The 288,358-nt window shown below is 40.0% G+C and overlaps 6 protein-coding genes and 1 long non-coding RNA gene across 10 annotated transcripts; 1 reads left to right on the plus strand and 6 right to left on the minus strand.

Annotated features, from left to right (window-relative positions):
• Nucleotides 1-545: 545 nt before the first annotated feature.
• Nucleotides 546-19,591, minus strand: LOC113546730 (atlastin-2). 2 transcript variants are annotated; one of them, XM_034299611.2, is made up of 14 exons: nucleotides 19,451-19,591; nucleotides 11,267-11,535; nucleotides 8,853-8,987; nucleotides 6,611-6,715; nucleotides 6,137-6,187; nucleotides 5,945-6,001; nucleotides 5,748-5,840; nucleotides 5,111-5,249; nucleotides 4,741-4,868; nucleotides 4,604-4,660; nucleotides 4,403-4,474; nucleotides 2,914-3,345; nucleotides 1,689-1,703; nucleotides 546-1,588 (listed from the first exon to the last, which is right to left on the minus strand). In XM_034299611.2, exons 1-14 carry the CDS (start codon nucleotides 19,497-19,499, stop codon nucleotides 1,478-1,480), a joined length of 1,713 nt encoding a protein of 570 aa, XP_034155502.2. In that variant the 5' UTR covers nucleotides 19,500-19,591; the 3' UTR covers nucleotides 546-1,477. The 2 variants fall into 2 exon arrangements, with proteins under 2 accessions (XP_034155502.2, XP_034155503.2); XM_034299612.2 differs by lacking the exon at nucleotides 1,689-1,703.
• Nucleotides 19,592-27,594: 8,003 nt separating this feature from the next.
• On the minus strand, nucleotides 27,595-45,253 carry slc22a31 (solute carrier family 22 member 31). The gene is made up of 9 exons (XM_026946669.3): nucleotides 44,771-45,253; nucleotides 39,966-40,069; nucleotides 39,240-39,394; nucleotides 35,754-35,922; nucleotides 34,890-35,035; nucleotides 31,490-31,598; nucleotides 30,470-30,684; nucleotides 29,424-29,535; nucleotides 27,595-29,337 (listed from the first exon to the last, which is right to left on the minus strand). Exons 1-9 carry the CDS (start codon nucleotides 45,167-45,169, stop codon nucleotides 28,905-28,907), a joined length of 1,842 nt encoding a protein of 613 aa, XP_026802470.3. The 5' UTR covers nucleotides 45,170-45,253; the 3' UTR covers nucleotides 27,595-28,904.
• A 4,983-nt stretch (nucleotides 45,254-50,236) lies between these two features.
• LOC128317459 (uncharacterized) lies at nucleotides 50,237-162,187 on the minus strand. The gene is made up of 2 exons (XR_008300978.1): nucleotides 157,861-162,187; nucleotides 50,237-51,317 (listed from the first exon to the last, which is right to left on the minus strand). It is a non-coding gene; the product is annotated as an uncharacterized LOC128317459 (long non-coding RNA).
• On the minus strand, nucleotides 50,237-162,322 carry ankrd11 (ankyrin repeat domain 11). Its single transcript, XM_026946723.3, has 13 exons — nucleotides 162,182-162,322; nucleotides 127,861-127,959; nucleotides 76,509-76,654; nucleotides 70,641-70,779; nucleotides 64,290-64,463; nucleotides 63,210-63,410; nucleotides 62,834-62,976; nucleotides 62,516-62,660; nucleotides 55,374-62,425; nucleotides 55,143-55,241; nucleotides 54,638-54,781; nucleotides 54,437-54,529; nucleotides 50,237-54,187 (listed from the first exon to the last, which is right to left on the minus strand). The coding sequence occupies exons 3-13, from the start codon at nucleotides 76,593-76,595 to the stop codon at nucleotides 54,002-54,004; spliced, it is 8,463 nt and encodes a 2,820-aa protein (XP_026802524.3). The 5' UTR covers nucleotides 76,596-76,654; nucleotides 127,861-127,959; nucleotides 162,182-162,322; the 3' UTR covers nucleotides 50,237-54,001.
• Nucleotides 162,323-167,066: 4,744 nt separating this feature from the next.
• spg7 (SPG7 matrix AAA peptidase subunit, paraplegin) lies at nucleotides 167,067-178,951 on the plus strand. The gene is made up of 17 exons (XM_026946760.3): nucleotides 167,067-167,340; nucleotides 168,071-168,173; nucleotides 169,169-169,252; nucleotides 169,368-169,609; nucleotides 170,529-170,668; nucleotides 172,447-172,549; nucleotides 173,250-173,375; nucleotides 173,480-173,642; nucleotides 174,059-174,232; nucleotides 174,759-174,883; nucleotides 174,962-175,064; nucleotides 175,315-175,425; nucleotides 175,518-175,633; nucleotides 175,836-175,992; nucleotides 176,271-176,434; nucleotides 176,582-176,659; nucleotides 178,066-178,951. Exons 1-17 carry the CDS (start codon nucleotides 167,128-167,130, stop codon nucleotides 178,282-178,284), a joined length of 2,421 nt encoding a protein of 806 aa, XP_026802561.3. The 5' UTR covers nucleotides 167,067-167,127; the 3' UTR covers nucleotides 178,285-178,951.
• A 143-nt stretch (nucleotides 178,952-179,094) lies between these two features.
• Nucleotides 179,095-198,583, minus strand: cdh15 (cadherin 15, type 1, M-cadherin (myotubule)). Its single transcript, XM_026946761.3, has 14 exons — nucleotides 198,348-198,583; nucleotides 190,315-190,476; nucleotides 188,821-188,976; nucleotides 188,482-188,626; nucleotides 187,689-187,870; nucleotides 186,982-187,110; nucleotides 186,707-186,892; nucleotides 185,594-185,838; nucleotides 185,123-185,265; nucleotides 184,804-185,037; nucleotides 183,921-184,163; nucleotides 183,537-183,682; nucleotides 181,782-181,976; nucleotides 179,095-180,515 (listed from the first exon to the last, which is right to left on the minus strand). Exons 1-14 carry the CDS (start codon nucleotides 198,399-198,401, stop codon nucleotides 180,315-180,317), a joined length of 2,421 nt encoding a protein of 806 aa, XP_026802562.3. The 5' UTR covers nucleotides 198,402-198,583; the 3' UTR covers nucleotides 179,095-180,314.
• Nucleotides 198,584-227,850: 29,267 nt separating this feature from the next.
• Nucleotides 227,851-287,669, minus strand: acsf3 (acyl-CoA synthetase family member 3). Of its 3 annotated transcripts, XR_004577181.2 has the most exons (11): nucleotides 287,579-287,669; nucleotides 286,327-287,094; nucleotides 280,722-280,877; nucleotides 272,394-272,548; nucleotides 269,596-269,741; nucleotides 262,908-263,005; nucleotides 262,652-262,778; nucleotides 234,986-235,120; nucleotides 234,677-234,788; nucleotides 232,186-232,312; nucleotides 229,026-229,161 (listed from the first exon to the last, which is right to left on the minus strand). XR_004577181.2 is itself a non-coding variant. In XM_034299420.2 (10 exons), the coding sequence occupies exons 2-10, from the start codon at nucleotides 287,026-287,028 to the stop codon at nucleotides 229,044-229,046; spliced, it is 1,749 nt and encodes a 582-aa protein (XP_034155311.2). In that variant the 5' UTR covers nucleotides 287,029-287,094; nucleotides 287,394-287,572; the 3' UTR covers nucleotides 227,851-229,043. The 3 variants fall into 3 exon arrangements, 2 of the variants coding, with proteins under 2 accessions (XP_034155311.2, XP_034155310.2); XM_034299420.2 differs by lacking the exons at nucleotides 232,186-232,312; nucleotides 287,579-287,669 and adding an exon at nucleotides 287,394-287,572 and having other exon boundaries at nucleotides 227,851-229,161; XM_034299419.2 differs by lacking the exon at nucleotides 232,186-232,312 and having other exon boundaries at nucleotides 227,852-229,161.
• Between the last annotated feature and the right edge of the window lie 689 nt (nucleotides 287,670-288,358).

Consider the following 288,358-nt stretch of genomic DNA (forward strand, 5'->3'; position numbering starts at 1 on the left):
AATTAAAGGGGAAAAAAAAAAAAAAAAAAAAAAAAACTAAAAACTGAAAACAAGTGAAAGATTATAAACATTCCAGTGCTTGGTCAGCAAGAGTGGAATTGCGATGCTCAAGGCAAATTATTAATATATAAATAAAAGGAAAAATATAATGCATCCTTCTGACATTTACACATATCACGAAAGCATTCCTTTAAATTAACTGCACATCGGCCTAGCACAAAACCGATGCTGTTCCAGCTACAAAAAAGGTATAGAAAATTTTAATTATACATTTATTTTCCATACACATGCCCTATTTGTGACAAATTTAAAAAAATCAGAACTGTACAGGATAGCATACGTCAGCCATCACCTTGTGGATGGAATTATCAAAGCATCTTTGTTCTATTATACAGCAGGGAGACAGCACATAGGCCTAAAGAAGCAACTGTTTACAGTAATTTCACTTTGCTACCATCATTGGTACAGTTCATTCTTTTCCTCTATGATTTGATCTCACAATCTTTATAATACTGTGGAACATAAGACATGTCATACATCTTGAATAAAATGCAGTGTTGTATTTATTTAAACAACAAGATTGACAATAACAAAGAAATGTGCGATTAAAATCTATAGTGCCTGATTCCTTTAGCTTCCTTTATCACATTATGAATATGAGTGTAACCATTAAGTGCCTTGTGTTATTCAGTGGAAAAAGTAAATCATAGTATAAAATGTGCCATTTCACCACAGGGGAGAGTAGGATGGCACGTTTAACTATCCACCTCATTAGCAAGGTTGATGAGGGCACCCTTTCCTGAACTATAAGGCGAATGCCAATGTCTTCCACTAGCGGCAAAGCCACTAATGCCAATGTCTCAAGTGCTCAAAGATGATCATACACACTACAGAGTGTGCACTAAGAATGGTGTAAACTTTGGCTCTATGATTGGTGCAGCATCAGTTTGTCTGTAACTTGGCAACTTAAGCAAGCTTGGATGGAGTTCAGCTTAAAATAAACTGAATCATTGAAAGTCTGCAACACCTGAGCAGAGAGAAACAAAAGACAAAATACAATGGGAAAGAACACAGAAAGGGGAGGAAAAAAGGATATGGGAATGATCAGATGAATAATAAGGAATGGAAAGGTCAAAAGTGAAATGTAAGTTGAAGGAATGATGGAATATCACACACACACACAAACATGACAGTCAAAACAAACAGCACATAAGAACCATTTGATGATGCATTAACACCTGTTTTTTAAAAAAAAAAAAAAAAAAAAAAAAAAACCTTCAGTCTTCCATTAGACACAATGTCAGCATGATGAAATGAAAGACATCTCGATGATGAAAGTGCCATCCTGCATTCTACAAAGGTACGGAACCGAGTACATATAGCAGTTTGTTCTTAAACCCAGCCCGATGCGGCCGAGGCCACTCGCTCCTCAGGGCTGAGCAAGTCCTACAAAGGAGTTTATGAAAGAATGTAGCAACTAGTTTTTCTTCTTCACATTGTTGTTTGAGGGCAGTCTGTTTCGCTGAGTGGGCAGGAGCGCGCTCAGTGTCATTTTGTTCCGGGCAACCTCAAAAAGCTTGCAAAACACCTGAAAGAAGGAGCGTGCGTTAGTTAGGGGCACAGAGATGAAGGTGAATGGTAAAACAAGGCCAAGCGCAAGAGGCAAGCACTGCCAGCAGACATCTCACCTTTCTTGGAGTCCTCTGTTCAGCGGAGTGGAAAGAAAAGTGAAGAAATTAGCAGGAGGAAAGAAAAAAAGCGGTGCATGAAAGACCAGCAACAAAGCTTCCAAATCTCCATACCTAATCTCAGATAGGCAGGAAATACCTCTGCTATTCAAAGCTAGGTTTGTGTGGGTTTAATTTGATTTTATATTATAAAAAAAAAAAAAAAGGCCATTCTTTTCTGGATATTAAGAGACAAGGGGCAACTTTAGAATGCTTGTGCTGTATGAAGTTTATGAGACCCTGGCGGTAGAAATGGAGGAGACACAGAGCAAATTTTCATAAACACGTCCTCTCTGATCAGCTTTCCAAAGATCATAAAAAGAGGAGGAGATCTTAGTCTAAATCAGAACTCCCACATGCAGAGGCTTTATGAAGACATTAGAAAGAGAGGAAATATGAAGAGCATGGTGAGACAATCTAGAATATTACACTGCATTTATTTAAGAACAACTTGCTGATGCCGCCCCTGGGGTCACTGTAGTTCCCCTGTAGGCACACACCTCCCAGGTCACTGGGGTTCTGATAAGAAATGGCGGCCAAAGTGTTTAGTGTAGAATTCCTAAGTCAGTGCAACTTTAGTTTGGAATACATTTACCTTGAAATGATTATCGCACAAATATTATATTAAACAATGACTGTTCAAAGTCCCCAGTTCAAACTTAGCAAGGTTAGCTAAATATCCAGAGGGGAAATTTTAAACACAAGATAATGCTTGACGGCTTTTATTTAGCAGTAATAAAGCTTGCTAGACTCTTGGCCATTATGATTTATTCACAGTACTAACTATTTTTATAACTTTCAATAATTGCTCAATTTTTTTTCCTTTTTCTGACAGAAAACAGCTTTATAGCAGACAATAAATGAGTCACGCTTGTCAGTACAGTTGTGTTGAAATATCTGATATAAAACCTATTGGGAAAACTATTATATTTACAACATTATATTTTTACAAAAAAAATAAAAACATTTCAGTTTTGCAAAAATGGGTTCCCTTAAGAGAACCTCAGAAAGCTGGACTGTGCACACCAGTGATCATCAACAAGAGACAGACTGTGGAATGATGTTTCCTTCGAGTGTGAATGCAGGATTAGATTTCAGGGCCAGAAGAAGACAAAGGAGAGCAGAATAACACAGAAAGAGAAGATAAACTGAAACAGAGAGAATTTGCAGGTTGAGAATAACCCACCTGCTCCCAGAGGGTTTCTGCCACCTGGTCGATGACGCTGCCAACCTCACGGAACTCCCCTGAGTATTTGACATACGCCCAGGTGCACAGAGACACCAGAGCCACGCCCATGATCAGATTACACAGCGTTGCCACAGAGTTTACGCCCACAAAGCCCGTCACTAGCGATACCACGTACATGGCAAACATGAGGGCAAAGAGTGTGGCCGGTGTGCGCGCTGCATAGAAAATGTTCTTTCCGTCATTGTGCTTGACGAAGTTGGCATAAGCCTCGTCCAGCTCGGCCTCCAGCTGCTCCTGGTAGCGGCGACAGAACTCCTCGCCTCCCATCTTCTTGATGGTGCAGAACTGCCGTATGGAGCTCTGCTTCAGCTCCTCGTGGCTGCGCTCCAAATCAGCTGGGGCGATGTAGGGCTTGTCTCCTCCACACACCTGCAGCACACAGCAGGTCAAAACAGTCAAGCTGAGCAATTCACATGATGGGAGTGTGGAGATCAAAATACATAAAACATTACAGTTCCATAGTGTTATATACGGCATTTGGAGAAATGAATAAAGGCATTATTAACCAAACACTAACATGGGAGATCTGTGCTATATATAGTGCAATGCTATCGAGGTACTGAAAGCACTTTCAAACAGTTAACAATCCAGATCCGATCCAGATAATCAAAATACTACTACTACTACTAGTTGTCGAACACTGCCCCTACCGATCACAAATCAGCGCTCCTGTGTTTTCTTATCATCATACCAGAAGAGTGCTAGGACGTGACAGCAACATGCTATTGCTGGGATTTTAAAACACCTGTGCACTTTGGTCCAGATTCAATTCACGATATTTTCAATTTGATTCACTAATATTTCTTCTGATCAGTTGGTGTGAGATGATACACTAAAGCCACAATACAAGACATATCCAGATACAGGCTTCACATGACGATATTGACACAAAAAAAAAAATTACACTTTAATACATTTATTTTATAATGACAACACAATCAAACCACTATAGTATCAATACACTATTGTAAAAAATGTAGCTGAGGATTTATAAGGTGTAATTTTCCCCTGTTATTAACATGTTATTTTAATCTTCTTCAGAGTCATAAATCTATTTCATGGCACAGTTATAAGATGGAAAGACTGACAATAGATTGTACCTTAAATGATTAAAATAAATTTCCAACTGCTGTCTGACATCCACCTTAAATGCAAGTGTGTCACACTTAGCAATTTAATTACACAGATGAGAAAAACAATTGGGATTTTATGTACATTTCCTGATCTCACCTAAATGAACTACATGCTCTGTATGCTACTACATCTGGAGCTACCACCAGTGTGTAAGAAGAGCTCCTAATGAATGTTAAACGGAAATATCATGATATACCTCAGAGAAGCAAAATTCATCCTGAAAGTATTTTGTACTGAGATATTCGAGACACCAAAATTCTCCCTCACATGCACTGATCAGCAGTTCATTTACCTGTTCCATGCTCTTGATGTAAGTGTCCTTTGCTCCTGCAACTGCTGCAAGGTTGTTAGCTTCAGCTGTTGCCTAAACAAGACAAATATCTCGTACATTTAAGTCACATTCCCCAAAAAAAAAAAAACCTCCTCATTCATGATTATATTAACATAAGTCACAGATCAGACGGCTGGTCTGCTGTGCTGTAATGAACCCTACCTGTAACATGGACTTTGGGTGTGGTAGCTCTTCCCCTTGATATATTTTCATGTAAGCCTGGAGCCAGAGAACAGAGTTAGGACACACAGAGCCAACTCTGATTTATTAAAGTGGGGGAAAAAAAAAAAAAAGCTTACTTTGAAATACTGTACAAGATCTCTACATGTCACTTTGGAACCACTGATTTCTTTCTCCACCAAGTTCTCTGGGGCCAAAAGCAGTGGGATGAGACTCACTAGCTCCTTTTTAAAGTCAGGATCAATGTCTGTGTGTAGGCAGATGGAGGAGGAGGACAAAAATTTGCAAACTTAATTTCATCCTAAAAGTGCATTTATCACAACAAACAAGCTCAAGTAGTGCATGCTCTTAATACTACAGCAGCTATAGGGATTTCACTTAGAAATACAAGAGGAAAAAATAAAATGTAACAACTGTGGAAAATGTCAGATTCTTTATTTTCAACAGGCACTACCACTATCCAGCCTCTAGAGGGCGGATGACTCCTACCTCTCAATCTGCCATCAAAATGGGGGCTTGTGGCCACTTTGAGGCCAGGGTGAGGAAGTAGGAAGCAGTTGATGTTAGAGAAACAGGAGTGGATGTGCTTCCGGACATTCTGAAGTTCCTCATGTTGGTTCTGCTTCACCTAAAAGCACATTAAAGAAAATACATCAGTCCAGGGCAACTTTGCCATTATGCATATTCATTAATATACACTAGGAAAGGTAGAAAATTCTGTTACAAACAAAAATCTGATCATTTGCATTAGTGTTTGACTGAGAAATGTTTATATTGAACTAATTATTCTGTTCAAGATTCAAAAGCTACATATGCCAAGCTACATATGACACCTCTGATAGCACAAATCTACATTAATCTCTGACAATGATCACCCAGAAATAAGAACCACAATCAAATTAAAAGACATTAAAAGTGAAACTTAAAACCAACTCTCACAGTACACATGCAAAAACCATACATAGGGCAGCAGCTGGAGAAGATATTTTGGTCTGCTACCATATATTCCTTCTGTAAAGAACAGGGTGTCCTCTCTCTCCAAAGCTTATGCTTCTAAGATTACAAACACCAGTTTCGAATGCTGTTTAATGTTTGTTAACGAGGAGGGCACAGAAGCTCCACTTACTTGCAGCCTTTTCTCTAGAAACGTGTTTCCTCCTTCCAGGCCATATGCATGTTCATATGGGTAACTCCAGTCTCTTATCAGAAACATTAGTGACTAAAATCCACAGAAATTGTTCATGTTAAGGAAAGCCCCATTATATTAAACAAAGTCAGGAAGTATTAAACAGTTCTGGGTAGACTTTGTGCATTACAACATACCTGGAATGGTTTTAGGTAAATTTCCTCCATAGCAAGTCTTCCATACTCTGTGAAAAGCTACAAGAGGGAAAACAATGATGGATCAATACACTTCTGTACCTCATCACCAACATCTAAGCAGCACACAAGACTTTTTCCATTTCTATATTGTTCTTTGGTCATATCCTTTAAAACATTAAAAGCAGGACTTACCTGCAGATGTTGAAGATCATCCTCTTGCACATTCTGAGATAAATTGTAAACCTATAGATGGAACCACAATAACAAAAACAAGCATTAAACAGGAAGAATTTAAGGTCTATTGTATTCTAACACAAATTATTTTAACGGTATTATAATACAACAAAACTGAAAGATGAATGCTTGTTAGACTGGATGCGACCATGTGGCATGACTGGCTGATTTTAAATGTAGGTACAAACAACTGATGTCATTAATGGAGAAAAGAAAATAATAATAACAAAAAAATGATGTAGTTTTACATTTGGATACTACTCAATGAAGAGAAAGTTTAAACAGTCATATTTATGTGTTAAAAAAGCAGGTTAAGCAAACAAGTATTTTAACACATACTTCACTGTACAATCAGTAAAAAAGGGCATACTATAGTCCAGAAAAGGACAGAATATTCTGTTCAGTTTAAAAGCAGATAAAAAAAAAGCAGACCTGAACAGAGCTGGTCATGGTGCTGAGGGCGAAGAGGGTGGCGCAGTCTTTGATGGTGGACTGGCTGTCGAAGGCTCCCTGCGTGTCTATGAGAAGCACAGCGACCTGCAGAGACACACATGGCCATGACTGAGTAGGCATGAAAAGACTCCAGTATGCTGAAACCCGCTGACAACAGCCTGAAAACAAACATCCTACCAATAGCAGAAGTGTTTAATTCAATTCCAAACCCTAACCTACTTCTCACGGTTAAGCAGTACTTTTATACATGCACATTTTCATTTGTGTTACATGTTATACCAAACCCTAACACTTCTTTACTGTACAAAGCACTAGATAACTGAACTGCAAAATGGTACACCACACTCAAAATTAACAGAAAAAGTCACCATCTCTGTCTAGAACATTAAGCTTTTGAACCTGTTCTAAAATAAAGGGGTTAATCATAATCACTCAGTATGCAATGTTGCTGCTGCAATCTTATTGCCGTCTGCTTTGCCTAATACCAGTACAGTCAGTACAGAGGTCACAAGAATATTACTAGCATTAAAAGGTTACGCACAGACTGCAAATCATCACAAACTCTGTATTAGACATGACATAAGACTGTTCAGGGTCCATATTTCATCAGACCACAGAGTAGGAAATGGGTCATAACTGCTCATAAAGGATCAGTTTTGAATTTCAGATTTGTACATTTTCTGGCATTAGATCCTGCTTACGTAAGAAACGTGTACTTATAACACTCACTGCTGCAGCAACCATAGATCAACCTGCAAGACCAGCAAGTAATCAACCTGTAAGGCCCAAGTGTAGCGTGTGATAGATCACAATGATGGAGGCGTTAAATTTACTATAATCACCTGAAGTGTGTGGACAACTTTACAATCACACCCATATGTGCTTTCTGAAAATCACATTCCAGATTTAGTCCCCTTTTGCTGTTATTATAACCTCCACTCTTCTGGGAAGGCTTTCCACAAGATTTTGAAGCATGACTATGGGAATTTCTGCTCATTCAGTCACAAGAACATTAGTGAGATCAGACACTGATGCTGAGTGAGGAGAGCTGGTGTGCAGTCGGTGTGCCAGTTCATCCCAAAGGTGTTCAGTGGGGCTGAGGTCAGGGTTCTGTGCAGACCACTCAAGTTCTTTCACTCCAAACTTGGTAAACCATGTCTTCATGGAGCTCACTTTTTGCGCAGCGGCACTGTCATGCTGGAACAGGTTTGGGCCTCTTAGTTCCAGTGAAGAGAAATCGTAAGGTTACCTAGAATGTCTCTTATGCTGTAATTATGTGCTTCAAATACTGTGTCAAGAGTTTATGAAAGGCCCACATATGGGTCTGATGGTTAGGTGTCCACATACTTATGGCCATATAGCATATCTCCAAGATTGACAGTGCAATGTGTCAATCCTGTCAATGTGAGAGAGGATGGCGAGGGAAAAAAAAAAAGATCTTAGAAAATATCACCACAGTAAAGCAGTGTCTTATTCAAGCTACACTGGCAGTCTATTACGTTCCACATTGATTACAAAGTCTTGCTCATGACCTTTAAAGCCGTGAATGGTTTACATCTAGCAGATCTTGCTGTTCCAGACTACATTAACACAATAACCTCTTTTAAATCCACACTAAAAACATACTTGTTTAAGTATACTTTTTATAATTTTCATTTGCAAGCTATCAGTATTCCTAAAAATGTGAGCACAAACATGCCACACCATAAACAGTAGCAACACCATAAAAAAAAGAGAAAGAAGGGGGGGGGGGGGAAAAATAAAATAAAAAAAAATAATAAAGTGTTGTTTATGTAAATCATGGTTCTGTTAAAGTGAGAAAACCAAAGTTATAGCTCCTGAACAAATCAAAGCCAAACAGTTGTAACCAGAGAGCCCTAATATTTAGAAAACCCAACTGTAAGCCAACAGTGCTAAGCATTGCCACAGAAAAGCATTTAGCTTCAGCTATCAGCAGGACTGCGATCAAGCGAAACCATATTAATACTATTATCATGAAGGCCACTGTTAGGCTCAACAATAGAAGAGGAGCTACTGAAATTTCAAACCTGTCTCCGTCACATTTAGCAAGAAACAATTTTCCATTCATGTACCTAGTTGCATGTGCGCTTCTGGTTTGCCAACTTCTATTCTGAGAGACGTGATGAATACAGGTGCAAGTTTAGCTCATGAGTGCTTTGTTTGGGATGTACAGGGTTTGGAGTAATGTGTCAAGTGCTACCTTGGTCCCATCCGGTTTCTCAACCACAAACACTTCGCTCCAGGCCAGGATTCCTGTGGTCTCCCTCTCACAGCCCCCCCGCCAGGTGAAGCCTGTCAATGGTTCATCATTTCCCCCAAGCCATGTGGCTGATTTCTGCAACAGAATGACACAGGGATTAGAGCAAAAGTGCAGTAACTGAAAAGGAATGCTTCCCCCATATTTAATAAGCTCACACATAGTACCCACAGACAATTTTTATATATATAACTACAGGTTTGCATCAGGTATGGGATTCCGAGGGACCCCAAAAACTTGGGTGGGGTAGGAGAAGGCAGTCATATATGAAGCTCATGTGACAAAAGAAATGAAATTACCTGGGAGTGTAAAGGGTTCTGCATGATGCATTTGCTGCATTCATTCATCTTCCATAACTGTTTTTATCTTGGTCAGGGTCACAGTGGTTCAAATTAATAATTTGTTTATATTTTGAGAAATAGATTGGGTGGGTAGGTGCAATCAAATTCAATAACTGCACAGTAGATAGGCAAGTAAGTCTCCAACTGTCAGAGCAGGAAATCTTATAATCATATAAGATTTAGGGTGCCAATAATTCTGAAGTTAACAGCTTAAACCTGCTTTTCTGTTGCAAAGAAAAATAAAAAGTATTACAGGAAAAGCAGGTCAGAGGCCAGGCATTGCAAAGGTAAAAATCAGCTAAAAGGATTAAAAGTCAATCCAGAGTTACTTGTAGATGCTTGTAATGGTTTAATAGTCTGGCCTTTTGTTGAAGTTCTCTATTGTTTTGTGTCTTTCATCAGGTTACAAGACAATCAGTCCAGATCAAATATTAATATTTAAAAAGATCACTTCCCTTTGACCCTTTTTCAGTAGACTAAGAAGCACCAGATAACTCACAGACTGTACATTCCTGGACATGCTTCAAATTAAAGCAGTATGATCAAAAAGGTAAACTGTCAGTCTATGAATCGCATCTACACAGCATTTCAGTAAAAGAAGGTTCAGAGCAGAGCCTGAACATGGAAACATGGTTCATTTCACACCAGCAACATGGATGCAGAAAACAGCCTCTCAGAAACACCCAACCTACAATTCAAGACGATGAGGTACATCATGCTAGTGGTAATCGGAAGCACAGAGGAACAAGGCAACACACAATTTACAGTCTCTGAATCTATGGCATATTGCCTAAATATTCGGTTTAAACAATTTAAACCAAACTCTTGCTTTAGTCTTTTTCACAAGGCCTGATCCAAATGTTTTAAATCTGGCAGAATATTCAGTTGTATCCTCTAGTAGTAAATGAAACATTTGCCGTCGTTTTCAAAATGCATGCCACTGTCAGCATGGCATAGCATAATTTTTTTTGCTCATACATAGTAAAGACTGCTGCTCCATTCCATTCAGTGGAATTCTGTGATTTGACCTCGTGCTATAACAAGATTATAGCCCCACACAGTAATCAGCCAAATTTGTTTGAAAAAAGGGGTTCTGAACAACAAGCTTGTCTCACCCACCAACCCAACAACTTCCTAAAGACTCTGAAAAGGACAAAGCCCTTACTGAAGATAACTGATTGAAGAATGGAAGTCAAATCTCAGAGCAGGTGTACTAATCTAGGTAACCCAGGGGTTTCCAAACTAGGCGTCATGACCCCACATGGGGTTGCCTGATTTACAAATGGGATCATGAGAGAAACTCAAGATCCTCCTTTGTTTTATTCATTTATTTTTTAAATTTAAGTTAGAAACATCACTATGAAACAACTATGAAAACTGATTTTATATTTTGAAATGTTTCTGGGAGTTGCTATTTTCGTCTCTTTTACCATCCTGCTACACGCAGCAGTAGCGTAGGAATTTAGAGATAAAATGGACAAATTTACCCACCCACTGACCTCCTCTAAACACACTAGTATTTTGTCTCAAATTGCATACACGTGTACTACGCTAGACCGTTGAGTACAAACACTAACCGGTTTTCCTATTACAGTTTATCATCAGTGTTTGATTTTTAAAAACCTCTAATTTAGCCTTCAAACCCAATGAAAGGTCTGTTTTGCGTACCAGCCTTCTGGATTTTCTAGATTAGTAAATACTTTTGAATTTAAGAGTCAGAGTCTTTGACTTGAAACGCAGCTCATGACACAGAGGAAAGCACAATAACGTTGACGGCAAAAAGTTTCAAAGCAAAATAGAAGTGTTTAACGTCGCTGTGCATGAAATGAAGTGAATAACGTTGTTCTCTTTGCCACTGCTTCTGCACACGCAAACAAAGTTATGCCTCAGGTATAAAGCACAAAAGCATTTCTCATATCACCATACCCAAAAAGTTTGGAAACCCCTGACCTAACCTATAAGCCCCTCTCTTGGGTAATGAACAGTTGTGGTTAAAGCATCTGCACCGTCTCTCACCTGGTGGTACATATATCGGAGCATGAAATCCAGCAGGAAGGACTTGCCCTTGCGGAAGGCTCCGGCGACTGACACCACCACCACGTTGAGATCACGGATGTGCTCCTGCAGCAGGATGCGCTCCAGCGCCTGCTCGTCCAGAGAAAACTGGTGCTCATCTTCATCTGCTACCACGATCTGAACAGGCCCGGCCACCTCCTCTTCCTCCAGCAGCTCCTCCGCCTCGTCTCCACTCATCTTACGACACACGTCTTCTTCCAAACCCACACCTAACCGCCATCACACACACACACACACACACACACACACACACACACACACACACACACACACACACACACAGTTAGAGAACAGCCCTGTGATAACTAGCACACACCATGGAGACACCTGCCAGTGCTAACACCAACATTTCACTTCCATTGGTAATTCAAATATTTTCCTGGCCTGTCTGCATGGAATACAAAACAAAGTTCACCAATTAGCTGAACTTTAATACATGCACCGTGTAACAAAAAGACTATCGCACTGCTTAGTCTATTGCCCCACACAATAATATACAGCAGAGCATAAAGCCCATAAATTCCCTGTTTAGAGTTATGTGTTTATGCATCAGGCATTTTCACTTATGGCAGGTAGAGAAAGGCTGAGTGGCAGCTATTGTATAGACAACATTTCAACTGCAAGTCTCAGCCTCAACCAAGGTTTCCACTGTGCTACAATTTATAGATTTCTGTTTGCTATGACAGGATAACAGGATCCTTTAAACAGAATAGGCTCTCTGATTGGAGGGAAATAACTGGAATTCTCACTCCAATCCAGCTGATGAAAGCTGTCTCTGCTGTCTCTTTTGCCCAAGAATGTCTATACAATTACAAATGTGTTAAAGATTAAGCCCAAGAAGTCATGAAAATGCATTTCAAAAGACCTGAGAAGAACAAATGCATTTAATGACAAAATTTTATATTCCAAGAAGGAAAAAATGACTTCTCCATATCATATCGCAGTGCCAGCCCTTCAACTCTCTCTCCAACAGCTTTACATTAATGTAACAGACGGGAAGCGCACACACACATGCACACACTTGTTGTTGGGTGTTGTCCAAGCAAGCATCTCACCACACAATGCACACTCATCCACCATCTCCCTCTCAGTGTTGATGTCTGCTGCTCTCATCTCCATCCCAAGGAAGGACACTGAGCCCACTAGGATAAATTGCTGCAAATTACATCTACTGACAGCGTGCACATCTACCATCAGCACACTTTGCCAAAAACAGTGCCACATGAAATAAATTCTTGGCTTAAACTGAAAGCGAACTTGCCATTTTCACGTAATCTCCTTATTTTCACAGTCATTATATAATTAGGACCGTACAATTAACCCTGAGTTAATTGTCATCTTGAGTTTAAGCTTCCTTAATTAAACAATCGACTAGAGAGCTTAACTATAATGATCTAATCATAAAACATCAGATACTGGTTTTTAAGTTTGCAGTTGGGGCTAATCATGCTCCTCACGCATGTGTTTTAATTAAGGAATAAAAACACACAGGAGAGTGCTGTTGCGGGAAAATTACCAATGACAGGGTGATGTGACTCCAAAGTTGATTATTTTCCTATAACAGCAGTTCCTGACATGTTTTATTCCTCTGATACCATAGAAATTGTCTAACTAGAATGATTCTGTTAATTTAAAAAAAAAAAATTAAAAAAAAGAAAAGACCTTAGTTTAAAGAAAAACAACAAAAAAAAAGTTTTACTTTCCCATGTTCAAATACTTAAACTTGGCAGCATTACCTCTTGATAAAGTACTGAAACTGGAGACTCCTTCCAAAAATGCTAAATAAACATCTCCCAGTATAAAACTTCAACATACCAATTTTTTTTTTTAAATTCATTCATGCGTCACATCTGCCATACAAGTCTACAAGTCAGACTAAGTTGTAGAAGTTGTTCATAAAGAAACGATAAAGTATTAGAACAAGTAGGTTAAAATAATCCTTGTCTGAGTCATGCTGTTATAGAAAACTAATCAACACCTTCTGACCAAACAGTATTGAACATTTAATATCAATCTAGTACAAGTGCGTAGTCGCATATCAAAACGGCATATTTACCAAAAGTCCAATAGTGTTGGACTTAGGAGCAGTCTTACTCTACATATTATATTAAAAAAAAAAAAAAAAAAAAAAAAAAAAAAAGGGAGGGGGAGGTTATTCATGTGAAGGAATACAAGTGCGATAAAACTATTTTGCTCCTAGATGTCTAGATAACTGTGACGACCGTGGTTTGTAATACTGAGCAAAATCATCATAATCATTTTAGACAATACGACACTGACCTAAATACATCATGATAATACCCGCTGCAACACCGTCACCCCTCCCTGTAATGCTGCTTTCAATTAAAAACAAATTAATTTTATTTTTATTTTTGCTCGTCATCACTGTTGCATTTCAGCATGTTTGTGTTTATGTATAGAAAGGAAAGCCTGGTGAAAAGTTGCTCCTAACTTGCTGGATAATCTTCTTGATTATCTTTGCTATTATGATTAACAGAGAAAAAAAATCATCATAATAATAATTTTAGCTATCATCACATCACCCTACAGTACAAAATGATAAAGCAATTATGAGATGAAAATCTAATTTCACATGTTTTCTTATTATGCAATATAATTACAGCTAAAATAATCAGAGTTGGTATTAAGTAATAAATAAGACTAGAGGATAAGCTGCTGTAGTGCCTGTGATGTGAAGCCTCTTGTATTATTTAGACTGTTTGCTGACATAACCGAGTAGAACCAAACAGCGAGGGAGTGGAAAAAAGGAAAAGATGGGCCAAGCAGTGCGACAGTCTAAGAGATTGAGCAGCTGCATGTGAGATGAGTCAGCGTTGCTAATTTGGCAAATATGGCTCCAAATTTAGTGACTTTTGAAAATGTTTTGCAACAAAGAGCTATTTTAGGTTTTGTAAAATGTATTTGGTGTTTTCAAAAACGCCCACATTTTTTTTCGATGGGTCAAACATTCATGCTCATCCAGACATGTATTTGTTGATTCCCTACATAATCAATGTAAATGTGCGTTCCACTGATCGCTGAGTGTTGAGTTTGTGCTCTCAGGGCATGCTCTGTGTAGGCTATAGGCTGCATGCTGAAAAAATGTGCAGAGACAAAAATATGAGTAATATTTTAGAGATTGCTGGATGAGCTCAAGACTATTTCTATATTGATGAGGAACAGCATTGCATCATACACGACTACACAAATTATGAGACATTAGACTGGCTGTAGCAGTTATTTAAATATCCATTTTAATTTTCCTGCAAGCACTCCCCTTTGATTTACTTTTTTTTTTTTTCCCCCCTTCCCCTTTCTAATGACTTCCCAGTGCAACACGCTGTAGGAGATGTAAACCAACTCCATTTTAAAGAGCCTTTAAAACATCCATCATTCCATTATCACTGCAGTTTTAAAAAGCTGCTGATCAAATGGCATTTTTTTTCCCCTTGGAGTGCTTTTGTGGAAGCCTTTCTCTTTCAACTGGTTGAATAAGTTCAGTCTTTGGTCAGAAATCTGCTTGTAAAGTCTAGACTGAGCTTCACCCTTTAAGCCGGTAAAAAACTCTCTGTATTGAGGTGGTCAGAGAGAAACTCTGCTGATCTGGAAGTAAAAATAACACTATCATCGACTGATGCTGTGTGAACAGGACTGTTGTCATCTCCAGTTAAATGCATAAAAATAATAACAGTGAACTCCAGCCTAAGGTTTTTATGTACCAGCAGAAGTGTTCTGGCTTGTTTTCTTTTGAGAGACCCACTCTGTAACCTTACTCTGTATTCGCTCCAGCAGCAGTGCGGCCGTTTATGCCTGTTAAGTAGACAGCCGAACTCATGCAGAGGAAAACCAGAACAGTGATGCACTGCACACATACATTTTATAGACTTTATTTTTAGTGGAAAGACATCAGATTTCTGGTCAAATTGGTAGTTTTGCACCAACAGTGTAACCATGGCAGTTTGCAGTAAAGTAAAAATAAGAATGTCCACTAGTGAACAGTATAGAGTGATGAGAGTGATGAGAGGTGAAAAATCATTGCAGATGTCAATGTAGGGTTAATGCTCAAACACAGGTGTTAGTCATGAGAGCAGCTAAAGGCATCCACTCTTGCTCACTCTCTCGCATCTTACGTCTTCCCGACTCGCTGAAGATCTCCAAAACCACCCACTAATGTCTCATACTTTGTATAGTCGTTTATGACGCATGAATATAGTGAATGAATGAATGAAACAAGAATGTAGTTTAATGTAAATAAATTCATGATACAACATGATCATATCTCTCTACTGCAAACATTAGAAGAGGGAAAAGAACTTGTTCTCTAAATCTGTAGTCGTCTAAAGACGAGAGTTTTATTACAGTGGATCAGTTTCTACCTCTAAGCATTATATTAAAAATTTAAACAGACAACTTTTAGGGCAGAAAGTGGTCGAGACATGACCCCAGAGTTAAAGCTGACAGCTATAGGTACTGGACCTCACTTCATTTTAACACAGGATACAATATTATGCAACATGCAGCGTTTGATAAACTCATGACCGGATAATCTTGTGATCAAGCGAGAGACTCATAAGAACTGAAATTTATTGGAAAACTCACTGCCATCCATCTGGAACTGAGAGTAGTCACAGAGGAAACAGGCAAATACTTTATTAAAGATGTCATCCCAAAAACATCATGCTGACCATATAGGGATACACTGTATAGACCATAATAGTGCCTTAAACCGGTCCAGCAGATTCAATGTGAAAACAAATGCAATATCAACAGCTGCTAACAGTAAAAAGCCATTCTCGATAGCCACAAGTGAGCAAACGTTATTAGAAACTCTACAGGCTAATGCACTTAGCTAGAATTCTAGAGAGATGTTCATTCTGATGATGACGGCTCCTTTTTTTGAGTGAGAGAGAAAGTGAGAGATTATTTCTCAAGGACACACACACCGTGAACTATATGGCCTGACTGTTTACAGTAAAGTGTGAGCATTAGATCATTTAGCATACCCAAAAATAGTAAATATTGATGTGTCCTGAATTTTGCTGTTAATGCTGCACTTTGTTTTTGGGGTGCATGGTGCTAACTGCCTCCATGTCATGTCCTTTAGGCTCAACAAGCTAGCTAAATTGTGTGACGCATACACGCATTGACAAAGAAACACGGCAGGATTTGTCCGTTTTTAAAAAAAAAAAAAAAAAAAAAAAAAAAAAAAAAAAAAAAAACCCACAAGGACTTTGTAAGGACTTTTTATAATTATGATGTCTATTTGATCCTCTTCTTGCTCCTGCAGTTATGGGCTTATTGTACTGAGCTGCACTTTTCATTTTCACTGAAACTGTAGTGTTTTCAGTGATCTTTATTCATTATTTTCACTTAGTGCAGTCCTGTGTACATTAGCCCTGTATTATCTTGTAGAATGCACTGCAGTGGTGGAAATCCCACTGTACCTCATGCTCCATTCCCACTGTAGACCACACTCACATCAGTCAGTAGCTGAAGCAACACTTGAGTCCTGCTTGCTGTGCAAAGTCCAGGTTACAGCTCAACAAATCTGATCCAAGTAGGTCACATATTAGCATGTCTAAAGGCCACGGCAATCTGACAGAAGGACTGATTTGAAGAATGCAGGCTCAGATCTGAGGAAGTAAGCAGGTCTCTTAAAAAGCCAAAAGTCTGGTTCCAGTTCTCAGTTACTGAAAGGAAAGAAAACTGTGGTCTGAGCAGGGTTTTTTTTTTTCCCCAGCCTTCTGCTCAGCTATAATCTGCAACTTTTTCCAGTCTGCACAAGATCCAGCTCTACTGGGTTAATTTTAACCATGAGTATATATAAACTAAAAAAAGCTGTGTTCAGTTATTAGTTGTAATCCTTCTTGGATTACCCGATCAGTACACCCTGTTTACACTAAAGGCCAATGACCAAACTCCCATAAACGCTTGTTCTGCGCAGTGCCTGGCTGACATTTCATGATACTTACTACAAAACTAAGAAACATATCAGTGATGCATTTTCCATCACTTTGAGTATTCCAATGAACTCACACTCAAAAAGCATCAATACAAATTAATTATAAGAATAAGAAAAGTTCACTTTGTTTGCAGGTTTTATTTGTTCATTCACTGATCTTCAGTAACCGCCTTATCTTGGTCAGGGTCAATTCGGAGTCTATCCTGGGAACACTGGGCATGAGGCGGGAATACAGGTGGCTAAAATGCCCACACATTCACACACACCCAGGGGCAATTTAGTGAAACCAATCCACCTACTGACATGTTTTTCCAAAAATGGAGTCCAAGTGAGAATTTTCATTTAAAGCGTCATCAATACACGTCCTTACTGTGGAAACAATAATGCACTAGAATGAGAACATTAATATAAACCTGAATTACAGCCGGAACTACTCAGAGAAAACTAATCAACACCTTCTGACCAATCAGAATCGAGAACTTCAACAAGCCCAAGCTAACAATCATCTACTCACACAAACCACCTTTTTCCACTCAAAAATAAAAAATTTAAAGCCTGTTGTGTGCGTTCCTGCGTGGCAAACTGCATGTGCTTTCCTTTCAGATCCTCCACAATGACATTTCCGTCCAAAGACCACAGCACAGACAGGACACACACCTCAAACAGGTGACAAGAAACAAATTAATGTTTTTATTCTTGAGTTATTACGTATAAAATGTGATAAAGAGCGCATTAACACAGCGTTATTGTCAGGCAGGCTGAGTGCGGCATGTGGGTTTGAGCTGTCAGGATTAACACATTAAAACTCGACGTGTTAAAATGAGAGAAAAAAAAAAAGAAAAAACTGCATTAACCATTAACTGCTAGAAATCAGCCACAGGAAGTGCACACAAACACACCCTCATGTGCTTGTGAAAACAACAAAAATACAACATAAGGCTCAAAAAAAAAAAAAAACAACCATATAATCCGCTAAATAACCTGGCAGCTAAGCACAATGAGCAGCAGGGTTAGCTTCATTACAAAACTGTGGTTTATTACAGATTATTAATGTAATGCTGAAAAAACAACAGAAATCACAGAAGCTCTAATGGTTTCCACTACAAATACCATTACAAACCATCAGCTTACCATTACAACTATTATCATTACCTTTATCTAGCCTTAATGGTATCTACTAGACATAACATGCCACCAAAAGAAGGCAACAAGTTACCAGTAGAGACCCACAGGGACCATTACAGTTTCCATTAAAACCAATACAATTCCCATTATAACCATTAAACCATTACAGCTGGTTATTAGTGGGAGTTAAACAGGCTGAGAGTTAGCTAGCTGGTTATTAACTGGGAGTTAAACAGGCTGAGAGTTAGCTAGCTGGTTATTAGTGGGAGTTAAACAGGCTGTGAGTTAGCTAGCTGGTTATTAGAGGGAGTTAAACAGGCTGTGAGTTAGCTAGCTGGTTATTAGTGGGAGTTAAACAGGCTGTGAGTTAGTTAGCTGGTTATTAGTGGGAGTTAAACAGGCTGTGAGTTAGCTAGCTGGTTATTAGTGGGAGTTAAACAGGCTGTGAGTTAGCTAGCTGGTTATTAGTGGGAGTTAAACAGGCTGTGAGTTAGCTAGCTGGGGAATGAGGCAGTGATATAAACGTGAGCTGCTCCCTGCAGTAAACTGGACGGCTGTGGGATCTCAGTGTAACTCACGCTGGTCCAGTATAAAGAAAAACAGTAAACTTTACATTGACATTACAGAGTAACGAGTTGAGCAAATCTCTATCACAGAGTGTCAGTTAAACCGGAATCCTGCCCGCTAACCGCTCAGCAAAACCCAGTGGCTATGATAAGCTACAGCAGCTCTCTCCGACTCCACCATATTCTCCATTACGCTAAAATGAGTGTTAGAGCAGTGTACTTTAGGGTTTAATGAAGCAGGACAGCTGAAACACTGGCCTAAACTAGTCCGGAACGCTAGCATGAGCTTGACGCTAGCTTTACCTTAGCATTAGCATTAGCATTAGCAGGTGTCATCAGCTAGTCAGTCTCCAGTGCAAAACGATGACGAACGAATTTTTCATGTTCGCCTACAAAAATTCACACCTGCTCGCTTTATATATAGAACAACTATTTATCTGTCCGCATTTTATCTTCGCTGCAAAAAGTTACCTTTACGATTTAGCCCGGAATGATTCTGAAGCTTCTCCGCCTCCGCCATCTTTAACCCCCCAGATCAAAATAATCGAACCCGTCTGACGTCAGCAGCTCCGACTCCCCGCGCGCCTCTTATCCGAGCGAAGTGCGGCTCGAGCTCGGGGACACGTGCTCGCCGAGCCAACGTGCAGCTTAACATGGGTTCGTCACTAACCATGACAACCGAATAAACATAGCAATATTGCTTCTAAATAACAACGTATAATAGCATATTCAATATTATTTTGAGTTAAAATGTTATGACCAACTGCGGATTATTATATATCGTCTTCGCGCTTTTAAATCTTTTAACGTTACAGGTTATCTCCCCCCTATTCCGGTGCGCAGTGGAATAATCCGTACCCATAGCAAGTGCCAATCAAAATGCGATGGCTATATGAACGTAATTCAAATTTGGCTGTCGAGTGTTAGCATGTAGCTAGCTAGACGACAGACATCTAGTTTTAGTCAAACGAATACATAAACACTGCCTCAGCTGTAGTTCCACAGTTTTCCTTCATTTTTTAATCTTATCTAACTATTGTATTATAGTTTTCACTCTGATATCACAGTTATTATATTTACACTGTTACCACAGCTGTGTGTGCTGGAAAGGCAAAACTCCATTAGTGACTAGTAGACATTACATTACACATATTCCTTAAGTAAATAAACATGATTTTTATAACTATGATGATGATAATAATACACCACCAACAAAGGGGTTTTAATACAGGCCAATGCTGGTGGTATGAGGAAGAAACCTTGAGAGGAACCAGACTCAAAATGGATCCCATCCTCTTCTTAGTGCCACTGAAAAGTGGGATAATTACAAATAATTACTCTTCTACTGTATATCATAATCAAACAGACATACAGTAAGTGTGTGGAAATAATGATTGTGAAGAGTCCTGGGATGAACAAGACATTCTTTATTATTATAGCAGCAGTTCTTAGGTACAAGTCTAGTGTATCCAGCTGAGATCATTCACTGAAGCAAGAAGGAGATTTGGGTATAACCTGTTTTTTTGGAAGTGCAAATCTTTAGGATGTCCCCTTCAGGATAAAAACAGGTATAGCTAAGGTGTGTACTGCCGTGTGTAATAATGTTTCTGCCTGTGACTCTGTAAATGTGCTGCCCCTACTAGCTCAGGCAGTTGATCTCAACGCAGTAATCACAGCTGTTGAATGTGATCACATGAAGAGTGCACAGGGTTGAACAGTCCAGCCTTCAGCAGTATTTAGCCGATAAAATCAAGATCAGGTCTGTTCAGCAGTCATCAGTTTGACTGTATGCAAAGTAGTGGCCTCATGGAAAGTTTATGTAAACCAGTTCTGAATATTTATAAAAGCTGGCTGGCATTCTTTAAAAAAAAAAAAAAAAAAAAAGGTTAATGATTTTAGGGCTGCTGAACCGTGCGACTTTGCCTGACTTGTGTACATTGGAGAAAAAAAAGGCTTGAAGTGCATTTTACTATATGCAACCAAAACACACACACACACACATACTGTAGAGGATATGAGAACATAATCATTCTACATGATTATCTCAGCTATCTCATCTTCATTAATTTTTTCAGGAGTCAATTATTTTCACACAGAAACCAAATCATTTCATTAAGAAACATTATGATTGTAAGCTACATGTCCACATCACTGCTACTCTGGGCTGGCTTCTTGGAGGCTAATGAAATTCAGTCTTGGACCAAACTATTGTCCTCACAGATTAACCTGAATATAAATTTAGCATGTCACATATCCTTTGTCTGTTTTTCTTTGTATTGGTTCCTTGGATTTATATCTAAGCTTATTCTTCGAATAAAGGTAAATGTAACCTGAATTAAGGGGCTGATTGTTTCATTTTTTTTCTCACTTTCTTTTGTCTTTCAGCATTTACTCTTGGCTTCATAGCATACAGACTCAAAAACACTATGTGACATGGTGCTGAGCTGGCTTCCCTGTTTTTCTCCATCTCATTGCTGATGTGTGTGTGTGTGTGTGTGTGTGTATGACAGGGGGCCTTGTGGCCTCATGGGTGAAGTAGAAGATTCAATCAAACAAGTGGCCTGAGGCATTTCTTTACACACACACACACACACACACACACACAGGTGTTTACTTAGAGGAACCCAATAAAGATTGAATTAATACTTACAAACACTCTAGTATGAGAGGTGAGGTTTCTTGATTTTGAGGAACACTGCTCATACCTGATTGACAGCTTCAACAAAATGATTGATCTATGCTACTACTGAATTCATTCAGGATTCATATGAAACAATGCTGAAAGATATAGAAAAATATAATATTACAGTGATTATATTTCTATGCAGTAATGTGTCACAGTTAAAGATTGACCTATATTAATTTAACTAAGATATATTTTTTTATTGTGCAAATTCCATGTTTGAGCTAAACATCAACAGAAAACTCATGTGGAAACTCATTTGAGAAATCAGAGTGATAATCTCTAATTGGGCTTTGTTAGAGGGCTCGTTGGTGTATTGCAGGTTTTTGTGATATCAGCACTGCAAAGACCAATACTGCGATAACAATTCATAAATGATATACAGCAGGGGCGGCTGGTATAAATGGGCTAATAGGGCTAAGCCCTTTTCAAAGATAAAAAGTCATTGATATAAGGTTTCATTTTTGGTAAGAAATGTTTTAAAGTGGATTAGTTTGGAATTTTGTGGACCCAAGCACAACAGCACCACCAGTGGTCATAAGAAAAATACACAAGAATGTTACAAAAAAGGGCTGATTTTTTTCTAGGCCAAACTGTAGCTTCATGTAACCTGTTAGTGACAGACATGTCAGATGATTACACAGAGTGAAACGCCCCCTAGATGCCATGTGCATAGTGGCTGATATATTAATGGCACATCCGTAACATATCATCAGCAGTGATTGAGCAGACGCATGTAAAATACAGTTTTCACTGTAATGATTGTGAACGAGGTGAATTATTTACTTTAGTACGAAGAGTACAAATTACACAGACAGTGTAATTACAAAGACAGATGAAAGAACCAAAGGTTTAACAAAAGGTTTAGTTTGAATGAAAGGGTTACAAATTTTGTTTGCCATGTTTGATATTTGGAGGAAACGCTTATGCACTTAACCTGAAAGCTTTAAACAGGACTTTAGTTCTACAATTTAGCTGCAGCTTGCGCTGATAATTCATTAGCAGTGAAACATGTTGGAGATGTTGGCTGAAGCAATGGGGATCAGCAGGAGCTGCACTGGAGCAACAAATGCCACCCTGTTATATGACTTATGTAGTGCACTGACTAACAAACCTAAGCTGATCAGAGATACACTCTGGGCCAGCCCATTTTCTGGTACTTTTACAAGTACGTATATTGAGGAGACCTCCAGATCCAGGCTTTGGGGGTTTATGCTGTACTTTAAGATGTAAGTAACATACAGTGAAGAAAAATAGAAACTTTGTGAGGTTTTTGTGGAGAAAAATTGATTTCAAAACTATGATAAATATGCAGCCTTTGAAACTGGTATTTCTACCACTGGGTAAACTGTACTCAGTCTGTTAGCATATTTGATCTCAAGGACAGAGACCTCCAGAGGGCACATGAGCTCTGGGAAAGACACCAGCAGGACTGCAGACATAGCGCCGAGAACCAGCCCCGGTATACTGTAGCTTCCATCCACAATCCCCATGACATGTGGCCTATTTAGGCAAAAATCAGGGGACTAGTTTGGAAAGTCACAAGCAGGGGATAAGTAAATGGGTCAGATAGGAGTGTTTGTGCAACCTTCTACTACAAGGTTAAATGATAAAATGTCGAACATCCTGCAGTGTATTAGAGTAATGTCAGACTAAATCTCTCACGTGCAGCTCTCCAATATGCTTACTGGGCACAGATAAGAATTTGGCATTATTTTTAGAATTTGTTTTGATTTAATTTAATTTGAATGTATTTATTTTTGTAAAGCTGCTTTGTGACACTGTCCATTGTTAAAAGCGCTGTACAAATAAAATTGAATTCAATAAGGGAAAAAGAAAGTACATAGAAGTAATATAGAAGTAAAATTCAGAGGAGTGCAAATAACAGATACTGAGTGAAGGAAAGATTATTAAAATATTTTACCCTATATTCTAAAATGTAAGAGATTATATAGCATTTTAATAGACTAGTTAGAAGACAAGCTGACTAGTTTGTGTAGCACTATTAACTGAGTACCAATACTTTGTCCAAGACAGTTAGTTTTGATCATTTAGTCATGGCTGTCTGTTCCTCCTATAACCTGTCTCTGTTTCTGGTCAGTTGGTGGAAACTCAATCTGGCAGCACATGTATCATGTCGATCAGCAGAGATGTGTTTGGAGTACTACATTTGCTCCTATAGTTTTATGCCTCAAGTCTACCACATAAAATCTTCTCTGTAAGAATCTGCCTCAAACCACATTCGGTTCTATGTAAAAAAAAAAAAAAAAACTGGATAATGTTGTCACTTAATTAAATGACAGCATTAATCTATGTATTAAACTAATTAACCACAAAGACAATGTAAAAGTGTTAATACAGATTACACCTGTTACTTTACAATATAATTTCAACATGTGTGTTAATTACACTGATTAAAGCAAGTATGCAAACATTTTAGAAGAAATAGACTTCCATTACCAAGAACTAAATGTATTTATTTTTATTTATTCCTTTATTTATTTAGTTAGTTAGTTAGTTAGTTAGTTAGTTATCTATTTATTTTTAATGTGAAATTCAGAGATGAGAGGGCTAAAATCTAATCTATCTATAGGTTGACAAAGGAAAATAAATGACTAAATTTGTCTTCGATAAAGTTTTGGTACACAGTATGTAGTGCTACACAAACTAGCCAGCTAAGTGCAGCTAAGTGCTAAGATACTAGATATGGTAGTGAAGGATTTTAAGAAATAAAAATGTCTGTAGGGAAAACCAAACATTCAGTGCTGCTCATTGCCACTCAGTAAAAAGCTGTAAACCATATTATAATATTAAAAATATTAAATAATCTCTTACCTTCAAGAATATAGGGTAAAAATAATTTAATACTCTCCCTCTCAGTTAGTCTCTGATATCTGCAATTCTCTACATTTCACTTCTTTATTACTTTTATGCATTTTGTGGAATCAAGAGCCATTGCACTGGATTTTGCTAAAATCCAAAATAATACACTTTAAAACATTTGTTAACAGTGAATAATCTGATATGGATGCCAAAAATGAAACCTGATGTCTTTTTATCTTTGAAAGCCAGAGTGCTTTAGCCCTGCTTTTATACCAGCCACTCCCAGCTAAATTATTCCTTTACCAGTGAAATGCTTGGAGTGGATTATGCCTCATTTGTAAGTCACTTTTGCGTCTGTCAGAGCCTGTGCTACTCCAAGTGGAACTACAGCCTTGGTGTGAAATCCTAAGAGGTGCAATCAGTCATGACAAAACTAGGCCACGCTGTTCCCACATGCACGCAAGCAGAGTGGGCAACAAGGCCAACAACACATATCAGCATCCATCTGCCTGCAATTCTCGCACGAGGAATTCTTCAGGAATCTGCAGCACCTAAAGGACTTAATCTTGCTAAGCCTTAGAACATTACTTAAATTCTTGCAGTGCTAAGTATGCGCAAGATTAACTCCCGACTGGCAGAGTTTGGCCTTTCCTTGTGAGGAAAGCAAGGAATGGCTTATAATAACAGAGGAAGTGCCAACATATTGCTGAGGGTCTCCCCTACAGCAATCAGCACCAGCACCAATGTCAACTAACAAGGACAAAAATAGCTGTTGGAGCAACAATGTTGGAATAAAACTTCTATTAAAGCAGTAGTTTGGTGAAAAATCTAATTTACACAGATTACCTTTCCACTTAGCTGTAATGTAGCTGATGAGCCAAGACATATTGGTGTCCACTGTTTGCTGCTTTAATTTTGTACTGGAGCTATGAGGCTAATGTAGTTTATCTCACCCCAAATCACTCACTCACTTTCAGTAACCGCTTTGTCTCGTATCTGGAGCCTATCCCGGGAACACTGTGCATGAGGCAGGAATACACCCTGGATGAGACACCAGTCTCTCGCAGGTCACCTTGCACACACATACGTTCACACAGTTAAAGCCCCCCAACGTTTGAAGGCTGAATTGAATAAGAAAGCTGGAAGCGATGCAGATGAGTTTGAAAGCATGAGAAGAAGTATTCAGAGAATGTTCAGCTAAAGGGGTAGAAAGTGATAGATGAGCACCAGTATCAGTCCTGACTGCACATTTAGTTCCACTGTAATGTAACACGACAGATGAACGCTGTAAATTAGAAAGGTTCAGGGAGAAGATAGAAATTTACATGTCAGATATCAGAAGCTTTTTTTTAAGATACATAGAAGCAAGGGAGAAAACAAACCAAGGGCCAACATTGTCAGTTGCTAGGATTTAAACTCACAACCTTCATGTCACTAAGCTCCCACTGCCCATGACACGCCTGTGTGTATGTGGCAAGAGATTGTGATGGAGGGACAGGACGAGGACAAGAGGAATGAAATGCTGAAGCCAGCCACCTGCTGTTAGAGAGGCAGATGGGCCTGTAGAGAGCTGCATTTCCTGAGCCACCTGCAGTTAAGCAAAATTAGCTCAACACAAACCCTCTTAGTACTCCCAGATATTACTGCTGTTCCTCTGAAGCAGTATTGATTATATGTATATGATCAATCTTATATGTAGGCTTTTTCCAAATAGTTCTAGAGTCACAACTATTTCTCAATTCACATAAACACTCACTGGCCACTTTATTAGGAACACATGTACACCTGCTCATTCATGCAATCAGCCATTCATGTGGCAGCAGTGCAGTGTATAAAATAATGTACGGTAGATACAGGTCAAGATACAGCTTCAGTTAATGTTCACATCAAGCATCATAATGGGGGAAAATATTATCTCAGTGACCTTGACTGTGGCATAGTCTTTGGTGTATTTATTCCCCAAGGAGTCAGACAGACCACTATTGATAACTTATTTGCACCAACACTACATTTAACCTTAATAACGCTGATTGAATCACTTTATTTCTAGATGATTCTGACTGTAAATCACACTCTGCCCTGCTCTAGTAGAAGTGTTGATGGTTTGAAATGACAGTACAGGTACAACAGACCTTCAGAACCTTCAGAACCTTTTGACTGGTGGTGTACATTCAGTATCCAGTAGCCTTTAATGCTAAAGTGAATCAGAGAAACTAAGTGACCTGTGCAGCATTATACATTCTGCTGTTATCTAGCCAATATGTAATTATACTCAGATCCTGCAAGGGGAGCTATTGAATTAGAAGTGTGAGGAGTGAATAAGTACTTTGGGGCAGTAAAACAGTTTCGAGTCTCAGTTTCATTTAGTCTACTCCCAAATCTGATCATTTTAAACTTTGCTTTATGGTTTGTTCTAAAGAGAGGTAAGCAAGGTTGGCATTACTAAAGCAGCAGCACTAGCTCAAGATATAACCGAACACATTGTAATAAGATTCACATGAATTTCATATTTTGTGTTATATTTTGTATAATTTTTTTTGTTTGTTTATAAAGGCTGTGTAGTACATTTCAAGGGATGTGCTGCACCTGGAAAACATTTGTTAGGATTCATGATCTATACCAGTACTCTCGAATAAGTCGGCTCTGTAAGGTGACCTTCATAGTTAAGGTTTTCTTTTGGTAGATGAAGGCAATGCCGTTACTGTTGCAGTAACTTCTTTTCAGCATCTCAGCTGTTTGTATGAGGCAGTATGACAGGGAGGATCTGCTGCACTGCTGCTTGTAGAACATGTAGTGTACGTAGTCAAATCAGCAGATGTGATCAGTTATTAGGATAAATGCAAATGAATCTTCTTAATGAAGCACAGGCATGTAGGAATGCTATGTCACTGCACATTTGTAGTGGCTTGCTGATTTTTTTAACAATTGTAAAATGCAGTGCAAAGTAATGTTATTCTGTTAATATAAAGGCAGAGTAAGATTTCATAAAACAATTTCAGACAGTTAGGCAAAGAAAATATTGCAACAGTTTAGAAAAAAATAGCAGTTTAGAAAAATGTACAAGTTAAAAAATGGCAATGAGATATCTGGGAGCTGAAACAGTTGCAAATTGACCTGCATACAAATATGGATTTTATTGCAGTTATATATACATACATGACAAATATTTAAAAAACAAAAAAGACTGACTTAATGGTAAACCAGTCTGATACATAAAAATCTTCATACTGTTCACATTTTGGATAAAGAATAAATAAAGTGAGAAAGAATCAAGGCAATGGGTTTGTGCATAATGAAGATAAAATGAAGAATTGCATTTCACTTAGATCTGAGATAGTCATTCTCAGTTATTTAGCTGGAGTCTGTAACCGAAGCACTGCAGATATCCCATGATGCCACTGTTAGCAGCACTGGGACCCTGCAATAATATAAACCATACCCAGTGTACATTTATCAAAGTGACCATTATCTGATTTACACTGATTATAATACTAACACTAACCCACTTCATTTAGTGCACATCAGACCACAGCAACAGGACAGAAACATAGATAAAATGACATTAACACAGAGTTATTTGTAAAACAGTGTGAGCACCTTTCAGTGAGGTCAGTTAGATTAAATAAAGTCCCAGAAGGACGAGGTCACAAGATACGTTTAATGAGAGCCATGAGACCAGCTAAGTGAATGAGGAGCAGCTCTCATGTGATCCTTAGCTTCCGTCACTGGAGCGTAAACACGTTCAGACTAAGTAAAAAATGGAAAAGAGTCTCCTACAGTGAAAAATATAAGGAATAAAGTATGATGGCTCATAGGAATGGCTCTACATGGAGAGTGTGGAGGAATTTATCACTGCCCAAAAAACACAGCAGTCCAGTAAACACAGATATTCAGCTACTGTTCCTGGAAAAGGCTCAGGATCCACCATGACCCTGACCAGGATAAAGCGCTTACTAGACACTTAATACTATGAGAGAAATGAATCAGTATTAATGTGGGAGAACATTCCAGAAACCCAATACGGGTACAACACTACAGCCTTACCTGCAGGTTTGTGGATAGATATTTGGTTAGAGAGCAAACATCTGAAAAAAGTGGATGTGGACAGTTTTAAATGGAGTGAGGAAGTAAGCATTGCTTTTTCCTTTTTTCCATCTCACAACTTATTGTATACCAATATGATCAAGATGGACTTTGACTTCTCTACATTAAAGAGAATAAAAGCATTAATAGTAACAATGCTTTAATAGTATCAGTATGTAACTTCACACACCAATCTCAAATCTCAAGTTTATCCTGGCCATGAGCAGCTCCACCTACTGGACAGATGGAGAGTGGAGCAAAACAGTAGCTGAAGAAAGTACACTATAAAATATAAAATTCACGTAAAAGTCACTAGTGTGAAATTCTAACCCACTGCTATGATGAGGCATCATGGCCACCCTGTGAAGTGCCGTTACTCTGCAGCAGCGGTGGCTGAGATGTCACTGTGATCCTGTATGGTACTGTGTCCTGGGTGAGCATCTTCCTGGTGGCGCTGAGCAGGCGCGAGTAGTTCTCCGGGTTGTATTGAGAAGGTGGATGGTGGCAGCGGAGCAGTGGGAGATCATCTCTCTCTCTCCTGGAGAGGAAGAGCGGAGGCCGGCGCAGGCTCTCTCCGTCTCTCAGAGAGTCAGCCAGGGCTTTGCGCTTGCTCTCAGGCAGGAGCATGATGCAGAGCACGGAGAGCACGGCGAACGAGGCGAACACCACATGGTGCAGGAAGTAGCCGCCGTTGTTCTGCAGCTCCATCAGTGATGAGGCGGCTGTGCCCACGCTGCCAGCAGCCATCACCAGACCCAGAGTGCCACCGCTGAGACAGACAGAGCAGCAGTCATGAGTGAGGCAGACTGTAACTTTCTAACGTGCGCTCAAGTGCAGGTAATGTCTATTGCTTACCGCACGACAGTAGGCATGACTTCACTGGCGAAGAACACACTGAGCATGGCCAGAGCCTGAGAGGAGAAAAGCCCCACGAATGACAGCACCAACACCAGTCCTCCACGCAGGTCTGACAGGACAGAAACAAAGTCAGTCATTATGTAATGTATAGATTTATATTACAAGTTATGTACATAATTAATTTTTAAATACTAAAATATTCAAAATACACAATATTTTTTATGATAGATGCTTCAAAATGTCAATAGAGGTGATGTGATATTGTACATTTCTTTTAAATTTGTTTTTGCTTTCATATTTGCACTAATTTACCTTGAACCTGGGATATACTGGGGCCATTGTTCTGTTGGAAATTTGGTGATTTCCTGTCAATGCACCTTTTGTTTAATTCATTAATTAATTAATTTTAAGGGAAAAATGACATTATTCCAAATTCTACAGCATTTCTTTAAACATGTCGTATACAACTACATCTTTGTGTACATTGGGCACGATACAGGAATATACCATGTATGGGATGTCAGTCCATTGCAGGGCACAATGTGCACAAACGTACTCATTCCTGGGGCAATTTAGAATTTAGCCAATCCACCAACTGGCTTGTTTTTTGGAGGTGGGAGGAAACCGGAGAACCCGGAGGAAATCCACACAGACACGGGGAGAACAAGTGAAACTCTGAACTGGGGACCTTTGAGCTGTGAGGTGGCAACACTGCCCAGGCAAGCACCTCTTAATATTGTCACATATGTAATATAGAGTTCTACAATTTAGGGAAAGGGAAATCTACCAATATGCAAAATGGAAAAACCCACCCCCCTAACCCTGCATACCCATACCTTTCCCTTGGTGTAATCTATATCTATCTATCTATCTACCTATCTATCTATATATATATATATATATATATATATATATATATATTTTTTTTTTTTTTTTTTTTTAACTAACTCTTTTATTTCTAATGTAATTGTGGTCTCATGTGTAAAGGTACTGATGATGATGATGATGATGATGATGATTATTATTGTTATTATTATTATTACATTGTGTGAGAGCCAGCAGCAGCAGTGAGGACACGCCTGTGACGATTGCAGCTAGCAGCAAAATTCCTCTCCGGCCCACACGGTCAACAGACATGCACAGGAAGCCGCACGCCGCGGCCCCCGTCAGAGCACGCAGGAAATAGCCAAAGTAGAAGTGTGGTGAGTAGCTGTGGAGGTTCCGTGTGAAACAGTACTGGATCCCTGTGCCTAAGAAACTGCAAAGCAGGTAGAGAACATCACACACTACATACATAAACACACTTGTCTCATATACTCATGTGGGGAAAGTTTGAGAGTATCGATCATCCTCTATAAACATTTACAACTTTTGTGCTTGTTCAGTTTTTGCAGTCTTCCGTAGATAGAGACGTGTTTCAAGACACAAAATGAAAATATGACATTGAAAACATGACATCGATATAGGATTTGTCAAAGAAATTGTCATGACTTCATACTCACTAACTATGGCCATAAGGTATACAATAGTGGTGTTGTATATGAATAGTCCATATAGGAATATTAGAATGTCATTTGAAATTCAGCCACAGAAAAAAGCAACTCTATAAGTGTCTGTTGGAAATTGCTAACTGCTTACATGTGATAGCAATTTTAGGACACATATTCTTTTTTTGTAGCTAATTAGACAACTGATACCTAGAAGTTTCAGATGCATCAAATGCATAGACTTATGCCAAGTAACTAAAAATAGAATGTGGACTTGATGTGCATTTTCCCCTCTTTGAATATATTAAAAATATGAATTTTCACATAATATTTGAACTGTGAAATATGTCCTGATTGCATTAACTGACAGTGCTGTCCTCTTGTCCTATGGGTTAAATAACAAGGAAGCACATAGTGCAATAACAAAAAGTTGTTTAGGATGTAAGGTTATTATAGTAAATATAAAATATTGAATATTTTTCCAGCTTTAGTCTGAATTAATGTGCTGTACCTGGAAACTGAGCACACTGCAGGTTATGACATGTAAACGCACAGTGGTGTTTAAGTGTCACTCACAGGGTAAAGGCCAGGATGAGACAGTTCCTCCAGATAACTCTGGTGTGACGGAGTTCAAAGATGTGGTGGTACTTTGGCTGGGGGTCTTCTGGGAAAGCCACATCTAGCTCTGTACAATGATATGGGAGAGGAGCTCAATACACATAACCACAGTTTCAGACTGAGCCAGACTGTACCCAGTTAAATGCTCTTTCAGTGGTAAACTGTCCTATCCTGAATTCCTGGCCACCTTCAGACTAATTTAATTTCAAACAGTCATGTGGAACATTTATACTGTGAGAAAACACCTAGCTAACAGTGTACAGCTCATATTAAATATTCTCTCTCTCTCTCTCTCTCTCTCTCTCTCTCTCTCTCTCTCTCTGTGTGTGTGTGTGTGTGTGTGTGTGTGTGTGTGTGTGTGAACAGCCAGGCATCATCATGTGCAGATAATCTCTTACACAATATAACACAAGTTATTACAATTTGGACACTATAAAGTTCTTTCAGGAGCATTTCTAGGCAGCGTTAGTGCACCACTTCCATAACAGGAGTGCAGCTGTCCTTCATAGCTCTTACTTGGACAATTTGAAGTAGCATTGGATCCCTCCTTTTTCAGATACTCCATAACAACTCATAAAAACCCAGAGGAACATAGTGGGAAAAAAAATTGTCCATTCGATTGAGGAATACCTTTACAATGCCTACCAGGTTCATTTTCGGTTAAAGCATTAAAAGTAAAGAAAAACATTTTTCTTTTTTTTACATTAAAGTCATGATAATATCATAGTCTATGATAAAAGATTAGGCAATTTTACTAATATGTACATTTTATAATGGCACATAACTATTAGAAAAAAAATGGTCTGCTACTAAATCCAAAGAGGTCCACTGTGTATGGGAGAGTCACACGTGCCAGTCTGCTCACACACACTTATTTCTTCCACTGGGAAAGTGTTATCAACACTCGACCCAAACTCAGACATGGCAACCATCTGATTAATCAGTTACAGCCCTGCAGAGTCACATCGCAGACGTATTAGCTGCTGTAACATTCCTGAAACTGTCATGAACACTATGAGACAGACAGCAGAAGATCATATTAAGAAAGACATATGCTTTCCTCTATATATAACAGATTAATAACATCAGTGCTATGCATTAATCAGTCATTTTACCAGTGTAGTCACTGACACTTCCCACCTAATATCTGCCAAATCCTTCCTCATGAAATGTTACAGCTGAACACGCCTCAAAGACATCTCTAGCTGCTACGATTGGCGAGTGAGGGAGAGAGGAATGCCACTGAAATGTTTGTGGTCTGATAAGAAAATTACACCCCTGGCCACAGATGTCTACGGAATCGCCAGGATTCAATCGCAGCTCGGGGGAACAAGGGAAAGATCAGACCAGTGTGTTTGCTTGATTGCTTACATCAAACTTTTCTTGATGGATCAGATGGAATAAACAAATAATTAACTAAAATAATTTATGATGCCTTTTAATCTATGCGAACATTTTAAAGGGGCAATTTTAAAACTTTCTGATGTATAGAATGGTTTATGTAAATAAAGATTTCATATGTGTAGCAGTCTGGGAAAACCCTTCACATGGTGAAACTGTGATATTTTCTACTATATAGTTTTGAAAACTACAGGGTTTCCTAAACTGAAATATAGTTCTCTTTTGTACATACGTATCTAAAACACAAGTCACAGCTTTTTAAAATCTGGTGACCACCAAAAGAGAAAAATGTGAAAATTTCATTTAAAGATCTCCAGTGAAAGACACAAACACACTAACTGTCTAAAACCGGCTGTTTTGTCGATGCACAAATAAATACATGAATAAATAAATATATAAATAAATAAGACCATGAAACTACATATGTCTCTCTTTAAATCTGTAGCCCACAGCCATTTTTGTAGCTTTTGGATCAATGACAATTAAGGTGTTGAACATTTCACCACCCAGAAGATATTTTTAGACTTAAATAAAATGACTTTTATATTGATGCACTGAAAATGTATTCATCAAAAGGGGATATTGTCGATTAAAGTCATGTGTCTTGCATTTATTAGATTATTATATAGGAAATGTTATATATTATATTGGACTTGGACACAAAAAATGCACATCATGTCACTGACCCTTTTGTTAAACTGCCTCATTTACCTAATGTGATCTTGACTGAAAGCTTAGGTTTAGAAAGTAAATAAAACATCTCTCCATCATTGTGGGGAAATATATTTATGCTTAAAGGTGTCAAAATATGTTATAGACAAAGGAAATACATGATTTTTCATAATTTTTGGATGTTTACCAGAATTCAGCTGCAGCCACATCTGATGGGTTTTCCTTATAATCCTTCATTAAACGATTCCTGGTAAAATAAACAGATGCCCTTTCTAATGAACTCTAATATTCTTTTAGCCAGTTTACCTAAAGTCACCTGCATTTAATTTTAATTTTTTTTTTCCCCTTTGGAAGTGGATTTGATTTTAGATTGATTAGATTTTTCAGTAATGGCGGCACCTAGTGTTCAAACTAGGAATTTATTATTAATTTTTAATAATAAATTCTAATAAATATTAATTTTTAATTCTTATTAGCCTTTAATTCTTATCGCACCCTGAGCTTGAAATTTAAACTTGTCAACTTGGGTTAGTTTTCTCAACCACCAGTTACTTTCCTGTTGACGGAATGACGTCAAATCAACATGGCCGCTCACATAGAACAGTATAAAGTACCTCTTCTCTAATTTTAAATGAGTTTATAGCAGTATTAGCTTTAGATCAATTTATATACAGACACAGTACTTGGTTAAATCTATAAGAGTGACCATTCTAATCACTGTTTTAAGAAAGTATTCAACAACATTAGAGATATCACTAATGTTAGCCGGCTAGCTTGTTGCTAAGCTACTCGCTAATGTCCACCGTTGATGCTGAGCTGCAATTTCAGTCCATAATATTGCATGAAGTTCACTGTAGTAGAAAAGTACCAATAACCAATCAGGCTTATAACTGTAAAAGTGCAGTTAAAGTAGCTTTTCATGAACTTTATGTGCTCTGACAGAGCAAACAAAAGACAGACATTGAAGGAGGTGACCATGTTTCTTTCCACTTTGTGCCTCTAACATCCCGAGGTGGAAATGACGTTATTACAACTTGCAAATGACCATTTACAAGCCACCCCAAACGCAGCATTTGTTTACATATCCTTCTCTACACATGCATGTATGTCCCTACAGGAAGATCAGGATGAGAAAACATTACTCTCTAAATAGAATTTGTCATTTGACTGTCTGTGTCCACCCTCAGTCTCTTAAATCCCTGACTTATATCATGACGAGGTGGATAAAGTGTGTAAAAGCACAGATGCATCTGATCTTCCAGGAGTGACGCAACAATGCACGCACCGGTCAGAAGAGTCTCCGCTGGGTAGATCTCATCTCTCCTACACACTCCGTTTTGGCTGGTGAACAGCTGTAGGCATCTCTTGGCCTGAGGAATCTGAGATGTGGCCAGAAGCCAGCGGGGAGACTCAGGAAACACAGAGGGCCAGCTGTTCAAACATACAAACATGCTATTCATTCACTACACACTCACAAATGTCATCTACAAGTCAACATACACATAGACACACGTTACCACAGATACACATACAAGTCTCCACACACACAAACAAACACACACACTGAGCCACATGCAAAGAGTTTAACAATATAATAGTGTGCACAGGTTTTATGAGTAAGAGATAGATGGACATTTAAGTCTGAAAACCATCCCATATTGCAATTGCAAGTGTAGTTTCGTAAGTGTAGCTTCAATGTAACAGACTGTTGCTAGAATTGGAATTTTATGTAGCAAACACAGACAAGTGGAGTGATACAAACCCTGAAACATACCAGTGCTGTAATACTAAATATCAGCACTTTTGGAACGTCACTTGTCCAGTCAAATTAGTGGACTAGAACTATCTGTTGTATAATAAATGTTAAAACCTGATAATGTATACAGCTCAATAGTGTCTGTTAGTACTTCTTTTTCCAAGAATCGCCCGATTCTACTTTCAGAGCCTAGGTTATTGGTGTTAATCAATAGAAGAGCTAATAAGACATTACAAAAATGCTGATGTGGATGTGGCCCAGGAAGAATCTGAGTTTGACATCGCTAGGTTAGGGTTACTGAGTAGCTAGTTTGTGTGTGTGTGTGTGTGTGTGTGTGTGTGTGTGTGTGTGTGTGTGTGTGTGTGTGTAGTGACTGTAAAACGGCTGACTCACCACCAGTAGGACAGCAGCAGCAGTAGAGGCACTGTAGCCACGGCCTGCAGCACAGGCCACTCACTGCACAGCACAGCCAGGCCCGGGAGCATGAGCTCAGCAAACACGGAGAAGAAACCACTCACCATGGACATCATGAGTCTGTGAGGGGGATCACACACCTCCAGACCTGCAGTACACACCACGAGAGGGGAGAGAGAGAGAAAAAAACAGTTACAAAGACACTTACAGATTTTCTTCTTTTCCTAGAAAGAAATCTATTGGTCCTTGTGGTTAAAAAATATTAGACTGATTAAATCAAAAGTAAATGTGAAGTGAAAGTATTATAAGGGGTATACAATAAAAGATAGTGTTTGAAATAAGATTTCGTATTAGTATTCAGTCTAACAATATAATCTCATAATTAATGACAAAACAGTGTTTGGAACGATCGACATAGGTTCTCCATCACACAGCAGAGTCACTAGAAATTTTTTTTTCTTTTTTGGGTCTTATCTCAAGAGAGAAGATATGAGAGGCTGGTGAGGGAACAAAAGTTTAATTTACAAATGTTCCACAACATTAAACATATGAGGGAAAATATGAGAGGGAAAAAAATGGAGTGTGAATGCCGCCATGATGCTACCTCACATAAATCAACTGAACTCAAATGAACACATATGACGTATTACGTTATGAATAACATAACTAGCTTCATACTTTATTTCATTACACACTCATTTGTATGTGTACCCTTTGTTATGTTTGTATCTCAAAGTGTTCAAAGCGCTTTATGGCTAATACAAATGGTCCGTTGGATACAAGATGAGCACTCAAACTTTTATTATTTAGGATGCTTTTTAGAATGGCCAACATTTTAGTAAGAACTTTCAGTTTTGGATTTGGGTCATGATTGGGACAAACCACTGAATTATACAGCTTATGATTCATGGGATACACAACCCAATGCACATGCTATCTGTTTACTTTAACATATAAGTTTCCATCATCTGTAATCCGAATGATTAAATGAAAATGAGTTTAAAGATCTTAGAATTTAGGGCAGTTTGTATTAAACTGACTTTTTGCAATAAAATGCATCATGTAATGACATCATTTCTGTCAAAAGCTGTTGCAAGGGTTTTCCAAAAAATAATGTGTTAAATTTCCATCAACAGTTTCATGTACATCAGAAACCACGTACAATTTCTGGTAAGGGTATTGAAAACAGATTTTTTTTTCTGTCATGCATTTAAGGCATCAACAAATTAAACTCAAATAGAAAACTCAAATAGAAAAAGTTCTTTTGATGTTTAAAAAAGGCATGTTGCTGTTTCCATCACTTACACTGGCAAGTATTTCAAAGCTCTAAAACATTTTTCACTTAAAATCTGTCCCTCTGATGGAAAGTGCCTGTTGTTTGCTTGCAGTCCTCTGTGAATGTGTGCAAAACTGTGCGAAATTCCTCAATAACTCTAGTCACAGATTTCTGTCTGTCTCATTCCCTAAAGAGAAGTCAGGAAAGAAACTTCACTTCCTCCCAGTGCCCTCCATCCTACTATTGTTCTGAAACACTTTGGAAAACCACAGGCTTCCATTCGTCACTGTTATTTCTTCTCAGATTTTTCATCTGGACTGAATTTCACTTATGACCTCAGAGGAATTTGGGTTTTCTAAGTGTTTCGAGATTCCTGCTCCTTGTTCCACCTTGTACCTCCTTCTCCTACGCATTTCAGAGCTCCCACACTTCACACACCCTTAGACAGTGTGGTCTCTGGACTGTATGTACAAAAGTGCAGTACACAGTGTTCCCTTAGCTTTTTCCTCGAGTTAATGTTCAAATACACTTCTACTGTATATAACAATCACAGGAAGGCCAAATGAGAAAAACATGTCTTACTATAGTGGGCTTTTTCCAGAGGAAGTTTACAGGCTTGGGGAAAGCCTTCAGCTTGCACGATTATTTACTCCCAACACAAAAGATGAGTGATTCAGAGACAGATTACCAAGGTGGTTTCTGGGAACTTTGACCATGATGATTTCAGGAGGGTCATATAACAGCAAGACAAGCATGAACACTAATGTTAACAGATGCTGTAGATAAAAAATATATCTAAAAAAAACAACATTAACTTAAGACACTTTCCAGTGTTCTGTATACAACTGTATACATTTTGTCTCCTATTATTTCTTATCAGATCTTAAAAAGAAAAGAAAAGGCAGGACAGTTAGCTCCAGTGTCCACAAAGGACTCTTTAGAAAGGACATCAGTGACTTAACTGCTAGTGTGTCGACGATGGGCAGTGTAGCTCATGTTAAGGGTCTCTGCTAGTGACCAGGTTATGAGTTCAATTCCCAGCACTGTCAGAGAGCCACTGCTGTGTCCCTCAACTGCTTATGATTTTAAGTAGAAATTTTAAGTAGAAATGTAAAGAGGATATTAAAAAGATGGATGCATTCAGCACAGGGGTGACACTGACATGCATGTGAGTATCACAATGGAACGAGTGTATCAGGCACAGTGGTGACGCTGGGATTTTTAAAAACCTTAGGTGACTGGTAGTATATAACATATATGTTAATATAAATGTCTTTTCATTGTGTGTAAACAAATTTACATAAGGTTTGTGCGGCCTTTAAAACGGTTGGCAGAAGTCTAGTGTAATTTTTTTTAAGCTCAGCCTTTGCTATAGCTTTTATGTTAATCTTTCTTTGAGGTCAGTAAAATATTTGTGTATAAGTACATGTTTTCCTGGAAGTTAGGGCAACACACTGCAGTGTTTAATGCTGAAGTCTTGCAATTCACTTTATAAGCAGATTTTGTTAGTCAGCACTGCTGCAAAAAAAAGCTATCGTCTGCTAGCACCCCATGAGATTTGCAATGAAAGTGTACATTCCCATATGCTTCCATTAACTACTGGAGTAACACATCTAACATAAAACACTAACAAATGTGCAAACTTGTTTCATGCAGAAAATTATAACATTTACAGTGTTGCACTGTTTAAGTGTCAGTATCTTTCTAGAGGCAAAAATGGATTATAGTTCAGAAAAACTATTCCTGCTGCGAAGAACGAGGATTCTGTAGCTCACAAGTGACTATAATTCCTCATGTCTACCCATAATGCAACAGTGCAACCCTACCACCTTTATGCAAGTCTTCACATTTTCATGCTGATGCCTATTTCTTCCTTCAAGCACAAGCAAACAGTCTATCAGTATAACATGAAGCCAGACAGGATGTGGTAGATAAACAGGACCTTCCTATTCCGCATCGACATCCTGCTACCTGAATACACAAACTAAGTGACATGCCTTCCTCTGATGTTCTTCAGAGGATTTACCAACACAAAAAAAACCCCATCTTTTTATTACACGCAATGATAATCTAAATTAGGCAAACTGCCTTCAGCAGGGTAATAAATATTTGACCTCCTTATGTACACTAGTGTGTGTGTGTGTGTGTGTGTGTGCTGTTGACATAACTAACACTCATGTGGAACTCACGGGAGATATAGGAGGAGAGGAAGACACCAGCGAGCGCGGTGCCTTGGCCCAGACGGAGGAGCTGAAACACCGCAAAGCTCTTGGAGAAACACACAGCGACTCCGAGCAGGCCTGAGAAAGACACAGAGATCAGCAGAGCCCAACGCCGACCTAACCTAAACACACACACACACACACACACACACACACACAAAATCCGTCATGCCAATCCAAACTGTATCAATAGTAGACATGATAACAACATTACCATATATCAGTTTATAATATTATATGGTGGCATGTTTTGTTAAAAAAATAATAATAATAAATTCATAAATAATTCATAATTAATTCCTAAATAATTAAAATATGAATTATTGAATTAATTGAAACTATAATTTATTAATAAATGATAAGAAATAAAAAAAATGAAAGAAATTAAAGGCTACATTAAATAATTAGAATGAATTTAAAACTTCAATAATTAAAATAATACTGCAAAAATAATGACATTATTATACAATTATGAAATAAAAAATATATAACTAAATGAATTAATAAAATGTATTACAAGTAAAGAAAATGTACTATAATTAATAACTATTATTTATAGGTGTATACATAATACTTATACAAATCATAATTTATACAAATGCAGAATTTTTTATTTATTATAGTGTTTAATTAGAAACACAACATCCCTGTTTAATTGTTTAAGCCACCACTAAAGAGCTCTTGAAGGCTCACCAGTCACACAGAGTGCCGAGCAGCACGTAGCCGAGGATCCAGCCGGTCATGAAGCAGACGTGCTGCAGAGGAATCTTCCAGTAGTCCTTGCAAACCAAGTTCCACTGTGGACACCAACCAAGAGGGAAAACTCAGATAAGGTATCTCTTAAGACACACTGAAAAGACTGTTCACAAGCAGCAAGGATTTGTTTACCTGCTAAAGTTCACATACACAAACAGGATGTTATATAAATGACATTGACACACACTACTGGAAATGTGGAGTCAATAACAGGGTTAAAGTGAGGTCAAATGATTGTGCCACTGTGGGACACTGTGACCTGTAATCTCATATGCTGGTGCTGTTGGAAACCAATAAGCTCTGTTTTCATGTCCGTATTGACGTCTCCCACACTGTTTCCCGTTGTGTGAAATCCCATCACCATCTTAATGGCTGTTCTACTTGATCAGCTCAAGTGAAGTTTGTTTAATGAGCCCAAGTGGACCTGAGGCCAAAATAATAATAATAATAATAATAATAATAATAATAATAATAATAATAAAAAAGCCACAATCAGGAGAGTTCAGGGGCAGAGCTTACCCAGAATGCATTGCAAATGGATGCTGGAGCTACCTGCTGCACCTCTGTGGTGGTCATTGACCCGAGGTTACGTCAGCTAATTTATATAACATATGTACTGCACTCATTTAATCTTTTTCGTCTGTTTCCCAGAATTAAGCCACTACAAAATCAGACGAGTTTTCCCTGCCACACATTTGAGACTCATACAAGCTTTTTTCTGAAGCAACAAAATGGCAGAAGAAATGTCCAAAAAAAACAAACATCCAAATACTGCCTATTGGCTGAATTTTACATCACTGCTTGCAGGGAGTTGAATTTTCTGCCAGTTATGTGAAAGCCATTCAATTTTACAGAAAAGTTCAGTTTTATTTTTGTTTTGCTTTTAACAACAGACATTGTCATACAGCAGCTTTACAGAAATCTGGATGTAGTCTCTAGGTGAGATTATGCACTGAACAAAGTGTGAGACTGGGGCATAAACCGTTTATTTAAAAAAAAAAAAAAAAAAAAAAAAAAAAAAAAAAAGTTTGTTTTTATATCTTTAGTATGCATGTTATCCATGTGAGACCATAAAGCTTTATGCAGAAAAAAGTATCAGGATGAAAAAGGACATCTCAGTGTCTGATCAATTTTGGAAAGAATAAATTCAAACTGTGAACAGAGAAATGTAATCCACGTACACTGTTGTCTTCATATCAAAAATCTGTGTCATGATAACATGGTGTTGTGCTGAGTGATGCAGTCTAGTTTCCTTTTAATTCACTTTTCATTTAAGAAACAGCCTTAATTAAGTTACAACCAACGTTGACCTGTACATTCCACTTCTTCCTGCAATGCTCCATTCCTAGCACATTGGAAACACTGACAGACACATGAGACGTCACTCAGAGGGAAACGCTGCCATGGAGTCAAGGATTCAGGAAGAACTGCACATAAACCTGTGGAGCTTCCTGCTGGCCTGAGCGAGCTCTCCTCATCCAGTCGAGTAGCCTGTGCTGCTTTCTTCAGATACACAACACTCTGCGCTACTGATTGAAAGACTGATTGAATCACCCTTTATCGATCCATTAAGGGAAACTGTTTTAATGCAAATTGCAAATCTTGCAGCCAAATACGGCCAATCTGCAATCAAGCCAGTAATCTATGACAAATTCGATTCAATTCAATTTTATTTGTATAGCGCTTTTAACAATGGACATTGTCACAAAGCAGCTTTACAGAAATAAATGGATTAAAAAAATTAATTGTAAATATGTCAATTTATCCCTAATGAGTAAGCCAGAGGCGACGATGGCAAGAAAAACTCCCTGAGACAATATGAGGAAGAAACCTTGAGAAGAACCAGGCTCAAAAGGGAACCCATCCTCATCTGGGTGCACGGATAGTGCAATTATAAATAAATCTGTTCTATTACTGTGTACTATATGGACAAATAGTGCAAATGTGCAACCAATAAATTCATCACAGTTTTCGCAAAAAAATCTATCGACTGTCCGCTGATGGAGTCCTGAGTAGCAAAGCTGCTCGTGCCAACTGCAGCCCCAAAGCCACCACAAGCTGCTCGTGCCAACTGCAGCCCCAAAGCCACCACAGCAATCGCACTCCCAAGCCATTACAGTACAGCTCCCCGTATGTGATCCCCAAGCCATCTCCACAGTCCCCAAGTGGCACCATCCCCAGCAATCCAAACGGACAAAATGTGTAATACATTACACCTATTCTAAGGTATTTCAGTGATAAGTGGACATGATAATAATAACACTGACAACAGTGCTCAGGTCCTAAAAATATCAAACCAATCTGTGGCTATGTTCACATTACAAACAGTCTCAGTACTTTACTCCTTTCTTTCTTTCAGCATGAATCTCAATGCTGAATTGACCAGCATTTGCCTAATCAATAACGTCACATACATGACCCACACTCTCAGAAAAAGGTCAACTAAAGTAAAGATGTCCAAGGCTTAGACTTGCTTCAGTGGATAATCTCACCTGGATACTGTAGAATTTGTACCTAAAAACTGCTGCTGTTATCATAAAAAAATGTCCTGAGCTCATCATACGAATCTACTGTTTGACTTTACTACACCTGTATACTGTAATTATTTATAATCCCTCTTTCCAGTGTCACTCAGATGTTTTCTCAGGGAGTTTTTCTTGGAAGCTTGCTCATTAGGGATCCAAACATAAAACCTAGTGCATGTCTCAGGAAATGATCAGAACAATGATAATTTATTTAGAAGACAGTCATCTTGTGTGAACTGAAGTCAATCGGATCCTTTTCATTACAACTGCATTGCTGTATATCAGGTATATATCAAGTTTTGGACCAGTTTATCAAAGTGGCTCGGATTCGATTTGCAAAGATTAGATTATTGTGTCAACACAACTCTGTAAAAATTTCAGTCACATTCAGGGAAATGTTCCATATCTCACTTGTAATGTGAATATTTGGGCAGTTGAAGTTTTCACTGGATGTATTTGTCCGATTTCTCAGCACATTTTAACACTAATGCTAATGAAAAATACACCTCTGACATTTCGTGTACTTTTGGACCAACAGTAAGAAATGACTCTACGTGCAGAAAGCAGTCACTAAACAGGTACTGCAGCTCCCTGTGGTTATGTCTCGAACCACACAGTGTCATACTCGGCATGATATGATAGAACATCAACACTGGTCACATTCTGATGAGTTGTCATGGATATGCCAAAAACAGTGACGTATTATTTAAATGTAAAAGCACCTATTATTCACATTCAACACACTTCTTTATGTTCTTTGATCATCAGTGAATACTGTTATTCTATCTCTGTGTGTAATCCTATGTTGACATTTGTAAAATAAATACACGAATAGGGCTGGTTAAAACAGACTTATGAGCAGTGTATAGAGTGGACTGTAATACAGAATCCGAAACACGCAGCAATTTTTTACACTGCTGTCTCAATGTCATCTGATATCACTATCAATACACATGCTAGCTATGTGTAAATAATGGAAGCAAAATAGACAATGGGACTTAAACTAAGGACAATTTAGAATTTGTATGCAAAATTCTTGCTATGCTGAATATATTGTTATATTTGTAAAGTTTGTTCGCTAGCTAAGAACATATTTAACAGATAAATAGCAAACTTGAGATGGACTGTTTTTATAGCTTCAAATTCAAATTTTATTTGTCACACAGTATGGCATGTAGTGAAATGCTTTTTACAACTGTCTGTGACATAAAATAGAATTTACTTGGAGTTAGAAAATGAGAAAGTATTAAAAGAAAAAGTATAAAAAATATATATATATATATATAAGGTGAGGATTTAAAGATGAGTGGCAGTAACAGTCTGATAAAGTGCAGATATGTGCAGTTGTATCGTGCAATATAAAGCAACATTAAGCTGAAGTAGTTGCATGAAAATGCCCACATATATAATAAATATTTATAAATACAGTAGAAGTGTAATACAGGATAAAATGGTTACCGAAGATAAATGAATAGAAGATGTATTAAGGAATGTAGGGAGTGTGGGTGTTGTGAAAGCGAGTCCAAGCTCTAGTCCTGTTTTCCTAGATTATCCGAGATTGTGATCATTGTTGGTTAAGAAGAAGAAGAAGGAGAAGAAGAAGAATTAGGTCTCTAATGATTCCCTCCCATGTTCAGGAAGCTCCGCCCCCAGGATCTACAGTGGCCCATAGAGCAGCGTGTACAAAATGACTGACAGGAGGCGCATCCCAACAAAAACAAGCATTCTGGACCGGAATTCAGTTTTCCAAACCAGTTTTCTCAGTGACTTAATGCACTGGTTTTTTTTAAACCATGCTCTAAATATCTACCAGGTTATCTGTACACGTAAGAAATAAACAAAATCAACTATTGCACCTTTAATGGATTAATATGTATACACACACACTTTGTACAGATTAATGTGCAGAAAGTAAGTTTGGATTTCAGGTTGAAATTACATCTGCTGTAAGCCTATCTGAACACACCAGACTATTAAATCCACAACAAAGATATTTTGAAGAAAGTGTCAGTAGTAGGTGTCTTTAGTAGTGCAGTGTGTGGTTTGGGACACAGCCCATCAGTCATTCACCAGTCACATTAGGATAGTCAATAAACAGAAAATTTACTTAATAATAATAATAATAATAATAATGATAATAATAATAATAAAGTAGAAATAAAGCAATCTGAGATAAGAATAAGGTCAGTCTTGACCTGAACAGTGAACATTACTGACCTCAGTGACGGAGTTGCTCTGGAGCCCGGCGGCTTTGCCGTACCACCAGCCCCTCGTACACGGCACCAGCTCCCTGTGCTCCCTCTCTGGCCAGGTCCCGGTCCAGTTCCAGTTCCTCGGGTACTTGTAGAGCTCGCAGTGGCTGAGTCCGGAGCCGTTGAGCCACGGCACGGTGAAGCTGAGGTAGGTCTGGGAGGAGAAGTTGCTGAGGGGGAAGGCGGCGGGCAGTAGCTCCGGGTCCGCGCGGCAGTGGTACGACTCCGGCACGAGCGTCAGGAAAACATCACAGAAAAGGTTTAAAGCCACGGCGAAGTGCGGGAACCAGCTGAAAACCGCAACCAGCCGGGTGTAGCGTCCGTATCCTCCAATCTGGGGGTAAATTTTAGCTTCAAACTCCATCGTTTGAGAAGAGCGAGTGTGCGAGTGGAAAGCGCCGCGTCCCAAACAATGCTCGCCCGCGGCGCCGCTCAGGAGGAATCGACTCTTTTTGAACGACTCTTTTAAAGTGAATCTATTTGACGAATCGATTCGCAAGCGCAAAAGACTCAAAAGGTTCTATTATTTACTATTTAGCTAAAGTCCTTCCTTTTGTTTAGGTTGTGTATCTGCAAATAACTGAATCCTACCCACAGCAAATGTTTCTCAAATTTCTCTATTACAGCTCATCTTTTCTGCTGCCTGTGTGTGATGTTTAGATAATTAATACACACAGTTACTATGATCTCCACAGTATGGTTTTCTCATAGAGCCTGAATCAAACCTGTGACTTTCAAGTTTGAGACTGGGGGCTTAGTGGCTCACATACTTGCCTCGCACCCCTGGGCTTGGGAGCTTGAATCCCACCTCCACTGTTTGTGTGTGTGTGTGTGTGGGGAGCTTGCATGATCTCCCCTTGGGAGGTTCTCCAGGTACTCCGGTTTCCTCCCCCAGTCAAAAGACTGGCACTTCCAAATTGTCCGTAGTGTGGGAATGAGTGTGTGTGTGCGAATGTGCCCCTGCCTTGTGCCCTCAGGCCCCTGGGATAGGCTCCAGGCTCCCCAGCGACCCTGTGTAGGATAAGCGGTACAAAGAATGGATGGATGGAAGTTTGAGACTGAGAATATAAACCCACAAACCACTGCATTGCTAGCAGACATTCTGTTCAGACGTTTTGTCAAAACCAAGACAAAACTCGTGAAAAGTGAAACTTGGTGCATGTAAATAAACTGTCAAGTGTCAACTGTGTTGTTGCAGGTGACTTGCAGAGCACTGACAAGCACAATGTAGTTAAACTATACTGTGTTAAACTGGACAGAAGCACAGTGTGGATGGGAATTCTCAAATTCTGAAATAATGGATTAATTTTCTATAACAGCAGTATTGCCACCTTACAGTGCCGGGGTTCCAGGTTCAATCTTGAGGTCAGGTGGTTGTCTATATGGAGTATCCCATGTTCTCAGGTTTAAAAATATGCTGTTGTTTAAAAAAAAAAATCAACAACATATAATCATTAGGAGACATTTATGTAACATTTATGGAAGAAGTCTCGGGTGTTAACGCTTTGTGACGGTCAGTAAATTGTCCTTCATGGGAGAGTCTACAGCACTGGAGTATGTGCCTTCCCATTTCCTGGCATGACAAACTGCATTTTTTTTGTCTTATTAACTTCAAGAGAGAGAAAAAAGAGAGGCTGGTGAGGGTATAGCTCATTGTAGCTACCATAATGTAAGAGATAACAGGAACTAATTGTCTAAAGGATGTTCCATAACATTTTATGCAACTGTAAAAGGTTAAAAAGCATGTGTAGTTCATTAAATAAATAAAAAAATTTTAATTGTTGTAAATCGCTGTAATATAAATAGAATTACACATTTTGGACCATAAAAACAATCCACTTTGCTCTGTTTTGTGTCAGACTATATCACACCACCCTGGTGTGGATTACTCTCATATAACAGCATGGTCCATCATGTGATATTCCTTACTAAAAGTATTCCCCTGACTTACTATAATCATACATGTTGAAGTTCTTGTTTGTGTAGCATATAAAAATAGATATTTATATAGAAATTCTGTACGTTGTTTACTGAAATTGCAGTTTGTCCAATATTTCTGCTGTGATAAATGAAATGAATCAGCAGTTCAATTCCCTTTCACAGGTTTGTTCAAAAGAAGTATTAAACTTAGAGGACAACTTTTGGTCAAAGTTGCCAGACTGGAGTTCCAAGCCCAACAAAAGTTTAAAACTGTAAAAATTTGTTATGAACCTGTTAAAACTGTTACTTCTCAGTATCATCTTTAAGGTGTTTTTTTTCCCCAGCTCAGTGCAATCTAACAGGGAGGGAAAGTATTCAGTTTGCTGTCCCTGCTAATGTTAGCTACAGTCGTAAACATTCAGCTTGTTGATGATATGGTAACTGCACTATCAGTTAGGAGTGGGATAACTTTAGCATGCAATATCACAGTTTTCAGTACAGTATATTATCTTACAATCACATGACACTGCAGCCACAGTGCAGTTTGGAAAAACTGATAGAAAATAGTTTAAGCAGATTTATTAAGAGGATTTTAGATTTCAGGAGCGCAGCATGGTGGTGCAGCAGGTAACATAGCTGCCTCCAGGATCCCTGTTTCAATCCTGAGCTCAGGTTATTCTCTGTGTTGTGTTTCTGTGAATGTTCCATATACTGTAAAGGACATAGCACAGAGACTCTTGCGCCTCATTTACTGGGACTGACAAACACAGAGACCACACCTCCTTCACTGGGACTGACAAACACAGAGACCACGCCTCCTTCACTGGGACTGACAAACACAGAGACCACGCCTCCTTCACTGGGACTGACAAACACAGAGACCACACCTCCTTCAGTGAAAACACAGAGACCACACCTCCTTCACTGGGACTGACAAACACAGAGACCACGCCTCCTTCAGTGAGACTGACAAACACAGAGACCACGCCTCCTTCAGTGAAAACACAGAGACCACACCTCCTTCAGTGAGACTGACAAACACAGAGACCACGCCTCCTTCACTGGGACTGACAAACACAGAGACCACGCCTCCTTCAGTGAGACTGACAAACACAGAGACCACGCCTCCTTCACTGGGACTGACAAACACAGAGACCACGCCTCCTTCACTGGGACTGACAAACACAGAGATCACACCTCCTTCAGTGAAAACACAGAGACCACACCTCCTTCACTGGGACTGACAAACACAGAGACCACACCTCCTTCACTGGGACTGACAAACACAGAGATCACACCTCCTTCACTGGGACTGACAAACACAGAGACCACGCCTCCTTCACTGGGACTGACAGGCACAGAGACCACTGAGACTAAGTGAATTATATGAATCACTGAGTGAGTGCTGTGATTCAGTGAGTCACTGACATGATTCAGTGAGTCACTGAGCGAGAAACATCACTGTGTTAGCAGGTGTGATAAATATTACAGACGTGTGTTTTCTGTTTAGTGAGCCATAGAGAATATTTTTAGTCAACCTACTCATAGGGAACCAAGAGAGGAGTGCACAAACTTTCAGCAGTGACTCAAGGCTCTTAATGTTTAGTTTAACCAAACACACACAAGCTCACTTTCTCTTTTCTATACACAGACTTATATTTTCACATGAAAGTAAATGTTTTAATATATACAACTTTACAACCTGTGAGCTCAAGTGTGTGTGTGTGTGTGTGTGTGTGCCAGGACCTTTAAAACATGGCACTACTGTGTGGCTGATTTGAACAAACCTCATAAAACCTATAGTTTTGTGCAAAGGTTTACACACCTGTTGGATAAAATGAAGCTGACAAAGAAATGTATAAACCCACAAGACATTTAGTGTGTTGGGTTTTACACATGTTCCTAAAGCGATTAAATATTGTATGTGAAAAAATATTACTAGTGGAAAAGTTTGCATTCCCGCTTCTGTATGAGTTATAACTTGTTGGCCCATCCTTTTCCATTGTAACTGCCTCCAATCTCCTTTGTATCCTCTGAGTTTTGGGTTTTGATTTAAATTGCTGTGTTGTTGCGTTTCCTTTTTTTTTTTTTTAAGATATTGTAAAATAGATGTACATTTTCTTGTTTCCCTACCAACTACAAACAGCTGGGGATGTAAACTTTTGCACTGTATTGTAAATTGTTACTTATTTTGTCTGTAAATATTATGATATTATAATTTAAGCCACATTGCTCATAAACTGATAAACTGGGTTATTGAATACCTGGAAATAATAAGGTTTATGGCAGACCACTGTTTATTGTATAAACCGATGAATATCAAAGTGTTGTGTATTGTGGTCCAGTGGTGCCACCAGCTGGAAGCTAAAAGATTCACATAACATCCAAAACCTAGTACAAAACTTTCAGTCACTCTGATCTTCTCCTCTTGCCATCTTTGTTCAAAATCAAGGTCAACTGGGCCTGCTCAGCATTTCTATACATGCCACAGAGCACAGTAGGATGTTACGGATTGTAGAAGGTGACAAGTATTTGAATTAATTTTGTAAATCTGAATTACAGTCAGGTCCATAAGTATTTGGACAGTGACATAATTTTCGTTGTTGTGCCTCTGTATACCACCACAATGCATTTGAAATGAAGCAATCAAGATGAGATTGAAGTGTAGACTTTCAGCTTTCATTCAAGTGGTTTAATAGAAATACTGCATTAACTGTTTAGGATTTACAGCCTTTTTTTTTTTGTTGTTTTTACAGAGTCCCTCCATTTTCACAGGTTCAAAAGTAACTGGACAAACTAACTTAATCATAAATATTAGGATATCCATCATTGGATCTATCATGTGCACTGTCACATTATCAAAACATAGAAGAGCACTTACACTCTGGACATCATAAAAAGTCATTACCAATGTTAACAGAAATCAGTGGAGTGAAGAAATGATGATGAGGCTTGTGTTTAATGCAGTGAGTGACTTTTACTCAGGTGATGAGACAGAGATGATGAGGTGGATGATGCTGATAATCAAAGTGAGAACTCCTTGCCTGTTCTAAACTTAGGTAATGTTTTTCCATCAGCAGATTAGGTTATAAATGTATACGTAAATGTAGACATGATAATGTAGAGCTAGGCGGGGCTTCTTCAAGTGGAATTGGAATGAAATCTTTTTCACTTTTAGGGGTAAGCAGAATTCTCTTCTGTTAGAACAAAATAGAAAACGCTACAGCTTTCTTTCTGGTTGAGATACATGCAAAATTAAACACTTCAGTAAGAAAGCCTGTATTTATCAGAACTATACATAGTAATCTGACCATGTGAAGGGTTTTCCCTGGCCACCACACACACGTGCGTATATATTCCAGCTCTGATACCCAAAGAAACAAAGCTGCTGCCATCTGCTGGACTTTAAAAGTAGCAAGAAATCACAGACAACAATCATATTTCAAAAATTTATTTACGAACATAATCTCTGAGGAACAACAGCAGTTCTCGCGCTCTCTGTACATGCAACTGTAGAAAATAACAATTTTGAATTTTTTACTCCATTTACTTTTTTTTTTGTTTTTCATTTTTAGTTTCTCGCGTTTGAATTGCAGGATATCGACACAGCTAGAGGTGAAAGTACTGGGTCTCTGACAGCACTGACGATAGCATCGACAAACCCCTCCCTCCCATAGCTGCTCCAACAATATGTACACAATTCAACTACATTGTACAAAAGGAAAATAAAAAGAAAAGGAAAGAAGTGACTTTATTACATCACCTGCAGCGTCTCATTGCTGTTAGAACCCCACATTCTACGCAAGATCAGACTAGTACAAAGAGAAGGGTGCAAAAGGTCCTGGGAGATTATATACAGCTTTATGTACAACGTCTCGGTTCTTTACTCATTACAAGAGGAAAATTTACACAGCGGAGACCTCCAACTCAAACATACCACAGGTGTCGGAAAAAAGATAATAAATAGGTTATTTCTCACCATTTAAGAATAGCTCTACATGCTTTATGAATCATTTTCCAAGAAACATCTACTGTCAGATTTATGCATATTGAAAAAGGATTAAAACAAAAAATTAAATAAAGGCTTGAAATTGTGACCTGTTAGCATGTAAACGTGTGAGGTTAAAGATGATACCCGGGTGAACTCAAATCACAGAGGTAATTATGTGTTACGGAGGTCAGTGGGAGGAAGTGCTTCACTCGGAGAAAGGAAATTCAGTTTCTAGGATAACATTTTGCGAAAGCATTACGGAAAAGGGGAGGATTCATGAGACAAGCTAATGGCCACAATACAGAACTGCTACATAAACCCACATCACAATTTCAAGCCTTCTGTTGAACAGATTCAAAGAACGGCAGAAGGAATAAAAAGAGCAGGGCTTTAACAACTCAGAAGACAAAACTGAAACACACACATGCACACAATGCGTCTGTAAACAATAGTGAGATTTGCAGGGACAGTAATGGGATACATTCTGCTTTTTAAACCATACTGATGAACATGTCACTGTGTTGAGAGGGGAAGAAAACACCACGTCTCTCTCTCTCTCTCTCTCACACACACACACACACACACACACACACACACTCAACTTCAAGCATTTTTGGTTTGATTTTTTTTTTTTTTGCCAAATTAATGTCATGACAAAAGGTAATAAAGTAGCAGTAAAATTCAATCAGTTTTAAATGGAAACCTTTTCATACATGCCCTGTATTTCAAATCAACAATGAATGAATGTACAAAAACTGCTTCATGTGGTATTTTTTAACATACATACACACGATCACACATGGGAAAAAAAAAAACACAAACACAAGCCTGGATGATTGAGCAAACGTCACACAACCTCACGCTGAAGTACAGGCAGCTAATGAAGAATGATAAAATATCAAAAACACGGTTTTTAAAATCAGGATTCAGGATAAAAAACAAAACAACACAAAAAAACAACACAATACCTAGTAATTATGAAAGTTCCATTATAAAACAGGACGATTTAAAACAAGGCTTTTGCACTAGTCCCCTCTGTCTATGCGGCTATTCAAATGCTGTGTGATTGTGCTTTGAAGATGAATTAAACGGTAAAAAAAAAAAAAAAGCTTAACGGGTAAAATCTGCAATGTGCACTACAGTGAGGGGCAAACGTGAGGGGCATTCACGAGGACAGTAACTATGGAAACAGTCCAAGAGCCCACAAAAAAATGGAGTGTAACCAATTTTTTATGCATGACCTTACATGTCCACTTCATCAAAATGCCTAACACTAAGGGCCCTTTCAAAATTTCTGGAGAAAAGAATCCTTCACAACAAAGTTGGAGAAAAGCTATACCAATCACGAATGTATTCTGGTGCCATTTCTTTAGATTGCAGATTAAAAAAAAAAAAATTAACATGATCACTTGTGACCCTTGAACTACACAAAGAGCTACTCATCACCACTTGCACAGGAAGGAAAATAAAACTTTGCAGTTGTGTCAATGATGATACATGCTAGAAAGGAAGGGATGAGGTGGAGAGAGAACACTAATAATTATGGATCCTCTGTGTTACATGGAATATATTCAGCAGTGTATTGGATTGTTTAAAGGATGTTTCTATATTTGTCAAGAACCAGGTTATATTGGCTCGGCACGCTGCTGCTGATGTTCCTAGCTATAACGTGTGCAGCTTTAAATGAAATCAGAAAATGTTAACTGTAAAAAGGCATTTTCTCGGTTTATATTTTTTTTCTTTTTTTTTTTAAAAGATACATACTTGTGTATTAAAGCAATGAATAATATACCTCTACTATTATTTAAATAATCCATAATCACTCTGCTACATCTGAGAACTATGTTTGTGGCCCTGACAGTTTCATTCTGAGGGATTATGAATAGTCTGATGACGGCAGACACACACTGACCGACCATGGACAGAACCTTAAGGACCTGTACACACGAGTCCTTAAAATACTGACGATGTGTACACATTTTGGCCCGTGGGTAAGGGGTGGGGGAAGTGCTGCCCAAAAGTGAACTGTACATACAAAGATAATTTTATTCATTTATTTTTTACACTTAACTGTGTGATGTTACAGTACATAAGTTATTTACAACTGTGCAGTAATGGGTGGCAAAATAAATTATCTAGAAGGCAGCGAGAATACATTGGTTAACGAATATAAAAACTGTACATCATTTACGGAATACAATATTTTTTTCTGTTTTTTTGTTTTTTTTTCTCCATTAAACTAACATTGGCTCTGTAGTGTTTCAAGTCACGTCCTCAGAAAGGGAACAATGAAATGCCCGAGTAAAGAAAGACCAAAAAAAAAAAAATCTCCACTAAAACATCATTTGTAAAAGTCTTTGCCTCTTGGTTTGCAACACTGCATTTCTCGAGTTGTCCTCCGTCTCGTTCTCTTTCTGCAGATGTTTGAAGAGTGCTAGCACGACGGGCCCGGCTTTTGCAGTGGACCATCAGAGGCTGTGTGAACCTGCTCTGCTCCTGGCTCACCCTTCGTCTGAGGACACCCTGAGTCTCATGATGTCTGAGGTGGGATGTCCTGGTGCTGAAGGAATTTCTCCCTCACTGTGGCACTGAGCCTCATCACACTGCCCTGCTCTGGGCGCTGTGGGCATCAGGGAGCCATGCTCTCCTCTGCTATGGTCATGAGAGATCCGAGTCCAGCAGCATGCTGTCCCGCGGTAGCCGTGGATGTTTCAGCATTCATCTTGCACCTTACGACCTTATATGTCTTTTGTTTTTTTCTTTAATATGTGGCTGTACCTCGAAGTGTTGGACCAGGTTGTTTCTGTTCAGCACACTCGAGGACACCGTTGGTGCCTTCTGTCCCTGATCCTAAAGGACGAAGGTGGAGGAGCCTGTCTCAGCCCTCCCCTTTGTTGCAATTTAGTTTAAAGGGGATCAAAAATAAAGAAAAAATAAATTTTCACTTCCCCATTTATTTTCACCCAAATCAACTGGCAGGAGAGGGTGGGCTAGCTTTAAAGCAAAACAGTGTTGCTTCTTAATTTCCAAACAAAAGCATAAAAACTTTTAAGGATGAAAGTGCAAGTTGTTTTTTCCCCCAGGAAAAAGACGCTCCCTCTTCTGATGGAAGGGGAGCATTTAGTTTTTATTTCTTTTACCTTCTTCTATATAATATATACGTATATACTCTGCTCAAAGAAATCTTCTTTTCAAACCGGCTAGCCCTTACCGAACTTGCTGTCTGATGTCTCTTTGAAAAATGAGGATTTTAGACCGCACTCCTTGCGTCTCCGTGTGTTCATGTCATGCAGGCAACAGTACAAAGTCGTCGTTGACGTCGACCATTGGCACGTAAAAGGAGGGAACCTCATTGACGCACAGAGATTTGTGTCCAGCAGGGTCCAGCTCCTGCACCTTGAGTTGCCACTCCATCCTCTGCACTGCGTTGAGTGCGGCGGCCTCATGCTGCTGCCGCATCAGTAAGCACGTCTGTGGGATCAGGACCGTAATGTTAATGAGAAATAATAATGCAAATGCTCTGGGATTAATGACCAGATAAACCAAAATCTAATCTACCTCTAGAAATTGTATGCTAGTATAATCAGTACATGCATCATGCTGTGTTACACTAGGTGCACTCAGATACATTTTTGGTCAGGTTATAATGTTGTTTAAGTTTTGTATCAGTACATATAGGATAAGAATTTCAACAAAGATGAACATCAGTAAGACACTCACCTTCATGCGGTCATATTTATCGTCCACGTCTTGAATCCAAGAGATAAACTGCCGGGCGTTAAATCGATCTCGCACAGATTTGTTTTCATCTCCCTGTTAAAACACATCAATATATCAACATTTACCAAATTATTCTACATACCTGGAACTGTTAGAATTGAGATGTAACTTAGGTTCATGACAAGAGTAAATGTATTTCACCTGGCTCTCTGATGGCATATTGTAAACCTCTGAATCCAGAAGCATGGTGCAAGCGCTAAACGGGACGGCCTGATTAGCAATGGTTCTGGCCGCTCTGCAGTGAACTCGCAGGACCTCTTGTTCACAGGAAACAATCAGCTTTTCCTATAGAAAAGGAAAATAAAATTTAGAGAAGTGCATAAGGCCAGTCTAGACTCTCTGTCTCTGACCCTTGAGACGACTTTTGATTGAGGTGGTACATACAATTTTCCCAAGTCGCAGGAGCAACATCAGATGAGTGCGAGATTTTGGATTGTACTACATAACACTTGGTACAGTTGGCAAAAATGCACATTGCAGATACAGGGCTGTTCTATTACACAGAGGCTTTGATCACTTTAATCAAAAGGTTTTGTGCTGAGTGATCAAAGCATTAATTTTAACAGGACGACTTCTAAAGCAAGTTGAGGGATCCAAGGGAAGGAAACAGGCAGTGTGTGTGGGTGATGGGATTTGGTGCACTTACGCGCTCAATGCTGTGCTGCAGTCGCAGTTTCCCCCTTACTGCCTCCTGCTGTCTGAAGAGCTCCTTCAAGGGCTCAGACAAAGATGGGGGCGGTGCAATCTGCAGGGCAGAAACAACAATCTCTTTTGGCATCAATTTTGAAACGCTGGTTTCTTAATGGGACTATATGTTTGTTACAAAGTTGTGCAAACACAAGAAAGGTAGTGTTATTGCATAAAATAATGTGCCTACCACTGGGATATGCAGTTTGCTCAGTGGTTTGCCATCTAGCAGGTAGGAGCCTGTGTATGTCACATATTCTGCATAGCACTGGGGAGCTTGCGGTGTTATATAGCAAAGAATTTTCCGCTTCTCTTCAATCTTTTTGCGGATCTGCAGGTACTCAAAGTAAGGGTTGGAGCGGTCGCTGTGGTATGGCTCAATTTCATCCAGCTTGATGGCATTGACTATAACTGCTAATGTCTGCTGGATCATCTCCCGTGTTTGCTGCATTGCTGTGTTGACAAGCTGAACCTGTACTTGTTGCTGGCTTGATCTCTGGAACCTCTTTTTGCGAGGATGCTGAGTCTGGCCATCCTCCTCCTCAGCGCGGCCTTTAGTTTTGGTGACAAGAACAGGAGTTGAAGCCTGAGCAGTGATGGTGCTGATGGGCTCCTTCTCTTTCTCCTTCTCTCCAGAGGTAAGAGAGGATGGAGAAATAGTAGTGATGTTTGTGGTAACAGGAGAGGAGGTTGTGGAAGATGAGACACTCGTTGCAGTGCTCTGCTTACTCTGGTTGGCCAGCATCTGTGCTCGATTGCGAGTCATTCTTGGAGCTATCTCCTCAACCTTTTTGGGGGCCTCAGTTGTTGCAGGTGCAACTGGGAGCTTGACTGTGGTCTCCAAAGCTTCTGATATTTGGGTGGTGCTAGATGATGTGACAGTCACGACTGGAGCAGGGGGGCAAGAATTGCATGAGGTACCCAAGACAACCACAGGATTAGATGCAATTTGTTCTGATTTTAAAGGTACCAGTGGTTCCAAACATGGTGTTACTGCTGTCAGCATATCAGGGGCCGTATCTTTCTGTCTATATTCCTGGCCATTCTCTCCATCAACAACTGAATACATGCTGCCATCACCCTCATCCTGGTCATCAAACAGGTGCACATCTTCCTGGATTGTTTCTTTTATTGATGGAACATCTTGAATGTTGTGAGGTTCCGGTTCCAGCTCATGGTGGGGTCTGTAATTCTCCTCGTGGGCAGTTGGCTCCAAATCCTGGGCAGACTCGCATGGAGGAACAGCTGCAGGTGAGCATGGGGGTTTGGTCAAACTAGGAAAGCCAACATCCAACACCCCTAGTTCTTTGTTTGTTTCCAAAGGTCTTATTTGGACAGGAGGATGTTTGCTCTCTGTTGTCTCTGGGGCTGTAATTTCAGGCTCATGCATCTCTTTTTCGGGGAAGGGAAGCTCTGGCAAAGAGAATGGACTCAAATCTTCTAGTTCGTCAACCGTGTTAGGAAAGGGGTCAGCCCAGTGAGACTCACAGCTTACTGGTGGGGCAAGACTGCTCTGAGGGTAACTGAGTGATTCGTCTCTGTTCTCTTGTGCCACACATGATGGCTCAACCTCCATTTGATTCTCCTCAACATGTGGTTTGATATCTGTGAAGAAAGTTTCTAGTCGAGTTGAGGAGGGTGGCATGAAGTTTGATTCTACAGGCTCTGCTTCAGGTCTCGGTGATGAAGAAATATCCTCTACATTGTCTTTCTGTACCTCATAATGACTTTCTGAAATGTGTGGGTACGACCTGGAATATGCAGAATATGGGGGTGTCATAGATGAATGGACAGGTATTGCAGTAGGAATTTGTGGTAGTTCACAATCAGAGTGTGAGTATGGACTGCTGATCTTTGAAACTGCAGCTTCAACTTCTCCATAACTTTCATGTGGTGATTTCATAAGACCGTCCGAGTTCCACCCTATAGACTGGTCACAAGAGTTTTCCATGATGTTATCTTGAGGATGAGTGGGTGTCAGTGGAAGGACTTCAGGCTCTCTACGATCTAGAGATTCAGCCCAAGTCTTCATGACAGTCTCTTCTAATCCAAGAGAATATGTGGGATCTTCTGTAGGCTGCATGGCCTGATCCGAAGCAATCTGAGTTTCAGCTGTTTCCTCTGAATTATCCTCCTCTTCATCCTCCTCCTCTTCCTCCTCCTCCTCCTCTTCATTATCATCATCATCCTCATCTTCATCCTGCTCCTCCACGAGAGGAGGTAAATATTCACTAACACTCACTGGATCAGACGGCAACAAACTGGGCTCACTTTGATGTGGTTCGGACAAGTCATCAATGTCCATCGGAGGCAAAGCCGCAGGGGCTGGTGTTAGAGGAGCAGCTATGTCCAGACATTGAGGGTCAGGTCTATGGACTGGAGTTGAGGGCTTCATGAGATAACTGTACATGCTCTCGGGAGGGAGTTCACTGGCATCATTCCCAGAATTGGCTGCAGAAGCTCTATCAGGTACAGGCTGTGTCGAATCAGGCCTTGGAGAGAGCATGTTAATGTGAGGTGAGGGGTACGAAGACGAAAGACTATCAAGTCTCTCCATTGGTATTTTGTCTTCAGAAAGATGCGAGGCAGAAGACTCAAATTCTTGAGGTGTGTTTTGCTGTCTAAGAAACTTGTCAGCTTCTGCTTTGAACTCTTCTTCTAGAGGCCTTCTGACCTCAGAGGTGATTGATCGACTCTCGAGGGGTAACTGCATATTCTTCGCTGGTGTGATACAGGTTCCTTCTGGGAAACTATGGGATGAGTTCTGGGATGTGTATCTATCAAAGAATGTTGGGGAGCAGGCATTCATTGACATTGTCATTGCGGAAGAGTTCTGACAGTCTAGTCCATCAAATATGATTTCTTGGTAGTCCTCTGTACTGCAGGATGGTGTACGAGGAGTCTGCATGACTTCCTCATAGCTTGGACAAGAAATCACAGATGCAGGAGTGGGGACCCCTGTTGGCCTGTTCTGGTCAGGTCGTGGAGAAGCAGGAAGATTTTCCTTCATCTGGTGGCCTGCTAGCCAGTCTTTTGAGTTCTGGCTGTCCAGTGGCTGTGACTTTCTATCAGGGGACATCATCTGGGATGGAAGGCTCAACTCTTTAGGTTTCTTGTCTTTCAAAGTAGAGTCTAATGTGCCAGATTTCTTAGATGAGAGATCACTACGGTTCTTTTTCAGATCCTCGCTGGACTTGATTTTCTCTTTAAGCTTTGGATCTCCTGATTTATGCCTTAATTTCTCCATTTGTTTCATCTTCTCCTTGTGTCTCTTATGGCGCTCTTCATTCTCCTGATCTTTTAAACTAAGCATTTTGCCAAAGCTTGTTAGTCTGAGATCACCATCAACCAGAAGCTTCTCACGTGGGCGAGTGTCTTTCCGAGTGGTGTCTTTTGACTGGCTGAGCTTGTCGCTGTCATTGAGCTTATCCTTGGTCTTGTTATAATCTGTTCTATCTTTGTCAGCGATGTCCCTATTTCTGTCCTTGTTTTTGCCATCAAATTTTGGACTATCTTCTTTAGACTTGTCTTTCAAATTTGTGACTTGAGGGCTTTCTTTCAGTCCAGATTTTTGCTCGTCTTTGGTGTGTCGGAAAGACCCAAAGCCATCTGAATATTTATGTTTCTCCTCTTTTACCTTTTCCTTATGCTTCTCTTTCTTCTTTTTGTCTTTAATCTTCTCGCTAGTAATGATACTATTTGTCTTATCTTTTTTGGACATTTCCTTTTCAAACTCCAGAGTTTTGTCCAAATCGTCCTCTCCATCACCCTTAGAGCCATACGGAAAAGTGTATGGATCAGCTTCCAGGGGCATGGGCTCTTTCTCAACAGGTAGGCTTTCTCTGCGGCCAAAGGACTCTCTAACCTCCTCTGACTTGTCCCTCTTATCAGCTTTCTCTTTCTTGCCTTTTTCCTTATCCTTGTCATGACTCTTTTTGGATGATGAGGAAGAGGAATGCCTATGTCTCTCTTTCTCTCTGAATTTGTCCTGTGGATTGGAAATGGACAGTGACTCTCTTCGATCCTCTGACATATCTGGCAAGGTGATATTCGAGGAGTCATAGAAGCTGCTTGAAACTGGCTCATGACCCCGGTCTGTGAAACTGTCTGATGAGATCTCGCTGTTCTTATCATTGGAATCATCTTTGTAATCGTTCATAGCCTCTTCCTCTAGCTTCTCAAGCAATGATTTCTCATTCTCACCACTCCCCTTAGAGGGTTTTCTATCTTTCAGATGGTCTGGTTTATCTTTGTATTTGCTTTTGATCTTTTCCTCAGTGAGCTCCCTCTTGTCCATTGGCTTCTGTCGGATTTTCTTTTCCTGATTTGAATCCACAGATGCTCTATCTTTGCGGTCCTTGTGTTTTACATCAGTTGAATCCTTGTCTTTCTTATCCTTGTGTTTTTCCATGGAGCCTTTTCTCTCTTTTCCTGCATCAAATGTCTTCTCTTTCTTTTTATCTTTATGCTCCTTTTCCTTCTTATTTTCTGTAGAGTGTTGTTTCCCCTCTCCAGAGTACTTCCTGTGTTTATCTGTCAGGATATCTATGTCATCTCTATCAGGTGTGGAATCTTTACGGTGAGAGTCCAATAGTCCAAAGGAATCGCTCAATTTTGCCACCCCTCCATTGTAATTGTCATTCTCATCTTCACTCTCATCTGTGAATATATCCTCAATTTTATACCAGGTCTTCTCCCTCACCTTCTCAGGCTTCTTTTCTTCCTTTTTTAATTCAAGAAAATCCTTTTCCCTTTCACCATGTTTGTCTTGGAATATTTTTTCTTTCTTGTCTTTACTCTGCTCAGATGACATCTTCCTCTCCTTATCCTTGCTGTGAGAATCTTTGTGTTTATCTTTAGCCCCATCTTTCTTGTCTTTGGAGCTCCTTTCAATGTCTTTATCTTTCAAAGACCGGTCAACTGAGTTTTTCTCAGGTTTCTCCTGGTCCAAACTTCGATCTTTAGGCTTATCTTTGTGCTTTTCACCTTTTACCTTGTCTTTCTTCTCCATGCCATCCCCTTTCTTCTCCTTTTCTTTTCCAGAATGGTTCCTCTCCCTGGGGTCTGACTTAGGAGTAGTTTCACTCTCTGATTTGAAGAAAGTCTCATTGCCATATTCATCTCTCAAGCATTCTGTTTTGGTTTTGGAGTCTTTACGCTCCTTCGTAAACTCATAAGAATCTTTCCTGTCTCTGCTGCACTCAACAGATTCCTTTTCTTTTTTCTCTTTGATGACCCCATCAGCTGATTCCTTTCGTTTCTTCTCCTTCTCAGAGTGACTGGAGTTCAGCTTTTGTTTGTCAGTCCAGTCTTTTTTCTTTTCATTTCCTTTGTCACTTCCTTTGTCAGAGGATTCCTTCTCCTTTTTCTTGGAAGTAACATCTTTCTCAAAGCGCTTGTCACCATGCTCTGACTTCTTGTCTTTAACTTTGTTGTCCTTCTTCCGGTCCCTGTTTTCGTCTTTCATTGTTTCCACAATGAGTTTTACAGGATTGTTATTTGCTTTGTACTCTTTCATGGGGGCATCCCAACTATCATCGTCATAGAGAGAGCTGTCCGAGGAAAGGTCTGATGGCCATCGATCATGATCTGATGCACTCATCTTGGTATCCTCTGAAAAAGGATTTTTCGTATCATAGTCCTCGTAATCTGGTTCTTCCTTGAGGGTCTTATCCTTCTTCGACTTTTCATCTTTTACAGTTTTGTCTTTTTCTGACTTAAAATGCTTCTCCTCTCTCTGCTCACTCTTTTTTTCTGCTTTGAAAGACTTATCCTTGGACTTTTTCTTTTTATCCTCTTTGTGGGATTTTTGTTTTTCCTCCTTTGGCTTTTCTTTGTCCTTCATGCTTTTCTCCTTTTCAGTTTTTAAAGATTTGTCCTTCTCATCTTTACTCGCTCTATCTTTGTTAGACTCCTTTGTTTTCTTGGACTTCTCTTCTTTAGATACTCTTTGAACTTCTTTCCCTGCCCAGTCTTTATCTTCAGTTTTAACTTTTGACAACCTGTCCTCTTTCTTAAAATGATCTTTTTCATGTTTGGAGAGTTTGACTTTACTTTCAGAAGGTGACTCTTGTCGTGAATCATCAAAGTCAAAGGAAATGCTCTTGACAAATTTTTCATTCATGTCTTGATTCAACACTAAAGTTGTAACTTTCTCCTTTTCTTTATTTTTGTGTTTATGTTTTACTTTGTGTTTTTTCAATACCTTTCCATCTTTGTCTGCTTTAGAAACGGTTCCATCCATATTTGAGTTCTTATAAAAGTCAGAGCTCTTTTTGTCTAGAACACTGGCATGTGTATTGTTTTTCTTCTTATCTTGCACCTTCTTCTTCACCTGTTTTATAGACTCAACACTTGAGTCTGCAGAGGAATAGTCAGACTCGCTGGAGAGCCTTGTTCTGACCGAGTCGGAGAGGGAGCTGGCATCAGACCAAGCTGGGGAGGACACAGTCTTCCAACCATCTGTTCTCCACTGTTTCGGGTGCTGCTCTGCCAGAGATTGTGTAAGCTTCTGAGAGCCCAAACTCCCATGAGAAGAGGAAGAAGAAGACACAGACAGTGAGCTGAATACACTAGATTCTTTAAGGCTCAAAGTTGAAGAATCCTTCACACAGTTCGAAACTGGCATTGAGCCCTTATCATCCTCGCTCTCCATATCACCCGTCTCAGAGTCTGAGGTGCAGAACTTGTCGTTCACTTTGCCAAAGCGCACCTCCTTACTGACATTGTTTTTTGTCTCCTTCTTCCTCTTCTTCTTGACTTTGCTTTTGTCCTTCTGCTGCTTGGAGCACAGAGTGTTAGAGTCTCTACTCTTGATGTTGCTCTGAGCAGCAGATTGCCTTGGCGTGGGTGTCGGTGTGAAACACAACGTCCGGTCATCCTCATCTGAGCTGTTGCTATCTGACAGTATCCGACGCACAGGCTTCTTTGGTGTGAGTGAGTTGCTTTTGGAATAGGTTTTAACCTCCATCTTAGGTATGGAGATGAAGTTGTTGGCCTTGCTGACAGGATCTTTGCGGAAATCTTTTTTGAGCAAATGCTTGTCGTCCACAGGTGGTACGCGCTCCTCCTCGTCATCCTCATCAAACTCGTATTCGTCCTTGACCGGTGTGGTGGTGGATTTGGGTGGGTCGAGGGGCTTCCCTTTCAGCTTTAAGCCCTTCTCGAACTCTGAATCTGTGTTATTGCCATCAACAGAGCTAGATGGGGCAAACGATGGAGCATCCTCCTCCTCTGAAGATTCTGCTGGCACAAATAAAATACTAATTATTGGAGAGAACTTGCTTAAAATTTGTATTTGGCTTTTTAAAACAAATTATATATAGCACATACCTGATGAGCTCTCACTAGAGGTGTAAGTGCCTTTTCTAAGCAACAAATTAAGCATGGTTGGAGAGTTTGCAACCTTCAGCGGTGTTTCCCCCCTTCTGTTGCTTTGACAAGGATCACCTCCATACCGCAAAAGTAACTTCACCACCTGGAAAACACAAATAACCATAAGAATTTTCAAAAAAGAAGCCTGAGTCAGTCAGTGGCTGGGTTAAACACAGAATTGGCTCACTAACTGAAAAATACCTGAAAAAAGTGCCATAAAACCAAAGACCATGAAACAATGGTTTGATGTACTATCAATCTTTAACAAAGGCTTACTTTGAAGTGGCCATTGTTTGAGGCATCATGTAGAGGCGTATCATCGTCCAGGCCCTTGGTATTGACCTCGGCCCCGGCTGCCAGCAGCTGCTTGGCCACTTCGTAATACCCTCTGTTGCACGCTTCATGCAGTGCGGTCCAGCCTGGAAGACACAATGTCATGCATTTACTAATTGTCTTCTTAAACATGATATGTAAAGCAAGCATGATATATTTAAGTATTGCTTATCTGTAGTACATATAACAGCAGAATAAAAATATATAAACAGCAGACGTGATATGCAATTTAACTCTTAACTCAACACAATCTGTAGTTTTGGACTAATATGGCTCTCAGGCTAAATTCTGAGGGTGCAACAATGAATGCACTCCTCACCTGCAAAGTCTTTTACATTCACATCAGCTCCCTCGCTGATGAGCTCCTTGATGCGGCGCACCTCGCCGCGGATGGCTGCCCGGTGCAGCCGTGTTTCACCCCTCTCATTCCGCTTATTCACTTTGTCTTTGGTTTTTGAGGCAGAGTTTGGTGTTCCCTTCTGACCCACATTTGACTGTGACTGATGCTTTGGTGTTGTGTCTGAAAACAAAACTGAATCTGTTAGGCACATGATACACACAGTGCAATAGGTGCAAATGTAACTCACTGCATGCTGAAAAGGACATGATGACCCAAAGCTGCCTCTGGATGGCAGTCTTGTACAGAAAATGCACAGCTGAAACAGTGGCCTTTTGTTTTCGAGGCTCATTTATTCTCTTTTACAAGATTAAAGTAAATGGTTTGTTAGTTTCTTTTGTAAGGTATCCTCCAAAATGTTATTTAAAATTCTATCTGTGTTTAGTACACGCATTTAAGTGGTTGATGTAGGAACTTATTAAGAACCAACACTATTAGCAGACAGCACTTTAACTTTTTTTCTTTAGTCAGCAGAAAAAATACTTTACTGCATTTGTAATACTCACCGCACTGCATTTTTTTTTTCTTAAAATTAAATATGTGCAACCACTTGAAGAGGAAGACGTAATTCTGAGTAAGAGACAAACATTCTTGAAATGATAAAACTGCATGGTTTGGTGCAGAATTCAGATCACACTAATAAACTTTTAAGACTACTCAGTGATATTCAATGTAAAAATTTTCAGTTCCCTATTTCTCCAATATCAGATTGTAAAAACAGGCTGGCCAGTGTAAGGGGAAAAAAAACATTTGAGTTGAAAGCTAAAGAAATGTTTAGAAGAGGTCCACAAACACTTCCACTGTCATAGAAAGCAGTGGATTAAGATTGTGGTCTAGTTCGCTGTAGTAGTAATGGAAACTGATGAGGGTTATCTTGTTAAATGGAAGTGTAATTAAGTACGGTGGTGTGTGCTTTAATGAAGCATGGCATGAGAGAGTGCAGCAGGGACAGCGAGAGCTTGTGGGGGCTTGCAGGACGTGGCGCTCATGACAAGCACGCACCTGGACTGTTTACTGACTCCTCCGCTGTCATCTGCATAAGAAGAGCCACCTGCTGCCGCTCTGACAGAGGGTACCCAGCCCGGATTCCTGGCATGCCCATCCCGAACGGCAAGCTTGGCTTCCTGGTGTTGGTGGGCTCCTTTTTAATGCGCTTCCGCTCCGGACCTTGCTTCTCTGTGTAGGAGGGGGAGAAAATGGCCAAGTTAGACCCAATGAACTGCCTCAGTGACTGATTATGAGAAGGATTAGGAGCATTCTAACCAATCTGGAGTGTTTAGACCAATGTTTTTCAATCTCAGTCTTTAATTCTATGTACTTGTTCATGTTTGTTTGTTTTACCCTTTGGATTTGTTTTCCTACCCTTTTCTTTTATTTTTTTTTTAAAACTTTTTTTTCTTTCTGAAACTGCCCTCCAAGTGAGATCAAGTGAATTATATTTTCTTGCATTTTGAATTTTCGCCAATACACATTTACATGCTTTTCCTAGTTTCCTATTTATTTTTTATTTACACAAGTAATTCATTCACATTGGCTCCATGTATTTTTGCATTTTTTTGTGCTTCTGAAAGTCACGGTGCCTAGGCAAATAAATGAGTTTTGATTTTAAGGTTTATCTTCATCAAAAGTCACTCAGATGAGAGCAAAACCAAAAGTGCAGTTGATTTGACTCCACTATTAATAGACATTTCAAAATGACCTGAATGAGTAAAAACCTTCACAGATACTTCTCAAAGTGAAGTGAAACCCTGCACTCCCAGGTGAATTCCCTGTCTGCCCTGAGAGTCTGAGAGCCTGCAGCAGCAGAGCAGGATTACCCAGAATCCCCATGGGGAGGGAGGAGCACTTAGTGTGTGTCTGTGTGCCAGTGTCTTTCTTTATGGGTGTGACTTGGCAGCCTGACAGCAATTACAAAATGGCTGGTGTTGCTTTCAGCATGGCTAAGGCAAGGTCACAGCGCAGATGAGGAGCCGGACAAAAGCAGCTGCACTTCAAAGACACGCCTGTCAATTATTTTCAGCATCTGGGATGTAAACATATCTGCCCCACAATGCACCAAGACAGTCCATTACACTGCCCTCACCCAAACTCTCAGCTTACAGTGGCAAACAGGAAGACATCCCTGCAACTCTAAGCCTCACACTTATGAACATGACCTCACAACACTAGTGCATATACACACACACACCTGAACTGCAAATAAAAACAAATGAGCTACACCAGATTCTATCATCTAGGTTTCAGCACTCATCTAATCTATGAAAGATCTACAAGTGTGCATGCTGTTGCCTTTAACACACTGATTTGCTCAAGGCCACAAATATAATTTATACACAGAGGAAGCAAGGCAGCAGAAAAACTTCCTGTCACACAACTCTTTCCAGGGATTACTTTCCACAGTCAGATCTGATGAACTCTCACCAACATCTGCAAACGATTACACTTAATGTACCCCCACCCATATGCATTCTCTCACACACATCTGCCGCTTAGACACATTCCTCCGATTCAAACTCAAACTGCAGGAGCCGCAGAAGCAGTCTAAACATGTTTTTCCACAGTGGGAAGAAAAGACGAGCTAAAATCGCAGAGTTAGCTGTTGCAGGCTTCACAGTGAGCAGGATTAGAGAGGCCTATAGGACTACGATCAGAGTGTATTCACCACCATGGCTGCCTGGAATCCACAGCTCGGCTCATTAAATGTTAACAAACTGGCAGTGTTTACCATAACTCAATCTGTCATGCTTTAACATTGACAAGATTAAAGATAAGTGTGTGAAACCTCAATACTGTCCAATTTTATCTGTTAAATTGTAAGAGAAAATGACAAAGAAAAATGTTTAACACACAAACAGTATTTTTTTCTGGAAGCACTATAGAGTAGAGAGCAATGATCCTACCTAATGCCACATCCTAATAACAGAACTGCTCAGTCTAATCAAATAAACAGTAGCTGGCAAAAACCATAAAAGTGCCCACGGGAGCCATTTTAAAAGAGAGTAGTATACTACTCCAGTACAGATGCTTTAAATAACCATTATTAGTCTGGAGAAAAAGCCTGAGACATGGCTCATCTGATGGACGTACACAAGCCTGAAACTAAACTAAAGGTTAAAAAGCCTCAGTGAAGCAGCTGCAGTCAGCTCTCATGGCTCATCCGGGAGGCCTGAACTTGCTACATGGAAGTGATAAAAACTTTTCTCCCCTTTTTGTGTCAAAATGCACACCCTAAGCAAGAGATAAGAAGTGGACAAACTTGAAATATGAGGTGAGAACACAGACAATGGCTTAAGCAACAATGTGTGAATGAGAATGCGTGGGCTGCTTGTCCATAATCTTATCGGTGTTAAAAACTGCCATGGCGAAAGGAGTTAAACTCGTTTCTCTCAATCTAGTCTAGGCAGCAAAGCTGCTGGACTGGTAACGTCTAAAGACTGACAAAATAACAACAACAAATACGATTTGTTAAGGTGTGGGGTGATGTGCTGGACGGTTACATTATGAGCGATTCTGGAAAAAACACTGAAGCCCTATATGGACTGGATTAGTTTTACATGGGAGGTGGGGTAGTTACTACTGGTGGTGTTAAGGGATTTTAGTGAGCAAGGATACTGCGTTCTCCGTCACTTGCTGTAACCTTGCACAAATGCGGCCATATACAAGACCATTAGAAATCCGGGTGTCAAATAAAGGCATTGTGGGTTTAATCCCTAATGCGAAAAACCTTAAGATATACAAGCTTTGGTATATTAGTTACAGCCCCTGTGACTACAGAGTGGGCCTTGCTGTGGCGAGAAGGAGCTCTGTATCCATAAATCTGTTAAATTATTAAACGTGTACTGTTTTTTCCACATATATTTCTAGGTACTGACTGTAATTTTCACCTCACATTTTGAGTAATAGTGTGTCTTCTGTGTTTTTTTTAAGCCTCTGTAGTGAGCCAAATGAAAGCATAAAATGGTGGGTGCTGTTGGTCTGTGTTTCTGAAGGCTGCAGAGAATCTGGGTCACTGGAGAGGGTGGGGACTTGCCACTGAGGGGACTTCCCACTGCCAGGGACATGAAGCACAACCTCTGTTACTGTGCTACAGTGTTCACATTTACAGTTACAACCTGAGCACACACAACACATGTTGGCCAATAGGATCCTGTCTCGTATCTATACAGAGGAGTGTGAGAGTTCAGATTTTTTTTTCCTCAGAGTATAAATCTGAAAGAACTGTCCGACTGTGCTGCATAAGGCTTATATAACTCGGCCTCTCTGGGTTGTTAATTCACCAGGAGAGCGTGTTATGGAAAACACATGATGAAAAAAGGGAAAAAAGGAAGTGAAAGAGACAAATGAGATGATATGGAATAAGCAAGATAGAGACAGAGATACACACACACACACACACACACACACACACACACACAGAGAGAGAGAGAGAGAGAGAGACTCCTCTTGAGCTGCCCAGAGAAAACAGGAAATGAAGGCAGAAGAGACAGGAAGTGCCCACAGGATGTTGTGTCACTGCTTTGTGCTACAGATGAAAGAATGCTGTGACAGAATGGAACAAAAGGAGAAGGAGGAAAAATAATGATATGGTAAAAAAAAAAAAAAAAATGCTCTGTGATTTGTCAGCCATGAAGAGGGGGAAACACATGAGCAGACCACACTGGGGCCTTTATTTTCTGGGAGGAGCATCATGCAAACACAACAGGCCTATATCTGCAAGCGTCACACACACACCAGGGACGTCCATCGAGTACACTGTAAGCTCCTGGACATGCAGGACTGCTCAAACTGGCTCTGTTCTGGTATACAGTTATGCTTGGGGGAGAGTGCAATGCTAGTTTAAAGGAAAGGCGTAAAACAAAAAACTAGAGCTAGCAGACACACTCTGTACCAGCAGCTAGCAGATACATCTGGTAAGCATCCAAGCTTGAAACCAATTGGTTGTGTGTGTGTGTGTGTGTGTGTGTGTGTGTGTGTGTGTGTGTGTGTGTGTGTGTGTGCGCGCCCCAGTGTTTCTGCCTGGCAGTGTTGGTGTGCACGGCAGTGGAGTGGTGAATATTAGTGGCTCTGATAAGCCCACCCACTCATTCCAGCCTGAGTGAGAACATGCACTCCCTACATCTCCCAAACACTGTGTGCCTTTACAATGCAGCCCTGAATCATTTACTGCGCTGCTGCAGGAAGTTCTGTTTTATTCTTTTCAAACGGCACACTAGGAGAAAATGCAGCAAACTGCAGCAAGGCACTGGATTCAACCTCATACATTATAAAACAGCAAAGTGTGTGACATGGGACCGGCACGATCCAAGCACACAGACTTTCAGGAAGGGGAGGAGAAAAACGAAGACAGAGCAGGGGAGAGAGGGGAAAGAAATATTCCACAGGCCCCTTATAGAAGAGCTGCCTGCAGAAAGCACTGAAGCACAAGAGCAGCAGAGAGAGAAAGAGAGAGAGAGAGCGTGAGAGAGAGAGAGAACACTGCTGCAAAAATACCAGCTAGATGAATTATGCATCTCAAATGGAGTCTTCCAGAAAATGAAAGCGAGCAGAGCAGAGCTGAGCCAGCACAAGGCCAGCAGTGCTCTCTACCTTCACTCATAGACTTTTATCCATCAGCCTTTTGGGGACGAGGTGCAGCTTATCTTTTGTGGTTTTGCTGCTTCAGGTAGTTCATTCGCCTGTCCTACACAAGTCTAGTTTCGTAAGAATTACACTGGTTGCATAAGAAGAAATGCCATATTTGTATGCCTGCACTGAGCAAATGACATTGAGCGTGAAGTAAGAACTCATTTCACAGACTGGTGTAGGTGCGTGTATGCACAGACACACACACACACACTCTCATATACGCCTGTATTATGCACTAAGTGAATAAACGAACAATGGTTCTTGGATTGTTCTTTGACGGGTGAAGGGTGCGGTGCTGATCACAACAGCTCATTACATAATAAAAGCACAGAGTCTCTGCTCTCACTGGCCTCAATGGTGCTCTGCAGCTAATGGCTTCCTTGCAGCTTCAAATGGCTTTCCAAGCACATCTATTGTCTGTTTTATCTGGTACTCTCTCTCATAATTAAGCTCAGTGAAAATGTTCCTATGTCTATGATCTATGTGTAATAATTCAGCAGTGTGTGTGTGTATGTGTGCTTGATGTGAATATAGCACAAAGGTAACCGGCCTGAACTGGCGCATATCCCACTGCAAGAGGAAGCAAATAAGGTAAACAAAACCACACACACATACACACACACAAATTTCATGACTCAAAGCATTAAACAGAGTGGAGAAAAGGAATGGAGCCAAGTATTACAAAAAAATATCCACAGGGGACTGACAATGACTTGGCATAAAAATCAGGCCCAAAGCAGAAAGCCTGGTCTGAGCTGTACACCCAAACGAAAACTGTTACACACCAAACAAAGCCTGCAAAGAGAACTCACAGGGTTACCTGGTAGAGCTGTGAAGCCTAGTTTCTAATAACAGCATGGTGACAGAGAAACAACTTAAAAGCAGGATGATGGCTTGTAAATTATTGTGAATCAATGGCTGACACACGCTGACGGGTGAAAATATGGGCGTGCATAATACAGCACAAAAGCATAATCTAAGAGGAGAAAAGGAGGGAGAGACATGCAGCAGGCCGGTGGGAAGATGGAGGCCCCCACCCCTGGAGTTAGCATCACAATAGGCACTATAGGCATTGTCTGAACGGGGCGAGAAAAAGGGAAAGATTTCACGCCTAACGGCTGAAAAGGAGGGGTGTAAATGCCCAGGAACTGTTACAGAGTGTCTGAGCTCAGTCTGAAAGAGCAATATGGCCCAAAATAGATACAACCACACTGTCCCTACACACACATAACCACTTCATATACTGCTACTATTATATATTATTTATGACTAGAACAATAATTCTACTGTTAAATCAGTGTAAGTTTAAAAAACAAAACACTCAACAAGGAACTGCAAGCACAGACTGCCCACAGCAGCCCTTCTGACAAAAATCACACACAGGATCACCTAAGTGATTTAACCTAAACCCATTTCATTAAGAAAGCTGTTTGAACTACTCATTACCAAATAATTACACTATCCTCCAAGCTGAGCTCACTAAAAACAGAGTAGGCTCTTTTTATTAAAGAAAACACAGTTGGACGACTTACCAAAACCCTCCTTAGCCCACTGTGTCCAATAAATCCCTATGTACTGCCGCCATGTTTGGGTTCTCAAGCTTCCTGATAGTTCACAACAGTGCACTTCAGTACAGACAAAACAACTCCATGCAGCCCTTTCCAAAACTCCTCCTTTCTTCCAGTTACCCACAATCCCCAGCTCAAAATCTTGGCCCTGCCTCCTTACCTGAGTCTGAATCTTTCTGGTCTCCATTGGCTCCAACGGTGAAGGGAAGCTTCCTCTTAGGAGCCTTCTCTTTCATGTCTTTGACGCCATCGCTGCGGTCCAATTTAGGAGTCTTGTTTGACGAGCCTTTATCTTTATCCTGGAGACACGAGACGGAAATATAAGAAAAAGGTTTCAGTTAATGTTAAACTTGTTGAGTCAGTCAACTTTATCAGCTGAAAAAATTGTGCCCGACTTTACTTCTTGGTTTTTACTAACCACACAGTTTATTTGATGATAAATCTATCAGTGACTAATAAATTCATATCAAAAAATGGGTCATTGCAATGACCAAGGCACTGAGTATTAAGCTAGCCAGCTACCCATTAGCTAACATGCCACTGGCTAATGCATGCAGATACAGTAATTCAACACCAATAATATTTCAACAATAAAATTCAACTATTGCTCAGTATGTGCTTCCACTGTGGGTGTAAGTCAATGCTTTGCCTTTTGTGACAATAGACAGTTGCTCCTCCAGTTAAAGAACCCTAAACTCAACTAAACTGCTAGTAAAAAACTTTGTGATTACTGTTGACTGAATCAAAGTTTTAATAATAAAACCAACAAGGCCAACATTTGGCCAGAAAGAGCTAATTTTATCACAAACATCACACTAACGGGTCCTACAAGCTTTTAGTCATTGTTATAAAGGTCACCATTTCCGTGAGAAACACTGCTACAATAGCTACAGTGTTAAACTCTGTGTTCTACTCAGATGCAGTCTAATAAGTTTCTTTACTCTAAAATGTACTGCTACATTTTATGCAAGCTTTGAAGCAAACAATATTTTTAATATCTACTATGCAGTGCGATAATGGCAAACCCTTTTATGTGTCAAAGCATATTACGATATGACTAGTAAAGTACCAAAATGTGTACTGAAAAAAAAAAAAAAAGATCATTTTTCTTGCAGTTTTCTTATGCTTTTGAGTACAACTTATTGAGAATGGCAAGGTAATGAAGGAAAAAAAAACAAAACAAAAAAAAAACAGTATTTTCCTTGTCAAGTGTATTAAATATTAATCCTGCACTGCAAAAATATAAACACGGAGCTTAATGATTAGACATTCCTCCAAAATGTTTAATGTATGTGCCTGAAATGTGTGTGAAAAGGACATGTGCAATGTGAACTGGGTAAAAGTCTATTAAATACTTGGCTATACACCAGTTCAAGGTTGACAGATTGAATGCACTGTTTCAGAGTTTTAAACTTGTCTAAAATGTCTAACTCAGGGTCATTTTATTAGTCTGAGGGGATTATAAATAGCCAAAATCTCACTGCGGTATTATACTTTCATATGCTTTGTTTAATCTAAAAATCTTTTAAAAATGCACAGCAAAAGCTGTACTGGATGTCAGATCAATACCTGCAGCAGCACACTCTCGGGTGTCGCTTAACCTTCAAACTTTGTGAAAGTGACACACTCTTTTGCATGTTAGCATTGGCCAGTTTAAAAAGAAAAGTGGCATGGCGCAGTTGTGATGTGTCGTGTGCACAGTGTTGCTTCTGGTGTAAAACAGACTTGTCTGGAAACCCGAGGTAGCTGATCTGAGTGCTTTTAGGTTAAGGCTTTAATGCTGTTGTGCTGAACTTTATTGGAAACAGATTATACCTTCTGTCGCCCAAGTTTCATATCTGCTACCGTCTGCTCCCACCCGCATGACAGTAAAAACCACTAGCGAGTAGGATGTTTCACACACCACAATAGTGCTGCTCTCTCTCTAAATAAAGACAGAGATGATGCTTTTCTTTTTCAGATTTTCTCACAGATGTCCTCTGGATGTAGGGCATCATTAATACCAGAACAGCGAATATATATATAATACCAGAATCATTATGTGGGTGTTCAAATTCCTGTGGTATGAGCGCGCACACACTTTTTAGGAACACCTGTACATTCATGCAGTTATCTACTCAGCCAATCATGTGGCAGCTGTGCAATGCAAAAAATCGTGCAGACACAGGTCAAGAGCTTCAGGTAATGTTCACATTAAACAACAGAATTGGGAGACTTTAACCATGGACTGGACAGTTGAAGACTGGAAAAAGGCCAGTTGATTTTTTTTTTTCTAATTTTCAACTGGCCCAGTTTGGGTGAGTCTGTGCCCATGATAGCCTCAGATTCCTGTTCTTGGCTGACAGGAGTGGAACTCAATGTGGTCTTCTGCTGTTGTAGCCCATCCACCTCATGGTTCGATGTTTTGTGCATATTGAGATGCTTTTCTGCTCACCATGGCTGAAAGAATGATTATGAGTTACTATATCCTTCCAGGTAGCTCGAACCAATCTGGCCATTTTCCTCTGACCTCTCTTATGAACAGCGTTTCCACCCACAGAACTGTCGCTCACTCAATGTTTTTTGTACCATTCTGTGTAAACTTTAGAGACTGCTGTGTGTGAAAATCCCAGGAGATCAGCAGTTTCTGAAACACTAAAACCAGCCCATCTGCTACAGACATCCACGCCATGGTTAAAGTCACGGAGATGACACTTTTTCCCAATTGTGATGTTTGATGTGAACATTACCTGAAGCTCTTGACCTGTATCTGCATGATTTTTTGCTTTGCGCTGCTGCCACATGATTGGCTGACTAGATAACTTCGTGAATGTGCAGGTGTACTGGTGTTCCTAATAAAGTGGCCAAAGAGAGTAAACATCGTATACATATACATACATACATACACACACGCACACACTCATCATCTAGAAGTGCGTTTTAAGTGTGGGCAAGTAGTTTCAGGCTTCTCTCCTTAATCCCATCACCCTCCTTCCACTGTAATTTGCAGTTATATAACTAAATGAACATGTGACGACTAGCTCACTACTTTCCTCCCTAATCAATGCTCTGTAATCATCCTCTGGGACAGAGTCTTTAACAGCAGCTCTTCTGGAAATCATGACACCACTATTACATAATTCAAATATATGAATAAATACACTTATGCAATGTATGGTGTTTTTTTGCCGCCTTTTGTTTTTCTGGAGGCAGCCGGGACAGCTGGAGCTCTGGCAGGCTGCTGGCACTGCTAATGAAGGCTAATTAAGGAGCTCTTTGTGGAAGTTGAACATGGTGAGATAAGGTTGAGCAGGAATGCAGCGTGGCGCTGTTCCCACAGTCTGCCTCTCTCCCCGCCTCCTTCTCCCTCCCTCCTTCCCAAGTCCAATAACACTCCCAACGTCATGAGACCATGATGTCACCGCCTGCACACACTGCCTTACTGTATGTGAATTCAACAGTGTGCAAGAAATGCGAGAAAGCATCGATACACACCTAAGATAATTGCTAAATAAAGAACAGGAACGTAAAAACATGACCAGCCTGAATGTATATGTTTTCATAAAACTATTAAAATATATTAAAATTATAAATATACTACAAATGTTAAATTTTTTATATTGCAAAGTTTATTGCTATTTCATGTAGCATATACACTATATTACCAAAAGTATTCGGTCACCTGCCTTGACTCACATATGAACTTAAGTGCCATCCCATTCCTAACCCATAGGGTTCAATATGATGTCGGTCCACCTTTTGCAGCTATTACAGCTTCAACTCTTCTGGGAAGGCTGTCCACAAGGTTGAGGAGTGTGTTTATAGGAATTTTTGACCATTCTTCCAAAAGTGCATTGGTGAGGTCACACACTGATGTTGGTCGAGAAGGCCTGGCTCTCAGTCTCCGCTCTAATTCATCCCAAAGGTGTTCTATCGGGTTCAGGTCAGGACTCTGTGCAGGCCAGTCAAGTTCATCCACACTAGACTCTGTCATCCATGTCTTTATGGACCTTGCTTTGTGCACTGGTTCACAGTCATGTTGGAAGAGGAAGGGGCCCGCTCCAAACTGTTCCCACAAGGTTGGGAGCATGGAATTGTTCAAAATGTTTTGGTATCCTGAAGCATTCAAAGTTCCTTTCACTGGAACTAAAGGGCCAAGCCCAACTCCTGAAAAACAACCCCACACCATAATTCCTCCTCCACCAAATTTCACACTCGGCACAATGCAGTCCGAAATGTACCGTTCTCCTGGCAACCTCCAAACCCAGACTCGTCCATCAGATTGCCAGATGGAAAAGCGTGATTCATCACTCCGGAGAACGCGTCTCCACTGCTCTAGAGTCCAGTGGCGGCGTGCTTTACACCACTGCATCCGACGCTTTGCATTGCACTTGGTGATATGTGGCTTTGATGCAGCTGCTTGGCCATGGAAACCCATTCCATGAAGCTCTCTGCGTACTGTACTTGGGCTAATCTGAAGGTCACATGAAGTTTGGAGCTCTGTAGCAATTGACTGTGAAGAAAGTCGACAACCTCTTTGCACTATGCGCTTCAGCATCCGCTGAGCCCTCTCCGTCAGTTTACGTGGCCTACCACTTCGTGGCTGAGTTGCTGTTGTTCCCAAACTCTTCCATTTTGTTATGATAAAGCTGACAGTTGACTGTGGAATATTTAGGAGCGAGGAAATTTCACGACTGGATTTGTTGCACAGGTGGCATCCTATGACAGTTCCACGCTGGAATTCACTGAGCTCCTGAGAGCGGCCCATTCTTTCACAAATGTTTGTAAAAACAGTCTGCATGCCTAAGTGCTTGATTTTATACACCTGTGGCCAGGCCAAGTGATTACGACACTGATTCCGATCATTTGGATGGGTGACCGAATACTTTTGGTAATATAGTGTACATACATACAGACAATGTGTGTGTGTATGTATACAAATGCAGTAATTATAATACACAGGAAATGTAGGTGTGTGCATATTGTATGTGTATATATATATATATATATATATATATATATATATATATATATATATATATATATATATATATATATACACACACACACCTACATTTCCTGTATATTATAATATAATTACTGCATTTGAAGAGCACTAACCCATATATTATACTAATACATTAGTTTGTATTGTAATACACAGGATATATGGTTTAGTGCTGTATGTCAGTAGACAGTGAAAGTGTTATAATAACATACTATAATTATATATAATTTGTATTAAATGCATATTGAGTACTGCATTAGTAGTAGTACTAGCATTATACATAATGTATAAAAAATTACACAAACACTACTAATAAATAAACAGAGCAAATATCAATGCAACAGACTATTAATACAATGCTGTATTTACATGCGTTAGAGGGTAATCATGTAATGGTGTAGAAATCCACACAGAGAGCAAGAGAAACTGAAAACCAGGCTGAACGGAATGACAGCTGTGAGCCGCAACTTCGCTTCAAAGCTGCCTGCGTGAGTGGCTGTGTTTAGTGGCTGGTCTCCTAGCAATGCTCTCATGCTCACTCACTCTCGCTCCCTCCCCCTTGCAGTGTCTGATGCAATCCTGCCCAGAACTCTGTACACACACACACACACACACACACACACACACACACGCATGCGCGCTGGAATCGTAGCTCTGAGCTCGAGCTAACCACTGACCTAACCTCATCGTTCTTCATCTCGAGCTGCTGCTACAGCGAGCACAAGGCTGGATATTCACGAGAACGTTCAGAGATACATAACATGCACAGAAAGCGTAAACACAACTAGCCGCACTAGTTTAGTGAGAAATCTAGCTAAAGATAAAATATACAGGAGATAAAAAGCACTAACAGCAATGTGGAGCAGAGAAGGCATAATGTGTGTGTGTGTGTGTGTCTCCTGAGGACTGAATTTAGGTCATAATCAATACAGCAGGAGCTCTTTCACGAGCCCGGTGTCAGACTGTCTCCTAACTGCGCCTAATGGTTTTATCAGGTCATCATGATGAGCTGTGTGTGTTATGAATGTAACTTTATCTCACCTTCTTCCCACCCTGCTTCTCCACCATGTCGGTGCTGAGTGGGAAGTCCTCCACCTGGGGGGTTTTAGAACCCCCACCCTTGGGCATCGTTCAGCTCTCGCCACGCCAAACCACATTCACGCCTCCATCGCGTCGTCATCGACCGTCTGAGAGAGATAGAGAGAGGGACAGAGAAAAGAGAAAAAAGAGGGAGAGACATTAGCACCTGTTTGTCTGGCTTCTCAGAAAAAAAAAACCTTTTCTGCTCAGTCACACAACCTCAAGCCTTCCATTTCCAGCAATTACACACAGCTCGGCTGTCTCGCTCCCTCAGCAGTGCCCTTTAAGGGTAGGTTAGCTTTGATTGCTCTGCCAAACCCATGGCATTTTGTAAAAACGCAGTTAAATGCAAACCTGGAAAAAACAAGCTGGAAAAAAAAAACAACCGAGATGATGAAATTTGTTGTCGGCATGCATGTCCGGAATTTTGCATTTAACACTAATGCTCATGACCATGATTACACAGTAACAGTAGAGAACAATATGTTACATTTGCATGTTTTTATTTGGAAGGTTTATGTAAATCGATTTACAAGTGAGAGGGTGTTCATTCAAAGCCTATAGCTGAGCCGTCGAGGTTTAAGGGTTCAGCGGCTCTCTGGAAGTTGCAGCAACCTTTAAATGATAGAACTTTAACCTTAATAAATTTCACATCTTTGAAAATGTAATTAGCCACTCACATTTATTTACAACCTTATTATAATATACTCTTCAATGAAACAGACAACCAACTGCTATATTCCTGCTAAGTCAAGTCGCTCTGGTATATTAAATTATAATCCCCACATGCTGTTTGCATTTTGTCTGTTCATATGTAGCATTTAATGATCAATACTTAATTAATTTGATTTGTGATTTAATTATTACTATATCTGAAGGAATACAGGCTTATGGCACAGTGGGTAGCATTGTTGCCTCAGAGCTCCAGGGTCCCCTGTGTAATCCTGAGCTCGGGCTACTTTATATGCTTTCCTCATATCTGTGTGGGTTTCTTCAGGGTTCTCTGGTTTCCTCCCGCCTCCATATCAACATTCCAGTAGGCTACATTAAAATGCCCCAATGTGTTAATGAATGTGTGTGTGTGTGTGTGTGTGTGTGTGTGTGTGTGTGTGGTGCTCTGAGATGGACTTGAATCCCATCCAGGGAGTATTCCTGCCTCGTTCCCAGTGTTCCCCGGATTCACTGTCACCCTCACCAGGATAAAGCAGTCACCGCATGTGAGTGAATAAAAGTTCAGAATGTGTGATAGAAAATAACTTCTGTTGATAAAATTATTTTGTGCTGATGTTTTTATCCAAAGCTGAGACTTGACACAACTGAGGGTGCAATTAAAGGGTTAAGGGTCTTGCTCAAAGACCCACCAGTGGCAGCTGGCAGTCAGTAGCCTAATGCCTACATCACTAAGCCACCACTTACACTATTTTGTTCCTGAATTGCATGAAAAGTTCAGAATTTTAATACTGTGCAAAATAATTCATCATTTTAGAGACTACCATGCAGCCCTAGCAGAAATCTGCTTGAAACAGCAAAGCCACCCAAGCTCTAATAAGAAAAAAAAAAAAAAAAAAAAGCAGACAGAAAAAAAAGATTGGGGCTTCATTTATTACGGTGGTGAGATCACAGGATATTAACCTTGAGAGCAAGACAGAGATGCTTGGCACACTGCAGTGGATAATACACACTGCAGAAATGCTGGCAGGGTCTTTAACGCACACACTTGCTCTCGAGCTGCTCTGTATTCCCGCTGTGCTAAAAGCATCCTCTTCCCTGTATGAAGCGCTTGCACGATATGGAACATGAATAAATCATATGCCGAGAGGGCCATAATAATTCTCCCTGCCGTAGTGTAATTTCTCCAGAGTGCCGTGCGTAACAGAAAACAGCTCCTCCCTCCATTCCGCTCTGTTTCTCCATCTCCCTCTTGCCCTCCTTCTCTCCCTCCCTCCCCAGGAACGCTGGCACTCAGTTGTGCTGTGGCGCCACACACACGTCCTTCTGCAGCTCTCTCCAGCTATTTATATCTCCTCCTTGTGCACATGCGCCCATGCGCGCACACACACACACACACACACACACACACACACACACACACACACACACACACACATGTAAAGGCAGGCAGGAATACAGCTCATCTCTCTTCCCGGCATGGGGAACATGAGATGTGTCCTCACAAAAAACACCAACTTCACATTTCAAAGTGGCTAAAAGGTCAGTCAGTGGCGGAGATAAACAGAAGCGCATACACACTTACACACTTCCCTGAAAATAGGTCGACACATGTTCTGGAACAATCCACGCCACTTGAGCCTATTTTAAGGCAGACAACAAGCACAGCATTTCGTGCATCATGCTGCTGAGGCCAAAAGAATATCATCTTAGAAGCTTGGCATTACTCATCTACATTTCCATAAGCTGTAACAGTAAGTGTGTGTGAGCTGTGTGCGCATTGTGTAATTAATTTTTCCATTTCTTGTGAGTTTTGGAGATGTTCTTGTGTGTGCTCTGCTATGGGAACAGAAGCCACAACCATACGTTAGTAGAATTTCATATTTTAACATTTCTGCTGTGTTATGCTTCCTGTGAGCTGGGTATTCTGTGACAGGGTATGGTGTGTTGTGTAAGTGTGTTTTGTGAACTTTTTTCATGGCAGGAAAAGGAACACACACAAAGAGCAGCAGCTGCCTGAGAGGAAACACAGTCACAGTCACTCTTCATTTCCTCTGTCTTCTTCCTCAATCATAAGTAACACAGCATCTGCCATCAGAGTGTGTGCTCTCGTGTCTCTGACAGAGCAGCTTCTGCCTGCAGCTAGCATTAATTCATCACATGAAGCCTGCTTTCTGCACTGTACCCTACTGTCCAACACGCACACATCAAAACAAGCCCTTATCTCTGAATCAAAGACGCCTGGTATATAACGTGATGGTTTTACACAGTGCAATTTCAGTGGTCTTTTAAAAATTATTACTTGTCACACTGTACAAGATGATCCCCAAACGTAAGAGGAAAAAAAAAAAAGAAGGAAAAAAAAAAAACAAAGAAAAAAAACATGAATTATATAACAGACTATGCACTACTGTGTTCCCCATGTCAGAATATACAGTGACGTTTCTCTAACAATAGACCTGTGAGGAGGAGCCTGGAGCGCTCATGACTGGGTAAAAGAGGACAACATTAAATGCTCATTCTTCAGGTAATAGAGATACTTCTTAGGTCCATTAGCATATGTGGTAACTTTGCAGCTCACTGTACGAGGAGCATGTACACTGGCAACGTTATATTAATTAATGTGAGCAAGTTAGTAATTTACAGATCAAACAAAGAACAGAAAGATCTTGCGTTTTGAGTCATCCAGTGCGGTCCGCCTACTGATGGCTTTTAAATGAGCATCATAGCAGCAATCACACTCAGAGTCTTTGGTCAATGGCACTAAACCGGTTGCCGGTGAGCATTTCTCACTGTGTGCTAAAGACTACTAAAGACTACTAAACCCAACTCATAACCAAAGAATCACAGGGCCAAAAATCATAGAGTTAACCATCACAGAGTTATCCTGGATTGACACACCAGGAATGACGAGATTATGAATCAGAATTACAAGGAATTTCTGTAGACTATATGATCAGGTTTTGCAGCAGAGACTAGCTCTTGGTCCTGATCACCAAGTACTCTACATTCAGGTTCAGCATGTTATATTTCATTTCGAGCTGCAAATTCACTCGCTGTTGGGGCCTCACAGGGAAAAATATGATTGAGGTCTGAGCTTAGGGCGCTTCCTCCCGCCTGCTGACAGTGCAGAAAGGCCTGCGCTGGGCCAAACACAAAAAGCTGCATTTAATCCTGCTGTCCGAACCGGCTTGTCCCTCTGGCTCACACACATGCAGACCACACAGATTTGGATGGGAAAACATTTTGCCCTCAGTGCACTCGTTTCCCCTTTGAGAAGACGCAAGTGAACACGTATCAATACAAATCCGACAATGAAACACAGACGACCCCTGAGCTGATAGACAGGAGAAGTGCAATTGTCCTGAGAATCACAATTGTCTCCAGAGATTCATTTATTTCTATAACTGGGACAAATTTCTCCCTCTCACACAGTCACCTTCAAGCCCTTCCCCAGTCTGGCTCACGTCCTGGCACAGAGCTCCAAATACACCGCTCGACACATCCAGCACATCTATTTAAAAAAAAAAAAAAAAAAAAAAGTGCTTTAAAAAGTATTTATAGCTGCTGTGAGTGTATAGTGGATTAATAATTGCAAACGTGTCACGGAGACAAAAGAAACAAAGCTGAGGGAAGTGTTTTCACAGCCCTGCTTTCCCTCTATCTCTTTCTCTCCATCTCTCCCCCACCTTCCGCGGTCAGATAGAGGCCATCGCTTCAGCTCACTGCAGGACGTCTCATTCTGTCGCTCTCTTGCACGAACAGGGACACACACCGTGCGCAGCACTAATATGGGCCGACTCTGGCGACAGTGAGTGCTAGTGAGATGAAAGGGCATGCTGGGCCTACTCCCCTCTTCCTCGACGAATTCCTTTCAGCACGTCTACTCCACTCTTGTATTCCAGAGGGACTCAGTGCACCTGTCCCTCATGCCTCCAATGGAAAATAGCTCCAGCTCAGCAGCTGCACTAAGTCAATGGGCATTAGAGAGAGCATTTGTGCGGGTGCCTGGGTGTTTACATGCACAGATGAATGTACAGGCTGAGGCTCCTCGTCTCTTTTACTTCAGTGTGGAAGCATGTTCGCGGAATGATGTAGAGAGGGGGGTTATGGGTAATCCTAGCATGCAGAGGCACTCTGGCATGAACACCTGTGCATGACATGTCCTGCGCCTCTATGGTGCTATGTGTCAATCAGCCTTCAGGCGAATTCTGATTGGTTGAGGCTAGGAGACAAGTCTGGTTGTGACTCTTCTTATCTGTTCCTTATCAAGAGTTTCAATATGACCACAAATGCATTTTAAGTGCATTATAAATAAAACTGTCCTTTACTGCACGCAGTACTTTCAGCCTTCCATAGGCTGGAAATGTGTTCCAGGCACTTTGTTTGGGAGAAGAAAAAAAAAAGTTGTCCATATCTTAAATCTAAAAGCTCACAACAGAAACTGAAGAAAAACACTTTCTAAAAATTTCAGTTTTAGCCCTATTCACACTGTTAGTTTCTTGGGCTGGTGTCTGCAAATAAACATCTACTCTATGATAAAACTCTCACCTCCATACAGCTGTAAATGTACAGCATAAACACATTTCTTTTCATGTTTACGTCACAAGGCCTGATATGATCACATTACTGTAGCATGGATTTATCTAAAGAGAACTACGATCATGATATTGCAGCAGTTGTGAATGTAAAGTGAGGTTTTAAACCGGCTATAGGTGACATTATAATGGACAATTTAATTGTACACTTTCATTTTTCTTCTAATGGACTCCATGTAAAGACAGGTGACAGACTCCTTTATAAAAGAATTCTATAGCATTCATTATTGACTGATTGCTAGAACTGTGGATTTAATCACTGGTTAAGATGAAGTGCTTAAATACATGAACTGCTTAACACTGGTTCTTGCAAATGTGTGAAAAAGTATCAAAAATGCTTTAAACATTGATCAGCAAGTCAGTTTACAACATGACACTAAGTTTCTTTTTTCATCATTCTTTTCCATAACACAAGTTACAAATGTGCCGTCTTCTGTTAGTCCTACGATGAAACGCTATCATGAAAACTCACTTTTTGCTTTTGGTTTCCTGTAAATTCTGGTTTAATAGATATGACAGTGCCAACGAGTGGACACACTCAAAGTCACACACATTCAAGTGTCTATGTACTCAGTCCTGACATGCTCACAGATCCACAGGCAGAGACGGATCTAACCGAACTGCAGCCTTGTGTATCTACGCTGTACAGTGTTCATGAAGGTGGAGGCTCGATGGAGCCCAGATACTCAAGCTGTGTTTCATTCTTTATCCAGCTGCTTTAGTAACTGCATCCTTCGAATGTCCTCGTCTCACTGGACAGCATTTTAATTGAAAGTTAATGGCAGCCTTCAGTGTCATCATATAAAATATATTTTTTGAGTGCTGGGAACTTATTTATTCACTATTATTTGTTAGCTATTACTAGCTACATGCACATGTAAAACTGTGCAATGTTAGCTAGCTCAGTTTAACCACAGCACGACTTCTGGTAACAAACAAAAACAATGATGTGCTCATATTTGGGAAAAAAAACAAGAACCGTCAGAGGGCAGCTGCCTTCCAGATGGGTTGGTCTTTATATAGTAAGCTGGCTGCTTACCAAAGTAGCAGTCTTCTGATTAGAACAGTGCATTTCCTTTTGTGTCATGTGCGTGTACTGTACCAGGGTATTTGCATTAGCTATGAGTGTAAAAGAGAAGGGTGCGGGTGTCTGGACTTTGGTGTGTAAATAGTGTTGCTGAGGTCAGCTCCCGTCTCCAGGAGATGGTGGGTTGTGATTGGCTGAACGGCTGGCGAGCGGCACTGATTCATTTCATTAGAGGCTTTTGTGCAATGAGGGGAGAAGACAAACAAGGCAGAGACGTGAAACGAGGGGCAGGAGATGCAGCCTCGTGTCTTATTCTTCCATAATCTCTCCATCAGAGAAAGGAGGAGGGAGGAAGTGTGGTGGATCTGGACATATGGCCAAGCTCTTCATATCCTTAGTAAATATGATGAGAGGCCAGAAAGAGTGGAGGGAATGATTTGTAGTGATATTCTGAACACGTGGGCAGCTGTGTGTGTGTGTGTGTGTGTGTGTGTGTGTATGTGTGTGTATGTGTGGGGCACCAATCTAGCCTGCGGCAGAGCTCTGCTGCATTGGAGTCTACCTCTGCATCTCTTCCTCCTGCAGAATGTTATCCAACCAACGCCGAGATAAACAGGAACGAAGAGCATCATGAGGGAGCTGCTCGCTCGCTCGCTCTCTCTCTCTCTCTCTCTCTCTCTCTCTCTCTCTCTCTCTCTCTCTCTCTCTCTCTCTCTCTCACACACACACACACACACACACACACACACACACACACACACACACACACACACACCAAGGCCTGTTGCCTAGCAATGCAGGGACAGGGGCACGTGCTTCTGAGGAGCTGACACAGTGAGAGAAAAACAGGAAGAGAGGCAAGGACGGCAAGCTCAAGAGACTGAGAGATATTGAAGGAGCAAGAATAGAAGTGGACTGGAGTGTTAATGAAATTGTGTGTGTATTTCTAGTCATCATAGCCAATGCACATTAATGGCCTTCCCTTCACCTCATGCATTCACAACACTAAAACAGAAAGACACACAGCCTAACGAATGCTGTGCATGTACGAGCCATGTGACACAAGGAGATTCCAGATTCAATTTCGGCACCGGCAGGAGCAGAGCTGCAGGCCCTCTGCCCATTTTTCGTGCTCCACTTGCCTGCTAACAAGGGAGACTCAACGCAAGGAGTCATGTGATGCGGCTCTCTGGCTCCACAACAACCCAGCGTGGCGCTGACTCTCCGGCGAGGAAACTGAATTTACAATTTGAACTGAAGATCAAATTCACAAAGCTAGATTTATGGCTTAAAGGAAAGCAAATGCAGTTCACACGATTAGAATGAAATGCCTACACGTACATTTGGACATGTCTACCAGTCTAATAAAAGCCTAAGTGCATGTGTTAAAATATGCTCAGGCCAACATCACATCTGAATGTATTTGCATGGAGACATGCAGCAGGCCTTGATTGTAAATAGCGAGTGCGTATGTGCTCGATGTAGAGTGTAGCTAACATTCTATGCTGTTGGTTTGCAATGCAAACGGTGGCTGTGTTGGCTTATGTAAGCAGGGTGTAATTCAGCCTGGGATTCGTACATGCAAGTCTGACTGCAGGTTAAACATCCACTTAGTGCTCTGTTTCTGCAGGCAGCCTGCGTGTCTGTTCCAGCCTGCGTCATGGGAGTAAAATCAGGAGAGGAATCAAACACACATCGCTCGGCACGACGGATTTCAACACAGTACCGCCAGGTAACTTGCTCCAGGAAGCTGCTATACCTATTCAACTTTCTCCTCTTAAATAGCACAGCTTCCATACTGACACACAAAGCAGAAAAGTGTGTACAAGCACACCTATCTGATCAGGAGGCTGTCCAAACGGAGTGTGTGTTATATGACGATTAGATAAGAAGACACCGGAACAGTAGTGTCATTCATTTAACCCTGGCGTTTTTGCCGCTGGCCCGGATTCAGCCTGGTTTACCTCTCTGCTTTCCAAATCTGCTAATCAAAGACTGACATAAATCTTTCCAGGACACAGGCACCGTGTGTAGCTATTAAAAATAATCACAAGCATGATATTGAAAGCGAGCAGGCTAGAGCTTTCTCCAAACCCTCTCATTACGTGTACAGAGAGAACAGCTGGAACGGTGGGAGAGGAGGCAGACGTTTCTCTTCCATAAAAGTCAACAGAGATGTCATTAAAACTAAAGTTCCTTTTCACATACTTGTATTTTCTTTCAGTCCGCAACAAACTCTCACATGCATCTCAGTTCATACACCCCAGCTAGAATACACCCCTCTGATAAAAGCCACTAGAGCTCTGACATGTGCCTTCTTTAATGCCTGAATGTAAAAAGTTCAGCATTAAATGCTGTGCGAACAGCAAGGCAGCAGACAGACGGTAACGTTTTAAGGGACATGGAAGTCGCCATCTTGTTTTTCCATCACAGTCCTGCTTAAGACTTTCAGTAACAGCAATTATGACGTATAGTTGCAACAGTGACTCTATGATGTTTAGGTTTTTACAATAATATCATGCTACAAGCTGCAAGTATTTGACACATTTACATACCTTTTCCAGTGCTAAAATCTATTTTAGTTTTACACAATACTACCTTTGACCTTTTGAAATCAAATAAAAATAACTATGAATGAAAAGAAGACAAATGCCAATCATTTCCTTATGACACTCTCAAAGTGGTGCTAATGTTATTGTGAAGTGTCTACAAAATTAATATTGTTTGTTATAATTTTTCTCTCCATCGTTCTTGCTTGTGCCTAAACTGAACTTAACTGACTCAGTAGAAAACACCTGAAGTGTGCTGTTACTAAAAATGGTCTTGGCAAAACCCCATTTAGTCGTGTAGAAGCCCTAGAGCTAGAAAACAATCTCTCCAGCTCTCACATGAGAAACAAACCTCCACATGGTCCATCAACCCACAACACACACACTGTAAACTATAAACACACAAGAGCCTTAGGTATTCGTCAGTAAAGTAACTGGTTTGTGGGCTGAATCAGAGTCTCAGTCAGTAGGTCAGTCACCTTCATAAAATAAAAACAACAGCAGAATTACTGCATAACCCTCAGTGGTACAGACTGGAACTTTCCACAGTAAGAGCTTATTCTGCTGCTGCACCACTGACTGCTCGCTGGGTGTTCGGTGATCATGTGATCTTTGGATGAACAGTAACTGTAACAGTCACCTGCAAGGCCTCATGGGATTGTAGTGAGACCGGAGGTCCCCTAGCGATGATGGGAAGGGCAAAAGATCCTGATCCTTATCTCTTATTCGAATTAAGTGGCCAAGCCAAATTATGTCACAGCAAATCTCGTCCTCCAAAGCCTTTTAAAACCCAGATATTTTTTCCTCCCCTCTCACTGGTACTAGGTCCAAAATACTCTTACACAATTAAATTTATTTGCTGGGATGTCTAAACGCTCATGTTTCAAGCCAACGGCACTGCATTCCAAACTTTTCTGTATGCTGAAAAGCAACACAACCAAAAACAACACCCAACCGTGTAATCAAAACCGCTCCAATTAGCAAAAACATTCAGCTTTCTGTGCAGGGCCGAGAGCTGGCTGCACTCCACGTAAAGGACTACAGAGAATGATAAGCCTGTTCAGCTGATACAAAGACAAATGAAATACAATATGTGCTGTAAACCAATGACAAGAAACGTGTTTTCATGCCTGAGAGACCAATTCAAAAACTTACAACCGCTCCAGACTAAAGATAGACAAGTTCACATGCAAGCAGTGACCTCACAGAAAAAATATTCTCATATTTCAGTGACCGTGAGAATGTACAAAAATGCTGACAGGATCCAACCAGACAAATAAATTTCTCTTATAACTCAGTGAACATCCCAGTGTGTTTGTCTCGCTCATCCTGAGCTCTGATATCGACCTCTGAAGGTGAAGCTGGAGTCTGTGTGTGTGTGACAGTTCAGAGGAGTGTGTATGAGCTCATGGGGATGCACTGAGCACTCAGGTGTGAGGCAGTAGATCTCTGTGCCCTGAGGCTGGGCTCTAGGCGTCTCTCTGCCCGGCCTGTCCATCTGTATTCCACAGTGGCAGCACGACTTACAAGCACGATAACGAGACGCTAGCTAACACTGATGGTAATGAACTAAAGCAAGCTGGGAATGTTTGTGCTTAAAGCAGGCACAGCTGCATTACGCCACAAATCATGGTACGCTCCTTCTAAAACTGATTCTCTGATTAGCATCTAGCTTTTAGGCTAAGAGTCATTTAGTCTCTGCATTCAGCCACAAGACTGTGATTAACTGAAGTCGCGCTGAAAGATCTTACCAACCCTTACAGACCTGCTGTGTGCTGAAAGATGATTCACTTTGGTTTTCTGTGAGTACACTGCAACTTAAGAGTGGCATTTAGGAAGAGAAATGTAGCACGCATGTGTGTGTGTATGTGTGTGTGTCAGAGATGTGAGTGGGGCTGCATTAATTAAGGATTATGGGCGGAGGTAAAAATAAGCACTGAACGTAGCTGGATAATGAACAAAGCGCAGGGGAAGAACAGAGGGAGCTGGGATGTGACCTTTCACAAACGTGAACATGAGCACCACATCAAATAAACACACTGCTGAATCCTGCCGTTCCTCATCATGCCACGTTCACATGAGCGATAAAACACACAGTTGCGCACAAGCAAGCACGCATGCATGCACGCACACCACATTCTGCAATCACGGGGAGAAGGTGCTCATGAGTGTACGCCATTTGGACGCTCCAGAGAGAAGATTTGGAAAATTCCACACAGTGTTTAGTAGGGCTGAGGTCTAACACATGGTCATGGAGTTTAGTGATTACTGACGACTGTGTAAGTGATCTAGCTAGCCCAGCCCCAAACCTAACTAAGTAGGCTTAAAAAGTGGTACCTTACATATCACAAGCTCATTAGCTAGATAAGTGCATTAATACAGACTCATAAAAACAAATAAATAAATGATTATTCTTCTCTTCGGCTAAGAGATGTGATGTTCTGTCCTCGCATCACAATTACAACGTTACTCAAGCCTGGCCAGTGATGCGAGATGCTAGTGAATCGCGACGTGAGTGCCTGATGTGGCATTTAGGAAGAGAAATGCGTGATTCTGAAAAGTTCGGTGATTAATCCGCCACTACAGCTATCGCATGCTACAGTTACAGTGCTGAGGGGTGTGAAGCTCATTGTGCACAAACCTACACATTAAATAAAATGTTTTGCTCTGTGGTTGTTGCACGTACATGCCTGTTAGACACCTGGGAATAAAAACGAATAGCCCGAACACAAAATCTGCTTGTCCAGAGCACCTAGGCTACTGATCTGTATTCCAATGTTGTTTGATTGCTAATGTTCAACCATTTACAGGTGATATATTTTATACCTTTCCTAACTTCTCAGGATGCTGTAAGACAGCATCTGGCTAATTTTACTCTCATAGCTCCTGTAGGTATAAATGATATTCATAATAAGCCATTATTCTGTTTTGTTTCGTGATCAAGAGCATTCGCTGTGGACGTGCTCGAATATGAACTTTTAACCCACTGTTCACTGACCCCACCCTCCCCCAAAGGTCACCTCCTGATGAGTGCAGTGCGTTTCAGATCCATGCAGTACACAGCACAATAGCACTCAATCTCGATATGTAGAGCTCTGAGACCAGTGGGTTCAAACTTGCTGTTTATTGGGGTTCTCTGGCTGCCGGCTGACAGGCAGCAGTTGTTGCTGCAGGAGGAGACTGGGTGTAAACAACACCGATGGGTGGAAACCTGATCCCTCTGAGTGGAAAAAAAAGCACACAGGCAGACAGAACAGCAGAGCCAACACGGCCCATTATCCCTGCTCATTCCTGATGGAGCCTCACTGGCGGGGGGGGGGCGCGGGCTCAGAGGTATTAACACACACACACGCACGCACACACACACACACACACGCACAGAAAGAGAGAACGGGGTGTGTGCATTAGGGTGCAGCATGGCTGCTGAGTGGGTAGGCTAGTGAGTGTGTTGGGAGAAGGTGGAGGTGGGTGTGTGTTTTGAGTAGGCTGAGCTCAGGCAGTACGTTTCTCAGATCCTGTATGAATTAAATATTAGGGATGAAGATAAAAGAGGCCAGAGGAGCGCAGGCCATGGAGAGGCAGGGCAACACCCAAACTACTGTACTGAAGACGACCGTAATTACGTTTTCATTAAATAGAAAATTAAAATAATTCATTTAAATGGCCCACTAAACTTCTCATACGTAACAGTTAATGTTTACTGGTAATTAGCAATATAGGCATGAAATATTCCTGACAAAGCCAGAAATGTATTGAAAAAAATAAAAGCAACATTAAAAAAAATAGCGTTCTCTTGTTGATTTTGTCGAGCCAGTGATGGATAAATGACTCTGCTGAAACAAAACAATCATGAAAAACAAGTGGAAAAAGAGCAGCGCATGCACACAGGCTCTGACCCGTGTCCCACCGTCGGCAGCTGCACCACAGAACAATCAATGCTCTCATTAGGTAAAGTACAGCCGCATCAATTAGCTGTTTTTAGCCTTAGCTAAAATCACAAAGCAGGAGAAATGAATTCGACCAGTTAGCCGTAGCAGATTATTAAATCACTAATGACTTGGCTGAGGGGGTTTGAGACGAGTTGTGAAAATGAACACAACACATAACGTCTGACTACAGTGGCTCCAGCGCTGCTGTTCTTTCTAATCAACTCCTGACACACACTGCACATTCACTTCTTATTCACTTGTATAAGATTCTTTTTATTCAACTTACAATTGAAGCAGCTCAGAGTTAGTTGGTCTGTGCAAGAAGGAAGCTTTCTGACAGGGATGGAAGTGAACCTACAACCTTCGGGTCTCGTAAACTCTGCAAAGTCTCTTTGAAAACTCTGCAAAATCCACACGACACCAAAGTCCCTCGCTGTCCAAATGCAGACGGGAAGCTGGAGAGGGAGAGGCAAAGCCACAGCGCCTGCTATGGGGAGTAAACACAGGGAGAAGTGATGGCTCCTATAAAAGCCCTTCCCTCTCCAACTTGTCTCAGAGTGTTTCCAAGAGCCTCTGCTGAAAATTTCCTCAGCCCTTTAATTTACAGTGAGAGTTTATACAACACGCAACCTGTCCTCACTTCAACCAAATCAAGCCCACTCCATCTGTCCCCTTTCCCCTGGACGTGGCCACTGGACTCGGAAACTAATTTGGCTTCTGGCGTTTGGATGGGCTGAGTAAATTTCCCATGCTTCTGTGTTTCCTTTACAGCTATTACACCCTGATGCATTCGAACACAGATCATCCAACTGGCACCGTGCACTCGGGATGTAATAATCTGTCAAAAAGGCGCTGAGACAGCTAATTCTGCCCAAACTTCATCATGGGAAACTGGCTGCTGCATAGGCCTGTGTGTGAGAGGACGTGGAATCCAACAGGAGGCGTCCTGAATAACGTCACTGTACAGATCTCACTCTCTAAAATCCTTTCTGGCACACAAACTGGATCACACGACTGCAACAGTGTGAAAGATCTAATCACACACCACACACTGTGTACATTCTACCCAAATGATGAACACACACACGTTTAGGCCAATCTCATGGAACAAAAAGACTGCTACCGCTTAGGGCTAGGCAATACGATGATATTGACAGAATTTAAAATTTATTAAATATAGTTTTTAAAGTAATTACAAAATGACACGAAACAGCTGATGTGATGTTAAAAGTTTGTGATTTACCGCTAAAATTGTTAAATGATATTAAAAAGAGATAAATATCTTCTCTTTTTCAATGGTAAAATTTTTTTTTAAAATAAATAAAACATTTTCTAAACATAAAAATAAATTCAGTGTAAATTTGTTCATTTATAATAAAGAACAGAATAAAATGGTACCGATCCAATACCAGCAAAAAAATAGCAAATTGGATATCAGAGGGAAAAAAATAATCCTGTAACAAATGAAGAATGGAATTGGATTTTAAATAGAATTTTTTTTTAGAACTGGAAATGTTTACATATAAGGAAACTTGATTGTATTTTTTGTAGTGAGTGACTTGTGTGAAAGCTGTGGATGTGTTTTTAGCTATGGGAAACAGCCCTATTAAACATTTTGTAAACTAATACATGCCTATGAAAATGCCTTGTCTCTAGTCCTTATAGAGCCATGTGCGCCTGCGCGCACACACACACACACACACGCACACACACACACACACACAGAATGTTAAGTCCTATCATATTTCAGTCGGGCCTGGAGTGGACAGCTAGACGTCCCTTCTTTACAAAGAACACACTGTCCTTCGATTTGGTCAGGCTGAGGCTCCCTGAAGTGCTGGGGTGGGGGTTAGAGGGTCAGGCCTGTTAGGGAAAGGTCAGGAGATGACCTCTGGAGGAGGGGCGTGTCAGCTATTCAGCACTGAAGCACTAACACGCATATACACAAACACAAAATCCCAACCTGAATGGTGACAATGTTTAACCTCATGAAGAAAGGAAAAACTTCTTACCATGTCTTAAGTATGCATGTGCCCATATGTATTTTTTTTTCCCCCATCATCTCTCTTATTTTTATTTTAAAAAAATGTTCATCTGCAGCTGTTGTCACTGAACACCATTAAAGTTAAATGTTGCCCTGCATATTCTGGACACAGCTTCATCATAATCACTCCCTGTGTGTGTGTGGGGGGGTGTGTGTGTGTGATTTGTTTACTCAGCCACGCTCACAGGCTTCTCAGTTTAAATAGAGAGAATTCAGGGTTTGTGACAAACATTTATCCAAGATAATACTATTATGAGCATTTGAACATCACAAAATATCATCTGTTTATCTGCACATGGCCAGTCACGAGTCAGGGAAACACAGCCTCCAACCGGCTGGGTGCAATTTAGTAGTTATGTCTTTTTCCTGAGCAGCCCCGCCACATCACACCTCTTAGAAAAGCTCCAGTTTGAGCCAGTCTCTTATTACAGCACACACAGCTTACTGACCAGTTTTCACACCCAACCACTTCACGCTCTGTCCACTGGAACACTCCACTGCAGCCGGCCTTAAAGGTTCCCAAAACTGTCTAAAGACCATCATTTTCTTCCTATACTGAGTAATAAAATGGTTTGATGTGGTGCTTTCTCAAAAGCGTCTTTAAGCAACACAATTTTACCTTCCAGATCCAGAATCTAAGACTACGCAAATCGAAAATACCCCAAACTACACATCACAGCTCTTCTTTCCTCAAGTTAACTAGTGTTACATGGTCCTCATTTGCATACTGGAACATTACAGGCTCTTATATTTTATGACACAGTAACATGCCCATCTGTCTGGTATTCAATATCACTCATTTAATTTCTTATTATGATATGGCAAAATCATCGCAGACACAAATATCACACTTTGACCAGTCTGTGTGCTCAAAGTAATTTCTGTAAAAGGAGAAAAGAAGCTGACATGCACACATCCAAAATCTCAGTATTGTGCTGTGTGTATCTGTGGTGCTATGCCTGAAGCTAATGCTTAGTTAAGCAGGGATCCAGTAGCAGTGGGATTACAAGAGTCAGAACAGAACTAAACAAAATACAGCACATAGGCTGAAGGCCTAGGAGAGCAGTTTGAGGAGCGACGGGAAGAGGAGATGCACCGTTCTAAACATTTAGATCCCCTCTTCAAACTAGCAAGGTCATAATTCCTATATTCTATATTTAACGTCTTTCCAGTCTAGGATCCTTTTTTGTTTTCTGTAAATTCTGATTTGGTCACATGTTCACGTTATGCGCAAGCATGTTGGCAAATACCTGAGAATATGTGCGCACAATGTCTGCACATGTTGGGAGATTTGCAGTCGCAGATGTATAATTTAGCCTTTACACAACACAACGCTGAAGCACCGCTCACACCCCTCAAACTTGCACTCTCTCTATCTGGAATTTCCTGTTGATGGCTTACTGCTAATGCCCATAACTCTCATCCAGAAATAACAATAAGCTGCAAAGATTTTCAACCTAAGCAGAGCAAGAAAGAGGACAAAAAAACAGTGAGGAGAAAAAAGCGAGCGTAAAATTGAGGTAGATATTACAGAATAAATTTCCCACTTCTCTATTCCGCAACCTGAAGCCTCAGCTAGTCATTAGGAGTGTCACGCTGATGCTTATTCACTAGAAATGAAGCAGAGAACAAGAAAAGGCACGATAGTATTAGGAGCAGGAGGTACAAGACAGCAATACAGCTGTATTTACAATGACGAGTGGGCTGTAAAGCGAGAGCAAAAGCAACTTCACATAACTGAATAGTGTTTTCAGTACGAAATGCCAGACCTCTGGCCTTGCAACAGGAACCAGAGGGTCATGGGATCAGAGAAAGCCTATCAGCTCACAGCACAAGGGCAGCATTGAGCCTGGGGAACAGGGGAAGCTGATCCTCATGTGCGAGTGTGTGGAGTAGCCCTGTGCGCTCTCCTGCTGTTAACACAAAGCTTCCATTTTGAGCTCTTCTGCGTGCCAGCCCTCATGGTCTGCTCTACAACGTCAGCTTGCTTGCTTGCTTGAGGTTTTGTGTTTCTCACAAACAAGTTCCGGGACACAATTAAAAGACGATGGTAATATAGAGGACAACGGAAGGAGATGTAGGTTGGATTGAGATGCTATCTTCATCCATAATGTTGTACCCATGTGGAGACAAACAAACAGCAACATGCTTGCAAACACTTCTAAAATTAGGTCAGCGCAGCTTGACTCTTCTGGCCGTCTCCCACAGTCCTACGATAGCCGTCTGCCCCCTCGGGCCCCACAGCGGCCTCCCCCCTTACACGAGGGGCCCATTTTAGTGCTCTATTTCTTTCACTCTCTCACACACACTCATACACACAGATTCCCAGTAGAGGAGGATTGCATAACAGAAGAAGGGGTGTGGGGCCTCAGCCTGTTCTGGGGGAAACAAAGACAGAGCCAGAACTCGCTTTTCTCGGAGCAGAAGGCCTCATTCATATGCAGATCTTGAACCATGTGTGCTCAGAAAGTGCAGGGGTCTGCCTGCTCTGGAACCAATCACACACACACTCCACACCCACACAGAAGGATTGGACAGAGTAATTGAACAGTCGAGCAAAAAAAAAAAAAAATAGGGATTACATAACATCTGAAACACACCCGTTGACAACTTAAACATGGCTGTGTTTACATGCCTACAGTAGTGGAAGAGACATGTATTTGATTTATTTATTCCACAAAAAAGTAGAAAGGAGTGGAGAATGATTCTTCCAGCATCATTTTAATTTTTATAAACACCCTAACTGGGCCAAAATTACCAGCCTGGGCTCCTGAAGGTGTGATGGCCTAGTGGAGAGACAGCCAGAATTTGAGGATGTACTTACAGTACCTCTTCTACTTATCTGAGATGATAAACATGATAAACAAGGTAAACTAGAAATGTAAAAGCAAAGCAAAACTTAAGCCTCTCCAACAAACATGAACATATAACGTCAAAAATCTCCACCGAAAATATATGTACCATCAAACTCCAACATTCAGCACATTTCAACATTCACCATCACACACCAACATTCTCCATAAAAAAGAACATACATCCCCAAATTTCAACATTCACCATCATACTAACATTCCCCATCAAATACCCAATATACACCTTCAAATTCCAACACTTTCCCACAAAACTCCAACATTCATCACACACCAACATTCTCGATTAAAAAAAAAACAATATACACCCTCAAAGTTCAATATTCAGCCACAAAACACCAACATTCCCTATCACACACCAGCATTCACCATCACACACACACCAGCATTCACCATCACACACACACCAGCATTCCCCATCTCACACACACCAGCATTCCCCATCTCACACACACCAGCATTCCCCATCTCACACCAGCATTCCCCATCTCACACACACCAGCATTCCCCATCACACACACACCAGCATTCCCCATCTCACACACACCAGCATTTCCCATCTCACACATCAGCATTCACCATCACACACACACCAGCATTCCCCATCTCACACACACCAGCATTCCCCATCTCACACACACCAGCATTCCCCATCTCACACACACCAGCATTCCCCACCTCACACACACCAGCATTTCCCATCACACACACCAGCATTCACCATCACACACACCAGCATTCCCCATCAAAATTCCAATATACACCTTCAAATTCTAACACTCATCCACAAAACACCAACATTCATCATCACACAACAACATCCTCCATAAAAAAAAAACAATATACACCCTCAAAGTTCAACATTCAGCCACAAAACAACAACATTCCCCATCACACACCAACACTGCCCATCTCACACACCAGCATTCCCCATCAAACACCAACCTTCCCTATTAAACACCAACTGTCCTCATCACACACCAGCATTCCCCATCACAAACTAATTTTTTCCATCAAATACCAATATTCCTGGGGAAAAAAAACCAAAACAAAAAACATGCAACCTCAAATTCCAACATTCACCATCACACCATCACCCTAAAGTGAATTAAAATTAAAATTAAAATTTAAACAGTTGGCTTCTGAGTGTGTACTGAAGTACTGACTTTTGGGAGAAAATTCTAGAAACCACACACAGGTCCACTTGTGTTTGCTGGTGTTATTGTAGTATATTGAGTCGGTTTGCTCTGGGCTTTAGACAAATAGACGTCATTCATAATTGGGGAAGTGGAGAACAGACACCAGGTGAGCTGTCTTTTGATGTCACGACTAGAGCGGCGAGTTGTAGAGCAGTGATGGGAAGAGTAAACATACCTACACTTCTAAACCGCATGACCAGCAATAAAGAACAAGAGATCCTACACAGCCATACTCCTCCTTTACAGGCTGCACCTATAGAGGATTAGGAAAACCCCAGTGCAGCCTTGTGTGGTGAGCGAAGGGCTTTTTATTGGAGGACCAAAGCGAGCGAAAGAAGCTAAGCCTCTTTCATGCCATCTTTAATACATGTGAGCGCAGGCCAGCCAGTAAAACAGACTCATTCTGCAGTCTCCTTTATGAAGAGGGAGCCTGGGGGAGTGCAAAGCTTTAGTGCATGAGGAGGGAAAGGGCTCTGTGTGTGTATGTGTGTGTGTGTGTGTGTGTGTTGCTGACGTACTGCATCCTCAAAAGCATGCATCAGGAAAGGGAGAAGGTGCTGGGCCTTCAAGCAGTCCTCATTTTGGCATTTGTGTGCCAAACCAAAAAAAAAAAACTTCTCATGAAATCATAAGAATACATTTGCTTTCTGCGGCTTCTCAACACGCTAACATCTACAGCAGCAATGAAAAACAACTCCAAAAGCCAGTGCCTCCAACCACAATCTCTCTCCTGCTCGTCTCTGAGAAGTCGTGGAGTGCAAAATACGTGGGCATGTGAAACACAGAAAAAAGGAGTCAACGTGACCTACATAAACAGCATGTGGAAGAGGCTCCAGCTTCCACATAGCTAAGTGTTTACTTCATCCTGTATGCATGCAAGTCCCTGAGAAGTGGGAAAGGGGGAGACAGGGTGAGACGAGAGAGAGCGAGAGTGAAAGAGAGAGGGAGCGAGAGACAGACAGAGGAGTAGTAGGAAAGGAAGGGTCATAGAAGCGAGGCAATCATTATTATGTCCTCCTGATTGACAGGGACTCTTTCCCCTTTCAGTACTGCATATCAGCGATTGAGAGGAGAAATACACTCCGCCTCCACGTCCTCATTCACCCTGCAATGCCTGACCGGCTCCAACACAGCACACATACGCTCTAGAGGAATCTCATGTGAACAATTTTGTCTGCAAGGAGTGAAAGAAGAGAAGGTAAGGCGTTCATTAATGCAAGAAAAAGCACCACCACTAGACTAGGTGTGTTACACTCGCTAGCTAGCTTCTCAGCTTGGATCAAAACACAGCAAGGATTTTTAACCAGGATTACTGGAAGAGCGAGTTGTATAGCTGGTGGTGATGAAATTAGCTACCTTTCTACTCATGGGACAACTTGTGTAACTGAAATCAAATTGGCGAAGAAGTGATAGCTACAAGACACAGAATTATGAAACAGGCTCCCTGAAGTAAGGAGAAGAAAATTGGGGAACACTCTTCACGGTCACATGTTAGCATGAACGCAAGGTTATGTGGTCTAGAAAAAGACTGATATAGAGTTTTCTCTAAAACTAGGAGGTATTGAAGGATGATTGGAAATCAATAGACCTAGACATTTTGCCTATTACTGGAACAGCAATGCTAAACAAGAAGAGCTTAAATTCAGGAAAGGTGAAGCATCTGATTTAGACTAGTGCTTCACAGGAACACAAAAAGGATTCAAATCCAAAATTCACAAACATACAAAGCAACATAAATTACAGCCTAACGCTTGGTCCAGAAAAGACCGAGCCCCAGACTTGCCATAACAGGAAAGCCTGAAGAGCTTCTTGTGCAGCGAGACGGCCACTGCATGCCGTCTTTAATCAATATCCTCTGTGGAGGTCTTCAACTTCCTTTGAAGGTGAGACCTGGGTCTGGTTTCCTAATCAAGCTCTCGGCCCTCCCCTCTTTCCTTTCCAATACAATAGAGTCGTTGAGAGTGCGGCAGTGTGGAGGCTGCGGTGGGGGCAAGAAAGAGAAATTGGACAGAAGCCGAGAGGTAGACCAGGAAAACAGAGTGACGCTCACGGAATCTTTGCTACAAGGCTTCGGCCAATCACGTGAGGCTTCAGTGAATTAGCTGAGCGCACAGCAGGAAAACTCTTAGGGTTATAGCGAATGTGTTCCTGAAAAGGCAAGTAGCCAGCAGCGATGTCTGCCACTGCTCAGCTTTCACCCACAGCACAGATAAAGAAGGGAGGGAAAAGGACGGATGGTGAAAGCAAAAAGCAGCACATTGATCAACCATGGGGAGAGCGCTAAACAAACCCAGCGTGAGCAGCAGCACGGCAGCGCCGTATCGACGGCCTGAAAAATAGAGTGTTTAACGGGAACGCTTCAGCCAAATCACGTTATTACTGCCACAGCGCAGAGGAGAGCTATTAGCCAAGCCTGCTTAAGGCCACATTAGCCCACATTCGGCATCGGTCTCTGGAGCGAGTGTGCTACTCTCTCTGTACTCCTCACTTTCTGCTGTGTCACCACTAATGGCGCCAGAACCTGGACTGAGCATGCGCACTTATACACACACACACACACACACACACACACACACACACACACACACACACACACACACACACACACAGAGAGAGACACACACACACGGAGGGAGCAGGCAGAGCTATGCAAAGTGGAGCAGCCAAGATACAGGCATTAGTATTTAGCAACCATGTGCTAATGCGATAATCACAATTTTATGTGATTCTATTCAGGAGGAAGCTACATTGTTAGACAACAGTTTTAAAGAGAGCATCTGAAATGTAACGAATGCTGCCTGCTCGGTTAGGGCTCTGAGACAGGAAAGCATCCAGACACGGCCGAATGAAATGTTAATATATAAAGCTGCCTGCTGAGATCGTGCCGTCTAGCTGATTTCTGAAAGCTCTGGAGAAAAATGGCAGTGAAGAAAAAGAAAAAAAAAAAAAACCCTGGCACAGCGGGGGAGAGACTACAGATAGCGTACAAAGTTATTTGTAACTGATTCAAACTCTTAATAATTTTATTTCTGACTAGAAATAGTTCGTGTTGTCATCGAATATTCACTCTCTCATCTCCAACCGAGGTGTGATTAATTTATCCAGCCTAACGGACCTATTATGACTATCAAACTTCACCATTTGTGCACTAACTAGCATGCTAATGATGTGCTTACAAATGTACAGTTATCTTATAGTGAAAAACATAAAAGAAAGAAATATTATGTCAGATTTAAAAAAAACTGGATAGTTATAAAAACATTATTGTTTAATATTCACCCAATTTTAATCTGTTATTAAAAAATACTTTTCTGTAACTGCACATGATTAACATTTTATAAAACCAGGCAAGGGCAAAAGCAGCGTAATATCATACCACAATACTAACTTTCTAATTCCACAAAACTGTCATTTTAGCCAAAATGCACACAGTCATGGCAACAATCCCACAAACCTTTAACTCCACATGTCGTGCTAGTTTGTTACTCTGTAAATACAATATACTAACTCTTAAGCACAACTTGCAGGCACTGTAACTAACTGGGTGGTGTGTACAGCACAGGGCTTTCACTGTAGTAAAAACTGCGTTCTGCTCACGGACATGATGAGGCCCCACAGCTGGACACCTTTATTTACTGGAGGTGATTATAATCGATGCTGGTGGAAAATGGTGGAAAGAGGAAACAAAAGGATGAGGCTAGAGCAGACGAGAGAGAACGACTCTTCAAACCCACCAGTCGAAAGGATCAGATCGTCTCCCCACCCTTCCATCGCAACACAACAAAGCTCTTATTACACACGATCAATACAGCAGCCACTTAATAAGGACAACCGACTGCACGGTTCTCAGTTCCAGCCATAAGAGTCTGAAGAGCCGTTCCACTGAATTTGTTTAATATAATCCTAATCCTACTGTGTGGATGAGTGAGAGAGCAGGAGAACGGACAAAATAACAGACAACGGAATGACTGGCTTTGCTTTACAAGCCTTCCATGGGGGAGACAGTATGTGTATGTGTGTGCGTCTGTGTGTGTGTGTGTGTGCGCTAACTCTAAAGAGACGCTGTGAATTATTGATGGCAGAGACAGCAGGCCAGACTGCGGATCGCTAATGCACAGGAGCTCATAAAGGAGGATGGATAACATTACACATGACATCATCACCGGGCAGACGCCTTAAACCGAGCTGAGCCTCTCTGCCACTCCCATCCCATCCCATCCCATCCACAGCAGCACACATCCAATGAAACACAGACAAAACACACTGACGTAAGGCATCACGACAAAGGCTGGGCTTTGTTTCCGGCCCAAACTACACATCTACATAGAGCTTTCTACATTTCAACTGTTATGTGGAATATACACAAAAATAGACAGGAACTCTCATATATATATATATACAATCAAAATAGCTTTTTTTTCTATTAAACTTGATCACCTCTTCTAGAATTAATTGCTTTTTTCCAATTTCTAAGCTTTCAGTCAGATTTAGCTATGCACAAATTTCATGCACCATTAACGTAGTCTTTGGCAAACATTCAGTTTGAATAGATTTGTATTTAATATACACATCTTATAGGGATTATATTACCATCTAAATCCCTTCTAATGCACAAATTCAGGGTTTAAACCTTGGACCAGAGTTTGCAGCTTGCTGTATGTGATGTGTACTGAAAAAGAAAGTGATTCTGGCGTTTCTGTAATCACTTAGCCCAGACTACAGTGCTTCATTCAGCACTGGAAACCACAAACAAGTCTGAACAATCTGACTGTGTGATGATTTAAACTTGCAGTTTACACACTGCTAAACTGCCTGCTTCCCTTTCACGTTAGCTACATCAACCTCACAGCTCCAGCGCAAAACTAAAGAAGCAAACTACAGACACCAACACAGGGGAAAAAAAAAAGTGTGTCAATTCCATTCTTCTCTTCATTTAAGGCTTCATTAAGGACCTCGATAGTTTTCCTTTGTACATAATAGAGATGTTTCTCATATGGACACACTGGCAATATTAAAAAGCGAGAAAAAAAAAAAATAAAAAAATCCAGCACTCGGTTTTCAGTCAATAATTTTAGGCACTAATTTCGTGCGGTGGAGTTCATAAGCTAAAGCAATGGCTCCAATATATTCGTGTGCAAGGACAGTAAAGTGTGGTTGTAAATGCGCACTAGTGTTTCCTAGCAATCTTGCTGAGGGCTAAGAGTTTGTTTGAGAGTGTTTACAGACTGGACCTCCCACACTTCTTACACACACAAACGCCAAACAACACTGTCACTTAGCTCCCTCCAACACACACACACACTGCAAAACAGGCTGGAGCCAGAGAGAAGAGAGGAGAGAGGAGAGAGAGAGAGAGAGAGAGAGAGAGAGAGAGAGGAATATATAGCAGGGGAAAAGTGAAAAGAAATGCAGTTTCTCCACTTTCTCATAGAATTCTGAGGGGAAAAAAGGAGGGAAAAAAGAGGTATGGAACAAAGAGCAGGAGGCACGAAGAGAACGAGGTAAAATGAGAGAAAACCTGCGTGTCCTGTGCACGCAGCACCGAAGGCCACTCGCTTCTGTGAGCTATTCAGCTGAAGCATAAAAGAGCCTGTACACAGCACACATACAAAAGCAAGAGCCGCAGAGCACTGAGGAGTGTGACCGAGGGGCCAGCGATGGGGAAATGCATGCTCAAATTTACCAAAGGAAAGCGCACACACACACACACACCACATACACATCACGCGCACTTATCTATGCAAACCAAAAACGCACACCAAAAACACACACCAAAAAAAAAAACGAGTTAGATATAATAGGCAGGATACATGGCCGTTATTTCTGTTTGAAGCTGCAGTGACTCAGAGCAGCCCAAAGCCCTTTACTGTATGAGGAAGGATTTAGCGTCGTTGGTTAGATAAATTCACCACACGGCCCTTAACTGTCAATCAATGTCCTGTTCATCAACAAGATTCAGGGATTACTCCTGTACTATTCCAACCTCCTCACTTCTCTATTTACATACAAGCTAAGCACATTTCTTCATTTTACACACATACCTACAGCAGCAAACAAATATTTAATTATTCAAATATCACAGTACAGTTCCATCACAATCACCACATGTAAGCTCTAAAAACATTTCAGTTCTGTCGTTCTAACTGCTGATAAAAAGCTAGCAGTTTGTGCTTTTATAATTTTATTAATACTTATGTAACTCAATGGCTAGTGCTGTTATTTTCCTACAACTGTATTTCCCAAAGTGTTTTATTCCTGTTACACAAAAGCAATTTTCCAAGATTTAAAAAAAATTAATTAAAGAATAACATCTTTTCTATGTGCACTCTCTATCAACTATCAGTTTATGGTTACATGTTATAAAACTCTGCTTTGTATTTGTGAATATATTGTGAAAATTTGATTAAATACCATGCTATAAAATGATTTCTGCTATTACCACCCACCCCAGTCCTGACGTTTCAGTACGCTGAGCACTTGTTAGCTGTAGAAATGTACAGAAATGTTACAGGAATTTTTCAGGGTGTAAACGCTTCTGTTTGTATACCCATCTTGCCCTCTCTTTAGTTTGAGTGCTGAATATTGGCCATGTGGCAGTGAGTACGTTAAACAGAGCTGTGTACAGCCACGTTATTGCAGCCTGTGTACGGCCAGCCCTCTCTCTCTCTCTCTCTCTCTCTCTCTCTCTCTCTCCCCTCCCCCTCACTGCGGCAGCGCAGATGGTAGCTGTGTGACCTCGCCGTTCCTGCCTCCTTGTTTTGATCCTGCAGTCCTGATTGTTCAGGCTAATCCCATCCTCCCTGAGTCCTTGGCTCAGAGCCAGGACTGTTATTAAGCACACAAAGCCTTTTCATTCCAGCTACTGTCATCGCCGCTGCCTGCCCCCCCCTTCGCTCACTACACCCACCCCTCCCTCCATCTCTCTCGAGCACTCCTCTTTTCCTTTCTTGTGCTGTCTCCTTTGCTTCAGCCTTTATGGCTTCCCGCATACGGGCCTGATCAGACAGGCCTCGCACTTTGTCATTTCCCTCTTCCGCTCTCTGTCTTTTTCTCAGTGTACTTTTCTTTCCCTCATACTCTCAGGATGCATGCGTGTAATTACGTGTGTGTGTGTGTGTGTGTGTGTGTGTGTGTGGTAAAAGGTCATTTCCATGACATTTCGCACAGAAATTAATTACGTGCACTGGAACATACAACAATTTCAAATCTGATCTATTCTTATCTTTTTTCTCTCTCTGGTTTTATTTTTAAGCTATAGCCTAGTTGAAGCTACTCAAACCTGGTCACACGCAGGCATGTTGCTAGGCAACCAATGCAAGCCACACTGCAGGTGTCTCTCTCTCTCTCTCTCTCTCTGTGTGTGTGTGTGTGTGTGTGTGTGTGTGTAGCCTGGCAGGCCCTGAGCTCTGTCCCTCTTCGTCTCAGACACGTTTATGTACCTCCATCCACACACAGTGACTTGTACACACACACTTCATCCTGTATGCACAGCACTCTGTAGCAGATCTAGAGAACAGCAGCAGGCTGAGATTACAGCAGGAGATTGGAGCGCTACCAGCACAACGTCCTGAATTCATGATGCAGATGCCCAGGTACAAAACACTCACATTTTTTACGTATCAGCATGGTATTACAGTGTTACACGGTTACACAGTCATAATCTCATCAGACAGCCCACCAGGCAAGTCGATACTACATGTGACTGCCCAGTCCTATGTTCTGGTTGCCTAGAAACCATTAATATTATACTTAAAGGGCTGAAATGGAAAAAAAAATGCTTTTTAGAGCTTTGTCGGGCAAATTGGTATGTGTGAGAAGCCCTCACTGCTGTATTAGGCTTTTGAAAGTGGGGAGGGGAAACACTGCTGTGTGCCGGTAACAATCTGAGCTGTGATGTTTGGGGTGTTCGGTATCTTAGAGCAGAGGTTTCCAAAGTGGCAATGGGCAAACTGGCAGCGAAAAAATCCTACACAGCTGAAAACGAGCTCTTTTGAAACTCTTGGCTGCTTATTTAGCTGGTTTGCTAAGCCACTGTTGAGTCTGTTCAGATTCTGTGTATTCTGAATGGCTGTTGTGGAATTCAGTCAAACCCTTCAATACAAACACTCCCTGACTTCCTGTTACAAAAAATAATAAGTCAACATACCGAATCAAATCAGGGCTCACAAGCATTTAAAATGTGGCAGCCACAGCAGTATATTTAGCCTATGTACATGGACACTTGGACGGATTACTTCCTGCACTAACAAAGTCAAACGTTATTCTGAAGCCCTTTCTTACGAGTTGGGGTAACAATGAAAAGAAGCTGCGTCAGCTAGCTGGCTTGAAACATAAATCAGGTTAAAGGTAGCTGTAGTAATTTAACTCTGTGATGGGCTGGTTAGCTAGTTAATCGCTTTAATACATTTACTAAATTGTAAATGGAGTGAAGACAATGTACCCATAATTTTAAACACAGCTCACTAAACAGTAGTGCAACAGGAGGCATGATTCAATTAATACAGACTAGGAGGAAAAAAATGAAGATATAAATTTGACACTCACATAGTCTTTGTCATTTTCTAAAAATGTTTCTGGTGTGGCACATCATGACGAAGTGAGCAAGTCGCTGGCAAAGTTTTCAGAACAAGTCGACGCACCATGAAGCACGTTACCTTCAAAACTACGGACCAAATAAAATGAATCGTTTCACACATCAAATGAGAAACTGTTTAGCCGTGAGAGCCAGTAAGGAATTTTGTCCAAGTTATTAAACGAGAGGAGAAAAAAAAAATGCAGGTGATGACCATAACAGCAGTCACATAACTGAGTCACCTTCCACAGAATATACCACACTGACACCACGGTCACTTTTGCTCATCTCAGGCTACTTAATTATAAACAACTGATTAAAAATGTGCCAACTTTACATGTGCCAGTAACACCCTAAAATAGAATTTAACACCCGCAATATCATTATTGTGAACACTTCAAAATATCATCACTATTCCTGTACTGTACTCGAGAGGAGGCCAACTAGAAAAGCTTTAAAATCTGTCCTCAGCTTTGTAAGCAATGTGTTGCAGGAGGCATTGGATTGTAAGAACTGGTTGCAAACTGAGAAAGCCATTTTGTCTTGGAAGGCTAGCAGAGATACAGATGGAGCAGCTGCTGTTTGTGGGTGAGACATGGTGAAGCAGCACGAGATCAGGAAGGTCTGAGATCAGGATAGTGGACAGGGAACTAGGATCACTGGTACAGATCCTTTTCTTATGCTATATTCGACTTACCTCAGAAGTGGGAAGTCGGAACTCGGGATTATGCATGTTGTATGTTGATTGATCTAAAGCAAACACTATTGTACAGAATATCACCCATTTAAAAGGAAAGAAGTGCTACTTTGTTGATGCTGTGGGCGGCCATGTTGATTTGACCTCACTTGCTGAACTTATGGTTGTGGAAACCTTCCTGATTTCCTGTGTAGGAATTCTGAGTTAAGGGGGTGTTTTCTTCGGATTTTCCTACTCAAAGGTTGGAAATTCCGAGTCACGAGTTTAAATCGAATGCAGTGTTAACCCGCGAGCTGACTTTCATGTTTAAAGTGGCCATATTTAACCAACTAAAGGTGTTCAAGGATGTGATAGCACTAGGGTTGTCATAGTAGCAAAAAATAAATAAGTAAATAAAAACAACCCAAACCATAAATACCAGGTGTTAGCATTGCAATTCTCAATATCAAAACAATAGAAACCCAGCCTGAAGTCACTGAACATACAAAATTCAGACTGTTAGTGCTAAATTACAATTTCCTTTTCTTTCTGGATATAAAGCTCTTTGGTTTCATTGAGTATGCTCTGAAATCAAAGCAGGAAAAAGTGCTGATAAACCAGGACACGTTGCAGCTGTCTATCATTTTCTCCCCCGAAAACCATGCACAAAAATAAACCATGCAGTTACAGCGCCATACTGTAAGACCTCAAACTGCACCACTCAAGTGGTGTACAAATGTGCAGGGAGCAGAGGAGGACACGTTTTGTTGTGGTTAAAACACCAATATTTCATCATGCCGCTTCAAAATTAGCCTATGTAAATATCAGACCACTAATTTGTGAAGAAGCAGATACAAGCTTCATGAGTCAAGCTCGTGATGTCGGCCAGATGCTTAGACTATGTCCATATTAATCTGGATACATCGGAAAACGCATCTTTTTCCTCAAAGTTTTGGCCTTCCGTCCACACTGAGACTGTGTTTTCAACCAGCGAAAACGGAGGCTTTCGAAAACTCCCTCCCAAGTTGATAAACTTGAAAACGCCGTTTTCGTGTTGTAGTGTGGACTGAGAAAACTGAGATATTCAGAAACAATGACATATTTTTAGTCATGTGACCCATTCAACTCAAAACAAACAACTTTATAGTCTATAGAGACGGAAAGTAAATAAACGCCTGACAGAAATGACGCAGGCCAAAGCTTCTTACGTTTAAGCATGCACAGTATAGGGATGTAGACGGAGAGCATTTTAAACAAAAAGGCAGTTTTCAGATCTAGCTGGATTAATGTGAACATAGCCTAAGTCAAGTTGCCTGAATTGGCTGTTTTGCGGTTTTACATGCGGGTTTTGTTGTGTCTGTTCACTGCCTGTCTTCATCAACAAGCTAAGATAAATTATATCCAAATCCCTCCCTTTAAAGCCATCTTATCCACAAGGTGAGGGCATAAAACGTTTCTTTATCTGTGCATTATCTGCTATTGGAGACAATTGATTGGCCTGTAAGCAAAAAAAACAAAACAAAACAAAAAAAACGAGTTGGCATATTTAAATGCAGCATTGAAAGTATTAACGTTACAGATTCAAACCTTTTTGCCGTTGAAAAGGTATGGAACTTTAATACCTCATGTAGCTCTAGTTAGCACAGTTCTCAACACCCACAGCTGGTACACACAGAAAAAAGTGACAAATAGACGTGAAGCTGCTCACACCTACACAACAGCACGTAGTCTTAAGAAAAAAATCTAATATTTTGACAGTCAGCGTCTATCACTGAAAGTAAAGCCTGTTTAGTATATGATTTTTCCTTCATCAAACCTCCTACTGAGTTTAAAAAAATAGTGGGGGAAAAAATAATAAGGCCAGTCTAGAGTGCCAAAGCCTCTCATCACAGCCACATGCTTCACTGCACACACTCCAGCTCTATACATCTATTAAACCCCACTTCTCTTTCTATGTGCGCTCGCACACACACACACACACACACACACACACACACACTCCTCTCACTCAAGTATACACACACATACACACTCCTCTCACACAAGCATACACACACAGGCCTAGCTGCCAGGGCCTTGCCACAGCCTTAAATTAGCTTGCGGCAGAAGAGTAGGGTGTCAGCAGCTGAGGCGACGCCTGAGGCAAAAATCGGGACTGGAACTGCAAAGCGCTAAGCCTGTGGAGACATTCTCCACCTCGGGTTTCAATTCAGAGACATTAAAGCCTGAGATAAAACAAACTCCGTAAGCACAGCTGAAGGAGACATAAAAAGGAGCTTAGTGGGGCAGACGGATCTTGTAATGGCTGCTGTTTTTCTGCTGCTCTCTCCTCTTTCTGCCGTTTTTTTCCTTGTGGGGGAATGCTCTCGCGTGAACACTCACAGGGGCATGAAAGCTGAAGCAGGGCAGAACAGAGCCAACACCTGCTCCAGCAACAGCTGCTCTCCATGACTTTGACACTCCCTGTTCTTCCCCACCCGCTCCGCTCCTGTTGGTATTGCCCAACACCCGCCTGCCTGCTGCTTTACACACCCACGAAATACAGACCAATAGCTCTGATCATGCGCCCGCACACACACACACACACACCCACACACCTTTCCCCTGGCAGACACTGGAAAATGATAAACTTGCATTTATTATATTTTATGCAAGCCAACAGTAACAAATGCTTCAGGTTTTGCACTTGAAAAGACCTAACCATAAACATCTTGTAAATTTAAAGTTCAGGATGCCTAACAGCAGATGTACTACTGCTCCTTTATTCCCACTTGATATTATTTAGCTGAAGGCAGCTCACTGGACCAGGGACTAGCTACAGGACTAGAGACTTTAGCCTCTCTGGTCTGACTAGCGAAATGACAACATGGCTTGTTTGAAAAAGTTGAGGATGAAAACAGAATGTTTAAAGACAACTGGAAAGAAATGTATGCATGGATTCTCGCAGCGTTCAAGGATCTTATCAGTTCAAGGTCAGTGTTGCTAGTCAAAAGTGGTCACATGAAACGCTAGCACAAAACAAAAACAATTAGAATTTCTGCGTCTTATTTACAGATGAACTATTTAATAACAGTTAAGCATTCAAAGGTATCTGTTGTCACCATTCAGTCACTTTAGTTCTATAAGCAACTAATTTTCTGTTCCTGGACCCTCACAAATTTTAAGATGATGTGGATCTCTCCAGCCATGCTCCAAAGCCTCTGCAATCATTAAACTAACTGAACACAGCAAACGCTGAAAAGGTTATTATTATTACCGCATCACACTTACGTAATCGAGATTCCTGCCACCACTCTCAGGTATAACATCAACAGCTCCACACACACAACATAGTTACACCCACACACACACACCCGCCCACACACAATGTGGAGCCGACTTTAACTAAAACCCAAACAATAACTCGCGAAAACCCACAACACACCTGCGCTGACCTGCTTCAACTCGCAGCTTTTGTGAGCGCTTGCTGAGACATCACATACAATTTATTCCAGTGGCACGCAAACCTAAAGAATTGTGAACATGAGGTAGCGTACATAAAGAAACGTCTAGCCATGGTTTACAAACACAGGACAATTCCAGACAAATAACCTTACATCAATCGTTTCTAGGTAAACGTAAGTTTTTGAATCACATGTTCAACGAGATGTATTAGCAGGTCTGTGCATTCTTAGCCTTAGCTATTGTTGTTTGGTACAATAACTAACATATCAACACTTCACATCTATAATATGTAAATCTTCTAAGTATTGGTCTTTATTGCCCTTGGAAGGTCACATGACCAGATATTCTAGATAGCTCACTGATGTTAAGTTTTGTGCAAGTCTATATGATTTTAATTGTGTAGAATATCTTGATAGAGTACTAGTGTAACGTTCTGGTCAGTAGTGCAGGATCTTAACCACTGCCCATTTGGCTACATAACCAAAAAGGTTTGTCAATGAATTACAAATGAACTGGCTGAAAGCGCAGTGACACGACTGTCCATCAAAGCTTCAGTTTCGTTGCTGAGCAGATGTGTAAATGTAGTGATTTGGGACGAGCCCAGCGGCCGACTTGCTGCTGTTTATCTGCTGTTTTGTCCTACAGACCACGCAGCGCACCTCTCCTCCTTCGCTGCCCCATGACATCATTTCCCTAAAGCTGATCTATATTTAGCAGATTCGGCCCGAGCCGTGCCTCAGTGCCCTCTGTCAGCGCCCAGTCTCCTCCCACAATCTCTCCCTCTGACGGCTCATCACTCCACACCAAGCAAAGTGGTAAATAAATGCTTCAATATATCAACTGATAAAAATGTTACAAATACTAATGTTAACATTTGTACATTTACTCACATCACCCCTCATTCTTAAACAACTTTTTAAACTTAAACTATAGATTCTCTCTTTTTACTGCTCTAAGCATTTACGTAGATATAAAAGTATCTTCAGACTTCCTTAACCATTACATTCTGTATTTACTTCCTACTGATTTATTTTTATTATTTAATATAATTTATTATTTATACTACTCACTAATAGTAAATGGAGTCTGTCAAATACATCACAGCGTCTGCTGAATCCTATTTGCTCTATAGTGATATCAGACTCCACAGACAGTGTTCAGTCCCTGCTCCAGCGCTAGGTGTTTTGAAGGCAGTAGTGCAGTAATGTCTACACAGGCATGGGCTGAGTATGGCAGAGGACACCAGTGAGACCCTCGCATGGAAAAATAAGCACCAGGTCCTCATTAGAGGTGATTTAGGGTCAGGTTTAAAACAATAAAGCTGATACGAAATCCTTAATATGGACAGGAAGGTAGAGGTACTGTAATCCTTACACCAAGTGGTTGCTATGGAAATGTGGCATTGTTGCAGCGATGGCTATGCCACTTAGGCTATATTTCTGAAGTGACGTGTATACATGGATCGATCACAATATTAAAGAAACATGCTTCAAACATGCTTCATCACATAAGATAAAAAATAGGCAAAATACTGGAAATTACAGCAAATGCGAAATTCTACAAAAACATAATTGCATAAAGACGGAGATGCGGCAAATGAGATAGCTGAGTAATAGTGCTGTAAATCCGGCCTCCCTATGTCCGAGCTCTGACTCTCTCTATCTCGCCACTCTCCCCATGTCTTATCCGTCTGTCCATCTACACAGCCGAGCTTCAGCAGAGCCGGTGCTGCAACACTGTCTGCTGGGCGAGGACGATGCGTGGAAAGAAGCAGAGAGGACAGCAGTGAGAGAGGAACAGAAAAAGTGCACAGTGTGCGTGTGACTGGCATTTCAAGCGGCACAGAATAACATCCTGGCCAGCTAATCTGTGTGAGTGTGACAATTTATTCAGGCTCACGTTACTGCCGAGTGTGAAATGCGCCGCGGAGGAGGAAGTGCAGGAAACAGTGCCTGAGTCTCCAGCAACACGCTCAACAGCCTTTTCACTGCCATCACTCCCTGCAGCCTCACTCTTAGCCTTGTAAAGTCTTCAGCTGCCTTCAAACTTACTGACAGGCAGCACATCTGGTGCATACCGTAAAACTTAACCCTTCCTGCCTTATAAATTCGCACGAAAATGACACCTGCCCTCGAACCGTGAACAACAGAGCTACCGTGATTTATACAGCGAGTCATGAGAAACTGCATTAGCTACATTAGCCTCACAGTGCAGAACTAACGAAAATGCCAAACATGGCAGGAACAGCACACTTGGAATGGAAGTCGTCTGTTCAGTGCATATTAAACAGACAAAACCTGGGTGGAGCCAGAAATAATGCAGGCTATGGACTTTTTAAAACACCACACGTGTCCTTTTCCCAGCTAAACAGTGGCAGTTACATTACAGCTGTATCATGCAGGCTTGTCAGGTTTGCTGTGATGGCTCAGCTTTGAGCTCAAAAACAGAGAGACAGCTGAACATTATAATATAACCTGCATACTGTATGTTGTTGCACAGACATGCACGTTATTTACTGGTCCACTGGTCTGCATGACGCTGTTTATGTCCCTGTTTGACCTGGTGCAGTCCATTCATTCCAATGGTATCTGATCGGCAGCACAAATATCAACTAATGCACACACACCTCTGATTAAGCCAGTGTTCATATTTCCCCAAGAAACCTTCTAAGCTGTGATGTTTTTTTGGCATGTGTTTTTGTCAGACGCTGATTAGCTTGCTGGAATTTGAGGTACTTTCCCTTTCTGCAGTGCTGCATGTCTGTCATGGCTGAAAGGCTGAAGGTCTCAGGACATGCTAATGGCCAGATCTCTGGAAAAACCCAAGTGCTCTGCTGAAGGAGGTGGAAATCCCTGTACTGAGAACACAGGGCCTTTCATTCGTTCTCCGTGCATCAGTCCCGCTCACGGCAGCTTGAGAGCCATGGGATTAGACAAATGACCACTTCAACTGAGCTACTCTCATTCAGCCCACGCATTATTGCACTACAGTGTCAGGGAAAGGACAAGAGGCACCACAAACTAACAGAACTGGAGAAAAGGAACGGCTAATAACACTGGTGTCCTATCACACGGTCTTAAATCTGTCACATCAGGTGACTAAATATGATTATTTAGCTGATTTTGACATCACTAGACAGAATGTTAAATCCTTTTTCGTACAAACAAGACAATGTTTATTTAATGCTGCTGAGCCAGACAAATTCTCATGTCACATTTATTTATTTGGCAGGTATATTTACATAAGGTGACTTAAAATTAGGACACAATCCAAGCAAAGAGCTGAGTAGCTCAGGGTTAAGAGTCATGCCAAAAAGCCCAATAGTGGCAGTCCTGGGAGTTAAATTTGCAAATTTCAAGCTGGTTTTACACTTTGTGATTTAGGCAGCCTTTTAGGATTATTACTTGTACGAGATGATCGCAATAATTCTATAACAGTAACGTGTTGTACATGTCAGATTATACGATAAAGATCCTCTAATGATAGTTCGCTTACGTCATCAGTCGGCAAGATCCGGGCTGGTCCAGATAACAGGCTCGCATAAACAAACATTTTCAAACTGGGCATGAGGTAATAAGGATATTTTCTTCTGTCTATTAGCATGTTTCATTTCCGTTTTACAATTACCACTAATGTATCAGTAGCTGTCCTGTGAGTTTCACATAATTCTCTGGTGTCCTCTTATTGGTGACTTTCAGATGAGTGTCGTGGTAGCTGTGAGATTTAAATCAGAATTTTTGGACATTGCCAGAACTTTGTCATAGGCTCTCTTTCGTCTCTTTTGTCTTGCAAACTAACTGCCTACATGCACTTAAACATTTTAACCATCAGTACAGAAACATCGTATTGTTTAATCCCTGGTCATTAAAAATGTGTCAATGCTGCTGACCTAAAATCAATGCTTCATAGTCCTAAACAATGAACTTTCTATTATTATTACCATTATAGATGATAATAAAAAGGCTGTCAGCGTGACACTGCCATTTTCTCTACATCCACTTCCCAAACAGCACTATGTCAAATGGGAAATTCGAAGACCAGTATGTCATATTTCCCCCCACCACTGTGTCATCTTTTCACAATCAGCCAGGCCACATGTTAGCACTTCCCTCTCTGTGATGTATTAGTCAGTGGGATTGGAAACCAAGGCTGAGAAACAGGTGCAAATGCATTCGACTGGGAGCTCGAGCAGATTATCTGGGCTTGGCTCAGGGGAGACGAGCTGTACCTCTGCATATGTAACAGTGTGTGTGTGTGTGTGTGTGTGTGTGTGTGTGTGTCTCAGCAGGGGCAGGTGAATAGCAGATCCAGCTCATCTCATCCCCCATCACGTAGCACGCCGCTGTTTGCTCCTGTGCCTCGCGCGCTATCCATGTAGTCCACTAGGCCGTTGCCAAGGTAACTGCAAATGGTGAGTGGTGCAGCCTGGGCCGATTACTGTAAACAGCGGCAGAGAGATGGATAGAGATAGAGAGCGAGAGCGAGAAGGGCAGAGAGAGCAATATCTCCACTAACAGATCACATTTATAAATACCTTGCACAATTCTGCCGTAATATAAACAGCAGCGTTCAAAATAGTCTCCGAGGAAGAAGAATGAAAACACGACGGCGGCCATGATGAAATACATTTTTCCCACTAAAACAAATACATAAAGAGAACGCTTTAGAAAAACTAGGGCAAAAGGTACAGGTAAGGAATGGAGGCATCAGGAAGGTAGTGAGAAACACAGAGATCCGTGCTACACGGGGTCAGGACAACAATCCAAAACGCTTTTCAGCCTGGCTGTGGGGACCTGCTGATCTGCTCACCAGTACATGTGATAAAACAACCTCAAACCTCAAACCCAGTGTGCGCACACACACACACTGAGCTCTCACTGAAACGTAGCAGGCATCTAGAGCCTCAAAGCAATCGCAGTTGACATTACAGAGAGTTGTGTAAAACAGCAGTCAGACCACACTTTCACCTCACCACCAGATTATGGGCGGTCCTGGTGTCATGTGATTTTCAAAGGAAATGTAGTAGCAAGGTTAACTAGATCGCGTGCTTCTTCACATCAACGAGCAACAAGAAAACAGTGAGGAGATGGATTTCCGGTGTGGCTGCTACTCTCTCATTAACAGTTCCTTTTCTTTTTTTTTTTTTCTTGGATCACGCTTTTGAGGTTTGCAAATTCAGCGGGTTAAACTGCACCTAGAAAAACTCTGCGCAAAGCAATTATTTTCAGAAAGAAATTACATTTCATTTCATGTTCGAATGAGTTGGCTCTTTGCCAGTGGAATTTGATTCACATGAAGTTTGACTATAGAATGGGTATTATCATCAGTTTTTGCATGACTTTGCAGAAACTAGCTGTAATGAAATGCAGAACAGGACTGAAGACTAGTCTAACAGCAGGAGCAGGATTAGCCAGCACGCAGAAACATCTCCTTGTCCTGATTGTTTGGATGTTGCTGGACAAAATTTTTCCCATTTTCTGAGACCAGAGGTTTTTTCGCTTTATGGCTTTTCTGTAACATGACAAACTGTGTTTTATTGTCTAATTAACATTAAAAGGGAACAAGACAGAGGTTGGTGAGGTTTATAGCCGCTATAAAGTAAGTGACAACAGGAACTAGTCTTGAAAACGTTCCACAGGTTGACTTAAATGTTAATTTTAAAGCTTCACGGTTTGCTACATGGAAGTTTTGCGTCAAATTCTTCCTTTTAATTTCCAGCGATTGCAGACTCTTGCCCCCGAAGGAGTGTCTTACACAGAGAAGCGCATTAAGCTCTCGTATGCTGTCAAGTCTCGATCTCCCTTGAACCCCTCAAACCTGGCGTAATGATGGAGGCTGATGTGCTTTAATCAGCACATCTATTCATTAAGAATGCATCCCGCATGAAGATCAACACGAGCGGCATTATGAACAGGTCGCCGCTCTCTCTCACCCGTGGTGTCGGCTGAGCTCAGCAGTGGATGGAGGGGTGAAGGTGAGGAGGGAATTTGTGCACAATGGGCACATCTCTCTCCCTCATTCTCACTTTCTCTTTCCACCCATCATCCCTCCCTCTCTCAGTGCGGCGTGTGTAGGGTGCCGGAGTGGAAATATTCACAATGCAAGCTCATGCCTTTTAATGGACAGGGCCTTTCAGCTTCATCAGCACTGTGGTCGAGTGCAGCAAGAGCTCTGGCACAGGAAGAAAGCCTACATTACACTGGAGCCATTTCACTGACGCTTCAATGGTGCTCGGAAAAGCTGCGAAGAAAAGGATGAGAGACAAAGAAAGAACGCCATGTAGGAAAGAGCTAGAGACAGAATTAGATGCTACACAACTATATAATGCAAGATGAAAGAAAACAAATGAACAAGGTGGATGCAAAGCATGAAAAGGAGATGCAATAAGAGAGAGTGAGTCATAAGAGCAAAACATACATTCAGAGGGAGTGGAAGAGAGAGAGAGCTGAAGCAAGAAGCAACCATGTGAGAAAGTGCAAAATGTGTCGAGACAGTTTAGGCTTTTGCTTTAGCACCTCCACACTCTCTCTCTCGTCATACCCTGCTCCTCAACAACATCAGCACAACTTTCACATTTAAAAGCGCCTCAGAGCCGAGTGGAATGTGAGTCAGGGGCTGAGGTGCTGAGCTCTGTGACATGCTGATCTGCAGGTCTGACCTCATATTAGCTTAGCATGATCGCTAAACCTATCTTATACCATGGCACTGTTGAATTCATGGATTATGGATAGACTCTCCAGTGCCAGCATTATACCACATCATGGTTGAGTACCATGAGTCAAAAAAAAACACTGTTAGGTTTTTAGGACATGAAAAACACTCAAACTCAATGTGCATGTAGGACTTCTACATGACTGCCATATTCCAGATGCATCATGAGGTTCAAACTAGATTCAAACCAGGTCACTTTGCTTAAAAGATGAATGAGCAGAGCTGAAAGACAAATTAAAATCAAAATGGAATTTTTAAATGTTGTTCATGTGCCCGATATACACAATCACTGAAAAGGCAACGTTCTTTCTGTTCAATAAACTGTGAAAATCTGCCCATCTCTAAACATTTTCTGATTTTTGACTCTCACATGCATGTTGGCTAGGAAAAGAAAATTGATTTCATTCTTAAAAAAATATTAACCAAACAGTATTGTTTCATTTTTCACTTCCACTCCCCTACACCACCATCTGCCAGTGAGGAAAAATGGTGAAGCCGTTTCACTCAGGGGGAGGTCACAGCAATGAAGAAAAATGCGTTATGAGAAAGCCCTCGTTCAGACAGCGAGAGCATGTGAGAAACTGCATTAAGACTGCAGAGCTCATACTGGCCTTTGGATTCAAATATATTGCTCAGATGAACTTCTTATCTAACACCAACAACAGCAACTCATCCTCTCCTCCACAGGCCTCAGAACACTCACTGCAACCTCTTCAAACCTCCATCTCTCTCTTATACGAGTGCACAGGCCTCTCGCCTGGTCTCATTCTGTCTCACCATGCTGCAGGCCAGCTAACAGCAGAGAGATAGAGAGAGAGAGAGAGAGAGAGAGAGAGAGAGAGAGCAATAAATCTGGCTGATGCAATCTAATGGAACATTGTCTTAGGATGGGCTCAGTGCTCAGTAAATAATGGACTTCTTACAGTCAGGAAAGATAATGCTCCCACCCTGGGGAGAGAGAGAGAGAAGGAGAGATTCAGAAACACCATTAGTGCCTTCTCAATGGAAACACACACATTCACAGGCAGGCCACATGCGGATGCCTGGAAGGCTGCTCTGATACAGCTCCTGCATGCTGGTGTTCGGCAGAGGCAATGACGGAGGGCAGCAGAAGTGCTCTCAGCCTCCACATTGATGTTGACTGGAAGCATGCTGACGGTAATGAGAGTGGGAGACAATCTGAATGCCAAGTGTGAAAAATGATAAATGAGGCTTTGGAGAGTTGGAACTCACTCCAGGGTACCACCGTGACAAGCAAGCTCAATGTAGAGTGCGCTCTGATCTGACGGCACTCTGGACAGCATCAGGAACCTGTCATTTTGGCTAAGTGTATTCTCTAAGACCGACAGAAATAGAGAGAGCGGTGCAGTCCATCAAATCTTGGCTACTCTGACGCACAGAGCACCACTTCCACATATAGCCATGGTTTAACTGCCATCTTCACGAAACGTATGGCAAGCTTTGGCCCGCCACAGCAAAAATAAGCCCCCGCCAAAGGGATTTCAAAGCCAGGTGTCCAATTCCACTTAAAAAACCTTGCTAAGTACACACAAACATTCCAGTTGGTCAAGTTCCACTTTCAGCACCCAACTTTGTCCAAGACTGGCAAACTCCGCTGTGTAGGAGCACACAACTTAATCTGCAAAGTAAACCATACAAAGAGAAAGCCTTCAATCTGAGGCCTCCATAAGCCACTGGTCCTGGAGAGACTCAGTCTTTCTGGCTCAGATTCCAAGTCTTTCCATGCTCCAGAAAGGAGCAAGTCATCAGGCACACAAATGATGTAATCAGTAGCAGGATGACCGGTTTTAGCCTCACTGCAGCTGGGTTTAAAATTAACCCAAGCTATTGTGACCTCTGCTGAAGAATAGCAGAGAAGGAGTCTTCTCTGACTAGTATTAAGAGGTCAATATAGCCGGACAGAGGTCAGGAAAATGGCCTAAACTCTGCAGGAGCAAAATGAGAAAGAGAGTCACCCTGACCCCCTGACCGAGTGAAGAACAGAGAAGGAGGGAAAAGGAAGGGAGGGCAATGCGACACTTGGCCAAACCTCTGGACCTCCTTTCAGTACAAATGTCAGGCTGTTGCGACCTGTAGCACACAGAGCTCTCTTTTATAGCTGTAAAAAGCCCAACCCTGCATAATAAACCTAAGCTTAAAAGATCTCTGAGCTGACTTCTTCCCAACACTCATCTGATTCAGTCTTGCTGGAGATGACCAGGGCTCAAACCAGAGGGTGGGGAATCTTGCCAGGCATTGTCTCCAGAAACAGATGACATAACTTTGACCTATTCTTAGGAGACTTGTGGGGAAACAAGACTAAACATGAGGTGAAAACACAAAAGCGGTTTGGAATGGGAAGCTCTGGAATGCAGGCCACATACAGGCATGCTTAAACCTGGGTTCAGCATTATGTAAACCTAGTGTCAGTTAGTGATCTTGACCAGTTATCGGAATGAATGACAACGAGGCTGCAAACATGAATTAGCAGCATCTGTAAGCAGAACCAAACTCAGAGTGAAGATATTCACAGTGGAGCCCTTGAGAATGGAAGTGAACCTGAGATACCTCAAAACTTCAAATCCCTTTGTAGGAAACAAAATCACCAAAGAGTCAGGTGCTCCTTTATAAGCACTCCTCCCTGAGTCAGTATTGATCATCTCGTTGCTTTTATTTTAAGAGCTACAAGTAAATCGAAAAGGGGAACCATCCATAAAGTTTTCTCAGAGAGATTGATCAGTTTTTAATCAAATCTGTGGCTGAATGGTACTCCAAGGAAGTAGGCATATTCATACAAACAAGTCACTGTTCCAGCTTTAAATGAGTAACTAAAATCCCACTGTGTACACACAGCAGGTGTTCACCGGTGAACATTTTATTTGTCCTTGCTGTGTAAAAAGGTGGTGCCTTGTCGTTTACAGACAGACAGGGGTCAGGTGACCGAGATGGCTCACAGACGACTACAGCATGTCACACGAAACTGTTTAAACTAGACATCCCAATACAGGATGTATAAGAGGAGGAGTGACAGAGTATAGGAGTGGATGCGGACTTCCCCATTTGGAGGCGAACATATGTCCCCTGATGGCCAGTAGGCAATCAAAGACCCTGTGAGCTCATGAGTTGTTGTGGTGGATGGGAATACGGCATGAAGGAGCAGGAGTGAGATGGAGGCCTGAGCCTGCTTGAGTGGACAGATGGGGCATGTGTGGCGTGGGAAGGGTTAAAGTCTGAGGAGGCCCCATCTGCCGCCTCGTCTGTTCTCCTGGCTGGCTGATGGCCGCTGTTTGGCTCTGGCACAGAAAACGGACACGCAGTGGTACTGTGACTTCTTCTCTATTCGCAGCTGACCAAAAACCATATCCAAAAGAACTAGACCCTTTCTCAAGGACTTCATATAAAGCTACCCAAACTATTCCAAGCAAACCGTGCTGCTGTTACGAGTTTTGAGGTGCGCATGCGAGCACGACTAACAAAGACAGGTCAGTAATCACAAACCAACACTACAGCACAATCTGTTTGACTGAAATCATGCCAAAAAACCCTTCAGGTATCAAGGTGACAGCAAAAATGAGCTCATTCAGTGCTTAGGTAAAGGAAACAAAATGCCAAACTTTTCAGTGGCAAGAACAAGAGTGAGTAGGAAGGGAAAAAAAATTCCAAATATGAATTCCCTGCACAATGTACAAGCTCAGACCCATTCTGTGCAGATCCGGCTAGCCAGTTGGAGGCTTTCAAAGCCACCAGCAGGGAAAAGCTCAGCAATGGAGAGCCACCTGGATCCGGTAAAACTGAGAGCCCGCATTTCAGCTCAGCTCAAAACAGAGCCACAGCAAAAGATTTTATACCCATAGAAATGCTTTTTCAGAAGTAGAGCTTTAATACGGTAGTGAAACTCAACAGAGGACAATGAAACGTTGTGGGATGGTATAAAGAAAAATCACAACTTTTGGAAGACTCCAATTAAGGTGTATGTGCATGAGAGTTTGGGTTATCAATTTATGAAACTGAATTGAGAGAATAATTTATACACACTCGAAAAGCAATGGGGATTGATTAGCCTAGTAATATGGATATAATATGCATTAATATGGGAACTATCATTGCAAAATTCTAAAGCAGCACTGGCTATGTGTGCAAAGTGATGGCTATGTCCAAAACCTAGGTATAGCTATTCTTAGACTTTTGTTTACACCTAGAACAAAAGAAGATAAATAATTAAGAAAGGTCAGCAACATACAAACAGCATAACATGTGTGACAGGTCCAGTTCCCTAAAATGGTTACTCAGGTTAAAGAACATTTCCAATGTATACATCAGTCACTGTATCTCAACCTTACAAGGTACTAGTGAAAGGATCCAGATTGAGAGAACATAAACAAGACTTATTTCATTACGTAGAGTATGAATAAGAGAGCTGGTTGCATTTTTGCCCAAAAAGGTCAGCGTAAAGGTCGGTGACTGCTGGACAAGACTGGGTCATTAGTGTGATGGCTGGCAGAGGACAGAGAGAAAGACGTGGCCTGCTTCATATCACATTCAACACTTGTTTATGCAACAGGCAAGAGGATACTGGAAATAAGCACTTCTGGTCCAAGTCAATTCCGAGTTTTCCCCACTGAATTATTGCAGAAAGCAAAGGTCAGCACCTCTAATGAGAGGAGCGTGTGGTATGCGGACACGCCATGGGATCGCAAACAAGGACACACCATCCCAGGAGTGCTATTGGCTTGCTACCAGGCAAGGGACACTCGATACCAAGGTCGCAGTGCTCTGCCTGGTGCTGGAGGGTTGAGCCCAAACAGGCCACAGCGGGTTAGACCCCTGTCTTACAGGCCTGCTCAACACGACTCCCGGCCCTTTCATGGCCATTCGGATTACTGGAAAATATGTTAAGTGCACAGTTTCCTGAAACCAGAGCCTGACTGACACAAGCAATCAAAAACAGGATCATTATTGCAGCCATTAATGTCAGAAACTGGAGACACAGCAAGGAGAACTCATCTCTTTCAAATATGCTTTTTTGATCCATAATTGTGTAAGGCAATTAAGTACACCTTAAATATCACCATTATTCCTGAGCATTATTTTCATATGGACACGTTCCCAAGATACTCCATTGTTATCTGTAAGGGAGGTCAGGGATTTTAAGGCTCTTTTTCGGGTTCTTGCTCTCCTATCCCCGTGAACAAACGCCACATTTACTATCTCAGCTGCAACAACACTAAAAACAGCACAGTCATCATGATCCAGACCCAGCCAGGGCAGAGAGAAGGGGGGAGAGAGAGAGAGAGAGAGAGAGAGAGAGAGAGAGAGAACACAGGACAGAGAGCAAGAGAGAAAAGGGCCAGGGGAAAAACCCAAACGTCACACAGGAATGAAGGGGATGAGGAGATGAGATCTGTGTGGAAAGATCAGCAGGAGAGGAGAACAGGACAGAGCTACACAGTCCTCCATGCAAGCATAACAAACCCACAACAAATCTTCATTAGCATATAATGTTGCTTCACATTCCTCGAAGAAAAATACACCAGCTAGCCTAAAGTCCTAAAGTTATTTCAAAGTATAAACAGGTGAAAAGGCATAAATTTGCATGGAATTTATCAGCTTTGGTTTTTAATCGAACTCTTCTGCCACACAGCAAACACTTATGCAGCTGTTCTTTTCCTTCAAATTGCAGCATCTGACATTTCACATAGCAAAGACAGAATAAGTCTTTCCATTGTATTGTCAAAAAGGGGGGATAAAACATTGCATTTACAAAGAATCCAATTACTGTGGGCACACGGAGCTGAAAGAGCTCCTACGAAAAACAATGTGATGCCTCTAAAGCTCTACATGTTCTTTAATCAGTGTGTCGGAGAAGCGTACACAACAGTGAAGCGTACAAAAACCATGTCTACCATGAGTCACAATGGGAGGGCTTCTTTTAAGTTCGTTTAGAACAAAAATTCTCATTTGTTCCGGGGTGGGATGGTTCACGGTTTACCGGACTTCTCTGTAATAAGCAACCACTGGATTATATCAAATGCAACATGGTGGTACATCATTACAGTAGTTAGAGATTGAGATAGCTGCGTGAGTTTCAGACATCATTTTTAAAGATTTGTTTGGCTTTCATAGAATGTTCTTCAAGTTCAAAATTGCTGCTTGACAAAGGATGATATATGATCCTCTATATAAAAATAAATAAGACTAGCAGGATGACAGTACATGTAAGATAAATCAGATCTTGCGTTGGCGTATCAGCCCATAGAACAATGCACTAGTAAACCATAATTACGACAATAAACTATTGGGGTGTTGCTTAAACGCAGTGACTGATCACTAGTTTTATGTGGAGTCATTCAGTTCTTTGGTTATTGGCACAACGCTACATTACAACAAATAACCTATATACACAGAGCACGTATAAACATTCAGTCTGGGTCTATGTTCATCATGTTGAGGGCTGCTGTCATGTTTTATATTTCTTCTTGATGACCTTGTTTAGTTTTGTTTAGACTTGAGTCCAAAAGGCTACACTGGACAATCATAATGTTCCAGCTGTTCACTTGGGTGGAGAACAAAAGCGCAAATTTATATTATATATAAACATTAATGTATACATTATAATAACCCAAACCACGAACACGAAACATACTAAGGCAGAGCTTATCAATATAGCTTATTGAAAAAACTGCCCATATTTCATCAGCTCTAGCTTTGTAAACATGAACCTTCACAGCTTCTGTAGCCACATGCTTTTTTATTTACGTTTTTTGTTTATATTAAAGGCAGCTCGTCTGGCCAGAGAGAGGGCTAGAGAGGTCAGAAAGGGACGTTTTGACGGAAACAGAAGAGAAAGATGAATGGACGGAGACGTGTACACTTATACCTCCCGCTTCAAGTTCAAAACAGATGTGTACAAGTATGAAGAGTGGGACAAGTAATAATGAGAGGCTTTTACTTTAATACAGGCGGTCAGATATGAAGCTTTCCAGGACAAACAGGCCATGATCATCTTTAGGAACTGCTTCATGCTGGTCAGAGTCATGGTGGATTAACATGGTGGTTTAAATGAGGAATTTGTTGAATATAGAAGTATGTAAGCTAGAAACAGGCAGAGTTCATAGTGGTTGACAAAAGTAGCAATGTGAAAAACAAAATAATCGCTTCAAACTGCCTTATTTATAGCCATGATCTAATCATTAACAGTTATGTATTCAGCAGTAACTGTTGTCAGCATTCAGCCGTGCCAGCTGCTTATTCGGACCTTTGCAACAATAAATTTAATGCAATTTGACCTTTACAAATTTTAGCTGAATATTTTATAACGATAATGTTTGGATTGTAAACATGGGTGTTTTAACCAACATAGACACATCAGTATGAACAGGGAGGAAGATTAGCACTTATTTGTGTCATTCTTTCTACAAAATTTTTGTATTCTGAGAAGAATTGCAAAAAATACTATTAACACTGCGAAAAAGCAGTACAAGCCCAAAACCCCCTGACAGCTGTCATCATTAGCAGTGTCAGGTTTTATTCAGCCCTTGTTTGATGGTGGACAGAATTTTGTCATGCTCTAGTTGGGTTTGATGCTGAATGTTCTCAGACTATGGCTCACAATTTCAGTCCTAGTAACCAGCAGGAAGAAGTTCAAGTGTCCAGAACTGATGGAAGCATCTAAAACCCATCAGCAGTGCATCCCTAAGAAAGCAAACACGCCTTCACCACCATGAGTCATCACACATCCACATAAATCACTGCAAGCTGGCTTCCAAATTTATAGTGAGTTATAATAAACACACAACATGCATAAGGGGGAAGCTGGCTCGAGTCTTTTAAAAAGAAAAGCCCGTCGCTGCTCCACATGCACAGCACATCCAGACATTCTGTACAAATCCTGACCTTCTGGAGCTGTGATGAAGCAGCAGCCATCCGTCACAGTGGCCATCGCGGTCTTAAAAAGATTATGTCGGAGTGCTTCTCCCTCCCCTTACATGTGTGGGAGGAAGAGCAGAATAAGGACAAATGCTGGCCAAAGACTTGAACAGAGCATGAGAATGAGCTTCATTTTCCTGACATCACATTCCTTTCAATGTGAGCTGAATTTGTCTTCACTAAATAACACTCATCCTCATTCTGTTATTTGGTGGGAACAGGGAAGAAGAAGAAAAAAAAAAAACGGCAGATTTTGGGTCTTGGTTAGCATTTTCCTCAGTACTAAAACGAGAAGTGCTTTTGGGTCAATGTGGCTGATGAATCAATTCGTACACAAGGAAACAGACCTCCACCTGGAAAGCTCTACAGCTTCATTTAAGCACCTCCTTTTTTTCCTTCATAATCTCTCTGGACACGTACAGCCCACATCAAGCGTGCTGTTATTCGCTGTGCAAAGGTGACCTCAGGATGGTCTGGGGTAATACGTTTGTATCACAGCCAATCAGATGCCATGGTGATGAATGGAATAGTGAGCTCATTCTTTTGGATTAGGATCTTAAGAGCTGGTTCTCCGCTGCCAGAACTTTAACGACGTGCAAAAGCCTGACTATAGAAAAAGGCCCGGTTTCAAAATGGTTCCTGAGTTCAGCCGCCATCCTACTTCCCTGCACTTAATTAGCAGAATTATACAGCAAGGGTGCGCTCCTCCTATTCCTGCTCCTATTCCTGCTTATGCAAACACCTGAACAACCCGAACAACCAGGGATGAGGCTCTCACTGTTGCACTGATAGAACCATCCGGAGCTAACATTTACTGTGCTTTTGCCACTGTGCATTTAGCACGAGTGTGCAGAGTATAGTAGGGGTGTGTGATATGTAAGGGGTGGTGTGATGAAGCTGGACGCGAAGCAGAGTGCCATTACCACCCCGAAGGGAATTCTTTTCGTATAACCGCTCTGTCTGATGTGTGTTATTCCGCTTATACTACAGCAATTTGCCAATGATTACAATGTTTAATTTATTAATGAATGACACGTCACACATTTTAATGGTTTTCATTAGATTCAATGCTGGAGAACACCCTAGAGACAAGTTAACTCATGTTATGACTACACATTTTACTTTGTTAAACAACGCTTTTTAAAATCTGTTTATTATTAGTTGTAGGTTATGTGGAGCGTCTGGCGTACAAGTGTATGAGTTGTTACTATAGAAACAATAAGGTATTAGAACGAGTGCACTAATATTAACCTATCGTTCATGTTACAGCTGGAACTACTGTCCGAACCGTAAAAATAATGCACACCTTCTGCCCAATCAGCTTTGACAATTCAACTGCACTGTGGTATAAAGCAAAAATATAATGATATTTGAAGATTTTTCTAAGATACACATACATCTCAGTATGCATATAGGTTTGCCATCACAGCGCTGTTCAGTTCTATTGATTAATTTTCTGTGAAAGTAGTTCCAGCTGCAATTCAAAATCACAGGTTTAATGCGCTTGTTCTAACACGTTATCATTCACAGGGACTTGTACGACAGATAATCCACATAATCTAAAGCTAATAATAAACAGATTAATCAAAACTTGTCATTATTTACCAAAGGAAAAAGCATAGGCTACTCATTTATAAAATGTTTGATATATAGGAGTGTCCAGTGTCAGTGCTTTGCAGCGGTCAGTAAGTTGTCTGATACAAGAAAGGACAGAGAAGTTTGTGCTTTCCTGTGTCTTAGTAACATGACAGACTGTGCCTTTTCAGCTTACTGACTTCGAGAGAGAAGAAAAACAAGTTGCTGGTGAGGAAATTATAGCTGCTATAATGCAAGTGATAACAGGAACTTGTCTCATGGATATTTCACAACATTAAATGTAACTACAAAAAGTTGAAAAATAAGACACGTCACTCATTAATGAATTAAAAATGGTAATCGTTGGCAAGTCTCTGTGGTATAAGCAGAATAAAACACTTCAGGATGTGCTGTTATAGGCAAATAAACCACTTTGGGATTCAGTACAAACTTGTTAACATCAAATAAGCTTTCAGTTTATAGCCTAAAAAATGTTGCAAAAAGATATTGCTGTAATAGAGATGTCGGAAGTGTAGAGTTTGTAATGCATAGTTTGTCATGATATTGATATTATATCATATGGCTCAGCCATAAATAAGAGAAAGCCAAACAGAAAAATTCAGCTATTAATTTGCCTTCGGTTAGTAGGACAAACTGCGCAGCAAACGTGTGCTGTTCCAACTGTCTCCAACTTTCCATAACACAGGCTAAGAACCTTCAGCAAAATCCTAATAATCAAGACAATAACAGTATGCTGATTTCAGTCTGATTATCTGCTGATGTCCATATGGTCTGATATTTTATTGCATGATGACTCACAGCCAAAAATCTCCTCTGCCCTCCATTTCTGCACGCTGCATGCACAAGAAAATCTGGCAGGCTTTACATTCCTGCTCTTTCTTCAATCTCTGAGTGCACATGTCTGCGCTTAAAGGCGCGAGTGAGATGCCATTTTGCAGGGTAATGATGCGCGTATTTCTGCTCTCTCACCACAGAGCCGGGCCTGTTCGAAGCACACAGTCTCTTTGAATGGAGCATTAGCATGTGGCCCACCAGGAGGGGAAGTAGGGGAGGGGGATCGGCGAACAAAGCCCCTATAGTCGTCTCAAGCTGAGCTATGAGACTTATGTAATATGACTGGCAGGGCCCACTTCCTCAATCGTAGTGCTGCAGACTAATCCTGTTGAAGGAAAGGCCCAGGTGGGAGAGAGAGTGGGGGAAAGAGAAGGAAAAATGCTTGTAATAAGCAGAGGCAAAGTGGTGAAACGAAGCCGATCACAGGAGAGGGCTAGCTTTCATCTGCAACCAATGACAGCAGAGCTAACTGACAAGACTGTGAATAATATCTGTCCTGGCGGAGGATGTGCACAGGCTTCAAGGAGAAATGAGAGACAGAGAGACAGAGAGAGGTGTGCAGGCTTCTCTGTTAGCGACTGGCTCTGCTACCCATCAGCACGAGCAGGATTTAGAGCGGTTAAAAATAAAATCTGATTCTGATTTACTGTACCGGGTGCCTGGAAATCATGTGACTGGCATCACATGAAGAGGCGGAGACTGGGAAGAAGAAATACGCTCACACACTCTCTCTCACACCCGACCCCCCTTACCCCCCAACACACACACACACACACACACACACACACACACACACACACACACACACACACACACACCCACACAGACATGCAGGCCTGCTGGCATAATGAGCTTTGTAACCAGTCTCCTTGGTTTCCACTGACGATAAGCAGATAAGGACGATTTCAGAAGTAAACAGCAGCGGCTCTTATGGCTGCAGACCCCAAGCCGAGAATTCACACACAAGGGGAAAAGGTGGAGAACTACTGACACTTGAGAGAGGAAAAAAAAAAAATCAAGAGACAAATTTTTTTTTTTTCCACTAGACATGCACGTATTAAAATTTCTCATCATGATAATCATCTGAACTTTTAATCATGGTATCCACAGTGCTGTAGTTCTATAATTAACTTTATTGTTTAGGTGAGAAGTGTTGAGGTAATAATGCATGGCGAGCTGGTTAGCGAGATAACTGCATTACTACTGACGAAGGGAAAAGGAGGCCAAGTTATGAGATGTGATGTTCTCTCCTCACAAGTAAAAATATTATATTAAAATATTATTTAAGTCTTTACTTTCTCTCAATGTGTCTAAAACCGTGACGTGACTGCATGTTGTGCTAAATGACAGACTGGCACGGCTTGGTTTTGTCCATATTTTCACATACAGGTATGTGAAAAAGATGAGAGAAAGTTCATCTGATAATCTGTCATCTGTTCATGCTGATGAATGTGCCTAGTCATAACCTGTTCCACTGTCAGGCAGATAGGGCCTCGGCCCGTGTGTGTAGTGCAGCAGGTGGCGGGATTTGGAGCCGTGCTCTATAGTTACAGGATGAGGAACACAGTGGTGCATCGCACCACTGTGAAGTGTGTTATGTTTGAGCTTAGCAAATGAAAGTTTTTATTATTACGCTGGCTGTTGAATCTACTTGTCTACTTTGGGGAAAAAAAAGAATATCCAGCAGAGTTTTGTCCAACTCTCTAACAAATGTGTGCTCTGTGACTCTATGAATAAAGCATTACAAACTTGTGACGCACAGACAGACCCAAGAACCAATATGGTCAAGTCGCAACAGTTTGCGATGTCAGTTATAGAAACTGTCCTTGCTGAATAATTCAGTATATTATATATCTGATTACTGAAACATGCCTATGTTCTACAAGTCTTTCTAATAAAACCCAAAACCAAGATTAAGACAACAGAAGTGGCATAACTCAGCCAGCAGGAAGGCTAGAAACACTAGAAAGGAAGTGCTACACACAGACATATTTTAGTTGGTGATAAAGTGGCCACATGGATGTGGCTGTGAGGCGAGGGAGGATGAGGAACAATAGTTAATTCTGTCTGTGTGTGAATGTGTGTAGGCATGAACCACCAGGGCCTTCTGACGCAGCCGTCACATGAAGCGCATGATAGAGGGGGAAACTTTATTAGTACGACAGAGCTGACCCACTTTTTTTGGGGAAAAAAACAAAACAAAACAAAAAAAACCCCAAAACAAACAAATAAACAAACTACACACACACACACACACACACTAATATCACACTCGAAATCCCATGCAGCTCAAAACCAGAGTAAAAAATTCCTCTACACAGGAGCAGGCAGGCAGGGCCTGGACATGCACTAAGCCCTGCTTTTAACACACATTCCAGCACACTAGACTTGCATGTTTGTACTAGCACAGACACGCACACACACTTTCTAACCAAGCTACAGAGGGCTAACGTGATTCCAGTTCAAAATCCCAACAAGCAATTCATACGTTAACAACCAAGTTCATTTTCGAACACCAGAGAGGCAACGGTCTGCGAGAAACGCCCTAATGACAGACCGATGCTGATACCAACAGCGTGGCCTCGACTGCCACAGAAAAAGAAACAGAAAAAAAAAAGCAAACAAACGTATGAACACTCTAGCAAGTATGAAAGGAAGGGCATATTTACCGATTCCATGGCTGTCTTCAGAGGGGAGTGATTAAAATCCAATGGGAGGAGGGGGAAAAAAAAAAAAAGACAGGCTCTCACGGCGAAGTCCGAGGTATCCTGAAAAACAATAAAATCAAGAGGAAACAGAGAGATTAGTTCACAGAATGCTAGCATTTCACATTCTAGCGTGGATGATCAGCTTTTCCTGCTCAGGTTCTGTTCCAGTTTGCAGGCGTGTTGCCAGATTAATCGTGAGAAGTGACAAGAACTGAAATCAGCCATATCTAGCCACTGAACTAGCACATTTAGAGGAATGATTTGGTGAATTGGGGTGGGGTGATTGATTTATCAGCTACATTAGCTCTGGTGTCTCGATCAACTACATTGACATTATTTGTTTTGTTCTCCTGAATCGAGAGTCTCTGTTTTGCATTCTCAGGTCAAAAGATCATCAGAAAGAGTGCTGCAGAGCTTTTCACAGCTCGAGACAGACCGCAAGTCTCTGCTGTTTCTGGCCTCTTAAACAGGATACACCTCAGCAGAATCACTAAACAGAGCACAGAAGCAGACAGTGATGTCTAATACCTCTTTCCTGTGACTGACTCTACAGTATTCACACATACATAAATAGATCCAAAGCTGCAAAGATGCAGAACACACACAACTTAAACGCTCCTACACTCTGACCTGATTGCGGAGTGTTGCCATGGATATTGTTGTCATGGACAGCACTAACACAAATGATCAAAAATATCAATGAGACAACATGTCGCCCACTCTGATTATATTAATAATATATAAAGAAATACAGAATGTACCAGAATATTTGGGAGTGCTAATAAAGTGCCTGAGCAGTGTCGCATTTAAAAACCTCTGCTGTTTATATTTATTTGAACCTTTATTGCATATCCTACCCTCTGGATACCCGACGCTGTCTTGCATCGTTGTGCTCAATTGGCAAACCCTGTGTTCACACTAGCGAGCGACATGGAGACATTTAATTTCTTTTTCGTGTGTGCATAACACAGAGCTGTGATTTCAGCTACAGTGACGAGTGACACAGCAACAGCACAACATTTGAATTAAGATCCTGTTCAAATTAGGAATGATGCGGTAAAGTGACAACTCCAAACACTGGGCTGGAATGATTCCCTACCAATCATTTTTCCTCACTCTTCTTCACTCACAACTTTAGTTCCTACCTTACTGTTTGACTCGAAGAACAGAAGAGAAATGGTCATGGTTTCATCCTATCCTGGCATATACGACCTCTCAAAATGTGTACAGAGACATTAAGAAGAAAAATAAAGCTAAATAAAGCTAAAGAAAGAAGGAAGTAGCAGAGTTCGCTAGTGCCTCTGGTGAGTTTGCGTAGCTAGTACTGTTAGCTTGTGCTGTTAAACTGCCAATGACGCACATAAACAACCAATTTTCACACTGGTTATGGATCATTTAATTTGTGTTTAACGGGTTAGCTTTAGAAGCTATATATAACTCCAAGAGTTTCTTATCAGAACTAAAAACAACATGACAGTGCACATCCCCAAGTAGCGGTCACAAAACATCCACAAGAGATAAACTACAAGTAAAACGAGAGACGTGTCGCCTGCTAGCGTTAACCCAGGGAACATGGACATCGCAGATTCTGAACTAAACAAAGACAAGGATCATCATGTTGTCAAACTGCTAAACCCAAGTAGTGCAAAACCTTGATGAGTTTGTAGTTACATTATAAACTGTAAGGTTTTACCCTGCAGAAGTATAATTATGAAATAGAACTAACTGGCTAAGCAGGAACTTTAGTCCCACGTTAGCAGTCAAACCTAATCAATGTTTACAGTTAGAATGAGGATAATGACATTCAGTATGACAGAGACCAGTGCTTGACTAACAGAATTGACAGAATTACGGATCGAAATAGCAAACAAAAACACATTTCAAATGATCCTTTAGAAATGCCGTGCTGATAGGAATAAACTCGCTTGTACCTGATTGGCACAGAAAAGCATCCCAGCCTACAAACTGTTAATGGTGAGCTGGCGAAACCAGATTAAGGCCAGGCCTGAGCACTGTGGTGTGTCCGTGGTAGTATACGAGGCCCCTGATGCTTTTCCCAGCAGCAATCTGACAGATTGGACTAATCCAGTACAGAGTGCACCGCCTCCTAAAGAGGCCTGTAATCTTACAGCACAAAAATCTCCTGACCACACACGCAGAACAGACACCAGCAAAGCCGCTAAACACAGATCAGCCAGACACGGCACAGACCACCGGCCCCATCCAAAGACCTGCTGGATATTGTAAATATGAATAACACTGATAACATCAGCTAGTTAAAGAACCGAGTATGAAACATGGGGAAGAAAATCTAATTCTGACTAACATTAACACACCGCCTGACGGAACACACTCAGACAATAAGGGAATTTGTATTGCCATGGTCAGTTGCATCTAACAACACTGACGCTTCAACATATCAACACAAAAGCTTGCCAAGTTGCTAGTTGGGGCAACGGAAAGGAAAACTCCTGTTTGTACGACACCAACACTAGCAACACCTTGGTATGGTTTATTTTTAGCCCAAAGGACACGGAGGACACAAGCATGAGAGGCTGAAAATAAAGAAGGATAGATAAAATATCTGAAAGTTAACCAGGCTAATTAAAAGGTACCGCTGATAAGAACATTACAGAGGCTATCATAAAAGAAGAACAGTATGTACAGACCTATACATAAACAAGAGGATGAACTGAACTGCTGCAGTAATCATAAAGACCCTGGTGCTCATACTGAACATCCTTCTAACACACTCAGCACTGTTTTATCTTTATAGTGCAGGATTACTTTATGACTTTATAGTACCTTATGACTTTATAGTACAGTCTCCACTGCCATGCTCATCTAAATCTACGTCCAGAGGTCTGTAAAGCTGCTTTGTGACTAATGTAAAATGTGCTATACAAATAAAATTGAATTAACTAATATAGTTGATAATGTGGCTACCAAGCTGAGCTTTATCAGCACAGAAGTGTCACAGCTGGACATTAATAACTGTGTCAGCTCTGGAAAGTTACTGGCAAACGATTGCATACGAATAAACACCACGTGAACAGAAGTATGAAGATGATGAAGATTAAAAGCCTTGCAAAGGTTGACACAAACTGCTATCCAGTGAGGCAGGCAGAAGGAGAAACTAACATTGTAAAATACCCAGTAAGTAAAGTATCATTGTGAAAGCACTGTGATATAAAAATAATGTTAGCACAGCCCGCGTGATGGCTAATCACAGCAAAACCCTGCCATGTTCATAAAAATATCAGGGAGTGCACTTTTCTGTGCAAAATAATACCAATAAACGTTTCCAAGCAATACCAAACAAGCCAGTTTGCGACCCAGATAAGAGTCTAAAAGGTCAGTTTGTGGTCCACATTCGAAGCATGCAGTGAGAGAAGAGGCCATTCCTTTTAATCTCTCCCTCCCTGCTCAGAGTGCACGCACTGCTGACCTTAAAAGGGAAACTTTGGGCTCGAGGAAGAGCGCTCATGCACTCCGAATTACCCCTCAAAGGCCTGTTTATTTTTGCAGCCGAAAGAGGATGCTTTCACAATTCTCTTCGAGCAGAAAGGAAAGAAGTGGCACTGTGGGGGGGCAGGGGGACAGGGTTCACTCCAGCTACCCACATCCTGGACATTCAACTCTAAACATCTCCATGGAACTGGCCAGATCAGGCACCACGGAAAACAGCTCCCCCGCACAGATAAGGGAGTGTTTAGAGTGCGCATGAAGGCATGGAGTGTGATGATGCCACAGTCATGACCAGGACACTAACAGGCTTCACACACACACACACACACACACACACACACACACACACACACACAGAGAGAGAGAGAGAGAGAGAGAGAGAGAGAGAGAGAAACTGTTTACATTCAGGCTTCAGTCATATCTCTTCATTTCTCAGGCCACTTATTTATTTCAATATATTTTTAAAGCAAAGAATAAACAAGAATAAACAAGCATACGTTATCCATGATGTCAGATGACAGCATTTACAGTAGTTTTTAAATTTCAAGTGCTACACAAATGCACGTTATTAACAAACAATGTGCTGTCTGATTAACTATCACAGATAATAGGATAATGTGTGTAATGGCAAGTTTTGCCTTTAACAATAAGCTGATATCTTCACAAACTGAGACGGACAAACAAAAGTTGCACTAGCAAAACTGGCAAAAGAATAATGACAAAAACAAGCAGTCTTTGTGTGCAGTGCAGTTTGTTCAACTGTTGTGAGATTATAACAGAAGAGGATTGTTACCCTGGTGCCTGGTTTAAAGCAGGAGAAGTACTACAGTAATAATACAATACAGTAATTTCACAATTATCACTTGGTTTAGCTGTTTCAAACCCCATGCTGATAAAAGTAACCAAACTGAAGAAGCAAACACATTCAAGTGTGGACCAAATCAACCCAAATGAAAATGTGGCCTCAGCATGTTACTAAATGAACTCGTGCAGTTTGGATGAAGTGCAAAAGAAATCCCATACAAGTAAAGAAAGTGCTGATCATTACGGACCAGTCTGGATTCGCTGAGGCACACCTACACGAGGCTGTATGAGCAGGGCTCCCAATATTGCTAACAAGAAAAACCTAGCAGGAACAGAGAAGTAAGAGAATTTTACCACGCCTGTGTGCGACAGGCAAACGCGTTTCCAGGTGTGCACCATGCAAGAGTACGAAAACAATGAGCCTATTGTGGATAATAAGCAGCTCCTCTAGTGTTTTATTGTCCGAAAACACCACAGTCCTACTCACTTGTTTTCTATTGGGTCAGAAGACAGATGCCTGTGAACTCACAGGTCAGACTTCATCTAGATGAAGTCAGTGTGAAGCAAAAGTACTGCTACTCAAAGCACATGCACGTCTTTCAGTTCTGTGTCCTTTTCCTTTCAGTGAATTGGCTCTTCCACCATGTGAATGCTATTCGCATTTGGTCCGAAGGCCGCTTTAGCTAAAAAGCATCCTGAATAGTCACAGCAAAAGGTCAAAAATCTTACAAGCTACGGCTAAGCCGTAGATGTTTCCACCGCTGCACGAGTTGTGGTTTGACCTGAAGCAGCAAGGGCGCCTTCTCAAACTGTGCTACGTTTTGTGGACCTAAGTGTTATCAGTCTGTTATCTCCAGCCTTTCCAAACTTATACACACGAAAAAAACCGCACCAATTTAACAACATGTGCAACTCAAACTTGGCCTTTAAATAAAAGTCCCTCGAGTTCAGCGCCACCGAAAATATTTTGGTCAAAGGTCGCCAAAGTTGAACTTGTCTACATATGCAAATTTCTGCCTACAAGACGTCTGAGAAGTAAAACCCTTGACACAAGAATTTCGTGGAACTGAACGTAGTTTTGATTATGAAATCTCAGTGCTGAAAGCTGGCTTTATTGAGCTTGCCTACATTTTGCTCAAGATGTAGAAACAGCATGGTTTGCTGGAGGGAATAAACTTGGAACATAAAATACAGCTCTTAGAGTTGTTGAAACTTTAAAGTGATAAAATGTGAATTAAAAAAAGCAGATGCTGGAACTCAAATAATGCTCAGACTAAGTGTTCAGCTGAAGCGTACAGGCCCCAGCATGCACCTCGGTTAAGCGAAGGTGTTCAGAAGATTCGCTAGTGTTCATGTCTGTCTGCACCATGCTGACTAATTAGGTTTGACTCAGCATGAGAGATTAAAAAACCAACACACAAGAAAACTGCTGAGGCACAAAATGATTCAGCAAAAAAACACACATTTCCCCAAAATTATCAAGAGTCCCTTCATACAGACTGACAGTCGAGAAAAGAAATAACAGCATGAATCTGGCACACACACAGATTTTACCATCCACATCTCGCACAAATACAGTTATCTGAAATAAGATCTGCAAGCCTGCTCATTGTGCACTACAACCAAACGGCAGTCTTTCCATTTAATAGAAATGGCTTCTGGCAAAAGCCGTCTCGAGCCTTTCCCCTGCCTCTCCGTGAATTTTCTCTTTCTGCATGCCAGTTGTGTCAGTAATGGCTCCAACCCCAGCCTCCATCTTGTTCGAGACCACATAAGGCCGTCCTGTGTCTGCCTCGGAGAAGATGGAAAAGGTGCAGGGCCATTTTTCCAAGCTTCGCCTCGTAAATTAGATCAAGAGCTTTTCAACATCAGAGCTGCAGTGCAGGATTTAGGCTGAGCACAGAATCTAAATCGAAAGGTCTTTTAAACACATGGCTCAGAGCTCGAGCAAACGCCCGGGAGATTTCACTCACATCATGTCTGCATAGCTACTTAAGTGAAGAGTAGCAGGAGAGCACAGAGATGACTAGGTTCATCTATTTCTTTTAATTACACTCACATATTAAATGTATCTTATGCTCATTAAAGGGCCACGCAATACTGACGAGACATGTAGTCAGATACAGTGCTTTCACAGTCCATTTTCAGACGAATATTACATACAAGTTATAAGCTGTCATTGTAAGTATTGATAAAGCTTAGTTTTTCAACAACAAAACCCTTCCTAATGTTCTTGTTTGTACTGAAGAAACGTGTAATGCTAGTGTAATGTTACATTAGCACACACCACGTCATTGGTGAATTCTTGATTCTGATTGGTCAGAAAGTGTTGATTAGTTTCTATGACAGCAGCTGTGACAGTAGCACCGGCTAGAATTCAAATCACAAGTTTATATTAATGTGAATTGGTATGTTTCTATGGTAACAACAGGGACTTATATGAAGAATGCTCCACATAACCTAAGGCGAATAATGAAGAGATTTGCTGTTGTCTAACAAAGAAAACCTTATAGGCCTAATATTAGATGTTAGTTCCTAATGGGGGGGTCGACTGATATGCTTTTCTTCAGGGCTGACACAGATATCGATTATTAGTAAATCAAGGAGACCGATAACTGATATTTGGGGTCACTACTTATTTATCATAAATTTGGTGTTTGTAGAGGGCAAATTTACAAGAACGCAACTCACAAATTGCATTAAATGAACATAATGTTTATTTTATATATTTTTATTTGTATATTATTATTAGAAATGTTATAAAAAAAAAAGTGCTTTGAGCTTTAGATGCTATAAAGGTTGCATAGTAACATTAAACATTTTAAAGCAATCTTTAAATAGAGAAAAATAAATAACTTACATAGCTCTCTTCAAATAACAAAAACAGATTCCCAACTCACAACAGCATGACAATAACTCTATAAACAGCTTGCATAAATTTAGTAAAATGAAAAATTCAGTTGAATGAGGTTTAAAAAAAATCAAGTTTCAATGTCCAGTATGTCCTCAGTAGCCCCAACTGAGTAACAGCAAGCTGTGGTGTAGAAAGCAGAGCCTTTCAGCATGTTCTCCTGATAGACTGCTCCTATTCTTTTCATATATTGCTGTGACTTCACTGAAAACATGCTCATGCAGACGCTGCTTCATTCCTGCGTTTCTCATTGAAAAGCACGTTTGATTGGATTTACTTGACACCTGGTCAACGTTTCTACCAATCCAACAGTGCTGTGGGCGGGACATAGAGACAGACTACAGAAGTGTTGGTTGGTTGTGCTCAATGTATCATCCACATTTCAAGCAATCCAGTAATGCTGTGGGGCGGGACTGTACTTGTGTGTGGTTCAGTACTTCAGTTGGAAGTGAGATTCATCTCAGTCCCAACTTTAGTGTAAAAAGGCTTTTTTTTATTTTTTAAATAAACTGTAATTGCAGGGGTAGCTTTAACAGGAATTACTTTTTACCTGAGCAAACATGTCCAGACAGATACACTTTTATCATATTACACTCGGTGCTGTATTCTACCACATTTTTTCTTTAACTCACTACATAGTACTTCCACAAAGTCAATTTTATTACACTGCAGGTAAAGCACGGGACTATTGTATTTAAAAATACAGGGCGTCCCAAAGGTCTCCATACATAGAGGAAATTAACACTTTTAGCAAAATGTCTTTCAAAATTTGTCATACTTAGTTTATATTATTGTTTTTTTCCAGACAGCCTATAAGAATGCCTCTGACAAAAGAAGAACGTATTGAACTCATTCTCATGGCTGGATCGGGCAGCTGCCGCAAGGTCGTGATGGACATTAATAGGAAACATGGCAAGCACATCACATACGACACAAAAGGACTGGAAGTGTTTCACATCAACCGACGTCTGTGAACATCCACTGACGAAGGCACAACTGACTTGGTGCTGGCATACATAGTCCCCAACGTACGGAGGCTTTTGGTACAAAAAAAATAATAATAATGAATTCAACATTGGTACCCATTATAAATACATAACTAGTTGAACTACTGTTAATAATTAGCATTGTTAACGTGTGACGGGTGACTGGAAAAGAGCGCCTAAAAATTACTGTGAGTTTTGTCTTTAAAAAGAAAGAGAGTCCAGCAATAGGCTAACATCCTGACAAAGTTTCAACATCATTTGAAAGAGACCTGAGAAACTCTGGCAAGGTTTTACCGGAATATAGTTGGACTTGTATGTAAGAGATTAATAATGAGAAAAATTGATGGGACAAAACCAGAGGCCACTTCTAAAGCAAAGATGGTGGTCATGATTCTGAAGTCTGAAGTGGCATTGAGAGAAGAAAACATAACTGACCTCACTAGTCCTGCCTGAGGCATAAAAACAAGCAATGAAGGAAGTAAGCAGTGTGCGTACACACACACACACACACACACACCACGGACAATAATCATCTGAATTGAGGACACTGTTTTCGGTAATTTTCCACTGTACATTAAGACTCACACCTCTACATCTGTCACATGGTCAACGTCGTGTGTGATATAATATTTAAAGACGCTCACCAATACAACAGAGATTTAACAGCAACAAGCAGAACTAAAGAACAAACTAATGGATTGGAAATAATCAAAATGATACACAGACATTCTGAATGATAAAAAAAACCATCAACGTAGCTTTGCAAGAAACATATTAAAGACAGTGAACAAGAAGGATATGATAAACTGGAGTGATTCAGTATCATCATACGCAGTTGCTGTCTTCAAATTAAAAACAGAACTCAATGCACAACTTGATCACGTGAACCATGTCTAGGCAGATTCAATATGTAGATCACAATACTTGGAAAGAAAAATAATCTGAAACACAAACAAAAAGGGCAGGAATCTGCCTCAAATGTGAGCACAATGATGTGCCGCATCAAGCCACGCTCTCCACACACGTCTGATCTGACGGACATTAACCTGGAATATTTATTTCACTGAGCAGTCACACACTACATGGATTTGATTTCCACCCGACAGCAACAAGTATCCCAGCCATCCAAACACTGTCATACTACACTTTATTAGTGCTATAATATATTAATGGCTGACTAATGCACACAGATAATGTTCATGTATAAAGCCTAAGAGATTTGCTTTTAGTTTTGAGAACCACTGATATATAGAGCTGCAAGATGGCTAAAATGATAATCATGATAATTTAACTTATTCAGATTACCGGCATTTATAACAAATATTTGGGCAATCTAGGAACAAAATAGTCATACTGCACTTTATTATTTTCAATATCACATCACAATAAGACAGACATCGTACCTGCACAGAGCCACGGCAAAGACTGTCAATTTCCAAACACAAAAATGTTAATCAAAAGAGCAAAGAAAATGGCTGCTATAATACAGGTAGTTAACTAGTTTACGCAATAAATCCGACTCAGAACAGTCTACTTTCACGGAAGGAGGTTTTATGACTGACATGGCAGACAACCAATCACAGATCTTTTCCCATAGCCTGTTAACAAAAACACAAAATTATCTTGTTTAATCATCAAGTGCTTCAAACTCTGATAACTTTTAAAGACAAAATTAAATGCTGTTTTCAAAAGTTTGCTGAAATCCAGCGTACACTAAAGTGCAGAAAGCCTCGTCAGACTGTGACTTAACATTCTGAAGCTTGAGGCCAGAAAAGCACACAAAAGATATCAGACACTCTGCATCCTCTGGGATGAGAGTAATAGTTCAGTAACCTTTGTTGGCCATTGAAAAGCTAATCAGAGTGCCTCACTGGTCTTAAAATTCGTTAGCACACAACTAACTGCAAAGAAGTGACAGTCTTTTAAATAACAAATGTGACTTTTAAACAACAGTGTACTGCTCTACACCAATATTCAGCATATTGTATGATGCAGTTCAGACTATCAGTGTTGGTGTGTATGGTCTAGCCTTTTTGAACACACAGATCAAAGCTGTCCACAATGCATTGTGGGATTAGGGAGTGACGGGTACTCTATTGCTACCCTCAGGACACAGCTATCCTTTATCCTTTAGCCTCTCCCCCCCAAGGTCCCCCTCCTCTCCACCGCTGGGCATCAGATTACAGGAAGTGCCACCGTTTCAACAACACACCCAGCTCTATTTATCTGAAAGAAATCAGGCTAAACTCCAGACAGCACTTTTCCTCCTCGGATCTCACAACACATCTGACAGAGACCCACAAACCTCACATCCACCATGTCCTGATTCTCCAACAATGTAAAAAGGAAACAGGCGTGGGCACACAGAAGCCCAGAAATGTCAATTTCTTAACAAGCACACATGCAAAAAGGGGTCGAACTGGGGGCTGGCAGTGTGTGCTGTTTTGTCCTGGTCCACCTTCTCCAGTGTCGACCATCTGCATCTGAAAGCGTGTGTAATGAGCCCCTGCTCTGAACAGCAGCAATTCAATATGAGAGAAACCAGAGTGGAGTCTGCTATATTTCAGCAGATCAGGTATCAACTGCAGCAGCTTGCTTATTGTAATATCTCACTGAGGCTAAATAAATAGAGCTATCCTATCTGTCCTCGACAGGGCAAGGGAACCTGACACTGCCTCCTGAGAGAGACAAGGAGGAACACGAGTGTGAGTGTGTGTCAAGAGAGAGAGAGAGGGAGAGAGAAAGAGTCCCTCTTCAAAAACATCTACATTATTGATCAGGATGGCTTCTCCAAGCCAAGCCCCCTGTTTCACTTGTTCCAAAGCACAGTAAAATCAAACACAAGACAGGGTCTCCCTTTTTTCGGTTCTACGTTCAATGCGGCTCCATTCAATCCATACTATACAAAAAAAAAAAACTAGACAAAAAAGGGATGTATCAGTATTAAAGAAATACTCCAGCATTTTTTAACCTAATCCTTAACCACTGCACCTGTAGCCTATACGCAAATCATGAACAGACAGTGATGCAAGTTTACAATAACTGAGAAATAACAACATTACGATGGACGTCAACTACAATGTTACTAAACTACAAACACAGCAAACTGGAATCTTACATGATGTCGTATAGCTAAAGCATTGTGATACTCAGTTTTCAGAATGAATGTGTGTTTACGCTGAGTTATGGTAACACTTCTGTTCAGTTACACTTCTGACAGGATCAATTCTCCGGTTTACACTACAATTAGCTTAAACAAAACAATTGATGGAATCATTCTGCAAATAAATCTGCTTTCTTCATACTGCTGTTTATCTATGTTTATCTGTCTCTCTTGCACCCACCAAGCCAGCCATCCTCCAATCACAATGCAGAAGAGGAAAAACATTTCAACAGACTATAATATTAGGCACATGCCTCGGGCAGTATTATGTCTCAGACAAGGAAAACTATTACATCATTTTTTTTTTTTTTTTTAAACAATCAAACAAACCTAGCAGGCCAAACGTGAAAACATAATTCTGCACTTCAACCTGAATGTGCCGTCATTATGTAAACTTTAATTATCTCTAAAATGAAGCCACTCGTACTCAGAGTTAACAGCTCCATAAAACTACTGTAACCTGGTCAGAAGCTCAGTACATGAGCTTAAAGATAGGACTTTGGACTTGGACAGATTTAAGGAGAATGAGATAGAGGGAAGGGAACGTATCGCTGATCTGCACATGCTCAATAGGCACCAAGAGGTCCATCTGGCTCAGCGGACAGCTAGGCACTGCTACAGCCCACACTTCTGCTACTCTGCCAGGCAATGTGCAGGAACATAAGAACGAAAGAGAAGAAAAAAAAAACCCACTGGCAGCCAGAAAACTTATATAGCAATATAGAGGTAAGCCTCAGTGTACAACGCTATTGGGCAATGTAGGACAGTCGAACATTCCGCAGATGTGAAATCATCAGAACAAACATGCACACAGGAATATGGGCGAAAAAATAGTTTGCAATAGCATTTAATATATAATTTCTGTCTTTGACAGTTTGCTCGTGATGAGAAATAGCATTCCACAGCAACTAAACATTCGCAAATATCTTAGACCCAATTATTCATGTGTACACACACACACACACACACACACACCAATGACACAACCCAAAGAGCTTTATCGAGTGACAGAAATAACACAACGACTGCATGTGTGCAGGGGGAAAAGGCGAAGGCGTTGCAAAAGGGGAAGAAGAAGGGGGGAGAGGAAGAGGAAGTAGCTGAATTGGGAATCTGCACCACGCCTGACACAGTTTGCAGTGCTGTTGATTCAGTACAGCCGTGCTGGGCAAAAAAAAAAAAAAACCTTTTCAAACACCAGACATTCGCTAGTTGTCAAGGTAACCATTTTTCTGGACAGGAAAAAAAAAACATAATCCAAGAAATTCAAAAGCTCTGCTTAATCACAGAATGTGTGTTTCGTCCAAGAAGCTTTCTGAACAGCACGGCTGATTTCATGAAAATCATTTCTGTAACTGAGGAGTGGGCATGAGCCAGGGTCATAATTTATATTGTCACATTACACACCATATTACACATCAGTGCTTTTATTACTGCGCTCCCATTTGACGGAATCACTGTATTACTGCAATCCTGGTGGATGGAATCACTGTATTACTGCATTCCCATTGGACAAAATCACTGTGGTGCTGCGCTCCTACTGGATGAAATCACTGTATTACTGCACTCTCACTGGACAGAATTTTAGCAGTAATAAATGTTAGACGGTTCTGTCCGACATGATTTTTAACCAAAACGGATTCCTGATTTTCAGTGCATTTAAACAGACCTAAAATGGCATCTTAAGCAGCGTCTTCCTAAATAAAACACTGATGTAGCAAAAAGGCCCATATTTTGACCACGATTACATCGCAATATTGCAAAAACATCATACAACCATTTACCAGCACATTCCTCTTGAAGTCTCCTGAAAACTTGACAGTAGTGCTAGAAAGAGAAATTTATCTGTTTCATATAAAAGGACACTATTTTTAAACCTTCCAGCTCTGAGAGATGATTCTGCAGAGGAATGGATTTAGACAAGCATCTGATTGGTTTCTAAACAGAATGGGAAAAAGAATTCTGTTCCCTAAATCAATTTCGAAAGCCAATATCAGGAGTTATAAAATCCAACTCTGCTAGCACTCCCCAATCCTAGCACATGCTCCGCAACCAAGTCCCTGTCACCATAGCAATTTCTAGTGACTCCAGAGTCTGAATGGCAGCTTGTCATAACGACTCTGCCACTTTAGCCTTGACATTTAACACACATTCATTTCACATTTCTGTGCCGCATTCACTGCGAAAGAAAAGATGAGGGAGGAGAGAGATGCAAATGTTTAGTGTGAAGCTGCAGATTAGTTTCAGTATATATTCTGGGTACACAAGGACAAAAAAAGGACAAAAGAGAAAGAATTACAAAAGAAACCCTAAGAAACATACACACATCAGCAGTGTTTCAAATACTGAAAAATGTTAGTACCAGGTCTACCACTTTCTGAAAGTGTAGCTCAACACAAAGCAGTCTAATTTGATTCAACACATTTAATTATAATACAATACAGAGACAGAATACTGATGATAAAGCATAAATCCTCTTTTCCCGCAGGATATAACAGAATCTTTACCAACATGTCCAGTCGAATGGGATTTAGGCCTATATTAGCTGGGGTTATTTTTACTGGTCTTTTTTAGAGAAGGTGAAATATGGCGTAATATTTCCAGACATAGACATATGCAGTCCGTAAAAAATACTGACATGACTGATTCAGACTAAAATCCCAGAGATAATTACACTACGACACCTTCCCATGTCAAACCAGTCCAATCCGAATAGAACCTACGCCTGAATAAAACAGAGCAGCTGTAACACGGCTGCACAGTATGTCATTTTTCATCATTATTAGCATGTTGGTAATAAGGATACTTTTACTACAAGCCTGTAATATGCAAATGACCTGCATATGCAACAACATGCAATTTTTATTGTGTTCTTTAAGTGTCATCGCTAATCAGAGAGGGTACAGACATGCGGGTGTGTGGCACTGCTGTCTAAGAAAAAAAAATATTAACTCTCTATATTAATGAATGGTGATCTATAACACCACAGGTTCATCAGTTTGTTTTAAAATATTGTAACGCATACTATAATCATAGCGTGTCACAATATAATATATATGCTATTTTGTCCATTCTGTGCTTCCCTACTGTCTCAGGACAAATGAACAACACGACATCTGTACAAGTCAATATTACAGGCATATCAGATGTATGTGCTAACAGAATAGAAGACATCATTAAATACAATATAATGCTGCAACAGCATCACAAGGATGCGGTGATTTGATTTTGGAAACTGGTAGAATATTTTAAATGTAGCAACACCAGTGAAATCTGCCTCGGCTAGCCATTTGCGATTGGATCACCGAAGACAGATGTTACTACGAGACGTGAATGAGGCCACAGCCGTGTGCCGTTATGTGATTGGAACCCAGAGCTGCAGTTTAGTTGATGGCAAGTTGTCAGAAATGCATGACTGTACTCATTCTAGCTTATGCTCATTGCCTACACTATATCGATTTTAATATACTGATAACACGCAATACAAATCTTCTCTACAGATGCTGAGGATTCACTCTGGATGGCATAAATTTCCAGCACATGCAGTGCTCTAAAAATCCTTGACTCTTGTAAAAGCCTTGTTTACCATCGGCCGTTTCCATAGCAGTGGAGGAAGGCACCGAAGCGTATCTGAAATTAAAGGGAAAGGAAGCTATTCGGCATCATGCAGCCTACGTACTCATTTAACAAGGTTGTGAATGCTACACATCAACTTGAGAAGCACAGAGGGAGGCTTCCAGAGGGGCTAATCTTCCCCCAATCTTCCTCTTTCAGGCACCTTGCATCAGGACCAGCCAAGGCCTGGGGTAATTGTCTCAGACTGGGGTTTCTAATTCTATCGCAGTGAGGGCCGGACAGGGTCTCAACCGTAATGGAAGCTGATCTCGAGGGCACACAAAGGGCCCTAGGTGTGTGTGTGGGCCGCCAGTCGCCTTTCAGAAAGCCCCCATCTCCTGCTTGGCCCCGGTGTCACTTCCAATCGTCCTCGAGCTGAGCAGCACCACGCTGCCCCCGCTTTCTCATTTTCTCCTCATCGGAAACCTGTCTCTGCAGGAGAAGTGGATATGCATGAATTAAAGCTAGGGAGAATTACGATCGAGTTAACACGAGGGACTGGGAAAATGAGTCTGGCGGCAGGAAAGGGGGAGGGTGTGAGTGTGAGAGTACTGCTGTGAGAATCCAAAATGAACAACTGCTCCGGCATTTAGCATAACGACATTAAGACTTTACTGTGGTGACCTTGTTTGCTGGGGTCAAAGACTAAAAATGAACCGACAACAATCAAGCACTGAATGAATTCATGAAATTCAGCTAATCCGCAAAGAAAGCAGCAAAGATGACAAACCAGCGTCTTTCACTTGACCTTAGATTAAACACAAATCTACTTCAAATTAAAAATCTACTTCACCACCACAAAACACAACAGTTAAGAAGGTAAGAAAAATTGTCATACAGTGATGAAGGAAAGCATGGCCTCCGCGCCCAACACAATCATTTAACCGGAGATGATCAACATCGTCATTTGTTTTTCAAAATAATGCACCCTTGTGTGTACCTTAACTTGCTTTCCAGATTCCTTTTTTTTTTCTTTAAATACACTCGTACATTTTCCACTGTGTATGTTTTATATTTGCTACAGCTGGAATCAACTATATAATAATAATAAATTCAGCCACTGTAAGAATCACAGGAGTAAAATCCTAATTCACAAACCAACAGCACAGAAACCTTTTCAGGCACACCTTATAGACGCACACAGCGCAGCAGCTCATCCTAACATGATGCTCTATTAGGATAATTATTACACATCACTTTTATTTATTCATATCTATCTGATTCCTGGTAAACTGTGTGTGAATAATAGTCGCTTACCATAGAAAGCTGTCAACTTGTCAGAGTATGCAGCATTGTATCACACATCAAACCAGGCGAGGACATGTCTACAGAGATGTTTTAAACCACTAATCACCATTAAGTAACCCATTCAGGTCCAGAACTGTATATTACAGTGTTTAAAAATAGAGCTGTGTACAAAGTACAGATAAAGCTAAATTAATAAATGGCACAGTAGCAATAAATATGTGCCTGCGGCTTGAAATGTTGTTAAATGCTTTTGAATTTGTGGAGGGAGCAACACTTTAAAATGCCTGAACATTGGTTACGGTTGAGAAATTATTTTACTTCTTTTGATAATAACAACAACTGGTAAATTATTATGGGCTATTCACACCTATATATTGGAGCACAGAAAGTAAAATTCAAAAGTTTGTGTGTGTTTGTGTGTGTGTGTGTGTGAGAGAGAGACATATCCTTATCAAGACAAACACAGATACCCTGTCTAATAGATTTTTTGTTTTGTTTTTTTAATTTCACAATGTGAAAGGTTTTTCTCTAGGACACCACATAATTCTTAAAGACTAAATGTTTTTTGAATAATAAAAATGTAATTGCGGAATTTTCTAGCCTGAGAGATTTTCCCTCTGAACGTCTGTAACAACAAAAGATGCAGAGCCCCGGTGCCCTTTCATTTCCTTGTTAGCAAGAGGTGTGCAGTCAACGATCCAGTTCATCCTAAAGGTGTTCAGTGGGGTTGAGGTCAGGGCTCTTTGCAGGCACCTCGAGTTCCTCCACTCCAACCTTGACACACCATGTCTTCATGGAGCTCGCTTTGTGCACAGGGGCATTGTCATGCTAGAACAGGTTTGGGCCTCTTAGTTCCACTGAAGGGAAACTGCAATGCTACAGTATACAAAGACATTCTGTACAATTGTGTGTTTTCAATTTTGCAGCAACAGTTTGGGGAAGAACCACATATGGGTGTGATGGTCAGGCATCCGCAAACTTTTGGCCATATAGTGTACAAGTACTGAACACAGTGATACTACACTTGGTTTCAGTATTGTACATGTGACACAACAAGAGAGCCGAGGAGAAATTCTAGCTATCAGATATAAGTCTGGCTCCAAGTCAAAGCATTGAGCCAACACACAACCGTACTAATGCTTGATCAAGGAGTGCCAATACATCAGTGCCAATCCTATACATCTCCAACACACTGCCCGACCTGAGGGATGAAAGCAGGTCGAAGAACCATAAGGACAGCTAAATCAATCAGCGCAATTAATGGATGCTTGATTTGATCCCTATATGTAACGAAAACGTAAAGTCCTGTCGGTGTGAAAAATAAAAATATCAGGCACAAAAGTTTATGCACAAACCAAGCATTTGAAGATCGATCATTCTATCCAGCTTTCAGATGAATAATACTGGTAGACATGTGAGTATTTACAGTTCCAATCAGTATTCACTACTGCTAAGGGTCATGTTGGAGAAGCAGTAAATAAAAAAGGGGCTAGCAAAATAATGATGAAGTAAAAGTTATAAACTGATTCAAGGGGACATTTAGCACCATGTTCCATAAACACACAATTACAAATTTTATTGCAAATCAAAACCTCTTAGAAGACACTAGACACACTCAATCAATCATTTATACATACAATCTATATGCAGATACTCAACATGCACAGTATCACAGTAGCAGACACACCAAACTATTCAATACACATTAATACCGCTACACTGAGGAGCAAGGCTGCCTAGCAAGGCTACTTATTCGAGAAGCCTCATGATAAAGTCTGTCCCATTTGAGAGGAAACATTAGTACACCTGTCTAAAGTCTATTATTTGGCACAAACGTGACAGCCGTGTCACTGATGCAACCCCATTAAACCTGTTCCCAAAATGATAGTTTCTTCGAAAGCTTAATTTAACTGCCTGCACTTAATGAACATTTTATTCTCAGTTCTGATTACCTGCACACTGTAAACCTGTAGTGTTCTCTGTAATATAATTGGGAGAATACTGTCAACCATAATAAAGCACTCTAATTATATGCAACTGTAATATTCTAGCACATACTGAGCAAGTTGCTTGAGGCACATAAGCAAGTAGCACTTCATTCTTTCTCAGGTTAGATCACTCCACAAAAAAATGGCCTAAACACTCCAATGCTACCTCACGCACCCACCTTAACTCTAGTCTACTGTTATATGTCAACTACTAATAACTCAGGGGGAGAAAATATATCAATGCATCTTGAGTCTCTCTTTAAACAATTCTGCACCCATGCACAGATGCTCATAAGCAGAATTTTTTAATTATATTTTAAATGAAAAACTGTCCAAACACAATAGGAAGAAAGTCATATAAAATTTTTTTCACCAAGTCAAACATGAAACATAAAAGCATAGCCTAGCAAGAATGCTATGTGTACCAGCTAAGCTAGTTAGCAGATTTGAAGAAGGACAAACTCAAATCTGAGCCATCCATTTTGAAAGCGACTGTGCGGGTGCATTTTGGATTTTATAAATTAGAAGGAAAAAAGAACTGGACAAGAGAGATGCCGTGTGAAAACATAAAAATCACAAGGCACATTTCCATCTGGAATTGAAGAGAAAAGGTCTTGTGTGCTTCCTGCTCAACGGAGAACCCTCAAGCAAGTGGCAAAGCTTCCACATTATTCAGAAAGGGCAAAGCGAATTACCAGATTTCATCTCGGAAGACTTGCACACATATTACACGTGCTAGAGCCAAGGTACAGCATTTACTTTATGGTTTAAGAGTAAAAAACAGTAACAATAAATACACTATCCATTGTGTTTAGAAGCTAGACACTTCAAAGTTCATCAAGAACTCTTATGATTGCATCATGGCACTCGAAATTCACATTGAATCATAGGTGGCCTAAAGACTCCCATCCTGACTAAAACCTCACCCTACTGAAACGTTAATCTCACTGTCCATCTTCACACCTAACTCACTACAAGCTCATTTTCTCACAGAATATGCAGCAGAGTCTGGCTTTCCCTATTCTCGCAGTCACACGCAGCCCTGCACACTCATAAACAAACCACAGTAACACCCTGCTTCTAGCTTCCTGTCAAAAGATGAGGTAGAGAGGCGTCTTCGAAAGGGAGGCGTGAGGTCAAAAGGCCATCTTATAATAAAATGAAGAGAACATCATGTGAGCCTGCAACACGTTCAATTATTCATTCCATTTTAATGAAACAAAGAGCACACACACACACACACATACCCACCAATTCTCCCAGAACAGAAGGTCTCAAATAGAAAGATCCCAATCAACTTGAATGAAAAACAAAAATGCTCAAGAGTACAGATAGCAAAATGGCGTGACGATGCAACCCTAAAGTGAAAGAGATAATTTCTTCTGAATCCATGCATATATAATCACCAGCATGGCCCTTGGGCTCTTGTTTTCCACTACACACACAGCCTACACACTACGATTCAAATCAAGATTTTCAAGGAGGCAAGAGGACTGGTATATTCAAATTAGCAGCATTGCTGTACTCTAGAAAATAGACGCAATCGGAGATAAAAATTTCACACAATGTTCTCAGATGCAGGAAACAAGACCACAGTGTCTACCTCCAACCACAGCCCTATCATCAGCATGAACACACTAATCCAATTTGTACAACTGGTTTATCGTTTCAGTCAAGACACAAGAGCGGAGGATTAAACAAAACAGAAAGAAGCAACAAAGATACATGGTTTAGTCAGAGCAACTCTGAAAGAACACACAGCTACAACTAAGTTTCAATACCCTTAATTTCCTGAGGAACTGGAGACACGCAAAGAAGTACCACATCTCAGCACACTGCAGAGGAGTAACTAAGCATGGAGAGAGCACATCTAGGCTGCAGTACAGACTGGTTCACATGTTTGTACGTTTCGAAAAGCTGAAATAGCCGATTGCTAAATCTTTCGGATTCACTGAAATTGTGCAATATTCACTCGTGGTGGTTCTAAGAGAACATCCTGTAAAGGAAACATGTCAAGTCACATGACCACAACAGAAACAAAGGGCAAGTAACTGACAATTTCCCCAATAGCACTTGCAAAGAACAATACAGAGAGTTAGAAATGGTTGGAGAAAAGACTACTGTGCACGTATTACATTAGAATTTCCATTTACATGATTTTCCCAGTCTTTTTCCAGAGCAGAGACATGAGCAGTGGTCCAGTGACGACACCCCCCAGCTGAGCCAGGGGGCCCCTGATTTTTTTACATTTTGTAACAGTGGTAGAAATTACTGTCCACTATTATCAGATATTAAATTTATTACTGAGCTCTTATAGATATTGGCCTGTTTGACTGTAATAAAATAAATCCATGTGTGAGCCTTCCACTAACTGTTGCCACAAAGCTGGAAGCACACAACTGTTGCACACAATAGATAATTACATAGATGTTTTTGTATACTGTAGCATTAAGATTTTCCTTCACTGGAACTAAGAGGCCCAAACCTGTTCCAGCATGACAATGCCCCTGTGCACAAAGCGAGCTACATGACAACATGGTGTGTCAAGGTTCGACTGGAAGAACTCGAGTGTCCTACACAAAGCCCTGACCTCAACCCCACTGAACACCTCTGGGATGAACTGGATCACTGACTGCACACCATACCTCCTCACTCAACATTATTATCCGAACTCACTAATGTTCTTATGGCTGAATGAGCAAATCTGCACAAAAACCACATTCCAGAATCTAAAAACAGCAAATGGAGACCAAATCAAGAAGGGGATCTCCAACAAGCACATGGTTTCTTCAGATGTCCACAAACATTTGGTCATAGAGTGCATTTTACATATAAAGAGGTCACTGGCTGCAAAAAGGTTTGAGAAAACCAATGTCTGGTCAATCTGAAAATAAAGTTCTGACTTCCTTCGGCACAATGCAATGTTTGAATTCGATTTCATAATCCTGCAGTGTCGTCTGTAGGCTAGCGATATGACGGCTCCCGTGTTATCACTACTGCGTATCAGTCTGTGTCTAACGCTATAAAACCACACACCGAAGCATGCTGAACACAATCAACTGACCTTCATGGTGCAAGTGCTTAGACTGAGATGACTGCACAAAACACACGCTTCATGACAGCCTGCATGTGGTTTGCAGGTACTTCTGTCTCTCTGCACACACATACAATACACACTGCTCTGAATGATTCACACGTTGCAGCGCAATCACAGGAACAACAAATGCAATAAAAGGACATAGCTATTGTTTTATCATCCGACAGTTCAGGAGGAATTCTTTGGCATAAACATGACATTTACTCCACACGTTCCTCCCTACTCGTCCTTGTTCAGACAGTTTCTCAATAAATTCAACGTAGCTAAGACTGCACTTGAAGTGTACAACCACTGATGTGACAGTTTCCCCTGAAATGAATGTAATGTTCACAAAGCAGAACGTAACCATTGGCTGTTTACATGCAACGATTTTCACCAAACTGAATTAATTTAATCAGTTGGCAGATTCTTATTGGTGTGCATGTATCATAAACTGGGCAGTCTGCATACGCATGTTACGTGTAATCTGAGCAAAAAATGAAGCGCGTGTGTGGAGCGAAGGTTACCATAACAACGGGAAGCGTTTGAGTCCAGTCAGCACGTTTAGCTATTCAATCGCTCTGCTTGTGTTTAAGAAGTTTTACATTACGTCTGTCTCAGCAAAACATCGTCTGAGTGTGATTATTAAACAGGCAGTAAGGAGAAGAGTTTGTGACCGCAGAAAAGCTGCTCAACATTATACATCTGCATGACAGCTTGAGTCCAGTACCATCTGGTTGTTTGAAAATAATATAAAATGCACACATTGAAAAAACAAAACGCCTTCACTTGTGCTAATGTTAGCCACATTAAAGGTTACTGTAAGAGTAACTGCAGAGGAAACAGGTTTTATCAACATTTTCTCCTGTTTTACCATGTACAAGTTGCATCCTCTAAAATTTTGAGATCAATCCACACCCCAAATCTGCCTCGAAACATGCACAAGAAGCGCGTTGTGACTCGAATGCACATGCGCAGAACACACAAGCGATGACTTTGATAGTGAAGGTAATCAGACACAAAATTCTACACGGCTATTATTAAAAGGATTCCCCACCTCATGGGTTCGATCACATAGGATTTTCATTTGGGTTGCCCTCAGTAGGTTTACGCTTACATTTTTACATGTTTACATTACATTTACGTGTATATATGAATCTTTGAGCTATCGGTCTGTTATTAATGGATTATTAGGCTGCATGTAAGCGTGGCTCTGGTTTAGAAAACTGAACAGTCACAGAAACAGGTCTCTTTCCCATTCCTCTTCTTGTATGGATTGGAACAATAGCCCTTGTTAAACGTGATGGATTATTAACCAGGTAGGACATTCACTGATGAATTGCTGTCGTCTTGAACTTAATCTTTAATCCTGAATTCAAAATGTCCCGTAAAACTGTGACATGTGGGAAACAGCATTACCTCACTTACACAGATTAACGTGACTTTGTAAGCAAAAAAATAAAAAATAAAAAAATAAATACCTGACTATATACCCACCTATACAGATCAGCTATAGATACTTCCTATGTTTTGTTATCGTGATGTCCAACACTGAAAAAAATTCCAACATGCCCGCACGTTTCCTTGAGTCAGAGTGAATATGTTTTAATGCCAGTTCAATGCAACGTGCAAATCAAGTTTCACCATGACATCATGAAATCACCTTTCTGGCCTTCTAAGGTGTCTAAACAAAGCGCAGCCAAGGTATTTTGCCATTTCTAAAGCATGTTTAACTAGAAACTGCAGATACCAAACAGGTTTCTCCACAAGCAAACACTGCTACCACCACTGGCACTCAAAGCACTAAGTCTGTCAAAACATTCCTGGTGGAGTAAGTGTGTGAATGTGTGTGTGTACAATGTAATTTGAGCTATGATGGGTCAACCGTAAGCGGTCACTGAACAATTATTAGAAACTTTTTTTTTTTTGCCTTTGTTTAAGAAACATTTACAAGAAAGTGAAGCAAAATACAGTGTGATGCAAAGCACTGTAACTCCTTTTTCTACATCATGTACAAGTCCTGCGTAAACTACGTAATTATGCTTCAGTTTCAATCCACGACACCTAGAAGCCATGATACAGCTTTTATCTACAGAAAATGTTTCCCAACAAAGACTCAAAGGGCACTCAATGTCCTTTGAGGATAAAAATCCTCTCGCTTTATTCTGAGGATGTGGCTACCTAAATTAGCTTTCTATGGGAATTCGTCTTTTATACATGACTCCAGGAAAAGCTTTTCCCACAGAGCATTTAACAGATCCATCTCCAGTACTGTAACATAAATGTAGCAGTGCCTCAGGGCCTGCAGCGTCACAATTATCGCACATTAATCAGAAGCAGTTTATAGCAACGTTAATAGCAAAGAGCCACTAGTGACTGCCATATTGCTGTGTGCTAATTCAGACCTGCGCATTTGTATTTATTACGTGCATTAAATGAGCGCTGTAAGAAAGCAGACCGTCTCTGTGTGTCCTGTGAGAATACTGTGTTATTCCTGTTGAATGCTGTGAATGCGTGCGCGTTCACGTCGAGTCACAGATGCTCCTGCTTCCTGACGGAGTTCCTGCGGGGCGTTCGCTGATGTGGCGCAATGTCCTAATCACGTCTAATGGCAAATAATTGTCTCGATCACATCACCCAAAATAAACATTAGATGTTCCGTCATAGCATTGCAGCTGTGATCACGCGCCTAATGACATCAGTCACAGCAGTAGATTCAGCAAAACTGATGTCATTTTATGATTTCATGACATGTGTGATATGTGGTTGGCCAATGAAAAAACACCCAACAAAATTTTATGACAAAGTGCATGCTAAAAAGCAATAACTCCTTTACAAACATAAACATGGCTCTATTTAAAGCACTGATCAAGCTTGTTGCTCTGTTATGGGATGTCCATTCTGCAGCCCAGGGAAAAAAACAACATGCATTCGTGCACGCACGCACACACATACGTACGTACGCGCGCGCGCACACACACACAGACACACACACACACCCTGCTGATAAAAATCTGCTGCACACTTGCATATCTAAATGGATTGTGACTATCCCTCAACACAAAGGCTTGTAATCATCAAATAATAGCCTACATGAGAATGTAGTAAGAGAATAAACCTGAGCTGCTTCATTCAAAGGCCCAATCTGCCCAAGCGACGTTTAAAAAAATTAATAAAAAATAAAAACTTCATTTTATATTCCACAATTGGGAATGCAAGTGTACATTTAAAAAATAAATGTAACTGACATTATATATTATACACATACATATATATATACACATACATACACACACACATATATATATTATACACATATACATGTGTGTATGTGTGCGTGTGTGTGTGTATTTGATTCCTGATGAAAAAACAACTGGTTGAATTAACCGACTGCCTTTCTGCACCAGAAGTGCTGCCAAATGTGTTTCCAGCAACGAGCACAGCAAACTGATGCTGTTAAAAACCCCGCCCCTCTGACCACAAACTGGTTTGTGCTCTGCTGCAATACCAGGAAATGGCAAGTTCAAAACAAGCGATGAGTCACAGGCAATCAATGGCACTAGGAGAATGCACGGGGCCTGGCGCAGAGCCGGAGAGGAAGATTACCACACCTGTCCCAACGTACAGCCGTGGAAAAAAACACCCAGCCCTATCAGAGTAATACGGTGCGATACGACAAGGTCAAAGTGCTGCATGATCTCTGTTGACACACTGGCCTGGTTTGAATGAAATACATCCATGTGGCCACAGGTGGTTAAGCAATATACTGTGATTTTCAACATACAAAACGGTCACTATGAACTCCTGCAATTCTCCGACTTTCTATTCAGTACACAGCTAAATCCCACACACATTTGTACAAACAGCTGACTTCTTAGTTACTTATTGTAAAATGAATGTAGAATTACATGCACAGATCCTCAGTGAAGGTCATCCCATAGCTCTAGCAGCAAAAACTGCATGTACTTCATTTTGTATTTATTATTTACATCATATGCGCTACATGTTCACCCTTACCCTCTAGCCATTTCCTCATGTTTTTGCGAATTTTGCTCATATTCTGATCAACATATTTGCTCAACATATTCCCAGTAGTTGCTGACTTTTCAGACACTCTGTAGAAGGACCATATTATATATGACATGATTATTACAGTGGAGTGGTAGCTAAATTCATTAGCTAGCCCACCAGGAAGTAAAAGTCCAGTCTCGTGTTTAGGTTACCTGAAAAGTGACTAGGCCACAAAAAACAAAAAAAAAACAAAAAAAAACAAACAAAAAAAAAAAACAAACAAAAAAAACAAACAAAAAAAAAAAACAAAAAAGGAGGAGGAGAAGGGAGAGGAAGGGGGAAAAAAAAAAACAGCAGCTAATATAATATAAAAATGTATGGCGATCTAGTTAGCTAGATAAGTGAATTAATACAGACTAAGGGAAAAAAATAAGAACACAATTGTTAGCCTCTCCTAACAAAAGTTGTTAACATGTTTGAGCCCTTAACAAATCAAATGCTGAATGTTTTGACTATGAGCTAAAGTGTTTTGTCCCCAAATTGCATTTAAAAGTCATTATTCGAGTCTAGCTAGCGTCGTCATTTTCTGTCGACCGCACAGTGAATGCTGGCAGGGGAGAGAGAGCAGGCTTCACACCAAAATCTGCCTTGGAAATACTGTTATACCATCGACCAGATCACACCTCGGCTGATGTGTGTAGCGCAGCAGGCAGCGGGATTTGGAAGCACACACTGCGGTTAGTGTCGAGGAGCATTAAGTTTAAATATAGCTACATACCAAATGAAAACAATGGTTTTGTGAAAGTCAATAAGTACTAGTTTAGCTGTCCGCAGAGCAACTATGAATAAAGAAACATGAAATCTGCTTGTCCAGTGTATTGATTTGTTCGCCACTGCATTGTGTAAATTAGGCCCACGTCATAATGTGCTTTTCCTAGAGCAAGATACTAAACATCACTGAAGGCAAAGTTCTTTTTTTTTAAGATACTTAAATACTGGGATACATACAAACATGAAAAAGTCTTCAAATATTTTTTTTGTCATATCAGTGACCTCGGTAATACAATACATTTTATTACAATATTATAACAATGCTGTTCCCCATGCAAAAACCCTGACAAAAGGTTAAGCAATTACAGTAATCTGAACGTAATATAATAACACCACTGTCCTGTCCATCAGGGAAATCCATCTAGGATACATAAAATTGGCTATATCAAGAGAATAAGCAAGATATTTTGGTTTTCATATCCAGAGCTCACAGTTAGGTCATCACTGGTATATACAGAATGGAGATCAGACCAAAATCCACCGGTGAAAATTTCCTTAAAATCTGTGCTTGGATTTTTTTTTGCATGCTGTAATAAAATCCCCCAATTCCCTTTTCATCCCCAGTAAAGAGGCAACCTATAAATAACAGGCATTAAAAGAGGCCGAGTGGCACGAATGGAAGGGAGGCACTTTAAGCCTTTGTGCTATACACTCGGCACCGAGCCGCTGAAAGACAATGGAGTGTCAGAGGCCTGCGGTGGCCGTGCTCCCTTTGCTCTTTGGTTAGGTGGGCTTTTCAGTCATGCACAGCGCCTGGGACCCCATCCCCCCTTCCTGTCACCACCGCATTTCAATGTAAATGGGCCGAATGAATGGCTGCAGCTGCCCCTTCAAAAGGAGAGCAGTGCTAAAGGAGCCAGGGATTGAGAGTCAGCCAGGCCATGCTCGCCTTCTCCAAAATGCCCCAAACCCCCACGTCTCATCAGGAAAAAAAGCCAAATCAACAGGAAATTCTGCTTTACATTCTGTGTAATTATAAACCATGATGAAAAGATAGGTCTGTGCTTTTACTTTGGTAGGGAACTAAATTTTTACAAAACCAGTGCCACGATACACAGTGCGTAGTCATACACAGCTGAAAAAGCCTATATACGACTATAACCTGTAGCCAGTATGTTTGTAAAGTAGCCATGGGTTTGACAAACTCATTACAGCAATTAAACTATAATTATTATAGTGTTGGTGAGTTCTGCAGAATTTTGTAAACACCATGCCATGGCCGAAAAAAAAAAATGTTTAGAAGTAAAAGAAAGGCCTTTCTCAGAGAGTCTGGCCTACACTGCAGTGTGCGAGAGAAAGAGAGGGAAAGAGAGAGAGGACATGGCTGAAGCCACCTGTTCCTCTGCTGTAAAAACACACAATCCCTCTGTAACATCTCTCTCTCTCTCCCTCTCTCTCTCTGTTATCAGCTCGCTTCAAACACCCAGTGAGCCACACATGGATAATACATCACTCCTCGCTCAGCACATCCAATCATAACAACTGCTGTCTCCAATCCTCCCTCCTCCTGCCTACTCACTTCAGCCCACACAAGTGAAGCTGCAGTCTCTGGCTGGGGCACGCGCACATGCGCACATGCGCACACACACACACACACACACACACACACACACAGGTAATATTCGTAGGACAAATGGAAATCTAAAATACAAGGGTACCAAAATAATTTGCCAACCATCACGAAATCTATTTTTTATATAGATAAATAGTTTTAAAAAAATTACACACACATTTATTTATTTGTGTCTATACATACATACATATACACACACACATATATATATATATATATATATGTGTATATATACATAAAAAAAGCACATGTACACACACGCACACATATGTAGTTATGAACACATACAGTGTTCTTGTGTGTTCCAGTCCTCTGACTACACATTTCTGAGGCACAGTGTGATTCATTTCTAAAGGGCTCACTGCAAAAGATGAAAAGAGACACTGGGTGAAAGCATCTCAAGCAAAAAACACTGCGGCAAACGCAGAGCAGAGGAGAAAAGAGAAGAGAGGAGTATCTCTTTCTGATGCATAAGATTCAGTGAGAGAGCTCAACGGCACTGCAGTGGAAGCACAACCTGGGCTGGAGAGATCAACATCTCCCTGGAAAACCCTTCAAATGTCCAAATAAAGTATAAATCACCACTGCGGTATCGGTGGTACAAGTGAAAGACAGTCATTCAGCCTAGGCCGGGTTTACACTTGCTTTCACACATATCCTGTGTGCATTCGGCACATTGATTTTGCGCATCTGAAAAAAATGATGCTGTGTGTATGCATGATGCAATAACGACATAAATGTGACATCCGCTACAGACTGAACAGACTATAGAGCTGTATCTCAAATCACATACTCGGGTAGGATTCTAGAGACTTGAGTATCAACACTAGCACATTTTTTGTTACGGTCTCCCAGATCGTCTGGATTAGGAAACACTTTTCTAAGGTCACAGTTCATGACAAATCAGGAAGGCAGCACAAAGAGAAACTAACAGAGCTCAACTGTGTGTTTCACATGTTTTGGCTCGGCTCCATCTAAATATTGTTCTTAATCCTCCGGATGTACATAAAGTAAACAGCATGTGAAGCATCAAATACAACCCCAGCCTTCTGTGTGTGTGTGTGTGTGTGTGTGTGTGTGTGTTGGTTGCCAGGGAAGGAGGGGAACATTTCAAAGGGGGCTTAAATGGCATTTGGCTTCCAAGGAGGGGCCTATAAACCATTTAGACAGTAAGAGAGAAGCGAAACACAGGCAAGAATGTTCCTGTTCACTGATGCACCAAACACATAGCGCTGAGGAAAGAGGATGGAGAGAGGAAACCAACACACAATGACCAATACAAGAGACACACTGCTCTGAATTCAGCATGAAAAGGGAATAGAGCAGACATGCAGCTGACACACACACACACACACACTGTTGTCTATAATCATTCTAAATAAACAATTTCACACATGAGCAGGAACAGTCCATATTTACAAATGTTAAAAAAAAAAAAAAAATCAATAGTGAGATTATTATCACCCTTATTTTACATTTAGGCCCTTCCTCCCAAAGCTTGAGGACAGCTTGAAGTGATGTGGATGATCACACAGTTCAACTCCGAACCTAAAGACTGTAGCCTTCTAGCTCGTCCCGAGTTAGTGTTAGGGCAACAAAAATTGTTAAGAGCAAACCGCTGGTTCAGGAGTGTTCTGACACTAGTAGACGTTGGTGTGCTGCACGAATGCTTTTTACACACAAGCAATTCCCTCCACAACTTTCATCTTTTACAGAAATCATAGGACTTCTGGCTAAATGAGTGGTTTGCAAGCTAGCTTGTAATGGATGTCACTGTTAGAAGACGGATTGTTATTGGATCTCTCGCCAGCCATGCTACCAGTGTAACCGTGGCAACCAGCAGTGAACTAGCGACCAGTGTAAAGAGAGTTGACCAACATGAGGTTGAAAATCTCTTGGCTGATCAACCACATTTGGGCTACAATTTAAAAAAAAAAAAAAAAAAAAACCACACAATGCAAATTTCATGCTGACAGAGCCGTTCCTCAAAACTGAAAGTATAAGCACTTGGGGATTTGAGGGACTTTTGTCCAATGACTAAATTTTTTGTAGTTGTTTTGTCTGAGAATAACATGTAACACAGTACTACAGTCTATTCAAAAGAAAGAACCCTAGAAAACTAGAAAACAGGCCTGAATGGGGCAAACTTTATCTCTGGAGTAGCAACTGTCTAGAAATGTTGCCTGTGTAGTCATCCACTTCCCGGAATGGAAAACTACATTAACAAAATGTCTCTCTCTCTCTCTCTCTCACACACACACACACACACACACACACACACACACACACACACACACACACACCAGTTTCCCCACAGCCAAATCAGACACCCAAGTTTCCACAGTTCTAGCTGCAGGCATCAGTTTGGGAGTTATTTTACATGCAGAGTAAGGGCAAAATCAATTATAAGCTGCAAACCTAAAACCTAAAGCTGTAAACATGCCTCTTCTGCGGTGCACGTCTACTGACAGAGCCGGTCGCTTCTCAATTTTGTTTCTAAGTCACAGTTAAACCACAAGCACTAAAACTACTTAGTAGTTAAATTCACAATTTTGCCCATCTTGCCCACAAAAAAATAAACAACTCAGCAAAACAGGCTGTCTATAGATATGACATAAACAAAGTCAAGTTTCCATGATGGAAGCCTGTAACTGTTACAGAATTTAACCCTCCCATCTTACAAGTCAAGAATTTTAGGCAGAACTATGTCCAAAACCTTAAATCAAACCAGGTGCTTATACACATTTCTTGCTGATTTAGAAAAATGAAAACATTGAACATTTCACAAACTCTCAAAGCCTTTATGGTTCTGTAACTGTTTTTAAAGTGAAGCCAGAGGATTGTTCCCATATTGTGCAAAGACGACCACCTCAAAATGTTTCCAAAAAACCCCATGGCTCCCTTCCAGTGCAGAAACTGAAATCCTCTCTCACCTCCCACAGCAATGCTCAGTTAGGATATCTCGTTTTGTTGGGGGTGCCGAGGTTTGATTTATACATGACGCAGCTTCTGACAGAAGCCGATAAAACGTGCGACTAATGTTAGCTTCACATCATCAGTAAGCAGTGAGAAGGGAAAAACCTCAGACGTTTATCCAGCCGTGAATCACAGGCTTCCAAGGATGATGTGCAGATTATTTTTCTTTGGAATCAGTCCAAGGATTCTGGCAGAATAAACATTTCAACTTAATTAGAGAACCAGATGTCACCTATTAAAATGTGCTACGCTAGTGAAACCGTTCTCTGTTTCATTTAATATCGTTTTCGGTAAAAACATCTATCTGTGTTATCTAGTCTGTCGCAAGCTATTTACAGTTTGCAGGAAAGTTTTTGAGAGGAAAACTGTGGAACTGGCTTGTATTTCCCCCCCAGAGGCTTCTCCCTGAATATTAGCAGCCTAATCATGTGAATTATTATGCTGCTTATTAGGCGTGTGCCAAATTCCAGTTTCACTATTTCCATCGCTAGTCCTTAAAACAGAAACAGAGCTGCTGAAGATATTATTGTTCTTAAACAAACAAACAAACAAAAACCCTACAAAATGCATTTAAACAACTCTATTTACAAAAATGATACAATAGATACAATGAAACGTGTTACGGAACAGTAAGTTTTCACTCTCTGTCAGATGTGACAAAATCGTGGGAAAGCACTTGATGGCTTAACTAGTTCAAATGTTACGCAATTTCTACAGAGCACATGAGTCAGACACTTAAAAAAAAAAGTAAAATAAAAAAATACACACACACAAGCCTTCACTGCCAGGCAAAAAATAAAAAATTAAAAAATGTTCACATTCCAAATTATTATTCGACAGAGACGTACATTCACTTAAAGGTATGTTTCAGTATTAAATGTTCATGATTATTTCCTATCACAATGTATTTCAAATAAGTGACCATATTTTTTGTATGAATTCTCTCTGAAGAGGATCTTAACTATAAATGAACTGCAGCACCGACTCATTTCACCAAATACGCATCACCGGACAAGCAGAACTTCATAAACATTTTGTATTCTGTTATGACTGCTACTAAGCTATAGCAAGTTTTCTCGGTTCTCACATTCAAAAGGCATTATTTAATAAAAGTGAAGCAACAGTGAGGTAAAGTCATCGTTACGAGAAACTCCAGTCTTCAGTAACAGCTCCTGACCTCCCAACCTAGACCAGGACTCCATTTCCTGTCTCTGCTTCACACCGTGGAACCAGACAACAAGACTAGCTCCATCTTGAACGTGGCACACGTGAGGGACTGAGGAACAGACACTTAAGAAACAACTGTCACAACACACACCAAGACAATACACAACTCAACTTCCCTTTAAACTAATAATCAGCTTAGATCTGAAGAACAGGAAGCTCCATCTGCAAATAAGAATAGTGATAATCAGTGAAATTATTGATCCTAAAGTCAGACTGCAGCCGGGAACCCTACTCCAAATCATAGAACATAAACAGGATCGCGATTTAAAATGTATACGTAGAAACGGACGAGAGGGAAACAGATGGTGAACGATTAGAGAGGCGAAGTTTACAAAGATTTTCGCCTATCTGATTTATATGCTTTTACATGTATGCTAAATGTAATCCAATCCAAAGTTATGCGCATGCGAGGAGAGAGGTTTAGCGCCAGCGTTACCATAACAACAAGAATCGCTTGAGTTCCATCGGCGCTTTCGGCTTGTAATCACGTTGCTTGAGTTTTAAATTTCCGTCACAATAAAACCTCATCCAGGTGTGACTATTAACCAGACAGCGAAAAGAAGAGTTTGTGAGCACGGTCAATGGTTTGTATTTGTACCACAATCTGGACTGACGAGGTTGTTGAAAATAACATGAAATCCACACCAGCAGAGTAACCACCAGCATAACGCCTTTACTGGTGTTCTAGTGTAACCAACATCATAAGCCACTGTTTGGGAATAACCAAACAAGAAATAAAGGGTTTTATTACATTTTTTTTGGCACAAGGAGAGCATCATGAGCCAAATGCACATGTACAGATCCCTGAGAGAGACCTACTATACTTCTATTTAACATATTACTAAAACAATTACCCACCAAATGTCATTCAGATCACTCTTAATCAGTTTACTCTAGTCCGATTAAGGTGTAAACATGAATGTTTTAATTCTGATTAAGCTAGGTCTGATTATTAAAAGATTATTATGCTGCACGTAAGTGTACATAGGTACTGCTGATCTTCAGAATACTCTAACTTTTGTAAAGTATTAACAACCAAATTTCATTCAGGTCACTCTTAATCGGTTTACTCTATTCCAATGCAAGTGTAAACATGAAGGTTTTAATCCTGATTATTTACAGATTGTTATGCTTTATGTAAGTGTACATAGGTACTGCTGATGTTCAGAATGCTCTAACGTTTCTAAAATATTAACAACCAAATTTCATTCAGGTCACTCTTAATCGGTTTACTCCATTCTGATGAAGGTGTACACATGAATGTTTTAATCCTGATTATTTACAGATTGTTATGCTGCATGTAAGTGTCCGTAGGTACTGCTGACGTACAGAATGTGCTTGAATATGTGCTGGGAATTACAGCAGGTATCTTCTCTGCAGTGCAGTGTACATTTCATTTCACTGCACCAAGTGAACAGTGTTACCATCCTCCATCCTGCTCCCCGTCACTGAGGGAAATTACTAAACCAGCACAGAACTAATGAACCTCGTGAATTAAAGCATGAAGACTGGACTGCCTCGGGCCATCATCTTATACAGCAAGCCCACTTGTGAGCTCCTTCACCAGGACTTGTGAAACGCAATAAATCTGCATTCAACAGCTGAGAAATGAGAACTCTTTACATTCACATTTCACACAGCATAATGTGGGAAACCTTCATTAAACAACAACAACTCAAAATCCATGCAGCTCTGCTTGGCTCCAAAATGAGCCAGTCTTCTGAGGATCTAAAATAATCCAACACCAAGATCTCTGATGATGTAAAAAGGTTTATTTTTAGAGAAATAACTGAGTTTACCAGCATACAGGATACATTGTGAATCTGTACAAATAGAAAGATTAATCACAAGAACAGAATCTCTGTTTTTAAACAATAACAGATCCCAAATACAGTCTACATATCCAATATTTCTACCCCATATTCAGTGTATGAGCTCAAAAGTGATATTTCCCTGCATTATTATTATTTTTTGTGTTTGTCCTGCTCTCTAAAACACACACTCATCTCTGAGCACCATCAGCTAGCCGAGCTAATACAACAACAACGCAACACAACGCGACTAAACACGGTTTATTCAGTTTACACTGTGCCCCATTTTCCCAGCCCTTACTCCATAGCTATAGCACAGCTACTTTCACACACAAACACTACATACATAGTGTTTATATATAGTGTTTTGTTTATATATGAAACAAAACAAACCAAAAAGACAGAAAAAGGTTCGCTTGCTTATGAAACTGCACTGAAAACAAACTCGTAGCTCACATTAGCACCTCTGCTAACGTGTCTCTGTCCGTAACTTTAGCATTTAGCAAAGTGGTAAAATGCAGCTAGCGCTACAGCAGAAAAGGAAATTCACAAACAAGGATGTGCACTGAGTAGAAAAACAGCTTTACTTCTTACCTTCGTCCAAGATGTGAGCTACATCTACACAATTATACTTGATATTTCCCTCCCGACGCTTGATTTTCCCATTTGAGGCCTTCCCAATCAGCGGGCTAGAGTTCGACGGTATCCGACAAAGGCGACACACATCTCAGTCCCGGGCTCGCGAAAAGCCGCGGTGCACGCGCACACACACACTCACACACACACACAGAGAGCGCGCGAGCGCCCGTTAAAGATAAGCTAAAGTTAATTCCTCGCTTTCGATCCCACGAAAATGTTTCTCCAACTGGCTCCAGCAGGCGACTGAGAAGAAAAATCATGAAATCTCCATGATTTTGTACAAGCGAACTGCTTATTACAGTAACCGCGTAAAGATTTTAAGGCTTGTTTTGGAGATTTAGGGCAAATAATATCCGCTTCGAATCAAAATAATCCCCCCTTAACGTCCGTCTTCTTCGCGAAACCGTTTCAAGCGGCCTTTGACTCGCACTGCTGACGAGGAGAGGACGCAACCAGTTGAAACATGACCTGCGATAGGCTGCTGAAGATGGGCGGTCACTGTGTGCGCCACTCAGGACGTGGGCCGTGTCCCAAAATGGCTTCCCATTAAATATAAAGTGCACTAAGAAGGACGTAGTAACCAACATTTCAAACCCTATATAGCTTGGCTTTATAGGAAGCAGGAAGCTACTGGAGATTCTGGCCGTGCACGCGCGCCATTACGGCTCATACGTGCAAAACATGAACTGAACTCAGTGGAATTAGTTGAGCCATAATGGCAAGGAGAGCACCATTTAAACATGTTGGGGAATTATAAGCAATTAATGATTTTATTAGAAATTATTAGAAATTATAGAAATGACAGACCAGCAGCTGCAATAATTTATGATGCAATTTGAAAGCATTTAGATTTTAATTTTGTTCAGTTCAATATTTATTTATTTGTTTGTTTGTTTGTTTACTTATTTATTTATTTAAGCATAACAGCGGTATCATATTATTATCACTTTAATTGATCCGTGTCATTGACTCGGCTTTTACTGAAATAAATGCTCATAAGCCATTCTTGTGTTAATAAGAGGAAAAGTGGGATGACTGTTGAAGACTATTGCTCCATCTATATGTTTAGGCTATTCATTGTTTTCTATGAATTTTAACACAAACTGGTCATAGTCACAATTTTAACCCTTTCAGGCACAATGTCCACACTTCCTGAGAGTCAACTGAAGGAAGTTTTTAGGAAACTATAAGATATAAATCACCTCTAAAGAGGGCACAGTGGCTTAGTGGTTAGCACTATTACCTGCCACCTCCAGGGCTGAGGGTTCAAATCCCCCCTCTGCCTTTTCTGTGTGTGAAGTTTGCATGTCCTTCCTGTGCTTCAGGGGTTTCCTCTGGTTACACTGGTTTCCTCCCCCAGTCTAAAGGCATGCACTGTAGGCTGACTAGCATTTCCAAATTGTCTGCAGTGTGTGTGATTGTGCCCTGTGATGGGTTGGCACCTTGTACGTGATGTCCCCTGGGATAGGCTCCAGGCTCCACCGTGACCCTGTGTAGGATATAGGATAATGGATGGATGGAAATCACCTCCAAATTATATGAGACTATTACTGTAATTTAACATAGCTTTTACAATAGCATTAACATTATCCTGATTTCCATTGCCCTCTATATATCTCTCTGGTATAGCTTTATATCCCAAATTAAGTAAAAAAAATCCTTAAGAAAGCTTTTTTTTTTTTTTACACCTCTGACATTGGCTACATCATGCAACAGTCCTAAACGGATCATGTGTATTAATTTCAGGTCTAATGTTTAATCCTTTCATGTTATTCCTACAAAATCTAAAGTACTAATTTGTGCATGAAAGGGTTAAACATCTTGGTTACACACATCAGCAAGCAGACAAATGCATTCACAAAAACTTATGCGTCCTTATTAAACTACCTCATTGTCTCTCGTGTTATTCATTGCTGCTGTAATGGCGCCATCTGCTGTACAGAGCAGGAAGTGCAGCCTAAACCTGAAGAACTGCACCAAGCAGGTGCAAGTCTATAGAGAGATGCAGCTTTTCCCTGATGAATTTGTCTCTGAATATCACAGGTGATATAAATGCAACTATAAATGTACTGATGAAGACAGGACGCAACCAGAATCATGACCTGTGATTACTGCTGTATATGTGAGATCATCCTAACAAGTGGAAATTTGCAGTTTAAAAGAGTGTCAGTTGAAAGTGGTATTGTTTAATATATTAATAGCAAAGTGGCGCCATCTGCTGAACAGGATGCAGGAAGTGCAACTGGAGCAATGAGCAACACACTGGAGCCACAACCAAGGAATTCTTTATGGATTTGCAGTTTTTGTCTTTGACGGTTTTATTCTGTGGTAAATCACACACTGTACAGCAGACGGTAAAGGCTTTGAATGCTCATTTTGCAATAACGTAATGATTTACCTGCCTTAGGTAACAATGTCCACAGACTAAAGGTCACCACTTACCCCTGCTGTGTAGTGTGCAACACAGATGAGACTGTAGGAGTGTGCTGATTTCAAAATATTTAATAAACAGGTATCGGTGGTGTTTCTTGTATAGAGTTTGGTTTTTAGTTATTTAAGAAGTATTTTCTTTCATTAATGCATCTTCAAGGAGGAGTCCCTTGAGTACTAGTTGTTAGACCACAGTGCTCTCACTGCTGTGGCCTGGGTTCGATTCCTGCCCAGGGAACCAACTGTAGCCACTCGGGTTGCATGCAAAAGTATGCTCTCATTACCGGTCCCAAGCCCAGATAAAACTGAGGAGGGTTGTGTCAGGAAGGGCATCCGGTGTAAAAACTGTGCCAAATCAAGTACATGGACCAATGATCCACAGTGGTGACCCCTAACGGGAGCAGCCAAAAGAGGAACAACGACAACAATGCATCTTCAGGGAAGGCACAGTGGCTTAGTGGTTATCACTGTTGCCATACACCTCCAGTGTTTGGGTTTGAACTCCACCTCCAACCTTGTTTGCATGTACTCCCCATGCTTCAAGGGTTTCCTCCAGGTACTCTGGTTTCCTCCCCCATTAACATTAACATTTATGGCATTTGGCAGACGCCCTTATCCAGAGTGACTTACAAAAGAGCTTTGAAGTCTCTATCGATAAAGACATTCTGATACTGGCTCGCTAGGTCACAAACTAGGAATACCATCAGTCCAAAACTCTGTTGAGGAGGTAATAGACAAGCACTCAGACAATACATTTTTTTAAAGTGCTAATTTAAGTACTTTAGGAAGAGGTAAGTCTTTAGACCTTGTTTGAAGACTGCCAGTGACTCAGCTGTTCAGACATCTAGCGGAAGTTCATTCCACCACCTTGGTGCCAGAACAGAGAAGAGTCTCAGCAGTCGAGCAGTGCTAGAGGATCGGAGGGAGCGTGGTGCCGTGCGGGATGTGCTTTGAGATAAGTGGGTGCTGGTCCGGTTTTGGCTTTGTAGGCAAGCATCAGTGTTTTAAATCAGTCCAGAGACATGCGCTGTAGGTTGATTGCCATTTCCAAATTGTCTGTAGTGTGTGAGTGTGTGTCCGATTGTGCCCTGCAATGGGTTGGTACCACGTCCAGGGTGTCCCCTGCCTTGTGCCCCGAGTCCCCTGGGATAGACTCCAGGCTCCACCGTGATCTGTGTAGGATATGGGGTACAGAAAATGGATGCAGGGATGGATGGATAATGCATCTTCAGTAAGCGCTCAGGGTGATGGATTTCATGGAACACTGTGTGTGAGGTGGGAACACACCCTTTAGGACCATCACATGCATACACATATCCACACACTCATACACACTTACGGGCAATTTAGAGTAGCCAATCCACCTACTGGGGTGTTTTTTGGAGGTGGGAGGAAACCAGAGAACATGGAGGAAACACACGTACATGCACAAGCATTCCACACAGACAGCAACCCCAACTCAGGATCGAACCAGAGACCCAATGCTACCTGCTGCACCACTGTTCCACGCAAAAATACCTTCAATTCTTAATTCTCCTAAAAAATGTAAAAAGTATTCATTCTGAATACAAACCTATTATGGACTAATGCAGATACTTCAGTTCTGTACTCTGTATATGTGTCGCTGTTACTTGTATTCTTTCAGAGCTCAACCCCAGGGTTCAGTAGACTTATATATGACTCTCATTAGAACTTCTGATTAGTTTTAGTGTTTCACTGTATCCATGTCATGTGCTGGAAATCTTAAAATGCAGATTTCACAGCTAGCAGGCAGGTTGTTTAGCTGTTGGCTATTAGCTACTAACAAAAACAAATGAATCTAAAAAAAAAATCAATTTCATTAAACATAACAAAAGCTAATAGAAGCAGATCAGCGTCATGATAACCATGATAATCTGAACCACCGATTTTTTCCTTATTAACTAGGCTAGCTAAGCTAATTAGCACATTTGACTACATTTCCCATAAGACATCGCTGTCCGCCATGATGGCGGTTACTGGAGGTGAAAGTTTAAACAAAGTTGTATTTTTAAAACGTTAAAGGAACGGTTAAGCATAATTCTCTGATAGAAATATAAAAATATTTATATTAAGCGAATAAATATTTAAACTAATAATGCTAATTAATAGCTTAGGTTACTTAGCTTAGGTTAATTCACGCATGCGCGGCAAAAACAAGTTTGTATTTGTTTATTTATTTCCACAAAAGAAATTATATTTGTCTCTGCTGCAGTCAGTTATAAACCCTGACTAACAAAGCAGTGCAAAGCGAAGACATTTTAGGATGCTTTGGCCAAAGTGTTTAAATGTTTACACAACCGACGTAATCGAAACAAACTGAATCTGAAGAGAGTCTGTAGCTCCTACATAAGTGCACTACATAGGGTATAAATGAACGGCTTTACGGCTTCCTGTAGTGCACTTCGTGTCCAGAAGGGAGAGGTTTGGGATTCGCCCCCGCAGCGGAGAACATGGCGGCGCTGCTGCAACATGGAAGCCGCTACAGTAAACACATTACCAGCGGGCGTCTTTGGTCTCTGGCGTCTCGTAGCATTCATTCACACTGTGGCAGGGATAAAGCACTTTTCAGTAGCGGTTTAGGGAAGATCTCGATATGCAGTAACTGTGCTGGATGGCGGATTACAGCGCAGCCCAGCCGGGGTGTGAAGTCACAACTCATTCAGGTCGGTGATGTAACATAAACCTGACAGTGTTACCAAGTGGGGAAGTGAGTTTTATGAAATTGAGGAGTGCAGGAGTTTTTGCATGACATGGTAATCATGTCTGATTCTCCAGCTTATTATTTCTGTAATTACAGAAATACACTGGAGAGATCTCTTCTTAATAAAAACATGTCATGTCATGTCAGGTCCATGAGTTAATAACCATAATGCAAAGTGACTTCAGTATACTCCAATAATTCACTCACTTTCTGGGTGGGGGCGAGGTGGCCTAGAGGTCAGCGTGTTCGCCTCCCAGCCCAGGGGTTGGGGGTTCGATTCCCGTCGCCTTCCTCAGGGTTCTCCGGTTTCCTCCCCCAAGGACATGCCTTGTAGGTTGATTATTGTCCATGGAGTGTGGGTGATTGTACCCTGTGATGGGTTCGCACCCTGAGTCCCCCTGGGATAGTCTCCAGGCTCCCCATGACCCTATGTGGGATAAGTGGTACAGGAGCTTTTCTGCAAAAATTTTCTCCTCTGTGTAGGTCTTAATGCCTCATGTAATCTTCTTTTTGCTTGCACAACCCAATGATCATGTTTTATTAAACTGTGGCCACGACTTAATTATCTCACTCCCATGTGTTACTATGTTGTGGCCACACATTTTATTTTTATTAAGAGATATTACCAGTAGGGCTCTGTATAAATATATATGTATAAGTATTAAGTGGATAATGATTTTTTTTTCTTACAGCAAATCCTGAACAGACCCCTGAGTCCAACATTTCTAGGGCTGAGCAAAGTGATCTGCAGAAACAGTTTGCTCACTGATCCAGTGGGATTGTGGAGGAGTCTTGGTAAGTAATAAGTGAAACAGTATTGCTGCATGTGTGCACTTCTTGCATTGATTAGTGGTCAGTGTTCAATTCAATTTTATTTGTATAGCGCTTTAACAACAGACATTGTCACAAAGCAGCTTTACAGAAATCCCATGTCAGACAACTTAAACTTAGCAGCTTTACCAGTTCTAACACTTTAAGCATTTCTGTTAGGTTTCATTTGTATGTAGTTTAACACAATATGAATAAAGGCATTATTAATTATTACTGTCTCCTAGTAATCTGTCTAGCTCAGCCCCTAGATAGGGAACCACATGAGACTTGAAGATGGTGATATACACATCCCATTTCTCTATTTTTTTAATTTATTCAGATCCCATTCAGATTCCAAGGCTGACAGTGTTTGGCCTTTCAGCAAGACCCCTCACCCTCAGCTCCATGTTTTTCACTTATAAATTGCTTGGGGTTTAAAAATTTTATTATTATTATTATTATTATTATTATTATTATGATTATATTTTCCTCTTGTCTGCTTTCAGCACAGTGTGGCTTAATGACTAGATGAATAAGATGGGGAAGGTCACAGACAGACATAAGAAAACCGAGTGGTTGAAGTGCTCATGAAATGATTTGACTTACCAGCCAGTAACAATCAAGATACACCACACTGTCCCAAATTGCTTTATGTCTATGGGGGGAACATGATCTTTCCAGAGAGCATTAAATTAGATGTGACATTAACGATGTGACATTAGTTTCTCCTAATAACTGATAAATAAAAATACTGTATAATGGTGATTTGTCGGTGTTTCGTTACGGAGACGAGTGTGGCAGAGCAACTTAGAATGTGCAGGATTGCTGTGCGTCCCCTGCGTCCAGCTGTGCATATGCACATGTTGAATACCAATGTTCTACTTTGTAATACTTGGATTGGATTCTGTGTCCCTTGTGAAGCAGGAATAGAACTAGTACTACCTGGTCCTATCCTCATGATTCTGTCTTCTTCCAATCAGGTGGTGTCAGTTATTTCAGCAAATCCTCTGATAGACAACAGAAGAAAGATGGATCGAACAAGAAATCATCCAAAGAAGAAGAAGGTATCCTGGATGGATTTCTTCCATTCTGTTTGTAGCGAGATTTCGTTAAGAAAATTGAAGAAGATTGCTTCGTAATGTTTCGTAGTGCTTAATTATGTGTTAATATGTTTTTCAGAGGAAAAGAAGAGGCGCGAGCAGGAGAATCAGATGTACAAGGAGCGCCTACGCATTCTCTTCATCATCGCTGCTTGCATGAGCCTGCTAAACCTGTTCACCGCCAATGGAGGGAACATCTCTTGGAACGACTTTGTAAACGAGATGTTGGCCAAAGGCGAGGTGGCACGGGTGCAGGTGGTGCCAGAGAGCGAGATCGTGGAGATCGACCTCCACCCTGGGGCTGTGATTTTTGGCAGGCCTGTGCGTCTTCTCCTCAGTGTTGAACCTGGCCAAGTCAAAGATGGATTGATGGGTCCGTGTGCTAATTTAAAGCTCAGTGTAACACCCCGCTGAGTCCTAAAGCCAAAGCCATTCGTATTTTTTAGCTCAGTGCTGTGAAATTCTCCAATCTGATTGGTCAGAAGGTGTTGATTAAGTTTCTCTGACAGAAGTTCCAGCTGTAATCTAAATGATAGGTTCATATTAACGCATTTGTTTGTTAGCATTTCTGTACTAGTGGCTCATTCACAGGGACTTGTATAACAGATGCCCCACATAATATAATTCTAATTATCAATGGCTTTAAAACTGTGTTATTTAACAAAGAAAAATGTATAATTATTGATTTGGTATCTTCTCTAAGGAGCTGTTTAACATTTGTGGAAGGATTCACCAGTTTTAGTGGTTTGTAATGGCCAGTAAGTGTTCAGGACAGGCGACTTTGCGCTTTTTGTTTTCTCAGTAACATGACGAGCTGCATATTTTTTCTTATTAACTACAAGAAAGAGGAAAAAAAAGAGGCTGGCGAGGGAACGACTGTTTATAGCTGATATAGTGATAACAGCTACAAACTTTTCTCTCCAGGACATTAAAATATAACTATAAATGGTTAAAAAAAAGTCATTAATAAATTGAAAAATTTAATCATTGGCAAATTGTTATGATTTGGTAGGAATAAACACTTAAGGACACTTATAGGAAAATAATCACTTAACGTGTGGTAACAGTAACTCTGCTTCATGTTGGGCCACATCACACCACCCTATAACAGCACACCATGTTGTGTTTTATTCTTTACTTAGCACACTGACCCAGCAAAACCAGCTCCATATCATCCTTCATCATTCTGACATTTTCCTCCACCTGCACTGTAGCACCAAATTACGGTTGTGTTTTCCAGAGACTTGCCCTGACGTACCGCATGCAGGTGGCCAACATTGACAAGTTTGAGGAGAAGCTGCGTGCTGCAGAGGAGCAACTCAATATAGACCCCAAGGACAGAATACCAGTGTCCTACAAGCGCACAGGCTTCTTTGGGAAGTGAGTAGTTCAGCATGTGGCTGCCTGGATAACCGCAATAATACTGGTTCTTGGCAGGTTTTTTGTATGCTAATTTAAGATAAAAGGCCAGAATACTTGATAGCACACATCTAGCACACACATAAGATGCACTATATGGCCAAAAGTTTGTGGATGCCTGACAAAAATATATATATATGTGGTTCTTCCTCAAACTGTTGCCACAAAATTGGAAGCACAGAGTCATATGGAATGTCTTTGTATTCTGTAGCTTTAAGATTTCTCTTCACTGGAACTAAGAGGCCCAAACCTGTTCCAGCATGACAATGCCCCTGTGCAAAAAGCGAGCTTCATCAAGTCATATTTTGCCAAGGTTGGCGTGGAAGAACTTGACTGGCCTGCACACAGCCCTGAACTAAAATGCCGACTGTGCCCCAGGCACCTCGGTAAATTTCCACAGCCACGCTCCAAAATCTAGTGGAAAGCCTTTGCAGAAGAGTGGAGGTTATTATAATAGCAAAGAGGGGACCAACTTTGGAATGAGATGCTCGAAAAGCCCTTATGGATGTGATGGTGTCCACAGATCTTTGGGTATATACAGTGGTGTAGCTAACCTCAAAAGTGGTCTAGGGATTTAGCTAGCTTTACTGCTTTCTAACCGCAAGTAGTCATTTGTTCTGTGCATTACACAAATCTTAGACATATGAACACTGTATTTTCAAGATTTTAATATTTGTAGCCAAGATTCGTTTTCCACTGACATGGTGCTGGTGCTGGTTCTGACATCAGCACTGAATTAGGAATAATTCCATACATTTCCACCACATAAGATCTGGTTCTCAGCTGCCAAATACAGTTTGGTTCCAGCACCAAAATGCTGCTGGCCTGAATATTTGCATGATCACTATTGAAATAAAACATAAATGTGAATAGTTTTTGAAAACTATTGTTAAAAATGAGCAAAATTGGTATTGCAATGATATATCAGTGGTCTGAGGAGGAAATAACTTGCTTGTAGTGAATTGAATCTGAGCTTCATTGTTCATGCTAAGGTTAAAACAATTAGACAAGTAATATAAACATGTATCTCTCATCCTGCACATGATCATTGTCTATGGTGATGTCTTGGTACTATGTGTACATTGTATATAATAACAATTTATCTTTGGGAGAAAATATACCCACAGGCTGAACCATCATTTGCTTCAGCACTGGCACTACGTCAGTAAAAAAGTGATATATATATATATATATATATATATATATATATATATATATACACACACACACTACATTTTGCCATAGCCTAATAGTGATATGTTTGTTTTTACAGTATGCATACTCCAGCTGTTAGTTTGGTGTTAGTTTGGTTTATGGTAGGGGTTCTGACAAATCAACAAAATAATCAAAATAAAGTTCCAAAAGGAGGAAGGGTATACACAACTGGGTGAACTGTAGTAACCTGTAGATGAATCTCCCATTAAAATGTATTTTACCGAGAGATTTTACTTTTTAAGAGACAATCAACTTTCTTAATTGGAGAACACACTTTAAGGCTACGTCCCAATAGTGTAACTTCTGCCTCCTCAATTCCTCAATCCTACTTCCTACATCCACCCTGTAACTCGGATATTGATCAAAGCCTGCCACCTTTAAGGATACACCACTTCTTTAAACAATTGAGGAAATGGGAGGCTTCTAGATCAAGGATTCACAATTAAATCTGACACAGAAATCTTTTTTTTTTATGCTGCTACATCCTAACGTTGACAGTCTGTATTTGCTCTTCACTGCTGCAGTGCCCTGTACGCTCTCGGCATGGCTGCTGTCGGCGTTGGAATCCTGTGGTACATCTTCCGTCTGGCAGGGATGGGTGTAAGAGAGGGTGGATTCAGTGCTTTTGTAAGTTATGACTCTTAATACATTCCTTTTAAGGCATCAATTTGTCCAAATATCAAAAATAATGCAGATGTATGCAACTTCTCCCAAATATACTCAAACAGCCAAGATGTGTGTGGTGTTTAAGTTTGCTTGTTTAGTTTTGTACCGGAGGCTAGAATTCTAATAAATAAAGAACACATGATAATACAGTTTGCACATAAGTTTCATAAAATAGACATCTGTATTACAAAATTAAATACGCAAATCAAATTGGAACTGTATATGTATATGAATTCTAACGTCTAACCTATATTTCACCTTCCTCCTTGCTACTGTTTTTGGAATTAAAAAATGGACAATTCTTTTAATGTAGATAACAGTGTGTCATACATTGTCAAACTATATAAGCAAGTATATTTGTTACTTAGTACTATGAAGTGAAGCGATTGTGTAATCTAAATCCACATCTGCTTTGTGGCAAAATCTTTTTAAAAATCTTTAAAAGTGCTATACAAAATTGAGTTGAAGTGAATCAGTAGCCCCATCAGTGGCTAACATAGTGTTTGCACAATGCTACCCTGGTAGCTACTTTTGCCTTGTAGCTCCAAAACTAAAGAAGCCAGTTTCAGACAACAAACATGTCTTGGCTCTTTGACTGTATATGGAGTGTCTTGTCTTTTCTTTTCTTATTGGTTTGATTGATTGATTTGTGTGTACCTAGAATCAGTTAAAAATGGCAAAGTTCACCATCATTGACGGAAAGTCTGGGAAAGGTGTGAGCTTCAAAGATGTAGCCGGGATGCATGAGGCCAAGATGGAGGTGAAGGAGTTTGTGGACTATCTGAAGGTATAAACACACGAATGTGTTTTCTAGTATTGGGGGGGGAAAAAAAGACCAATATCAATCTCAAAAGAAGCATTAGAATTAGTAATGGCTGAGTGTTTTTGCAGAGTCCAGAGAGATACTTAAACCTGGGAGCGAAGGTACCCAAGGGCGCGCTGCTGCTCGGGCCACCAGGCTGTGGCAAAACACTGCTGGCTAAGGCAGTAGCTACTGAAGCCCAGGTGCCCTTCCTCGCCATGGCTGGCTCCGAGTTTGTGGAGGTGATTGGAGGTAAGACTTCAGCTTGGTGTTTGTTGTTCCTTCACTACATCCAAGAAGTCAGCTTTGATGTAAGATTTATTTGACAGATCAAAGCGTATGGAACAGAAAAAGTCTGTTTTTCCAGGCTGACACAGTGCCATGGGATCTGAGAAAAGCTCCTCTTATTTATTAAAAAAAACCCTCTGGTAGAATTGGTCCTGGTTCACAGAAAAGTACCTTCTCTGCAGCAAGAATTAAAAGTTTCCTTGAACTGTGTCCCAAGGGCTAAAACCTGACCCCTTTCCTACAGCAGCAACATGCTTATGCAGAGCAAAGGATTATGAAATTTTGAAGTGTCTATTTCCATGACTCTACATACTGCAATACCGTGATGGAAATGTTTCTGGTCATTTGTGTGTAAAGCCGATTGATTTATTCTGTTTCAGGCCTTGGTGCTGCGAGGGTGAGGAGTTTGTTTAAAGAAGCGAGGACGCGGGCACCCTGCATTGTCTACATTGACGAGATTGATGCTGTGGGAAAGAAACGGTCCACTAACATGTCCGGCTTCAGCAACACCGAGGAGGAGCAGACCCTCAACCAGCTGCTTGTGGAAATGGATGGTATGAAGGAGATGCTGGATGATAGAAATGATAAATTAATCATACAGGATTTAGATTTTTCATTGGGTCCAAGCCATTTTTATTTTATTATGTAGGAGCTAATATTCTGATATTTGCTAATATAGACAGATAATTTTATAAGGTCTTATTTAAGCAGACACCAGTAGTATTGGTTAAATGGGGGCTTACTGATATGATTGTCAATTTATCAAGCTGAACTATACAGTACGTATAAAACAACTTTAAATTCAGTGACGAGCTCTCGCAATGCTGAATTCTCCAAGAACAAATATAAAGTACACCGTTTCAGGCACAGTTATCCTGTTCTTGGAATATTACAAGGTCAGATCACTTTCTGCTTGTAATTTGTGGCTTCTTGTTTTCCTACAAAACATTTAGAAAAGCTATTATCTGTGGTTTGTCTGTGTAATTTTCATTGATTACTGAAAACCTTAACATCAACCAATTTTATCAAGCAACCAGTGGATCAGTGCCTTGTTTTACACTGTTTGCTTCTTTCTTACAGGAATGGGTACCACTGATCACGTCATTGTCTTGGCGTCCACCAACCGAGCAGACATTTTGGACAATGCACTGATGAGACCAGGCCGGCTAGACAGACACATATTTATTGACCTCCCCACTCTCCAGGTATTGTATGTGAGATGGTAAGATCATGTAAATTGGTTGGAGATGTGGAATAATCTCTGATGGTTCTGATGATTCTAGGAGAGAAAGGAGATCTTTGAGCAGCATTTGAAGATCCTGAAGCTTTCCCACCCTGCAGATTTCTACTCCTTGCGTCTGGCTGAGCTCACACCTGGCTTCAGTGGTGGGTTTCCTGATTATAGTAACTATAGTTATAGTCATCCGACATTTTCTGGACAGAAAGCTGGTGATGAAGCCCCTCAGATGAGTGGCAGTTTACAGTACAATACACAGACAGACATCTATACTTATAACTACAAGACAAGACAGTATTTGGTCATTATGATTTTCCTCTCCTAGAGCATTTGTCCAGTTTTCCAGAAACCGAATATTAATTGAGCTCCTTTTGCATGTTTGTATCTTTCTTTTCTCAGGTGCTGACATTGCAAACATTTGCAATGAAGCTGCTCTTCATGCAGCCCGCGAAGGCTACAAGTCCATTGATACCTTTAATTTTGAATACGCTGTGGAGAGAGTTATTGCAGGTAGTACAGCATTCTCTGACTCACTGTTCTCTTTGTTATGAGCATGTATGCAGTCTAGTCTTGATTTTGGTTGTGATTTGTGTAATGGGTAGGCAGTGTGAAGAAGAGCAAGATCTTGTCCAAAGAGGAGCAGAGGGTGGTGGCCTTCCATGAGTCGGGCCATGCGCTTGTTGGCTGGCTGCTGGAACACACAGAAGCTGTCATGAAGGTACAGAATACAGTAAATATTGTATAAACTTGTAAATATATATGAAAAAAATTACTATTATTATATTATAATTATATTACTAACAGTGCATAGTTACTGCTTTATGCTTTGTATTTGACCGTATTAGGCTTGCTTGGTATGTCATGTGCAGTGGTTATGGAGGTATTTGTGTTCTTTGTATGGGGTTTCTTGCCCCTGGTAGGTGTCGATAGCTCCCAGGACCAATGCGGCTCTAGGCTTCGCTCAGATCCTGCCGAAGGACCAGTACCTGTTTACCAAAGAGCAGCTTTTCGAGAGAATGTGTATGGCTCTGGGTGGAAGAGCCTCTGAAGCCATTACATTCAACAAAGTCACCACAGGTATGGTTCATCCACATGCACACAGCTGTGTTTAAATACAAAAGTGCCTGTCAGTCCCAATGAAGGGGGCGTGGCCTCCGGGCCCATCAGGGGCTTGGCCTCTGTGTCCATCAGTCCCAGAGAAAGAGGCATTGCTTCCCAATGTTTAAAGCTAATACTGTTGTATTGTGCTATATTGTGTCGCTCAGAACCCCTAAAATATACACAGCACAGGGAATTACAAATGAGAAACTCTACATTAAGCTAATTTTATAAAAAAGTAAGCTCTTTGTGCCTAGGTGCTCAGGATGATCTGCGGAAGGTGACGCGTGTTGCCTACGCCATGGTGAAGCAGTATGGCATGGTGCCCAGCGTGGGCCAGGTGTCCTTCCCTGAAACCGAGGAACAGGCTGGTATCGGGCGCAGGCCCTTCAGCCAGGGCCTTCAGCACCAGATGGACCATGTGAGTGAACACACACACACACACACACACACACACACGCACACACACATGCGCACACACACACTGATAACCAGGCTATGATTTCATTTACAGGTCAGTAAATGAATGCTGTGATGAATGATGAATTGTGATTGTGTTGTAATTCAGGAAGCTAAGATGCTAATTGCTCGTGCATACAGACACACTGAGAAACTGCTCCTGGACAACAGGGATAAACTTATACTGGTGAGTCAAGTTCAGAGAAATATCACAGTCTATGTATTTATCTTGCACTTTCCTTTATCTAATGTGCTCTGACTCTTCTTACTCAGAAATGAATTTTTTTTCATTTAACGGATTTCTGAATTTCTTTTTTTGTACATTTTCTTCTGGGTGATTTAAATTTGGTGGGACTAAATTTGGTAGAGGTGATATCAGATCTACAAATGTACCAATGCAATTATCCATCTGCTTACATCAGATTCCCTTTTAACCTCAACCACAGAAACATTTTTCCTGTAGTGTCTTTTGTTAGAACCTAGTTAGAATTTTTAACATTTGATATACATTAAGTGTAGTAGTTTGTGTATGATTGAGTCACGATCTACCACTAGTATTATAAAAAGCTGATCTATTATCTAATTAATACATTTTGATAATACTTATTACATACATGTGGATACATTCAAAAGCCAAGACTACGGTTTCCTAAAATGTTTCTCGCATTTGTATGATAAAATATCATTCGTTATAAGCAGAAAAAGATGGCAAAGTAAATCTGATCTTGCCGAGCTTCACTTGCAGGACTGGCTTATTAGCATGAATGATTCAGAAGCCACTCCTCTCTGCATGACAATAGATAGTTAAATGAGAGAATAGTAAAGCTCATTTTAAATGTTCTTTATTAAACAAGATGTAACGTGTGCACTTCTTCTGCATTTTGTGCCATGCTGTGCTGAGCAGTGTTAAAACAAGCTAGAAGGGAGCAGTGATCTTGCCATTTTTCATGAGCAACATGGCATGAGAACTATGTACAAACCAAAAAAGCCAACACATCACACAACTTTCATGACTCGTGTACTAACAACAGCGTTGTGGTAGCTCTGCTGAGTCATTCTTGCTTGCTTTTCTAGCACTAGCAAGCCACGAGTTGTGTACATTGCCAGGAAGATGCTGCTGCCAGTCATTCATTCTGATCCAACAGAAAATGGGCCTTATTGTAGCTTTTAGGTGTAATTAAATTGTAGCTGGGGATCTATTTTTCTTGAATCTATTGGTAAATGCTTATAAAATGGCAGATCATTTGTATCCCTACTTTTTAAAAAATATTTGAAACTGTACTGCCAAAATGAAAATATATATTTCTGAGCCCATCTCACAGTCCTGTAGGGACATGAATAAATATAAATGATTAGGTCGAGTAAATTCGCAACTTTAGTTCCTATATCCACTTGCTTTGTATGAATCACTTTTTTTAACAGAGCTGAAGAGAAAAATAAAATTCAAATTGTTGAATAGCTTGAAGTGTAGAAAGCTTCACTGTTACATATTTAAAAAAAGATGTTCTGTGATAGAGTCCAATATTTCAGCTGCTGTAGTGGCTCATAAGAGACAAATGGACACACTGCATTTTTTATTTTTTTTTTCCCCAGTTGGCCAATGCACTTCTTGAGCGAGAGGTGGTGAACTACGATGACATAGAGGCACTGCTCGGTCCCCCTCCACACGGGCCCAAAAAGATGATCGCCCCTCAGAGCTGGATCGAAGCTGAGAAGGATAAGCAGGATGTGGGAGAGGAGGAGCCTCCCATACCCCCCAGAGCTCAGAGGAAGGATGAGGAAGAGGAGAATGAGAACCTGGGGCCAGCGTGATCCTCAGAGCTCAGAGTATATATCAAAACGAGAGTGCAAATCTCATGCAGGGAACTGTGGGTAATGTGTGCTTCTTAGCAAAGAAGGGAAGAAGGCTATTCTTCTGAGGATCAGTGTGAAGATGGCACTTATAGGAGAAAGCTGGTTGGTCAGCTCTAGGGAGATAAATGTGATTACTTGCAGTGTTTTTACACACAGTTGCTGTTTAAAGCAGTTGTCTGCTTATGCTTAAGTGGTAATGGACATCCCTTAATTAATTAAAGCGGGCTGTGCACTGTTTATTTATTTTGACATGGAGTATGTAGTGAGGCTAAGCTTCTATGATCCGCCATGCTGACATGTACTTTAAAAACACTGATTTAGAAATAATTATTATTGTCACAGATGAGAATTAATCTGCAGAACCCCACATGTTGAATACATGTAAACGATTTTGTATATTTTCCTTTCAAGTGCATGATCTGTTATATAGATGTTATTTTTGTGTTCAATAAGTTCAACAGCACTGCAATTGTTCTTTTATTCGGAACTGAAAGAGTTATTTTACAAAATAAGTCATGACAAATAATTTGCCGTTTTGTAAGAAATAAATATTAAAACAAACATTTCTTCAAAAACAAGAGTCACTAACAAACCAACAAAATAATAAAAAAAGGAATTATAGGTGTTTGTGAGTAAAATGTTTATAAGGCAATAATGAATAAGGGAACGCTGTCCTGTCAATGGCGCTTTGAGACATTGGATAAGGTGGCAAAAACTACAAATCTATATACAATCATATAAAAAGTATCACAAAATTCATTAATAATGCATTATAATGTTACAACTTACAGTGTTCCATTTGTCAGAAAACCGTTTCCTAGTGCCACCTTTAAACATTCTCTTATTTCAGGGTTGTTTTGTACATTTCTACATTATTTTTCCTTTATTCCTGCAGTAAAAACGTTCCTGAAACTCTCTGCTTACGTTCACAAGTTCACACTGCCTCATTCACTGTCGAATCTGACCATTTTTTGGTTAGGTGTGTTAAGCCAGGGGAGCAAGGTGGTGCAGGTGTTCTCCCCATGCCCATGTGGGTTTCCTCTGGGTTCTCCGGTTTCCTCCCACCCTCCAAAACCATGCTGGACTGGCTACACTAAATTGCCCCTAGGTGTGAATGTGTTTGTGGGTGTGTTTGTAGGTGTGTCCTGCCTCATGCCCAGTGTTCCCGTGACCAGGATAAAGCAGTTACTGAAGCTGAATGAACGAATGTGTTAAGCCATGTGACTGCAGAGGAGTTCTGGGAATCATAGTATTAAAGATATGTTTCTAATTCCAGTCCTGGTAATCTTCAGCAAATGTTTGTGTTTTCTTGTATGGTGTGAAATGAAATGTACATAATTTACTTTAAACAAGACACTGAAGTGAAGGTCTAAGCATCTGATTGTTATAACTGTCAAAACCATTACACTCTAGTTCTAAACTAAAGAAGCAAACTTTGGAAACCACACACTTGATTCAACTTGTCAAGGAATTCCTATGCTGAGTTACAACAGGAAAACACCTACATTTGCGGATACGGCATACACAGGAATGGAACTGAGAACTGTATCAGAGAGTGCTAAAGCTCACTATGAACTCGGTGTTATTATGAATCTTTAAAGAAAACTGGGTCTTTTCACTTCTATCTCTTATTAGTATGCACTGATTGCTGTCTGCCTTTGTTTCGGTGGAAGGCGAGCTGTCATGTCAGTGTAGTGAAATAGCTCACTGATCCATAACGGCACTGCGGGAGAAAAACAGCTCGAGCCGTCTCTCACATGACAGCGTTGACCTTTTGAAAGAACACACCAGAGGCCAATTTGAAAAGCTTCTGCAGATTCTCGATCGATGATCCATACACACACATCCCATCCTCATCAGTAGTGCCTACATCACCGACCCCATATGTATACAATGGGGAATGTTGAAACAGTTTCTCCTGGAGGTTTTGGTGAGAATATACATATGAACTTGAGCTCTGAGTAAAACTCTGCATGGCTATGGGGTAACTAGCGCGGATCGTACATGTTAGCCAGTTTCTTGAAGCGTGGTCCCCAGTCATTAAGGTAGTCATAATCCTGGTCCTCGTCTGAGCCAGAGGAGGCGAGGGAGCTCAGGCTGCCTGCCAGAGAACCATCTCCTTCATAGTCATAGATCAGAGCTGTGTCAAATGGAGGCACGTTGGGGTCGTTGTCTGCAACATCCAGGCACTGCAGGGAGGACACAATAAAGAAAGGGCTCAGTGACTGCAGTTATCATGATCTCACATGCATGCTAATTGTAGTCATAAGAATAATAAAGGAGAAATTAGGAAGAATTACAAGATCGTTCCCTGCCAATCAGAAAACCACTGCTATAGCAGGCAACAATTTTGGGTAGCATTTGCCCACTCCCTCATTAAAGGTTATCCCGTTCAGAAGGCATCTACTGCAAAATTTTAGGGCAGCATCATTGGTATTCTTGTAGGCAGTCTCATAATTCTGTTCCCCAGACCAGAATTATAAAAGTTTTCATCAAATACACTGGATCAAAATGGTCAGATTTTACAAATGTAAATGAATTATTCTGCTCATTCTGGGCCATTCTCCAGATAAGCTAAGGAAAAACTAGTCCATGATAGGGACAGCACTCTAAGATGTATGATGGCTCTGAAAAATGTTTCATAATAAAGTTTCTTTTCAGTTAAAATGCTTCAAAGGGTACTTTCGAAGGATGTGGGTACTAAGCTACCTCCAGCACATGACATCTAGAGAGTACATCGTCTCATCTAACCGTGTGGTTGCATATTTGCATTTCCACATTTGGCAGAAGCCTTGCAGAAGTACTTTGTAGTCACCATCAAAAGCACATCCTCATACTAGTACAAATAAGTCAGGATTTAAGAATACTATCAAACCAATACCCTGTTAAAGAGGAGTTAGTACAATGACTGAGCTTTTTGAGTGCTTATTTAAGTGCTTGGTGAAGAGGTGGGTGTTTAATCTTTGTTTGAAGACAGCCAGGGGAAGTTCAGTCTTGATGCATGTCTTCCTTGTATTTAGAGGTCAAGCTGAGTCATGCAAGAAGCTTGAAGGTTACGCATTTCAAATGATATATTGAGGTAAAAAAAATCTTAAGTTAACGTTATGCTATTCAGTGGCATCATGATTTTTCACACATCATGAAACACTTGACAAGATTCCAAAACACGATGGCCTACTTTTGAAAGAGGTGACAATAATTAAAAAAAAAAATTAGATTTCTACATTTGTTCTGATAGACCACTTGTGCCATACAGTAGTCCAAGAAACGCTATGGCCGTTTGTGCCATTAAATGCTTTGTTATTTATATTTTATTATTATTGCTGCTCATACAATGTCCCTGTTTGATTTTATAATTTTGTTCTCTTATTGTCTTTTTCATTTACTTGTGAAGCACTTTGAGATGCTTCAAGTATGAAAGGTGCTATACAAATAAAGATTATCTTCTCACGTACATCACCGATGAAATCCTCAATGTCAGTGGGCTCTCCTTGAGGTTTGCGTGGGTATGCAGGCGAGGGTAGATTGTATGGAGCGTCCTTCCGGAGTGGCTGCTTCCATTTAGGAAGACCAGATCCTGGCTGACTGAAGGATTCTGGGGGAAGAACCATGTCATTAGGGGTCCTTAGGAGATCAATGTTGAAGGCATCCTGAAAGAGACAAAAGGTGGTGCTTATGAGGGGAAAACAACTAGATGATTGCTGTCTTTAAATGTGCTTAAGCTAAATGTATTATAAGTCTAAATTCATTCTTGTATGCTATTGGCTTCGTTAATTATATAGAACATCGAAGCTAATGTTTGTTAGTGAGACAAGATAGCTATGATAGCTAGTTAGCTAAACAGACTACAGTTGTAGAGTTATGGTTACTAGCATTGCATAAGCTAGCTTGTTCTTAGCTCGATAATATGATTATATTATAATCATACAGCTAACAGCGAGTTAGCTGTTTTCACAAACGTTTGGAAGTGGTTTCTAAACATTAGCTGTATTTTATTCGCTATTCGCTGAATTCTAAACCAGTAGCTATAGTTTATTTGTTAACTAGCCTACTGAATGCTAAGCCAGTAGCTGTAGTTTTTTTGGCTAACTAGCTAACTGAATGCTAAGCCAGTAGCTGTAGTTCATTGGCTAAATAGCTAACTGAATGCTAAGCCAGTAGCTGTAGTTTTTTGGCTAACTAGCTTACTGAATGCTAAGCCAGTAGCTGTAGTTCATTGGCTAACTAGCTTACTGAATGCTAAGCCAGTTGCTGTAGTTTATTGGCTAACTAGCCCACTGAATGCTAAGCCAGTAGCTGTAGTTCATTGGCTAACTAGCTAACTGAATGCTAAGCCAGTTGCTGTAGTTTATTGGCTACTAGCCTACTGAATGCTAAGCCAGTAGCTGTAGTTTATTGGCTAACTAGCTAACTGAATGCTAAGCCAGTAGCTGTAGCTCATTTGCTAACTATCCTGAAGGAAACACGTTGAATTGGAAACTAAAATTAGCTTACAAATTAGCTTGCTTAAATGTAAAAGTTAGAAGATAGAAAAGGTTTATACACATCTGTGAATGAACACATTGAGCACTAACTGATGAAAGATATTCATGGATGTTACAGACACAATTATTCATCCATTTCAAGTACTGGTCCCTGAATGTACTTTTAAGTACACAGTAGGTTTAATGTCTTGTATACTACCATAGCAGTTGTCTTTTCTGTGATGACATGTTCAGGAGTTTAGACATGGCAAATGGGCCCAGAGCACAGTAAGGGGTGGCACCAAAATGGCCACATAATGACAGGATTAAACTGACTTTATAGTTGATATGTAGGTCCTAATATGGTTTAAAAAAAAAACCCACCAAGGTGACATTTTAAAAGACATTAAAACCTATTTTTAAAAAATATAGACATTCCACAAATGCCTTTTAAATGTCTTTGTGCTCATCATTAGGAGACTGAAACTGAACGTGCCAGCTGCATGAATTCCCGAGGCTAATTCAGAACCTCTTTGGCCCATACATGGTGTGTATCGGTGTTTCCCACAGACTCACCACACACCAGCTGCTGCTGTCCACTCCCTTGCTCTGCCTCACCCTGAACAGTGGGCTGTTTCACAATTTTTCATGCTCACACTCAGCCCATATATTATATGTCATGCTTAACCCACTGCTGGAGTGAAGGATTTGTGTTTGTGGGATTTTGCAATGTTTGTTAACTCTCACCTCATCCTCCTCTCCCCCGCCCTGCTCATCGTAGTTGAATACATTGTCACGTACATCATCGTCTGATTCGCCAATCAACAGGCCTCCTCCTCTCTTAACACCGTGCCTTGTGCAGGTCCTCACGGCCACAGCAAGGAGCAGCAACACTGAGCACCACACACATATATATCATATTTTACAAGGACACTGATTGTTTAGATAAATTATGCTGTTTAGGTGATGCAGGTAATACATGACAACAGTGTCAGTTGCTAACTAGATAAAAATACAGACATCAATCCCTTTCAGATTTTCTCTTCATCTTCCATTTTATCTGGAATGGATAAATGCACTCATGACTTCATCTCCATCATCAAGTTTAAAAAGGTCACCATGTATACTTACACAGTAGAAGAGCAACACTGGCCATGATGACCATAAGGGCAATAAAGCTGATGCCCACTTTAGCTCCAAAAATGGCCGCTGCTGTGGCACTCATACACTGTCCAACCCGGTCACATGGACACACCGTCACATTCACCAGTGCGTTGGAGGAGAGAGAAGGTGAACCCGAGTCTGATACAGTAATTGGGATGGAGAACTCCCCTTGGTCTATATCTATCACAGGCTGCAGCATTGCATGGGTCTCTGCATATACAGGACAGAAAAGCAGACATGGCAGTTTTAATATTATGAAGGTTGTGAAAGACTTTGGAAAAAAAAAGAGCTAACAGGGATGGTTTAAGAGTCACGATTTGCATGTATCTGCATTTGCATACAGTATATTTGCATTTTTCATTATAAATTAATGAAATGGTTTACACCAACATTCTAACATGGATCATGATTAAGAACAATTAGTATGTTTTAGTATAATTTGCATACTAACTGGTGCCTAATAACATTTATTCATTAGTAATCATTTTATTGGTATGCATGGGTAGATTGAAGGATGGATTGGATAGAGAGATTGTATGTATGTATTTATGGATGTATGGATAGATGGATGTAGTATGGATGGAAGGGATTGATGGTTGGATGGGTAGATGGATGGATGGATGGATGCATGTATGTATGTAGTACAGATGGATGGATTAATGGATTAATGGATGGACTGATTAATTGATGGACGCTGTAAGTGGATGAATGGATGCCCTGATGGTTTGATGGATGGACTGATCAATTCCACTAGGGAAATTTTTACAATGCACAGTGCATAAAAGAGCAGGACATTAAACGACGTCTATTGTTTACTATTCATTTCTGATGGGATTTTTTTTTTTTTAACCATTGAGCTGTATGATGGTCCAGTTGGATGCCATGTCTCCATCAGCCAGGTCAAATGTGAAGGGGTCCGCATGAGGGGCGAGGTCATCATCTACAGCGCTGATCAGCAGGCCAAGTCGGTGTCTCTCCCTGTTACTGCACACGATGCCACTCAAAGGGACAAGCACAGGGGGGAAATCATTGGTCTCCCACAGTGTGATGTCCAGAGAGGCCATTATGGAAGTACCGCCTGCATCTGAAGGGGGGAGCAGTGAGGAGTGATGGACTTTTTTATTCAATTACAATGAAATGGCTTACTATTAAATTTGTTCTGCACTCACCCATGTCTGTGACCTTTACTACTGCCCTGTACTTGTTCTTCTTGACGTATGGGGAGCGGATGTTGAAGTTCTTCCTGGCTGAAATCTCTCCAGTTTCACGGTTGATCAAGAGCCATTTCTCAGGATCTTGAGTAATTTCAAATCTGAGTATGATGTACAAAATAATAAAATCTCTCATATGTATGGCATTGAAGCAAAGGTTGACCAGTGCAAACGTAGAGAGGCAAATGTCGGACAGCAGATATATCTAATCTGATTGATTACATTTATACGTTATACTATTATAGATATCCAGGTATAGTTTGATTATGAAGGTTTTCAGTAATCCAAGTCATTATCTCATACCTATTATTAGCAACTGTGGTATAATCTTAAATATACAGTATTTCCGGTCTTATCTGAGGAGCTTCAAAATAACTTCATGATTATACCCTGAAAGTAAAATAATGCTTACAGACAAATCTTTCATACCTGAGCTTGGAATTCTCAGCATCATGAGCGATGCTGGAGATGAGGACAGTCCCTGGTTCAGTGGACTCTGGGACAGACACCTCTATGGGGTTTGAATAAAAACGTGGTGCTTCATTCTCATTTAGAACTCTGATGGTGACGATAGCAGTGCTGGTCCGTTCATATGGAGCTTTAATACTAAGAGGGACTTCGTTCTCTGCTCTCACAGTGAGCTGATACTCTGCCCGTGACTCGAAGTCCAGGGGCTGCAAGAGAGGAGGATGGAAATTGTACACTTCAGATCTGAGAGCTAGAGACCCCTCTACAAACCACCTTTCAGAGAACCGAGAGTAATGGTCCAACACCCGGAAGATAAAACCTGCCTCTGATATTGATTCTGCAGTTATTCTTCATTCCAGTATCTGTATTTTTAAACTGTTAAATGTTTGCATGGTGTCCATGAATTCACTGATTAATTCTTTTGGACATTCATTTAACAAGTTTAGATTGTTGATGAAGCAGCGTTTTGAAGGCCAATACAGTAGATAAGAGCAATGTCAAATGGGGTACCTTGTTTTAGTCAGTTGGTGTAACCAGATGTTTTACGCAAAATGTGTCATTTTGCAAAAATGAATATGAAGCAAAACTTTAACCTCTAAAGTAATGTACTCACAAAATTCACAAACTTTTTTTTATTCATTTACAAAATAAACAAAATTGCTCAGATTTACAAAATGCATAATATTCTTATTAATATAATTCTATGTTCATGTAGGTTATATATACATATATATATATATATATATATATATATATATATATATATATATATATATATAGTATATTGCTTTTAATGGTTACACTATATGAACTCCAACATTCTGTTAAAAGGTATTTAAAAATGAAACCAACATGAACTTAAATTACATTAATAAGAATATAACATATAACACGTGCATTTTAATATTCATTTCATAACACATGCATTTCACATGCGAATACTTTCAGCCTTTTTAGAATTAAGTGAAATTCTGAAGCTGACAGATTTATGGCATAGCAATATATAGCACCAGTCTACCTATTACTACTATTACTACTACTACTATTACTACTACTATTGATGAGAATACACACCTTCAGTACAGAGATAATTCCCTGGTTGGTGACACGGTCTGTCCGGATGGCAAAATTACCAGACGAATCTCCTTTAATAATGGAGTAAGTAATCCTCCAGTTCTCACCATTCTTCTCATCTTTATCTGTAGCATTCACTCTGCCTACATCCTCTCCCACTTTATTCTCCATGGCAAACATTGTGTACTGCAAACACAGGAGAGTACTCACATCATTGTGCTAAAAAGGAAGGTAACGTGTGTATATGTGTGTGAGTGGATATGTAATGTAGATACCGTGTTAGGGTTGAACTGCGGAGCATGGTTGTTGATGTCTGAGATGTGGATGATGGCTCGTCCTGTGCTGGTCAGGCCCATTCCAGACATGTCGGCCACCTGCAGAGTCAGCCGGAATGACTGCACCACCTGGGGAGAGAACACACCAATATGGCAAAATCCCCACAGCCACACTCCAAAATCTTGTGGAAAGCCTTCCCATGAATGTCTTGTGGAAAGCCTTCCCATGAGTGGAGGTTATTACAGTATAACAGTAAAGGGTGACTAAATCTGGAATGGGATGTTCAAAAAGGACATATGGGTGTGACTGGTCAGGTGTCCCCATACTTTTGGCCATATAGTATATAAGGAAAGAGATTATCTACAATTAAACAGGAGATTTCCGCCACTGACAAAACACTGCCAAACACATTAGGTCCATTATTTAACATGTTGACATTATTTATAAGCCTATTTGTTTTTCATTTGTTGATGTTTGGCATAAACCCACTGAATTCAAGAGACCAGTCAAACAGGCTAATAACTACAATAACTCATTTGATTACTGGACCATAAAATGGCAGCTACACTACATGACATCATTTGAACCATTTGAGTCAATCTGTTTAGGACATTTTTGGCTACTTTAAAGTAAAAAGTAAAATAAAAACTTCAGTGCCAGCTTCACATCACATCTTTGCTATATATCGTTTTCACACAACACCTACATCTCGGTCCAGTCCCACATCTCGGGTGTAGATCACTCCTGTTACATTATTGATGCCAAACATGGTCTTGTTGATGCTGAAAGGTGGAAAGCTCTCCTGAGCTGTTATGGAGTAGCTCAGCACTGCGTTGTCTGTGTTGGGGTCGTCAGCATCTGTTGCTGATACAGTCAGCACTGAAGTACCTGAACAGAAGACGTACAGTGATTATATTATGATGTAGAAAGTGGACAAGAAGCACTTTTAACCCTTGTGTTCTCTTCAGGTCAAAATGGCTCCTTTTAAATCTTTTCTTGTGGTGGAACAAATTAAAAAAATTTTTTCAACATATGTACATGGATTATTTTCTATTTTGAAAAAGCCCCCCCACCCCCACCCTTAATATTTATGTTAGACAGGTTATGTTCAGATCATATTGAATTATATTATTTTAAAAAAGTGTTGAAATATAAAGATACACCAACTGCTTTTTACAAAAATTCAACAAATAAGTACATTTACATTTACTCTGTATTACATAACCTCCATGTCTTACTTACATGGCATACTTGATTACACACACCTGCTGATAGGAGCATGAGAAGCGGTTTGTGTGTCTTTACTGTTCCTCAAATACATAAATGTATTCAAGGTTGCTCATTTCAAATATTATTATCTACCTCAGCTGCTCAAAGTCAATATGACCCGTGAACCGTACATCCATTACTAGCAAACAGAACAAGGCTGTCAAATTGTCACTCCATCATTCTGATTGCTCCCTAGGGTTGTTATGCACACTGAGGATTTTTTTTTTTACCTGGAATAGAGAATTCTGGCACAGAGCCAATGAACTCCTCTTTGATAAAGGTCGGTCTGTTGTCATTCTGGTCCAGTACATAGATCTCGATTGTGGTGGGGTTCTCTAGCCGTTCTCCACTGGGCGACAGGGCGAAGGCTTTAAGCTGAGGACACACGATTATGTTATTTATCAAACTTTTATTTGTTTCTTTACTAAATTCATGTTTGTGTAGAATGCCCAAGTCACATTTTTCTCCTTCTAAAACACTTAACCCCGCAAAACATGAAACAGCTGTTCACAAACTGCTTCTGCACTCCCCAAGAGAACAGTCTTTGCTATTTATGACCCTCAATGTACCGTGAAGCTCTTATGAGTCTCCCTGTCCAGGGGCTTCTTGCTCTTAATCCATCCTGTTTTATCATCTATTTCGAAGAGGTCCTTAGGCTCCTGGTCGACCCCAGGGCCCTCCAGCTTGTAGATCACCTCTCCAGTGAAAACCTTGTCTGATTTGATCTGCAAGTTGAGGAATGGAAATTGTTAAAGACACATGGTAAACAACTCACGTCCCAGATGTGTGTTAGAAACAGGTCATTAGGTCGTTGTGTAAAAAAGACGCATTGGATATATATATATATATATATATATATATATATATATATATATATATATATATATATATATATATATATATATGTGTGTGTGTGTGTGTGTGTGTGTGTGTTATAGAATATATATATATATATATATATATATATATATATATATATATATATATATATATATATATATACATATATATATATATGTTATAGAATATATATATATATATGTATGTATATATATACACAGTACTGTGCAAAAGTCTTAGGCACCCTATTGTTTTTGGTACAAACTTTGTTATAGAATTTATTTTATGACTTCTACATTATTGATTCAGTACAAAAATATTTTAGATTTCCAAACATTAGTTTTCCAGCACAAAATTAAGTGTTACAGAAAAATGTTTGTATGTCAGTAAAGAAAGTAGCATGTTACATAAGAGACACTTTTCAGACAAAAAAACATAATGAAGGCTGCTGGGTTTTGCTGCAAAAATAAGAAGCAAGTGTGACAGTCAAAGTCTCCAGAAGAACTGTGGCTGCATCTGCAAGATGCTCAGTAACACTTACAGCTCATTTCCTTATAAAACTGCACAAATTGTACCTGAGACTACATTTTTTTTTTTTAAAAAAGCGAAGGATCGTCACACATATTTATTACTGTTTACTGCTCTTTATAGTATTTTTTAAATTAAGAAAAAGTTAATTTCATTATTTTTGAAGGCATCTTTGCTCTACAGCATTTCTTTGCATGAGCCTAAGACGTTTGCACAGTACTGTACATATGAATAAAAATCCAGGGAATAAGTGCAGTGTAATTCAGTAATAAAGGTAAAGGTAGTAGAAAATGCAGCATAGCACACAAAGTTTTCAGTGAAGCATAAACAGCTATTATATGGTTATCCAATTTGAATATTAACACTGGCTTCACCTCCTACAGCTTTCGAAGTGCTTTGCTTGAATATAAAGAGTGTTTGTCTAAAATGTCCTGTTTTTCTGAGAAATTTGTGTATTATGTTGCAATTTTTATTACCATTACAGTTCTTACTGAAGTACTGAAGTATTACCATTACATTTCTTACTCCCTGAAGTTTGCAACTGCATGAAATAAATATTACACTCATCTTAAAAAAGTTCATATCAACTGGTTTTACCTCATGCTAACATACAAATGACATTTATAATGCCGTATGTGTATTAGTTTTCTTCTTGATTTTGCTTTCCTCTCCTTCTTTTTGTCTATGCTAATTACCTGGACCAGGTACTCAGGGACCTGTTTGCTGTTCTCAGAAACACGGATGGGTGGAATGATCCAGTCTCTCTTTACCCGGCCCAGACCTGCAGTCTTCGTTCTCCAGGGGTACAGCACCTCTGGGTTCAGGTTATCTCTCCTCAGCTGGGGGCTGCTCATAACCTGCAGTGCATGTAAATGGTATTTTTATGGACTGACCAAAGACTGAAAACATCATTCATACTGAACGTATACAGATACAGATATTACAGATATTTTCTTGGCATCTTCCTCACCAGTTGTTATAACACTTGTTATAAGAATTTGCACCACAGTGAGACTGTACTAATGTGACAGAAATATGAAGGCTGTTGGCTAATTTTAATCCGAAGCCCCTTTAATGCTGAAAGTGAAAGATGAAACAGTTCCCTGAGCCCCATCCTGAAGCATAGCTAATGTGGAATCCAACATCTGAACTCTTAAGAGTGAAAGCTCTCTCTATCCTGTTCCTCTCTCTGCACACTCACACACATGCCACATGCACACCACTTGGTCATAGACACTCAAATCTAAGCAGGCACGTATATTTCCTTACAGCCACTTCCACACACACGCACACACACACACTTGGCGCACTTGGCACAGCTGTCTCCTAGAGGAATGAGCTCGATTTTCCCACCCACGGCCTGCCACACTAATACACATATTATTCTGTACTCTACACTTCACCTAACCAAGTGCACAGGTCAAACTCTGAATCTGCTGCACTCACAGTAACCCACACACTCGCCCACAAACATACTCCCTGACACCACAGGCTGTCTTCACCTGCTTGGAAAAGTCTTGACCGAGCAGCCAGAGAGCGTAATCCCTAAGCTAATAATAAGAAAATCAAAATAATAAAGGTATAAGTAAGTTGAGATTTTTTTGTATTGTGTGTCTTTTTAATGGAAATAATCTAGATCTATTTGGAAAAAGGCTGAGATCTTGCAACATATATTTAATTACTTAATATAAGCACTCAGTTAATATAAGCAATGTTTCTATCAGTCTTTAAATAGACTTAATATCCTACTTTTTTTTTTTTTTTACTGTTATTTAGTTGTCACTGCTAGTGAGTAAACTGTAATAAAGCATAAGAAGGTGCAGTCATATACTGTATATAATATTACTTTGAGAACTTAAAATAACTACAAATGATCCTTTTGATTAATTGATTGGATTTTCTGGAGTCACTACAAATCTGTAGAAAAGGGAAAGAAGTCAGAGGTCAGAAGTTGTTGCTGTCCTCTGTTTTCACTTGAAGGTCAAAGACCCGAGAGTGGAGTGTAGGAGTCATGGATGAAACTCCACACTGAAAATAGTAGCAAGCATGTGAGTAGGGAATAAATTAGCCCAGAGAAATGAGTTTCTGACTTGGGGTTTTTCACAAAATTTCGTTATTGTGTTCATTTCTTTGTCATGGCATAAAAAATTTGTGAATCAAACTTTAAGTTCACACAAAAAGAAAAAAGCAAATCCTTTTGCTTTTATGAAAAAGGCAAAATTAACTGCAATCCATTAAATGTCAAAGTCAAAACCACTTTTTTTATTCATTCATTTAACTTCAGAACCTACTCTATGAATGGGATGCCAGTCCACTGTAGGGCATCACACATCACTCACACACTCATTCACCTCTAGGAACAATTTAAAGTTGAAAATTCACCTACTAGCATGTTTTTCAAAAGTGGGAGGAAACCAGAGAAACAGGAGGAAACCCACGTGAACGTGGCTAGAACGTGCAGTACTCGACACGGACAGTAACCTGAGCTCAGGATCGAATCCGGGACCCTGTGCCACCTTATAGAGACATTATTAATATTGTTTGCTACCATTTGGAACCATCGTGGAGAATTTTTGTCAAGTGCCACTGACTGTATAACAGCTGTAAGCGTAAGGGTTGACTGATATGTTTGAAGCTAGTGGTATTGGAGGGAACTTCTGGCACTACGGCATGCCTGAGAGTAGCCGCTACAGAATGGCAGTCATGCTAAACACTCACAGGCTGAGTTAGAGCACACTAATCTTAGCCCATTCTGCATACCTCTGTGCTCTCGTACATCCAGTCTATCATTTGGGAAAACCCACAAACTTCAGCTCAGCTTCTGAGTGGCTCCATATGCAATTGTCAAAAACATTTCCAACAAACACCTTAATATTTATCTGATAAATTATTCAGTCAAATGGATGAAACCTAATCATATCTTCAGTGCCTTTTGTGCTTGTTCTAAATCTCCAGTAAGTTTCAACCATAAATAAAAAAGGTTATTCATATCAAAAACTAATATATAAAGATATAAACCAATTAATTTGCGCACTAGACCAGGCACTAGTGACTGTGTGGGTGGTACACAGTGGAGGTCTGCTGATGTATTTAGCAGTAGAGGGTTCAGTTACTTTGCAGTTTTATCAATTAACCATGCCCCTTTAGTCTCAGTGACAGGCCACACTTGCTCACTTTCCTTAAGATTTTATTGCCTGGTGAAGCCTGTGACTCAGATGCTGCCTGTAATGTGACCCTATGACCAGCCGCAGTGTTTGAACAGTTGTAGGTAAGGCTGAGGGGGAGGATATTATTTCTCTCTTAGACTCTGTACTAGATGCCATGTTTTCCAAAACTATTTTTGGTTATGTGGCAATTTTCCTTCGAAATGGAATACACTGATCTCTGGATGGTTGCAAAGGCTTCCATCACCTGTCCTGATCACCCAAATAATCCCTCCCTCAACTTAGCCCATGATGCCAGTGTTGGCAAGCTAGTTAAGTGTTTCCTGTTTATATTATGTTTCACAAATTTCTGGGCCCTGTGCAAATTCAACCTCCTTATAGTCCCCCCTTTTTAGTCCAGGCCAGGCCACTCCATCTAGGGACCCTGGGTAGTCAGTACACTATTCTTTCCAGGTTATGCCCTGTTATGTTATCATATCATATGACATTCAGTGAAGTTTTCACTGGGTTGAATTTACATTTACAACACACCTCTAGCATCTGTTATGTTTCTGTTCGTTCTTTAAGACAAGTGGCATACAACGCTACAATTGCCAAATCCTATGTTAGCATACTAACTGATCCAATTCATCTTGGTACCTTAGGTAGTAAGTAAGTCAAAGTAGCAAATAAGTCAAGCACCATTTGAACTGAAACACAAGTCCGTTATCCCAGGAATCTAGGTTAGCATGCCAACCCTGAACAAGTAACAAAGACAGCTCCTGACTAAGAACCATCAAATAATGCTTAAATCCAAACTGGACAACATCAGGACAGCGAGCATGAAGAGGACAGCACAGTGTATAAAGAAAGGATTGGACTACTTAGATAATGTGTTTCAAAAAGAATACAAATGCACATACAAATATAAGGTGCACTATTCTGTTTTTTTTTTTTTTTTTTTGGCTTGTGGAATTTATCTGCTGGTTTACAGTTTTACTGGAGTTCCAGCCCCAGGTTTGAGCGGCGGATTTCCCCTGGCCTCGATCTTCCATGCATGAAGCATGTCCGCTGGCCTTGGATTGAGTGCAAGGACATGTCATTTGTTTTGGTCAGTGCTGGGGAAGTTTGCTCTCCTAATTTAACTCTCTGTTTGAGTTGATTGGTGCCATCGTTCTGCATGATCTCAGGGCTGCTTGACTCTGTGCTGTGGTGTTCTGGCTTTGGGTGGCATTTGTGCAAATGCAATTTCAGTTTAACATTGCCTTTTTAAAATGTCCCTGTCACTTCCCAGCTCCGCTCTCTGCACAGGACAGCTTATTTCTGCTGGGGCCTAGAGAAGCCCCAGTTCCAGTTTGCGAATATCCGGAGCACTTAACAGATACAGCTACAGATACACATATGGTGCTGCACCGGTATAATATACAGTATAGCAGCTGCAGATGATAAAGGATTCGCTGACGAGGAAGTATTCACTCAGAATCTGCTGCTGAAAATAAGCATGTCTGATCTGTAGACTGTATATATGATGGATTCAACCATCTTGAGAAGTGGTTTAGCTTGTACTTAACATTGCAAACCTGATTTTGATTTAACAAACCTTCATATGGCCTTGTCCTGGAGGAACTGGAAGGAAATGGAAGAACTCTGACTGACATGACTTTTGGCGTGCTGCCTACAGATGCTTTCATAGTGAAGACAAATCCTGCCCCAGCCTCTCTGTGAATATGTGCCAGCCTACCAGTCTCGCAGACGCCTTCTTTCTGATACAGGATACAGTGAATGAAAGCTTATCACACAGCACAGGGGTCTGCTTTAAGACATACTGGCTTAGATCCCAGACACAGTTACTGGCACTGGAATGGGCACTAGGGTAAGGGTAAACCTCACTTTAGATTATTTATTTCCAATTCTAGGGATGACATGCTTCCTTGTGACGACGAGCTGATAAGTTGAATAAGTATATTAGAACAATAAAAAATTGGTTTTAGAAAGTATTGACCTGAGAACTGGGTTCATAAACATTGCTGTTGATGAACCCCAAAACACACGTAACCTACCACTCATTATCACGTGTTTACCCCATGCACCTTTTCTTGCATTTAACCCCACTTACCCCTATCTCTACCTCTACAAGAGAACAGCATTCCAAAGAAGCCACTTTTGTCACTGTCAGCTGGCCCATACCAGAATGGGAGGTAGCTGCTGGAATTTAGATGCACGACTAATAGGACGTGATATACTACATTTCTGGGGCAAATGGATGTAAGTGGATGGAAGAGACTTTCTATACTAACAACTCATTCACAAGGATGTCTGTGGTGGACAATCCACGTAATCTAAGTCTAATAATAAATGGATTTAAATGTGTTGTTATTTAACAAAGAAAAATATATAATCATTGATATAGTGAGGCTTTCTGTAAGGAGACATTTATTTCACATTTTTGAAAGGAGTCTCCAGTATCAGAGCTTTGTAATAGTCAGGTAAAGCCGTTTCTTTCCGCTTCCTTTACTTTTGCAACCATGCTGTATTATTTTGTCTTATTAACTTAAAAAGAAAGTGTGGGAATGACTGTTTATAGCTGCTATAACGTAAGTGATAATGGGAACTAACATGTTTTACACACCTTCCACAACATATAACTATAAATAGATAAAAAGTATGATGTGTCATTCTGTAACTGATAAAGAAATGTAATTCTTGGCAATTTGCTATGGTGTGAGTAGAATAAAACACTTTGGGATGTACTCTTATTGGAAAATATTAACTTTGCAGTGGTAACAGTAAATCTGCTTTGTGTCAGGCAGTACAACATCACTATATTGTTGATTATTTTCCTGTAGCAGCATGCTTTCCTCACAGTCACTCTCCAGTATCACCTCAGATGATATGTCAGATTCCAATGACTACTGAATATGTTTCTGTTCTGGAGGCATCTCTGGAAGCTGAACTGTGACCTACATATAGAGTGTTTTGTTTGTTGACTGTGTTTGCTCTATGGTAAAAAGAATTATCAGTGGAATTTCAGTTATTTGTTGTTTGCATGAGCATGACTACATACAAAAGTGTATGTGTCAGAAGAGACCGTGGGGGCCCTATCAGTGGTATCCTCCCTGACTAGAATTTCACAGTATGGCAACTGTTACTATTTTCCTTTAAATTTTTTTTGAACAATTTCTCTGGAAACTTATGTGTACTATGCTTATTTTTAACTACATCCGCTGTTTTTACTGATGTACTCTACACTGGTGTTATTTCCTGGATTCTTATTGAGAATAAATCATGATAAGGCATTGCTATTATACACATTATTAAGAAGACTTGCACAAACTTTGAGTGCTCTCTATCTGGCAGTTGTCCTGATGAGTTATGTGCCTGGGTGTGAATCCCAGTGGAACCCAAAACCCAGTCAGCACTTCCATCTCGAAGAGGTTGCCTTTATTCCCAGCGTTTCTCCCTCTCTTTCAAACCCAATCCACCATTTGTGCTTTTGTCATTGCAGTACTCCTATTTTTAGAGGGTGTCCATGTTTCACTACAGCAGATGCCTGATCTTTATCATCGCCATCCATTATGGGGAGTGTCCTGTTCAAAACTTTTAAAGAGAAAACAGTAACAGTTGCCATACTATGGAACTGCAGTCAGTGCTTTGGGAAGACACAACTAACAAGGCTCTCCTTACAATCTTGTACATAGTCATGCTCATACAAACAAGAAATAAATGATATTTAACTGATACATTATTGGCACTCTGATTTCTTTCCGTTTACCTGAGAAGCAACACAGCTGGTGGAAAAAACATTTTATATGTAGGTCACAGTTCAGCTTTCTGAGATGCCTCCACAACAGAGACATATTCACTATTCATTAGTATCTGGCACAACTTCTGCAGTGAGACTGGAGAGGGACTGCGAGGAAAGAGATTTGCCCGTAAATCGAAACCCTCCAGCTGTCTGGAGTGATTGTTTCCAATGAGCATGAGCTCAACACTGGCTGCTTTATAGCCCGATTTGTCCATGATTTCACGGTCTCTGGGTGCTGGCTTTCTCTTTCCGCAGTTGGGATTACTGAGCAGGACAACCGGCATCGAGTAAACGCATCTGGGAACAGCTGCCATTCGTCATCACCGGTTCTCAAAAAGCCTTCACTGTACAGACATGAAGGTCCACTCAGTACACCTTTTAGTCTGTAATATTCCCATGGAAATGGTGCTTTCTTCTGAGATTGGTGCTTTGTGAATTAGCAGTAGGCATGCCTAAACTGCGGGGAATGCTGTGAGCGTTTCTTCTGGCATCTGAACAGGGGATGTAAGCGCTCCCAGGTGCTATAGCTGACTGATAACCATAACCATAGGCTTCATGATCAAAGAAAGCATGCAGAAGGATGGCCAATCTTGACAATAATACATTTTTAAACTAAATTAAAACAAAATTACAATTGGTGAAAAAAAATCAAGTGAAAAGCTGAGTAACTGGTCAGCGATATGGAATGCTTAAGGGTATCATATAATGGCATTCCCAATGCTGGAATGCTTTGATGTATTTTTGCCACATGACCAATCACATATTTCAAATAGACTTATCCACGCCTAATTCACAGATGACATGTAAATAGAGTCAAACAATGAAAATACAACATCTCATTACCATAACTATCATGAATAACTGGAAAATAATATTATCTTGCTATACTGGAAACAATCTATGAAAAAAAAAATGAAGGCCATCTTAGTAAACACACACATTTGATGGAGTATTCCTTTTTTTTTTTTTTTAACTATTAAAAGACCTAATCATCACAATATGCTGTGTTTGTTTCTGTCTTGTTTATCCAAGAAAAGATGGAGGCCTCTAAGGATCTAAAGTCTTTCATTACTTCTGAGTTCCACTGCAAACACAAACAATGCCAATAACTTGATTGTGATTAATGTTCATGTGTTTATCTTCACATGATTATTATTTGTTTTTTTTTTCTCATTTATTCATTTTCTCCCAATGGCAATGTTGACAAGCTGGAAGGCCCATAAACCATATTGTTCGGGTATAACACAAATCATGAAATCTGCTATTGCTATTACTGATTAGCTGTCATCATCCTTTTAATCAGCAGTCTTGCATATTTGGACCAACCACCTCCACAGTTTGAGACTGCTAGGCAGCTAATGGCTGACGTCATGTTGCTGGACTCAAACAAAGGAAGTTAATAATCCATTACTCTGACATGAGTTGTAATGTGTAGGTATAGATGAGTTCAGCAGCTGTGGCCTGGGGCTATGAGCACCTCTTAAACTCTACATCACCATATCTATTTCAAATGAGTCCACTTCAATAGCATTATTGTTTAGCTTATAGAGTTACTTCAACTGAATTCAATAACATTTCAAAGTAACAAATACAATTGTACATAAAAATAAAAAGATTCAATGTTTAAAGTGAAGTTGAACTTCATAAAGGCATTGTAAACTCGAAAATGAGACTTATTGCTTATGATACAATGCATCATGGCTAATCAGATCAGGGCCGAGTACTAGACTCTGATTCACCTCAACACTTAGGTAAGACGGAAAGAAAATTATATTCTTACCTGGCCCAAAGATGCCACCAGCACACACACTCCCACCAGCAGCTTGTCTGCCATTCTCTTCTACGGCCTTCAGACCTCAGTAGCTACTCTGTGCCCGTGGATCTACAAGAAAGGACCGTCCAAGACAGCAATATGGTTGTTAGCCTGTTTTCTGGATGAGGATGAGTAAACCCTGCTGAACCCCTCAGTCCCTCTCTCTCTCTCTTTCTCTCTCTCTCGCTCGACTGTGTGTTGGGGATATGAGTGACAGCACATGTGGTGGACTTGCCTGAGGAGGCTGTAATCCTAGCCCCCCTTCAGATCCCCAGGCTTGGACACACCCCAGAGTTTTTAGCCCAGGAAGGTTAGGCCATGGCATGAACCCTGCTCATGGAAGTGCAAACTTCTCAAAAACTTGGACAAAACCATTTTTAATGGTTAATATTCACCCAACTGTTGATTTGAGTTTTGCTACTTGCTTCTCATGATGTAGCATCATTTGAATAGAAATAAATAACCAATAAGATGGATGTTCATTTTGATGTATATTTTGGTTTAATGAACAACTTTTGGAGGGAGGATAGAAAAAGAGTGAATATCAGTGAAGAGCCAGAGCAGATGGCTCTGTAATGCAGAGAGCTATGTGGAAGGTCAAATTTCAGCATGCTATTGGTCGAATATCGTACCTTCTGACCCTGACCTCCTCATTACCGGCCACCACCTGTGTCTCAGCTTAACCTTTGTCACAACTTCACAAAGACATTCATAATAACCACTTATTTGGGTAAAAGGTTCTGGCCTTGAATGTAATACTATTCATTGTTTATGATGAGTGATCTCTCTGTTTCATGCTTTAGACCTTTGTTGGCCTGAAGGAGGATAATGTGCAGTTCCTCAAAGCTGATTCCTTTGTCCTCCCATTATCTCTGTTACAGTCCTGTTTCTGGAACAGAAAGTTACATGTGTATCATCTTTCAGCATAGTTGGGTCTAGGTAGTTGTCACTATTTCCAGAGGATAGTGTTGCTCTGATATGGTTTAGGTCATTAGTATGACATGGTCTTATGCAATTTTGGATGGTAATTGTATATCAATATGAGTGCAAAGCCATCAACTTCCGGCAACAGGAAAGAAAGTCAGAGTACGCTCACCTAAAACTAAGATTAAATATATAATAGTGTGACAATCATTTTTGCTGACCACCCAAATGCAAACACATTATTAAATTTATGTTCTATTTTATTCTGCCTTGCCCGTGTTTTGGTAATTTGCTACAAGCCAATTTAGTCACAAACCCAGTTTATTCTTGATTTTCAATGAGCTGGATCAAAATCTATTTATACATTTATTGTCAGAACTTGCAAAAGTAATTGTTTTTATGGCTTTATAGTTCTTCTTAGTAGCCATTTTTGCTTAGTCATGATGCTCTCTGAAATTAATGAAAATAAAAATCTCCATGTGATTCTGTATTGACCATACATGCACAGTGGCTACATAAAAACATTCTCTTGCCTTGTTGTCTTCTGATTTAATCTTGATACCTTATATTTTGTAAATCCTTATTGTGTAACATATGTAGGCCTACAGACATTTACAATACGCACAGTTATTAGCACACTTTCTACCTTCCCCCTTCCACTAAAAACAAATATTTCCAAAAAATGAATAGGTTTTTACCACAAATACTAATACAGCCAACAGTAAGAAAAAATTATATGCGGTTTCTCCCATTTCGATCCCAGGTTAGAGAAGAATTTCTGAAAGAAGCAGTGACTATGCAGTAGTGCTAACCAGGGGATAGGATTTCAAAGCTGTAGGACAAGAATTTGCAGAGGATTTTGCATACCCATGCATGTCAAAATAATCACTTGTTCCATTTGAATAGTTCCCTATGTTCTCTACCTGATTTTTCACCCTCCAGTTATAAGAAAATTAATTTCAAACACACTTTCAGGAGTGTTACAGTACAGGGGAGTCATCAGAATTCTCTGGTAGTCCCACAGATGCATGCTGGGAATTCTGCTGTCACACAGGGTTCTTCAGGCCTTCACCTCACCATGATTCATGTCCTAGGTGGCTTAGCACATACAAACAATGTTTCATGAAAAATGAGATCTCCTCATTCATCTGCTTTTCTGTGTTTCCTATAAATAATCTGACTTGCTTTCAACAAACTAAGAAACAGCTCTCTCTCTCTCTCTCTCTCTCTCTCTCTGTGTGTGTGTGTGTGTGTGTGATGTATATTGGCTGGAAGCTCTACCCTGGGTGACCCTGAGTGCTAACAGCTCTGTTTGATGGTCTGAAACGAGGAGTGTGTGTTCTCTGTTGTTTGGGTTAGAGGAGTGCAGTTCCAGGCTCTCTGTTCTCCAGACATTTTGCCTTTCTTCTTTTTCAACCCCCACACTGTGTGTGATGAATGATGTCTTGCATCCATAGATGAGGGGACAGAATATTCTGCATGACTGCACTCTTAGCCTTAATGTTTCACAAGTTAAAGGTCAAATCATGGAGCAGTGCTCCTGAAACACTACAGCATTACAGTGTAGCACTCTATTACTACATTACAATGTAGCAGTGCAGCATTACACACTGTAAGACATTTCAAGTTGGTTAAACTTAGAAATGAAGTTCATCTGCTGCCTTAACTTGAATTTAACCTTTGTTTCAATTCAAAGTCAAGTCAAGACAATGACTCAAAGTCAAGACAATGGATTACATTAAGTTTAATTTTTGAAAACTTATAAACTTGAGTTCAATATCCAAAACTTGTCATGACAATTGGAGTTAAAGAGAAGAAATAAATTCACATAACATAATGGGGGTGTCACGTTTTGCAGTTCAACAATACAGCATTTATTTAAAGAAAGACTTTAGCAAATAACGTACCCTGGATTGAATACTGTAATTAAAACTTGAACATAATACATGTATAGCTGAGTTTAGTTTAGTAGTGAAATAGCCAGCTGGCTAGCTATATTGCTAATAATCTAATAGTTAATAAGTGCCGTGAATAATGATAGTGTGGTGACCAACTGAGAAACAGTGGATTGACAACAACAGCATGCTTTCACATTTCACATTTGTTTGCATTCACAGACTCATTCACAGATTCATCTGACTTCCAAGCATCAGTAATCATCATTGTTGATGCTGCACTGATAATAACCATTTCAGTGCTACTAGAGCTAGAGTGGAGCTTTCATTTATTCAACAATTAGTGTTAATTGATTTAAATGATGTCAAGGAGGTGGATGCTAAAGAAGATGGGTCAAGCTGAAGGAAGCGGATGTTAATGAAGTTGGGGTTCAGCTCATGGAAGTGGATGTTGCTTAAGATGAGGTTGAGCTAGAGGAAGTGGACATTAAAGAAGATGGGGTTGAGCTGAATGGAGTGGAGGTTAAAGAAGATGGGGTTGAGCTGAATGGAGTGGAGGTTAAAGAAGATGGGGTTGAGCTGAAGGATGTGGATGCTGCTTAAGATGAGGTTGAGCTAGAGGAAGTGGATATGTTGAAGATGGGGTTGAGCCGAAGGAAGTGGATATTGTTGAAGATGGGGTTGAGCCAAAGGAAGTGGATATTAAAAAAGATGGGGTTGAGCTGAAGGATGTGGATGTTAAAGAAGATGGTGTTGAGCTGAAGGAAGTGGATGTTAAAGAAGATGGGGTTGAGCCAAAGGAAATGGATGCTGCTTAAGATGAGATTGAGCCGAAGGAAGTGGATATTAAAAAAGATGGGGCTGAGCTGAAGGAAGTGGATATTGTTGAAAATGAGGTTGAGCTGAAGGAAGTGGATATTGTTGAAAATGAGGTTGAGCTGAAGGAAGTGAATGTTAAAGAAGACGGGGTTTGATCTGAAGGACATGGATGTTAAAGAAGATGGGGTTTGATCTGAAGGACGTGGATGTTAAAGAAGATGGGGTTGACCCGAAGGAAGTGGATATTAAAGAAGATGGGGTTGAGCTGAAGGAGGTGGATGCTGCTTAAGATGGGGTTGAGCTGAAGCAAGTGGATGTTAAAGAAGAAGTGGTTGAGCCGAAGAAGGTGGATGTTGCTGAAAATGAGGTTGAGCCCCTGGACTTTGATGTGTAAGAAAATGATGTTGAGCTCATGAGTTAAATGAAAAGTCCTGAAGCACATTAAATGTTTATAATGAAATATTTGTAATGTTATGGTGCTGTAATTTCATGTAAGAATGTGTGTTGTGCTGCTATCACAGGGCGCAATCACAGTTTCAATGGTGTTAAATAGGAGCAAAAATGTAAATGATCTTAAACATAATTGATAGTGGTCAGATTTTGCTGTTAGCTTCTAAAAACAAAGGAGCAAGAGTACTTGGTGTACTCAGCAAGGCGTGACAGTGTGGGCGTGGTTGAGCGTGGGCTGCGGATGGAGAGGAGGCAGGTTGAACCAGCAGGTAAAGTGTGATGATTCTCACCTGAGTGTGAATACAGCCAGTCGACTTATGTGTGCTTTGTTTATCCTTTCAGTGAACACTGTGAACCAGAGAGAGAGAGAGAGAGAGAGAGAGAGAGAGAGAGAGAGAGAGCGCTGAGGGAGTTCACACACACACACACACACACAAGGAGCGTGACCTTGAAATTGAAGTTCAGTTCAATTCAGTTTTATTTATATAGCACTTTTAACAATGGACATTGTCACAAAGCAGCTTTACAGAAATCCAAAATAAATTTTAAATTTAAATTGATCCCTAATGAGCGAGGAAAAACTCCCTGAGACGACCTGCGGAAGAAATCTTGGGAGCAACCAGACTCAAAAGGGAACCCATCCTCATCTGGGTGACACCGGATAGTACGATATGAATAATTCCACTTCTATAACTGTGTACTATAAAGTCAAGCAGCTACTTGCGTTGAAAGGAACTTGAGTATGAGCATCATTAGTTTTAACTTTAAGTAACTGGAATCAAACTGAAGTTATCAACTGTTCAGTGATGGAGACTTGAGTGTAAACTGTTCTTAGTAGTTGCTGTCTTTAAGCTAACCAAGACAGAACATCCACAGCCATCTTTAGGGTATCTGTGTGTGGCAGCACCCACAGTTGCTTTTATGTAAAGCGAGCCCCAAAGCTCCGTCAAAGTCCACCTGTCTCCCGTGTCCTCCTTCCCACACACACACACACACACACACATACACACATACACCAGGTTCTACATAGGTCTACACTTTAAGGTTTCCTCAAAAGTTATATTGCTGATATAAGATCCTTATTATTCTGTAAGATAAAACACTGGCTTTATAAGGTTCTATCTATCTATCTATCTATCTATCTGTTTCCTTTTATTATTAAATAGCTAATAAAGAGAATACCTCAGCAGAGAAAGACAATTTGAGCTTATTAGGACCAGAATAAGATCATATATGTGTTTTCAAACAGTTATTTTTCTGATCATATTCTCTAAGATCTAAGATACAAGATATTTCACTTTTTAAAATCTGGAGTTGTTCCTTGTTCGTTGTAAAAATGGTTTTGTGTGTTATGCTCTGCACCATCTGTGTGTTTTCTGTCTGTGTTTCCGTGTTGTGTGTGTGTGTTTGTGTTCAGGTGTCCTGTGCTGCGTTCACTTCTGGGGTCCTGACACACTATCCCCAACCATCTGCAGGTGTGATGACGTCATCGTCATGGCGACATTTAATTCATTTATGATTTTTACTGTGCATTTTGTGATTCATCAATGAATTCTTGGTGTATGACCCATTAGCTTGTCTACTGGAATTTGAGATTTGCTTGTCCCCCTATTGGTTCTGTTTGACTGATTCATGTATATGTTATAACTTTTTGTGTAAATATTTTCCTTTTGTAAATAAAACTATATTACATTACAGCACTCTCAGGACTGTAACACTGAATCATTGCAGCATTACATAAATTCATTATTACATTACCAGTAGTTTCAATGTACAGATGGACACATGATGGTGAAAAGCCCTTTTACTGCTGCCATAGTGAAAATTTAGTAAAAGCAGAATGTCCATGAACTGCTATATCATGACTTTGGTATTTGTAGGTTTCTCACGAACAGCAACAAACAACAGATAAGTAATCAATCTGAAGAATCCTGTACATGTAGTCATAATTCAAGCATAAGAGGGTGGAGGAAGTAATGAGGAAATCACCCTCAGACCAACGCTGGACCTCACAGCTGCTGTTACTCCATCTCTGTCCCACGCCCGATCCTGAAATACAACCCACACAGGGTAAAAAGGAGCATCATCATTTGTGAGCTCTGTCTGAGAAAACAAAGTGTATTTATTTGTGTGGCATACAGAAACGTCCCAGTGTACTGGATATTGGTGTGTGAACTAAAGGCTGATTATGTGTAGAGGTAAGAATGTGTGTATTTGTGTGTGTGTTCTAAGGGATAAAGGCACACCACCTGTCTCTGTCACGCTGGGCAGCAGCTGGCTGAACCCCCAGCCAAGCATGGCCATTCCCATGAGCCCTCATTCCTGCAGAGAGAGAGTGAGAGAGACAGAGAGGAAGAACTCTGTCCCCTGCTGACTCAGCCTTCCTCTATGACCATTTTCAACAGCTTGAAAAAACTCAAAGCACCAGCAAAATGCAGAAATTCAAATGGGAAACCATTAACTTTTATCTCTACCTTCTTTATGTTTAATCAGTGACAAGAATTTTGCAGGACATCAAATATGATATTTAAGTAAAAACCTAACTGAAGCAGGAAGTTTTTCTAAAACCTTTTTATTTACCCATGTCATGTTCATGTCACTGGGGAAAAGAATGCTTACAGGAATTCTAATTCATACACTTTGTTTTCTTGTATCTTGATAAAACCTTTAATCATGCATTTACACTTATTGTCAAATGGGTCTCCTGTGATGGGTCTCCTGTGATCAGATGTTGTTCTTCTTTTGGTTGCTCCCATGGATCATTGGTCCGTGTATTTGATTTTATGCCAGATGCCCTTCGTGATGAAACCCACCCCAATTTTATCCGGGCTTGGGACCAGCACTGAGAGCATACTGTTGCATGCGACCCCAGTGGCTGGCATTGGTTCCCTGGCTGGGAATTGAACCCGGGCCACAGTGGCGAGAGCACTGTAGCCCAACCACTAGTCCTCCAGGAACTGCTAAAATCAGATTAGCATAATGTGTATAAAATGCAAATCAGCTAAAACACACACAATCTTTTGCAACCTTCTATGCAAAAGTTGCCAAGGAAAACTGTGATTTTTGTGTTCAGTTTCATTAAACACAACGTACAATACACATGTACATGTACAGGATATGTTCAGGGGGATGTGTGTGGCTGTCGAACATCATGGAAAGATGGATGTATGTATCTAGCTTAAAATGTGAAGTAGTTCTGCAAACTGGCTTTAAATCTGCTAGATGTCTCTTAAGTGCACTTACACCTGCATTTTTATGTGGACAATCCCTATCCGGATACAATCCTGATACTCAAACAGAGATATGAGTAAAATATTAAAACTTTTAAAACTATTTAAAATAAATTCAGTCAATGCCTAAGTCTAGATCGAGTTAGCCTGTGGCAAGATCCTAGGCAAAAGACAAAAGATGGAAAAGAGAATCAATCATAAGAAACTTTACCTGGAAAGTATAGTATAAATACAATATTACTCTTTTAACAACTCTCGAAAATGATATAGATTTTTTTCTGTAATACATAATAAACTGCTTGATGTGGTGGATATGCAGAAAAATGAACATTAGACAACAAAGGCAATTTAACCCTTATCAAGAAATCTAAAGTCTGTGATTATGTACATTCCTATCAGTCCATCAGTATCTTCTACAATGCATTTACATCATTTTATTCCAAAAATCTGCATTTATAAAATGCATTTATATCATTTTATGTCAACAGTGGTGTGATACAAAGCATGGTTTGGCTTCATACCTCAGAACATTTCATTATAAATGAAACAATATCCACAAGATTAACTTTACACTTTAATTCAGGTCTATAGTGAGTGAACCATCACTACAATGAAGTGTCAGACCATTTTAAAAGGAATTTCCCTTGTTTCAGGGGACAGAGCACAATTAGAGAAATGAATATGTTCTTAATTACAGTTTTTCACAATTGCTAAGACAATAAACCCCATTCTCTGAACTAAATTCTCAATAGCCTAAACCAATTTGTCGAATAAATCACTCTTTCTGCAAAACCTTAAACAAGTTCAGACAGTTAGACACTGTTTGCAAATCTCATGCACTCTTTTTGCTAAACTCTAAACACATTCTCACTCACTAAAACACAATTCACACTGTGATGAACTTGTGTTGCAAAACACTAAACACAGGACAGCAAAACTTAAATGCAACTAAAGCACAGTTGTCATCGTTTACACACAACGATTCAAAATTGTTCACACTTGTTAATAATTATGTGATGAGAAGGTACAAAATATAAGCCAGTGCACAGATGGCACGGGTACATCCATCAGCTATGGATAACAATATGAGAGGTAGAGGAAGAGTGTGTATACGAGGTGGTGGACGAAGAGGACGAGGAAGAGTAAGAACAGTAATTTCAGATGAAATTAGAGCTACTGTGATAGAACATGTTCTTGTGCATGGAATGACAATGAGGGAGGCAGGACAAAGAGTACAACCTAATTTAAGCAGATTCTCTGTGGCCGCCATAATCAGGACATTCAGAGAAGAGAACAGCTAATATTTTTTACACTGTATTTTCATCATTTCAATGTATAATTCACTTTCCCTCATACTTTTACTACATGTATGTTTGTTTTTTATAATTTTGTAGAATTGCAAGACTACCACATCAGGGTGGAAGAACTGCTATGTTCTCCCAAGAGCAAGAAGTTCTCATTGTTGATATGGTCCATCAAAACAATGCCATCCGACTCCGTGAAATTCAGCAAAGAGTTATTGAAGACAATTTAAATTTTGAAGGAATCAACGGTGTAAGCCTTTCTACCATTGACCGTGTCCTCCAACGTAACCGCATACGCATGAAGCAAGTATACAGAGTACCCTTTGAGCGCAACTCTGAAAGGGTCAAAGATCTACGACATCTGTATGTGCAAGTAAGTAAACACTCAGACATTTTCAGTGCTGATGCTTACAGTACACTTCTGAGCTTCTAGCCTACAGTTACTGTAAAGTGCACTATGTTGTTGTGTAGGTAAATCAGAACTGCATACAGAGACACTATTGTAAAAGTCTTTCAGAATCACTTACTACAGTAAATGACTTTATTTTCATTTACAGAGAGTGTTTGAATTGGATTCCATGGAAAGGCCCCATGAATGGCTTTTTGTAGACGAAGCAGGGTTCAGTCTTACGAAGAGAAGAAGGAGAGGGAGAAACGTAATTGGCCAACGTGCAATAATGGAAGTCCCTGGTCAGCGTGGTGGCAATGTCACCCTTTGTGCAGCCATAAGCAATCATGGGGTTCTCCATGCACATACAATACTGAACATCTTCTCACATTTCTGGATGGTCTAAGAAATGTTTTGTTTGAGTGAGAGCAACAGGATCATCAGCAGGAAGTGCAACCTGTCTATGTCGTGGTTTGGGACAATGTCAGCTTTCACAGCGGTGTCCGAATACCTGCTGTCTTGTCAAGGCTGGATCCGCCACACCAGAGGGTTTTTTGCCCGTTGCCTGGCAAGGGACAACATTGCCTGCGACGTAGATGAAGTCCTCTGGCCAGGCCCAGCTCAAAGACGTGATCCTGAGGCAGAATAATCTTTCTGTTGTGTTTTTTCTTCTTCTTCTTTTTTGATTGTAACATGGTTTCCAGTAAATTCACCATACTTAGGTGTGATTTCTTTTGTTTTGTGTGTTTTTTACTATATACAATAAACTTTTTTTTTTTTGTAACTACATGCCCTGGATGCTGTGTTCTCCATTTTTTGATGTAGTGTGTAATGAATGATCTGCAGTGTGTATATTATTGACTCATGTGTGTATGATCTGAAAGCATTGTTTGATTTTGAGTGCTGGTGAAATGATTTTGAAGCAATTGTTTGATTTTGCCAGAAGAGTCAGCGGTTTTGTGAATTTAGTTTGAGTATTTGGATTTGTGTTTAAGGTTTTGAGAAAATGAGTGATGGTTTCAAGAAACGTGTTTTAGCAATTCAGAAAAACTGTAAAATGATTCTGTTTAGTCTCTTCAGACATCGGCTACTCTGTTTGTTTGGAGGCTTTCTGCCCTCAGTCTTGTGTTCAATAAGTACATTGAAGCTCAATGGGGTTCATGCTGAATGAATTACCCAACTATTCGAGAACTGAATTTTTTTTCTTACAATCCCATAATAGTAAACTTTGAATAGTTACTTAAAAATTTCTCAGTGTATTGATTTATCATAAGTAACCACTTTACCAGGTCAGTATCCTGGAGGATTAAGAGCATATGATAGGTACAGGGATAAATCCTGGACGTGGATTAAGCCGGTCCATCTTGGGGTTACACACATACACACACACACACACACACAAATCCATGTACCACCATATTTTCAAGAGGTGAGAGGACACCGGTACCCAGAGGAAACTGACTCACTGACTGTGAGATCATGCACAACATGCAAAACCAAGAGTAACCTGAGCTCAGGATCAAACGCTGGACTCTGGAGCTGCTGATGTGCATTATGATGTGTCCACCCACTAAATTTTTAATTTGCATGTCATAGTTCAGTGTCATGTACTTTGTCACAGTTATGTCAGACATGCCAAGTAAAATTTTATCTTTGAGCACAAAAACAGTGTAATGAAACAAAATGTCTAGGTCCGTGGTACAACATATAAGACAGTCTTCACTCGAGCTGCAGGAAGCTCAAGAAGCTAAGTAATAAAAGACGCTTCACACACCAAAGGAATGAGTCTACTATCTCTATTTTTATAATATGAAAAAGGTTTAGGGTGGCACAATGGAGCAGCAGGTAGCACTGCTGCTTCACAGTTTCAGGGTTCTGTTTTAATCCAGAGCTCTGGTTACTGTCTGTTTGGAGTTTTGCATGTTAGAAGATGATAGTCTTTATTGTCACATATCCAAATGTAGTACAGTGGAATTTATTTGCTTGCAATCCAGCTTGTTTGGATGCTGGGGTCAGAGTGCAGGGTTAGCCATGATACAGTGCTCCTGGAGCAGCAAGGGTTAACCAACAGCGACAGTGTGGAAGTGCTGGAATATGAACTCCTGATCTTCTGACTGGTGGCCCAGAACCTTAACCACTCAGCCAGTGCTGCCCCTCTAACCTTGTCTGTGTGTGAATGGTGCCCTCTGGTGGACTGGCTTCCCATTCAGTGTGCATTCCTGCCTCATTCCCAGTCCTGACCAGGACAAAGTGTGTAAGATTAATGAATGTGTGCATGAATGAAAATGGTTTATCAAACAAATAAAACAAAAATAGGGTGCAATTTTCACAACACTCAATGGTGCAACAAAATCTACAGTGGGCAGTGGTAGTTCAGTGGTTACTATGTTGGACTACTGCTTGGAAGGTTGTGAGTTCAAATCCCAGCACTGCTGGTGCTGCTGCTGGACCCTTGAGCAAGGCCCTTAACCCTCAACTACTCAGCTGTATAAATGATATAAAAATTTAAGCCCCTCTGGATAAGGGCATATGCCAAAATTGGCTGTGCTCTCTGGACAAGCGGGATCTCTCTCTTTCCTGTCAGAACAACTTTAATGAATTCCTATCTGTGAGCTCATGTATGTAGAAGAGGGCAGTTAGTGCTTTCCTCTGAGTGTGTTCAACTGTGCGGTGACACAGCATGAGCAGCAGTTTAAAAAGATAAAGTGACTTCATGGACTTCAGAGAAAACACATTTAGCAGTCATCCTTCCTGGCTTGTTAGCTGTCATGAAATAAGGGAGAACCTGCTAGCAGCTAGGAAGTGGCAATGATTAAAATAGGGAAAACTATGAAAAATGAAATACAGTGCATTCTATATTTTAACCACCAGAGTGCAGTGTTGTGCTTTTAAAAGAAACCCGGCATCTATCCCACATTCTTCATTCAGGCTGTCCTCAAGAACATAGCACTCTCAATATAAAGAAATAAAAATAAGCATTAGTTATTGATTGAATAAAAAAAGTCTCTATAAATTTAATACATTTCAATAAATGTGTTTTGGTCACAGTCAGTGTGTGTATCTTTCAACAGCAGCCATGAGTGGTGCATCACTACACACAGCCATGATTAATACACAAAACATGAAAGACCTTCCCACTCATCCTTTAGTTTTCTAAAAGACGTGCTACTGCAGAATTGATTTGGACCAAATGCACGTTTGCGATATAGACAAGCATTAATTTATGATGTGGAAAATAAATTGGCAACTTGTTAGCCAGACACTTTAATATCTTATCTTTGCAGTAATAGAGAGCTTTAATCCCGGTCTTTTTCTAATGCCCTCCATTGTTCTCCATGGTGCTAATGAGCATGCAGTATTCCTTTTGTGTTCCTGTTGTGTGCTCTGAATATTCATACACACTTCAGTCTACAGAATTGCATTTATATTTGTTAGAAAAATGTCAAAATTTGATACTAATGAACTAATTAGCTAATTAATGTGATACCTAGAGCTAAATATAACCATAACCTAAACATCAGTAACCAAAAGGAAATTTGTTAGTTTAGCTCTTTTAGATTTTAAAATAAAAGCTGTAGTTTTTGTTAAAAAAAGTCCTCCCCCACACAGAGAGAGAGACAGAGAGAGAGTGTGTGTGTGTGTTTGTGTGTGTGTCTGTGTGAGTGAGAGAGAGAGATAGAGAGTGAGTGTGTGTGTGTGTGTGTGTGTGTTTGTGTGTTTGTGTGTGTGAGTGAGAGAGAGAGAGAGAGAAATTAGCTTTATTCTAATCAGTCTTGCTAGGTAAAAAAAATAGACAGTGTATTAGTGTATTTAAGCTAGATGCATGTTTTAGTTTACTGTAATACTAGTTATCATGTTAGTCTGTTTACTGCGTCTAGTGGAAGAAGGCGACTCACTCATAAAGACTACATGAGTACATGCAGAGTGGAACAGGACACTGCCTGACATGTGCACCGACTCTGCTGCAGCTCTACAGCAGATGAAATAAATGACTGGTCTATTACGCTGTCACAACTTCACTATCAGGTACACATTAATGTAAATTAAATTGCAATCAAATATCACATGAGTGGAAAAAATGAAAGGGGCACGTGCTCACTCAGTCTGTGCACGCATGACGCCTCAGACACCCTGCCTGCTCCAAAAACCTACATCTGTGAAGAATTGGTTCAGAAATAGAGATGAAAATGAGAGCTCAATAAAAATCTAGACTTTAGTGTCAGTCATGCACACTTCCAGTGTGATGAGCACACCAGGACTCTGATCAGCGTCTGCCTTTTCAAAAGCTCCCCCTCTACACTTCGCTTCTTTCCTCCCATTCTTCTTCTTTCACTTTCATTCCTTTCAGCTTCATCCTTATTACCTTCTTTCCTCTTTATCCTTTCTTTATCTCCCTTTATCTTTTCTGATTTCACTTACTTGATATTTGTTTTCCCCTCTGTCTCCATCACTCCTCACTGCCTCCTTTCTTTCTTTTATTTCTTCCTCCCTTTTCTTGTTCACACACAGACACACACACACACACACACGCTGTCCTTTCCTCATAAACACCACAAACACAGATGGGCAACTGCATAAATGTGTATTTGTAAAAATTGGTTGAGAGAGCTTACTGGAAGAATGTGTTTTTTCCTTGTGTGTGTGTGTGTGTGTGTGTGTGTGTAGGGAGTATTGCAAGTGCATGAGTCTGTGTATATGTCATTTGTGTGTTTTTAAAAAAGGCTTAAAAAGCCTGATAAAGGTTTATTATGTCTTGCTCTTTGTGTTTGTGTGTGTGTGTGTGTGTGTGTGTGTGTGTGTGAGGGAGGACAGTGGAGGTGGACTGACCATGCTTTGCCAATTAAAGTGAACAATATGACACAATGGTGAGTGTTTTGCCTGAATGCTACAGTGACACGTGTGTGGAGCGAGATAATGGGGTGTGTGTGAGCCTCAATCGATGACACTCGGTCCCCTAGTGCATGACACACACATACAACCGCAAGAGTCACTAAAATGTCAGTGCGCGCACACACACACACACAATGATACAACTCACTAAACAACACTCATTAACAATCACAGAGACATGCACACACAAAACAGGCACTCTCTCAAGCACACACACACAGCCACTTTCATTTTAAATTTATACACAAATATGAAATTACACAACATATACAACAGTGGCCGTTTTGTGCTCTTTCTGACTGATTTTTCTCTGCTTCTATATTTTTACTGCCTCTCCAACACATGTCTGTTTTCACAGACACTGCCTATTAGTCATAAATATTCATAAATCAGGTCCCCAATGTTCATTAATATTCATAAGTTGATGTGCAAGTTACAAAATATGTCTAGCTTATTTGACAGAATAAGAAGACGTGTCGAATTTATCTTACTTTTATTTAAGTTTTTATTTTCTCAGTATTTATAGTCTTAACACCTCAACAAAATCAGAGTTTCACTATATAGGGCCTTCAAGTGCAAATAACGCACTGTATCACACACTATGTTGGACTGGATTAGCTGCCTAGTGTAGAGCAGATCTTATGTCGTGCACTCAGCACAACGTCTCCATAGTGTCTCCATGGAGGTGTGTGTTAATCAGAGACTCTCCACAAACACACCTGCTGCCTGCGGTCAGTGGTGTGTTACACACGGCTGGCACATGGCGTGGATTAGCTGTGTCCTGATGAGACAGGAAGAAGAAGATTCTAGTCCATTTTATTATCCTCCTACTCATACACACACACACACACACACAGTGGGACAGGATATCAGAGTGGCCCAGAGGTCACACCTCCTTTAATTTGAGATGCAGTACCAGGCCCAGAACCAGAACCGGCACTGTATGAGTGGAAAGGGGTTGTGTGGTGTCCTTGAGCCCTTAATGTTTAACTGCTTTGTATTTGGACTGGATTCTGTTTTCCTTGTAATTTGGATCACATTTAGGCTGAAAATGAGATTTGTGCCACTTCAACGCTGAAATGTGAACACAGATGAGGTGTGTGATATGCGGTCACATTCACACATGAAAAAAGGCCTTGTTTAGTATGTCACAGCCAATCACATGTTTTCTGAGTCTTGTTCATAAAATTAGGTGAAATGGAACACAGGGTTTTCTCTCTCTCTCTCTCTCTCTCTCTCTCTCTCTGTGTGTGTGTGTGTGTGTGTATAAGCGACAGAGGACAGTGAGGGGGCACGTGGTTGTGCTGTGCTGGAGGAGTGATGATGAGGTGCTGGGGGACTGACAGTTGTCAGCCAGGGTGAAGCTAATCTTCTCCATAGGCTGTCAGTGCGGTGGACATCAAGAAACACGCACACACACACACACACACTCACACACACACACACACACACACCCAGCTCTGCTCACTCCACCGGCAATGTCAGCTTGTCAGGCCACATATGTTCGTTGGCTCCAGAGGAGACGCGAGGACATGGGCAGTCTCCGTCTTTTTCCTGTCTCTCTCCTCACACGTATCTTCGCCTGACCACCCTCGTTCCCTCCTTCCTCTCCTCTCTCCCACCCCATTACTATCTCTTTCTCTCTCTCATTTTCTCTCCTTTACTTGATACCTCAGCTTTCTTGAAAATCTATAACTTTGTATTTCACCCTCTATGCATCTTGCAAGACTTTTATCTTTGTGTATGTCTGAGGAGGGCCTTTTGTCGTCATTCTTTTGTGGATCGATACATCTTTCTTTGTCTTTTTCTAGATAACCACCTCATTTGAAAGCAGTGGTGTCCTGCCTTGCTGTTATTCACAGAGCCACCCTTTTACAAAACCACTATAGAGTCTAGTTGGTATTACAATGTTCCGTTATATTATCAGTGTTTGCTGTCTAGAAAATCACAGATTCTCACTTGAATGTTGCTCACTTTGACTCTTGCTCAAGCTGCATGGCTGAAGTGCACAATGAGCAAAGTTTAGTGTAAATTGGCTGTTAGTTTTGGTGCTTCAAACTGGTGCTTTCTGCTTTGGCCAAAGCATGAAGGAGGCCACACTTCCTTCAACACTAATAGTAACATCGACCACTCCTTTTTCATGAGAATTGGCAGACACAGAACATATCTCCTTCACATGGATCGAAGACATCCATTGACTTCCATTTTTGGCTCGAAAAATATTGTCACTGGCCTACATTTGGATAGTCATGATCTTAGAGGCCTTAATAAATGTAAATAAATATAAATAAAGATATGTACCTTCTTTGGTCTATATGAAGTTTGACATCTTGTATACAACCACAAATCTTTCCATCCCATTAACGAAGGCAAAGACATCTTTAGCCCCTTTAGACTGGATTAGTTTTAAATGGGGATGTGGAGTAATGTAGTTAATAACAGTGTATCTCTGGGATTTTAGTCCCAGCCTGTGTCATTTCTATAGAGTGTGCATTTCCATGCCACGTAGTTTCCATTATATTCTGTGGGGAAAGAAATTTCCTTCAGTATGGAGACACTCCAGGAATTGTTCTTTTCTGTCATCTCTTGTCAGAAAAACAACACGTCTGGGGGTCTAAGCTAAGTTATTGTGTTCCTAGCACAAGTATAGCCTACATACAGTATATGTAATGGAACAGCCACAAGCCCTAGAAGCAAGCAGTTATAATAAAGGTCAATGTAATCAGTACACTTTAAAGATATGAAATGTATGTAGTACACATAGAACTTTTGGTGTAAAGACCATGCATACATCACGAAGACACTCCCAAGATCACGTATGCCAGGCTAATTTGTCAGAAGTACATATTACACATGTCCTCTGACAAATTAAGAGATATATATCTGGAAATCCAGAAAGTACGTTTTCCACATCTTTTAAACATCTTCGTGCTCACTGAATAATATGTCAGAAGTGAAGTATACATGTTTACTATATTTAAAGACCAGTGGTTGGTTATATTTAATAGGATAATTAAGCCCCAAATTTCAGATTTCATGGATAGTATGAAAACACCATAATCTGCCATGTTGATGAAAAATATAAAGCAAAAACATGCCCAATTTTACACTTTTGCAGGATAATTTATCAATTTCATCATGTTCAAGATTTCGATATCCTGTTTTGATGTCTGGATAATTAGGCACTATAACCCTGGATAACAACTGACATATAAAATGACTTACACCGAGATCTCTCCAAAAATGAAATTCTGCCTACAAGTATGCTTCAGTGCTGAGTTCTCATCTCTCTGTTTCGACTTCATATCCAGAGTTTTTCTGTGTAGGCAGGCCACTTTCAATACTGAATATAGACAACATATCAAGTCAACAGTCATCTTCTTACTTGAGAGAACCTTGCCCTTTCAGTGGATGGTGTCCAGGGGAATGGAGGGGTTCACACAGTGGGATAGTTTATGCATGACACTGTAATGAGAGCCAAAGCAGTGACACAATTCAGCACATCTGATCTCTCTCTCTTTTTCCGTATACATGGATATTGTCCCACAGTGAGAATTCTGCTTCTATCTGAGGTTCCTCCGCTTGATATTCCTCTTCTCTTTTCCGCTCTGATTGGCCCGGCTTGGTTTTATCTCCCTCTGTGCAGTTTGGAAACAATAAAAAGAAAAGCGATGTGTCTTGTTCAGGCACTAAATAGCTGTCTCGTTTGGCCCCCCTGAGGTGGCTGCACATCACTGGCCACCCCATTCATCAGCCCTGGCACTGCCGCCTGGCCCACTGAGCTCACACTTCACGAATGGAATGATAAAATACTTCACCAGGCCATAGACCACAGAGAGAGAGAGAGAGAGAGAGAGAGAGAGAGAGTTCCATTGTCCATTCTGTACGGAGGAAAGGAAAACCAAAATATTTTCAAAATCACACAATCACACCTGCCGCTTTCCATAACCCCCCAAATCCTTTCTCTCCAGGGTTTGATTACACACACACACACACACACACACACATTCCCACTGCAGTGACTGAGCCATTGCTGCTCTGACTGATATAGCTGCTATAGACAAACAGCAATCTTACGTGAACTGAAATGATTTAAACAGCCTAAACACGGGAGATTGAAGTGTCCAAATAGCAGCTGCTTGTGGTCATGGCACTTTGAAGCCGAACAAACACACAAACACACACGTTTATAATGAATAAATCTTGACCAGAGTGCTCCACATCATGGCTTCTTGGATACCTTTGACACCATTAAACTCCACTAACTCACTAAACCCTCAATCCTGTGGTACATTCCATCAACAGGCCTTCATTATGTTGCCTTTTGTGTAGATTAATCCTTAGTTTTTCAGTTCTTTCATCAATCAATGACAATACTTCATACATGTGGTTATTATAAAGTTAACCACCTGCTCGCCATAGACGCCATATAACGGAGGTGCACGCAGAAAACATGCATTTCGTGGGATATCCTGTGCTAACATGACCAGGAATTATCATAAGCTTGACTATATGGTGCTGTGAATTGATGCTCTGATAGTATGTTATAATTTTTGCACTAACCTAATTTTAATATGGCCATTGTTTATTGTTTTTATTGTAGGCATCCTACAGCAGAAATGATGGTAGCTTCTGGTCAGCACCTGTCAACACATGTTAGCACTAACATAACGTTGATTCACTAAATAAATCCAATAGCTGTGGTATTGGAAAATATTATTATCGCAGCCCCAGTGAATAAGTCTCGCAAAGCCCAATTTCTAGCTATCACTCTAGAGTGTAGTCCAATTCAGCAATAAACGTTTCCAAGAACCAATTACTTTCACAGAACGGCCATTTAACTGAGTGCAAAAGGCCAAGCACAGAGCATTGTTTGCAACCAGCCACAATCTGGAAAATGTGTAGTTTGTTCCATGTGAACCACCCTGGAAACATCATTATAATACAGCTCAATGATCGTTGATGCTGTGAACCTTACCAGTAGTGGCAGTAAATATTTTTTCTTACTGGTGTTTAATTGAGCTACAGTGTTAAATGAGGGTGCCAACTTTACAGTAAACCACAGGGGTATAGCCAGGGGATAGGGGGTTCATTTGTCACACTGTTAGTTTAATGTTGGCCTCAGCCTCAGAGACTCCATGGGCTGTAGGTGAAGCTGTAACATTTTACTGGCCACAACCGTTCATAATGTGCACTTGCTTCTGATACGTAAACACACTTTTGAACACTATAGCAAGCTTTTCAGAATTGATAGTTAGTGGTGGGTAAACAAGATACTCTTGCAAATCTAATAAACAATATGCCATGCTTACAGCACTATATGCCATGCAACTGAGGCCAGATACTTTCCTTGAGTTTTCTGAAACCACCAGAACCAGCTGAACTAGCTTGTGCTTTTGCTAGCTTGTGCTTTTGTACCGTTAAGTCCGAGCCTTGTTTCCGGTGCTACAGTGTATTTGCTGGTTTTGACCCTAATTCCCATTCCTTGTCTCTGATTATTTATTGCTATATATTAAGCCTGTGCTCCGACCTTTGCCATGGACCCTGACTTTGATTCTTGGATTTGCACAAATAAAAGCATTACTGAGTTTATGCACTTGTCCTGCCACACTCACTGCTCCCCACATGTGACAGTCATATATAATTCTTATATGATTAATATGATCCAATGGCTTAGGTGTGTTATGGGGCAGTTATGATAATTCTTGGGGGTGCTGAAGACACAAGACCCCCCCAGCACTACCCATGAGCCGTACAGGCATTTGTGTAATCCAGTGACTATATCTTAAGCTCTAAGAAGCTTGTTGTTGTCATGGTTATAAAAAATGTATACACAGTCAGTACAGATGGTCAGTAAGATTGTAACTGGCTGATTGGTGTGACCAGCTAATGGTCTTCTATACATCAGACAAACAAAAGCTACTTCTGAAGTGAATTCTAAGGTTCGGGTATATAATGCTATTTTATAATGACTTCTTGGTAAGGGTATACTTGACAGATATTTTCCAAGCCTGACAGAGGGATTTATCCTACTTTCCACTTCTGAAGTGGTAATTACGAGCATGTAGAGTTCACATGCTTTGTTGTCGGAAAGAACATGAAACGTGGACGACGCCAGGTTCATTCATACAGTTTTATTTTTTCTCTTTTTTCTTGTACTTTTATTTTGACACCATAACACATATTGCTGAGTTAGCTAGCTTGCTGACAATAATGGAATTTTGGTCAAATACAATCTATTTTCATGGTGTAAAAATGTACAACATGCATGGAATGGTTGCTGATAAACATAAATGAATATGACCAAAACTGAAAGCACTAACAATTAGCTGAATTTAGAAAAATGAACAAAACCTGTCATTCAGTACAGAAACTGTACTCTCCTCCGCCATGTTGAAGGTTTAGGACTCCTCCCATCTCGGAAACTCGGGTATCAAAATTATCTCTGAGTTTCCCAGTCGTAATTATGACTTGAGGGGTCATTCATGTGCAACTTCCTAGTGGGAAACTCGTATTTATGATAATTCCGATAGCACGTGAAGGCAGCATTAGCAAAGGCATCAGCTCAAGAAACAATACGGTGACAACAATAACAGGATAAAAACTAAACTAGACTACATTAGTGTCATTAGGGGTGCCATTTTAACGGCAGTACAACAATGCCTGCTACATTAATGTAGCTTATAAAACAAAGCAAAGTATGTATGTATATGAGAGAAAACATACCTGAGGCTTGTTTTATGCTTGGCCACACTGCTCCTCAAGGCCTGTGCGATTCTAACACTGCATGGCAGGGGCTTCCTCCAACAGATGTTCCCTGCCACTGGCATCCTACTGCAGCGTGTGTGTGTGTGTGTGTGTGTGTGTGTGTGTGTCAGCTTGGTGGTAATAGAGGGAGAAATAAATCAAGTCATAGCTATTTAGTAGGCCAGGCTGCTGCGGTGTCATTAGGAATCCCGTCACAAGGGGAAGGGGTTTACATGGAACCACCATGGCCATGCAGGGGAATTTTAATTCCCCCGCAGTAAACATGAGTCGAGGGTTGATGGATGGGGTGAGAGAAATGCGATGATGGGCTGATATGCATTCAGAGAGCCAGGATCTCATACACACATAGAGATACAGAGTAAAAGAGGTTGCAGATAAAAATGATCTCACGGCTCAGTGTGTGTATGTGTGTGTGGAGACGGCAAGCTCGGTAATGACCCTGGACATGTCGTACAATGGCGCATATTTCTCCACCCAGCTGCCACTTTAATGAGCAGCTAAAATGGCCTTCGCTGAATAATTAATACTCTAGCCCATTAAGGAGGCATTAGAATGCATGCTACCTCTTATCGATCCTCTCCACCCCACATCTCTTCCTTTTTTTCAGCTTTAACACTGGTGCTAGTGTTGGAAATGTGTGTGCGTTTGTGTGTGTGTTACTGGGCTGAAGTGAAACATGGACACTCTGGTTGAAATGTCAGTTGTGTAATTACATGCGTTGAAAGTTGCTGGCTGAGTTATGAAACACACTGACACACTACGGAGGGTGGATAAATGATAAAGCAGACTTCAAATAGACCTACTACATTTTTACTTGCTTAAATCGGATTTGCTTATTTTCCTGGATCTGTAGTGTTAATTTATACAGAGCATTATATTCTTGGTTCTATGTTCAGGTCATTACAGTAATTTTAGACTGGTTATCGAACAATATTTCAGTGCCCCATGTGAGGGATGGCACCACAACAAGGTAAAATAAGAACATTTGTGATGATGTATTCTGACAATTATTTTAAAACTCAGGCATTTCTAATGTTTTATCTAAGAAATAAAACTGTTATAGGAATATAATCAACGACTGCATAGTGTGAGACAGCCTGATGCAAAGCAGTTACTCCAACCACCCTGAAATTAATTATTTTCCAATAACAGCATGTCCTGAAGTGTTTTATTCCTCTTATACCACAGCAATTTCTAAACTCTAAAATTTTTGCTAATTAAAGAAGGACATATCATACTTTTCTTCTGTTTAGAATTACTTTTAATGTTATGGAATGTCTGCGAAACAAGTTTCTGTTATCACTTGTGCTATAGCAGCTATCTTTCTTTTACCCTTCTCTCATTTGTTTTCTCTATTAAAGTAAATGAGACAAAAAAGGCAGCTTGTCATGTTACCAACAAACTGCAGTGCCCTCAATACTAAAGATTCCTCTCTGTTGGATAACTTTACGTTGCAGCTTCACCTCTGATTGTTAGAACTGACACTGGATAGTCTAAGAATGCTAAATGAACATTTCCTTACAGAAAGCACTAAACTATTTAAATCCGTTATTGTGAAGTCCCTGTGTACGTTGTTACTATAGAAACATTAATATATTAGAACATTAATATAGAGCTATGATTTGCCTCGGCACTATTGTCAGAGCTGCTGTTATAGAAAATTAATCATCATCTTCTGATCAAACAGAATCAAGACTGTAACTGAATTCAATCGAATGGCAATTAAAGAAAATATTAAACAAATTATTACCTGGTCACTCTTAGATCCTAATGAAACTTTAAGTGTAATTTTGTTAAGGCAAGGTGCATTTGGAGGGTAAACCATATAAACCATATGCTGCATGCTTGAAGTGTTTAATTTAAGTGATCAAGATCCAAGTTTCCAATTAAATAAAGCCATAAACATTTCTCAGGTCACTATTCCCAGTTTAGTTTTGTGTACATATTTGAGTGTACAGAAACACACTAGTGTATAGAAACAGGACAACTCTATTTGTTCTCACTGCAGGGGTGTGTGTGTGTGTGTGTATGTGTGTATGTATCTCGGCAATAGAGTCATGTAGGAGCAAGTTGCTGGCACCACAATCCATCGCACACACGCTGAGTGTCTCGATCAATCCCTGTTTAGATGGATGAGGACGCATATAGCGATCAATGTACAGGTATTGACACACACGCATGAAGAAAGGCGACATCACTCTCCACAGTGAGCCGAGACGAGTGTGAGGATCCAATGCTGAGTAAGAGAGCAGAAAGTGTGTGTGAGAGATGAGGCAGATAAATATAAGCAGCTTCAGTTGTTGAGCGGGTCAATAATCAATACGACTTATTACAGGGTGCCTGCTGACTCTCACACTCACCTGCATGTCTTACTGTATATCACACTCCATTCACACTCTATATTACTGAACACACACTCCATACTGCAAAAAACCCAAGCATCTCTCTTAAAAGTACACATTTCTAACTGTAAATTTGATACATAGACACATAACACACATGTACCCCTCTGTAAAGTATGCCAGTTAGTGAGGTTTCAGCCCAGAACATAGCTAACTGTCCAGCTGTTTCACAGCAGGTTTAAAGATGTGGTTAGGAAACAGCAGATGATCCCTTAGAAGTTACTCATCATACCATTGTCCCCTACATATTGGTGTATATGGTCACAGCATGTGGCATTTACGGGTGAGAGCTTTAAGGCTCATTGATAGGGTGATTCCTCCATCCAGGAGCCATTTGTGTCCCACTGATAGTGCATTTACCGATATGTATGCAAAGAAAAGACATTTTAAACACAAGTGTCCTTCACAACAGCCTATGTGCATATTTCAGATAAATAACTGCTGTAACTCTTAGACAACAGCATTTTTGCCTGTCCCAATAGACTACATTGTCACTTTACCTTAAAATATAATCGTTAAAATACTTTAAAAAAAAAAAAAACCTCATAATTTATATTCATAATAAATTTTTTCACAACCTTCACCCCATGAAAATTTTTTGGTATATTCTACAAGACATATGTTCAACAAGAAGTTGCATCATCCAGATTTCCCAGACAATTATGGCAAGAAAAAGAAAGTTTTTTCTTCATTCTTCTGTTTTCAAAGATATTGTAATATTGGCTGACAAAGAACACTTCTTTTTTCCAAATTATAGATGGAAAGAAAATTATTAATTAAAAAAAGTTAAACATTAGAATGTCCCTAATGTCCCCATGACATAAACATCAATGCTAGTTAACTACAGTTTGTGTCTTTGCTAATTCTATGCTAAAAAAAAGCCCTGAACCTTCAGCAACCAAACGTTGTAAAAATTAGACTGTTCCCTGGAATGGAGTAACACATTTTGTAAATGATTAAATGATGTTTAACCAAAAGAAGAAAGAGGCAAAAAAGAAAGTTTAATTTTTATAAGTTGCAAAGGCTAAAAGGAACCCCAATCACCCAGTAAATGTCCTGTGACACTTTTACTACATAAAATATAGCTAAATCATTCTAACAAACACTACTGCTTTATGTATAGGTTTATCAATTGTCTAGTCAACTTCATACTGAAGTTTTACTGTTTTGCATGGTGTTGCAGCGAGTAGCGTTGCCACCTCACAGCTCCAGGGTTTGATGTTGAGTTTCTGTGCATGTTCTCTCTGTGTCTGTGTGGGTTTCTGTGTCTGTTCTGCGTTCTCTGGTTTCCTTCCTCTAGGCCTGTAGTCAAGACATGATGCTATGTTTTCTAGAAGTGGGAATTACTTTTTTGCAATCTTTGTGCATGCAAAAAAAAAAAAAAAAACACACACACAACACAAACATTACTTTTTCACAAAGTCTCAGTTTTTTTTCACAAAGTCTCCACATTTAGTGAGACCAATGCCCATGACTGAGAGAAGTCCAGGTAAAATGCCAATAAATCCAAGACAAGTCCAAATCAATACAGAAAGAGACCAGACTCAAGTCTTATAGCCCTACAATCCCCCTGCCAAAAGCACGCCAGTAGTTGGATTGGCTAAGATAAATTGCTCCTAGGTGTGAATAAGTGTGTGATCATGTGTGCATGGTGGGCTGCCGTGGACTTGTGTCCTGTCCGGGGTGTATTCTCACCTTGCACACAGTGTTCCTGGGATAGGCTCCGTATCCACTCTGACCCTGACTAGAATAAAGCTCTTACTGAAGATGAATGAGTGAGTGAATGAATGTCTTTCAGTTACATAATGTTCATTTAACCAGGTCTAATGGACTAGGGCAGACACAAATGGCTTCTAGATTAGCTCAACATGCTTAGTATTACCACATAGCAATATCTATTAACTGAGTGACACTGATTAAACGCCCACTTTTTTTTGCAACCAATAAATTTGAAAATGATTATTGTATAAATTCCTGGTTTTATTTTATTAATTCACTCCCCCTTACCTAGTATATTTAAATATATATATATATATATATATATATATATATATATGTGTGTGTGCGCGTGTGTGTGGTGCGTAGTGTGTAAGGTACAGTAGGGTGTGTATGTGCTGTAGATGGGCCGCCCTCTCTGGATTGATGGCCAGGTGTTTTATAGTATTTGTGGCTGTGATCATCCATCAGAGCGATCGATCGTGCTCCGAGCCACATTTATTAATGGCGCTGTCAGCGGGTGAAGCTCCAGGGTGTCGGAGCTCGTCTGGGATGATGGATCATTAGCCACTCTGCCTGCTATTTATTCTCCCATGACCCTGTCTCTGTCTATTGTCTAGCGCACCGAGTTATGAGTGTTGGGACATGATAATTTAATATTGATCATCGTGGCAGTGAGGAGTTTAGTGCGATAGCCTTGGCCCATCAATAAAAATAGATCACAGCAACCACGACAACAGAGATGAGAGGTGACATGCAAATGAGTGCATGAGGATCATACTAATAAAAGTGCAATAAATAACGGGGCTGAGCTTTCAAATATGTTTCCCTTAGAACTGCTATGGATTAAATCATACAGTCTGGACGTAAATTAGATAATACCAATAAACTGTATTTTTCTGAGAGCATCACAGGTATCATTAATTCTTTTAATAACACTAACCAACTATTATTATTATTATTATTATTATTATTATTATTAACATATTATTACTCATGTAGTTACTAAGTGAATAATATACATTGTTTATTCCAGCTGTTTATTTTTTCCTGGTCAAATTGATTTTTATAGATATTAAAGAAAAACCAAAGTCAGAGGATTTTAAATATGGTACTACTGTTTTGCTAGTACTTTATTAGCAAACCTAAATATTGTGATTATAAATTGTGCACTCTGAAAATGCTGCATCACCCCTGTTCGAGATTCACATTTGAATAATTGAGAATGAATGTTTGAATTGTGAATGCGGTACTGATGAGTAACAGTGATGCCCAAAGTTTACCCAAAATATCCCAAAATATAGTCAATTAGCTACATCAGAGAAATTTGCTAACAAAGCTAACATAGCTAACAAGTAATGGTGCTTGTGCTCCAGCTTAGCATTGTGCATCTTGCCTGGCTAATTTATCATATACTCATTTCAAAAGACACTCACTGGTGATTCTGGCTTAAATATGTCTGTGACAGTTTTAGCTCTATGATGCCTTTTATGCTAGTTTATAACAGTGTGTCACAAATGACTAACTTGACACAGATTTAGCCAAAGGTGTGACGATTTAGACATAGTTATTATTACCATTGGCAATATTGTATTATGCGGTCTCAGCATTAAAGCTACACTATATGGCCATAAGTATGTGGACACCTGACCAATCACACCCATATGTGCTTTTTGAGCATCTCGTTCCAGATTTAGCCCCTTTTGCTGTTATAATAACCTCCACTCTTCTGGGAAGAAGCGATTTTGGAGCATGGCTGCAGGGATTTGCTCATTGAGTAACGAGAGCATTAGCGAGGTCAGGCGCTGATGTTGGGTGAGGAGGCCTGGGGTGCACTAAGTGTTTCAGTTTATCCCAAAGATGTTAAGTGGGGTTGAGGTCAGGGCTCTGTACAGGCCACACAAGTTGTTCCACACCAAACTTGGCAAACCATGGAGCACAGGGGCACTGTCAAGTTGGAACAGGTTTTGGGCCTCTTAGTTCCAGTGAAGAGAAATTATACAAAGACATTCTAGACAGTTGTGTGCTTCTAACTTTGTGGCAACAGTTTGGGTGTGATGGACAGGTGTCCACACACTTTTTACCATATAATGTATGTTGAATGAGAGAGACAAACAAAGTCAGAAAGAGAGAACTAAAGAGAGAATGAGGTGTATATAGGAGCAACAAGGGAAAGTGCCTTTTAGCTGGAAAATACTGAGGCCCGTGAAAAGGCAAGATGTTGCCTCTGAGACACTGTACTTTCTGAGAGCTGTCACATCACACACCTCTCTCTGTGTCCCTCAAGCTACAGCAGTGTGCTTTTACACTTTTTGTGTGTTCAGTAATTGTGAGTGTGTGTTCACTGTGTGTTCTGAGGCTATTTCTTCTTCTCTCTGTTCGTCCTTAACTGCTGTTACATTCTATTCCTTTGCTCCTGCCTTGTCTTCATGTCACACATTCACTTCAAAAGTTCAAAGACACACTGATATCAACCGCTCACTGGATCACTCAGAGCAAGTCGCTTTCATGTGACATGGAACTGAGACCGAAGAACTCTACAAGAGACTAAGGGATGGTGGTTGGGGGGTGGGGGTTCTGGGAGGAGGTGGGGGGTTGAAGAGGGCACCTTGAACAGGAGCGTGAAGTTAAAACACTGATCACTCACCCATCACACTGCTGAATTAATAGCACACAGCCACTTTCAACTCAACCACATGTCAACACTCATAGCCAATCAGCTTCAGACTGCTCTGGCATTTGCCTGAGTTTTTGAATTGTGTGTGTGTTGGACAAGTCCAGTATAACATTTGCCCTTCTCTCCACAGCACCCTGGGGCCCAATAAGCGTCCATCTGCAGACAGATTCACACACGCTTCAGTGGGCAGGCAGGCGAGGCAGTGTGTGTCTGTTTGTGTGGGTGGGTGTGTTTATGCCAGGAGTGTCTGACTGACGCTGCACACACTCCATCATCTCAGAGCCCTGGGGAGTAAAGCCCCAAACCACACACACACACACACACACACACACACATGCACGCACACGCACGTGCACGCGCACACACACACACACACACACACAAACACACATATCCTCATTACCACTAAACCTGATTCGAAAGATTTGGGAGCAGGAGAGGGTGGAGAGTTGGAGGCAGGTTTTGTGGGAGATGAAGGTTTGGGAATAAGTGGAAGTTGGGCAGGTGGAGGCTTGGGAGAACTCAGAAGTTTTCAGTGTGGAGGCAGGTTTGGGGAGAAATGGAGATTCATGGTTGCATGTTGAGGCTTGGAAGCAGGTTTGGAGGAAGTGGATGTTCAAAGGCAGGTTCAGGGCAGGTGAAAGTTTACGGGCAGGTTTGGCATGAAGGAGCATGAAGGGTTTTGGCTTTAGGGTTTCCCCCAGGTTTGGGGGAAAATGGAGGTACAGGGCAGTATTAGGTGTGAACACAGAAGTGGCAAGCACAGGTATGATAACAAGTTTGGGCAGAAGGTGATAGGTTGGGACCAGAGGGTGCAGCAGAGGTTTGGGCGGGTAGGTGCAGGTCTGGGAGGCAATAAGAGCAAGTGGAGATTTGGGAGTTTTGGTTTTGGAGCAAGTTGGGGCAGATAGTGAACAAGTTTTTGGACAGGTTTAGGGGCAGATGTAGGGTAGTGGATGGGTAAAGGAAGTCACATGGAAGTTCAAAAATAGGTTTAGGGGCAGAGGGAAGTGGAGGCTTGAGGGACTTCTACCTGCCTACCCAAACCTGTCCACAAGCCTCCACGCCTCAGCACACCTCAGCCTTTCACATCACACCGAAATCGATAGTCCTACTCTCTTAATCAGCTCTCTGGTGACTGCAGCCAGGGGAAAGACACACAGAGAGATAGGGAGAAAAACAGATAACCACTGTCTCCCTCACTGTCTTCTGCATGGCTGCCTCTGTTCACTCACTCCCTGTTGTAGTTCAACAGCATAGTGTCCCTGGTGCCGTTATGTGCTGCCAATCGTCCCATCACTTACAAATTGTGGTGACTCATTACAACAGAAACTATACACTGTACGACGCAATATAATGGAACTGCAGAGCTTTTAAAGTCAACAGAATGCTAATGATACACCAACCTATAATATTATGGTGATATTGTCTTTTATCTTAGTGTAGCTAAATGGTTAAAATGATGCCTAAACTCAATTTCCCCCAAGTTTAATTTCCCAAAAGAATTATTTGGCCTTTTTAAGTGAGAACTCTATTTTGTGTTTAAAAAAAAAAGTCAGAGTGGTCATATTTTCAAAATAGGAACACAAAGAGGGTAAAATGTGCCACACACACATATCCACTGATCTGACCTGAGGAAGAAACTTGCAGGCTGCTTGTATGTCTCAAGGGGAAGACTGAACACTGAACTGAATTTTCTCTGAAAAGGCCCTGGAGATGTCCTTTATTTGTCTTTCAGGAATAAAGAACAGCAGCATCCTTCTGTAGACAGCAATTATCCTTTCACTGTGGTGCAACGTCCTATTAAATATAGACATCACATTATTTTCCAGGGTGAAACTGAGAAAGGTTCTCATCTCCTGCTTCGCCGATATTTTCCGATATCTTCCGATATTATATTTTCTGCTGAATGGCTTGGTTGGTTAGTTTCAAGTGAGACATGTGATGAAAAAATGGTCACATGACACTAAAATCTAGATATAACCACCATATTGTTTTCTGTCAAAAAAGTTTCTACTCTAGTTTCATCATGGTTCATGTTTTATTAAACAATTTAACACAAAATGGACAAAAGCTTCCACATCACCAAACATGGGCTAAAGTCAGTTACTGTAAACTTTCAAAAGTGACATGTTCTGAACCTGATAAATTGATAACTTAATATATAACATACAATTATAGATTGTCTATATTCTTATATTAAGATGAATACATCCTTCCATAGTGTATAATAATAAATGAAAAATTTAAAAATCTTTCTATCATTTCTAGACTTTCTATATTTGTATTTTTAACTCATTTTAAACATTATTGTGCAATTCATCAATTCTTTTCTTTTTATCTGATATACAGTACATGCATATAAAAATACATATTTCCATTTCTTATACACTGCTTCTTTCTTTTCACTCCCAGATTCCCAGAGTTGAACATCTTCCCTTGCATTCTGGGACGGAGTAGGTCACCTCACACGAGCATGAAGCCAAATATGGCATCGTTTGTTATGTTATTGGTCGACATTGTGACTGCCCTGAAATCTATTTAAACCCCACTGATGAAGCTTTGACATTACAAATGACAATTGGCCTGTGTTATTTCTACAATACATCAGTACCACAAGAGACAATTGCTAACAAACAATAAATAATGAAGCCTTATTTCAGAGCCTCCTCTCTCTCTCACGCTCACACACACACACACACACACACACACACACACACACACCCCTTATGATCTACTCGCCTGGCTGGCAAATGCTGCTAGGCAACAAACATATTATGCAATTCATTTAACGTTTAAAAGATGCACTATTAAAAATTCAAATAAAAAAATGATTAATACTTTACATTATAATTACTAAAATACACTGACCTAGAGAGATTTGAATCTTTAAACCCTTCAGTTATGTTAATAGAGAAAATCCTTCCTTACAAGAGCTCAGAGCCAAGAGTGCTGCTTTACTTTAGTGCAAAGAAAAGTAGTGACAGACAGAATTAAGCAGGGGTACAGGTGATGTGAGCATGTGAGCAGCGTTCCCTCTGATCATCAGAGATTAGGGTAAAGTTAAAGCTTCACTGAGTCTGCTGGTGTTCTTCTTCATGAGCTGGTCCTGGATCAGCCATCCCAGACTTACACTGTTTAACACAAAGCCGCAGCACTGACCCCAGGTCAGTGGGTAGAGTGGAAAGTGGAGGAGACTGTCAGTGGGGGAAGAACTGGCGCAGCAGGTCTTTCTTATTCACTTTCCCCATCTGGTTCCTAGGCATCTCCTCCACCACAATCAGCCCAGTGGGGATGGTATACGGGGCCATGTGCTCTCTAAAGAGGGAAAAAAAACCAAAAAAAACACACAAACTCTTGTCATACTGTCTATATGGAATTTTCCATTCACTAAATTCTATTATAGACTCATCTAAAACTATTCTGAATCTCTATAACTGTAAGAGAGCTGCACACTATAAAACACTATACCGCATTTGCATCACTACATATCATGTTTGCAATATGATACAGCATATTACAGTGGAGTGCCAGTGTTTGCACAACCCATGGCTTCAGGGTGGAAAGAGAAAAATTCAGAAATGAAATGTGCATGTTCCCTGTAAGAAGAAACAATGGAAAACACTTCCTGACAGGTAGTGTATGATATCTAACAATGTTATAACAGGTGTGGGTGTGTGTGTGTGTGTGTGTGTGTGTGTGTGTGTGTGTGTGTGTGTGTGTGTGTGTGTGTGTGGAAAGGAACATTTCATGGTTTTGACATTAGTGGGGACATCTGGCTGGTCCCCAAGAGGAAAACTGTGTTTTTACAAAAATCTAAAAGAGCCAAACGCTTTCGTTACTGAGGTTAATGTTCGGGTGTAAGCATGGCATTAATTATCTGCATTAATGATTACATCAGATGAAGGTCCTCACAATGATTGGGGGGCTTGGGGTTAGTGTGTAACTATAATGACAAATGGATGAGGACAGACAGACAGACAGACAGACAGATATAGAGAAGACACTGATGCTGGAGAACAGTAACTTATCTGCCTAAAACTAATATGAAATAAGAGTTTATTCTCAGCACATCCCCATATCTTTACACCCAGCTTTTCCATGCTGTGTTTCAGATCGCTTCAAGACATGTACAATTCAATTAATTCCATAAACAATAAAATTAGCATGAAAAGAAAATAACAAAAAATAAAACCCCAAGCTGAGTGCTGAGTTAATTAAATGTGTAGACTTTGTAAAGGCATGGTTGTTATGGTAAGTCCTGGGGCCTGGAGGTTTTCTTTCTTCCTTTTTTTTTTTTTTTTTTTTTTTTAACATCTCACACTTTTTGTAGAGATTTTTTTTTGTGTTTTGTTTCTTCAGCACACGTCCCTTCCAGCACAGCGTCTGTCTGTTTTTCTTTTTGTCTCTTCTGTTCTCTACGCACACAATCAATTTACCTTTCACACATGTTAGACTCACTGTCTGTTTTGTTGTTGTACTTCTTTTCTTTGTGTGTCCTGGGGTATCTGTGCATGTGTGTGTGTGTGTGTGTGTGTGTGTGTGTGCGCACGTGTGTTGGGGCTCATCATATCTTGTCTCTCTGTTGCAATATATACCATATAAAGAGTGACAAATATGGAAAATGACAGCTGGAGCTGGGGCACTGAGGAATGAGCATTCTGTGTGTCTGTGCAAAAGAAAGAAAACAAATAAATAAGATATATACAGGCCTTTTTATGTGTAGCGCACTCACACAGACATAGACTATGTAAGTATGTATGCATAAGAGCATATGCATACCAGTTTTGTTACAGTAATGAAGACGTTTCAAGCAGATGTTGGAAAGCAGAACTCTGAATCAAAGCAACAATAAAAAATTTACAGTATGTTTCGTGTGGGGTGTGTGTGGGTGTGTGTTGGGGTGGTGGGGTATGGGTGGAATGAAAATTTGCCAGATGTATTGGATGCTTTGCCAAAAAAAAAAACAAAAAAAAAAAAAAACCTACCACTGACTTACTGATTTGCACAATTCAGCATTACCAGGAACTAGTAAAGTACAAAACTAGTTATTATTTTGTTCTTTATTGTGAGAGGTTTATTGATTCACAACACAAAACCTCAGAAACAAATATGCTTTAGCTTATCAAATGGAATTTAGGGTAAAGGGGGAAACTGTCTACATTTATTTATTTATTTTTTTCCCCAAACCATTCCTTTAACCTTAGCATTATGGTTAGGTATAAACTTATTTACAGGCTGTCAGCAGGTATCCCCAAGTTAAATACAGTTTTACAACCTTTTCTGAATACACACACAAAAAGTACACATAAGGAAAACTGTCTAATTCCTCAGCAAGAAAAATGTTCCTCGGAAATCACTGAAGTTTCATTATTCCCAGCACCTTTTGATTATCCCCATATCAGTGCACCTCAGTGTATGGCAGACCGACAGCAGGCAGCTAACCCTCACCTCAGTTTAACACATATCCCTGTTTAGCACACGATGTATCCACTGTCTGCGTGTTCCAAACGGATTTAATTCCATTCAAAAATGTAAATTTAAGACAGTTTATTACTAATTAATGCCTTTAAATCTTAAAATGCAATTTCAGCTAATTGAATACGTTTTAAGGATTCGCAAACACCCTGGTCAGAGCTGTGGTAATACACAAAGCAGTGAAAGTACCTCACTAAGGTGTGTTTACGTGTGTAAAACACTACCTCAGGCTATGCTGGCAGGAGCAAGGACAGGTCAACACTACAGCTTCTCAAGCGTATACACTCATGCAAACAAACAAGCACACACACACACACGCTCATACATAACCACACACATACACGTACAACCAACAAAACACAGCCATAGCACTAAGACCCCCACACCATATGGAGCTGTTTTAGCATTCAGACGCACTAAAATGTGCAAGAAAAAAACATAAATAAAACGACGCATGGAGAGAGAAAGTGAGAGAGAGAAACAGAGAGCGAGAGCGAGAGAGCGAGAGAGATTGAGAGAGAGAGAGAGAGAGATCACTTGGCATTTGGAGCTGTTTTTTAATAGATTTGTATCGGGGCACAACACAGGTGAGTAAAATTATATATATTAAAAAAAACTCAAAAAAGTAAAAAAACAAGGGATTAAACAGAAGGAAACCAGCTTGTGTTGCCTTACTACGTGACGAAATGTGCACTATATAGGGTGAAAAAAACAGTAGCTCATGCCCTATTCAGTGTTCATGAGCAGAGAGCCATTTTGGCTGCATCCCTTCATTCATCGCTGCCCCGGCTCTATCAGCACACAGCTGCTTAGACGCATACGAGTAGCTGTGGATGTGTGTGAGTGGAAAAAAAGTGTACTCACTCAAAAAGCTGTGTTCTTGAACATCCACATCGATTTGGCAGTGGCCCGGAGGGACCGTCAGCCTGCTGCGTGATTCAACACACTCCATGCTCTGACGCAAGCCTGCGCACCTCAGCACACACACTCACTCCACAACACAATCCACACGCTGTTTTAACTCAGTGCTGCATACGTCGAAATAAACACATTTCATCATTGCCGTGTTTCATCAGCTGACAGATTGAGATTGAGGATTTGGAGCATGAGAAAAAAGTTAACAAACGTATCTAGTGTTTGGAGAACTTCCCAGAGAGAAGATGGGTTTAGGAAGAATGAGGACTTGTGCTATAATACTGAAGATCAAAGTTTCTCAGATGAGCAGTGAAACAATGACTAAATGACTAAAACATTCACACATATACACACACGCACTTTGAGTACGACGTTTTCCAGACACGATGTTCAGGGACACAACAGTCAGAACACACCATCTGACACTGCATGCAACTTTGGGGTTGTGCTGGACAACCAACTGTCCTTCTCTCCTTATGCAGTATTCTCCTTTACAACAGCAGGAGGATCCGGCCATGGAGATTCTATCCACGGAGGCCACTCAAGACTCAATTACTGGCAGTTCTGCCCCTGCATGCCAAGCTGCCCCGTGCAACTGATTCAGAATTCAGCAACAAGACAAGTTCTCCCACACCATGTCACTATCTTCCTGTAACTGCCACATCAGATTTAAAACACTAATGCCTGCCTACAAAGCCAAAGACCAACCAGTTCACCAGTTCACCTACCTTAAAGCACTTATCACTAAACAAAACTGTGACAAAGCAATGGATATGTTCTAATTTTTCAACAGGGCGTGTGAATTTGTGTCACGTCGCACTGCATTGTGAGAACAATCCACCATATTGTCAGATCAGTCTCCTTGTTTGCATTATAAACACAGGATATAAGATGTATTGTGATTTGGTTGTGACAGATAAACAGTGCATAACGTGCTGACAGAGAGCTCTAAACAAAAATCCATGGACTATTGATACAAGCACTGTCACTTCTTATCTTACATTCTTCTTTTCATTTACTTTTATTTTTAAAAAAATTACGACATATCATGCCCCTGAGTGGCACTATGGAAAAGCGTTCCTCCTGTTGTTGGGTGATCATGAGTTTGAATCCTGAACAAAATTGGCTTGATCTTCCTTCAGTCAGAGGAATACTAGCAAATCACAGGCATCTGTAAGCTCATGTATGCGGAAGAGGGCAGATAGTGCTTTCCTCCGAGTGTCTTAAGACTGCTTTGTGATGCAGCACGAGCAGCAACTCAGAATGATGCAATGGCTAGCTTCACGTGACTGGGAGAAAGTAGGTGATAGCCTTCACCCTCGCCAGTTGGTAGCTGTCGTGTGATGGGAACAGGTAGCTACTGGCAGGTATTTGACAAATGACCAAAATTTTGGGGAAAAAAAAGTGGAATTCATTCATGGATGATATATGAATTACCCAGTTTCAAGCAATCCATAGTCACAAAACTAGCAGGAGAATGATTATAGAAAGTGATGATGCTTGGAGCATTTAGGGCAGTCATTCTGTGCTCCTGCCTGTAACACTATTAATGCTGTAACTCCTACAGAACATGGCAGTACCTTACCTTAATTCCTAGCTATGTTCTCACGGAAATATACATAGCTCTCTGTGTTAACAGAGTGAATAAAAGTGAGACACAATAAGGGTCATTTTTAATCCTACAGAAAGTAATGTTTTTGCATCTTGCTCAATCATTCTATGTCTTGAGACCTTATTGCTGGCTTTTTTTTTTTCTCCACTCACTAGTTTTTCACTAACCTAAGGATATTGATATTTGAAAACAAACTGTAGCTAGACTATTAGTAGCAATACACCTGGTTAAGCTTGGCTAGTTAACTTGCCTAGTAACTGTTGGCAACCCAACAAATATTGTGGATCACTTTGTCTTATTCTGGTAGCTTAATGTGACACAGTATAGTTAATTATTTAGACAATACGACAAGACAGTAAAATTGAGGTTATGAACTCGAATTAACTGTCTTATCAACTTCCACTCTTTAGCATTTATTATATCTTTTATTTGTTTTTAAACAAAGTTCACAGCTACCTAGTGTTTGCTTGCATAAACATAATTGTCCTACTGGATACATACATAAATTAAAGACATCTTAAGTAATATATTGATGCCAATCCAAGGAGAATGGAAATAGGAGATGCTAGTTTTTATAACTGAGATGATATTTGTATTTTATTTTAACTCAGGAAATGGCATCCAATAGCATCCCTCCTCATCACAATACTGCCATGGAAGGGATCTGGATCATTTCATGAAGGCTTGTTTATATTATAGGCATTGTAATTAGCTTCACCCTCAGAACAATGCGCCACTTTTCCTTAAAAGGTATCTCATACAGCACATTTAGATGAAGAGAAGGGGTGGGGTCAGTAAGGGGAAGGTGATGTTTCAGTAAGGAGTTACCTGGCCCAGGCCTTCAGCTCAGGAAGGCTTATAGTCTTCCCATTCTTCATCTGCACAACCGCGACAACCTTCTGCCCCCAGGTGGAGTCCCGCGCCCCGATTACAGCCACATCTTACAAATAGAATGAGAAAGCATACAAGTTCTAATGTGGACTTATGATTTCTGTCATTGGCTACTTTAAAAGATACAGGTTACTTCTTATAGTACAACTAATGTGACAATTTCACTACCTTGAACCCACTAGCTTCTTTTTACTAAACCAATCGCATGTTACAGCTCTCCTTCCAAAATGCATTTGTGTCATGTACCTGTGATGTCAGGGTGGGCCAGCAGGTGGCGCTCCACCTCCAGAGCGCTGATCTTGTAGCCGCCGCTCTTTATGATGTCTACAGACGTTCGCCCCATGATCCAGTAGACTCCATCTTTGTAGACTGCAGTGTCACCTGAAAAAAAAAAGATAAAAAGCTAACTTTAGTTGCCGCATATTATGATTAGCAACGTTCACTATACATTCACTGTCCACTTTATTAGGAACACCTGTACACTTGCATATTCATGCAGTTATCTAATCAGCCAATCATGTGGCAGCAGCACAATACAGGTCAAGAGCTTCGGTTAATGTTCACCTCAAACATCAGAATGAAGAAAAAGTGTGATCACTGTGACTTTGATGGTGGCATGGTACCAGAAGGGCTGGTTTGAGTATTTCATAAACTGCTGATCTCCTGGAAATTTTACACACAACAAAATGGTGCGAAAAACAAACAACACTGAGTGAGCAACAGTTCTGCAGAGGGAAACGCCTTGTTGATAAGAGAGGTCAGAGGAAAATGGCCAGATTGGTTCGAGCTACCAAGAAAGATATATTAACTCGAATAATCACTCTTTACAACCGTGGTGAGCAAAAAGGCATTTCAGCATGCACAAAACATCGAACCTTGAGGTGGATGGACTACAATAGCAAAAGACCACATTAGATTCCACTCCTGTCAGCCAAGAACTGGAATCTGAGGCTTCACACCATTCTGTTTAAACTCTCGAGACTGTTGTTTGGGAAAATCCCAGGAGATCAGCAGTTTCTGAAATACTCAATCTAGCCCATTTGGTACAAACATTCATGCCACACTTAATGTTCTGATGGTTGATCTGAGCAATAACTGAAGCTCTTGACCTGTATCTGCATGATTTTATGCATTGTGCTGCTGCCACATGGATAACTGCATCAATGTGCAGGTGCAAAGATGTTCCTAATAAAGTGGACGGTGAGTAAACACCCACTATATGTAGATATTGTGCTCCAAGGTTTGTAGTAAGAGTAGCCACTCTAACCCAGTTTACACTATGCCATTTTGGCTGTCTTTAAGATTATTACATCACACTGTACAAAGATGAGCCAAATAAAATCTTTGAATTCTATAACAGTCTGCACACTAATGTGTTCTCCATGTCAGATTATACAATCTTCTAACAATCCTCTAGCAATCCTCACCGTTAGCTTTGTCCTTTAAGCATGTTTCCTTCATGTTCAACCATGTGACACTATTGTAGCCGTAGCTGTACTTTGACTTTCATATAATCCTGTAGCATCCTTCGGTTGGTGGCATTTAGATGAGCGTCGTAGCAGCGCTCACACTCTGAGATATTAATAAAAAATCCTGAACTTTGTCATCAGCTGAGACTGCTGATTTCAACTCACTAGCAAATGATTAAATAGTAACATGCGACTTTTGTCTGCGACAGCAAAATTGGGCTGTACAAGTTATCAGATTGGGAATTTTTTTTTAAAATAGTAATTCCAAATAAAGAAATAAACTATACTATGTTTAGGGTTTGTCACAGTTAAGTCAAATGTGTTACACTGGTATAGCCTTTTTGTAATCTATATTAGCTACACTGTCAACATATTGAAGCAAATATGTTAAAAAAAAAAGTTGTATATCTATAAAATGTATAGCTGCTATAGCAATTTCTTCAGACTGAAGGTAAACAAATGGATGATAGATGTCTGATTCACTGTGTGCTTGTAGCGGATGCTACAGTCTGTACAATTTTCATTAGAATTCATACTTATGAAATGGTAAGAAAAGCTACGACCTCTAACTTCCATGCACACTATAAATACTACAGTATATTTCACACTATAGCTGAATAATTCTAAATTTAAACAGTTTCTAGCCCTGAAATGTTTTTGTGCATCGCAGTGTGTCAAAAACTACAAACGCATGTCAGTTTGAACAACCCAACACATACTGAGGTTTCAGCGTGACGCTAATCAGGGCCGTGTAGAGACCTTTAGAGGGACAAGTGCTCAAAGTAAACCCTTTACTGTACGCATTATAATACCATTGGGTTAAAAATATTGTAGTGTTTTTTTCTACTTAAACATAATCAATATTTATTTTCAAAATTTGTTTCATTTTGAAGGACACTGGAATCCCATTGTACCCTAATGGGAAATACTGAAACGACGGATGTCCTCATAAACAAAAGGGAAAATATTTTTAAAACATAAATCTGCATAGCCAACAATTCATGCATGCATGTAGAACAAGAGGTAAGTGAAATGTATTACAAATGCATTGTTTAATCATCCTATTTTAATCATGCCAGCCACTCAACCTCCTCCATCATCCTCATCCTCACTCTCACTTTCTTCCTGTAGATTTGGTACCATCACCGTACCTCCATCTTCACCCTCGTCATCATCATCACTCTCTTTCTACATGTAGGGTTGCTCATCATTTTTCTTATCATTAAATGCCAACATATCCTCACTATCATCCACTGGGAGTGCTACCTTCTTTTTAAGAGATTTCTCTTATAATAAAATAATGTACTATAATTTCATACATTTTATATTATATATATATATATATATATATATATATATATATATATATATATATATATATATATATATATATATATATATATAATTGGTTAATAGCTTGCTGATGAAATAATTATTCCTAATGTTTTGCCTCAGGGCAATGTGCACAATTTCATGATTTTCTAACACACATTTCCATATTTCTGATATAAATTTACCCAAAATGCATCTTGATTTAAATATGGATTACACTTTTTATTATCTTGATGAAGAATGACTGTAACATTGGTCAAAGGGTCAGTGGTTACTAGAGATAATATGGTGCTGAATCAAATTGGCTGCTAGTGAATCACATGACCAATTTTTGCATTTCTATTGGTTAGTATTGGGTCCTCCCCCTTGATAAAGCATGAACTCAGAAAATTACTTGTTGATTTTGCTGCAGCAAGCCAAAATTGTTCATGTTGCCTGGAGGCAACACGGTACCACGGAAGAATAAAAAGGGGCACAAGATTGTAAAACAGCAAGTACAGCACGACCTGCAGAACTATAGCAACCAATATGCAAACAGCTCGAATTTAAACTCTAGGTTGAAACGCTGACTCAGCACAAAACTAGTTTTGGATCAAAACAAAAGCTAAACACAAACAGTACATGTCCAAACTAGCAATTAGTCAAAGACAGATCTATTTAGCTAACTTCAGTTTAATAATAATAATAATAATAATAATAATTTTGAAATGCCTGAATGTATAACTGTGTAGATGAAACACTAAGGACAGCTGAAGTGGAGCAGCTGTAATTATAACACAGCTCAATGAAAACGTGACATGAGACAGTGGGGCACTCCATAAACAATGACATCTACGTAGATTATTATTTTAAAATAAAGTGTACAAAATGTGGTTGTGTGATTTCAGGGGAATTTACACATCATTTATGTGCACAACTGAAAAAAAAACAACTTTGTGTAAAAAAAAAAAATGCAGTACATGTTATATTTACATTTTTTTTGTGTGTTAAGGTTTTATTTATTTTCTTGGAATAAATGTACTTCAGGTTAGAGTTCTCTCAGTGAGAGATAAAGCTAATCAACCAAAGACATTTTTTCAATAACCTTTTTATACCCATCTTTACCAAGGGTGCCAATAATTCTGGAGCTGACTGTACATCAATATACACACACATACAAAATGACCTCTACAAAGATCAATATGAAGGAAATCCTTTGGGGTGACTTTAATAAGATTTGTGGAAAATCCTGAACCAGTCGGGATCATACAGAGCTGGTCAACTGGAAACTCCTTAATTATTCTCTTTTACACACACACACACACACACACACACACACACACAATATTGTAAGGCTGGCAAAAAGAGGCACTCAGGCAGCAGAAAACCCATCACACACTAACGAAAGAAAGTGTAACACCTATTTCCTCCCCTTTCACAGTGCAGAGGACTGTGGTGAGAGGGAGGGAGAGAGGGAGGGATAGAGAGAGAGAGAGAGCGAGAGAGAGAGAGAGAGAGAGAGAGAGACAGGTGAGAAGAGCACTCACTGAATGATGAGGGGGCTCAGGTGGGACAGAGCAATGATGAGGAGAGAAAATGGGTCACTGTGGAGGGAAGAGAGAGAGAGAGAAGAGGAAAGGAAAAGTGAGAAAGCGGGGGAGAAAAAGAGAGAGTAAACGAGACAGAGAAAAAGACAGGAAGCTATGTGGAGATAGAGGGTGTAAGAGAAAGAGAAAAATGAGAGATATATTAAGAGAGAGAGAAAGTGGAAAGAGGGAGACAGATAGAATGAAAGGAAAAGAGAAGAAAAGAGAGTAAAAGAAAGGAAGAGATGGAGAGATAGAGACGTGCTGAGTGTAGTGGAGATCATTACAAGCTGCAGGCCCCAGCTGTGGTGGAGTGAGCGAGTGAGTGAGTGAGACTCTCTCTCTCTCACTGTGTGTGTGTGTGTGTGTGTGTGTGTGTGTGTGTGTGTGTGTGTGTGTGTGACTGGCAGGTGGTGACTGGTTAGAGATGCTCAGTAGGCGATGAGTCACAGCGCTCATAAAGCCTCACCAAACAGCCTGAAGCGTCTACACATCAACACACACACAGGAAAAGGCACTTCAGCCAATCAGCTCACACCTGCTGCAGCTCACTTAAATCCAGACCTGCCTGCAGTTAAGAGATCAGCTGTGTGTGAGGGACGAAAGTTTCCACCCAAACTGGTGCTTTTTACCTCAGACTAGGGTTCGCTGTCTCAGAGGTGTGTAGCAGCCTGTCAGAACAAATATTACATTTTCAAAAACAAAAAAACAAACATAAAAAACCCAAATTGTTTAAGATGTTTAAGATCCCATGGTTTACTTTTAGTTACCTAAAATAAGTATCGAAATACGTTTTCTAAACTTGTCTACCCTTCTGGCACATAATGTAGGAAAATCACTATAAAAAAAATACATGGGATTATTCTATTTTAGCATACAAGATTTTCCAAATTTTTCAATTATTATTTTGCTCATTATAAACAAAGAATGTGTACTTCAAAGTGATATCAGTATGTGGTCAGTAATTTCCAACTTTTTGTCTGTGGCTCAAATGCTCATATAGTGCACAATCTTGGGTTTCGAACAATATTATGTATTAGATATAATGAATAGGAAACTATTTAGGATTCTGCCTGACTATGTTAGAGAAGCTTAAATTGAAAGAAAAAAAAAATTATTATATAATTTATTAGATTTATTAACAAGAAGATTATTAAATGTACTAAAAAGATACTAAACATTTCAAGGAATTAAAATCTGAATGAAATTAAAAAATTTTAATTTTTTTTTATTTTTAATTTGACCCAGTGTGTGTCTCATTTCAAAACATATTGTGCCTCGATACATGATCAAAGATTCAATGTATGTATACATTTACTGTAATTAACAACTCAGCCATACTCTGTGTAAAGCTATGTGATATGACACAAGTCAGTTTTGTGCAAACAGGATCATTTTAAGTAAACTCGTGGTAGCTTTGAGGAGTGTGAGGCCACGCCTCCTTTACTGGGACTGACAGGCTCAGAGGCCACGCCTCCTCAGCTCAGGTGAACGAAACAGAAACCCACGCTCTCTCAGGTCATGCACTGAAATATGTATGTTTTTCCTCAGTTCTGAGCGTCAGTGAGGGCTGAGATACTGTTCTAACACGGGAAAGGCACTTCAGAAATACCTTACTGCATCGCTCATGCTGAACGGCCCTGTGCTGTACAGCATGATCACTTCAGCCCATCCTACTACATCCATCTTCCCACTGTCTACTACCTCTCACCTTTTCTTTCTATCCTTTTCTTCCCTCCACATTTGTATTTCTCTTGCTCCTTTTTCTTTTGCTCAAAAAAACCCCTCCTCTAGCTCATTTTCGATAAACTGTCCCTCTCTCCTTCCTCCCTCCTTCCCCCCTGTGCTCTCTTCCTCTCCTCTGAGAAGCCCGGCGTCAATAGAGGGCCCATCTGTTCCCATACATCATGCTCTTCATTTCAGTTTATTAGCCGGGATAAATCATAAATATTTCATTATACATCACGGGCGGCTGTCGCCGCGCCGACACAATTTATCACGGCCGGCCCTCTCGCCGCTCTGCGCGCAGCAATAAGCTTTCCAGTCTATTAAACAAGATTGATACAGTGTGTAAATTTAGATATTGGGAATTTCTTCACACACCGCTGCTCCTCTCTGATAGGCTTGCAGGGGGTGGGGGTGGGGGGATGATTGTGTGTGTGCGTGTGTGTGTGCGCGTGTGTGTGCGCGTGTGTGTGTGTGTGTGTGTGTGTGTGTGTGTGTGTGTGTGTGTGTGTGTGGAAAAAAATAAAGATCAAGCAAAAAAAGAGAGACAGAAAAGGAGAGAGACACCAACAGAATCAAAACAAACACAGAGGAAGACAGAGAAAGGGAGAATGAAAGAGAATAGAGAGCAGAAGAGATAGAATAGACAGAGGAAGCTAAGAAGACAGAAAAAACAGAGAAAGGGAAAAATGGGAGAAAAAAAAGAAAGACAGAGGGTGACAGGAAGACAGAGGAAAGAAGAAGAGGAAGAGAGACAGGGACAAAGTCGAGAGGAAGATGGAAAGATGGGGTAGAAGAGAATCGAGAGAGAGAGAGAGAGAGAGAGATCAAGTGAAGGAGAAAAAAAAGAGAAGCAGGGACAGATGAAAACAGGAAGCCAGGAAAAGAAAGAATTGAAGGAAAGAGAGATAGAGAGAGATAGAGAGAGAGAGAGAGAGAGAGAGAAAGATGGACAGAACTAATCAAGAGAAAATGAGACGGAACAGAGAGGTGAGAGAAAGAGAGGGAACAAGAGGAAGGGAGCGTCTTAAGACAAATAGAGAGAGCTATAGACAGAGACAGGGTGGAAAGCAAGGAGGGAGCAAGTGAGGGAATGGGCTAGAGGAGAATGTGCAATAATAATGACCCCCCCCTTGTCTTGTTTAAATACCACACCCAAACGAAGCATGGCATCATTCAGTCACACTCTCGTAATTCCCTTCTGATGGAAATGAAATGGGGGAATGAGAGACTGTTTTACATGGGGGAAGATAAGCCGCCTAAATGTGTGCGTCTGTGTGCGTCTGTGTGTGTGTGTTTGTAGTGTGGCCATGCATTTATGAGCCTATTCAGCCTATTAAGAGATCCATAATGGCTCTGCGGAGGATGCAAAGGTCATAGGAAGTTTTAAACCTGCAGGTCATGCCTCTTTTTCAACATTCTGACACTGTGTGTGTGTTTCTCAGAAGTCAGAAACCTGGGCGCACGGTGGAGAGCAGGAGGTGAGACGGAGGCTCGGCTCTGATTAGTGGAAAGGATGTTGATAGGAGTTGTGTTACAGGCAGGCGGTGGTTGTGCGTCTCTCTGTCTCTGCTGTTGTCATGGTGGAAGGCGATACGCTCCAACAACTTTCCTAATTAAAATGATAAGAAGCCTTATTGCACAGGCGGCCCTGTTTTTTCCCCTCTCGCCAGTCTGACGTGTTTAAAGGAAAGATGTCAGATGCTGAAAGCGAAGGAACACAGAACACAACAAACCGAAAGTTCAACACATGCAACCGAAAGTTGTCAAAGCTATGTCTCAAATCACACACTGTGACAAATACACAGTATTTTTATGCTATATAGTACATTGCACTAAATGTAAAAGACAAAATGACCAGCCACATTGTATGTGTAATAATCCTAAATGTATCTACCTTGCAAGAATTATTAGACAAATTTGTGTAATATTTTTAATTATTTTATTACTATAAAACTCATTTTAGGTTATTTCAAGCCTGAAACAGTGTTGTTCTATTGGCAGGTAATTTTACCAATTTTCAATAAAATAATAAATTAATAAATTACTATGCGTCGTCACTCTTTTGAACACTTGTTTGGAGGTAAGCAACAGTACAAAATCTATATGCACAACAGTGTTAAACATATTTTTGTTCTGCAATATGACACATATTTGAGTCAAATGGCATATTTGGGTGGACGGATCTCTTTTCCATCATCCGTCAGAATTTCTTAAGCTTAATGAATTTGGGGATTCAAAAACAAACACGGAGTCAGAACTAGATGTTAATCAATTGTGGAGGACTGCGTGCTTCCTGCAACGCCATCACGATGCTTATTAGAGGAAGGCAGGCAAAATCCTGCTAGTGCAGGAAGGTGAAAATTTTGCCCTGGAAGTAGCCAACATGTACAGTGAGGGGGAAATGTGTATTCAGACACTTTTATTTTTGTTATTGAATATTTGAATATTTCCAGTGCATATTTCCACTTCAGATTTACAGACATAATGTCTTTTGACTTTACTTATAAATACAAACAAGTACATAGTTACAAGCATAAAAAAATGTGTTATTATTATCTGTGTAAATGCTAGAGATTATTGTGTGTGAAAATCCCAGTCACTCGAAAAGAGTCGCAGGACGGCCTGAAAGCAGCAGGAACAACACTCACACAGAGAACAATAACACCACAATCATCTCGTTCCTACGCAAGACACAAAACATACAGCCAAAATAACTCAAGAAGGCCTTGCATGACCTAGTCGTTCTCCTGACTTGAATCTCATTAATAATTTATGTAAGATTTTGAAATTGCGAGTCGATCAGAGGGACCCTTGTAACCTCGGGGAACTGAAGATGATTTGCCAAGTGGATTGGGCCAAAACTGAACCACAGTGGTTCAACAAGTGATGCTTCTTCCTGTAGACATCTCAAAGCTGTAATTACCAACAACAGATATGCAACAGGGTACTAATATTGGTCATTTGTAGTGTTCTATCAATTTCATTTTTAAACATATCTTTTTTTAAACTCATGAATTTGTTTGTTCATACACTATGTGGCCAAAAGTCTGTGGATACCTGGAAAGTGTACGGAATACTAAAGTGTAGAGAACACCGAAATGTATGGAATACTACAGTGTACGGAACACTGAAGCGTACGAAACACTGAAGCGTACAGAACACTGAAGTGTACAGAATACTGAAGTGTACAGAATACTGAAGTGTACGGAATACTGAAGTGTACGGAATACTGTAGTGTACGGAATACTGAAGTGTACAGAATACTGTAGTGTACAGAATACTGAAGTGTACGGAATACTGAAGTGTACGGAACACTGAAGCGTACGGAACACTGAAGCGTACAGAACACTGAAGCGTACGGAACACTGAAGCGTACAGAACACTGAAGCGTACAGAACACTGAAGTGTACGGAATACTGAAGTGTACGGAATACTGTAGTGTACGGAATACTGAAGTGTACAGAATACTGAAGTGTACGGAATACTGTAGTGTACGGAATACTGAAGTGTACAGAATACTGAAGTGTACAGAATACTGTAGTGTACGGAACACTGAAGCGTACGGAACACTGAAGCGTAAAGAATACTGAAGCGTACAGAATACTGAAGTGTACGGAATACTGAAGTGTACGGAATATTGTAGTGTACGGAATACTGAAGTGTACAGAATACTGAAGTGTACGGAATACTGTAGTGTACGGAATACTGAAGTGTACAGAATACTGTAGTGTATGGAACACTGAAGCGTAAGGAATACTGAAGTGTAAGGAATACTGTAGTGTACAGAATACTGAAAGGTACAGAACAGTGACATGTACGGAATTCTTAAGTGTACGGAACACTGAAGCGTATGAAACACTTAAGTGTATGGAATACTAAAGTGTACGGAACACTGAAATGTACAGAACAGTGAAGTGTATGGAATACTATAGAGTACAGAACAGTGAAGTGATAATGAAATAATACAATTTAGCATCTTTCCTTCTGGTTCACATGTACACCAAAACGCAGACATCTGAATGCTCAGGGTATGCGCTGACATGCATACAAACAAAAACAGGCCATTTTGCTTTGAGCTCAGGAAGTGGATGAGTTGACAGCTCTGGAAAAGGGCAGTGTGACAGAGGCCATGTTCTACGTCCAGCACTCTTACACATCAGTGCACACACACATCACTCTGACAAGCTGCTACGCTGTTCTTCTAGGTGTTACAATCCCACTAGAGTGTGTATGTGTGTGTGTGTGTGTGTGTGTGTGTGTGTGAGAGAATGACAGCATACTCTCTGTAAGGGCACATACGGAGAACTTCTTCTAGAATTCTAGGGAGGTACTGGTGTGTCTCAAAATACACACCATCATCACTAAATAAGCACCATGTCAAAAGACTGACCATCACCAGTGTGCCATGTATGTGTACCAAATCACGCTTTATTTATTAGACAGACTGTCCATTCTGTCTTTTATCTACTTGAATCTAATGACAATTTTAATTACAAAAATAATAAAGTAGTGGAAATAAAAAAATATATATATATTGCTCCGAATACAGCCAAAAAGATTGTGTATACTGTTGAAGCAGCCAAATATTTGAATAGTTCATTAAAGGAGTACGCTCATAGAATAAATCTGTATTGAGGGGGTCTGTGATTTATTATTATTATTATTATTATTTATTTATTTTTTATTATTATTTTCACAATTAAATGGGTCCCTGGCTGCACAAAGTTTAAAAAGCCCTGCTCTAGACCATGTATGCTATTTCATGAGTGCACTGCATATTGTGCATCTGGACATGAATGCAAATAACAGAGTGCATCTGTGTAACAAATGGCACCCTACTCACCATTCCCTACATTTAAGAATCAAGTGCACTATGTAGCATACTAATATAGGCAACAGAATCTGTGAATCGAGTAAACAACTTAGTTTTCCATCGCAATATGCAGCCCGTGTGTTTTTCTGCAGCTTCTTCACACACACCACCACAAATGTCAAATCGCCATTATCAGACTACTATGGATGTGTCCCAAACCATATGCCCCATTCACTACACAGGCCATGTAAACACCAATTCGAACTTCTGTCTATCATCAGCCCATTGTGGAGGTGTTCTCAACCACATGCCTTTTCCTTATATAAATTTTGAATGTTTCTCCAACAACAGTACACTGTGGATGTGTCCCAAACCATAAACCCTATTTACTACAGCATAGAGGCTACCTGAACACCATCACAAATGTCTCACCATCAACAGTTAAATGTGGCTGTGTCCCAAACCAACTGCCTCATTCAATATGTAGGCAACTTAAACATAATCACATACTGTACATCTTGCTTATAATCAGTCCACTGTGGAAGTGTCCCAAACCGTGCACCCTATTCCTTATATAGGAACACCATCTCAATCGTGTCCCAAACCATCTGCCATATTCACAATATCGGCCATATGGACACCATCACCATCATCAATCCAGAGTGGACGTGTTTCAAACCACACACTGTTAATTATATAGTCCAGCATCAACATTCTGCAGTGGGCGTGTCCCAAACCATGACCCTAGTCACTAGATGGGTCACACATTCCACCCTTAAACAGAATTATGGGTATTCTGTACCAAGTAGAGTACATTGTTTGGACACTTCCCAACAGATTATATTTATTTATTATATGTTTTCTTTTTGCTGACATTAGTTCAATTCAAAACTTGTGGAATCAGCATAAAATCCCGTTTTCATCACAATTTCTTTCTTCACAAATTTTTTAAATTTAAACTCCAACACACTTAGGCTGAATCCCAAATGGCTAGATATACTCTCACTAGGTATACAAACTACATGGTGTAATATATAATAATAAGCTTAATAATAGAATCTAGCTAGTGCATTGCATGTACATTATAACGCTATTTATTTATAACGCTATTACACAATTTACTCAGCCACAACGTGAGTGACTCTACTACCGCTTGAAAATTAATTAATTGCATGGAGCATAATATTTTAAGAGCACACTTTTTAACTAGAAAATTGATACATAATTAAATATATGAAAATCAAGTATGGTGTAAATGACACAACCGTTGCTTACATGAAGGGTCATTTATCCAAAACAGAACATGTGATCTTAAACAATCAAATGTGGAAGTGGTTTAAATAAATATAAAAATAGTATTTTTTTAATAAATTCTTGAATAAATCTAAAAATGAATTTAAAAAATATTTAGCATTGAATTTCTTTCTCGATAAGTTGGTCTATATTCTGAAGCACACTATGGCATTCACTGTCACTTCATTTGATGGAAAATAGTGGAGAATGGTACTACAGTGAAAACGATCCCAATGCTCTAAAGTATAGCAAGACCTTACATTACACTCCAGTGTTTGACCTCATGATACAACCACTGAGACCACTGGTCCTTTGGTCACACTAATATACTGCAAAAAAGTGTTCAAATAAATAAAAGTAGTACTCCAAGCTTACTTTGGTTTGTTGTCTGATTCTAAAAAAGTGATAAACACTTCTCATGCTATTATAGATAAATGTATGTAATATAGTATAGTAATTAGTTAAAAGTTCTATACTAGTATTAGTTCATTGAATTTAATATATTATAATATAATTCAATATAATTTAAAGCTAAATATTTTTAGTATTCATATTTGGTCTATTGGGTTCATTCCTTCATCTTCAGTACGCTCTTTATCCTTTTCAGGGTTATCATTTCCCAGGAACACTGGGCATGAGACGGGAACACACCCTGGATGTGATGCCAGGCTATCTTAGAGGTGTATATTTAGTATACTTTCAAAATAATCGAACTAACTGCTTAATCAAAGTAAAGTATTTCACAGTAACGGAACAGTGAATAAGGTGTGATTTCACACACAGGATGAGGTTCTAGACTTAGACTATGAAGAGACCTGACCAGAGAACAGCGTAATATCATGAAAGAACTTCTGATTTATTTGACAGTTCAAACCCAACATCACATCAAAGAGGTATAAAGTAATAACACACACATGAAACATGAGCAGAGCTTAAAATGAGCTTATCTTGTCTAGATGAATGAAGATGCTGCTGATTGATCCCTCTGAAGAAGCAGTAAAGCGTGTGAAGCACGTACATACACACATGAATATTAATGTCAACGCTCAATCGCAGGCAACTCACTAGAGGAACTAATGAGGATGAATACGTGACGAGCGCCGACTAAAATCGCAGCTCTGATCATATTTATCTTCCTTAACTTTTGCTCTCCTTTTGTCACTGTTTTTTGAGTTTGTAATTAATACACTACATGAAAGAGCTCTGAAAGAGCGATCTAATTTGTCTAATACAATGCAGTGTAACGGGGGTAACTGCTTTATGTTAATAACCGGGGTAGCCGTGCTTGCTGAGAAACATCAAGATTAGACGTCACCTCCAGAAGTCATATCTCCCATGAATCTCAGCTCCTGGTATCCTTAGTGAAAGGCATGAATCCAGGTCAGCTTTCCAGATTTGCAGCAGGAAAGAAGTTATAGCACTGCACTGTATTCTTTATGATACATATTCATCAGAATAAAAATGAAAAATCTAGCAAAAAATGAATATTCTCAAAAACCTGCTACAAAAACATTTTATGTGAAGTTGATTTGCAACATGGAACATTATTCTGAATGACAATTTTGCACTTGCGCTATGCAATGAATAAAAAACGACAGGGTATGCTGTTATAGAAAATTAATTAAGTGTTTTATCTTTTTATATCCATAGCAATTTGCCAATGCTAACAATTTTATTTATTAAAGAATGACATGCCTTTTTATCTATTTTTTCGATCCATTTAATGTTGTGGAACGTCTGTAAAACAAGTTAGTTCTAGCAGCTATAAAGAGTTGTTCCTCTCTTTTTTTCTCTCGCATGAAGTTAAGAAGACAAGAAAAATGCAGCTTGTCATGTTACTGAGAAACCAGAAAGCACAAAGTTCTCTATCCTGAAGACTTTCCTGTGACAGAAAGCTTAAAGGAATAGCTGTTATAAACCCCTGACACTGGAGACTCCTTCCATAAATATTAACCGAACATCTCCTTACACAATGCTTGACTGCATATTTGTTAAATAACACATTCTTCATCTGTTTATTACTAGTCTTAGATTGTGTAGAATGTCTGCCATACAAGTCTTTGTGAACTAGCAATATTATAGAAATGATAACATATTAGAATGAACATATTAATACAAACTTGTGATTTGCCACACAGCCAGAGCTACTGTCAGAGCTGCTGTTAGAATCATCATATAAAGCAATCCGATTATCAAGTACCATGGCAAGAGCTAAAGATGTAACTTTCAGTAACAATGGGCAAGAACATAAGTATTTAAGAAATGCACTTAAGTATATTTTCAGTGACATCATCATCATCATCATCTACACCAGTATAGCACAAGCAGAACAACTAGTTTGTAAAATAAAATTATATAAATTACATAAATAAAACACATTCTGGCAAATTATTTCTGGCCCAATTTATGCGTGTTAAATTCCTACCACTAGCTAGGCCTCTCAGTCACACAACAGCTAGCAATCCAGGAGGGTGTGGAACTTTTCACACAGGAGGCAGCAATCATTCATTCACTCATTTCTAGTGAGAAGGTGTAGGAAGAGAAAGTGACACAGGCGGAGCAGCAAGCGGTTCAATTCCACAAAACCATCACGTGTGCACTCAACACCGACGAAGACCCGTCCACCTCCAAGTGAAAATTCTCAGAAAAGAGGAAAAGTAAACTCTGAGTAAAGAGTAGGTCACGTAGTTGGAGTGTTCGACTCCTATGTTTTTCTAGGTGAATGTGTGTGTGTGTGCGTGTGTGAGTGGGCTGTAAGGGAGGCACTGCTTCAGTCAGTCTTAATGTATGAGTGGCACTGAGCCACGCACTGGTGTCAGACAAAGCCTCGCTCCATCTCTGACCCCGACTGCCCACTGCTGTCAGAACAATCCACTCTTGGCCCTGGCAGCATCATCACTGCATGTCTGATACGGCTTTGTGTTTTTTTGTTCCTAATATCCAAAACAGACTACTTTCAAAGGTTCTACAGTCCCATTATGCCACCAGGTTTAAAACACAGCTCAAACTTTTTTTTGGACCCTCTGATTTCTGGCAGAGCAGGATTCTTCTTCTTCTTCTTCTTCTAGTTGCTTGGTGTGCACCAGAGTATAGGTGGACTGTTCACATGTTGGTCAAAACAAAGCAAAGAGAAAACGTGTTTTGTCCATACCAAACAAGGTAGGTGTGAAAGCACTATAAAATAAATAACATGAGTGTTTCACTGTTAGATTTTCATAATGCTACACGTGTACACACAATTATACAACAATACAGCTGTGTTCAAACAGACAGACCCTTCCAAACAAACGTTTCTACGTTAGCAGAGTAGCTTTTTGAGAGCCAGGATTCAGCAACCCAAACAATCCCTCTAGCCAGAGGGATTAAAGGGAGTAAAGTGCTCCGGCTCCAAAAAAAGGCAGAACACAAAGAGACAACAGCAGACCAACCAAATTCCGCTTTCCTTCATCACACACTCTGGAGCAGAGGCGGCAGGATGGAGAGGAGGCCCGTGGAGTTGGAGTATACCCAAGGGGGATTGTGATTTGATTCAAGTCAATAAAACCACTACAGTCCATCCTGAAGTGCTTCCTTGTCCCCGGTTGAGTGCGCTCTACTCTTAATTATGCTTCAAGGCTACCCAAATAAAACTCAAGAACAACAATACATGGATTTTTGTTATGTTTTTTATCGACCGGATAAACCTTGGACTATCTGGTGTCAATGCTACCTGCCTTCATAGCTGAACTAGTCGATCGTGTAAGACCAGCAATAGCTTTCGATCTGGTGCTGAGTGTGAATTTGCATGAGCAGATGGCAGTGTTGTGGACTGGAAAGCCGGAGTAGCAACCATCCGGGAAAAGAGGGTGAATGGAGATGTTGCCTTGATTAAAGGTGCCCCATGGGGGGTGTAATGCTCAGGAGGGGGGGGGAGGTAGGGAGATTGAATGGTCAGAGCGAGAGAATGGTGTGATGGTGTGAACAGAAATCTGTGAAGGCTTCCTTACATTCTTAAAAGAACAGTTCATAAACTGGATTTTCTACATACCCCAAATGTAGTCTATCAGCCAATGCTGGTTTGGTATCTGAAGGTTTGCTTTAGTTTTGTACAAGGATAATGTAATTAACAAGTAAGGCAAGCTTATATCCTCCAGTTTAGCTTCATTCAAATTCATTCATCCATCTTCAGTATCCTCTTTATCATGGTCAGGGTCATAGAGCCTATCCTGAGAACACTGGGTATGAGGAGGGAATACATCCTGGATGGAATGCCAGAGATAAAACACATATCAGCAGCCATGTTGAAGTTCAGTCACTTTCTTCCTCAGTACTACAGACCTGAAGGTGGCACTGTAGCCAAGAATCGCATAAAAAATGTCAAAATTTAATAATAAATGTCAAAATTAAAGTCCTAATTTGGTTTTGACATTGTCAAGCATAACGTCAGTAATGCTGAACCCGGGGATTGGACTCAGGAGTCTTCCATCCAAAAGGAACATTTTCATATTAATATGTCTTCTGAGATTATTCTCAGGGAAATTTAAAATATAAGACAAAATGAAAGCCTGAAGAGCTGCAGTATGAACACTTCAGCAGGAATCACAGAGCATCGCTGCAGGATGGCTGGGGGAAATGGACACCCATGGAAACAGAGCACGTGGGGCAGTTTGACATGCCAAAGAAACTTTAAACGTGTTTCATAATTTAATACAGCACCACAAAATATAAAGTGACTGGATGTCAAATCATGGAAACAAAGAGCATGAAATGGTTGAAAGGTTGGAGATGTTGTAAAACTCAAGACTCCTTACATCAGACGAACAGTGCAGGAGAACATTCCTGACGTTGGATGTTCTTTAGAGAGGGAAAGTGAATTTAATTGGAATTATTCTGAATAAGCTGAGCATCCCGGTGGCTGTTATAACCTGAGTGTAAGCTGAAGTAAATGAGTGTGGTGAACTCGTACATTATGTTTAATTAGATGCAATTCCACACAGTGAGACATTCTGAGAGTGGCACTGACTGTTGGCCGACATACTAAAGCTATAGTGTAATTTACCTAGAACTAAAGCTAAATTTACTCTCAATTTAATTTCAGCTGTTGCTGAGTAATAAAGCTGCTTTTGGATTTTTGAATTTTAATTTGCCAGGAAAGATAGCATCCAACATTTCTTCCTTTTGATTCTAATGTCTAATTGATAGTGCAATTATTATATCAGTGTAATGTTCAGAGTTGGGGCTTCGTAGGACATATTTGAGACTCAGCCCAGATCCATGTAGGGGTATCTGAGGATCTCAAATACATATACAAAACTACTATACAAAAAAATGATTCAATTAGTTTAGTTTAGCTCTTTTTTGTTTTTGATTCTGTCACAGCTTCCTGATTTTATTTTACTAACTTGGTCATCTTGTCATCAGGAGGCTGTATGGAAACATTAACTAGTATTAATATTACCAGTAATGTTATTTATACTAATAATCTAAAAATTCCATTGCTATACCAATTATTATAAACATCACTGACAAACAAGAAATTTGTTTTAATGTTAGCTTCTCTAACACGTCCTAGCCCATCATTTTCAATGGAAGGACTGCAGATGACTACAAGCTCGTTTGGATAGCTAACTTGTGACAGATCAGTTAGACTTTCAGTTCGGTCATTCATGACAGTCACTCAGAATGACAATGTGTCATGTGATATCACGTTTTTGGCTGTATCACCCTCCTCTGACTCAGAATTTTGATAAAAGCTTTTGATTCTATTTGTTAAAATGGTATATTTTGAAAAGTTCTCAAAGATAGTATAGGGCATGGCTGCCAAGTTGGGCAGATTTCCACTGAAAATTATCTGTACACAGTTTGAAGTTTAAAATTGTCTGGACTCAGTAGGAGCAGTAATGTGTTGTGACCCTCAGAACCTGCAGATTTTGCTCTCCACTCATTTTCAGTAACAGCAGAGGATAGTCTTTCATAACACAAGCCTACACAGTACATTAGGACTTAAATTAGACAAATTTTTCATTTTGCACTGAAGGTTAATGGCGCTAATAAATAAATAAAGGTGCAATAGTTGATTTTTTTTTTTTATTCCTTACTTGTACAAATAACTTGGAAGATATGTAGAACATGATAAAAAACAAAAAAAAAACAATGGATTAAGCCGTGGCCTTAGCAAAAGTTTATAGTTGCTGAGAAAATCTGTTTGGAAAACAGATTTCTGGTCTGGATGGCTTGTTTGTGTTTGGAAGCACTTCCTGTCAGTCATTTTTATAGACACTCTACGAGTCACCCAAAATGCTGGGAGCAGCTTCGCAAATATGGCCAGGAATGTGGGAGTGAGTTCAAGGAGTAAAAAAATAAAAAATATATTCAAATCTTGAACCCACCTAACTGTCTTGCGGGAGAAAAAGCTAATCTTACCTAATGCACCTTTAAAGCATTTCAGTCACATGATTTTTGCATGATTTCACATGATATTGGGCACCACATTTCTAGCTTCGCTGCACATTGTGACTGTAACTAGAGTTGAAAGATGGCTATTATTATTTTTTTTACTTGAGAAGAGAATAAACAGTTGATAAGTACGTTCCCCCCGAACTGCTGATTCTCCTTAAACTGGCAGAAAGCTATGACTTGCATAAAGAGTAATACACCGAGACTGGTGTGCTAGGTGACACTGCCCTGGTACTGTATGTCTTAGCATGCGATCTTTTTTGCCATTATTGCTGTTAATCTTCTTATCTGTGATCTGTGGTTTGTGGTCTTTTGTTCAACACCACATGAGCACAATGCACGTAAAATCCACGTTTCCCCATGGGGACAATATTGTTACTACTAATACTAAAAACCAGAGTGAGCAGAAGAACAGGACACACACTACGGTCGATAATCTGAGCCCATCTGTCTCTGGCGCTCCCCCAATGCCACTGTCTGACCTCCACTCAGAGACAAGAGAGGAGTGGTGGAGCAGCTAGTTAACATCCTTCCCTCCCTTCCCCTCCTCGCTCCTCCGCTCTTCATCCACAACGGTTATTTATGAGCCCTCGGTCTAATGCGCACTCCCCAGGCAGTGCTTGGTCGAGCACGGCCAACTTTTAGCATGCCTCCATTATTCATAAGTATGCGCGAGCAGCATTTGGAAAATTGCTAATGCTTTTCCTCTGTGCCCTCCCTCCCTTTACTTATATATTTATTTATTTATTGTTTCCCGGCGCGTTATTCATTCCGGGAAAGGGGCTCTTCCTCTTTCTCTACCCATGATCTCTCAGTTTCTGTAGCTCACACTTTCTTCTTTTCCCTTTATCTCTTTCTCTGTGTATACATATCCAGACAATCAATAATAAATAATGCATTTTCAGATTGAAGCTCAGAAGTTACACGGTACAAAACTCTAACAAAAGCTAACGATCCATACATAAAATATCTGTTCACTAAATGGAGTCACTTGTTTTTTTGTCCCCCTCAAAAGGTGTTCTATTGGTTATATAGCACATATATATTCTTTGCAGTAAAAATACAGGATACATTTTGTAAATCAGAAGCGACACAATTTAATATATACAATATTAAAGAATTTTGCATTTATTCTGACCTCTTAAAAAACAAACAAACAAAAACAAAAAACAAATGCGTTTCCATAGACTTACGATAGACAAAAATTTAGATTATTAGATAAAATATTATGGAAATGTGCAAGACACAGCATCTTAATCAGAGGCATTTCTTATCTTGAGTTTTTATGGATAAAGTTAGAAATTAACTTAAAGTGAGCTTTAAGCATAGCAGACGAAGGATTGCGCAGAATTATCCTGTAACCTGTCGGCACAATTTCTTTACAGAAATTAACAAAACTTTATATTATTAATCTGACAACTCGAAAATTAAAGCATGATAGAAATAGCCCGTATTCTACGCACACACTGCACAGGAATACTATTTAATATCTTGTGGCTTCATTAAGTAGTGTGCACAAGTAAATGTTGCCTGGCGCCTGAAATAAAAAATAAATAAATACAGTAAAACATAACAGGATGTGCTGGATCAAGTGCTATTTTACACGTTTCTGAATAATGAGGGTGGAAGCCATTATGTTAAATTAAACCAAATTTGAAGTGATTAATGTGATAATAACACTTACTATTCAAGCAGCTGTATATTAGCAATATACTAGAATCTTGAGTTTATTTAAATTCTTGTTTATTTCAAATCTCTCTCCAATATCATTACAGTTGACAGCAAAGGGGAAAAAAAAAACAAATTCCTTCTTCAGTCCCCATTTTCTATCATGGATATTTTTCAGGCTTAAAGGCAAGTGCTTGTGTTTAAAGATGGCAGTCTAGAAGCTGTTGAGAAACCCCGTCTCAGACACTTCTACTCAAGGCAAATCTGGCAACCTCAGAGGCATGAACTACACAGAGGAAATTTACATAATCTAAATCTGACTCACTTTATAATTCCATAAAAGTAATTTGTCCTGTTGAACACTTACTGTACATTAGACATTACATAAAGAACATGAAATAAATAAACGTCGACATGAATGAAACGGAATGAACAGTCTGTTAAGTTTTCAGTAATAGATTTTGGTGCTAGACTAGATTAACTGAAGGTATAGTAAGCTCCGCCTCCTCTATTTTTGTACTGGTCACTACACATAACCTATGACTGTTAATTGTACCCACAGGCTTGCTCTGATTGGCTACTGGAAGCCAAACAGAGTGAAAGTTGAATGTTCACACTGCAACTGCAATGAAACTATTAACAGATGATTATTTCTATTATCTGTTTGTTATTTTAAATGTTCATAATATCCAAAGTCAGCTACTGACTTTCATTTCACTAGGATCAGCAACATTCTCAGAGCCCTTCTGCTGAGCAATAATTATTGTTGTCTTTGCAAGCATACAGTTGGGGGTGGTAGAAAGTGCTAGAACTTTTCACGCCGACCCTCATTTACAACATCAACTTGCCACCAATACCTGATTGGTCAGCACTACATGGCTATTACTTGTAATCTGCATTTTTTCACCCTGACACTAGTCAGCCTTTCGACACTTGCAACCTCACAATACCTTGCTCGTTTATTCATAACTCCTCATTGAAAAAGTATTCAGACTATCAATTCACATGCAGTGTGCATGTGCAGCGAGACTCAAAAATCAGCACTAAAGGACAAGAAAAAGAGAGAGAGGGAAATACTGAGAGAAAAGGAGAGACAGGATGACGCTAAAGAACACATGGAAAATCGATGATAACGAACGAGTGCGGCGAAAAGTGAGCGCTCAACAGAGTGACAGATTGTCTTTCGAGGTGCCAGTCAGAGCCAGTGGCCGCCCGCACACGATTAAAGACAGAGGCGGGTACGCACAAGTCTTATTGATCGCATTTCTCCCTGCCTCACGTTTTCATCTGTAGCTCTCTCTAACTTTGCCTCTCTATTCCACTCCATCTCTCTCTCTTTCTCTCTCCATGAGACATGGTGAATTTTACACTAGACAGTAAATGTTAAAAAAAAAAAAAAATGCTTTGACCAATCATAGATGTATGCCAGATCATACTTTATGATTATCACAAAAAAAAAAAACCTAAAGTGATGAATAGAGGCTATATTTTATCCCATATACATAACCATTATAAGAACTGTATTCATAAAACGATACAATTTTACTCTTATAATAATGCTTTGAAAATCCATAAATAGAAATAGAAATGCTTTTGGATTTCAACAGACATTCTTGCATTGCTCTTCTTAGCAGCATCATAAGAAGACTAAAGACACTCAAGCCAGATGGGACCCTATACGCAAATTTTACCCAAAAAAGAAAATGGCGCATTTGAAAAAGAAAAAAAAACCAAATCTGATTTTTTTTTTGAAGAGTATTACATGAAAAATGAATCAAAATCCCTCGCTCCATAACTTCGATTATCATTTGATTAACTGTGCAGTGCACACACACACACACACACACACCACACTCTGTCACCAGGGTGAAAGGCAGAAATAAAAAGGGTGAGAATGGGAGCAGATTTGCAGAGGAGGGTGTTATATTTCAGACTGCAGAGACAGGAGACAGGTGAGGAGAAGTGATGGGGGGAGCCTTGGTGAGAATTGTAGTACCTACTGATATTCACTGCAATCAAACCCAATTAACCCTTTGAGCCAGTCTGTTATTAGAGCACTACTACTCAGTGGGTTGAGTGAAAGAAATTCCTTTTCTTGTCACACTTTTAGACTGACATTAAAATAATATAATTGTAAAAAATATAAATTAATATAATATTAAAAAGACTGACAACAAAATAATTATTTGGGAGAAAATATTGCAAGGTACACAACTGCTGGTGTCTAAATTTCCTCCAGAGATACAAGGTTAATGTTGTCAACAAATAAAGAAAGCTTGCAGTACTAGCACCGTGTGGCTCAGAAATAATATTAACACCATCTCCATGTTTATAGGTAACAGTGTTTCACAGGACGCTTTCATATATACAGAGTTTATGTGAAACTGTCTGAACTGAACCCTGCTGTGTTTTCTTCTTTAATTCGGTTTGTTTGGGCAGGTGAGAATGAATCAGTTCCAAATAAACCGGATTGCAGTGAGAAAGTGTTTTGACGCTGAACTGACCTAAATGCAGGAATTGAAACACACATGGTGTGTATTTTGGATTGCGAGCAGTGTTTAATGTAAATGCCGAATGCTACATTGCAGAATTGTGATGTGTTCTGGATTTTTGGACTAATGAACAAAATAAATTTTGGATGTGATACACAAAATGTTTTAAAGTAGTTATTCATATAACTACCTAATTATTTTCTTAGCACTGGCTCCATGTTATCTGTGATAGAGCAATGTTTATGATTTCTACGTGCACTTGGCAATGGTATGTTTACCTTGTTCCCCTCATCATATTTCTGTGGAATAAACTAAAGAGTTTCCACATTTTCTCACCAATAATTGGTTTATTATTTATGGTTAATTATGTGTTAACTAAACCAGAGCAAATGAAACAAAAGTACCAATTTCACTCTGATTCTGACTTGGCAAATGGAATAATAGGTGTGAAAGCACCCATACAGTGTCACAACTGTCAGACCTGAACGTGACATGGTTTGAGGTGAGATTCACAGACTATCACAGAAGATGTGGATTCGTTGTAACATTCCAACCAGAGACAATAAAACACGCTTGCAGTTTTCTGTATAAGACACTCTGATTGGCTCTGATAGGTCACACCACAGCCAAAAGATTTTAAAAAACGTTTCCGGTCTCCTGGGACAGACAGATGGCATTCTCTGTGCTGTGGATTATAGAGACAAATCATGTGTGTGTGTGAAAACAAACATATCTGCCCTGTGATGTTCAACAGTTAGAAAAGACACAGTAGCAGAGGTACAATGACAGAGTTGGAGGTGGTATAAGTGAGTTTGTGTGTAATCTTCAAACTCCTGCTCCCTGCCATGATGCAAGCATTCGTCTCATATTTGGACCAATCACAGACAGGGGAAGTCTCCGAACAGAAGACTCTGTGTTTATTCTGTTCTGTTCATAAGAACTGAAACCAGCGTGTCTTTCTTGCGCAAACTTCTTTTTTCTTTTAAATATTCCACCAGCTTAATACTCGCTATTGACTCCGTTAGAATGCTCCTTTATTGTGTTCAAATGATAAGAGCTCATTTTACTCCACTTATATTACTGAGGAATTATGTTTGGAAAATATTTGCAATTCTGACTTAGTTTTTGATGACTGATAAAATAAAACCAGTTATTGAAAGCAGACTCAGATATTCGGAGCCTACTGTATCCATGTAATACATATGCAGGCAGCCTGTAATATGAGTCATTTCTCTGCCACACTTTAGCTGACTTAATCATCACTCTGAGCCAGTAATCATCAGCTTTGACAGATATGAGCTCTGAAACATGGAATATTTTGCACCATTAAACACTTTGAGCTCGACCCGCATACAGTCAGAGCACACAGAGCATCGAGAGGCAGTCGGGAGAGCCTCACTGTTCACTCTCTTACTTTCCCCATGGTCTTAACACTAACAGGCCTGAGTTTTGACTGGAGGATGGAACTAGCATGAAGGATGCACGCGCACACACACACGCACACACACACACACGGTCTGGAGGGAGCTGATTGCACTGTGACTCATTACAGTGTGGCTGTGTGTAATGGAGTGTGACAGCAGCGCATACACACTGTGGCTCTGTCCTCACAGCCCCTCAGCCAATTACACACACACACACACACACACACACACACACACACACACACACACACACACCCCTCTCCACTGTCTCTCTCTCTCTCTCTCCTCTATATCATATTACAGTCAAATGCAAAATTATTGGCACCCTTCAAAAGAATAATTACACATCATTGCATATGATAAACACTGCACCCAAATATTGACCTTTTTCAAGCAAACAGTAGGAGGAACTACTTACCTCTTATAAGAACTTTTTTAAATAATTGTAATTTCCAAAATCGTTTTTTTATTGTTATATATGTCTCTCAGTCTTTAATAACTTAATTGATCCCTTTGTCCAAATATGAGGTTGCCCACATGTAAAATTCTCTGTCGTTATGATCACTGGAAAAAACAAAGAGCTTTCTACACAAGAGACAGATGGTGGTTGACCTACATAAGTGAGGTAATGGATATAAAAAATACTTAAGCACTTAAAATTACCATTAATTACAATTAGGACCATAATAAAGGATTTGAAAGCCTGGGCTGAAAAATGACTTATGAGCACATGGCATCCACACAAACAAACATTTGGACATTTGAATTTAGGACATGGCTGTATGTGGCACACTAAAGCATATACTGTAGGGGTAATACATACAAAAAAAAAATGTTAAAAATAAAAAAGGAGTCTACCTGAAAAACAACTGGCTTCCAAATCTATTTGGATTGTTTTCTGCTAGAATCTCAGGTTTGGAAGCTGTATGTGCTCTTGTTTGTGCAACCCCAACCCTAGCCCAAGCCTCAAAGCCTATAGGTTTAACATATCCAAAAATGGCTATCATCATCAAAAAAATCATCAAAGCAGTGTGCATAATAATCACTTAGCTTTTAAAGCTATTACTATCGTTAGCTGCTAAATTCTCAAGTTTTGAAGCTATACATTCTTTATTTTCCATAACCTTAATCCTAGCACTAGCCCGTAAGCATATACAGACAAGTCCATAAGTGTTTGGACAGTGACACAATTTTTGTAATTTTGCCTCTGTATACCACCACAATGGATTTGAAATGAAGCAATAAAGATGTGAATGAAGTGTAGACTTTCAGCATTAACTCAAAGGGTTTAACAAAATTATTGCATTAACTGTTTAGGAATTACATCCATTTTATTTATTTATTTATTTATTTTACAGAGTTCCTCCATTTTCACGGGCTCAAAAGTAATTGTACAACTGACTGATAAGCAGTTTCATGGCCAGGTTTGGCCTGTTTCCTCCTTATTTCACGACAAATTAAAAAAAAAAAGGCCGGGGTTGATTCCAAGCGTTGAAATTGCATTTAACAGCTGTTCACGGAACTCTCAATATGTGGTCCAAAGAGGTGTCAATGCATGTGAAGTGACCCATCAGAGAGATAGTGGAAACTTTAGGAGTGGCCAAATCAACAATTTGGTACATTCTTAAAAAGAAGGAATGCACTGGCGAGTGCAGCAACACCAAAAGAATTGCAAAATTCTTTCATTGACAAAGAAAAACCCCTTCACAACATCTAGCCAAGTCAAGAACACTGGCCTTGACTTTGGGCCAGATTAGACTTTGCTTTTAAAAAAAAAAAAAAAAAAAAAAAAAAAAAAAAAAAAAAGCCTGACCAGAATAATAGGAAGAGAAGAGTTCTGAGAAGGAAAGCAAGGGCTCGTGATCCAAAGCATACCACATCATGTGTGAAACATGGTGGAGGCAGTGTTATGGCATGGGCATGTATGGCTGCCAATGGAACTGGGTCACTGGTGTTTAATGATGATGTGACTGCTGATAGAAGTAGCAGGATGAATTCTGAAGTGTATAGAGCTATACTTTCTGCTCAGATTCAGTCAAATGCTGCAAATCTGATAGGAAGCCTCTTCACAGTACAGATGGATAATGACCCAAAACATACTGCAAAAGCAACGCAAGAGCTTCTTAAAGCAAAGAAATTAAATGTTCTTAAATGTCTGATGACCTCAATCCAATAGAGCAAGCTTTTCCCTTACTGAAGACAAAACTGAAGGCAGAAAGACCCACAAAGAAGCAGCAACTGAAGGCAGCTGCAGTAAAGACCTGGCAAAGCAGCTCAAGCGAGGAAACTCAGCATTTGGTGATGTCCATGGGTTCCAGACTTCAGGCAGTCATTGACTGCAAAGGATTTGAGTCCAAGTATTAAAAATAATCCTAATATTTCTAAAATATTACGTTAGTTTGTCCAATTACTTTTGAGCCTGTGAAAATGGAAGGACTGCAAAAATGGCTGTAAATCCTAAACAGTTAATGCAATATTTTTGTTAAACCTCTTGAATTAAAGCTGAAAGTCCATGAACAGCTACCAAATGCAAATTCAATGCTTGGAATCAACCCCAGAGCTTTTTTTTTTTTTAATTTGTCATGACACACATAAGGAGGAAACAGGCCACACCTGGCCATGAAACTGCTTATTAGTCAGTTGTACAATTACTTTTGAGCCCGTGAAAATGGAGGGACTCTGTAAAAAAATCGTGTCAAATACCTGTCCAAATACTTATGGACCCAACTGTAGGTTTAATACATGCAAAAATTATTTACAAAAAAAGAAGTCTACCTGAAAAACAACTGGCTTCCAAATCTATCTGCATCATTTTCTGGTAGAATGTCAAGCCTGGAAGCTATACGTGCTCTGGTTTGCATAAACCTAAGCCTAGCATCAACCCCCAAGCATATAAATGTCATATTTGCAAAAATTGTTAAAAAATTTTGTTAAAAATTTTTCCATGTTTCAGAGCTAAACTAGTCCACAACAAAAACAACTGTCTTCCAAACCTACTTGCATGGTTATCTGTTAGAATCTTAAGTATGGAAGGTGTACACAGTCCGGTTTCTGTAACCCTATCCCTACCCAAGAGCTTAATACATACAAATATTTTAAAAAATCATAATAGTAGTCTTCCAGAAACATCAGTTAGCTTCTAAAGCTATTAGTATTGTTATCTGCTAGATTTTCAAGTTTGGAAGCTATACTTGCTTTACTTTCCATAACCCTAAACCCAGCCATAAAGCATATAGGGTTAATACATGCAAAAATAATTGTAGAAATAAAAAAGTAGTCTAACTGAAAAGCAACTGGCTTCTGAATCTATTCGGACTGTTTTCTGCTAGAATTTTTAAGGGTGGAGGCTGTATGTGCTCTGGTTTGAGTAAACCTAACGCTAACCCCAGCCCCCCAGCATATAGACGTCATGTGTGCAAAAATGGTTAAAAATCAGATAAAAGAGGTTTGCTTCTTTTTAAAAAGGAACTGTACATCCCTGTCTCTAACTGTAAACACATTTACACATCAGTTTGTGCGTATATATATATATATACATACATACATACATACATATATATATATATATATATATATATATATATATATATATATATATATATATATATATATATATATATATATATATATATATATATATGTGTGTGTGTGTGTGTGTGTGTGTGTGTGTGTGTGTGTGTGTGTAGCAGGTACCGGTTTTGAACCAGCCATCTTCTGTGAAGCTGTCCTTGGTCTCCTGTGGCTTATTCCAGTATTCCTGAAACACAGAGGTGCCTCGAACCTGCAGCTCACCCTCCCGCCCCTCCAGCCCAGGCTTTACCTACACACACACACACACACACACACACACACATACACATACACACACACACACACACACACACAGTCAGACAGGCATAGTTAGTGTGGCTAGTGAAGTGCATTATGGGAAAGGGAGTTAACGAAGTACCCGTGTGTGCTTGCTGTTGCCCTCAGCGATGGTGGTGTTGCTTATGTTTGTCATGACGATTCGCACTTCAACACCCTGGAGTGGAGCGCCGACTGCACCTGAAAACACACACACACACACACACACACAGTTACGGAGGTAACATAAGATGAATTCATTATTCAGAATGAACAGATAATGTGTTCTAAACAGATACAAACATAGATAGGAATGGGAGATGCACTATTCTTTTTTTTTTTTTTTTTTTTTTTTAAGAAAGCTTTGCCAGAAAGGTTCATGGAGCATCTGGTTGAGATTGGACGTGTGCAACAAGACTGGGATCCCCCAAGATGCAGCAAAAATGATGTGTGAGCAGATGGTTTTGCCTTTTTTCAGTCAGATATAAAGCTCACAGAACAAACCAAGACCAAGAAAGTGCACAGCTATGTCATGCATTTACATCGTTCTTTATTTCATCCTTAACTACATCCAGTAACTGCATGGTCACAGGTGACAGTGGTTTAAATTAGACTACTAGTTTGTTAATTTGTGGGAAATATAAAATATGGCTGTATGACTGTATGAGTGGAATTAAAAACAATCCAGTTCACATCTCTAGTTGACATCAATTATAAACTAGAGTGATGTAGCTGAGGTTGAGGAACTGTCAGAGCCAGAATTCACAGACAATGCTTACAGTACTGGCATTTCTACCTCTGTTTTTTTGGTGGAAAAATGGTGGAAAAATGTAAAATATTGAAACACACACACACACATCAGAAACACGGGATCAGTAGTTAAGTTTACGGATCATTTATGTTGTTATTAAGTACACACTCTTGTAACTTTGCCCTGTTTGTCAAGCATTTTTTTTGTAAAATATTGTTATAAAGGTCTCAATTCAAATCTCTGTGGAGGGAATTAATAGGAGAGATATTTCTAAATAGAGCCCAGTGAAAAAGGCAGTAGTCACTAGTTATTATGGAGGCAGCTTCATAGTATCAGGCTGATACTGCAGCGCATCATACTTTAATGCCTCTAATTAAAAAATTAAAATGTTTAGGTTTAGGCCAAGCCCACTTTAGATTTAAATCCAAATGCAGATACAGATCCAGGATATTTGGAGCCCTAAACTGATACACGAGTTTCACCCCTACTACGGAATCTCTCTCCCTCTCTCTCTCTCTCTCTCTCTCTCTCTCTCTCTCTCTCTCTCTCTCACACACACACACACACACACAGTGTTAGGCAGTGGGGTCACTAAAAGTAACAAAGAAATCAGTTTAAATATATTTCACCATAGTACTATGGAAGCATCACCAGTTTTTAAGTATCTTGCAAATACTAAAAATACTAGCATTAGTAATATTAGAATTGATTAGATAGTAAAAATATTGGAAAAAATACTAAAAATAGTAGGCAGAGTAGCATTAATAAACTTTATCATTTCCTGCTGATGTGCACAACATATTCTAATATACACAGGTTGTCCCAAGAAACCTGGAACCTGTGATTAGTATTTTCTCGATTATGTGAAACCAATGTAAAAGACTGAGCCACTAGATCTGGATATCCAGGCCACCGACACAACGCTGTTTATGACAGCCGCTACAGCATGGCATTTAAGAGTTATTTATTTGCTAGTATGGTGATAAAATGTAAAATATTGCTACACACACACACACATCAGGAACAAGGGATCAGTAGTTCATTTACGTTATGTTATTAAGTACACACTCTTGTACCTTTGCCCTGTTTGTCAAGCATTTTTGTTTCCTTTGTAAAATATTGTTACAAAGGTCTCAATTCATCTCACAGCTGGCTCTTTTGGCTGGAAACACATTGTTCAGGAATTATTTTAAATGTCTGTGGAGGGAATTAATAGGAGAGATATTTCTAAATAGAGCCCAGTGAAAAAGTCAGTAGTCACTAGTTACTATGGCGGCAGCTTCATAGCTTCATAGTAATGGCCAAGAATGTGTCCTTGGGGACTAGATAAAACTTTCATGATGTGTTCTGTTACAAAACAGTGGATGTAACTTGAAGTCTTGTGTAGTCTTAACATTACGTATACTCCTCCTGTCCAAAAATAACCCGGCTTCACTAAGACCCTAAAATAAAGCAGCTTAATTGAACTCCAAATCTATTTATGATGAAACAACCTGTCATTCATCACAAACTTTGTGAATTTCTGTGTTTTCCCTCTTCACCGTGCAGAAAGACTGCATTTAATCAGTGGACACCACTCATTTTCTCTGCTGTTAAATATAGTGGCAGGTTATTTTTGACCCTTAAGACAACACAAGAGTTAATGCAGAAATAGAGAGTGTATGTATCAGGCTGATCCTGCAGCGCATCATACTTTAATGCCTCCAATTATGAGTGTTCTGAGTGTTTAAGCTGCTTGCTACCAACTTAATAAACATTTAGAGTACTATAATGCCAATTTTTTTTTTTTTTTTAAACTCATGTCATGTCTGATAAATGTCTATGTAGAATTCATCAATGATCTATTTTATGAGCCAGATTTATTGAAGTGAGGTTTAGCAGCTTTAGCTAACTCTCCCTCTAATCATCTGGCATGTAACAAAGTTTCCCACTCTCTGTCTCTCTCTCTCTGTCTCTCTCTCTCTCTCTCTCTCTCTCTCTCTCTCTCTCTCTCATGTAGGGATGATGTGTTGTTTTTGGGATCATGGCTGACATTTCCTCATCCTCAGAGTCCCGGCTGTGATGAGGGAATAAAAGCCGATCGCTCTTCTCAATCATCGAGTTTCCAGAATCCCTTTAGAGCTGCACTAAAGCAATCTCACACCCTCGCTTTTTTTCAGATGGTGTTGCATTTAATGCACTCTGTTTTTAGAGCAAAGAGAGAGGAAGTTAAGCTCCTCGTCCAACACTGACACACTGAAATACTAAAGGATGCCTGCAATGCGGATTATTTTTTATTCTATTAAGCGATTATTTTTACTGCCGGTTTTCCATCACTGTCCTTACACAGCTATGATGCAATAAAAAGATATGAAACAATGCTATATTATTACCTAGCTAATTATCTTTCCAGCCAACAAATATACAGTGTGGGTATGTATCTAAAGGTTAGAAAGGTTTTATAGGAAAAATATATGTATGATAGTGAGGTAAGAAATAAAATATAAAGGGGCATGCTGTAATGTAAAAATGATCAACATCAGTAATCTTGTCTCTCTTTCCTCTGTCAAAGTTAAGACAAAAACACAGCTTGTCATGTTACTGATAAACCACAAAGGGCACAGGGAAAACAGTAAAACAGACTCCAAGTAATTTTGTGTGTATGTATGTGTGTCTGAGAGAGAGAGAGAGAGAGAGAGAGAGAGAGAGTTTATTTGGAAGGTGCAATCACATACTATTTGACCATTGAGTAAAAAATCTAGATAGTTTTGCCACTAATGAAAATTTTGCTGGTAAAAGTCATAAAATAAGTTATAAGCGGTTTGTTTTATATGTATTGCTGGTTATTTGACTTTGGGTTATTTGACCATAATTTTTTTTATTATATAAAAATAATATTAGTTCATTAGGCTTTATAAGCAATCTGATTATTTAGCTTCTTAAATATTGGTATCTGTAACAATTTTCATAGCAGTTGGATCCTAATAAACCCAGATTCTATACAAGAAATCTGTATGCACTGATATTAAAAGTTTATATCAGAACAGTTGTCTGATGTATATCACAGGTTATGTTTTTTATTCCTCACTCAGAGACAGTGTCATGTTCTACAAAATTTTGCACCACTGAATTATGGGATTGCCTCTTTCTGGGAAGAACACATGCAATTATTCTTTAAAGACCTTAAATGACTGCTGTTATGCTGCCCTAGAATGGGACAGACTTTATCTCAGGAGTGCAGCTGCAGTGCAGAAATGGAACACACAGGAAGTGATCAGAGCCGGTCTGTTGGTTTCTGAGGCGCTAGAAGAGGTTTTGAGAACATAATTTTGCCGAGTAAAAATTTCTCCCAAAAAACTAACACTCATAGAAACAGAGCATACACAGTAAGCAATTTCATCATGCTCTGACGATAATATATCACATGATATATAGCACAATATATCATGCTGATGAACAATGAAAAAAAGAAACTCTGAAAAAATAATTCACTTTTGTAGACAATCATGTTTAATGTCTACAAAAATAAATTCTAAAGACAGTTTAACAATCAGCTACTGGAGTTGGTCAATGTTAGAATTGCACTGCTGAGAATTGTAATATGTGAGCAAAATGTACTGTGACTGTAATTTATTACAAAATGGATATCACATTGTCGTATCCCCCAGCCTATGTCTATATAGCATGAGTATAGGCATGTCTGTGTGTGTGTATGTGTGTGTGTGTGTGTGTGTGTGTGTGGGGCTCTGAATAAAACACATCATGTTTTATTCAAAGCCCCTCATACACTCTTGCAGTCAGAGATGCCCGTGGGGTATAAATGGGAGGGAAGTGGGGAGGGAGGGAGAGAGAGAGAGAGATAAAGAAACACTGCTGTGAAAAGGAATAAAGCAAGGGTGGTATTAAAAACTAGAAAATTAGAAGTAGGAGCAGGTTAATATGAGCTTACAATCACCACTAAATAACTCCTAGTTGTGGCTGAGATCACCTTTTTGTGTTTTAAAACAAGTTTCTGCTATAATCCATATAGGACGTGCAGTGACTATAGGACAGGCTAAGATTTTTATGATGAATTATTGATCAATTTTAAATAACAGGAAAAAAAAAACCCCTAAAACTACAACAGTTACTTAAATAAAACAAAACCCAATAACAAGTAATAGGCCATACTAAACATTTCTTTTGTTTTTTTTTTAAATCTGGATTTAAAGACACCTATACAGCAGGCATTCCTATTATTTTTTTAACCACTTTTAAGTTAGCGGCAATATAAGAAAAGCATATTCCACCGACTGAGCTGTGAATCCTTGGGCTTTACACTAGGTCTACTTTAGCTGAGCATATTGGGTTCTATTTCTCCTTTTTCTTGTAAGAATCTCGGTTGTAACATTCTTAAACTCTTGTCTACCTAAAATCTAAATTTAGAACAATAAGGTACAATTATAGCGGGCCTAGAATAGAACCTTGAGGGACAAGTTATTGCAGCCTGTGTGAAAAATCGAGAAACCACTTTGATATCGGTCTGTCAGGTAATGTCTGGCAAAGAACTACCCAAAACTGTGTGAAATGCTGAACTCACAGCCAACAGTATGGGAAAAAAAATCAACAGGTCATAGACCACTTTAGCTAGTACTGATTAACGTCCTGCTTGTTATTCTTACTTAAAAAGAACAGAGTTGTTGGGTATCAAATTTCTTCAAAATCAGGGAAAAAAAAAAAAAAAAAAACAGGAACATGGCCTAAGCTGAACATTACGTTCATTAAGGGCCCTGATGTCAGTATATCAAACATATCAATGATATATATATATATATATATATATATATATATATATATATATATATATATATATATATTTTTTAGATATTTGCACATTATAACTTCCTTTGGGAGGAGAAAAACAGTCAAGCGTAGTACTGTGATTTTTGTTCATTAGCAAGAGAGGAGAAACTGTTGTGTAGTTGTTTGTTAGCTGTGTTATTGACATTTGTTTAACCTATTTATTACCAAGACATCAGCAGCAGCGGTAGCTGAACGAATCACTCCTAATTACCACTGTGGAGAATTAGCACCAGCGGTTTACCAACAAGCATGAATACGCTGTAACATCACCTACGACAGCAGCCACTTTGAAGCTTTTTGGCAAAAAAAACCAAAAAAAAAACGCAAACAACAACTATGAAGACAATCAGGCTAGCTAGATGCCACACAACACACTTAACTGCTTTGATAGCGCCGAGTGCAGAACAAGCAGAAGCAGCCAATTCTGTCTTGATCTACATCAGTGAGAAAAAGAGACCTCTAGTATCCCAGAAGCCTTTGGGAAGCATTCTGTTCTTTTGGCTGTCATGCCTTTGTCAGAGTCAAGCGTTTTTCAAAAGAACAGCGTGTCTCATTTGTTTGGTACCAAAAGACCCAAGAAAGTCAGACAAAGAACTTTGAAACGGGAGCTTGACGCACGACAGTGCAGCGCAGCATACAATCAACCCTTGAGGAATTACTGTTATTTGTAGACTGCACTTGTCAAAAAACAGTAGAGGCGGGTTGTGTTACAGAAACAAAAAAAACCTCAGACTAACAAAAAAAAGTGCCAGTTATAACAATAAGAGTTAATAAAGGAGTTAAAGGAGTTATCATTATAATAAAGACACTAGGACAGAGTCTATCAATTAGAGGAACAAGAAATGAAACAAAAAATGAAATGAAATTGAAATCTACACAGTTTAGCTTGAATATATAAAGGCTAATACAGCTAACAAATAAACGAAGCTAATCAACCAGTTTTTCTGTGTGCAATCTGTGTATCTGTAAAACTGCATAGATAAACACCAAAGTGTGTAATAACTGTGTCACACAGAGAAAGAATCCATATATATGGGTCGAGTTATGCGTGTTATGATTTCGATTTAGAATTTTCTCTATGTATGAGCTACATAGGCTTATAGCTTCATTTGAAAAGCAAAATCGATTGATTTTTGCCTAGTAATCAACCTAAATGTAATCTGTGTACAGTTCAATCTTGGCCAAACCATTTCTTTAAGGTCTGGAGTGTTCTGATTACCAGGGATTCGTGGTCCGTTCAGCGGGTTGGACAGCGCCATGCCGATCTCAGTCATGCCGTAGCGCTCCAGCAGTACGTGAGCCGTGATCTCTCTCCAACGCTCCAGAAGGGGCTGGGGGAGTGCGGCTGAACCCGACACCATCAACCTGCCATGAGAATGAACATAAATAAGCTTTAAACACAACTATCACAGAGTACAGTGACACAGCTTCAGATGGGTTTATTCTCTTTCAGGAACAAAAGCTTTATAGTGTATTATAGTGTGCAGTGTAATGTAGAAATTACGGCATACTGGTAGCTCAATGGTTAAGGTGAGCCGTCAAGGAAGGAATACAACACTTGGAGGATATGCTCTTATAATAATAATAAGAAGAAGAAGAAGAAGAAGAAGAAGAAGAACAACAACAACAACAACAACAATAATTTCATCCATCCATCCATCCATCCATCCATTAATTATTTACAATAACAGCATGTCCCAAGTGTTTTGTTCCTCTTATACAACAGCAATTTGTCAATTCTTACATTTTTAATCTTTTAATAAACATGCTGTACTTTTTTTACCATTCATAGTTACATTTCATGTTGCAGAACGTCCTTGAGACAAGTCAGTTCCTGTTATCACCTAAGTTACAGTAGCTATAAAAAGTTATAATCGTCGTTCCCTCACCACCAATAAGACAGAAAAACGCATGTTACCCAGAAACCAGGCAGTGCAAAGTCCTCTGGCTTGAAAACTCTCCCATGTGGGAAAACTTACTGACTGGTACAAAGCGCTGACACTGGAGACTCCTTCCACAAACGTTAATTAAACGTCTCCTTACAAAATACTTTATAGGTTTTTCTTTTTAAATAGCAACCTGCTTTTATTATTATATTTTGATTATGTGGAGTGTCTGCCATTGTAGTGGAAATTCACTATAACCATAAGTGTTATTAGTAGTAAGTACTACTGAAGTAGCAGTATTAGTAGTTAGTGCTATGGAAACAATAACGTATTCTCCTCTGGAAGAGAGAACTTAGCCGACTGTGTTGTTTCTGATCATTATTTTAACCACAGCTTCTTTATACCTTTGAACTCATTCATACCAGCAACTGACTGATCATATAATCTGCTCAAGTTGGCAACACAGAGACAGCTAGTGACAACTCAACTACGATTTCTTGAAGTTTCTGCAAAAAAATTGACCTAGTAAAGCCACTATATCCAGATAATCTCTTCAGGAAATTCCTGCAGCACAGGCTGTTTAGTTAGAAAATTCTAACTGTGATTTTATCTTTTCCTGAGTGTTATTTCAATATTAAATCACATTAAAAACAAACAGTGAGCTTGCTATTGTGCTGCAGGGTTGCAGCTGCACTAAGAACAAATCTTTAACAAAATAATCATCATTCAAACTGTTTGGCTGCATCATCAACTTTCTTATTGATTTTAGTCTTTGGTCCAAGAAAGCGCTCATTTTTTTGTGAGTAATCATTTCAGACTTTTAGTGCTTAAGAAAATGGATCTTATATCAAAATTTGGAATAAAATGAGTTGGAATAAAAATCATTATGCTTGCGTTCAGATCGAAGCTACTTGACTCACTGAGAGAGAGAAAGAGAGAGAGAGAGAGAGAGAGAGAGAGCTGCTCTTTAAAGGCCAACAGCTTATGGCATCTTTAATCAGGACTGGATGTGAATCTTGACCATTTACATCTCCAGAATAACTAAATGTACAGTAAAAAAAAATATATTGATCTTTTTATTGCTGGTTATCACACATGAATGCATGTATTTTACAGTATTTTAAAGTGTTTCAAAAAAGTAAATAGGCCAAAGCAGTCATTTCCCCCAAGAAGCCAAGGTTTTACACTAGTTATTATATTCCATTACAGTAGGTATTACTGTTATCGTATTATCGTATATCAGTGTTTCCTACACATAGGTTATACTTTGGCAGTGCAGCTCAGGGTTTAGGGGGCAGAGCAGCAATAGCATAAACTAAATGACACAAGAACCGGATGGACCTGGTAAAGATAAATGTAATACAAATCGATATCAATTTCCTGAGCGCCTTCTTCCGTATCAGACTGTTTATAACTGACCTGCGCTCAACCAGTCAATACTGATATACGATAATTACTGATAAATATGGCGTTTGCATGATAGCCAGGATTTTTTAAAGGAACACACACACTGTATATTTAGAATTGTTTTTTTTTAAACTATATTATTTTGATATGTAACTCAAAAAATAAAGAAAGAAAGAAAGAAAGAAAGAAAGTAATAATAATAATAATAATAATAATAATATTTAAATATTATTTACAGTTGCACTGAGTTAAAATGTTTCCTCACCCCTCTGTATAGCAAAAGAGAGGTACATGTGATAATTGTTGCTTTAGTCTGTTTTTTGTTTTTTTGTTTTTTTTTTTAAAAGAAAACTAACATGCTATGGATAAGGTTGTGAGAAGTTATATTACTCTTGGTGGTAACAGACAAAAATTCCAGGTTTAAGCATTAAACATTTCAGAAGAGATTAATATCAAGACGGTAGTCAAAGCTTCATTCCAGCTCTGCACTATATCAACGCTAACAGGACAAAAACTAAACAAGGTTTAAAATGGCAAGTGTCATTTTAAGGGTAGTGTAATTGTTAAATAAAATGCTTGCTACGTTAACTCCACTTATACCCCAAATCAACCAGTACATTGATTTTATTTTTTTTTCCCCAAGCAGGCACAGTTTAAGGGGGTACATCCTGACTATTCACTGTTATAAGAGAGTGTGTGTTAACGTTGTGAGATTGGGCATTACCGGATCCTCTCTTTACACACAGCTCTGATGAAGTCCTGTACATGTGGTTGTGTGAAGTGCTGGTCGTAGTGCTGGATCAGTTTAGAGTAGATGGTGGGAACAGCCATGAATACGGTCACCATTGGAGATTGGGAACTCAGCAACTGCTCCCATACCTGAGAGACAAAGAGAGAGAGAGAGAGAGAGAGAGGACAGATGGATATAGTGTATGGTATACCTTAACTTGCATAAGAATTCACACCTTCTTAAACTTTTCTACATTTTGTGGTGTTATAGCTTTAAATTAGGATTGTATGTCATGAATCTATACCAAATAGTTTATAATTAATTAACTGAACTAATTGATCACTTTTAGAAAACCATGCCTGGGGTCAATATTAATTAATTGATTAATATTAAATATTAAATTAGCTAAATAATAATTAAATTGGGTGGACAAAAATATAGTTTGCAAAATTATTTACAAAAAAAAGTTGTGATTGCAAAAGTATTGTTACTGTGAAACACCCTGAATTCCTAAATTATCTGATTATAAAAAAAATTCCCACATGTGAGATACTGTGAAACACCATTAAACCCATTATTGAAAACTGCAAAGAATATGGCACAACTGTGACTCCTGTCTAGAGGAAGTCGTCCACCAAATGTCAGTGTCTGGGTAAAGAGAGGATTAGTCAGAGAAGCAACCAAGTGGCCAAGGGTAGCTCTGAAGGGAGATCCACAGCTCAGATGGGAGAAGCTGTTGACAAGACAGCCATAGGCTGGACACTCCACAAAGCTGGTTTTTTTTGCAAGAGTGGCGGGAAGAAAGCCATTGCTGAAAAAAAGTCATATGAAATCACGTGTTGGAATCTCAGCTAACATGTTTGAAAAATGTTCTCTGGTCTGGCGAGACCAAAAGTCACCTTTCTGACTTTAGCACAAAGCACTACATTTGGCCATTTGGCAGAAACTTGGAGCTGCTCAGCACCCTGAGAACATTATCTCCACAGTGAAGCATGGTGGTGGTAGCATCATGTTAAAGGGATGCTTTTCAGCAGGGACTGGGAAACTGGTCAAGGTTGAGGGCAAGATGGATGGCCCCAAATACAGATACAAATACAAATCCTAGAAGAAAACATGTAGAGCTCAGTCCGAAAAACTGAAAATTGTTGTTCAGCAACAGTCTCCATCCAACCTGACAGATCTTGAGCAATTGCCAAGAAGAACGGGCATTAACTATCAGGACTCCGATTTTTATAGGTGATAGAGAGATATCCCAGAAGGCTTTTGTAATTGCAGCTGTAATTGCAGCCAGAGGTGGTTGTACCAAGTATTGACCCAGAGGGGTGAATACCTACGCAACCAACAAATGTCTGCTTTTTTGTTTCACACTTTGTGTCAGAATAAAAATATTTTGCACATGTTTTGTAAATCAAAAAATAACAATTCCAATTAAGTCCATTTCACTCCTAGGCTATAAATGCAACTTATGCAAGGCACTGCATACATTACTACAAGTTAAGATAGATGTGCGACAGAGGTGCATGTTCATTTATATATTTTTCGAACAATAATAATAATAATGACGATAATGACTATATGTCCAGTAAGAAACTCCCAAAATACATGAGCACACCAACAAGCCAGGCTGACACAATAGTACGATACAGAAAAACAGACAGACGCACAAAGCTGATCACATGATTTATTCTGATGTGATCATTGTCATCCAATCAGGATGGAGGGACTGAATGAACAGGTGTGGTTTTGGCATAACAGTCTCGTTTAAATGATAATAATCATGAAATTTCATCACATAAGTGATGGATAACTGGTAAGATGCACGCATGTATAAATTCCACAAAACACACACATGCTACAGTAACAATTAACATTCAGACACCAAATACGATCTGCATTTGTAAGTAGACTTTGTTCACTCACTCACTCACTCTCTCTCTCTCTCTCACACACACACACACACACACACACACACACACACACATAGTTAGTCAGTCGCAGAGCGAGGCTGCACGGCTGGCTGCACCTCCACGCCGCTGTGGGAGAAAAGTGTGAATTAATTGAAGGTGAACGACAGATTCTCCTCCTCCATCCCCCCCAACCCCCCCAAGGAGGCTGCCTTCTTCCAGCCTTCCCTCCTCCTCACTCTCTCCATTTCATTATTTCCTGCTTCAGTGCCTCCGCTCTCTTATCAGTCTCTCTCTGTCTCCCCCCACACACACACGCACACACACACACACACACTCTCTCTCGCTCTCTAAAAGACAGCACACACACTTTTATTAGCTGCAACTGATTCCCAACTTCTTCTCTCCTCTCATCTCACCCTGTCTTTGTCTCTCTCCATCCATTTCTCAGGGTTAATAGATTTCCTGATCGTCTACATTATTCATTAACATAACCATGTCCATGAGAAATCTCCATAACCCTAGAAACTGCCTTCAAATGTAGAGACCAGACATGTGACTATAATTATTTTATGATATACAGCAATGTTTAACATGGCCATTATCTGAGGATAAATGTGAAGGTGTAGCACGTGTCCTTTTCAGAAAAAGTAATTGCAATAACTCGGTTCACTCCATAAATACTGCATTAAAGATATAACGACATAGTAATAGCATAAGACAGTTACAAAAATAAAGAAAGGATTGCAGGTTTAATTCTGACATTAGAACTGTAGTAGAGACACAGCAAACTTCATCACTGATTCACCTTGAAATAATAAAAAGCCATTCCAATAAAACACTATATATCAGTCTTTCCCTTTAAAGCAATTCTCCAGTGTTCTTCCCACAAATCTATCTCTGTCTTCGCAATCAGAAAGCTCCGCTCCTCTAGTTTAATGTGGAATCTGAAGCATTTTGTTATCTCAGAAATGAGTAAAATGTGTTACTCCTATGTTTTTTTTTTTAACCTACCAATTCTGGAGCGCATGTTTGATTACCATGAACAAGAATTTTGATACGCTTGCCTGTGCTGAAAATACAAACCAAAAGCCTGTTTACGTGGATCTTACTCATGATTAAAGTCCAAGGGCAGTTGTTGAATTCCGGTAAACAAACAATCGTGTTTTTGAAGAATGCTTTCATTTATTCAAGATTTAACATTCAAGGACCTGAAGCTTCCTTGTACAATGAGATTTTTAGTTTGCACAATCTCATGGTTGCCGCAGTAGCAAATAATATAAAAATGAACAAAATGACATTTTATATATATATATATATATATATATATATATATATATATATATATATATATATATATATATATATATATATATATATATATATATACATACATACATACATACATACATACATACACACACACACACACACACACACACACACATACACACAGTGAGGTCCGGAAGTATTTGGACAATGACGGAGTTTTTGTGATTTTGCCTTTATACACAACCACAATGGATTTGGAATAAAAACAGTCAAGATGTGATTAAAGTGTAGACTTTCAGCTTTATTTTAAGAGTTTCCACAAAAATATGGCATTTACCATTTAGGAATTACAGCCATTTTAAGCAAAGTACCTCCATTTTCAGGGGCTCAAAGGTATTTGGACAAAGTGACATAATTGTAAATATAACCATAATTTTAATATTTATGCTAATAATAATACTTATAATGAAAATCCTTTGCAGTCAGTCACTGCCTGAAGTCTGGAGCCCATGTTCTCAAAACTCAAAGTCTGAGTTTCCTCCCTGGAGATGCTTTGCCAGACCTTCACTGCAGCCACCTTCAGTTGCTGCTTGTTTGTGGGTCTTTCTGCCTTCAGTCTTGTCATTAGTAAAGCATGCTCTATTGGGTTGAGATCAGGCGACTGACTTGGCTATTGAAGAATATTCAATTTCTTTGCCTTCAAAAAGTCGAGTTGCTTTTGCAGTATGTTTTGGGTCATTATCCACCTGCACTGTGAAGCGGTGTCCTATCAGTTTTGTAGCATTTGGCTGAATGTGAGCAGAGAGTATGGCTCTATACACTTCAGAATTCATCTTGCTACTTCTGTCAGCAGTCACATCATCAATAAACACCAGTGAGCCCGTTCCATTGGCAGCCATACATGCCCATGCCGTAACACTGCCTCCACCATGTTTCACACATGATGTGGTATACTTTGGATCACGAGCTGTTCCTTTGTTTCGCCATACTTTTCTCTTCCCATCATTCTGGCACTAGTTAATCTTGGTTTCATCAGTCCAAAGAATCTTATTCCAGAACATGGAAGGCTTTTTTAGATGTTTTCTGGCAAAGTCTAATCATGCTTTCCTGTTCTTGAATGTTACCAGTGGTTTGCACCTTGTTGTAAACCCTCTGTATTTACATTCATGAAGGCGTCTCTTGATTGTAGATTTTGACAGTGAAACGCCTACCTTCTCCAGAGAATTCTTGACTTCTGTTGATGTTGTGAAGGGTTTTTTCTTCACCAAGGAAAGGATTGCGATCATCCACTTTAGTTGTCTTCCGTGGTCTTCCAGGCCTTTTCGATTTGGTTGAGCTCACCAGTGCTTTCTTTCTTTTTAAGAATGTACCCAACTGTTGATTTGGCCACAACTAAGGTTTTTGCTATCTCTCATAGATTTATGTTGTTTTTTCAGCCTAATGATGGCCTCCTTCACTTGCATTGAGATCTCCTTGGACTTCATATTGGTAGCTCCAGTGGAACAGCTGCCAAATGCCAACTCCAGACCTTTTACCTGCTTCATTTGTCTTGAAGTAACGAGGGAATGGACCGCACCTGGTCAATTAACTTCTTGTCAGTCAGTTGTCCAAATACCTTTGAGCCCCTGAAAATGGAGGTACTTTGCTTAAAATGGCTGTAATTCCTAAATGGTAAATGTCATATTTTTGTGGAACCTCTTAAAATAAAGCTGAAAGTCTACACTTCAATCACATCTTGATTATTTTATTTCAGATCCATTGTGGTTGTGTATAAAGGCAAAATCACAAAAACTCTGTCATTGTCCAAATACTTCCGGACCTGACTGTATGTATGTATATATATATATATATATATATATATATATATATATATATATATATATATATATATATATATATATTTATATATATTTAGCTGAACCTGAGCAATTCATCCCTACAGAGACAGACTTTATTTATTTTAATAGCATTGACACATAAACAATGAAGTACCTGAACTTCAGTCTGACGGCACATGGATATCTCCGAACTATAGAGGAAAAAAAACCAAGTAAGCAGAATTACCTTTACCTTTATTGTTAGTGTAACAGCTGTAAATGAGTTTAAATTCAAGTTAATTAATGGAATTCAACAACTGCCCTTAGACTTCCATTATAACCAATGTTCCAATTTTTTGGTTCCTTTTTTCAGTACAAAGAAATTTACATTTTTGTTTCTGGTAATCTCATACACAGTACAGATACTGGAAATAGAGACTAGCTTGAAAAACACTGCAGTAATCCTTCAAGACCCAATGTGTCACTTTGAAAATGAGAGATTTCATAACACTTCAAATTCCACATTAAACTAGATAAGCAGAGTTTTCTGAATACACAATAGATATATTCAACACACACAATATTACTGTCAGGAACGCTGCAGAATTTCATCAGCAGAGCTGAGTAAATCCATAATATTTGTACTGGATTTTATTTCTGTGTTTATAGCTGTGTTTGCAAGGTTTGCACTTTTCCTTAAACCTGTGACACACTGCTCTTGGCACCTTATTTTCCAGAGTGCCGTAGAATACACACCTGATTTATTTGTTAATATATTTATTTTTCACATGCACAGCCTTTGTATCTTATGTTTAATTGATAAAGTAGTATTTTAATGCAATATCATGATAAACAGTCAATTGAATCCACGGAATGCGACATGGAAATTTAATATCTTATAATCTATATATAAATTAATATATAATATATAGATCCTGTAAAACTCTTTCTTTCTGACTACACACTCCTTTACTGAGGGAAAAACAAACCCATTCATCCCTAAATCTCTGTGTATTTTCCACTTGAGCAGGAAGCAAAATTGCATCCTAATCAGTCAAACAGCTCAGAAAAACAAAAGCGCTGCACGTATCGATTTTTCTGCTTCATTAAAAATTTCTGAAGCCTCGTGTTGTAAATAATAAAGCCAAGAGAACAAAAAGCAAAAAAAAAAAAAAAAGCACTCTGATGTTTTTAGAAAACAGAAACTTCATTGTCTTTGGTACACAAGGTCATGTCAGTAAGGAGAATGTAGACTTCTTGGCATGAAGGTGCTGCTGTTGTTTTGACAGTGTCCTCTCCACCCTTTGCTGTCACGCAGCACCTTGACTCCCATTAAAATCTGCAGGACCTTTAAACCTCCTCCTCTTCCAGAGCCGCCGAATCATCCTTCAACGTCAGCGCATCGATTGATCCGCTAGCGAGCCTGCCGCACTCGGATACAAAGCCGTGCGAGGCAATCCATCACGCGCACTCCAGCGCTTTGGTGTGACAGTCTGGTCTCTTTCTCTTGCACACACACACACACACACACACACACACACACTCCCTGTCAGCTCCTGGCCGCTGCCACAGATGCCTACAGCGGTGGCAGAGCGTCGACGTGCCTACAATTAGCGCGGCCCTGTGACAACTTCCCGATAAGGCTGAACACACAACACCATCACTTCTTCCAGAAGCTACACACCACACACTGGCTCAAGAACACATCCCTGTAGAGCCCTAGAGATCACACACCTGAGGTGCTTAATCATCGCTCCTAAAGAGCAATAAATGCAAGGGATGAACGAAATAAAATGCAAGGCATTTTATATAAGTACATATAAAGATTACAACTGCTGAAACTTCAGTAAAGAATTTTTGCTAACACACCAGAATGAGAACAGAGCATGAAATCAGAAAAAAGACATGGGAGCAAAGTAGAAATATATATTTTGGGGTGTGGTCAAGCCAAACACCCACTTCAATATCAGTTAAACAGGAAAGTAGTTTGGGACATGTGACAGGAATTCACTTTACTATCTGCTGATTTTACCTGTTAACTTAACTACCCGCTAATCTCTAAACTCATCTAGAGACTATATTCAAAACAATGTCCTAGCCAAACCATTTCCTACAAATGACAAAAGTAAGGAATAAAACACAAGGTGTGCTGTTATAGGGTAATAATCAGCAACAGGGTGGTGGGATGAAGCAGAGTTACTGCTACTTGCCTGAAGTTATTCTCCTATAAAAGCATATCCAAGGTGTTTTATTCCTCTTATACCACAGCAATTTGACAATGCTAACACTTTTTTATTTACTAAAGATAAACATTGCACATTTTATCCATTTGTAGTTAGATTTCATGTTGTGGAACATCTATGAAACAAGTTAGTTCCTGTTATCACTTACGTTATAGTAGCTATAAACAGACATTCCCTCGCCAGCCACTTTTTTTTTCTCTCTTGAACTTAATAAGCCAAAACAACACAACGTGTCATGTTACTGAGAAACTGTAAAGCCCTCCATCCTTAACAAGTTAAAGCCACAGCTTTACCTCTGAGCTCACAGTGGAGACTTCCACAAATGTTAAATAAACATCATGTCACAGAAAACTTCAAGTTATCGAAAATTACACAATTAGAATTTTTAATCTGTTTAATCTGTGCATGCTCTGCCACACAAGTCCATGTGTAAGTAGTTACTACTGAATCAACGTGAGTGGCCTTGCAGCTGGAAATACTGTCCTATAACTACTATGCTGTTCTAAAAAATTAATCAACAGCTGTTTAGACAGAAAGCTATTGAAGCGAATTATGGAATTTCATGAGTGTGAAGCATGTGTTCCATGTTTCTCTGTGCAGACAAGACCTGGTCTAGGAGGTATGGACTATGTACCTGCCATTCTTAGGCACTGCATTTGTGCCTAACAGGACCAGTGAAGGAGGAGAAGCCTTTGTGCCTGTTTGGCTTAACGAAGGAGGCATGGTATTTATACCCGTTAGGTCTAGTGAAAGACATGTTGCCTTTGTACCCATTAGGCCTAGTGAAGGGGCCATGGCCTTGAAGCCTTTTAGGGTCTGTGAAGGAGGTGTGATTTTTGTGGGTCATTAATGAGCTGCTATTGTCATACATAGCTGCACAATATATTACATAGTCATTATCACTACACTGGCTTGTGACAATGCTGATATGACAGAATGTGTCCTGCCATTCATACATTACCATTAATGGTCAAAATAGTGCAGGGTAACAAACATCAAGCTTTCACAGAAGAGGTCTGGATACATCACAGGGTATATCACAATAACAATGTGGAGCAATATAAGCAATAATATATTGTGCACTACCTTCTGAGGGCTGAAGTCAGGCAGCATGATGCAGGTGGCCCCCACCCACAGCGGGCACATGAGCTTATTCACAATGCCATGCACATGATGGAGGGGCAGTGTGTGCAGAATCACATCATCTCTGCTCCAAGACCATTCGCTCACCAGGGCCTGGACCTGAGAAAGAGAGAAAGAAAGAGAGAGATTGATTGTTGGGTTACTGTATTATCGCTTGTTTAAATGCCTCCTGTTTCCTGTCCCACTATGGCCTTCAGCTTAGTCACACATGACATCTTTGTGGAAATGTCTTGTGTAAAAGGGGTCTATTTAAACAAAATTGATTAAGTACGTATTGCACTTTTTAAAAGTGAGAAAGAATAAAGGAATGACAGGGGAATGAGATATTAAACATCTTGATTGAGGTTTCTCTATATTACACTTTTCACAGAAGTGTAGGTTACCTCATGAAGTGTGTGAAATGTGATCAATAATGGCGGTGTACAACGCATGACCTGCCAGTTTTCTTTCAGCACTAAAATTCCACACAGAGAAGTGGGTCAGCAGGTATAAACAGTGTGACAAAATAGTGACCTGCGTGTCCACCACATGGCCGAGGGCTGATACGCGAGTGACACAGAGACACTGATGACCATCAGGCAGCTACAGAATGATGCAGGTCATGCAGGCTGCTGATGCAGTGGACCTGGTCTGAGAGACTGGCTTCACTCACACCTCACAGCTCAGCAGCTTTATACACAACTGCAATTTCAATTTCACGTACCTTTCATAACTTCGAAGGTAAATATAAAACCTTTGTACAGTTGTGCATAATTCAGGGGTTGACCTGAACTCATTAAAGGAAAACTCCACCCTGAATATGTTTATACTGAAATATTTGTGATGTGCTTATTGATTCCTTTCTCTAATTTATTAGTTGGTGATGTATTTTCATCAGTACTGTGAGAAGTTAGAGGTTGTGTACTGGTCTAACGTCACAGGACGACATTGCTAGCGCAGTTACAGTGGTGTTTCACACATCTCAAACAGAAAACAGCTTCTTAAAACAGCACAAGAGCTTTGCTGCTCCTTCACCATTTTCTGGCAACATTCAAGGTCATAGTAATGAGAAATCACATGTAGAAATGCTGGAGACAAAAAAAACAAAAAAACAAAGTTCCAGAATGCAACGCAGCTACAAGATGAACTTTGCTCAGACAGATGTGGAACCTTGCTCAGTGTACAGATGTGGAGTTGAGAGGGCTGGACAGACTAAAAAGCCTAAAGCGCTGCTGCATTGTTGTCTTTAGGTAGAGATGAAGTGAGGGCTAAATGCCCCTAGTATCACTATCAGCAGGTAGCCAAGCAGCATTGTGGGTAATGTAGGAAACTGTTAACAAATGTGAAAATAAACCAACACACTGATGAAATAAGATTAACTCAGAATTTCATTACCAAAAAAATCATGAACACTCCTTATGTGCACTAAAGGCACACAAAGCAACAGTTCAGATAAAAATGAAATACACAGGCAAGGTGACAATTTTGCTCATGTCCACAGATTACAGCAAATCATACAATGTGCTAGGTTTTGTGGTAATGACCAGATGTGAGTTTAAATCCTAGGATGGCCAGAGAGCCATTTGAGATGCTCACAGCTGTTTCTGACACAGTGCAAGTTCAGCACCAAGGACAGCAACCTCAAAAGTCAAAATGAAAACAAAACTACATGTGCCCAAGCATGGGTGAGACCAGATCAGCTTTTCATGGAGGCCAGGATTCACCACAAACTCTCTGGTCTGTCAGATGAGAAAGAAAGGAATGAAAAAAAAGGAGAGCAAATGGCCAAACCCATTTTCATCTCTTTTTCTCCGAAGAAATTAGGCCTCCTGATCAGCAGAGAGAAGAATTCTCTTACTCCCTTTCTCACTCCAACTTTCCTGATGCTACACATCCGGACATTACTACTATCTATATCACACACAGCAAGGACCTTAATGCCTATGTGCTTGCCTTGGATTTTACAGCACTTAGGAATAAAAGGTGAGGAAACATTTCAGTGAAGCATAAAATATGATCACACTTTTCTTTTTCAAAGTAAAAAAGACGAAAAGACGCAAACATAACTGTGCCTTCTTAAACTTTGCAATAACGTTTTATGGAATCTAATTAAAGCAGATTTTCTGCTTTATTGATTTTTTTTTATAAATAAATGTATTTCTATCTTAATTATGAAAGAGTTAAATAAGATATACCACAGTGCTCTTGAAGTCTCAAATCTGATATATCAAGAAGTTGTTGATTAATTTTCTATAACTGCAGCTCTGACAATAATGCTGGCTGAAAATCAAATCACAGGTTTACATTAATGTTTGTTGTAATAAGTTACCATTTCTATAGTAATTCATTCACACAGTCTTGTATGGCAGACTCTTCAAATAATCCAAGACTAATAACAAACAGATTTTTAAAAAAAGTGTTGTTTAAGGAAGATAAAACTACAGTCAATTGTATAAGTATTTGGACAGTGACAATTTTTGTAATTTTGCCTCTGTACACCACCACAATGGATCTGAAATGAAGCAAACAAGATGTGATTAAAGTGTAGACTTTCAGCTTTAATTCAAAGGGTTTAACAAAAATATTGCATTAACCGTTTTTCACAGTCTACAAGCAAGAGACACCTTCATGAATGTAAATACAGAGGGTCACCTCAAGATGCAAACCACTGGTAACACTCTAGAACAGAAAGGCCAGATTAGACTTTGCTAAGGCAAATAAATAAATAAATAAATAAATAAATATTAAAAAAAAAACTGAACACTTCTGGAACAAGATTCTTTGGACAGATGAAAGATTAACTTGTATCAGAATGAAAGAAAGAGAAGAGTTTGGAGAAAGAAGGGCTCATGACCCAAAGTATACCACATCATCTGTCAAACATGGTGGAGGCAGTGTTATGGCATGGGCATGTATGGCTGCCAATGGAACTGGGTCACTGGTGTTTAATGATGATGTGACTGCTGATAGAAGTAGCAGGATGAATTCTGAAGTGTGTAGAGCTATACTTTCTGCTCAGATTCAGTCAGATGATGCAAAACTGATAGGATTCCGCTTCACAGTACAGATGGATCATGACCCAAAACATACTGCGAAAGCAACGCAAGAGCTTCTTAAGGCAAAGAAATTGAACGTTCTTAAATGTCTCATTGACCTCAACCCAACTGAGCATGTTATCCAATTACTGAAGACAAAACTGAAGGCAGAAAGACCCACAAACAAGCAGCAACTGAAGGCAGCTGCAGTAAAGACCTGGCAAAGCAGCTCAAGGGAGGAAACTCAGCATTTGGTGATGTCCATGGGTTCCAGACTTCAGGCAGCCATTGACTGCAAAGGATTTGAGTCCAAGTATTAAAAATAATCCTAATATTTCTAATTACGTTAGTTTGTCCAATTACTTTTGAGCCTGTGAAAATGGAGGGACTGTAAAAATGGCTGTAAAACCTAAACAGTTAATGCAATATTTTTATTAAACCCATTGAATTAAAGCTGAAAGTCTACACTTCAATCACATCTTGATTACTTCATTTCAAATGCATTGTGGTGGTGTGCAGAGGCAAAAATACAAAAATCAAGTCACAGTTCAAATACTTATGGACCTGACTATATATTTATGGCTATGGAGAAGCTTTCTGTTTACTGTTTATTTAACATTTATGGAAGGAGTCTCAGGTTTCGGCACTTTGTAACAGTCAGTAAGTTTCTGCCACAAGAGAGTTTTAAGGCAGAGGACTTTGAGCTTTCTCAGTAACATGACACACTGTTTTTTCTGTCTATGAACTTCATGAGAGAAAAAAAGAGAGGCTGATAAGACTGTTAATAGCAGTTATAACTAAGTGATAAGTTGTCGCCCAGACGTTCCACAACATTAAATGTAACTATACACAATGTAAGGAAGTGTGATGTGGCAAATTTCTGTGATCTATCAATCTATCAATATCAATGTCAAATATTTCTGAAAAATGACTGTGAATTGGTCTGCTATATTATCATCCCGAAGCGGTGTTTAAGGTGTAGCCGCAAAGATAAAGTTCTATACCAGTGCCAAAGAGTTATGAGTTTAAATGCCAGGACCACCAGAGAGCCATGGCTGCGTCATTAAGAAAGACTCAGTTCAGAAAGACAGTTTGATGATTTTTTATTATTTTTTTTTGCAAGGGAGCATTGTGCAAACCACATGCTTAATATCAGACTCCTGCCTCAAACTGCTCTGTCAAGAAGTTATATAGGCCACCCAGACTTGCTTATGTGGCTTCTCACACTGTATAACACTCTTATCTATAAAAATGGACAAAAGCAAGTCATGAAACTAAAACTGCTAAAACCTAGCTCCGTCCAGAATGCCAAGTTGTTCCTCTGCACACAAACATGCATTAAAGGTAAATACTGAGGTAGGTGTGGCTCAAGGTTGGAATTTGGAATTGCACCTTTAAAGTCATTTGTGATGATGCACTGAAACACAGACTTATTCTACTTCTATGAAACTGATTATGTGTAAAACAGTGCATGTAGTTTTTGATGCTAAACTGGTAGCTATAAGCTTCCCTCTGTAAGCCACTCTGTGAAGTGGATAAGGCACTACACCAAACATCACAGTCATCATAACTACAAGATAGTTCCTCACTTCTTTTTACACATTTACACTTCTGCCTTAGGCTATGGAATCAGAAGAGCCTCAATCAAAATGTCATGATTTAAAAAAAAAAAAAAAAAAAAAAAGAGAAGATATATTTTATACCGAAATTCTGAGTTCACCTTTTTTTAGTTTAAACTTCTTTCTTCAACAAGTTGTTCCATTTTCACTTTGGTTAATGCTTTCCTAAATTACCCACAATGCCATTCGACTCCCTGCTGGGATTTATGCCTTGTTTCTCTATCTAAAAAGAGTGATGCAGCAGAGCTTTAGTCCTTTACTCTGTCCAGTTCTCTCACCTCCTCATCTGTACACTCTGCTCAAACGGATTACATTTTAAAGCTTCAGCTTTCATGCTGAAACCTCCATCAGCGCCATTGCGCTTGCCATCTCATAGATTGCTAGCTGGGCCAGGTTTCTGCCATAACTCAATCTACTATTGAACTTAAATCCAATGTTTTTCGACTCCACTATTTCTACATTAGATTTCTCCTTAATATGACGATCATAACTGAAAAATGGTGAGTGTGAAAAGAAGATCTTGCTCTTTTTTTCGTGAGATAACAGCAAAACCTGAACGTTATCCCTTACGTTTGAAATTACTGAAAGTTTTTCGGCAATTAAACAGCCTTGTAACTGCACTAGCAATGTCCAGAATCTCTGAGCACATCGCGAATATTTCAATATAAACACATTTAACGTGTCTCTACTCTAAAGGTTTTGGATGCTCAGAGACAAGTTTGCTCTGAAAAGGAGAAATAAAATTGTATATATTTTCTTTCTGGCTTTTTCTACTATCTATTAACCTTGACCTTCTCATCTACGTGCCCTTATCTAAAATAATAATGTTTCAGAAGTACATCTGCTCAGCTCTCTGCTTGGATTGGATTTACCTGTAAATGCATGTAAATGTATAGAAATCTACCAGTGCCTTACCATCGCCTGCAGGCTGCTGTGTGTGTGCACGACTCCTTTTGGTTTTCCTGTTGTTCCGCTGGTGTAAATAATCATGGCTGGCCTCTCTGCCCAATCAGAAATCACCTCTTCAGACTGGCCGTGTGGCTCTGCTGTTTGCAATGCATCCAAACTGACAGTGGGAGGGAGATGCAGACATGGCAGCCCCAGTTTCTGCGCTAGAGGCTCCAGCGTGACAGTGTAAGGCTCACCAGCCAGCAGCAGCGAGCTCTTAGAGTCTGAGATGACATACTCGAGCTCAGACACTGGGTGCTTTCTGTAGAGCGGCACGGCCGTGCCACCACACATCCACGTCGCCCACTGAGCCACCGTATAGGACGCGTCGTTAGCACACAGAAAGGAAATGCGTTTGCCCTGTAGATCTCCTGAGTGGCAGGCTAATGCTTGGCGTATCTGTGCTGCTAAGCCTCTGCTGCTGTGGTAAAGACAGCTATAGCTGTGGTTCCTGCTCTCATCTATAATGGCCACTTTGTCTTCATAAGCCAAGGCTTTAGTGAAAACAGGGGTGACTCTTTCTCGTGATCTGGTCGTTCGTGGACCAGAGGACGTCAAGCCTCTTTGGACTACATTTCCCAGCAGAAATTGATGTGAACATTTCCTGGGTTTGTAGTGTAAACAGTTCTGAAATGATCTCCACACAGCTGCCGTGGAAACACACAGCATGATGGAAGGTCCTTATTATAGTCACAATCCAGGGACCATCCTTAATCACAATATTAATCAAAGAAGCTAAGCAGGAAAAAAAAAAACCCACAAAACACTGTATTAATATTAAGTTCAATTTGAGCAATACTTTTACTTTATATTAAAATGTGACATTAACTGACATATGAAGGAACTCAGTAATGACCAAAGACAGTCTGCTGTATATTATCTAGCTAAATTATAACCAATTATTCTACTATTAACAGGATATTTTTATTTTATTAATTCTGTAAATGCGCATAATTCATAAGTGTTCCACTTGCTGTATAATTTCCAAATAGTTGGACGAGGAACGAAGCAAAAGAAACACATTACACACGAACCTTATAAATGTAACACAGGAGAAATAAACTCCGAATAAAAATATTGCTGAGAATTCGTTCATCTTTCTTCCAAAAATAAAAGCTTAAGCTTTAGTATTTAACGTTACATTCGCATTACAAAATGAAATGCGAAGAATTAACTGAGACTCGAGTTCTCTGAAAAACTAATATTAACCTGCTCTTACCTAGAAGACATCAATGACCGTGTACGGCGCTTTAATGTTCCGGGCGGAAACCAAGACAGGGAGGAACCTTCGGATACGGAAACAAATCAATCGCTGTTGTTTACCCATAATTTTTTTGTTGGAATGAAAGATTGAAGTTTGATTGTGAGCCATTTGCATGTACCGTAAACTGCACAATTCTGTTAATATGAATCGTTTAATAATAGGCCATATGTATTTATGTAAAAACGCAAAAATCTCTGCGCATGCGTCATACTTGTATAAATGTACATCCCTATTTTTTTTCTAATTATCTAATTGTTAGCTATAAGCAGTGAAGCAATGAGCATATGCAGAAAGCACACAAAGATATTAAAGTTATTGAGTGTTTATACATTACATATTATCAGCTAATATCATTCATACAGCCAATCCAGAGAACACTGGCAGGAATAAACCTGAATGAGATGTACCATGTACACAAACACTCATACACTCACTTACACCAAGGGGCAATTTAGCATAGCCGATGTGCCTACTGGCATGTTTTCTGGCAGGTGGTTCATTTTTTTTTTTAATATTAATAGTTATTATTTGTTAGCAGATTATTATTTAGGCTGTATTTAGTTAAAAAAAAGGCGCCGTGCATTGACTACATAAAAGACCCAGGCCTAGTAGCTCTGTCAGCGCTACTGTAGGTCATTTATGTAGCCAAATATTGACATAAATGGCTGGTCCTTAAGTGTTTTTGTGTCCTTGAGTAGACTATGTGTGTGTTTAAGTGTCTTTTTTATGAGTGTC

The sequence above is a fragment of the Pangasianodon hypophthalmus genome, chromosome 25 (assembly GCF_027358585.1).
Source record: "Pangasianodon hypophthalmus isolate fPanHyp1 chromosome 25, fPanHyp1.pri, whole genome shotgun sequence".
NCBI classification, from domain to species: Eukaryota; Metazoa; Chordata; class Actinopteri; order Siluriformes; family Pangasiidae; genus Pangasianodon; species Pangasianodon hypophthalmus.

Bases quoted from the DNA above. Each gene is read 5' to 3' on its own strand.
- LOC113546730 (XM_034299611.2), bottom strand. From the start codon at position 19,499: ATGGCGGAGGCGGAGAAGCTTCAGAATCATTCCGGGCTAAATCGTAAA. The intron at 6,002-6,136 runs GTAAGTCCTGCT...TCCCTCTTGTAG, and splicing joins ATGATCTTCAACATCTGCAG to CTTTTCACAGAGTATGGAAG. The intron at 3,346-4,402 runs GTAAATGAACTG...TGTGTGCTGCAG, and splicing joins ACATCAAGAGCATGGAACAG to GTGTGTGGAGGAGACAAGCC.
- slc22a31 (XM_026946669.3), bottom strand. From the start codon at position 45,169: ATGGAGTTTGAAGCTAAAATTTACCCCCAGATTGGAGGATACGGACGC. The intron at 40,070-44,770 runs GTCAGTAATGTT...TGGTGTCCACAG, and splicing joins AGAGCAACTCCGTCACTGAG to TGGAACTTGGTTTGCAAGGA. The intron at 29,536-30,469 runs GTAATAATAATA...CTGTCCTGTCAG, and splicing joins GCTGCTGGCTCTCACACAAT to ACCTGCGTGGAGGACTGGTG.
- ankrd11 (XM_026946723.3), bottom strand. From the start codon at position 76,595: ATGCCCAAGGGTGGGGGTTCTAAAACCCCCCAGGTGGAGGACTTCCCA. The intron at 64,464-70,640 runs GTAAGGAGGCAG...CCTCCTACACAG, and splicing joins CCAGAAAGATTCAGACTCAG to AGAAGCAAGGTCCGGAGCGG. The intron at 62,426-62,515 runs GTATGTGCTATA...TTGTGCCAGCAG, and splicing joins CTCTAGTGAGAGCTCATCAG to AATCTTCAGAGGAGGAGGAT.
- spg7 (XM_026946760.3), top strand. From the start codon at position 167,128: ATGGCGGCGCTGCTGCAACATGGAAGCCGCTACAGTAAACACATTACC. The intron at 169,253-169,367 runs GTATCCTGGATG...TATGTTTTTCAG, and splicing joins ATCATCCAAAGAAGAAGAAG to AGGAAAAGAAGAGGCGCGAG. The intron at 173,643-174,058 runs GTAAGACTTCAG...ATTCTGTTTCAG, and splicing joins GTTTGTGGAGGTGATTGGAG to GCCTTGGTGCTGCGAGGGTG.
- cdh15 (XM_026946761.3), bottom strand. From the start codon at position 198,401: ATGGCAGACAAGCTGCTGGTGGGAGTGTGTGTGCTGGTGGCATCTTTG. The intron at 187,871-188,481 runs GTAAAAAAAAAA...TCTTCTGTTCAG, and splicing joins GCCAGAATTCTCTATTCCAG to GTACTTCAGTGCTGACTGTA. The intron at 185,839-186,706 runs GTGTGTATTCTC...CCTCTCTTGCAG, and splicing joins GAATTATCTCTGTACTGAAG to CCCCTGGACTTCGAGTCACG.
- acsf3 (XM_034299420.2), bottom strand. From the start codon at position 287,028: ATGCTGTGTGTTTCCACGGCAGCTGTGTGGAGATCATTTCAGAACTGT. The intron at 280,878-286,326 runs GTAAGGCACTGG...TCTCTTTCTCAG, and splicing joins ACAGCAGCCTGCAGGCGATG to GTCCAGGCCCTGGTGAGCGA. The intron at 272,549-280,721 runs GTAGTGCACAAT...TTTGTCTCTCAG, and splicing joins CTGACTTCAGCCCTCAGAAG to GTATGGGAGCAGTTGCTGAG.